Below are 288358 nucleotides of genomic sequence, written 5' to 3' on the forward strand. Positions count from 1 at the left end.
TTTCTTGATTCATTTGTTGGATGTGTGCGTTAGTGGCCAGGACAGCATTTATTGCCCATTCATAATTGCCCTTGAGAAGGTGGTGTTGAGCCTCCTTCTTGAACCGCTGCAGTCCATGTGGGGTAGGTACACCCACAGTGCTGTTAGGAAGGGAGATCCAGGATTTTGACCCAGTCACAGTGAAGGAGCAGCGATATAGTTCCAAGTCAGGATGGTGAGTGACTTCAGGGAAACTTGAAGATGGTGGTGTTCCCATACGTGTTTCCTGTTTGTTTGCTCTCTCTCCCCCTCCTTCTTTCTAGACCTCCCTGTCCTCCTGTCCCTCTCTGTCATGGGAACCTAAGAACAGAAGGGAGTGGGTGCAGGAACAGAGAGACCTGGGGATGTCTGTGCACAAATTGAAGGTGGCAGAGCTAGTTGAGAAAGTGGTTAAAAGGCATATGGGATCCTCGGCTTTGTAAATAGAGGCTGAGAGTATAAAAGCAAGGAGGTTATGATGAAGCTTTATAAAACACTGCTTCATCCTCAACTAGTATTGTGTCCAATTCTGGACACCGTACTTTCGGAAGGATGTGGGGGCTTTAGAGAGGATGCAGAAAAGATTCACGAGCAAGGTTCCAGGGATGAGGGACTTCAGTTACGTGGATAGATTGGAGAAACTGGTGTTGTTCTCCATAGAGAAGAGAAACTTGAGATTAGATTTGACAGAGGTGTTCAAAATCATGAGGGGTCCTGACAGAGTAGATGTCGGAGTAGGAATGCAGCACATAGGACATTCCAGACCCATTTCTGTTCAGTGTTTACTTAAACAAGTGAATTGACCATTTAATATTTTTAACTTACTTAACCCTTGTGTTCCCACAAAGATCAAGCTCGTAAATTCAACAGTGGTCACTTTGACTTCATCCCATCGTGTCTTATGTACATTCTGACAGGATTGCAGGTATAACTGTAGTCATAAAATTCAGCTGAAAATTGATCAGTTACATTGTTATTTCAGTCCATATTTACAGTACACACGGTACCTTACTGTTGTAATCAAGTCATATAGTGTCTATTCATCCCACTGGGGCAAAATGTCACTGGCTCAACATTCTCACCAAATACTAAAGCATTCCACAATGCAAGACTCACAAATTCAACACAAGTTTCCTTTTCTGAGTCTCGCTGGTCTGTTCTGATTCTCTGAGGGATTACTGATGCTTATCCTCCACATGAGCAGTCGTCCTAATCCCGTGTGCCTGTCCTGCTCCCAAACCCAGCATCCACTTATGTTAAGGCAAGTGATACAGGAGTGTCTCAGTGACTGAGGCAGGTGAGTCTTGAGGCTGAGCCGGGCACAGTGAGTGACCCGGGTTAATCCGACACTCCAGGGAATGTTTTAACGGAGCTTTACTCTCTATCTAAGCCATGCTGCACCTTCTCTGAGAATGTTCGATGGGGCAGTGTAGACGAGGAGAGTTATTCCTTCCCCATTTTAAACATGGAGAAGTGAATATCCAAGAGATTGTTTTAAATGTGATGAGGGTTTCTGCCTCTACCATCCTTTCAGGCAGTGAATTCCAGACACCCACCAGCCACTGGGTGAAGAAACTATTGATGTGTTTCGTTCAGTTAAGTTTGATGTCAATGTTTCCCCAGGATGTTGATGCTGGGTGATTCAGTGATGGGATAATGCTTTGAATGCCAAGGGGAGGTGGTTGGATTCTCTCTTGTTGCAGATGGTCATTGCCTGGCACTTGTGTGACGTGAATGTTACTTGTCACTGGTCGGCCCAAACCTGAATGTTGTCCGGGTCTTGGTGCATGTGGCTCTGGATTGCTTCATTATCTGAGGCAAAATACTGTGGATGCTGGAAATCTGGAAAGCATCGAGCTGAATCACTAACTCTGTTTCTCTCTCCACAGATGCTGCTTGACCTGCTCAGTATTTCCAGTATTCTCTCCTGGGATCTCAGCTGAAGATGGTTGAGCCTCGGACACTACCCTGAGGAACTCCTGCAGTGATGTCCTGGGACTGAGATGATTGACCTCCAACAACCACAACCATCTTCCTTTGTGCTCGGTATGACTCCAACCAGCAGATTCCCACTGACTTCAGTTTTACTCGGGCTCCTCAATGTCACACTCGGTCAAACGCTGCCTTGATGTTAAGGTCAGTCTCTCTTCCCAGTAGCAGACAGGAGTGAATCGTTCCCTTTGACCCGTTGTACACTGAACAAGCTGTGCTTCTTCACAGCCTGATACAGGACTGTACAAGGCCGATTAATGTAGCCCATCAAACACTCCCAGAGCAGGTTCAGCACAGCTTAGGAACAGAGTACAGTTCCTCCAACATTCTCTCTCTGTCTCTCCCTCCTGCTATCTCTGACACTAGGAGAGAGACAGAGGGAGAGAGGGTTAGATATGAAGGCAGAGAGAGGGCTGTAGAGAGGGACAAAGTTGGAGAGAGAGAGATTGTTGAGGTGGATGAAAAGGATAATGTAAGATATATTAATTTGATGTAATCCTTCACTGCTGTGTACGCAAACAGAAAGAGATAGATATGGCAGAAAAACACATCGGCAGAGGGGGAAATGTAGATGAAGTTGGGGCACAGGCAGATACATTTGATGATCCAGAAGGAACAGCCTCCATTTTAAACATCCAGCAAGCTATTCCACTGTGGGAGCCATCACACCCTCATGATATTTGATGTGCAAATTTCTTGCTGGCATATTGGTTAATTTTTAAATCTGTGATTGATAGATTCTTGTTAACCAAAGGTATTAAGAGATAAGGGGCAAAGGCAGGATATATGGTGTAAGTTACATCACAGATCAGCCAAGATCACATTGGATGCCGGAACAGGATTGTGGGGTTAAATTGCATCCTCCTCTTCCAATATCCCCTGTTAAATATCCTTCTTTCTCTTTTAGTCACCCTGTCAGTCTATGTCTCTCTGTTTCTCTCTTTCTGTCTCTATCGGACAGTGTAGAGTGAGATTCACTCTGTATCCACCCCATGATGTTCCTGCCCTGGGAGTGTGTGATGGGACAGTGTAGAGGGAAATTCACTCTGTGTCAAACCCAACATTGTGCTTAGCTTGGGAATGTTTAATGGGACAGTGTAGCTGGAGATTTACTCTGTATCCCTGGAATTTTGAAGGCTCAGGTGTGATTTGATGATTGTTTTCAAGATAATAAGGGAAACTGATGGGGTAGACAGAGAGTAACAATTCCCACTGGCTGCAGAGTCTAGAACATGGGGGCATAGTCTAAAAATATAAACCTAGTCTAAAAACCTTTCAGGAGTGAAATGAAGAAACACTTCAACACACCAGGTGTGGTATCAGTTTGGAACTCTCTTCCACAAACAGCAATTGATGCTGAGACACTTGTTAATTTTTAAATCTGAGTTTGATAGATTTTTATGAAACCTCTCTGTCTCTCCCTCTCTCTTCTCCCATCTCTGCCTCTCTCTGTCTCTCCATCTGCCTTTCCATCTCTGTTGCTCTCACTCTCTCCTTCTCTCCCTGTCTCTCTCTCTCTCTCTCTGTCTCTCCATCAGTCTCCCCACCCATCACTCCCTCTCTCTCCTCCTATCTCTGCTTCTCTCTCTATCCCTCCATCTGTCCGTCCCTCCCTGTCACTCCATCTCTCTCTGTCTCTCACTCTGTCCCTCCATCTGTTTTTCCCTCCCTCTGTCACTCCCTCTCTCTCCTTCTATCTCTCTCTCTCTGTCGCTCTATCCCTCCATCTATCCTTCCCTCCCTGTCACTCCATCTCTCTCCTTCTCTCTTTGTCTCTATCTCCGTCTCTCCATCTGTCTTTCCCTTTCTGTCACTCCCTCTCTCTCCTTCTTTCTCTGTCTCTCCATCTGTCTTTCCCTCTCTGTCAATCCCTATCGGTCCTTCTCTATCTGTTTCTCTCTCGATCCCTCCATCTATCCTTCCTGCCGTCACTCCATAGAGAGGGCTGTGGAGAGGGACAAACTTGGAGAGAGAAAGAGATTGTTGAGTTGGATGAAGAGGATAATGTAAGATATATTAATTTGATTTAATCCTTCACTGCTGTGTGCCCAAACATATTTGAGATAGGTATGGAGAGAAAAAAAACATTGGGAGAGGGAGGAATGCAGATTAAGTTGGGGCCTAGGCGGACACTTTTGATGATCCAGAAGAAATAGCCTTCATTTTAAATATCCAGCAAGCTATTCCACTGTGGGAACCATCACACCCTCATGATATTGTTTGTGGAAATTTCATGCTGGCTTATTGGTTAATTTTTAAACCTGTGATTGATAGATTCTTGTCAACCAAAGGTATTAAGAGATAAGGGGCAAAGGCAGGATATATGGTGTAAGTTTGATCACAGATCAGCCAAGATCACATTCAATGCAGGAACAGAGTTGTGGGGTTAAATTGCATCCTCCTCTTCCAATATCCCCTGTTAAATATCCTTCTTTCTCTGTCAGTCACCCTGTTAGTCTATGTCTCTCTGTTTCTCTTTATCTCTCTCTCTCTCTGTCTCTCTGTTTCGGACAGTGTGGAGTGAGATTCACTCTGTATCCACCCCATGATGTTCCTGCCCTCGGAGTGTGTGATGTGACAGCGTAGAGGGAAATTTACTCTGTCAAACCCAACATTGTGCTTGACTTGGAAATATTTAATGGGACAGTGTAGCTGGAGATTTACTCTGTATCCCTGGAATTTAGAAGGTTATGGGGTGATTTGATGAAAGTTTATAAAATAATAAGGGAAACTGATAGGGTGGACTGAGAGTAAATATTCCCACTGGCTGCGGAGTCAGGAATTTGGGAGAGTCTGAAAATATAAACAGTGGCCACTTTGACTTCATCCCATCGTGTCGTATGTACATTCTCACATATAGCAGGTATAGCAGCACATATATAACAGGATAGCAGGTATAACTGTAGTTATAGTATTCAGCTGAAAATTGATCAGTTACATTGTTATTTCAGTCCATATTTACAGTACACACGGTACCTTACTGTTGTAATCAAGTCATATAGTGTCTATTCATCCCACTGGGGCAAAATGTCACTGGCTCAACATTCTCACCAAATACTAAAGCATTCCACAATGCAAGACTCACAAATTCAACACAAGTTTCCTTTTCTGAGTCTCGCTGGTCTGTTCTGATTCTCTGAGGGATTACTGATGCTTATCCTCCACATGAGCAGTCGTCCTAATCCCGTGTGCCTGTCCCGCTCCCAAACCCGGCATCCGCTTACATTAATGCAAGTGATACAGGAGCGTCTCAGTGACTGAGGCAGGTGAGTCTTGAGGCTGAGCCGGGCACAGTGAGTGACCCGGGTTAATCCGACACTCCAGGGAATGTTTTAACGGAGCTTTACTCTGTATCTAACCTGTGCTGTACCTTCTCTGAGAGTGTTTGATGGGGCAGTGCAGACAAGGAGACTCTGATAGGGTTGACAGAGAATAACTATTCCCACTGGCTGCGGAGTCAGGAACTTGTGGGCCGATTCTAAAGATCTAAACGTAGTCTCAAAACCTTTCAGGAGTGAATTGAAGAAACACTTCAACACACCAGGTGTGGTATCAGTTTGGAACTCTCTTCCACAAACAGCAATTGATGCTGAGAAACCTGTAAATTTTTAAATCTGAGATTGATAGATTGTTGTTAACCAAAGGTATTAAGAGATAAGGGGCAAAGGTGGGATATTTGGTGTTAGTTAGATCACAGATCAGCCCTGATCTCACAGAATGAAGGAACAGGGTCGAGGGGTTAAATTGCCTCCTCATCTTCCTATGTCTGATGTTAAATATCCTTCTTTCACTCTCAGTCACCCTGTCAGTCAGTTTCTCTCTTTCTGTCTCTCACTGTGTCTACTTCGGACAGTGTAGAGTGAGATTCACTCTGTATCCACCCCATGATGTTCCTGTCCTGGGACTGTTGGATGGGACAGTGTAGAAGGAGCATTACTCTGTATCTAATCCATGCTGTACCTGTCTGGGGAATGGTGATGGGAGAGTGGAAACAGAGAGGTCTGGGACCAGTGTCCTCATGGGGAAGACTTAATGGTGCCTCCTAATTGACCAGTTAGCAATATTGGTGCTCCAGGGATGAAAGGGACATTGGCTGAGTGGATACGACATTGGCTGAGAGAGTGGACAATGGTTGTTTCAGACTGGAGGGAGGGATACAGTGGAGGTTTATATTAGGACCACTGATCTTTTTGATATATACTAATGACTTGGACTTGTGTTTACAGTGCATAACTTCAATGTTTGCCAATGTTTGTGTCATCTGCAATGTAATAAACCGGGAAGGGACTAGTAGCAGACTTCAGGAGGATAGAGGCAGTCTGGTGAAATGGAACACACAAGAACAAATGAATAAGGAGCAGGAGTAGGCCATTCGGCCCCTCGAGCCTGCTCTGCCATTCAATGGCTGATCTGATTGTGAACTCAACTCCACTTTCCTGTTTGTGTCCCATAACCCTTGACTCCCTAATTGATCAAAAATCTATCTAACTCAGCCTTGAATATATTCAATGATCCAGCCTCCACTGCTCTCTGGGGAAGGGAATTCCACAGACTGACCCCCACTCTGAGAGAAAAACATTTCTCCTCATCTCAGTTTTAAATGTTACGTCCCTAATTTTTAAACTGTGTCCCCTCGTTCTAGTCTCCCCAACAAGGGGAAACATCCTCTCAGCATCCACCCTGTCCAGTCCCCTCGGGACCTGAGATGTTTCACTCAGATCACCTCTCATTCTTCTAAACTCCAGTGGGTACAGACCCAACCTGTTCAACCTTTCCTCATAAGATAATCCCTTCATCCCAGGAATCAGCCCAGTGAACCTTCTCTGAACTACTTCGAATGCAATTATATAATTTCTTCAGTAAGGAGACCAAAAGTGTCCACAATCCTGCAGACGTCGTCTAACTTATGCCCTGTACAGCTGGAACAACACTTCCCTACTTTGATATTCTATTCACCTTGCAATAAACAACAATATTCCATTTGCCTTCCTAATCACTCGCTGTAGCTACACGGTAACATTTTGTGATTCATGTACCAGGACACCCAGATCCCTCTGTACCGTACAGTTCTGCAGTCTCTCTCCATTTCAATAATATACTGATTTTTATTCTTCCTGCTAAAGTGGACAAGCTCACATTTTCCCACATTGTACTCCATCTGACAATGTTTTGCTCACTCACTTAACCTCTGGAAATCTCTTTGAAGACACTTTATGTCCTCTTGACAGCTTACTATCCAACCTATCATTGGACAGACACAGGGCAGGTTAACTTCAATGCTGAGAAATGTGAAGTGATGCATTTTGGAAGGAAGACTGAGTGATATAAACTAAATGGTACAATGTTAGAATGGGTGACAGGACAGAGAGATCTGGGATTTCATCAATGTTACCTGTTCTACCCAAAAGCTCAATTTGGGGCTTGGAATCTGTGAGTTGAATTTAGCTTCATCCTGAAAAGTGTTAGCAAACGTGTTGGGAAATGTGTCAAAAGCTGTTTCCATTCAGACATTCCTGCATTGTGGAAGTGTGAGCTGTCTTTGCAGAGACAGGAAATAGAGTTGTTTGAATGGACCTGCAGGTTTTAGTTGATGCAATAAGGTGAGAATTTGAATTGTGTCCCTTCCAGATACACAGAATTGAAGGTATTTACAGAACACCACATGAAGTAGTTTACCAATGTCTGACAAACTTCAAAGACTTCAAACACATGGAAGAAGAGGAGAAGGGAACAATATACAAAACCTCAGTCAGTCAGACAACAGCAGGAGGAAAATGAATCTCTTTTTATGGGTTTTAATTTGAAGGCCTGAGCTGATGATTGAAAAAGTAGGAGTTCAAATCCCACGCTGGGCTGTTGTGAATTTGAATTCTCTTTTTTCTAAAAATAAACATAAATCTGGAATTAAAAAGCCTCTAGGTTGGAATGATTCACTCCTGTCTACTAGTGCAAAGCCCGTGTGTGTCTCAGTTTTGCTGTATTTATTAACGATTTAAGATGATGTGGTAGAATGCAACATACCCAAGTTTACCAATGACACAAAAATAGGCAGCATTGTAAGCAGTGTAGCTGGAAGCAGAACAATGCAAAGAGATATTAATATCTTAAAGAGATGGGCAAAACTGTGGCAGTTAGATTTCCATGTCAGCAAAAAAAGACTAGAACAGAGTACTTTATAAATGGTGAAAGGATAGAAACACTGGCGGTCCAAAGAGACTTGAGGGGTCCGTGTCCATTTGAGTGCAGTGTAGATTTACCAGAATGATAACTGGACTCCAAGGGTTAAATTACGAGGTGATATTACACAAACTGGGGATTTATTCCCTGGAATTTAGGAGGATCAAGGTGATTTGATCAAAGTTGTTGAGATATTAAGGGGAAATGATGGGGTCGTTTGAGAGAAACTATTTCGGCATCTTTGGAATATAGGGACAGGAGTAGGCCATTCAGCCCATCGGGCCTGCTCCGCCATTCAATACTATCATGGCTGATCATCCACTTCAATGTGTTTTTCCCAGACTATCCTCATATCCCTTTATGTCATTGGTATTCAGCAATCTGTCAATCTCTGCTTTAAACATACTCAATGACTGAGCTTCCACAGCCCTCTGGGATAGAGAATTCCTAAGATTCACAACCCTCTGAGTAATGACATTTCTCCTCATCTCTGTCCCAAGTGGCTTCCCCCTTATTTTGAAATTGTGTCCGCTGGTTCTAGACTCCTCAACCAGGAGAAACATCTTACCTACATCTACCCTGTCTATCTATAACGTTACCCCAGGGTCTCCACACAGCCTGTCTCCCCGTCCCCCTGCTTCTAAAGTGTCTCAGGGTCTCCTGGCACTTTCTATCTCTCTGCTTCTGTCTCTATCCCTCACTATCTCTCTGTTCTCTCTCCATTTCTATCTCTCCCTATATCTCTGTTACTCTACCTCTGTTCCTCTCTCTCTCTGTTTATCACTCTCTCCCACCATGTTGGTTATCATTGGGGGTTGAGTTAAATCACAGACAAAATAAACACTTCACCTGTCTGCCCCGGAATAAATAGCAAAATGTGTGGATATTTTATGTCTGTATTCAGACAATATAGACAGGAGTGTATATTATATGATGGGATGCTGCAAATCGATTTACACTAGTACTGTCGGAAAAACAACTTAAAAAGAATTATTCACAAGTCTAGTCCAACTTAACGACAGATTTGACCCGATAAGGTAATAAATGCCAAAAGTCTGGAGTTTTTTGGAGTACGTTAAGCTTTACTCTGTCTGGCTTTCAGAAATTAAACATTACACATGCACTGCAAGATTAAAGATTATACATAGGTTAGGTTACATAGAATTTTGGAAGGACTAACAAGGCTAGGGAATATCCAATGAATGGTAGGATCATAGGAAGTACCGAGTGTCAGAGGGATCTTGGTGTACTTGTCCATAGATCACTGAAGGCTGCAGCGCAGGTAGACAAGGTGGTTAGGAAGGTATATGGGATACTTGCCTTTATTAGTTGAGGCATAGAATATAAGAACAGGGAGGTTATAATGGAGCTGTATAAAACACTGGTTAGGCCACAGCTGGAGTACTGTGTACAGTTCTGGGCACCACACTATAGGAAGGATGTGATTGCACTGGAGAGGATGCAGAGGAGATTGACCAGGATGTTGCCTGGGCTGGAGCATTTCAGCTATGAAGAGAGACTGAAAAGGCTGGAGTTGTTTTCCTTAGAGCAGAGAAGGCTGAGGGGGGACCTGATTGAGGTGTACAAAATTATGAGGGGCATTGATAGGTTAGATAGGAAGAAACTTTTTCCCTTAGCGGAGGGGTTAATAACCAGGGGGCATAGATTGAAGGCAAGGGGCAGGGGGTTTAGAGGGGATTTGAGGAAAAGATTTTTCTCCTGGAAGGTTATTGGATGATTTGATGAAGGTTTACAAAATAATAAGGGAAACTGATAGGGTGGACTGAGAGTAAATATTCCCTTTGGCTGCAGAGTCAGGAACTTGGGGCATAGTCTAAAAATATAAACAGTGGCCACTTTGACTTCATCCCATCGTGTCGTATGTACATTCTCACATATAGCAGGTATAGCAGCACATATATAACAGGATAGCAGGTATAACTGTAGTTATAGTATTCAGCTGAAAATTGATCAGTTACATTGAAATTTCAGTCCATATTTACAGTACACACGGTACCTTACTGTTGTAATCAAGTCATATAGTGTCTATTCATCCCACTGGGGCAAAATGTCACTGGCTCAACATTCTCACCAAATACTAAAGCATTCCACAATGCAAGACTCACAAATTCAACACAAGTTTCCTTTTCTGAGTCTCGCTGGTCTGTTCTGATTCTCTGAGGGATTACTGATGCTTATCCTCCACATGAGCAGTCGTCCTAATCCCGTGTGCCTGTCCTGCTCCCAAACCCGGCATCCACTTACAATAAGGCAAGTGATACAGGAGCGTCTCAGTGACTGAGGCAGGTGCGTCTTGAGGCTGAGCCGGGCACAGTGAGTGACCCGGGTTAATCCGACACTCCAGGGAATGTTTTAACGGAGCTTTACTCTGTATCTAAGCCATGCTGCACCTTCTCTGAGAGTGTTCGATGGGGCAGTGTAGAAGAGGAGAGTTATTCCTTACCCATTTTAAACATGGAGAAGTGAATATCCAAGAGATTGTTTTAAATGTGATGAGGGTTTCTGCCTCTACCACCCTTTCAGGCAGTGAGTTCCAGACACCCACCAGCCACTGGGTGAAGAAACTATTGATGTGTTTCGTTCTGTTAAGTTTGATGTCAATGTTTCCCCAGGATGTTGACGCTGGGTGATTCAGCGATGGGATAATGCTTTGAATGCCAAGGGGAGGTGGTTGGATTCTCTCTTGTTGCAGATGGTCATTGCCTGGCACTTGTGTGACGTGAATGTTACTTGCCACTGGTCGGCCCAAACCTGAATGTTGTCTGGGTCTTGGTGCATGTGGCTCTGGATTGCTTCATTATCTGAGGCAAAATACTGTGGATGCTCAAATCTGGAAAGCATCGAGCTGAATCACTAACTCTGTTTCTCTCTCCACAGATGCTGCCTGACCTGCTCAGTATTTAAAGCACTTTCTGCTGGGATCTCAGCTGAAGATGGTTGGGCTGAGGACACTACCCTGATAAACTCCTGCAATGAAGGCCTGGGACTGAGATGATTGACTTCCAACAACCAAAACCATCTTCCTTTGTGCTCGGTATGATTCCAACCAGTGGAGAGATTTCCCCCGATTCCCACTGACTTCAGTTTTACTCGGGTTCCTCGATGTCACACTCGGTCAAACGCTGCCTTGATGTTAAGGTCAGTCTCTCTTCCCAGTAGCAGACAGGAGTGAATCGTTCCCTTTGACCCGTTGTACACTGAACAAGCTGTGTTTCTTCACAGCCTGATACAGGACTGTACACGGCCGATTAATGTAGCCCATCAAACACTCCCAGAGCAGCTTCAGCACAGCTTAGGAACAGAGTACAGTTCCTTCAACATTCTCTCTCTGTCTCTCCCTCCTGCTATCTCTGACACTAGGAGAGAGACAGAGGGAGAGAGGGTTAGATATGAAGGCAGAGAGAGGGCTGTAGAGAGGGACAAAGTTGGAGAGAGAGAGGTTGTTGAGGTGGATGAAAAGGATAATGTAAGATATATTAATTTGATGTAATCCTTCACTGCTGTGTACACACACATATGAGAGATAGATATGGAGAGAAAAAAAACATCAAGAGAGGGGGAAATGCAGACAATGTTGGGGCCCAGGCGTATACGTTTGATGATCCAGAAGGAATAGCCTCCATTTTAAACATCCAGCAAGCTATTCCACTGTGGGAGCCATCACACCCAAACAGGCATAGACACAAACACAAACACACAGAAATACCCACACAATGATATTGGTTGTGGAAATTTCATGCTGGCTTATTGGTTAATTTTTAAATCTGTGATTGATAGATTCTTGTTAACCAAAGGTATTAAGAGATAAGGGGCAAAGGCAGGATATATGGTGTAAGTTACATCACAGATCAGCCAAGATCACATTGGATGCCGGAACAGGATTGTGGGGTTAAATTGCATCCTCCTCTTCCAATATCCACTGTTAAATATCCTTCTTTCTCTTTTAGTCACCCTGTCAGTCTATGTCTCTCTGTTTCTCTCTCTCTGTCTCTATCGGACAGTGTAGAGTGAGATTCACTCTGTATCCACCCCATGATGTTCCTGCCCTGGGAGTGTGTGATGGGACAGTGCAGAGGGAAATTTACTCTGTGTCAAACACAACATTGTGCTTGGCTTGGGAATATTTAATGGGACAGTGTAGCTGGAGATTTACTCTGTATCCCTGGAATTTTGAAGGCTCAGGTGTGATTTGATGATTGTTTTCAAGATAATAAGGGAAACTGATGGGGTAGACAGAGAGTAACAATTCCCACTGGCTGCAGAGTCTAGAACATGGGGGCATAGTCTAAAAATATAAACCTAGTCTAAAAACCTTTCAGGAGTGAAATGAAGAAACACTTCAACACACCAGGTGTGGTATCAGTTTGAAACTCTCTTCCACAAACAGCAATTGATGCTGAGACACTTGTTAATTTTTAAATCTGAGTTTGATAGATTTTTGTTAACCAAAGGTATTAAGGGGCAAAGATAGGTACATGGAGTTAGATCACACATCAGCCATGAGCTCATTGAATGACAGAACAGGGTTGAGGGGCCAAATGGCCTCCTCCTCTTCCTCTGTCCTACGCCCAATATCCTGCGATCACGCTCTGTGTCTTGGTCTCTGTCTCCCTCTTTGTCTCTCTTTCTGTCTGTCTGTCTGTCTGTCTCTCTCTCCTCTCATCTGTGGAAATCCACACACATCAGTCAGCCATTTTAGGTTCATTTTCAGTGGCCATTTTATGTTACCACAACACTGGGACATTTATCGCTGTCTCTCCCAAACCATCTCTCTTTGTAGTCTATTTGTGTTCTCCTCACAGCTTATTGTCCCACCTAACCTAGTATCTCTCTCCTTTGCTCTGTCTCACTCACGCACTCTCCCCCCTCTCTCTCCCCCCCCCATTTCTCTCTCCCCCCATTTCTCTCCCCCCCACCCCCCGCAATCTCTCTTTAAGTGTCCTGTTATCACATCCTTTATTATAGATTCGACCATTTTCCCTATGACTGATGTTAGACGAACAGGTCTTTAGTTCCCTATTTTCTCCCTCCTTTCTTTTGTAAATAGTGGGGTTACATTTGCTACCTTCTAATCTGACTCTCTCACTCTGCCTCTCTCACACTGCCTCTGTCCCTCGCTATCTGTCTTTCCCCTCTCTCTCTCTCTCTATCGCTCCCTCTCTGTCTTTTTCTCTCTCTCGCTCTATCTCTCCCTCTCTCTCTCTCTACCTCAGTCCACGACTCAATTTGTGCCTCCCTCACACCAGCGCTCCCTCTCTCTCTGTCTCTCTCTATCTTTCTGTCTGCCTCTCTCTCTCTCTCTGCCTCTCTCTCTCTCTGCCTCTCTCTCTCTCTGCCTCTCTCTCTCTCTCTCTGTCACTCGCTCTCTCTCTTTCGCTGCCTCTGTCCACGTCTGAGTTTGTGTCGACTCCAAACCATCTCTCCCTCCCTCTCTCCCTCCCTCTCTCTCTCTTTCTCCCTCTCTCCCTCCCTCTCTCCCTCCCTCTCTCTCTCTCTTTCTCCCTCTCTCCCTCCCTCTCTCTCTCTGTCTCTATCTCAGAGTTACAGCTCAGATGATTAACCTCTTTATCCATGTGTTATGAACACGGGACTTTGTCTCTCTCCCATTTTCCAGGATGTTGCCAGGACTGGAGAATTGCAGCTGTGAGGATAGGCAGGTGTTGTTGTCCTCGGAAAAGAGAAGGCTGAGGGGAGATCTGATTGAAATGTACAAAATGTTGAGGGTCCTGGATAGAGTGGAGGTGAAGGGCAGAGAACCATAGCAGAAAGGTCAGTGACGAGGGGGCATAGATTTAAAGTGATTGGCAGAAAAATTAGAGGGGAGTTGAGGAAAATCTTTTTCACCCAGAGGGTCGCGATGGTCTGGAACTCACTGCCTGAAAGGGTAGTTGAGGCAGAGACCCTCAACTCATTCAGAAGGAGTCTGGATAGGCACCTCAAGTGCGGTAAGCTGCAGGGCTCCAACCAAATGCTGGAAGGTGGGATTAGAATCGGTTGATCGTTTTTCGGCTGGCACAGAGAGGATGGGCCAAGTGGCCTCTTTCTGTGTCTTAAAATTTCTATGTTGCCCTCGCCAACTCTATTTTTCCCTCTGTTACCCTCTGAATCCCAGTCTCTCCCTCTCTGTTACCCTCTGAATCCCAGTCTCTCCCTCTCTGTTACACTCTGAATCCCAGTCTCTCCCTCTCTGTTACCCTATGAATCCCAGTCTCTCCCTCTCTGTTACCCTCTGAATCCCAGTCTTTCCTGCTCTGTTACCCTCTGAATCCCAGACTCTCCCTCTCTGTTACCCTCTGAATCCCAGTCTCTCCCTCTCTGTTACCCTCTGAATCCCAGTCTCTCCCTCTCCATTACCCTCTGAATCCCAGTCTCTCCCTCTCTGTTACCCTCTGAATCCCAGTCTCTCCCTCTCTGTTACCCTCTGAATCCCAGTCTCTCCCTCTCTGTTACCCTCTGAATCCCAGTCTCTCCCTCTATGTTTCCCTCTGAATCCCAGTCTCTCCCTCTCTGTTACCCTCTGAATCCCAGTCTCTCCCTCTCTGTTACCCTCTGAATCCCAGTCTCTCCCTCTCTGTTACCCTCTGAATCCCAGTCTCTCCCTCTCTGTTACCCTCTGAATCCCAGTCTTTCCTGCTCTGTTACCCTCTGAATCCCAGACTCTCCCTCTCTGTTACCCTCTGAATCCCAGTCTCTCCCTCTCTGTTACCCTCTGAATCCCAGTCTCTCCCTCTCCATTACCCTCTGAATCCCAGTCTCTCCCTCTCTGTTACCCTCTGAATCCCAGACTCTCCCTGTCTGTTACCCTCTGAATCCCAGTCTTTCCTGCTCTGTTACCCTCTGAATCCCAGACTCTCCCTCTCTGTTACCCTCTGAATCCCAGTCTCTCCCTCTCTGTTACCCTCTGAATCCCAGTCTCTCCCTCTCCATTACCCTCTGAATCCCAGTCTCTCCCTCTCCGTTACCCTCTGAATCCCAGTCTCTCCCTCTCTGTTACCCTCTGAATCCAAGTCTCTCCCGCTCTGTTACCCCCTGAATCCCAGTCTCTCCCTCTCTGTCTCTCTCTCCCTCCCTCTCTGTTTCTTTCTCTCTCGCTGTCGCTCTCTGTCTCTCAGTGTCTCTCCCTCTCTCTCTCTGCCTCTGTCCACACCTCTGTCACTCTCACACCATCTCGCCCTCCCTCTCTCTGTCTCTCCCTCTCTCTGCCTCTCCATCTCTCTCTCTCCTTTTATTTTGTCTCTCCCTATCTCCCTTTCTCACCCTCTGTCCATGACTCTGTTTACATCTCTCTCATTCTCTGTCTCTGCCTATCTCTCTCTCTCTCTCTCTCTGTCTCTGTCCATGACTCCATTTGTGACTCCCTTACACCATCTCTCCCACTCTCTCTGTCTCTCTCTCTGTCCCTCCATCTGTCTTTCCCTCTCTGTCACTCCTCCTCTCTCCTTCTATCTCTGTCTCTCTCTCTCTATTCCTCCATCTTTCCTTCCCTCCCTGTCACTCCCTCTCTCTCCTCCGCTTTCTGTCTCTGCCACTCTCTCTGTCTCCCTCTCTGTCTCTCCGTCTCACTCCTTCTATCTCTGTCACTCCCGCTCTCTCTGTCTCTCTCTCTGTCCAACCATCTGCCTTTCCTTCTCTGTCTCTCCCTCACTCTCCTTCCATCTGTCTCTCCATCTGTCTTTCCCTCTCTGTCTCTCCCTCTCTCCTTCTCTCTCTGCCTCTCTCTCTGTCTCTCTCTCTGTCCCTCCATCTGTCTTTCACTCTCTGTCACTCCCTCTCTCTCCTTCCATCTCTGTCTCTCTCTCTGTCCCTCCATCTGTCTTTCACTCTCTGTCCCTCCCTCTCTCTCCTTCCATCTCTGTCTCTCTCTCTGTCCCTCCATCTGTCTTTCCCCCCCCCATCACTCCCTCTCTCTCCGTCTCTCTCTCTCTATCCCTCCATCTGACCATCCCTTCCTGTCACTCCATCTCTCTCCTTCTCTCTCCGTCTCTCACTTTGTCCCTCCATCTGTCTTTCCCTCTCTGTCTCTCCCTCTCTCTACTTCTCTCTGTCTCTGCCTCTCTCTCTGTCTCTCTCTCTCTGCCCCTCCATCTGTCTTTCCCTCTCTGTCTCTCCCTCTCTCTACTTCTCTCTGTCTCTGCCTCTCTCTCTGTCTCTCTCTCTGCCCCTCCAACGGTCTTTCCCTCTCTGTCTCTCCTTCTATCTCTGTCTGTCCATCTGTCTTTCCCCCTCTGTCTCTCCCTCTCTCTACTTCTCCTTGTCTCTGCCTCTCTCTCTGCCCCTCCATCGGTCTTTCCCTCTCTTTCACTCCCTCTCTCCTTCTCTCTGTCTCTCCCTCTCTCTCCTTCTCTCTCTGTCCCTCCATCTGTCTTCCCCCCGTCACTCCCTCTCTCTCCGTCTCTCTCTCTCTATCCCTCCATCTGACCTTCCCTCCCTGTCAATCCATCTCTCTCCTTCTCTCGATGTCTCTCACTTTGTCCCTCCATCTGTCTTTCCCTCTCTGTCTCTCTCTCTCTCTCCTTCTATCTCTGTCTGTCCATCTGTCTTTCCCTCTCTGTCTCTCGCTCTCTCTCCTACTCTCTGTCTCTGCCTCTCTCTCTGTCTCTCTCTGTCTCTGTCCCTCCATCTGTCTTTCCCTCACTTGCACTCCCTCTCTCCCTCCTTCTATCTCGGTCTCTCTCTCTGTCCCTCCATCTGTCTTTCGCTCCCTGTCAATCCCTCTCTCTCCTTACATCTCTGCCTCACTCTCTCTGTCCCTCCATCTGTCTTTCCCTCCCTGTCACTCTATCTCGCTCCTTCTCTCTTTGTCTCTCTCTCTGTCCCTCCATCTGTCTTTCCCTCCCTGTCACTCCATCTCTCTCTGTCTCTCTCTTTGTCCCTCCATCTGTCTTGCCCTCCCTGACACTCCCTCTCACTCCTTCTCTCTCTGTCTCTCTCTCTGCTATCACTGACACTAGGAGAGAGACAGAGGGACGGAGGTTTGGATATGAAGGCAAAGAGAGGGCCGTAGAGAGGGACAAACTTGGAGAGAGAGAGAGATTGTTGAGTTGGATGAAGAGGATAATGTAAGATATATTAACTTGATTTAATCCTTCACTGCTGTGTACACAAACATATTTGAGATAGGTATGGAGAGAAAAAAAACATCGGGAGAGGGAGGAATGCAGATGAAGTTGGGGCCCAGGCGGACACTTTTGATGATCCAGAAGGAATAGCCTCCATTTTAAATATTCAGCCAGCTATTCCACTGTGGGAACCATCACACCCTCGTGATATTGTTTGTGGAAATTTCATGCTGGCTTATTGGTCAATTTTTAAACCTGTGATTGATAGATTCTTGTTAACCAAAGGTATTAAGAGATAAGGGGCAAAGGTGGGATATATGGTGTTAGTTAGATCACAGATCAGCCCTGATCTCACTGAATGCTGGAACAGGGTCGAGGAGTTAAATTGCCTCCTCATCTTCCTATGTCTGATGTTAAATATCCTTCTTTCACTCTCAGACACCCTGTCTGTCTGTGTCTCCCTCTGTTTCTCTCATTCTCTCTCTCTCTCTGTCTCTATCGGACAGTGTAGAGTGAGATTCACTCTGTATCCACCCCATGATGTTCCTGTCCTGGGACTGTTGGATGGGACAGTGTAGAAGGAGCATTACTCTGTATCTAATCCATGCTGTACCTGTCTGGGGAATGTTGATGGGAGAGTGGAAACAGAGAGGTCTGGGACCAGGGTCCTCATGGGGAGGACTTAATGGTGCCTCCTAATTGACCAGTTAGCAATATTGGTGCTCCAGGGATGAAAGGGACATTGGCTGAGTGGATACGACATTGGCTGAGAGAGTGGACAATGGTTGTTTCAGACTGGAGGGAGGTATACAGTGGAGGTTTATATAAGGATCACTGATCTTTTTGATATATACTAATGACTTGGACTTGTGTTTACAGGGCATAACTTCAATGTTTGCCAATGTTTGTGACATCTGCAATGTAACAAACCGGGAAGGGACTAGTAGCAGACTTCAGGAGGAAAGAGGCAGTCTGGTGAAATGGAACACACAAGAACAAATGAATTCGGAGCAGGAGTAGGCCATTCGGCCCCTCGAGCCTGCTCTGCCATTCAATGGCTGATCTGATTGTGAACTCAACTCCACTTTCCTGTCTGCGTCCCATAACCCTTGACTCACAAATTGATTAAAAATCTATCGAACTCAGCCTTGAATATATTCAATGATCCAGCCTCCACTGCTCTCTGGGGAAGAGAATTCCACAGACTGACCCCCATCTGAGAGAAACACATTTCTCCTCAGCTCAGTGTTAAATGGGACGTCCCTAATTTTTAAACTGTGTCCCCTAGTTCTAGTCTCTCCAACAAGGGGAAACATCCTCTCAGCATCCACCCTGTCCAGTCCCCTCGGGACCTGAGATGTTTCACTCAGATCACCTCTCATTCTTCTAAACTCCAGTGGGTATAGACCCAACCTGTTCAACCTTTCCTCATAAGATAACCCCTTCATCCCAGGAATCAGCCCAGTGAACCTTCTCTGAACTACTTCGAATGCAATTATAGAATTTCTTCAGTAAGGAGACCAAAAGTGTCCACAATCCTGCAGACGTCGTCTAACTTATGCCCTGTACAGGTGTAACAACACTTCCCTACTTTGATATTCTATTCACCTTGCAATAAACAACAACATTCCATTTGCCTTCCTAATCACTCGCTGTAGCTACACGGTAACATTTTGTGATTCATGTACCAGGACACCCAGATCCCTCTGTACCGTACAGTTCTGCAGTCTCTCTCCATTTCAATAATATACTGATTTTTATTCTTCCTGCTAAAGTGGACAAGCTCACATTTTCCCACATTGTACTCCATCTGACAATTTTTTGCTCACTCACTTAACCTATGGAAATCTCTTTGTAGACACTTTATGTCCTCTTAACAGCTTACTATCCAACCTATCATTGGACAGACACAGGGCAGGTTAACTTCAATGCTGAGAAATGTGAAGTGATGCATTTTGGAAGGAAGACTGAGTGATATAAACTAAATGGTACAATGTTAGAATGGGTGACAGGACAGAGAGATCTGGGATTTCATCAATGTTCCCTGTTCTACCCAAAAGCTCAATTTGGGGCTTGGAATCTGTGAGTTGAATTTAGCTTCATCCTGAAAAGTGTTAGCAAACGTGTTGGGAAATGTGTCAAAAGCTGTTTCCATTCAGACATTCCTGCATTGTGGAAGTGTGAGCTATCTTTGCAGAGACAGGAAATAGAGTTGTTTGAATGGACCTGCAGGTTTTAGTTGATGCAATAAGGTGAGAATTTGAATTGTGTCCCTTCCAGATACACAGAATTGAAAGTATTTACACAACACCACATGAAGTAGTTTACCAATGTCTGACAAACTTCAAAGACTTCAAACACATGGAAGAAGAGGAGAAGGGAACAATATACAAAACCTCAGTCAGTCAGACAACAGCAGGAGGAAAATGAATCTCTTTTTATGGGTTTTAATTTGAAGGCCTGAGCTGATGATTGAAAAAGTAGGAGTTCAAATCCCACGCTGGGCTGTTGTGAATTTGAATTCTCTTTTTTCTAAAAATAAACCTAAATCTGGAATTAAAAAATCTCTAGGATGGAATGATTCACTCCTGTCTACTAGTGCAAAGCCCGTGTGTGTCTCAGTTTTGCTGTATTTATTAATGATTTAAGATGATGTGGTAGAATGCAACATACCCAAGTTTACCAATGACACAAAAATAGGCAGCATTGTAAGCATTGTAGCTGGAAGCAGAACAATGCAAAGAGATATCTGAAGTGAATGGTTAAAACTGTGGTAGATAGATTTCCATGTCAGTAAAAAAGACCAGAACAGAGTACTTTATAAATGGTGAAAAGATAGAAACACTGGAGGTTCAAAGAGACTTGAGGGGTCCATGTCCATTTGAGTGCAGTGTAGATTTACCAGAATGATAACTGGACTCCAAGGGTTAAATTACAAGGTGATATTACACAAACTGGGGGTTTATTCCCTGGAATTTAGGAGGATCAAGGTGATTTGATCAAAGTTGTTGAGATATTAAGGGGAACTGATGGGGTAGTTTGCGAGAAACTATTTCGGCAGCTTTGGAATATAGGAACAGGAGTAGGCCATTCAGCCCATCGAGCCTGCTCCGCCATTCAAGATGATCATGGCTGATCATCCACTTCAATGTGTTTTTCCCAGACTATCCTCATACCCTTTATGTCATTGGTATTCAGCAATCTGTCAATCTCTGCTTTAAACATACTCAATGACTGAGCTTCCACAGCCCTCTGGGAGAGAGAATTCCTAACATTCACAACCCTCTGAGTAATGACATTTCTCCTCATCTCTGTCCCAAGTGGCTTCCCCCTTATTTTGAAATTGTGTCCCCTGGTTCTAGACTCCTCAACCAGGAGAAACATCTTACCTACATCTACCCTGTCTATCTGTAACGTTACCCCAGGGTCCCCACACAGCCTGTCTCCCCGTCCCCCTGCTTCTAAAGTGTCTCAGGGTCTCCTGGCACTTTCTATCTCTCTGCTTCTGTCTCTATCCCTCACTATCTCTCTGTTCTCTCCCCATTTCTATCTCTCCCTATCTCTCTGTTACTCTACCTCTGTTCCTCTCTCTCTGTCTATCACTCTCTCCCACCATGTTGGTTATCATTGGGGGTTGAGTTAAATCACAGACAAAATAAACGCTTCACCTGTCTGCCCCGGAATAAATAGCAAAATGTGTGGATATTTTATGTCTGTATTCAGACAATATAGACAGGAGTGTATATTATATGATGGGATGCTGCAAATCGATTTACACTAGTACTGTCGGAAAAACGACTTAAAAAGAATTATTCACAAGTCTAGTCCAACTTAACGACAGATTTGACCCGATATGGTAATAAATGCCAAAAGTCTGGAGTTTTTTGGAGTACGTTAAGCTTTACTCTGTCTGGCTTTCAGAAATTAAACATTACACATGCACTGCAAGATTAAAGATTAGACATAGGTGAGGTTACATAGAATTTTGGAAGGACTAACAAGGCTAGGGAATATCCAATGAATGGTAGGATCATAGGAAGTACCGAGTGTCAGAGGGATCTTGGTGTACTTGTCCATAGATCACTGAAGGCTGCAGCGCAGGTAGACAAGGTGGTTAGGAAGGTATATGGGATACTTGCCTTTATTAGTTGAGGCACAGAATATAAGAACAGGGAGGTTATGATGGAGCTGTATAAAACACTGGTTAGGCCACAGCTGGAGTACTGTGTACAGTTCTGGGCACCACACTATAGGAAGGATGTGATTGCACTGGAGAGGATGCAGAGGAGATCGACCAGGATGTTGCCTGGGCTGGAGCATTTCAGCTATGAAGAGAGACTGGAGTTGTTTTCCTCAGAGCAGAGAAGGCTGAGGGGGGACCTGATTGAGGTGTACAAAATTATGAGGGGCATTGATAGGTTAGATAGGAAGAAACATTTTCCCTTAGCGGAGGGGTCAATAACCAGGGGGCATAGATTGAAGGTAAGGGGCAGGAGGTTTAGAGGGGATTTGAGAAAAAGATTTTTCTCCTGGAAGGTTATTGGATGATTTGATGAAGGTTGACAAAATAATAAGGGAAACTGATAGGGTGGACTGAGAGTAAATATTCCCTTTGGCTGCAGAGTCAGGAACTTGGGGCATAGTCACAAAATATAAACAGTGGCCACTTTGACTTCATCCCATTGTGTCGTATGTACATTCTCACATCTAGCAGGTATAGCAGCACAAATATAACAGGATAGCAGGTATAACTGTAGTTATAGTATTCAGCTGAAAATTGATCAGTTACATTGTTATTTCAGTCCATATTTACAGTACACACGGTACCTTACTGTTGTAATAAAGTCATATAGTGTCTATTCATCCCACTGGGGCAAAATGTCACTGGCTCAACATTTTCACCAAATACTAAAGCATTCCACAATGCAAGACTCACAAATTCAACACAAGTTTCCTTTTCTGAGTCTCGCTGGTCTGTTCTGATTCTCTGAGGGATTACTGATGCTTATCCTCCACATGAGCAGTCGTCCTAATCCCGTGTGCCTGTCCTGCTCCCAAACCCGGCATCCGCTTACATTAAGGCAAGTGATACAGGAGCGTCTCAGTGACTGAGGCAGGTGAGTCTTGAGGCTGAGCTGGGCACAGTGAGTGACCCGGGTTAATCCGACACTCCAGGGAATGTTTAAACGGAGCTTTACTCTGTATCTAACCCGTGCTGTACCTTCTCTGAGAGTGTTTGATGGGGCAGTGCAGACGAGGAGAGTTATTCCTTACCCATTTTAAATATAGTGAAGTGAAAATCCAAGAGATTGTTTTAAGTGTGATGAGGGTTTCTGCCTCGACCATCCTTTAGAGTCATAGAGAGATACAGCACTTATACAGGCCCTTCGGCCCACCCAGTCTGTGCCGGCCATCAACCACCCATTTTATACTAATCCTTTCAGGCAGTGAGTTCCAGACACCCACCAGCCACTGGGTGAAGAAACTATTGATGTGTTTCGTTCTGTTAAGTTTGATGTCAATGTTTCCCCAGGATGTTGATGCTGGGTGATTCAGTGATGGGATAATGCTTTGAATGTCAAGGGGAGGTGGTTGGATTCTCTCCTGTTGCAGATGGTCATTGCCTGGCACTTGTGTGACGTGAATGTTACTTGTCACTGGTCGGCCCAAACCTGAATGTTGTCTGGGTCTTGGTGCATGTGGCTCTGGATTGCTTCATTATCTGAGGCAAAATACTGTGGATGCTGGAAATCTGGAAAGCATCGAGCTGAATCACTAACTCTGTTTCTCTCTCCACAGATGCTGCCTGACTTGCTCAGTATTTAAAGCACTTTCTGCTGGGATCTCAGCTGAAGATGGTTGGGCTGAGGACACTACCCTGATAAACTCCTGCAATGAAGGCCTGGGACTGAGATGATTGACTTCCAACAACCAAAACCATCTTCCTTTGTGCTCGGTATGATTCCAACCAGTGGAGAGATTTCCCCCGATTCCCACTGACTTCAGTTTTACTCGGGCTCCTCGCTACCACACTCGGTCAAACACTGCCTTAATGTTAAGGTCAGTCTCTCTTCCCAGTAGCAGACAGGAGTGAATCGTTCCCTTTGACCCGTTGTACACTGAAGAAGCTGTGTTTCTTCACAGCCTGATACAGGACTGTACACGGCCGATTAATGTAGCCCATCAAACACTCCCAGAGCAGGTTCAGCACAGCTTAGGAACAGAGTACAGTTCCTTCAACATTCTCTCTCTGTCTCTCCCTCCTGCTATCTCTGACACTAGGAGAGAGACAGAGGGAGAGAGGGTTAGATATGAAGGCAGAGAGAGGGCTGTAGAGAGGGACAAAGATGGAGAGAGAGAGATTGTTGAGGTGGATGAAAAGGATAATGTAAGATATATTAATTTGATGTAATCCTTCACTGCTGTGTACACAAACATATAAGAGATAGATATGGAGAGAAAAAAAACATCAGGAGAGGGGGAAATGCAGACAATGTTGGGGCCCAGGCGTATACGTTTGATGATCCAGAAGGAATAGCCTCCATTTTAAACATCCAGCAAGCTATTCCACTGTGGGAGCCATCACACCCAAACAGGCATAGACACAAACACAAACACACGGAAATACCCACACAATGATATTGGTTGTGGAAATTTCATGCTGGCTTATTGGTTAATTTTTAAATCTGTAATTGATAGATTCTTGTTAACCAAAGGTATTAAGAGATAAGGGGCAAAGGCAGGATATATGGTGTAAGTTACATCACAGATCAGCCAAGATCACATTGGATGCCGGAACAGGATTGTGGGGTTAAATTGCATCCTCCTCTTCCAATATCCCCTGTGAAGTATCCTTCTTTCTCTTTTAGTCACCCTGTCAGTCTATGTCTCTCTGTTTCTCTCTTTCTGTCTCTATCGGACAGTGCAGAGTGAGATTCACTCTGTATCCACCCCATGATGTTCCTGCCCTGGGAGTGTGTGATGGGACAGTGTAGAGGGAAATTTACTCTGTGTCAAACCCAACATTGTGCTTGGTTTGGGAATATTTAATGGGACAGTGTAGCTGGAGATTTACTCTGTATCCCTGGAATTTTGAAGGCTCAGGTGTGATTTGATGATTGTTTTCAAGATAATAAGGGAAACTGATGGGGTAGACAGAGAGTAACAATTCCCACTGGCTGCAGAGTCTAGAACATGGGGGCATAGTCTAAAAATATAAACCTAGTCTAAAAACCTTTCAGGAGTGAAATGAAGAAACACCTCAACACACCAGGTGTGGTATCACTTTGGAACTCTCTTCCACAAACAGCAATTGATGCTGAGACACTTGTTAATTTTTAAATCTGTGTTTGATAGATTTTTGTTAACCAAAGGTATTAAGGGGCAAAGATAGGTACATGGAGTTAGATCACACATCAGCCATGAGCTCATTGAATGACAGAACAGGGTTGAGGGGCCAAATGGCCTCCTCCTCTTCCTCTGTCCTACGCCCAATATCCTGCGATCACGCTCTGTGTCTTGGTCTCTGTCTCCCTCTTTGTCTCTCTTTCTGTCTGTCTGTCTGTCTGTCTCTCTCTCCTCTCATCTGTGGAAATCCACACACATCAGTCAGCCATTTTAGGTTCATTTTCAGTGGCCATTTTATGTTCCCTCAACACTGGGACATTTATCGCTGTCTGTCCCAAACCATCTCTCTTTGTAGTCTATTTGTGTTCTCCTCACAGCTTATTGTCCCACCTAACCTAGTATCTCTCTCCTTTGCTCCGTCTCACTCACGCACTCTCCCCCCTCTCTCTCCCCCCCATTTCTCTCTCCCCCCATTTCTCTCTTCCCCCCCACCCCCGCAATCTCTCTTTAAGTGTCCTGTTATCACATCCTTTATTATAGATTCGACCATTTTCCCTATGACTGATGTTAGATGAACAGGTCTTTAGTTCCCTATTTTCTCCCTCCTTCCTTTTGTAAATAGTGGGGTTACATTTGCTACCTTCTAATCTGCCTCTCTCACACTGCCTCTGTCCCTCGCTATCTGTCTTACCCCCTCTCTCTCTCGCTATCTATCCCTCTCTGTCTTTTTCTCTCTCTCGCTCTATCTCTCCCTCTCTCTCTCTACCTCTGTCCATGTCTCAATTTGTGCCTCCCTCACACCATCGCTCCCTCTCTCTCTGTCTCTCTCTATCTCTCTCTCTGCCTCTCTCTCTTCAGCCTCTCCCTCTCTATCTCTCCCTCTCTCTCGCTGCCTCTGTCCACGTCTCAGTTTGTGTCTCCCCCACACTATCTCTCCCTCCCTCTCTCCCTCCCTCTCTCCCTCCCTCTCTCCCTCCCTCTCTCCCTCCCTCTCTCACTCCCTCTCTCCCTCCCTCTCTTTCTCCATCTCTCTCTTTCTCCATCTCTCTCTCCCTCTCTCTCTCCCTTTCTCCCTCTCTCCCTCCCTCTCTCCCTCCCTCTCTCCCTCCCTCTCTCTCTCTCATTCTCCCTCTCTCCCTCCCTCTCTCCCTCCCTCTCTCCCTCCCTCTCTCCCTCCCTCTCTCTCTCTCATTCTCCCTCTCTCCCTCCCTCTCTCACTCCCTCTCTCCCTCCCTCTCTCCCTCCCTCTCTCCCTCCCTCTCTCCCTCCCTCTCTCCCTCCCTCTCTCTCTCTCATTCTCCCTCTCTCCCTCCCTCTCTCACTCCCTCTCTCCCTCCCTCTCTCCCTCCCTCTCTCCCTCCCTCTCTCCCTCCCTCTCTCTCTCTCTTTCTCCCTCTCTCTCTCCCTTTCTCCCTCTCTCCCTCCCTCTCTCCCTCCCTCTCTCTCTCTCTTTCTCCCTCCCTCTCTTTCTCCCTCTCTCCCTCCCTCTCTCTCTCTGTCTCTGTCTCAGAGTTACAGCTCAGATGATTAACCTCTTTATCCATGTGTTATGAACACGGGACTTTGTCTCTCTCCCATTTTCCAGGATGTTGCCAGGACTGGAGAATTGTTGCTATGAGGATAGGCAGGGGTTGTTGTCCTTGGAAAAGAGAAGGCTGAGGGGAGATCTGATTGAAATGTACAAAATGTTGAGGGTCCTGGATAGAGTGGAGGTGAAGGGCAGAGAACCATAGCAGAAAGGTCAGTGACGAGGGGGCATAGATTTAAAGTGATTGGCAGAAAAATTAGAGGGGAGTTGAGGAAAATCTTTTTCACCCAGAGGGTCGCGATGGTCTGGAACTCACTGCCTGAAAGGGTAGTTGAGGCAGAGACCCTCAACTCATTCAGAAGGAGTCTGGATAGATACCTCAAGTGCGGTAAGCTGCAGGGCTCCAACCAAATGCTGGAAGGTGGGATTAGAATCGGTTGATCGTTTTTCGGCTGGCACAGAGAGGATGGGCCAAGTGGCCGCTTTCTGTGCCTTAAAATTTCTATGTTGCCCTCGCCAACTCTATTTTTCCCTCTGTTACCCTCTGAATCCCAGTCTCTCCCTCTCTGTTACTCTCTGAATCCCAGTCTCTCCCTCTCTGTTACCCTCTGAATCCCAGTCTCTCCCTCTCTGTTACCCTCTGAATCCCAGACTCTCCCTCTCTGTTACCCTCTGAATTCCAGTCTCTCGCTCTCTGTTACCCTCTGAATCCCAGTCTCTCGCTCTCTGTTACCCTCTGAATCCCAGTCTCTCCCTCTCTGTTACCCTCTGAATCCCAGTCTCTCCCTCTCCGTTACCCTCTGAATCCCATTCTCTCCCCCTCTGTTACTCTCTGAATCCCAGTCTCTCCCTCCATGTTTCCCTCTGAATCCCAGAATCTCCCTCTCTGTTACCCTGTGAATCCCAGTCTCTCCCTCTCTGTTTCCCTCTGAATCCCAGACTCTCCCTCTCTGTTACCCTCTGAATCCCAGACTCTCCCTCTCTGTTACCGTCTAAATCCCAGTCTCTCCCTCTCTGTTTCCCTCTGAATCCCAGACTCTCCCTCTCTGTTACCCTCTGAATCCCAGTCTCTCCCTCTCTGTTACCCTCTGAATCCCAGTCTCTCCCTCTCCGTTACCCTCTGAATCCCAGTCTCTCCCTCTCTCTTACCCTCTGAGTCCCAGTCTCTACCTCTCCGTTACCCTCTGAATCCCAGTCTCTCCCTCTCTGTTTCCCTCTGAATCCCAGACTCTCCCTCTCTGTTACCCTCTGAATCCCAGTCTCTCCCTCTCCGTTACCCTCTGAATCCCAGACTCTCCCTCTCGGTTACCCTCTGAGTCCCAGTCTCTCCCTCTCTGTTACCCTCTGAATCCCAGTCTCTCCCTCTCCGTTACCCTCTGAATCCCAGTCTCTCCCTCTCTCTTACCCTCTGAGTCCCAGTCTCTCCCTCTCCGTTACCCTCTGAATCCCAGTCTCTCCCTCTCTGTTACCTGACCAGAGCTTTATAAATGTTCAGCGCACCCTCTCGGCTTTTGTACTCACTGTTTACAGTGTAAATTGTGGTATTCCCCAGGGGTTTTGATTAGGACCACTGATCTTATTGATATATGAATGACTTAGACTGGGGTAAACAGGGCATAACTTCAACATTGTGCCATCTGCAATGTAAGAAACAGTGAAGGGAATAGGAGTAGACTTCAGGAGGATAGAGGCAGTCTGGTGAAATGGTCAGACACATAGCAGGTTAACTTCAATGCTGAGAAATGTCAAATGATGCATTTTGGAAGGAAGACTGAGGAGAAGCGATATAAACTAAATGGTACAATGTTAAAATGGGTGCAGGGACAGAGAGATCTGGGATTTCATTTGTGTCACTTTTTACATCTAAAAGATTCAATTTGGGGCTTGGAATCTGTGAGTTGAATTTAGCTTCATCCTGAAAAGTGTTAGCAAACGTGTTGGGAAATGTGTCAAAAGCTGTTTCCATTCAGACATTCCTGCATTGTGGAAGTGTGAGCTATCTTTGCAGAGACAGGAAATAGAGTTGTTTGAATGGACCTGCAGGTTTTAGTTGATGCAATAAGGTGAGAATTTGAATTGTGTCCCTTCCAGATACACAGAATTGAAGGTATTTACAGAACACCACATGAAGTAGTTTACCAATGTCTGACAAACTTCAAAGACTTCAAACACATGGAAGAAGAGGAGAAGGGAACAATATACAAAACCTCAGTCAGTCAGACATCAGCAGGAGGAAAATGAATCTCTTTTTAAGGGTTTTAATTTGAAGGCCTGAGCTGATGATTGAAAAAGTAGGAGTTCAAATCCCACACTGGGCTGTTGTGAATTTGAATTCTATTTTTTCTTTAAAAAAACATAAATCTGGAATTAAAAAGCCTCGAGGTTGGAATGATTCACTCCTGTCTACTAGTGCAAAGCCCGTGTGTGTCTCAGTTTTGCTGTATTTATTAATGCTTTAAGATGATGTGGTAGAATGCAACATACCCAAGTTTACCAATGACACAAAAATAGGAAGCATTGTAAGCAGTGTAGCTGGAAGCAGAACATTGCAAAGAGATATTAATATCTTAAAGAGATGGGCAAAACTGTGGTCGTTAGATTTCAATGTCAGCAAAAAAAGACTAGAACAGAGTACTTTATAAATGGTGTAAAGCTAGAAATACTGGAGGTTGAAAGAGACTTTGGGGGGTCCATGTCCATTTGAGTGCAGTGTAGATTTACCAGAATGATAACTGGACTCCAAGGGTCAAACTACGAGGTGATATTACACAAACTAGGGATTTATTGCCTGGAATTTAGGAGGATCAAGGTAATTTGTTCAAAGCTGTTGAGATATTAAGGGGAACTGATGGGGTAGTTTGGGAGAAACTATTTCAGCAGCTTGGGAACATGGGAACAGGAGTAGGCCATTCAGCCCATCGAGCCTGCTCCGCCATTCAATACGATCCTGGCTGATCATCCACTTCAATGCCTTTTTCCCAGACTGAGTTTCCACATTCCACTGGGGTAGAGAATTCCAAAGATTCACAACCCTCTGAGTAAAAATCCGCCACTCCAGGCTAAAGGTGGTAGTAGTTTGGAACGTGTCTTCTGCAGGCAAACATTGATGCAAAATCAATTGTCATTTTTAAATCGAAGGTTGATCTCATCAAATTCCTTTTGAAAATTGAAATATTCTTCTTTCGCGCTCTGTCCCTGAGTCACTCTGTTTCTGTGTGTGTGTGTGTGTTTCTGTGTGTGTTTCTGTGTGTGTTTCTGTGTGTGTGTGTGTTTCTGTGTGTGTTTCTGTGTCTGTGTGTTTCTGTGTCTGTGTGTGTGTGTGTGTGTGTGTGTGTTTCTGTGTGTGTGTTTCTGTGTGTGTGTTTCTGTGTGTGTGTGTTTCTGTGTGTGTGTTTCTGTGTGTCTGTGTGTGTCTATGTCTGTTTCTCTCTCCTCTCTCAGACCCTTTGTAAAGCTCCACATACATCAGTTTGCCATTTGAAGTCAGCTGCTTTTGGTTTCACCGCATCTGCAGAGGTTGCACTTCCTTATGCAGGCTGGTAAGAAACATGTATTCCGCAGTTGGCTCCAATGTTCCCGTGAAAATTTAGATGTTGTGCGTGCCCAGTTTTTTTAACGTGAGCTGTCCCTTGAAATCTTTGAAGACGTGTGCTATTTATTGTGGAACAGGATCTGCGTGGGACCTTTGAGGCTGCTGCACGCAGATTTGCAGGAACATTGACCAACACTCTCCATCCCAATCTCTTCCTCTTTCTCTCTGGTACTCTCTCCCCATTGCAATCCTTCCCTCTCTCTCTTATTCTCCATATCTATCCCTGTTCTTTCTCACTGTTACTCTCTCCATCTGGATGGAGGAGGAGAAAGAGAGGCATATACAGAGGCAGCTTAACTCTGTATCAAACCCCACAGTGTACCTGCCCCCTAGATCTAGACTTCCCCACAAGGGGAACATCCTCCCAGCATCCGCCCTGTAAAGTCCCCTCAGAATCTTGTATGTTTCAATAAGATCACCTCTCATTCTTCTGAACTCCAATGAGTATAGGCCCAACCTGTTCCACCATTCCTCAAAGATAACCCCTTCATCCCAGGAATCAGCCAAGTGAACCTTCTCTGAACTGATTCCAATACATCCAGGCCTGACCATTTATCCACTTTCAAAGCTGCCAAACACCTTCATATTTCCCCTCTCACTCTGTTTATCCCATCCAATATTTCACACTCCTCCTCTTTAACTACAATCTCTGTATCGTTCCCCCTCTTTTATAAAGACGGACACAGAGAATTCATTAAGAACCATGCCCACATCTCCCACCTCCACAGGTAGGAAGAAGGAGGAGAGGCAATCTAAACTAAAGGATATAGTTATAAAGGGGCTAACATTCTCTGCCTCTTCCTTTGCTCTAATATAATCCTTGATTTCTATCATTAACAATGGTTGGAACAATTTACTGAGGTTCTGTCAAGGCTTACTCACATTCTTTATCTGTGTCTCTCTGTCCCAGAGAGATGGTGAAGAAACTATTGATTTGTTTCGTTCTGTTAAGTTTGATGTCAATGTTTCCCCAGGATGTTGACGCTGGGTGATTCAGTGATGGGATAATGCTTTGAATGCCAAGGGGAGGTGGTTGGATTCTCTCTTGTTGCAGATGGTCATTGTCTGGCACTTGTGTGACGTGAATGTTACTTGTCACTGGTCGGCCCAAACCTGAATGTTGTCTGGGTCTTGGTGCATGTGGCTCTGGATTGCTTCATTATCTGAGGTAAAATACTGTGGATGCTGGAAATCTGGAAAGCATCGAGCTGAATCACTAACTCTGTTTCTCTCTCCACAGATGCTGCCTGACCTGCTCAGTATTTCCAGCACTTCCTGCTGGGATTTCATTATCTGAGGAGGTGTGAATGGAACTGAACACTGTGCAATCAACAGTGAACATCCCTACTTCTGACCTTACGATGGAGGGCAGGTCATTGAGGAAGCAGCTGAAGATGGATGGGCCGAGGACACTAACCTGAGGAACTCCTGCAGTGATGTCCTGAGACTACGATGATTGACCTCCAACAACCACAACCATCTTCCTTTGTGCTCGGTATGAGTCCAACCAGCAGATTGCCACTGACTTCAGTTTTACTCGGGCTCCTCGATGTCACACTCGGTCAAACACTGCCTTGATGTTCAGGTCAGTCTCTCTTCCCAGTAGCAGACAGGAGTGAATCGTTCCCTTTGACCCGTTGTACACTGAACAAGCTGTGTTTCTTCACAGCCTGATACAGGACTGTACACGGCCGATTAATGTAACCCATCAAACACTCCCAGAGCAGGTTCAGCACAGCTTAGGAACAGAGTATAGTTCCTTCAACATTCTCTCTCTGTCATCCTCTCTCTGTCTCTCCCTCCTGCTATCTCTGACACGAGGAGAGAAACAGAGGGAGAGAGGGTTAGATATGGAGACAGAGAGTGCTGTGGAGAGGGACAAGGTTGGAGAGAGAGAGATTGCAGGGTCGATTGAAAGGGAGAATGTAAGAGAAATTAATTTGATGTAATCCTTCACTGCTGTGTGCACAAACATTTCAGAGATAGGTATGGAGACAGAAACATCGGGAGAGATCACTGTCTCTCTTCCTGTCTCTCCATCTGTCTTTCCCTCCCTGTCACTCCCTCTCTCTGCTTCTATCTCTGTCTCTGCCACTCTCTCTGTCTCTCCCTCTCTGTCTCTCCATCTGTCTTTCCCTCCCTGTCACTCCCTCTCTCCCCTTCTATCTCTGTCTCTCTCCCTCTGTCCTCCATCTGTCTTTCCCTCTCTGTCACTCCCTCTCTTTCCTTCCATCTCTGTCTCTCGATCTCTCTGTCGCTCCTTCTGTCCTTAACTCCCTGTCACTTCCTCTCTCTCCTTCTATCTCTGTCTCTCTCTCTCTCTTTATCCCCCCATCTGTCCTTCCCTCCCTGTCACTCCATCTCTCTCCTGCTCTCTCTGTCTCTCACTTTGTCCCTCCATCTGTCTTTCCCTCCTTGACACTCCCTCTCACTACTTCCATCTCTGCCTCTCTCTCTCTGTCCCTCCACCTGTCTACCGCAACCCCCACCCACCCCCCGTCACTCCATCTCCCTCCTTCGATCTCTGTCTCTGCCTCTCTCTGTCTCTCTCTCTATCCCTCCATCTTTCCTTCACTCCCTGTCACTCCATCTCTCTCCCTGTCTCTCGCTCTCTCTCTGTCCCTCCATCTGTCTTTCCCTCCCTGACACTCCCTCTCTCTCCTTCTCTCTCTGTCTCACTCTCTGCCCCTCCATGTGTCTTTCCCTCGCTGTCTCTCTCCCAGTCTTTCCATCTGTCTTTCCCTCCCTGTCACTCCCTCTCTCTCCTTCTATCTCTGTCTCTCTCTCTCTCAGTCTTTCCATCTGTCTTTCCCTCCATGTCACTAACTCTCCCTCCTTCCATCTCTGCCTCTCTCTCTCTCAGTCTTTCCATCTGTCTTTCCCTCCATGTCACTCCCTCTCTCTCCTTCTATCTCTGTCTCTCTCTCTCTGTCTCTCCATCTGTCTTTCCCTCCCTGTCACTCCCTTTCTCTCCTTCCATCTCTGTCTCTCGCTCTCAGTCTTTCCATCTGTCCTTCCCGCCCTGTCACTACCTCTCTGTCCTTCTATCTCTGTCCCTCCATCTGTCTTTCCCTCCCTGTCACTCCATCTCTCTCCACTCTCTGTCCCTCACTCTGTCCCTCCATCTGTCTCTCCATCTGTCTTTCCCTCCCTGTCACTCCCTCTCTCTCCTTCTATCTCTGTCTCTCGCTCTCTGTCTCTCCATCTGTCCTTCCCTCCCTGTCACTCCATCTCTCTCCACTCTCTGTCCCTCACTCTGTCCCTCCATCTGTCTTTCCCTCCCTGTCACTCCCTCTCTCTCCTTCTATCTCTGTCTCTCGCTCTCTGTCTCTCCATCTGTCCTTCCCTCCCTGTCACTCCATCTCTCTCCTCTCTCTGTCTCTCACTCTGTCCCTCCATCTGGCATTCCCTCCCTGTCACTCCATCTCTCTCCTTCCATCTCTGCTTCTCTCTCTCTCTCTGTCTCTCCAACTGCCTTTCCCTCTCTGGTTGACTAACAGGAAGCAGAGAGTGGGGATAAATGAGTGCTATTCTGGCTGGCAATCAGTCACTAGTGGTGTGCCTCAGGGATCGGTGTTGGGACCACAATTATTTACAATTTATATCGATGATTTGGAGTTGGGGACCACGTGTAGGGTGTTAAAGTTTGCAGATGACACTAAGTTGAGTGGCAGAGCAAAGTGTGCAGATGACTGTGAAACTTTGCAGAGGAACATAGATCCATTGAGTGAGTGGGCAAAGGTCTGGCAGATGGAATACAATGTTAATAAATGTGAAGTTATTCATTTCGGTAGGAGTAACAGTAAAAAGGATTATTACTTGAATGGTAAAAAGTTGCAGCATGCTGCTTTGCAGAGGGACCTGGGTGTCCTTGTGCATGAATTGCAAAAGGTTGGTCTGCAGGTACAGCAAGTAATTAGGAAGGCAAATGGAATTTTGTCCTTCATTGCTAAAGGGATTGAGTTTAAAAGCAGAGAGGTTATGTTGCAGCTGTATAAGGTACTGGTGAGGCCGCACCTGGAGTACTGTGTGCAGTTTTGGTCTCCTTACTTGAGAAAGGATGTACTGGCACTGGAGAGGGTGCAGAGGAGGTTCACAAGGTTGATTCCAGAGTTGAGGGGGTTGGCTTATGAGGAGAGACTGAGTAGATTGGGATTATATTCATTGGAATTCAGAAGAATGAGGGGGGATCTTATAGAAACTGAAATTGAAATATTATAGAAATTGAAATATTCTTCTGTCACTCTCTGTCCCTTGGGCAGTCTGTTTGTGTGTGTGTCTGTGCATGTCGGTCTGTGTGTGTGGTTCTGTGTGTGGGGTTCTGTGTGTGTGTTTCTCTGTGTGCATGTGTGTTTCTCTGTGTGTGGGTGTGTGTGTCTGTGCATGTCGGTCTCTGTGTCTGTGTGTCTGTGCATGTCGGTCTGTGTGTGTGGTTCTCTGTGTGTGGGTGTGTGTCTGGCTGTCTGTGTCTATGCCTGTTTCTCTCTCCTCTCTCAGAACCTCAGTAAAACTCCACATACATCAATTTGCTATTTTAATTTGGCTGCTTTTGGTGATACCACAACTGCAGAGGGTGCACTTCCTTCTGCAGGCTGGTAGGAAACCCATATCCCGCTCTTTAACGGCATATTCTGTCTGCTTTGTATACTAAATTGATTAATCCCTAATAATTGATCAAATCTGACATTGATTACTGTTTGAAAGTCTCCAGGTTTACTTTCCTCCCAGGGCTGATTAAAAGTTCGAGTTTCCCTCAGTGTTTTGGAAATATCAAACCCTGATCCCACACCCAGTAAAGTATTTTACATGATGGGACGCTGCAAATGTTGTTATACTCAGTGCGCACGGTCCCTTCATGTTGTAATAAGATGCTATAATCTCTATTCAGATAACTCTCATGACACAGGGGTAAAATTTCACTGGGTCAACATTCTGACCAAACACTAAAACATTACAGAAAGCGAGGCTCACAAATTCAACACAAGTTTCCTTTTCTGTGTCTCGCTGGTCTGTTCTGATTTTCTGTTGGGTGACATCAGCCTAGATTTTGTGTTCAGACCTGAACCCACAAACGTATAACTCAGAGGCAGGATTATTACCCACAGAGCTACAGCTGGCTCCAATGTTCCCAGAAAATTTAGTTGTTGTGCACGGCAATTTTTTTTTTGACCCATGTGCAGTCCCTTTATATTTTTAAGAATCTTCGAAGACGTGTGTTATTTATCACGGAACAGGACCTGCGTGGCACCTTCCAGGCTGCTGCACACAGCTTTGCAGGAACACTGACCGACACTCTCCATCCCAATCTCTTCCTCTCTGGTAATCTCTCCCCATTGCTATCCTTCCCTCTCCCTGTTCTTCCCTCTCTATATCTATCCCTGTCTTTCTCACTGTTACTCTCTCCATCTGGATGGAGGAGGAGAAAGAGAGGCATATATAGAGGCAGCTTTACTCGGTATCTAACCCCACACTGTACCTGTCCTGCGAGTGTTTTATAGAACAGAGAGGACAGAGATTTGCTCTGTAGATAACTCCATTCTGTACTTGGCTTGGCAGCATTTGAAGGGACAGTTTAGACGGAGCTTTACTCTGTATCCCTGGAATTTTGAAGTGTAAGGGGTGTTTAGTTTAGTTTAATGTAGAGATTCAGCACTGAAACAGGCCCTTCAGCCCACCGAGTCTGTGCCGACCATCAACCACCCATTTATACTAATCCTACACTAATTCCATATTCCTACCACATCCCCACCTGTCCCCATATTTCCCTACCACCTACCTATACTAGGGGCAATTGCTAATGGCCAATTTACCTATCAACCTGCAAGTCTTTGGCATGTGGGAGGAAACCGGAGCACCCGGTGGAAACCCACGCAGACACAGGGAGAACTTGCAAACTCCACACAGGCAGTACCCAGAATTGAACCCGGGTCACTGGAGCTGTGAGGCTGCGGTGCTAACCACTGTGCCACTGTGCTGGGTGAATTGATCAAAGTTTACAAGACAATACTGGAAACTGATGGGGTAGATAGAGAGAAACTCTTCTCACTGGTTGGAGGAGCCTCGGACGAGGGGCACAGTCGAAAAATCGAACATTAGTCAAAGACCCTTTCAAGGGTGAAATTTATTAACACTTCTACACACAAAGGATGGTGGAATTTTGGAATTGTCTTCCACAAATGACCCCTCCCTATCTCTGCAATCTCCTCCAGCTCCACAATCCACCAATATCTGCCATCCTCTAATTCTGGCCTCTTGAACATCCCCAATTTGAATCGTTCCACCATTGGTGGCTGTGCCTTCAAGCTGCCAAGGCCCCAACTCTGGAATTCCTTTCCCAAACCTCTCCATCTCACGAACTCTCTTTCCTCTTTGAGGATTCTCCCTCAAACCAACCTCTGACCAAGGTTTTGGTCATCTGGTCTAATATCTCCTGAAGTGACTCGGTGTAAAATTTTTATTTTCCTGATTCATTTGTTGGATGTGTGTGTTAGTGGCCAGGACAGCATTTATTGCCCATTCATAATTGCCCTTGAGAAGGTGGTGTTGAGCCTCCTTCTTGAACCGCTGCAGTCCATGTGGGGTAGGTACACCCACAGTGCTGTTAGGAAGGGAGATCCAGGATTTTGACCCAGTCACAGTGAAGGAGCAGCGATATAGTTCCAAGTCAGGATGGTGTGTGACTTAAGGGAAACTTGCAGGTGGTGGTGTTCCCATATGTGTTTCCTGTTTGTTTGCTCTCTCTCCCCCTCATTATTTCTAGACCTCCCTGTCCTTCTGTCCCTCTGTGTTATGAGAACCTAAGAACAGAAGGAAGTGGGTGCAGGAACAGAGAGACCTGGGGATGTCTATGCACAAATTGAAGGTGGCAGAGCTAGTTGAGAAAGTGGTTAAAAGGCATATGGGATCCTCGGCTTTGTAAATAGAGGCTGAGAGTATAAAAGCAAGGAGGTTATGATGAAGCTTTATAAAACACTGCTTCATCCTCAACTAGTATTGTGTCCAATTCTGGACACCGTACTTTCGGAAGGATGTGGGGGCTTTAGAGAGGATGCAGAAAAGATTCACGAGCAAGGTTCCAGGGATGAGGGACTTCAGTTACGTGGATAGATTGGAGAAACTGGTGTTGTTCTCCATAGAGAAGAGAAACTTGAGATTAGATTTGACAGAGGTGTTCAAAATCATGAGGGGTCCTGACAGAGTAGATGTAGGAGTAGGAATGCAGCACATAGGACATTCCAGACCCATTTCTGTTCAGTGTTTACTTAAACAAGTGAATTGACCATTTAATATTTTTAACTTACTTAACCCTTGTGTTCCCACAAAGATCAAGCTAGTAAATTCAACAGTGGTCACTTTGACTTCATCCCATCGTGTCTTATGTACATTCTCACAGGATTGCAGGTATAACTGTAGTCATAAAATTCAGCTGAAAATTGATCAGTTACATTGTTATTTCAGTCCATATTTACAGTACACACGGTACCTTACTGTTGTAATCAAGTCATATAGTGTCTATTCATCCCACTGGGGCAAAATGTCACTGGCTCAACCTTCTCACCAAATACTAAAACATTCCACAATGCAAGACTCACAAATTCAACACAAGTTTCCTTTTCTGAGTCTCGCTGGTCTGTTCTGATTCTCTGAGGGATTACTGATGCTAATCCTCCACATGAGCAGTCGTCCTAATCCCGTGTGCCTGTCCTGCTCCCAAACACGGCATCCACTTACGTTAAGGCAAGTGATACAGGAGCGTCTCAGTGACTGAGGCAGGTGAGTCTTGAGGCTGAGCCGGGCACAGTGAGTGACCCGGGTTAATCCGACACTCCAGGGAATGTTTAAACGGAGCTTTACTCTGTATCTAAACCGTGCTGTACCTTCTGTGTGAGTGTTCGGTTGGGCAGTGCAGACGAGGAGAGTTATTCCTTCCCCATTTTAAACATGGAGAAGTGAATATCCAAGAGATTGTTTTAAATGTGATGAGAGTTTCTGCCTCTACCACGCTTTCAGGCAGTGAGTTCCAGACACCCACCAGCCACTGGGTGAAGAAACTATTGATGTGTTTCGTTCAGTTAAGTTTGATGTCAATGTTTCCCCAGGATGTTGATGCTGGGTGATTCAGTGATGGGATAATGCTTTGAATGCCAAGGGGAGGTGGTTGGATTCTCTCTTGTTGCAGATGGTCATTGCCTGGCACTTGTGTGACGTGAATGTTACTTGTCACTGGTCGGCCCAAGCCTGAATGTTGTCTGGGTCTTGGTGCATGTGGCTCTGGATTGCTTCATTATCTGAGGCAAAATACTGTGGATGCTGGAAATCTGGAAAGCATCGAGCTGAATCACTAACTCTGTTTCTCTCTCCACAGATGCTGCTTGACCTGCTCAGTATTTCCAGTATTTTCTCCTGGGATCTCAGCTGAAGATGGTTGGGCCTCGGACACTACCCTGAGGAACTCCTGCAGTGATGTCCTGGGACTGAGGTGATTGACCTCCAACAACCACAACCATCTTCCTTTGTGCTCGGTATGATTCCAACCAGTGGAGAGATTTCCCACGATTCCCACTGACTTCAGTTTTACTCGGGCTCCTCGATGTCACACTCGGTCAAACACTGCCTTGATGTTAAGGTCAGTCTCTCTTCCCAGTAGCAGACAGGAGTGAATCGTTCCCTTTGACCCGTTGTACACTGAACAAGCTGTGCTTCTTCACAGCCTGATACAGGACTGTACATGGCCGATTAATGTAGCCCATCAAACACTCCCAGAGCAGGTTCAGCACAGCTTAGGAACAGAGTACAGTTCCTTCAACATTCTCTCTCTGTCTCTCCCTCCTGCTATCTCTGACACTAGGAGAGAGACAGAGCGAGAGAGGGTTAGTTATGAAGGCACAGAGAGGGCTGTAGAGAGGGACAAATTTGGAGAGAGAGAGATTGTTGAGGTGGATGAAGAGGATAATGTAAGATATATTAATTTGATGTAATCCTTCACTGCTGTGTGCACAAACATATTCGGGATAGGTATGGAGAAAAAAAGCATCGGTAGAGGGAGAAATGTGGATGAAGTTGGGGCCCAGGCGGACACTTCTGATGATCAAGAAGGAATATCCTCCATTTTAAACATCCAGAAAGCTATTCCACTGTGGGAGCCATCACACTCTCATGATATTGGTTGTGGAAATTTCATGCTGGCTTATTGGTTAATTTTTAAACGTGTGATTGATAGATTCTTGTTCGCCAAAGGTATTAAGAGATAAGGGGCAAACGAGGGATATATGGTGTTAGTTAGATCACAGATCAGCCCTGGTCTCATTGAATGCTGGAACAGGGTTGAGGGGTTAAATTGCCTCCTCTTCCTATGTCCGATGTTAAATATCCTTCTTTCTCTCTCAGTCACACTGTCGGTCTGTGTCTCTCTGTTTCTCTCTTTCTGTCTCTCTCTCTCTCTGTTTTGGACAGTGTAGAGCGAGATTCACTCTGTATCCACCCCATGATCTTCCTGCCCTGTGACTGTTTGATGGATCAGTGTAGAGGGAGCTTTACTCTGTATATTAATGACTTGACTTGGGTTTAGGGGTAAGAATGTCAAAGTTTGTAGATGGCACAAATCTTTGGAAATGTAGCAGAGAGAGAAGAGAATAGTAGCAGACTTCAGGAGGCTGTTGGCAGTCTGGTAATTTGGACAGACACATGGCAGGTTAACTTCAATGCTGAGAAATGTGAAGTGATGGATTTTGGAAGGAAGACTGTGGGAGAGGCAATCTAAACTAAATGGTACAATGTTAAAATGGGTGAAGGAACAGAGAGGCCTTCCACACACAGGAGCTGACAGTGTGTGTGTGTCTCTCTCCGCATTTCACTCTCTCTCTTTCTCTTTCAGTCCTGATCCTGACTTTTCTCGGAATCCTTCTTGGTTGAATAGTACCCTGAAATGTTTCAGTCTCACTGTTACAAGGAACATGTCACATTTCTGTGGTATTTTCGATATCTTAATGATTCAATTTGGAGCTTGGATTGTGTCAGGTAAATGTGGTTTCTCATTCAGACATTCCTGCATTGTGGAACTGTCAGTTATCTGTGCAGGGACAGGATATCGGGGTGTCTGAATGGAGTTGAAGATTTTGGTTGCTTGAATAGGGTGTGAATTAGATTGTGGATTGTGTCCCTGAAGGTATTTAAGCCGATGTCCTGAGAGAATGAAGTGGTTTACCAATGTCTGAATAACATCAAAGTCTTCAGACACATGAAAGAACAAGATTGGAGACAATACACAAAAGCTGAGACAGTCAGGTCACAACAGGAGGAAGGTGAATGTCTTTTACAGTTTGTAATCTGAAAGCCTGAGCTAATGACTGAAAAAGTCGGAGTTCAAATCCCACATTGGGCTCTTGTGAATTTGAATTTCTCTGAAAATAAAAAATAACTCTGGAATAATAAATCCTCCAGGATGAAATGATTCAATCTCACTGCTCTGACACTGATTTACCTTCAAGTACCGTTTTCCAGTCCACCTTTTCTAAATCACCTTCCACCGGCCCAGCTTCATTCCCTAAAACTAAGTGTCAAACTGACCCATCTCTTGTTGACCTTGCTACGTACTGGCCTAAAAAACTTCCCCTGAATGTATATTTAGAATTCTGTATCCTTGATACCTTTTACACTAGTCTCAGTTATCAATGCACTAGTTAGGTCTGCACTAGACCCTGTCTCTGTTTATATTACACATGGACCTGTCTCTTCTATAAAAATGGTTTAAAAAGTGGAGAGCAAACCCTCCAATTTATACACTAGATCTGAAGAAATAGGAGCAGGAGTAGGCCATTCAGCCTCTTGAGCCTGTTCTGTCAGTCAATATGATCATGATTGATCTGATAGTGACTTTAACTCCATTTTCCTGCCTGCCCCCCATAACCCTTGACTCCCTTGTAAATTCATTGACCCAACCTCCACTGCTCTCTGGGGAAGAGAATTCCAAAGCCTAGTGACTTGGTGCCAAATTGTTATTATTTTTTATTCATTTGTTGGATGTGTTCATTACTGGCGATGCCAGCATTTTATTGCCCATCACCAATTGCCGTTGAACCTTCTTGAACCGCTGCAGTCCATGTGGGGTAGGTACACCCACAGTGCTGTTAGGAAGTGAGATCCAGGATTTTGACCTAGTGACAGTGAAGGAATGGTGATATAGTTCCAAGTCAGGATGGTGTGAGACTGGAAGGGAAACTTGCAGGTGGTGGTGTTCCCATATGTGTTTCCTGTTTGTTTGCTCTCTCTCCCCCTCATTATTTCTAGACCTCCCTGTCCTCCTGTCCCTCTCTGTCATGGGAACCTAAGAACAGAAGGAAGTGGGTGCAGGAACAGAGAGACCTGGGGATGTCTGTGCACAAATTGCAGGTGGCAGAGCTAGTTGAGAAAGTGGTTAAAAGGCATATGGGATCCTAGGCTTTGTAAATGGAGGCTGAGAGTATAAAAGCAAGGAGGTTATGATGAAGCTTTATAAAACACTGCTTCATCCTCAACTAGTATTGTGTCCAATTCTGGACACCGTACTTTCGGAAGGATGTGGGGGCTTTAGAGAGGATGCAGAAAAGATTCACGAGCAAGGTTCCAGGGATGAGGGACTTCAGTTACGTGGATAGATTGGAGAAACTGGTGTTGTTCTCCATAGAGAAGAGAAACTTGAGATTAGATTTGATAGAGGTGTTCAAAATCATGAGGGGTCCTGACAGAGTAGATGTAGGAGTAGGAATGCAGTACATAGGACATTCCAGACCCATTTCTGTTCAGTGTTTACTTAAACAAGTGAATTGACCATTTAATATTTTTAACTTACTTAACCCTTGTGTTCCCACAAAGATCAAGCTAGTAAATTCAACAGTGGTCACTTTGACTTCATCCCATCGTGTCTTATGTACATTCTGACAGGATTGCAGGTATAACTGTAGTCATAAAATTCAGCTGAAAATTGATCAGTTACATTGTTATTTCAGTCCATATTTACAGTACACACGGTACCTTACTGTTGTAATAAAGTCATATAGTGTCTATTCATCCCACTGGGGCAAAATGTCACTGGCTCAACATTCTCACCAAATACTAAAGCATTCCACAATGCAAGACTCACAAATTCAACACAAGTTTCCTTTTCTGAGTCTCGCTGGTCTGTTCTGATTCTCTGAGGGATTACTGATGCTTATCCTCCACATGAGCAGTCGTCCTAATCCCGTGTGCCTGTCCTGCTCCCAAACCCGGCATCCGCTTACAATAAGGCAAGTGATACAGGAGCGTCTCAGTGACTGAGGCAGGTGAGTCTTGAGGCTGAGCCGGGCACAGTGAGTGACCTGGGTTAATCCGACACTCGAGGGACAGTTTAAACTGAACTGTACTCTGTGTCTAACCTGTGCTGCACCTTCTCTGAGATTGTTCGATGGGGCAGTGCAGATGAGGAGAGTTATTCCTTACCCATTTTAAATATAGAGAAGTGAATATCCGAGAGATTGTTTTAAGTGTGATGAGAGTTTCTGCATCTACCATCCTTTAGAGTCATAGAGAGATACAGCACTTATACAGGCCCTTCGGCCCACCCAGTCTGTGCTGGCCATCAACCATCCATTTTATACTAATCCTTTCAGGCAGTGAGTTCCAGACACCCACCAGCCACTGGGTGAAGAAACTATTGATGTGTTTCGTTCTGTTAAGTTTGATGTCAATGTTTCCCCAGGATGTTGATGCTGGGGGATTCAGCGATGGGATAATGCTTTGAATGCCAAGGGGAGGTGGTTGGATTCTCTCTTGTTGCAGATGGTCATTGCCTGGCACTTGTGTGACGTGAATGTTACTTGCCACTGGTCGGCCCAAACCTGAATGTTGTCCGGGTCTTGGTGCATGTGGCTATGGATTGCTTCATTATCTGAGGCAAAATACTGTGGATGCTGGAAATCTGGAAAGCATCGAGCTGAATCACTAACTCTGTTTCTCTCTCCACAGATGCTGCTTGACCTGCTCAGTATTTCCAGCATTCTCTCCTGGGATCTCAGCTGAAGATGGTTGAGCCTCGGACACTACCCTGAGGAACTCCTGCAGTGATGTCCTGGGACTGAGATGATTGACCTCCAACAACCACAACCATCTTCTTTGTGCTCGGTATGACTCGAACCAGCGGATTCCCACTGACTTCAGTTTTACTCGGGCTCCTCGATGTCACACTCGGTCAAACGCTGCCTTGATGTTAAGGTCAGTCTCTCTTCCCAGTAGCAGACAGGAGTGAATCGTTCCCTTTGACCCGTTGTACACTGAACAAGCTGTGTTTCTTCACAGCCTGATACAGGACTGTACACGGGCGATTAATGTATCCCATCAAACACTCCCAGAGCAGGTTCAGCACAGCTTAGGAACAGAGTACAGTTCCTTCAACATTCTCTATCTGTCTTCCTCTCTCTGTCTCTCCCTCCTGCGATCTCTGACACGAGGAGAGAGACAGAGGGAGAGAGGGTTAGATATGCAGAAAGAGGGAGTGCTGTGGAGAGGGACAAGGTTGGAGAGAGAGAGATTGCGGGGTCGATTGAAAGGGAGAATGTAAGAGAAATTAATTTGATGTAATCCTTCACTGCTGTGTGCACAAACATTTCAGAGTTAGGTATGGAGACAGAAACATCGGGAGATATCTCTGTCTCTCTCTCTGTCTCTCCATCTGTCTTTCGCTCTCTGTCTCTCCCACTCTCTCCTTCTCTCTCTGTCTCTCTCTCTGTCCCTCCATCTGACTTTCCCTCTCTGTCTCTCCATCTCTCTCCTATCTTTGTTTCTCTCTCTGTCCTTGCGTCTGTATTTCTCTCCCTGTCAATCCCATTCTCTCCTTACATCTCTGCCTCTCTCTCTCTCTCGCTCTCTGTCCCTCCATCTGTCTATCCCTCCCTGTCAATCGCTCTCTCCCATTCTATCTCTGCCTCTCTCTCTGTCTCTCTCTCTCGGTCTCTCTCTCTCTCTGTCCCTCCATCTGTCTTTCCCTCTCTGTCTCTCACTCTCTCGCCTTCTCTCTCTGTCTCTCTCTCTCTGTCTTTCCCTCTGTCGTTCCCTCTCTGTCTCTCCCTCTCTTTCCTTATCTCTCTGTCTCTCTCTCTCTCTCTGTCTCTCCATCTATCTTCCCCACCCCATGTCACTCCCTCTCTCTCCTTCTAACTCTATCTCTGCCTTTCTCTCTGTCTCTCTCTCTGTCCCATCATCTGTCTTTCCCTGCGCTGTCACTCCCTCTCTCTCCTTCTACCTCTGTCTATCTCTCTCTCTATCCCTCCATCTGTCCTTCCCTCCCTGTCACTCCATCTCTCTCCTTCTCTCTCTGTCTCTCACTTTGTCCCTCCATCTGTATTTCCCTTCCTGAAACTCCCTCTCTCTCCTTCTCTCTCTGTCTCTCTCTCTCAATCCCTCCATCTGTCCTTCCCTCCCTGTCAATCCGTCTCTCTCCTTCCCTCTCTGTCTCTCACTTTGTCCCTCCATCTGTCTTTCCCTTCCTGACACTCCCTCTCACTACTTCTATCTCTGTCTCTGCCACTCTCTCTGTCTCTCTCTCTTGTCCCTCCATCAGTCTTTCCCTCTCTGTCTCTCCATCTCTCTCCTTCTCTCTCTGTCCCTCCATCTGTCTTTCCCTTCCTGACACTCCCTCTCACTACTTCTATCTCTGTCTCTGCCACTCTCTCTGTCTCTCTCTCTTGTCCCTCCATCTGTCTTTCCCTCCCTATCACTCCCTCTCTCTCCTTCCATCTCTACTTCTCTCTCTCTGTCCCTCCATCAGTCTTCCCACCCCCCCCCCCCGTCACACCATCTCTCTCCTTCTCTCCCTGTCTCTCTCTCTCTGTCACTCCATCTGTCTTTCCCTCCCTGTCACTCACTCTCTCTCCTTCTATCTCTGTCTTTCTCTCTGTCTCTCCATCTGTCTTTCCCTCCCTATCACTCTCTCTCTCTCCTTCCATCTCTGCCTCTCTCTCTCTGTCCCTCCAACTGTCTTCCCACCCCCACCCCCATCATTCCATCTCTCTCCTAACTCTGTTCCTCTCTCTGTATCCCACCATCTGTCCTTCCCTTCATGTCACTCCATCTCTCACCCTGTCTATCTCTCTCTGTCCCTCCATCTGTCTATCCCTCTCTGTCTCTCCCTCTCCCTCCTTCTATCTCTGTCTCTCTCTGTCTTTCCATCTGTATTTCCCTCCCTGTCACTCCCTCCCTCTCCTTCCATCTCTGCCTCTCTCTCTCTCTCTCTCTGTCTCTCTCTCCAACTGCCTTTCCCTCTCTGTCTCTCCCCCTCTCTCCTTCTTTCTCTCTCTGCCTCTCTCTCTGTCCCACCATCAGTCTTTCCCTCTCTGTCACTTCCTCTCTCTCCTTCTATCTCTGTCTTTCTCTGTCCCTCCATCTGTCTTTCCTTCTCTGTCTCTCCCTCTCTCCATCTCTGTCTCTCTCTCTCTGTCTCTCGATCTGTCTTTCCCTCCCTGTCACTACCTCTCTCTCCTTTCCTCTCTGTCTCTCTCTCTATCCCTCCATCTGTCATTCCCTCCGTCACTCCATCTCTCTCCTTCTCTCTCTGTCTCTCACTCTGTCCCTCCATCTGTCTTTCCCTCCCTGTCGCTCCCTCTCTCTCATTCTCTTTCTGTCTCTCTCTCTGTCCCTCTGTCTGTCTTTCCCTCTCTGACACTCCCTCTCACTCCTTCTATCTCTGTCTCTCTCTCTGTCCCTCTATCTGTCTTTCCCTGTCTGTTTCTCCCTTTCTCTCCTTCCATCTCTGCCTCTCTCTCTCTCTGTCCCTCCATCTGTCTTTCCCTCTCTGTCTCTCACTCTCTCGCCTTCTCTCTCTGTCTCTCTCTCTCTGTCTTTCCATCTGTCGTTCCCTCTCTGTCTCTCCCTCTCTTTCCATCTCTCTCTGTCTCTCTCTCTCTCTCTGTCTCTCCATCTATCTTCCCCACCCCCTGTCACTCCCTCTCTCTCCTTCTATCTCGATCTCTGCCTTTCTCTCTGTCTCTCTCTCTGTCCCACCATCTGTCTTTCCCTGCGCTGTCACTCCCTCTCTCTCCTTCTATCTCTGTCTCTCTCTCTCTCTCTCTATCCCTCCATCTGTCCTTCCCTCCCTGTCACTCCATCTCTCTCCTGTTCTCTCTGTCTCTCACTTTGTCCCTCCATCTGTCTTTCCCTTCCTGACACTCCCTCTCTCTCCTTCTCTCTCTGTCTCTCTCTCTCTCTATCCCTCCATCTGTCCTTCCCTCCCTGTCACTCCGTCTCTCTCCTTCTCTCTCTGTCTTTCACTTTGTCCCTCCATCTGTCTTTCCCTTCCTGACACTCCCTCTCACTACTTCTATCTCTGTCTCTGCCACTCTCTCTGTCTCTCTCTCTTGTCCCTCCATCTGTCTTTCCCTCCCTATCACTCCCTCTCTCTCCTTCCATCTCTACTTCTCTCTCTATCCCTCCATCAGTCTTCCCACCCCCCACCCCCGTCACACCATCTCTCTCCTTCTCTCCCTGTCTCTCTCTCTCTGTCACTCCATCTGTCTTTCCCTCCCTGTCACTCACTCTCTCTCCTTCTATCTCTGTCTTTCTCTCTGTCTCTCCATCTGTCTTTCCCTCCCTATCACTCTCTCTCTCTCCTTCCATCTCTGCCTCTCTCTCTCTGTCCCTCCATCTGTCTTCCCACCCCCACCCCCATCATTCCATCTCTCTCCTAACTCTGTTCCTCTCTCTGTATCCCACCATCTGTCCTTCCCTTCATGTCACTCCATCTCTCTCCCTGTCTATCTCTCTCTGTCCCTCCATCTGTCTATCCCTCTCTGTCTCTCCCTCTCCCTCCTTCTATCTCTGTCTCTCTCTGTCTTTCCATCTGTATTTCCCTCCCTGTCACTCCCTCCCTCTCCTTCCATCTCTGCCTCTCTCTCTCTCTCTCTCTGTCTCTCTCTCCAACTGCCTTTCCCTCTCTGTCTCTCCCACTCTCTCCTTCTTTCTCTCTCTGCCTCTCTCTCTGTCCCACCATCAGTCTTTCCCTCTCTGTCACTCCCTCTCTCTCCTTCTATCTCTGTCTTTCTCTGTCCCTCCATCTGTCTTTCCTTCTCTGTCTCTCCCTCTCTCTATCTCTGTCTCTCTCTCTCTGTCTCTCGATCTGTCTTTCCCTCCCTGTCACTACCTCTCTCTCCTTTCCTCTCTGTCTCTCTCTCTATCCCTCCATCTGTCATTCCCTCCGTCACTCCATCTCTCTCCTTCTCTCTCTGTCTCTCACTCTGTCCCTCCATCTGTCTTTCCCTCCCTGTCGCTCCCTCTCTCTCATTCTCTTTCTGTCCCTCTGTCTGTCTTTCCCTCTCTGACACTCCCTCTCACTCCTTCTATCTCTGTCTCTCTCTCTGTCCCTCTATCTGTCTTTCCCTGTCTGTTTCTCCCTTTCTCTCCTTCCATCTCTGCCTCTCTCTCTCTCTGTCCCTCCATCTGTCTTTCCCTCTCTGTCTCTCACTCTCTCGCCTTCTCTCTCTGTCTCTCTCTCTCTGTCTTTCCATCTGTCGTTCCCTCTCTGTCTCTCCCTCTCTTTCCATCTCTCTCTGTCTCTCTCTCTCTCTCTGTCTCTCCATCTATCTTCCCCACCCCCTGTCACTCCCTCTCTCTCCTTCTATCTCTATCTCTGCCTTTCTCTCTGTCTCTCTCTCTGTCCCACCATCTGTCTTTCCCTGCGCTGTCACTCCCTCTCTCTCCTTCTATCTCTGTCTCTCTCTCTCTCTCTCTATCCCTCCATCTGTCCTTCCCTCCCTGTCACTCCATCTCTCTCCTGTTCTCTCTGTCTCTCACTTTGTCCCTCCATCTGTCTTTCCCTTCCTGACACTCCCTCTCTCTCCTTCTCTCTCTGTCTCTCTCTCTCTCTATCCCTCCATCTGTCCTTCCCTCCCTGTCACTCCGTCTCTCTCCTTCTCTCTCTGTCTTTCACTTTGTCCCTCCATCTGTCTTTCCCTTCCTGACACTCCCTCTCACTACTTCTATCTCTGTCTCTGCCACTCTCTCTGTCTCTCTCTCTTGTCCCTCCATCAGTCTTTCCATCTCTGTCTCTCCATCTCTCTCCTTCTCTATCTGTCTCTCTCTCTCTGTCCCTCCATCTGTCTTTCCCTCCCTGTCACTCCCTCTCTCTCCTTCTATCTCTGTCTTTCTCTCTGTCTCTCCATCTGTCTTTCCCTCCCGATCACTCCCTCCCTCTCCTTCCATCTCTGCCTCTCTCTCTCTCTGTCCCTCCATCTGTCTCGCCACCCCCACCCCCATCATTCCATCTCTCTCCTATCTCTGTTCCTCTCTCTGTATCCCACCATCTGTCTTTCCCTCCATGTCACTCCATCTGTCTCCCTGTCTCTCTCTCTGTGTCCCTCCATCTGTCTTTCCCTCTCTGTCTCTCCCTCTCCCTCCTTCTATCTCTGTCTCTCTCTGTCTTTCCATCTGTATTTCCCTCCCTGTCACTCCCTCCCTCTCCTTCCATCTCTGCCTCTCTCTCTCTCTGTCTCTCTCTCCAACTACCTTTCCCTCTCTGTCTCTCCCACTCTCTCCTTCTTTCTCTCTCTGCCTCTCTCTCTGCCTCTCTCTCTGTCCCTCCATCTGTCTTTCCCTCTCTGTCAATCCCTCTCTCTCCTTCTGTCTCTGTCTCTCTCTGTCCCTCCATCTGTCTTTCCCTCTCTGTCAATCCCTCTCTCTCCTTCTGTCTCTGTCTTTCTCTGTCGCTCCATCTGTCTTTACTTCTCTGTCTCTCCCTCTTTCTATCTCTGCCTCTCTCCCTCTGTCTCTCGATCTGTCTTTCCCTCCCTGTCACTACCTCTCTCTCCTTTCCTCTCTGTCTCTCTCTCTATCCCTCCATCTGTCCTTCCCTCCATCACTCCATCTCTCTCCTTCTCTCTCAGTCTCTAACTCTATCCCTCCATCTGTCTTTCCCTCTCTGACACTCCCTCTCTCTCCTTCTATCTCTGTATCTCTCTCCGTCCCTCCATCTGTCTTTCCCTCTCTGTCTCTCCCTCTCTCTCCTTCTATCTCTGTCTCTCTCTCTGTCTCTCCATCTGTCTTTTCTTCCCTGTCTCTCCCTCTCTCACCTTCTCTCTCTGTCTCTCCCTCTCTCTCCTTCTCTCTCTGTCTCTGTCTCTCTCTCTGTCCCTCCATCTGTCCATCAGGCTCCTCGATGTCACACTCGGTCAAACACTGCCTTGATGTTAAGGTCAGTCTCTCTTCCCAGTAGCAGACAGGAGTGAATCGTTCCCTTTGACCCGTTGTACACTGAACAAGCTGTGCTTCTTCACAGCCTGATACAGGACTGTACACGGGCGATTAATGTAGCCCATCAAACACTCCCAGAGCAGCTTCAGCACAGCTTAGGAACAGAGTACAGTTCCTTCAACATTCTCTCTCTGTCTCTCCCTCCTGCTATCTCTGACACTAGGAGAGAGACAGAGGGAGAGAGGGTTAGTTATGAAGGCAGAGAGAGGGCTGTAGAGAGGGACAAAGTTGGAGAGAGAGAGATTGTTGAGGTGGATGAAAAGGATAATGTAAGATATATTAATTTGATGTAATCTTTCACTGCTGTGGACACAAACAGAAATAGATAGATATGGAGAGAAAAAAAACATGGGGAGAGGGGGAAATGTCGATGATGTTGGGGCCCAGGCAGATACTTTTGATGATCCAGAAGAAATAGCCTCCATTTTAAACATCCAGTAAGCTATTCCACTGTGGGAGCCATCACACCCTCATGATATTGTTTGTGGAAATCTCATGCTGGATTATTGGTTAATTTTTAAACCTGTGATTGATAGATTCTTGTTAAACAAAGATAGTAAGAGATAAGGGGCAAAGGCAGGATATATGGTGTAAGATAGATCACAGATCAGCCCTGATCTCATTGAATGCCGGAACAGGGTTGTGGGGTTAAATTACATCCAATATCCGATGTTAAATATCCTTCTTTCTCTGTCAGTCACCCTGTCAGTCTATGTCTCTCTGTCTAAACTAAATGGTACAATGTTAAAATGGGTGAAGGAACAGAGAATCCTTCCCCATCCAGGAGCTGACAGTGTCTCTCCCTCTCTCTCTCTCTCTCTACCCCCTCTCTCACTCCCCGCTTTTTACTGTCTCTCTTCCTCTTTCAATCCTGATCCTGACTTTTCTCGGAATCCTTCTTGGTTGAATAGTACCCTGAAATGTTTCAGTCTCACTGTTACAAGGAACAAGTCACATTTCTGTGGTATTTTCGATATCTTAATGATTCAATTTGGAGCTTGGATTGTGTCAGGTAAATGTGGTTTCTCATTCAGACATTTCTGCATTGTGGAACTGTCAGTTATCTGTGCAGGGACAGGATATCGGGGTGTCTGAATGGAGTTGAAGATTTTGGTTGCTTGAATAGGGTGTGAATTAGATTATGGATCGTGTCCCTGAACGTATTTAAGCCCGATGACCTGAGAGAATGAAGTGGTTTACCAATGTCTGAATAACATCAAAGTCTTCAAACACATGAAAGAACAAGATTGGAGACAATACACAAAAGCTGAGACAGTCAGGTCACAACAGGAGGAAGGTGAATGTCTTTTACAGTTTGTAATCTGAAAGCCTGAGGTAATGACTGAAAAAGTCGGAGTTCAAATCCCACATTGGGCTCTTGTGAATTTGAATTTCTCTGAAAATAAAAAATAACTCTGGAGTAATAAATCCTCCAGGATGAAATGATTCAATCTCACTGCTCTGACACTGATTTACCTTCAAGTACCGTTTTCCAGTCCACCTTTTCTAAATCACCTTCCACCGGCCCAGCTTCATTCCCTAAAACTAAGTGTCAAACTGACCCATCTCTTGTTGACCTTGCTACGTACTGGCCTAAAAAACTTCCCCTGAATGTATATTTAGAATTCTGTATCCTTGATACCTTTTACACTAGTCTCAGATATCAATGCACTAGTTAGGTCTGCACTAGACCCTGTCTCTGTTTATATTACACATGGACCTGTCTCTGCTATAAAAATGGTTTAAAAAGTGGAGAGCAAACCCTCCAATTTATACACTAGATCCCAAGAAATAGGAGCAGGAGTAGGCCATTCAGCCCCTTGAGCCTGTTCTGCCAGTCAATATGATCATGATTGATCTGATAGTGACTTTCACTCCATTTTCCTGCCTGCCCCCCCATAACCCTTGACTCCCTTGTAAATTCATTGACCCAACCTCCACTGCTCTCTGGGGAAGAGAATTCCAAAGCCTAACCAACCTCTGGGAGAAAGAAGTCTTCCTTAGCTCAGTCTTAAATGGCAGACCCTTTATTTTTAAACGGTGCCCCCTAGTTCAAGACTCCTCCACAAGGGAAACATCCTCCCAACATCCGCCCTGTCAAGTCCCCTCAGAATCTTGTATGTTTCAATAAGATCACCTCTCATTCTTCTAAACTCCAATGAGTATAGGCCCAACCTGTTCAACTATTCCTCATAAGATAACCCCTTCATCCCCTTCATCATTTAAGGGCGGCACAGTGGCTAGCACTGCAGACTCACAGCTCCAGGGGCCCGGGTTCGATTCTGGGTACTGCCTGTGTGGAGTTTGCAAGTTCTCCCTGTGTCTGCGTGGGTTTTCTCCGGGTGCTCCGGTTTCCTCCCACACGCCAAAAGACTTGCAGGTTGGTAGGTAAATTGACCATTATAAATTGTCACTAGTATAGGTAGTTGGTAGGGAAATATAGGGACAGGTGGGGATGTTTGGTAGGAATATGGGATTAGTGTAGGATTAGTATAAATGGGTGGTTGATGGTCGGCACAGACTCGGTGGGCCGAAGGGCCTGTTTCAGTGCTGTATCCCTAATCTAATCCCAGGAATCAGCCTAGTGAACCTTCTCTGAACTGATTCCAATGCATCCAGGCCTGACCATTTATTCACTTTCAAAGATGCTAAACACCTTAATATTTCCCTCTCACCCTGTTTATCCCATCCAATATTTCACACTCCTCCTCTTTGAGTACAATGTCTGCACAGTTCCCCCTCTTTTATAAAGATGGAGACAAAGTATTCATTAGGAACCGTGCCCACATCTCCCACCTCCATACACACATTCCCTTTTTGGTCCCTAATACTCTATCCTTAGTTATCCTCTTGCTCTTCATGTATTTATAAAACATCTTTGTGCTTTCCTTGATTTTACTTGGTAATATTATTTTCCGACTATCTTTTTGCTTTCCTAATTTTCTTTTTAATTTCACCCCTGCACTTTCTTCACTCCTCTCGGCTTTCTGTGGTATTGAGCTCTCGGTATCTGACATAAGCTTGCCTTTTGTGCCTTATTCTACCTGGTTTGATTCTTGCTTTCTAAGGGGCTCTAGATTTGGGAGTCTCACCCTGTTTGTCTTTGTGGGAAAATATTTGTTCTCAACCCTCTCAGGGAGTCGAGGGTTCTGCAGAGCAGGCCTGAAAGAGGAGTTGAGTGTTGATACAGATCAGTCATGATCTTATTGAATGGCAGGGCAGGCTCAAGGGGCAGAATGGCCTACTCCTGCTCCTGCGTCTTGTGTTCTTGTGTCCAGTTCAATATCTCCTTTAGTGACTTGGTGCCAAATTGTTATTATGTTTTATTCATTTGTTGGATGTGTTCATTACTGGCTATGCCAGCATTTTATTGCCCATCACCAATTGCCGTTGAACCTTCTTGAACCGCTGCAGTCCATGTGGGGTAGGTACACCCACAGTGCTGTTAGGAAGTGAGATCCAGGATTTTGACCTAGTGACAGTGAAGGAATGGTGATATAGTTCCAAGTCAGGATGGTGTGAGACTGGAAGGGAAACTTGCAGGTGGTGGTGTTCCCATATGTGTTTCCTGTTTGTTTGCTCTCTCTCCCCCTCATTATTTCTAGACCTCCCTGTCCTCTGTCCCTCTCTGTCATGGGAACCTAAGAACAGAAAGAAGTGGGTGCAGGAACAGAGAGACCTGGGGATGTCTATGTTCAAATTGAAGGTGGCAGAGCTAGTTGAGAAAGTGGTTAAAAGGCGTATGGGATCCTAGGCTTTGTAAATAGAGGCTTAGAGTATAAAAGCAAGGAGGTTATGATGAAGCTTTATAAAACACTGCTTCATCCTCATCTAGTATTGTGTCCAATTCTGGACACCGTACTTTAGGTAGGATGTGGGGGCATTAGAGAGGATGCAGAAAAGACTCACGAGCAAGGTTCCAGGATGAGGGACTTCAGTTGCGTGGATAGATTGGAGAAGCTGGGGTTGTTCTCTGTGTCTTTCTCTGTCTTCCTCTCTCTATCTCTCCCTCCTGCTATCTCTGACACGAGGAGAGAGACAGAGGGAGAGGCGGTCAGTTATGAAGCCAGGAGAAAAAGACCAACAAATTCAGCAACCATTTCGGTGGGAGAAAAGCCAATAACAATCACAAGCTGATGGAGGGACGGGAAATCATTTACGAAGGGACAGAGTATCTGATCACACCCGGGATGGTGTAATCGATGCCGACAAAGCCCCATTTCAGCCTGCAATATGAAAAGGAGGGATAGAGAGCTGAGAGGGAATGAGTTAATTTTGACTGAGTTAATGAGGGGGCAATGGCGTCCTGCGTCTCCCACAATGCCCCGCGAGTGGGAAAGGCCCCTTTCTGCGGTACAGGCCGCGCTGCACTCTGGGAGGATGCTCCGCACATGCGCATCCCCACAAGAGCGTTAACCGCCGCTTTTTTATATTCTCCCCCCGGCTCAGACGTTCAACTTTCCTTCATTGAGATCGACAGCTGAAGCCGCTTCTCCTTTTCCTTTCAGCTGCTGTTTGCGGAAAGAAGAGGCCGGCGGGTGACGTCGCGCAAACATGGCGGCTGAGGACACCGCCCTCCCGCCAGGGCGTCGGTGAGGTCTCATTGGCTGCTTCGCCCCACGTGACAGGAGGTCAAGGGGTCAAAAGCTGCCTGCAGCCTCCGCGCAGCCGCGGTTTGGGCGACTTGTAACCCCGCCCCTGGGGTGGGGGAGGGGGGGTCAGCACCAGACTCTTAAAGGGACCCTGCACCACCAGAACTCTCCCAAACTCTTAAAGGGACCCAACATGGACAGAAAGTGCAAGAGACTTGGAGAGCAAGTAATAGAGAGGGAAATAGAAAAGAGAGAGTGATGGAGAGAGAGAGAGAGGAAGAACTGAGCTTGAAAGAATCATAGAGAGATGGAGAGACTGAGAGAAAATAGGTGAGAGGGAGAGAGTGAGAGAGCAAGAGATGGTGAGAAATGGAGGGAGAATCTCCTCAATTGGACAGAGATGGAGAGAGAGTGATAGAGAGATGTGAAGAGAGATCAAGGAGAAAGGAAGGTGGAGAGTGAGGGAGAGGTGGAGTTCGAGAGTGAGGAAACAGATAAATGGAAAGATAAAGGTGAGGAGAGAGTAACAGAGCAGAAGAGAGAGAGAGAGAGAGATGGAGAGATAGAGTGGGAAGGAAAATGAGAAATTAGAGGAAAAGAGCAGACACAGGATGTACAGAAAGTGTGAAAAATGAATGAGAGATAGAGTGTCCGTCAGAGAAAGAGGCAAAGTCTGGGATATATGTGGGCAGAGAGAGAGGCAGATCATGTGTGTGTGTGAGAGAGAGAGAGACATCAGCACACGTTCACAGGAAAGAAAGTCTCGCCATCTCAAACAGTCATTTAATTGGGTGCACAATCAGACAAAAGTAACTTTATCCCCGGGAGAATGAGTGGAGTCAGACATATAAAAACAGATTGCAGGTTAATGCCCAGATAAGCTTGATTAAAGATTAAAAGTTGCAGAGAGAAATCACCCAGTAATCCTAGTTGCAACCCATTGGACTCAATACAATGGTCCAAAAATATTATCACTGCCAATCAAACAATTTCATCAGCTCAACAGCAAACAGTGAAATGATCCACAAACTGCAGTGTTCAATGATTCAAGGAAGATTACAGAGCATGAGAGAGAACATAAAGACAGACAGAGAGTATTTGTTTAGCTTCTCTGCCATTGTCCTATGATGAGAGACTGAGTAAATTGGACCTGTATTCTCTGCAGTTTAGAAGAATGAGAGGTGATCTCATTGAAACATATCAGATTCTAAAGGGACTGGATAGGGTGGACACTGAGAGATTATTTCCGCTGGTCGGGAAATGAAAGTCTCCCTTATCCCTTCCTAACCAGCTTATCCACCTGTCCTGTCAGCCTCAGGAATCAGTGAGCATTCACTTCAAGGTCCCGCTGTTCACAGACACAGAGATAATGTTGGAGACAGTCATGTTGTTGGTTAGATCAAAATTGCAAATGACAAATGTGATCATAGTTTGATGTAATTCTGTGTACACAGAGGTACAAGAAATAGGTGTAGAGTGTGAAACACCAGGAGAGAGGGAGGAATATAGATGGAGAGAGGGTAACAGTGAGAAAGGGAGAGATATGCATGGAGAGAGAAGTGGAGAGCTACTCTTACTGGTAATCTCTCTCCATCTCCGTCTTCCCCTCTCTCTTACTCACTCAATCAATCACTAGTTCCCCTCTCTGCTACTCTCTCCTTGTTTATTTCTCTCTCTGTACCCTCTTAATCTCAATCTCTCACTGTGTCATACCTTCCAGGATGCTGCACACAGCTTTGCGGGAATGCTGACCGACACTCTCCATGCCAATCTCGTCCTCTTTCTCTCTGGTAATCTCTCCCCATTGCTATCCTTCCCTCTCCCTGTTCTTCCCTCTCTATATCTATCCCTGTCTTTCTCACTGTTACTCTCTCCATCTGGATGGAGGAGGAGAAAGAGAGGCATATATGGAGGCAGCTTTACTCTGTATCTAACCCCACACTGTACCTTCCCTGGGAGTGTTTTCTAGAACAGAGAAGACAGAGATTTACTCAATAGCTAACTAATAGCTTGGCAGCATTTGATGGGACAGTGTAGACGGAGCTTTACTCTGTATCCCTGGAATTTAGAAGGGTAAGGGGTGATCTGATCAAAGTTTAAAGTGGTGGATGGGGTACCAATCAGGTGGACTGCTTTGTCCTGGATGGTGTCGAGCCTCTGGAGTGTTGTAGATGTTACACACATCCAGGCAAGTGGAGAGATACCATCACACACCTGACTTGTGTCTTGCAGGTGGTTGAAAGGCTTTGGGGAGTCAGGGGGTGAGTCACTTGTAGCCACAGTACTGATGTGATTACTTCAGCTCAGTTCCTGGTCAATGTCTCCCTAGGATGTTGATGCTGGGTGATTCAGCGATGGGATAATGCTTTGAATGCCATGGGGAGGTGGTTGGATTCTCTCTTGTTACAGATGGTCATTGCCTGTCTGTGTGTGTTTTTCTGTGCTCTGGGAACAATTTCCTCAATGGGAGGTCATAATGCTGCCTCATAATTGACTAATTCACGAAAGGAATGCTGATGGAATGAACGGGACAGGGACAGAGTGGATACAACATTGGCTAAGGGACAGGACACAGAGAGTAGTGGTGAATGGTTGCTTCAGACTGGAGGGCGGTATCTTTGACTGACATAATCCTATACACTTCTATTCAATCTCCCCTCTATCTCCTTTGTTCTAAGGAGATCAAACCCAGCTTTTCCAACCTAACCTTGTAGCTAAAATCCCCCATCTCTGAAACCATTCTGGTAAATCTCTGCACCCTCTCAAGGAACCTCACATCCTTCCTAAAGTGTGGTGACCAGAACTGGACACAATTCTCCAGTTGGGGCTGAAATAGAGCTTTATAAATGTTCAGCATAATCTGCCTGCTTTTGTACTGACTGTATACAGTGTACATTGTGGTACAGTGGTATTCCCCAGGGGTTTGGATTAGGATCACTGATCTTTTTAATATATATTAATGACTTGGACTTGGGTTTTACAGGGCATAACTTCAACATTGTACCATCTGAAATGTAATAAACAGAGAAGGGAATAGTAGTAGTAAATCTCTGTCTTCTCTGTTCTATAAAACACTGTCAGGGCAGGTACAGTGTGGGGTTCAGGAGGATAGAGGCAGTCTGGTGAAATGGTCAGACACATGGCATGTTAACTTCAATGCTGAGAAATGTCAAATGATGCATTTAGGAAGGAAGGCTGAGGAGAAGCGATATAAACTAAATAGTACAATGTTAAAATGGGTGCTGGTTCAGAGAGATCGGGAATCTGGAGAGAGCTGCGTCAGTTTTTATATCTGAAAGATTCAATTTGGGGCTTCGAGTCTTGTCAGTTGAATTTAGCTTCATCCTGAAAAGTGTTAGCAAACGTGTTGGGAAATGTGTCAAAAGCTGTTTCCATTCAGACATTCCTGCATCGTGGAAGTGTGAGCTATCTTTGCAGAGACAGGAAATAGAGTTGTTTGAATGGACCTGCAGGTTTTAGTTGATGCAATAAGGTGAGAATTTGAATTGTGTCCCTTCCAGATACACAGAATTGAAGGTATTTACAGAACACCACATGAAGTAGTTTACCAATGTCTGACAAACTTCAAAGACTTCAAACACATGGAAGAAGAGGAGAAGGGAACAATATACAAAACCTCAGTCAGTCAGACAACAGCAGGAGGAAAATGAATCTCTTTTTATGGGTTTTAATTTGAAGGCCTGAGCTGATGATTGAAAAAGCAGGAGTTCAAATCCCACACAGGGCTGTCGTCAATTAGAATTCTATTTTTTCTTTAAAAAAACATAAATCTGGAGTTAAAAAACCTCTAGGTTGGAATGATTCACTCCTGTCTCCTAGTGCAAAGCCCGTGTGTGTCTCAGTTTTGCTGCATTTATTAACGATTTAAGATGATGAGGTAGAATGCAACATACCCAAGTTTACCAATGACACAAAAATAGGCAGCATTGTAAGCAGTGTAACTGGAAGCATCAAATTACAAAGAGATATTAATATCTTAAATAAATGGGCAAAACTGTGGTAGTTAGATTTCCATGTCAGTAAAAAAGACTAGAACAGAGTACTTTATAAATGGTGAAAAGCTAGAAACACTGGAGGTTGAAAGAGACTTTGGGGGGTCCATGTCCATTTGAGTGCAGTGTAGATTTACCAGAATGATAACTGGACTCCAAGGGTTAAATTACAAGGTGATATTACACAAACTAGGGATTTATTGCCTGGAATTTAGGAGGATCAAGGTGATTTGTTCAAAGATGTTGAGATATTAAGGGGAACTGATGGGGTAGTTTGGGAGAAACTATTTCAGCAGCTTGGGAACATAGGAACAGGAGTAGGCCATTCAGCCCATCGAGCCTGCTCCGCCATTCAATACGATCATGGCTGATCATCCACTTCAATGCCTTTTTCCCAGACTGAGTTTCCACAGCCCACTGGAGTAGAGAATTCCAAAGATTCACAACCCTCTGAGCAAAGACATTTCTCCCAATCTCTGACCTCAGTGGCTTCCCCCTGATTTTGAAATTGTGTCCCCTGGTTCTCGACTCCCGAACCAAAGGAGACATCTTACCTGCATCTAACCTGTCTATCCCTTTAAGTATTTAGTATGTTTCAATAAGATCACCTCTCATTCTTCTAAACTCCAATGAGTATAGGCCCAACCTGTTCAACCATTCCTCATAAGACAACCCCTTCATCCCGGGAATCAGCCGAGTGAACCTTCTCTGAACTGATTCCAATGCATCCAGGCCTGACCATTTATTCACTTTGAAAGTTGCTAAACACCTTAATATTTCCCTCTCACTCTGTTTATCCCATCCAATATTTCACACTCCTCCTCTTTAACTACAATATCTGCATTGTTCCCCCTCTTTTATAAAGATGGAGACAAAGTATTCATTAAGAACCGTGCCCACATCACCCACCTCCATACACACATTCCCTTTTTGGTCCCTAATACTCTATCCTTAATTATCCTCTTGCTCTTCATTTATTTATAAAACATCTTTGTGATTTCTTTGATTTAATGGTAATATTATTTTCCGGCTTTTTCTTTGCTCTCCTAATTTGCTTTTTAATTTTACCCTTGTACTTTCTACACTCCTCTCAGCTTTGTGTTGTATTGAGCTCTCGGTATCTGACATAAGCTTCCCTCTTGTGCCTTATCGTACCCGGTTTGATCCTTGACATCCAAGGGGCTCTAGATTTGGGAGTCCCACCCTGTTTGTCTTTGTGTGAACATATTTGATATCAACCCTCAGTAACTCTCACTGCTCTGACACTGATTGACCTTCAAGTAGCTGTTTCCAGTCCACTTTGCTAAAATCCCCCATCCCTGGATCCACCATCCCCTCTGCTCCCTACAAAGGACTCTCACATCCTTCCTAAAGTGTGGTCACCAGAATTGGATGCACTGTTCTGGTCGTGGCCTAACCAGAGGTTTATAAACATCCAGCATAACCTTCATGCTTTTGTACTCAGAATCTCTATTTATGAAGCCCAAGATCCCATATGCTTTGCTGCCTACTTTCTCAATATGTCCTGCCACCTTCAAAGATGTATGTACATGTATCCCCAGGTCTCTCTGTCCCTGCACACTCCCTAGAACTGGGCCATTATGTCTGTATTCCCTCTCCCTATCCCTTCTGCCCATCTCACATTTCCCTGTATTAAATTCCTTCTGACACTTGTCTGCCCATCCCACTCACCTATCTATGTCCTGTTGTAGTCGATTGGTGTCACCTTCACTGTTTGCATCTCCTCCAAGTTTGTCATCTCCCCCTCTATCTCTCTCTCCCCCCTCTATCTCTCTCTCCCCCTCTATCTCCCTCTCCCGCCTCGATCACCCTCTCTCCCCTCTATCTCCCTCTCTCCCCCATCTATCTCCCTCTCCCCCCTCTATCTCCCTCTCTCCCCCCTCTATCTCCCTCTCTCCCCCATCTATCTCCCTCTCTCCCCTCTATCTCTCTCTCCCCCCTCTATCTCTCTCTCCCCCCTCTATCTCTCTCACCCCCCTCTATCTCTCTCACCCCCCTCTATCTCTCTCTCCCCCTCTATCTCTCTCTCCCCTCTCTATCTCTCTCTCCTCCCTCTATCTCTCTCTCCTCCCTCTATCTCTCTCTCCTCCCACTATCTCTCTCTACCCCCACTATCTCTCTCTACCCCCACTATCTCTCTCTACCCCCACTATCTCTCTCTCCCCCCACTATCTCTATCTCCGCCCACTATCTCTCTCTCCCCCCACTATATCTCTCTCCCCCCACTATATCTCTCTCCCCCCACTATCTCTCTCTCCCCCCCACTATATCTCTCACCCCCCACTATCTCTCTCTCCCCGCTCTATCACTCTCTCCCCGCTCTATCACTCTCTCCCCGCTCTATCACTCTCTCCCCGCTCTATCACTCTCACCCCGCTCTATCACTCTCACCCCGCTCTATCACTCTCACCCCGCTCTATCATTCTCTCCCCGCTCTATCATTCTCTCCCCGCTCTATCTCCCTCTCCCCGCTCTATCTCCCTCTCCCCGCTCTTTCTCCCTCTCCCCGCTCTTTCTCCCTCTCCCCGCTCCATCTCCCTCTCCCCGCTCCATCTCCCTCTCCCCGCTCCATCTCCCTCTGCCCGCTCCATCTCCCTCTGCCCGCTCCATCTCCCTCTGCCCGCTCCATCTCCCTCTGCCCGCTCCATCTCCCTCTGTCCGCTCCATCTCCCTCTCCCCCGCTCTATCTCTCTCTCCCCGCTCTATCTCTCTCTCCCCGCTCTATCTCTCTCTCCCCGCTCTATCTCTCTCTCTCCACCTCTATCTCTCTCTCTGCACCTCTATCTCTCTTCCCCCTCTAACTCTCTTCCCCCTCTCTGTCCCTCCATCTGTCTTTCCCTCTCTGTCACTCCAACTCTCTCCTTCCATCTCTGCCTCTCTCTCTGTCCCTCCATCTGTCCTTCCCTACCAGACACTCCCTCTCTCTCCTTCCATCTCTGCCTCTCTCTCTGTCCTTCCATCTGTCTTTCCCTCTCTGTCACTCCCTCTCTCTCCTTCTATCTCTGTCTCTCACTCTCTGTCTCTCCATCTGTCCTTCCCTCCCTGTTACTCCATCTCTCTCCTCTCTCTGTCTCTCACTCTGTCCCTCCATCTGTCTTTCCCTCCCTGTCACTCCATCTCTCTCCTTCCATCTCTGCGTCTCTCTCTCTCTCTGTCTCTCCAACTGCCTTTCCCTCTCTGGTTGACTAACAGGAAGCAGAGAGTGGGGATAAATGAGTGCTATTCTGGCTGGCAATCAGTCACTAGTGGTGTGCCTCAGGGATCGGTGTTGGGACCGCAATTATTTACAATTTATATAGATGATTTGGAGTTGGGGACCACGTGTAGGGTGTTAAAGTTTGCAGATGACACTAAGTTGAGTGGCAGAGCAAAGTGTGCAGATGACTGTGAAACTTTGCAGAGGAACATAGATACATTGAGTGAGTGGGCAAAGGTCTGGCAGATGGAATACAATGTTAATAAATGTGAAGTTATTCATTTCGGTAGGAGTAACAGTAAAAAGGATTATTACTTGAATGGTAAAAAGTTGCAGCATGCTGCTATGCAGAGGGACCTGGGTGTCCTTGTGCATGAATCGCAAAAGGTTGGTCTGCAGGTACAGCAAGTAATTAGGAAGGCAAATGGAATTTTGCCCTTCATTGCTAAAGGGATTGAGTTTAAAAGCAGAGAGGTTATGTTGCAGCTGTATAAGGTACTGGTGAGGCCGCACCTGGAGTACTGTGTGCAGTTTTGGTCTCCTTACTTGAGAAAGGATGTACTGGCACTGGAGAGGGTGCAGAGGAGGTTCACTAGGTTGATTCCAGAGTTGAGGGGGTTGGCTTATGAGGAGAGACTGAGTAGATTGGGATGAGATTCATTGGAGTTCAGAAGAATGAGGGGGGATCTTATAGAAACTGAAATTGAAATATTATAGAAATTGAAATATTCTTCTGTCACTCTCTGTCCCTTGGGCAGTCTGTTTGTGTGTGTGTCTGTGCATGTCGGTCTCTGTGTGTGTGTGTCTGTGCATGTCGGTCTGTGTGTGTGTTTCTCTGTGTGCCTGTGTGTTTCTCTGTGTGTGGGTGTGTGTCTGTCTGAGTCTATGCCTGTTTCTCTCTCCTCTCTCAGAACCTCAGTAAAACTCCACATACATCAATTTGCTATTTTAATTTGGCTGCTTTTGGTGATACCACAACTGCAGAGGGTGCACTTCCTTCTGCAGGCTGGTAGGAAACCCATATCCCGCTCTTTAACAGCATATTCTGTCTGCTTTGTATACTAAATTGATTAATCCCTAATAATTGATCAAATCAGACATTGATTACTGTTTGAAAGTCTCCAGGTTTACTTTCCTCCCAGGGCTGATTAAAAGTTAGAGTTTCCCTCAGTGTTTTGGAAATATCAAACCCTGATCCCACACCCAGTAAAGTATTTTGCATGATGGGACGCTGCAAATGTTGTTATACTCAGTGCGCACGGTCCCTTCATGTTGTAATAAGATGTTATAATCTCTATTCAGATAACTCTCATGCCACAGGGGCAAAATTTCACTGGGTCAACATTCTGACCAAACACTAAAACATTACAGAAAGCTGGGCTCACAAATTCAACACAAGTTTCCTTTTCTGTGTCTCGCTGGTCTGTTCTGATTTTCTGTTGGGTGACATCAGTCTAGATTTTGTGTTCAGACCTGAACCCACAAACGTATAACTCAGAGGCAGGATTATTACCCACTGAGCTACAGCTGGCTCCAATGTTCCCAGAAAATTTAGTTGTTGTGCACGGCAAGTTTTTTTTGACCCATGTGCAGTCCCTTTAAATTTTTAAGAATCTTCGAAGACGTGTGTTATTTATCACGGAACAGGACCAGCGTGGTACCTTCCAGGCTGCTGCACACAGCTTTGCAGGAACACTGACCGACACTCTCCATCCCAATCTCTTCTTCTCTGGTAATCTCTCCCCATTGCTATCCTTCCCTCTCTCTGTTATTCTCTCTCTATATCTATCCCTGTCTTTCTCACTGTTACTCTCTCCATCTGGATGGAGGAGGAGAAAGAGAGGCATATATAGAGGCAGCTTTACTCGGTATCTAACCCCACACTGTACCTGTCCTGCGAGTGTTTTATAGAACAGAGAGGACAGAGATTTGCTCTGTAGATAACTCCATTCTGTACTTGGCTTGGCAGCATTTGAAGGGACAGTTTAGACGGAGCTTTACTCTGTGTCCCTGGAATTTTGAAGTGTAAGGGGTGTTTAGTTTAGTTTAATTTAGAGATTCAGCACTGAAACAGGCCCTTCAGCCCACCGAGTCTGTGCCGACCATCAACCACCCATTAATACTAATCCTACACTAATTCCATATTCCTACCACATCCCCACCTGTCCCCATATTTCCCTACCACCCACCTATACTAGGGGCAATTGCTAATGGCCAATTTACCTATCAACCTGCAAGTCTTTGGCATGTGGGAGGAAACCAGAGCACCTGGTGGAAACCCACGCAGACACAGGGAGAACTTGCAAACTCCACACAGGCAGTACCCAGAATTGAACCCGGGTCGCTGGAGCTGTGAGGCTGCGGTGCTAACCACTGTGCCACTGTGCTGGGTGAATTGATCAAAGTTTACAAGACAATACTGGAAACTGATGGGGTAGATAGAGAGAAACTCTTCTCAATGGTTGGAGGAGTCTCGGACGAGGGGCACAGTCGAAAAATCGAACATTAGTCGAAGACCCTTTCAAGGGTGAAATTTATTAACACTTCGACACACAAAGGATGGTGGAATTTTGGAATTGTCTTCCACAAATGACCCCTCCCTATCTCTGCAATCTCCTCCAGCTCCACAATCCACCAATATCTGCCATCCTCTAATTCTGGCCTCTTGAACATCCCCAATTTGAATCGTTCCACCATTGGTGGCCGTGCCTTCAAGCTGCCAAGGCCCTAACTCTGGAATTCCTTTCCTAAACCTCTCCATCTCACTAACTCTCTTTCCTCTTTGAGGATTCTCCCTCAAACCAACCTCTGACCAAGTTTTTGGTCATCTGGTCTAATATCTCCTGAAGTGACTCAGTGTCAAATTTTTATTTTCTTGATTCATTTGTTGGATGTGTGCGTTAGTGGCCAGGACAGCATTTATTGCCCATTCATAATTGCCCTTGAGAAGGTGGTGTTGAGCCTCCTTCTTGAACCGCTGCAGTCCATGTGGGGTAGGTACACCCACAGTGCTGTTAGGAAGGGAGATCCAGGATTTTGACCCAGTCACAGTGAAGGAGCAGCGATATAGTTCCAAGTCAGGATGGTGTGTGACTTAAGGGAAACTTGCAGATGGTGGTGTTCCCATATGTGTTTCCTGTTTGTTTGCTCTCTCTCCCCCTCCTTCTTTCTAGACCTCCCTGTCCTCCTGTCCCTCTCTGTCATGGGAACCTAAGAACAGAAGGGAGTGGGTGCAGGAACAGAGAGACCTGGGGATGTCTGTGCACAAACTGAAGGTGGCAGAGCTAGTCGAGAAAGTGGTTAAAAGGCATATGGGATCCTCGGCTTTGTAAATAGAGGCTGAGAGTATAAAAGCAAGGAGTTTATGATTAAGCTTTATAAAACACTGCTTCATCCTCAACTAGTATTGTGTCCAATTCTGGACACCGTACTTTCGGAAGGATGTGGGGGCTTTAGAGAGGATGCAGAAAAGATTCACGAGCAAGGTTCCAGGGATGAGGGACTTCAGTTACGTGGATAGATTGGAGAAACTGGTGTTGTTCTCCATAGAGAAGAGAAACTTGAGATGAGATTTGATAGAGGTGTTCAAAATCATGAGGGGTCCTGACAGAGTAGATGTAGGAGTAGGAATGCAGTACATAGGACATTCCAGACCCATTTCTGTTCAGTGTTTACTTAAACAAGTGAATTGACCATTTAATATTTTTAACTAACTGAACCCTTGTGTTCCCACAAAGATCAAGCTAGTAAATTCAACAGTGGCCACTTTGACTTCATCCCATCGTGTCTTATGTACATTCTGACAGGATTGCAGGTATAACTGTAGTCATAAAATTCAGCTGAAAATTGATCAGTTACATTGTTATTTCAGTCCATATTTACAGTACACACGGTACCTTACTGTTGTAATAAAGTCATATAGTGTCTATTCATCCCACTGGGGCAAAATGTCACTGGCTCAACATTCTCACCAAATACTAAAACATTCCACAATGCAAGACTCACAAATTCAACACAAGTTTCCTTTTCTGAGTCTCGCTGGTCTGTTCTGATTCTCTGAGGGATTACTGATGCTTATCCTCCACATGAGCAGTCGTCCTAATCCCGTGTGCCTGTCCTGCTCCCAAACCCGGCATCCACTTACGTTAAGGCAAGTGATACAGGAGCGTCTCAGTGACTGAGGCAGGTGAGTCTTGAGGCTGAGCCGGGCACAGTGAGTGACCCGGGTTAATCCGACACTCCAGGGAATGTTTTAACGGAGCTTTACTCTCTATCTAAGCCATGCTGCACCTTCTCTGAGAGTGTTCGATGGGGCAGTGTAGACGAGGAGAGTTATTCCTTACCCATTTTAAACATGGAGAAGTGAACATCCAAGAGATTGTTTTAAATGTGATGAGGGTTTCTACCTCTACCACCCTTTCAGGCAGTGAGTTCCAGACACCCACCAGCCACTGGGTGAAGAAACTATTGATGTGTTTCGTTCAGTTAAGTTTGATGTCAATGTTTCTCCAGGATGTTGACGCTGGGTGATTCAGCGATGGGATAATGCTTTGAATGCCAAGGGGAGGTGGTTGGATTCTCTCCTGTTGCAGATGGTCATTGCCTGGCACTTGTGTGACGTGAATGTTACTTGTCACTGGTCGGCCCAAACCTGAATGTTGTCCGGGTCTCGGTGCATGTGGCTCTGGATTGCTTCATTATCTGAGGCAAAATACTGCGGATGCTGGAAATCTGGAAAGCATCGAGCTGAATCACTAACTCTGTTTCTCTCTCCACAGATGCTGCCTGACCTGCTCAGTATTTAAAGCACTTTCTGCTGGGATCTCAGCTGAAGATGGCTGGGCTGAGGACACTACCCTGATAAACTCCTGCAGTGAAGGCCTGGGACTGAGATGATTGACTTCCAACAACCAAAACCATCTTCCTTTGTGCTCGGTATGATTCCAACCAGTGGAGAGATTTCCCCCGATTCCCACTGACTTCAGTTTTACTCGGGCTCCTCGATGTCACACTCGGTCAAACGCTGCCTTAATGTTAAGGTCAGTCTCTCTTCCCAGTAGCAGACAGGAGTGAATCATTCCCTTTGACCCGTTGTGTACTGAAAATGCTCTGCTTCTTCACAGCCTGATACAGGACTGTACACGGCCGATTAATGTAACCCATCAAACACTCCCAGAACAGGTTCAGCACAGCTTAGGAACAGAGTACAGTTCCTTCAACATTCTCTCTCTGTCTCTCCCTCCTGCTATCTCTGACATGGGGAGAGAGACAGAGGGAGAGAGGGTTAGACATGAAGGCAGAGAGAGGGCTGTGGAGAGGGACAAAGTTGGAGAGAGAGAGGTTGTTGAGGTGGATGAAAAGGATAATGTAAGATATATTAATTTGATGTAATCCTTCACTGCTGTGTACACAAACATATAAGAGATAGATATGGAGAGAAAAAAAACATCAAGAGAGGGGGAAATGCAGACAATGTTGGGGCCCAGGCGTATACGTTTGATGATCCAGAAGGAATAGCCTCCATTTTAAACATCCAGCAAGCTATTCCACTGTGGGAGCCATCACACCCAAACAGGCATAGACACACACACAAACACACAGAAATACCCACACAATGATATTGTTTGTGCAAATTTCATGCTGGCTTATTGGTTAATTTTTAAATCTGTGATTGATAGATTCTTGTTAACCAAAGGTATCAAGAGAAAAGGGGCAAAGGCAGGATATATGGTGTAAGTTACATCACAGATCAGCCAAGATCACATTGGATGCCGGAACAGGATTGTGGGGTTAAATTGCATCCTCCTCTTCCAATATCCCCTGTTAAATATCCTTCTTTCTCTTTTAGTCACCCTGTCAGTCTATGTCTCTCTGTTTCTCTCTCTCTGTCTCTATCGGACAGTGCAGAGTGAGATTCACTCTGTATCCACCCCATGATGTTCCTGCCCTGGGAGTGTGTGATGGGACAGTGTAGAGGGAAATTTACTCTGTGTCAAACCCAACATTGTGCTTAGCTTGGGAATATTTAATGGGACAGTGTAGCTGGAGATTTACTCTGTATCCCTGGAATTTTGAAGGCTCAGGTGTGATTTGATGATTGTTTTCAAGATAATAAGGGAAACTGATGGGGTAGACAGAGAGTAACAATTCCCACTGGCTGCAGAGTCTAGAACATGGGGGCATAGTCTAAAAATATAAACCTAGTCTAAAAACCTTTCAGGAGTGAAATGAAGAAACACTTCAACACACCAGGTGTGGTATCAGTTTGGAACTCTCTTCCACAAACAGCAATTGATGCTGAGACACTTGTTAATTTTTAAATCTGAGTTTGATAGATTTTTGTTAACCAAAGGTATTAAGGGGCAAAGATAGGTACATGGAGTTAGATCACACATCAGCCATGAGCTCATTGAATGACAGAACAAGGTTGAGGGGCCAAATGGCCTCCTCCTCTTCCTCTGTCCTACGCCCAATATCCTGCGATCACGCTCTGTGTCTTGGTCTCTGTCTCCCTCTTTGTCTCTCTTTCTGTCTGTCTGTCTGTCTCTCTCTCTCTCCTCTCATCTGTGGAAATCCACACACATCAGTCAGCCATTTTAGGTTCATTTTCAGTGGCCATTTTATGTTCCCACAACACTGGGACATTTATCGCTGTCTATCCCAAACCATCTCTCTTTGTAGTCTATTTGTGTTCTCCTCACAGCTTATTGTCTCACCTAACCTAGTATCTCTCTCCTTTGCTCCGTCTCACTCACGCACTCTCCCCCCTCTCTCCCCCCCCCCCCCATTTCTCTCTCCCCCCACCCCCTGCAATCTCTCTTTAAGTGTCCTGTTATCACATCCTTTATTATAGATTCGACCATTTTCCCTATGACTGATGTTAGACGAACAGGTCTTTAGTTCCCTATTTTCTCCCTCCTTCCTTTTGTAAATAGTGGAGTTACATTTGCTACCTTCTAATCTGACTCTCTCACTCTGCCTCTCTCACACTGCCTCTGTCCCTCGCTATCTGACTTTCCCCCCTCTCTCTCTCTCTATCTCTCCCTCTCTGTCTTTTTCTCTCTCTCGCTCTATCTCTCCCTCTCTCTCTCTCTACCTCTGTCCACGTCTCAATTTGTGCCTCCCTCACACCATCACTCCCTCTCTCTCTGTCTCTCTCTATCTTTCTGTCTGCCTCTCTCTCTCTCTCTGCCTCTCTCTCTCTCTGCCTCTCTCTCTCTCTCTCTCTCTCTGTCACTCGCTCTCTCTCTTTCGCTGCCTCTGTCCACGTCTGAGTTTGTGTCGACTCCACACCATCTCTCCCTCCCTCTCTCCCTCCCTCTCTCTCTCTCTTTCTCCCTCTCTCCCTCCCTCTCTCTCTCTCTCTCTGCCTCTCTCTCTCTCTCTCTCTGCCTCTCTCTCTCTCTGTCACTCCCTCTCTCTCTTTCGCTGCCTCTGTCCACGTCTGAGTTTGTGTCGACTCCACACCATCTCTCCCTCCCTCTCTCCCTCCCTCTCTCTCTCTCTTTCTCCCTCTCTCCCTCCCTCTCTCCCTCCCTCTCTCCCTCCCTCCCTCTCTCTCTCCCTCTCTCTCTCTCTTTCTCCCTCTCTCCCTCCCTCTCTCTCTCTGTCTCTATCTCAGAGTTACAGCTCAGATGATTAACCTCTTTATCCATGTGTTATGAACACGGGACTTTGTCTCTCTCCCATTTTCCAGGATGTTGCCAGGACTGGAGAATTGTAGCTGTGAGGATAGGCAGGGGTTGTTGTCCTTGGAAAAGAGAAGGCTGAGGGGAGATCTGATTGAAATGTACAAAATGTTGAGGGTCCTGGATGGAGTGGAGGTGAAGGGCAGAGAACCATAGCAGAAAGGTCAGTGACGAGGGGGCATAGATTTAAAGTGATTGGCAGAAAAATTAGAGGGGAGTTGAGGAAAATCTTTTTCACCCAGGGGGTCGCGATGGTCTGGAACTCACTGCCTGAAAGGGTAGTTGAGGCAGAGACCCTCAACTCATTCAGAAGGAGTCTGGATAGACACCTCAAGTGCGGTAAGCTGCAGGGCTCCAACCAAATGCTGGAAGGTGGGATTAGAATCGGTTGATCGTTTTTCGGCTGGCACAGAGAGGATGGGCCAAGTGGCCTCTTTCTGTGCCTTAAAATTTCTATGTTGCCCTCGCCAACTCTATTTTTCCCTCTGTTACCCTCTGAATCCCAGTCTCTCCCTCTCTGTTACCCTCTGAATCCCAGACTCTCCCTCTCTGTTACCCTCTGAATCCCAGTCTCTCCCTCTCTGTTCCCCTCTGAATCCCAGTCTCTCCCTCTCTGTTACCCTCTGAATCCCAGTCTCTCCCTCTGTTACCCTCTGAATCCCAGACTCTCCCTCTCTGTTACCCTCTGAATCCTAGACTCTCCCTCTCTGTTACCCTCTGAATCCTAGACTCTCCCTCTCTGTTACCCTCTGAATCCCAGTCTCTCCCTCTATGTTTCCCTCTGAATCCCAGTCTCTCCCTCTCCATTACCCTCTGAATCCCAGTCTCTCCCTCTCTGTTACCCTCTGAATCCAAGACTCTCCCTCTCTGTTACCCTCTGAATCCCAGTCTCTCCCTCTCTGTTACCCTCCCGATCCCAGTCTTTCCCTCTCTGTTACCCTCTGAATCCCAGACTCTCCCTCTCTGTTACCCTCTGAATCCCAGCCTCTCCCTCTCTGTTACCCTCTGAATCCCAGTCTCTCCCTCTATGTTTCCCTCTGAATCCCAGTCTCTCCCTCTCCATTACCCTCTGAATCGCAGTCTCTCCCTCACTGTTACCCTCCCGATCCCAGTCTTTCCCGCTCTGTTACCCTCTGAATCCCAGACTCTCCCTCTCTGTTACCCTCTGAATCCCAGTCTCTCCCTCTCTGTTACCCTCTGAATCCCAGTCTCTCCCTCTCTGTTACCCTCTGAATCCCAGTCTCTCCCTCTATGTTTCCCTCTGAATCCCCGTCTCTCCCTCTCCGTTACCCTCTGAATCCCAGCCGCTCCCTCTCTGTTACCCTCTGAATCCAAGTCTCTCCCTCTCTGTTACCCTCTGAATCCCAGACTCTCCCTCTCTGTTACCCTCTGAATCCCAGTCTCTCCCTCTCTGTCTCTCTCTCCCTCCCTCTCTGTTTCTTTCTCTCTCGCTGTCTCTCTTTGTCTCTCAGTGTCTCTCCCTCTCTCTCTCTCTGCCTCTGTCCACACCTCTGTCTCTCTCACACCATCTCGCCCTCTCTCTCTCTGTCTCTCCCTCTCTCTATCTCTCTCTCTCTCTCTCCTTTTACTTTGTCTCTCCCTATCGCCCTTTCTCACCCTCTGTCCATGACTCTGTTTACATCTCTCTCATTCTCTGTCTCTGCCTATCTCTCTCTCTCTCTCTCTCTCTGTCTCAGTCCATGACTCCATTTGTGGCTCCCTTACACCATCTCTCCCACTCTCTCTGTCTCTCTCTCTGTCCGTCCATCTGTCTTTCCCTCCCTGTCACTCCATCTCTCTCCTCTCTCTGTCTCTCACTTTGTCCCTGTATCTGGCTTTCCCTTCCTGACACTCCCTCTCTCTCCTTCGCTTTCTGTCTCTGCCACTCTCTCTGTCTCCCTCTCTGTCTCTCCGTCTCACTCCTTCTATCTCTGTCACTCCCGCTCTCTCTCTGTCTCTCGCTCTGTCCAACCATCTGTCTTTCCTTCTCTGTCTCTCCGTCTCTCTCCTTCTATCTGTCTCTCCATCTGTCTTTCCCTCTCTGTCTCTCCCTCTCTCTCCTTCTCTCTCTGCCTCTCTCTCTGTCTCTCTCTCTGTCCCTCCATCTGTCTTTCACTCTCTGTCACTCCCTCTCTCTCCTTCCATCTCTGTCTCTCTCTCTGTCCCTCCATCTGTCTTCCCCCCGCGTCACTCCCTCTCTCTCCTTCTATCTCTGTCTCTGTCTCTCTGTCTGTCCCTCAGTCTGTCTTTCCCTCTCTGTCACTCCCTCACTCTCCTATCTCTGTCTCTCTCTCTCTATCCCTCCATCTGTCCTTCCCTCCCTGTGACTCCATTTCTCTCCCTGTCTCTCTCTCTGTCACTCCATCTGTCTTTCCCTCTCTGTCTCTCCACACTCTCCTTCTATCTCTGTCTCTCTCACTCTCTGTCTTTCCATCTGTCTTTCCCTCCCTGTCACTCCCTCTCTCTCCTTCCATCGCTGCCTCTCTCTCTCTCTGTCTCTCCAACTGCCTTTCCCTCTCTGTCTCTCCAACCCTCTCCTTCTCTCTCAGTCTCTGCCTCTCTCTATCCCTCCATCTGTCCTTCCCTCCCTGTCACTCCATCTCTCTCCTCTCTCTCTCTCTGTCCCTCCATCTGCCTTCCACCCCCCATCACTCCCTCTCTCTCCGTCTCTCTCTCTCTATCCCTTCATCTGACCTTCCCTCCCTGTCACTCCATCTCTCTCCTTCTCTCTCCGTCTCTCACTTTGTCCCTCCATCTCTCTTTCCCTCTCTGTCTCTCCCTCTCACTCCTTCTATCTCTGTCTCTCACTGTGTTCCTCCATCTGTCTTTCCCTCTCTGTCTCTCCCTCTCTCTACTTCTCTCTGTCTCTGCCTCTCTCTCTGTCTCTATCTCTGCCCCTCCAGCGGTCTTTCCCTCTCTGTCTCTCCTTCTATCTCTGTCTGTCCATCTGTCTTTCCCTCTCTGTCTCTCCCTCTCTCTACTTCTCTCTGTCTCTGCCTCTCTCTCTGCTCCTCCATCGGTCTTTCCCTCTCTGTCACTCCCTCTCTCCTTCTCTCTGTCTCTCCCTCTCTCTCCTTCTCTCTCTCTCTGTCCCTCCATCTGTCTTCCCCCCCGACTCTCCCTCTCTCTCCGTCTCTCTCTTTCTATTCCTCCATCTGACCTTCCCTCCCTGTCACTCCATCTCCCTCCTTCTCTCTCTGTCTCTCACTTTGTCCCTCCATCTGTCTTTCCCTCTCTGTCTCTCCCTCTCACTCCTACTCTCTCTGTCTCTCACTGTGTCCCTCCATCTGTCTTTCCCTCTCTGTCTCTCCCTCTCTCTCCTTCTATCTCTGTCTGTCCATCTGCCTTTCCCTCTCTGTCTCTCCCTCTCTCTCCTACTCTCTGTCTCTGCCTCTCCCTCTGTCTCTCTCTCTGTCTCTGTCCCTCCATCTGTCTATCCCTCACTTGCACTCCCTCTCTCTCTCCTTCTATCTCTGTCTCTCTCTTTGTCCCTCCATCTGTCTTTCACTCTCTGTCACCCTCTCTCTCCTTCTCTCTCACTCTGTCCCTCCATCTGTCTTTCCCTCCCTGTCAATCCCTCTCTCTCCTTACATCTCTGCCTCACTCTCTCTGTCCCTCCATCTGTCTTTCCCTCTCTGGCTCTCCGTCTCTCTCCTTCTCTCACTGTCTCTGCCTCTCTCTCTGTCCCTCCATCTGTCTTTCCCTCCCTGTCACTCTATCTCGCTCCTTCTCTCTTTGTCTTACACTCTGTCCCTCCATCTGTCTTTCCATCCCTGACACTCCCTCTCACTCCTTCTCTCTCTGTCTCTCTCTCTGCTATCACTGACACTAGGAGAGCGACAGAGGGAGGGAGGGTTAGATATGACGGCATAGAGAGGGCTGCAGTGAGGGACAAACGTGGAGAGAGAGAGATTGTTGAGGTGGATGAAGAGGATAATGTAAGATATATTAATGTGATGAAATCCTTCACTGCTGTGTACACAAACATATTTGAGATAGGTATGGAGAGAAAACGAACATCGGGAGAGGGAGGAATGCAGATGAATTTGGGGCCCAGGCGGTCACTTTTGATGATCCAGAAGGAAAAGCCTCCATTTTAAATAGTCAGCAAGCTATTCCACTGTGGGAACCATCACACCCTCATGATATTGTTTGTGGAAATTTCATGCTGGCTTATTGGTTAACTTTTAAACCTGTGATTGATAGATTCTTGTTAAACAAATGTATTAAGAGATAAGGGGCAAAGGTAGGATATATGGTGTAAGTTTGATCACAGATCAGCCATGATCTCATTGAATGCCGGGACGGAGGTGTGGGGTTAAATTGCATCCTCCTCTTCCAATATCCCCTGTGAAATATCCTTCTTTCTCTCTCAGTCACCCTGTCAGTCTATGTCTCTCTGTTTCTCTCTTTCTGCCTCTCTCTCCATGTCTCTATCGGACAGTGTAGAGTGAGATTCACTCTGTATCCACCCCATGATGTTCCTGTCCTGGGACTGTTGGACGGGACAGTGTAGAAGGAGCAATACTCTGTATCTAATCCATGCTGTACCTGTCTGGGGAATGTTGATGGGAGAGTGGAAACAGAGAGGTCTGGGACCAGGGTCCTCATGGGGAGGACTTAATGGTGCCTCCTAATTGACCAGTTAGCAATATTGGTGCTCCAGGGATGAAAGGGACATTGGCTGAGTGGATACGACATTGGCTGAGAGAGTGGACAATGGTTGTTTCAGACTGGAGGGAGGTATACAGTGGAGGTTTATATTAGGACCACTGATCTTTTTGATATATACTAATGACTTGGACTTGTGTTTACAGGGCATAACTTCAATGTTTGCCAATGTTTGTGTCATCTGCAATGTAAGAAAAGGGAAGGGACTAGTAGCAGACTTCAGGAGGATAGAGGCAGTCTGGTGAAATGGAACACACAAAAACAAATGAATTAGGAGCAGGAGTAGGCCATTCGGCCCCTCGAGCCTGCTCTGCCATTCAATGGCTGATCTGATAGTGAACTCAACTCCACTTTCCTGTCTGTGTCCCATAACCCTTGACTGCCTAATTGATCATTGGACAGACACAGGGCAGGTTAACTTCAATGCTGAGAAATGTGAAGTGATGCATTTTGGAAGGAAGACTGAGTGATATAAACTAAATGGTACAATGTTAGAATGGGTGACAGGACAGAGAGATCTGGGATTTCATCAATGTTCCCTGTTCTACCCAAAAGCTCATTTTGGGACTTGGAATCTGTGAGTTGAATTTAGCTTCATCCTGAAAAGTGTTAGCAAACGTGTTGGGAAATGTGTCAAAAGCTGTTTCCATTCAGACATTCCTGCATTGTGGAAGTGTGAGCTCTCTTTGCAGAGACAGGAAATAGAGTTGTTTGAATGGACCTGCAGGTTTTAGTTGATGCAATAAGGTGAGAATTTGAATTGTGTCCCTTCCAGATACACAGAATTGAAGGTATTTACAGAACACCACATGAAGTAGTTTACCAATGTCTGACAAACTTCAAAGACTTCAAACACATGGAAGAAGAGGAGAAGGGAACAATATACAAAACCTCAGTCAGTCAGACAACAGCAGGAGGAAAATGAATTTCTTTTTATGGGTTTTAATTTGAAGGCCTGAGCTGATGATTGAAAAAGTAGGAGTTCAAATCCCACACAGGGCTGTTGTGAATTTGAATTTTGTTTTTTCTAAAAATAAACATAAATCTGGAGTTAAAAAACCTCTGGGATGGAATGATTCACTCCTGTCTACTAGTGCAAAGCCCGTGTGTGTCTCAGTTTTGCTGTATTTATTAATGATTTAAGATGATGTGGTAGAATGCAATATACTCAAGTTTACCAATGACACAAAAATAGGCAGCATTGTAAGCAGTGTAGCTGGAAGCATCAAATTACAAAGAGATATCTGAAGTGAATGGTTAAAACTGTGGTAGATAGATTTCAATGTCAGTAAAAAAGACTAGAACAGAGTATTTTATAAATGGTGAAAAGATAGAAACACTGGAGGTTCAAAGAGAGTTGAGGGGTCTGTGTCCATTTGAGTGCAGTGTAGATTTACCAGAATGATAACTGGACTCCAAGGGTTAAATTACAAGGTGATATTACACAAACTGGGGATTTATTCCCTGGAATTTAGGAGGATCAAGGTGATTTGATCAAAGATGTTGAGATATTAAGGGGAACTGATGGGGTCGTTTGAGAGAAACTATTTCGGCAGCTTTGGAATATATGAACAGGATTAGGCCATTCAGCCCATCGAGCCTGCTCCGCCATTCAAGACGATCATGGCTGATCATCCACTTCAATGTGTTTTTCCCAGACTATCCTCATATCCCTTTATGTCATTGGTATTCAGCAATCTGTCAATCTCTGCTTTAAACATACTCAATGACTGAGCTTCCACAGCCCTCTGGGATAGAGAATTCCTAAGATTCACAACCCTCTGAGTAATGACATTTCTCCTCATCTCTGTCCCAAGTGGCTTCCCCCTTATTTTGAAATTGTGTCCCCTGGTTCTAGACTCCTCAACCAGGAGAAACATCTTACTTACATCTACCCTGTCTATCTATAACGTTTCCCCAGGGTCCCCACACAGCCTGTCTCCCCGTCCCCCTGCTTCTAAAGTGTCTCAGGGTCTCCTGGCACTTTCTATCTCTCTGCTTCTGTCTCTATCCCTCACTATCTCTCTGTTCTCTCTCCATTTCTATCTCTCCCTTTCTCTGTGTTACTCTACCTCTGTTCCTCTCTCTCTGTCTATCACTCTCTCCCACCATGTTGGTTATCATTGGGGGTTGAGTTAAATCACAGACAAAATAAACACTTCACCTGTCTGCCCTGGAATAAATAGCAAAATTTGTGGATATTTTCTGTCTGTATTCAGACAATATAGACAGGAGTGTATATTATATGATGGGATGCTGCGAATCGATTTACACTAGTACTGTCGCAAAAACAACTTCAAAAGAATTATTCACAAGTCTAGTCTAACTTAACGAAAGATTTGACCCGATCAGGTAATAAATGCCAAAAGTCTGGAGTTTTTTGGAGTACGTTAAGCTCTACTCTGTCTGGCTTTCAGAAATTAAACATTACACATGCACTGCAAGATTAAAGATTATACATAGGTTAGGTTACATAGAATTTTGGAAGGACTAACAAGGCTAGGGAATATCCAATGAATGGTAGGACCATAGGAAGTACAGAGTGTCAGAGGGATCTTGGTGTACTTGTCCATAGATCACTGAAGGCTGCAGCGCAGGTAGACAAGGTGGTTAGGAAGGTATATGGGATACTTGCCTTTATTAGTTGAGGCATAGAATATAAGAACAGGGAGGTTATGATGGAGCTGTATAAAACACTGGTTAGGCCACAGCTGGAGTACTGTGTACAGTTCTGGGCACCACACTATAGGAAGGATGTGATTGCACTGGAGAGGATGCAGAGGAGATTGACCAGGATGTTGCCTGGGCTGGAGCATTTCAGCTATGAAGAGAGACTGAAAAGGCTGGAGTTGTTTTCCTTAGAGCAGAGAAGGCTGAGGGGGGACCTGATTGAGGGGTGTACAAAATTATGAGGGGCATTGATAGGTTAGATAGGAAGAAACTTTTTCCCTCAGTGGAGGGGTCAATAACGAGGGGGCATAGATTGAAGGCAAGGGGCAGGAGGTTTAGAGGGGATTTGAGGAAAAGATTTTTCTCCCGGAAGGTTATTGGGTGATTTGATGAAGGTTTACAAAATAATAAGGGAAACTGATAGGGTGGACTGAGAGTAAATATTCCCTTTGGCTGCAGAGTCAGGAACTTGGGGCATAGTCAAAAATATAAACAGTGGCCACTTTGACTTCATCCCATTGTGTCGTATGTACATTCTCACATATAGCAGGTATAGCAGCACATATATAACAGGATAACAGGTATAACTGTAGTTATAGTATTCAGCTGAAAATTGATCAGTTACATTGTTATTTCAGTCCATATTTACAGTACACACGGTACCTTCCTGTTGTAATCAAGTCATATAGTGTCTATTCATCCCACTGGGGCCAAATGTCACTGGCTCAACATTCTCACCAAATACTAAAGCATTCCACAATGCAAGACTCACAAATTCAACACAAGTTTCCTTTTCTGAGTCTCGCTGGTCTGTTCTGATTCTCTGAGGGATTACTGATGCTTATCCTCCACATGAGCAATCGTCCTAATCCCGTGTGCCTGTCCTGCTCCCAAACCCGGCATCCACTTACATTAAGGCAAGTGATACAGGAGCGTCTCAGTGACTGAGGCAGGTGAGTCTTGAGGCTGAGCCGGGCACAGTGAGTGACCCGGGTTAATCCGACACTCCAGGGACAGTTTAAACTGAACTGTACTCTGTATCTGACCCGTGCTGTACCTTCTCTGAGATTGTTCGATGGGGCAGTGCAGACAAGGAGACTCTGATAGGGTGGACTCTCTTCCACAAACAGCAATTGATGCTGAGACACTTGTAAATTTTTTAATCTGAGACTGATAGATTTTTTTAACCAGCGGTATTAAGAGATAAGGGGCAAAGGTGGGATATATGGTGTTAGTTAGATCACAGATCAGCCCTGATCTCACTGAATGCTGGAACAGGGTCGAGGGGTTAAATTGCCTCCTCACCTTCCTATGTCTGATGTTAAATATCCTTCTTTCACTCTCAGACACCCTGTCTGTCTGTGTCTCCCTCTATTTCTCTCATTCTCTCTCTCTCTCTGTCTGTTTCGGACAGTGTAGAGTGAGATTCACTCTGTATCCACCCCATGATGTTCCTGTCCTGGGACTGTTGGATGGGACAGTGTAGAAGGAGCATTACTCTGTATCTAATCCATGCTGTACCTGTCTGGGGAATGTTGTTGGGAGAGTGGAAACAGAGAGGTCTGGGACCAGGGTCCTCATGGGGAGGACTTAATGGTGCCTCCTAATTGACCAGTTAGCAATATTGGTGCTCCAGGGATGAAAGGGACATTGGCTGAGTGGATACGACATTGGCTGAGCGAGTGGACAATGGTTGTTTCAGACTGGAGGGAGGTATACAGTGGAGGTTTATATTAGGACCACTGATCTTTTTGATATATACTAATGACTTGGACTTGTGTTTACAGGGCATAACTTCAATGTTTGCCAATGTTTGTGACATCTGCAATGTAATAAACCGGGAAGGGACTAGTAGCAGACTTCAGGAGGATAGAGGCAGTCTGGTGAAATGGAACACACAAGAACAAATGAATAAGGAGCAGGAGTAGGCCATTCGGCCCCTCGTGCCTGCTCTGTCAGTCAATATGATCATGATTGATCTGATAGTGACTTTAACTCCATTTTCCTGCCTGCCCCCCATAACCCTTGACTCCCTTGTAAATTCATTGACCCAACCTCCACTGCTCTCTGGGGAAGAGAATTCCAAAGCCTAACCAACCTCTGGGAGAAAGAAGTCTTCCTTAGCTCAGTCTTAAATGGCAGACCCTTTATTTTTAAAAGGTGCCCCCTCGTTCAAGACTCCTCCACAAGGGAAACATCCTCCCAACATCCGCCCTGTCAAGTCCCCTCAGAATCTTGTATGTTTCAATAAGATCACCTCTCATTCTTCTAAACTCCAATGAGTATAGGCCCAACCTGTTCAACTATTCCTCATAAGATAACCCCTTCATCCCAGGAATCAGCCTAGTGAACCTTCTCTGAACTGATTCCAATGCATCCAGGCCTGACCATTTATTCACTTTCAAAGATGCTAAACACCTTAATATTTCCCTCTCACCCTGTTTATCCCATCCAATATTTCACACTCCTCCTCTTTAACTACAATGTCTGCATTGTTCCCCCTCTTTTATAAAGACGGAGACAAAGTATTCATTAAGAACCGTGCCCACATCTCCCACCTCCATACACACATTCCCTTTTTGGTCCCTAATACTCTATCCTTAGTTATCCTCTTGCTCTTCATGTATTTATAAAACATCTTTGTGCTTTCCTTGATTTTACTTGGTAATATTATTTTCCGACTATCTTTTTGCTTTCCTAATTTTCTTTTTAATTTCACCCCTGCACTTTCTTCACTCCTCTCGGCTTTCTGTGGTATTGAGCTCTCGGTATCTGACATAAGCTTCCCTTTTGTGCCTTATTCTACCTGGTTTGATTCTTGCTATCTAAGGGGCTCTAGATTTGGGAGTCTCACCCTGTTTGTCTTTGTGGGAAAATATTTGTTCTCAACTCTCTCAGGGAGTCGAGGGTTCTGCAGAGCAGGCCTGAAAGAGGAGTTGAGTGTTGATACAGATCAGTCATGATCTTATTGAATGGCAGGGCAGGCTCGAGGGGCTGAATGGCCTACTCCTGCTCCTACTTCTTGTGTTCTTGTGTCCAGTTCAATATCTCCTTTAGTGACTTGGTGCCAAATTGTTATTATGTTTTATTCATTTGTTGGATGTGTTCATTACTGGCGATGCCAGCATTTTATTGCCCATCACCAATTGCCGTTGAACCTTCTTGAACCGCTGCAGTCCATGTGGGGGAGGTACACCCACAGTGCTGTTAGGAAGGGAGATCCAGGATTTTGACCTAGTGACAGTGAAGGAATGGTGATATAGTTCCAAGTCAGGATGGTGTGAGACTGGAAGGGAAACTTGCAGGTGGTGGTGTTCCCATATGTGTTTCCTGTTTGTTTGCTCTCTCTCCCCCTCCTCCTTTCCAGACCTCCCTGTCCTTCTGTCCCTCTCTGTCATGGGAACCTAAGAACAGAAGGAAGTGGGTGCAGGAACAGAGAGACCTGGGGATGTCTGTGCACAAATTGAAGGTGGCAGAGCTAGTTCAGAAAGTGGTTAAAAGGCATATGGGATCCTCGGCTTTGTAAATGGAGGCTGAGAGTATAAAAGCAAGGAGGTTATGATGAAGTTTTATAAAACACTGCTTCATCCTCATCTAGTATTGTGTCCAATTCTGGACACCGTACTTTCGGAAGGATGTGGGGGCTTTAGAGAGGATGCAGAAAAGATTCACGAGCATGGTTCCAGGGATGAGGGACTTCAGTTATGTGGATAGATTGGAGAAACTGGGGTTGTTCTCCATAGAGAAGAGAAACTTGAGATTAGATTTGATAGAGGTGTTCAAAATCATGAGGGGTCCTGACAGAGTAGATGTCGGAGTAGGAATGCAGTACATAGGACATTCCAGACCCATTTCTGTTCAGTGTTTACTTAAACAAGTGAATTGACCATTTAATATTTTTAACTTACTTAACCCTTGTGTTCCCACAAAGATCAAGCTAGTAAATTCAACAGTGGTCACTTTGACTTCATCCCATCGTGTCTTATGTACATTCTGACAGGATTGCAGGTATAACTGTAGTTATAGTATTCAGCTGAAAATTGATCAGTTACATTGTTATTTCAGTCCATATTTACAGTACACACGGTACCTTACTGTTGTAATCAAGTCATATAGTGTCTATTCATCCCACTGGGGCAAAATGTCACTGGCTCAACATTCTCACCAAATACTAAAGCATTCCACAATGCAAGACTCACAAATTCAACACAAGTTTCCTTTTCTGAGTCTCGCTGGTCTGTTCTGATTCTCTGAGGGATTACTGATGCTTATCCTCCACATGAGCAGTCGTCCTAATCCCGTGTGCCTGTCCTGCTCCCAAACCCGGCATCTGCTTACATTAAGGCAAGTGATACAGGAGCGTCTCAGTGACTGAGGCAGGTGAATCTTGAGGCTGAGCCGGGCACAGTGAGTGACCCGGGTTAATCCGACACTCCAGGGAATGTTTAAACTGAACTGTACTCTGTATCTAACCTGTGCTGTACCTTCTCTGAGATTGTTCGATGGGGCAGTGTAGACGAGGAGAGTTATTCCTTACCCATTTTAAACATGGAGAAGTGAATATCCAAGAGATTGTTTTAAGTGTGATGAGGGTTTCTGCCTCTACCATCCTTTAGAGTCATCGAGAGATACAGCACTTATACAGGCCCTTCGGCCCGCCCAGTCTGTGCTGGCCATCAACCACCCATTTTATACTAATCCTTTCAGGCAGTGAGTTCCAGACACCCACCAGCCACTGGGTGAAGAAACTATTGATGTGTTTCGTTCAGTTAAGTTTGATGTCAATGTTTCTCCAGGATGTTTACGCTGGATGATTCAGCGATGGGATAATGCTTTGAATGCCAAGGGGAGGTGGTTGGATTCTCTCTTGTTGCAGATCCTCATTGCCTGGCACTTGTGTGACGTGAATGTTACTTGTCACTGGTCGGTCCAAACCTGAATGTTGTCTGGGTCTTGGTGCATGTGGCTCTGGATTGCTTCATTATCTGAGGCAAAATACTGCGGATGCTGGAAATCTGGAAAGCATCGAGCTGAATCACTAACTCTGTTTCTCTCTCCACAGATGCTGCTTGACCTGCTCAGTATTTAAAGCACTTTCTGCTGGGATCTCAGCTGAAGATGGCTGGGCTGAGGACACTACCCTGATAAACTCCTGCAATGAAGGCCTGGGACTGAGATGATTGACTTCCAACAACCAAAACCATCTTCCTTTGTGCTCGGTATGATTCCAACCAGTGGAGAGATTTCCCCCGATTCCCACTGACTTCAGTTTTACTCGGGCTCCTCGATGTCACACTCGGTCAAACGCTGCCTTGATGTTAAGGTCAGTCTCTCTTCCCAGTAGCAGACAGGAGTGAATCATTCCCTTTGACCCGTTGTACACTGAACAAGCTGTGTTTCTTCACAGCCTGATACAGGACTGTACACGGCCGATTAATGTAAAACATCAAGAGAGGGGGAAATGCAGACAATGTTGGGACCCAGGCGTATACGTTTGATGATCCAGAAGGAATAGCCTCCATTTTAAACATCCAGCAAGCTATTCCACTGTGGGAGCCATCACACCCAAACAGGCATAGACACAAACACAAACACACAGAAATACCCACACAATGATATTGGTTGTGCAAATTTCATGCTGGCTTATTGGTTAATTTTTAAATCTGTGATTGATAGATTCTTGTTAACCAAAGGTATTAAGAGATAAGGGGCAAAGGCAGGATATATGGTGTAAGTTACATCACAGATCAGCCAAGATCACATTGGATGCCGGAACAGGATTGTGGGGTTAAATTGCATCCTCCTCTTCCAATATCCCCTGTTAAATATCCTTCTTTCTCTTTTAGTCACCCTGTCAGTCTATGTCTCTCTGTTTCTCTCTCTCTGTCTCTATCGGACAGTGCAGAGTGCGATTCACTCTGTATCCACCCCATGATGTTCCTGCCCTGGGAGTGTGTGATGGGACAGTGTAGAGGGAAATTTACTCTGTGTCAAACCCAACATTGTGCTTAGCTTGGGAATGTTTAATGGGACAGTGTAGCTGGAGATTTACTCTGTATCCCTGGAATTTTGAAGGCTCAGGTGTGATTTGATGATGGTTTTCAAGATAATAAGGGAAACTGATGGGGTAGACAGAGAGTAACAATTCCCACTGGCTGCAGAGTCTAGAACATGGGGGCATAGTCTAAAAATATAAACCTAGTCTAAAAACCTTTCAGGAGTGAAATGAAGAAACACTTCAACACACCAGGTGTGGTATCAGTTTGGAACTCTCTTCCACAAACAGCAATTGATGCTGAGACACTTGTTAATTTTTAAATCTGAGTTTGATAGATTTTTGTTAACCAAAGGTATTAAGGGGCAAAGATAGGTACATGGAGTTAGATCACACATCAGCCATAAGCTCATTGAATGACAGAATAGGGTTGAGGGGCCAAATGGCCTCCTCCTCTTCCTCTGTCCTCCGCCCAATATCCTGCGATCACGCTCTGTGTCTTGGTCTCTGTCTCCCTCTTTGTCTCTCTTTCTGTCTCTGTCTGTCTGTCTCTCTCTCTCTCCTCTCATCTGTGGAAATCCACACACATCAGTCAGCCATTTTAGGTTCATTTTCAGTGGCCATTTTATGTTACCACAACACTGGGACATTTATCGCTGTCTATCCCAAACCATCTCTCTTTGTAGTCTATTTGTGTTCTCCTCACAGCTTATTGTCCCACCTAACCTAGTATCTCTCTCCTTTGCTCCGTCTCACTCACGCACTCTCCCCCCTCTCTCTCCCCCCCCCATTTCTCTCTTTCCCCCATTTCTCTCTTTCCCCCCCACCCCCCCGCAATCTCTCTTTAAGTGTCCTGTTATCACATCCTTTATTATAGATTCGACCATTTTCCCTATGACTGATGTTAGACGAACAGGTCTTTAGTTCCCTATTTTCTCCCTCCTTCCATTTGTAAATAGTGGGGTTACATTTGCTACCTTCTAATCTGCCTCTCTCACTCTGCCTCTCTCACACTGCCTCTGTCCCTCCCTATCTGTCTTACCCCCTCTCTCTCTCGCTATCTATCCCTCTCTGTCTTTTTCTCTCTCTCGCTCTATCTCTCCCTCTCTCTCTCTACCTCTGTCCATGTCTCAATTTGTGCCTCCCTCACACCATCTCTCCCTCTCTCTCTGTCTCTCTCTAGCTCTCTGTCTGCCTCTCTGTGTCTCCTTCTCTCTCTGTGCCTCTCTCACTCTCTATCTGTCTCTCCCCCAGCTCTCTCTCTCTGTCTCTCCCTCTCTCTCTTTCTCAATCTCTGTCCATGTCTCAATTTGTGCCTCCCTCACACCATCGCTCCCTCTCTCTCTGTCTCTCTCTATCTCTCTCTCTGCCTCTCTCTCTCTCTGCCTCTCTATCTTCAGCCTCTCCCTCTCTATCTCTCCCTCTCTCTCTCTCTGCCTCTCTCTCTCTCTCTCCCTCTCTCTCTTTCGCTGCCTCTGTCCACGTCTCAGTTTGTGTCTCCCCCACACTATCTCTCCCTCCCTCTCTCCCTCCCTCTCTCCCTCCCTCTCTCACTCCCTCTCTCCCTCCCTCTCTCCCTCCATCTCCCTCCCTCTCTCTCTCTCTTTCTCCCTCTCTCCCTCTCTCTCTCTCTCTGTCTCTGTCTCAGAGTTACAGCTCAGATGATTAACCTCTTTATCCATGTGTTATGAACACGGGACTTTGTCTCTCTCCCATTTTCCAGGATGTTGCCAGGACTGGAGAATTGTAGCTATGAGGACAGGCAGGGGTTGTTGTCCTTGGAACAGAGAAGGCTGAGGGGAGATCTGATTGAAATGTACAAAATGTTGAGGGTCCTGGATAGAGTGGAGGTGAAGGGCAGAGAACCATAGCAGAAAGGTCAGTGACGAGGGGGCATAGATTTAAAGTGATTGGCAGAAAAATTAGAGGGGAGTTGAGGAAAATCTTTTTCACCCAGAGGGTCGCGATGGTCTGGAACTCACTGCCTGAAAGGGTAGTTGAGGCAGAGACCCTCAACTCATTCAGAAGGAGTCTGGATCGGCACCTCAAGTGCGGTAAGCTGCAGAGCTCCGACCAAATGCTGGAAGGTGGGATTAGAATAGGTTGATCGTTTTTCGGCTGGCACAGAGAGGATGGGCCAAGTGGCCGCTTTCTGTGCCTTAAAATTTCTATGTTGCCCTCGCCAACTCTATTTTTCCCTCTGTTACCCTCTGAATCCCAGTCTCTCCCTCTCTGTTACTCTCTGAATCCCAGTCTCTCCCTCTCTGTTACCCTCTGAATCCCAGACTCTCCCTCTCTGTTACCCTCTGAATTCCAGTCTCTCCCTCTCTGTTACCCTCTGAATTCCAGTCTCTCCCTCTCTGTTACCCTCTGAATCCCAGTCTCTCGCTCTCTGTTACCCTCTGCATTCTAGTCTCTCCCTCTCTGTTACCCTCTGAATCCCAGTCTCACCCTCTCTGTTACCCTCTGAATCCCAGTCTCTCCCTCTCTGTTACCCTCTGAATCCCAGTCTCTCCCTCTCCGTTACCCTCTGAATCCCATTCTCTCCCCCTCTGTTACTCTCTGAATCCCAGTCTCTCCCTCCATGTTTCCCTCTGAATCCCAGAATCTCCCTCTTTGTTACCCTGTGAATCCCAGTCTCTCCCTCTCTCTTACCCTCTGAGTCCCAGACTCTCCCTCTCTGTTACCCTGTGAATCCCAGTCTCTCCCTCTCTGTTTCCCTCTGAATCCCAGACTCTCCCTCTCTGTTACCCTCTGAATCCCAGACTCTCCCTCTCTGTTACCGTCTGAATCCCAGTCTCTCCCTCTCTGTTTCCCTCTGAATCCCAGACTCTCCCTCTCTGTTACCATCTGAATCCCAGTCTCTCCCTCTCTCTTACCCTCTGAGTCCCAGTCTCTCCCTCTCCGTTACCCTCTGAATCCCAGTCTCTCCCTCTCTCTTACCCTCTGAGTCCCAGTCTCTCCCTCTCTGTTACCCTCTGAATCCCAGTTTCTCCCTCTCATTTACCCTCTGAGTCCCAGTCTCTCCCTCTCATTTACCCTCTGAGTCCCAGACTCTCCCTCTCTGTTACCCTCTGAGTCCCAGTCTCTCCCTCTCTGTTACCCTCTGAATCCCAGGCTCTTCCTCTCCATTACCCTCTGAATCCCAGTCTCTCCCTCTCATTTACCCTCTGAGTCCCAGTCTCTCCCTCTCATTTACCCTCTGAATCCCAGTCTCTCCCTCTCCGTTACCCTCTGAATCCCAGTCTCTCCCTCTCTCTTACCCTCTGAGTCCCAGTCTCTCCCTCTCCGTTACCCTCTGAATCCCAGTCTCTCCCTCTCTGTTACCTGACCAGAGCTTTATAAATGTTCAGCGCACCCTCTCGGCTTTAGTACTCACTGTATACAGTGTAAATTGTGGTATTCCCCAGGGGTTTTGATTAGGACCACTGATCTTATTGATATATGAATGACTCAGACTGGGGTAAACAGGGCATAACTTCAACATTGTGCCATCTGCAATGTAATAAACAGTGAAGGGAATAGGAGTAGACTTCAGGAGGATAGAGGCAGTCTGGCGAAATGGTCAGACACATAGCAGGTTAACTTCAATGCTGAGAAATGTAAAATGATGCATTTTGGAAGGAAAGCTGAGGAGAAGCGATATAAACTAAATGGTACAATGTTAAAATGGGTGCAGGGACAGAGAGATCTGGGATTTCATTTGTGTCACTTTTTACATCTAAAAGATTCAATTTGGGGCTTGCAATCTCTAAGTTGAATTTAGCTTTATCCTGAAAAGTGTTAGCAAACGTGTTGGGAAATGTGTCAAAAGCTGTTTCCATTCAGACATTCCTGCATTGTGGAAGTGTGAGCTATCTTTGCAGAGACAGGAAATAGAGTTGTTTGAATGGACCTGCAGGTTTTGGTTGATGCAATAAGGTGAGAATTTGAATTGTGTCCCTTCCAGATACACAGAATTGAAGGTATTTACAGAACACCACATGAAGTAGTTTACCAATGTCTGACAAACTTCAAAGACTTCAAACACATGGAAGAAGAGGAGAAGGGAACAATATACAAAACCTCAGTCAGTCAGACAACAGCAGGAGGAAAATGAATCTCTTTTTATGGGTTTTAATTTGAAGGCCTGAGCTGATGATTGAAAAAGTAGGAGTTCAAATCCCACGCTGGGCTGTTGTGAATTTGAATTCTCTTTTTTCTAAAAATAAGCATAAATCTGGAATTAAAAAGCCTCTGGGATGGAATGATTCACTCCTGTCTACTATTGCAAAGCCCGTGTGTGTCTCAGTTTGCTGTATTTATTAATGATTTAAGATGATGTGGTAGAATGCAACATACCCAAGTTTACCAATGACACAAAAATAGGCAGCATTGTAAGCAGTGTAGCTGGAAGCAGAACATTGCAAAGAGATATCTGAAGTGAATGGTTAAAACTGTGGTAGTTCGATTTCAATGTCAGCAAAAAAAGACTAGAACAGAGTATTTTATAAATGGTGAAAAGATAGAAATACTGGAGGTTGAAAGAGACTTTGGGGGGGTCCATGTCCATTTGAGTGCAGTGTAGATTTACCAGAATGAAAACTGGACTCCAAGGGTTAAATTACGAGGTGATATTACACAAACTAGGGATATATTGCCTGGAATTTAGGAGGATCAAGGTGATTTGTTCAAAGATGTTGAGATATTAAGGGGAACTGATGGGGTAGTTTGGGAGAAACTATTTCAGCAGCTTGGGAACATAGGAACAGGAGTAGGCCATTCAGCCCATCGAGCCTGCTCCGCCATTCAATACGATCATGGCTGATCATCCACTTCAATGCCTTTTTCCCAGACTGAGTTTCCACAGCCCACTGGAGTAGAGAATTCCAAAGATTCACAACCCTCTGAGCAAAAATCCGCCACTCCAGGCTAAAGTTGGTAATAGTTTGGAACGTGTCTTCTGCACGCACACATTGATGCAAAATCAATTGTCATTTTTAAATCGAAGGTTGATCTCATCAAATTCCTTTTGAAAATTGAAATATTCTTCTTTCGCGCTCTGTCCCTGAGTCACTCTGTTTCTGTGTGTGTGTGTGTGTGTTTCTGTGTGTGTGTGTGTTTCTGTGTGTGTGTTTCTGTGTGTGTGTTTCTCTGTGTGTGTGTGTTTCTGTGTGTGTGTTTCTGTGTGTGTGTTTCTCTGTGTGTGTGTGTTTCTCTGTGTGTGTGTGTTTCTGTGTGTGTGTGTTTCTGTGTGTGTGTGTTTCTGTGTGTGTGTTTCTCTGTGTGTGTGTGTTTCTGTGTGTGTGTTTCTCTGTGTGTGTGTGTGTTTCTGTGTGTGTGTTTCTGTGTGTCTGTGTGTGTCTATGTCTGTTTCTCTCTCCTCTCTCAGACCCTTTGTAAAGCTCCACATGCATCAGTTTGCCATTTGAAGTCAGCTGCTTTTGGTTTCACCGCATCTGCAGAGGTTGCACCTCCTTATGCAGGCTGGTAAGAAACATGTATTCCGCAGTTGGCTCCAATGTTCCCGTGAAAATTTAGATGTTGTGCGTGCCCAGTTTTTTTAACGTGAGCTGTCCCTTGAAATCTTTGAAGAATCTTTGAAGACGTGGGCTATTTATTGTGGAACAGGATCTGCGTGGGACCTTTGAGGCTGCTGCACGCAGATTTGCAGGAACATTGACCAACACTCTCCATCCCAATCTCTTCCTCTTTCTCTCTGGTACTCTCTCCCCATTGCAATCCTTCCCTCTCTCTCTTATTCTCCATATCTATCCCTGTTCTTTCTCACTGTTACTCTCTCCATCTGGATGGAGGAGGAGTAAGAGAGGCATATACAGAGGCAGCTTTACTCTGTATCAAACCCCACAGTGTACCTGCCCCCTAGTTCTTGACTAGGGGGAACATCCTCCCAGCATCCGCCCTGTAAAGTCCCCTCAGAATCTTGTATGTTTCAATAAGATCACCTCTCATTCTTCTGAACTCCAATGAGTATAGGCCCAACCTGTTCCACCATTCCTCAAAGATAACCCCTTCATCCCAGGAATCAGCCGAGTGAACCTTCTCTGAACTGATTCCAATGCATCCAGGCCTGACCATTTATCCACTTTCAAAGCTGCCAAACACCTTCATATTTCCCCTCTCACTCTGTTTATCCCATCCAATATTTCACACTCCTCCTCTTTAACTACAATCTCTGTATCGTTCCCACTCTTTTATAAAGACGGACACAGAGAATTCATTAAGAACCATGCCCACATCTCCCACCTCCACAGGTAGGAAGAAGGAGGAGAGGCAATCTAAACTAAAGGATATAGTTATAAAGGGGCTAACATTCTCTGCCTCTTCCTTTGCTCTAATATAATCCTTGATTTCTATCATTAACAATGGTTGGAACAATTAACTGAGGTTCTGTCAAGGCTTACTCACATTCTTTATCTGTGTCTCTCTGTCCCAGAGAGATGGTGAAGAAACTATTGATGTGTTTCGTTCAGTTAAGTTTGATGTCAATGTTTCCCCAGGATGTTGATGCTGGGTGATTCAGTGATGGGATAATGCTTTGAATGCCAAGGGGAGGTGGTTGGATTCTCTCTTGTTGCAGATGGTCATTGCCTGGCACTTGTGTGACGTGAATGTTACTTGTCACTGGTCGGCCCAAACCTGAATGTTGTCTGGGTCTTGGTGCATGTGGCTCTGGATTGCTTCATTATCTGAGGCAAAATACTGTGGATGCTGGAAATCTGGAAAGCATCGAGCTGAATCACGAACTCTGTTTCTCTCTCCACAGATGCTGCCTGACCTGCTCAGTATTTCCAGCACTTCCTGCTGGGATTTCATTATCTGAGGAGGTGTGAATGGAACTGAACACTGTGCAATCAACAGTGAACATCCCTACTTCTGACCTTACGATGGAGGGCAGGTCATTGAGGAAGCAGCTGAAGATGGATGGGCCGAGGGACACTAACCTGAGGAACTCCTGCAGTGATGTCCTGGGACTGAGATGATTGACCTCCAACAACCACAACCATCTTCCTTTGTGCTCGGTATGAGTCCAACCAGCGGATTCCCACTGACTTCAGTTTTACTCGGGCTCCTCGATGTCACACTCGGTCAAACGCTGCCTTGATGTTAAGGTCAGTCTCTCTTCCCAGTAGCAGACAGGAGTGAATCGATCCCTTTGACCCGTTGTACACTGAACAAGCTGTGTTTCTTCACAGCCTGATACAGGACTGTACACGGCCGATTAATGTAGCCCATCAAACACTCCCAGAGCAGGTTCAGCACAGCTTAGGAACAGAGTACAGTTCCTTCAACATTCTCTCTCTGTCTTCCTCTCTCGGAAAAGTCCGAGTGTATCAGGCCTGTGTCCTCAGTACCTTGCTCTACGGCAGCGAGGCCTGGACAACGTATGCCAGCCAAGAGCGACGTCTCAATTCATTCCATCTTCGCTGCCTTCGGAGAATACTTGGCATCAGGTGGCAGGACTATATCTCCAACACAGAAGTCCTTGAAGCGGCCAACATCCCCAGCTTATACACACTACTGCGTCAGCGGCGCTTGAGATGGCTTGGCCATGTGAGCCGCATGGAAGATGGCAGGATCCCCAAAGACACATTGTACAGCGAGCTCGCCACTGGTATCAGACCCACCGGCCGTCCATGTCTCCGTTATAAAGACGTCTGCAAACGCGACATGAAATCGTGTGACATTGATCACAAGTCGTGGGAGTCAGTTGCCAGCATTCGCCAGAGCTGGCGGGCAGCCATAAAGACAGGGCTAAATTGTGGCGAGTCGAAGAGACTTAGTAGTTGGCAGGAAAAAAGACAGAGGCGCAAGGGGAGAGCCAACTGTGCAACAGCCCCAACAAACAAATTTCTCTGCAGCACCTGTGGAAGAGCCTGTCACTCCAGAATTGGCCTTTATAGCCACTCCAGGCGCTGCTTCACAAACCACTGACCACCTCCAGGCGCGTATCCATTGTCTCTCGAGATAAGGAGGCCCAAAAGAAAAAAAGAAAAGAAAGAAAGAATAGTTCCTTCAACATTCTCTCTCTGTCTTCCTCTCTCTGTCTCTCCCTCCTGCTATCTCTGACACTAGGAGAGAATCAGAGGGAGAGAGGGTTAGATATGGAGACAGAGAGTGCTGTGGAGAGGGACAAGGTTGGAGAGAGAGAGATTGCAGGGTCGATTGAAAGGGAGAATGTAAGAGAAATTAATTTGATGTAATCCTTCACTGCTGTGTGCACAAACATTTAAGAAATAGGTATGGAGACAGAAACATCGGGAGAGATCTCTGTCTCTCTTCCTGTCTCTCCATCTGTCTTTCCCTCCCTGTCACTCCCTCTCTCTGCTTCTATCTCTGTCTCTGCCACTCTCTATGTCTCTCCCTCTCTGTCTCTCCATCTGTCTTTCCCTCCCTGTCACTCCATCTCTCTCCTCTCTCTGTCTCTCACTCTGTCCCTCCATCTGTCATTCCCTCCCTGTCACTCCATCTCTCTCCTTCCATCTCTGCGTCTCTCTCTCTCTCTGTCTCTCCAACTGCCTTTCCCTCTCTGGTTGACGAACAGGAAGCAGAGAGTGGGGATAAATGAGTGCTATTCTGGCTGACAATCAGTCACTAGTGGTGTGCCTCAGGGATCGGTGTTGGGACCACAATTATTTACAATTTATATAGATGATTTGGAGTTGGGGACCACGTGTAGGGTGTTAAAGTTTGCAGATGACACTAAGTTGAGTGGCAGAGCAAAGTGTGCAGATGACTGTGAAACTTTGCAGAGGAACAAAGATACATTGAGTGAGTGGGCAAAGGTCTGGCAGATGGAATACAATGTTAATAAATGTGAAGTTATTCATTTCGGTAGGAGTAACAGTAAAAAGGATTATTACTTGAATGGTAAAAAGTTGCAGCATGCTGCTATGCAGAGGGACCTGGGTGTCCTTGTGCATGAATCGCAAAAGGTTGGTCTGCAGGTACAGCAAGTAATTAGGAAGGCAAATGGAATTTTGTCCTTCATTGCTAAAGGGATTGAGTTTAAAAGCAGAGAGGTTATGTTGCAGCTGTATAAGGTACTGGTGAGGCCGCACCTGGAGTACTGTGTGCAGTTTTGGTCTCCTTACTTGAGAAAGGATGTACTGGCACTGGAGAGGGTGCAGAGGAGATTCACTAGGTTGATTCCAGAGTTGAGGGGGTTGGCTTATGAGGAGAGACTGAGTAGATTGGGATTATATTCATTGGAGTTCAGAAGAATGAGGGGGGATCTTATAGAAACTGAAATTGAAATATTATAGAAATTGAAATATTCTTCTGTCACTCTCTGTCCCTTGGGCAGTCTGTTTGTGTGTGTGTCTGTGCATGTCGGTCTCTGTGTCTGTGTGTCTGTGCATGTCGGTCTCTGTCTGTGTGTCTGTGCATGTCGGTCTGTGTGTGTGGTTCTCTGTGTGTGGGTGTGTGTCTTGCTGTCTGTGTCTATGCCTGTTTCTCTCTCCTCTCTCAGAACCTCAGTAAAACTCCACATACATCAATTTGCTATTTTAATTTGGCTGCTTTTGGTGATACCACAACTGCAGAGGGTGCACTTCCTTCTGCAGGCTGGTAGGAAACCCATATCCCGCTCTTTAACGGCATATTCTGTCTGCTTTGTATACTAAATTGATTAATCCCTAATAATTGATCAAATCTGACATTGATTACTGTTTGAAAGTCTCCAGGTTTACTTTCCTCCCAGGGCTGATTAAAAGTTCGAGTTTACCTCAGTGTTTTGGAGATATCAAACCCTGATCCCACACCCAGTAAAGTATTTTACATGATGGGACGCTGCAAATGTTGATATACTCAGTGCGCACGGTCCCTTCATGTTGTAATAAGATGCTATAATCTCTATTCAGATAACTCTCATGACACAGGGGTAAAGTTTCACTGGGTCAACATTCTGACCAAACACTAAAACATTACAGAAAGCGAGGCTCACAAATTCAACACAAGTTTCCTTTTCTGTGTCTCGCTGGTCTGTTCTGATTTTCTGTTGGGTGACATCAGTCTAGATTTTGTGTTCAGACCTGAACCCACAAACGTATAACTCAGAGGCAGGATTATTACCCACTGAGCTACAGCTGGCTCCAATGTTCCCAGAAAATTTAGTTGTTGTGCACGGCAAGTTTTTTTTGACCCACGTGCAGTCCCTTTAAATTTTTAAGAATCTTCGAAGACGTGTGTTATTTATCACGGAACAGGACCTGCGTGGCACCTTCCAGGCTGCTGCACACAGCTTTGCAGGAACACTGACCGACACTCTCCATCCCAATCTCTTCTTCTCTGGTAATCTCTCCCCATTGCTATCCTTCCCTCTCTCTGTTATTCTCTCTCTATATCTATCCCTGTCTTTCTCACTGTTACTCTCTCCATCTGGATGGAGGAGGAGAAAGAGAGGCATATATAGAGGCAGCTTTACTCGGTATCTAACTCCACACTGTACCTGTCCTGCGAGTGTTTTATAGAACAGAGAGGACAGAGATTTGCTCTGTAGATAACTCCATTCTGTACTTGGCTTGGCAGCATTTGAAGGGACAGTTTAGACGGAGCTTTACTCTGTGTCCCTGGAATTTTGAAGTGTAAGGGGTGTTTAGTTTAGTTTAATTTAGAGATTCAGCACTGAAACAGGCCCTTCGGCCCACCGAGTCTGTGCCGACCATCAACCACCCATTTATACTAATCCTACACTAATTCCATATTCCTACCACATCCCCACCTGTCCCCATATTTCCCTACCACCTACCTATACTAGGGGCAATTGCTAATGGCCAATTTACCGATCAACCTGCAAGTCTTTGGCATGTGGGAGGAAACCGGAGCACCTGGTGGAAACCCACGCAGACACAGGGAGAACTTGCAAACTCCACACAGGCAGTACCCAGAATTGAACCCGGGTCGCTGGAGCTGTGAGGCTGCGGTGCTAACCACTGTGCCACTGTGCTGGGTGAATTGATCAAAGTTTACAAGACAATACTGGAAACTGATGGGGTAGATAGAGAGAAACTCTTCTCAATGGTTGGAGGAGTCTCGGACGAGGGGCACAGTCGAAAAATCGAACATTAGTCGAAGACCCTTTCAAGGGTGAAATTTATTAACACTTCGACACACAAAGGATGGTGGAATTTTGGAATTGTCTTCCACAAATGACCCCTCCCTATCTCTGCAATCTCCTCCAGCTCCACAATCCACCAATATCTGCCATCCTCTAATTCTGACCTCTTGAACATCCCCAATTTGAATCGTTCCACCATTGGTGGCCGTGCCTTCAAGCTGCCAAGGCCCTAACTCTGGAATTCCTTTCCCAAACCTCTCCATCTCACTAACTCTCTTTCCTCTTTGAGGATTCTCCCTCAAACCAACCTCTGACCAAGTTTTTGGTCATCTGGTCTAATATCTCCTGAAGTGACTCAGTGTCAAATTTTTATTTTCTTGATTCATTTGTTGGATGTGTGCGTTAGTGGCCAGGACAGCATTTATTGCCCATTCATAATTGCCCTTGAGAAGGTGGTGTTGAGCCTCCTTCTTGAACCGCTGCAGTCCATGTGGGGTAGGTACACCCACAGTGCTGTTAGGAAGAGAGATCCAGGATTTTGACCCAGTCACAGTGAAGGAGCAGCGATATAGTTCCAAGTCAGGATGGTGTGTGACTTAAGGGAAACTTGCAGATGGTGGTGTTCCCATATGTGTTTCCTGTTTGTTTGCTCTCTCTCCCCCTCATTATTTCTAGACCTCCCTGTCCTTCTGTCCCTCTCTGTCATGGGAACCTAAGAACAGAAGGAAGTGGGTGCAGGAACAGAGAGACCTGGGGATGTCTGTGCACAAATTGAAGGTGGCAGAGCTAGTTGAGAAAGTGGTTAAAAGGCATATGGGATCCTCGGCTTTGTAAATAGAGGCTTAGAGTATAAAAGCAAGGAGGTTATGATGAAGCTTTATAAAACACTGCTTCATCCTCAACTAGTATTGTGTCCAATTCTGGACACCGTACTTTCGGAAGGATGTGGGGGCTTTAGAGAGGATGCAGAAAAGATTCACGAGCAAGGTTCCAGGGATGAGGGACTTCAGTTACGTGGATAGATTGGAGAAACTGGTGTTGTTCTCCATAGAGAAGAGAAACTTGAGATTAGATTTGATAGAGGTGTTCAAAATCATGAGGGGTCCTGACAGAGTAGATGTAGGAGTAGGAATGCAGTACATAGGACATTCCAGACCCATTTCTGTTCAGTGTTTACTTAAACAAGTGAATTGACCATTTAATATTTTTAACTAACTTAACCCTTGTGTTCCCACAAAGATCAAGCTAGTAAATTCAACAGTGGTCACTTTGACTTCATCCCATCGTGTCTTATGTACATTCTGACAGGATTGCAGGTATAACTGTAGTCATAAAATTCAGCTGAAAATTGATCATTTACATTGTTATTTCAGTCCATATTTACAGTACACACGGTACCTTACTGTTGTAATCAAGTCATATAGTGTCTATTCATCCCACTGGGGCAAAATGTCACTGGCTCAACATTCTCACCAAATACTAAAGCATTCCACAATGCAAGACTCACAAATTCAACACAAGTTTCCTTTTCTGAGTCTCGCTGGTCTGTTCTGATTCTCTGAGGGATTACTGATGCTTATCCTCCACATGAGCAGTCGTCCTAATCCCGTGTGCCTGTCCTGCTCCCAAACCCGGCATCCACTTACGTTAAGGCAAGTGATACAGGAGCGTCTCAGTGACTGAGGCAGGTGAGTCTTGAGGCTGAGCCGGGCACAGTGAGTGACCCGGGTTAATCCGACACTCCAGGGAATGTTTTAACGGAGCTTTACTCTCTATCTAAGCCATGCTGCACCTTCTCTGAGAGTGTTCGATGGGGCAGTGTAGACGAGGAGAGTTATTCCTTACCCATTTTAAACATGGAGAAGTGAACATCCAAGAGATTGTTTTAAATGTGATGAGGGTTTCTGCCTCTACCACCCTTTCAGGCAGTGAGTTCCAGACACCCACCAGCCACTGGGTGAAGAAACTATTGATGTGTTTCGTTCTGTTAAGTTTGATGTCAATGTTTCCCCAGGATGTTGATGCTGGGTGATTCAGCGATGGGATAATGCTTTGAATGCCAAGGGGAGGTGGTTGGATTCTCTCTTGTTGCAGATCCTCATTGCCTGGCACTTGTGTGACGTGAATGTTACTTGTCACTGGTCGGCCCAAACCTGAATGTTGTCCGGGTCTTGGTGCATGTGGCTCTGGATTGCTTCATTATCTGAGGCAAAATACTGTGGATGCTGGAAATCTGGAAAGCATCGAGCTGAATCACTAACTCTGTTTCTCTCTCCACAGATGCTGCTTGACCTGCTCAGTATTTAAAGCACTTTCTGCTGGGATCTCAGCTGAAGATGGTTGGGCTGAGGACACTACCCTGATAAACTCCTGCAATGAAGGCCTGGGACTGAGGTGATTGACTTCCAACAACCAAAACCATCTTCCTTTGTGCTCGGTATGATTCCAACCAGTGGAGAGATTTCCCCCGATTCCCACTGACTTCAGTTTTACTCGGGCTCCTCGATGTCACACTCGGTCAAACGCTGCCTTAATGTTAAGGTCAGTCTCTCTTCCCAGTAGCAGACAGGAGTGAATCATTCCCTTTGACCCGTTGTGTACTGAAAATGCTCTGCTTCTTCACAGCCTGATACAGGACTGTACACGGCCGATTAATGTAGCCCATCAAACACTCCCAGAGCAGCTTCAGCACAGCTTAGGAACAGAGTACAGTTCCTTCAACATTCTCTCTCTGTCTCTCCCTCCTGCTATCTCTGACATGGGGAGAGAGACAGAGGGAGAGAGGGTTAGACATGAAGGCAGAGAGAGGGCTGTGGAGAGGGACAAAGTTGGAGAGAGAGAGGTTGTTGAGGTGGATGAAAAGGATAATGTAAGATATATTAATTTGATGTAATCCTTCACTGCTGTGTACACAAACATATAAGAGATAGATATGGAGAGAAAAAAAACATCAAGAGAGGGGGAAATGCAGACAATGTTGGGGCCCAGGCGTATACGTTTGATGATCCAGAAGGAATAGCCTCCATTTTAAACATCCAGCAAGCTATTCCACTGTGGGAGCCATCACACCCAAACAGGCATAGACACACACACAAACACACAGAAATACCCACACAATGATATTGTTTGTGCAAATTTCATGCTGGCTTATTGGTTAATTTTTAAATCTGTGATTGATAGATTCTTGTTAACCAAAGGTATCAAGAGATAAGGGGCAAAGGCAGGATATATGGTGTAAGTTACATCACAGATCAGCCAAGATCACATTGGATGCCGGAACAGGATTGTGGGGTTAAATTGCATCCTCCTCTTCCAATATCCCCTGTTAAATATCCTTCTTTCTCTTTTAGTCACCCTGTCAGTCTATGTCTCTCTGTTTCTCTCTCTCTGTCTCTATCGGACAGTGCAGAGTGAGATTCACTCTGTATCCACCCCATGATGTTCCTGCCCTGGGAGTGTGTGATGGGACAGTGTAGAGGGAAATTTACTCTGTGTCAAACCCAACATTGTGCTTAGCTTGGGAATGTTTAATGGGACAGTGTAGCTGGAGATTTACTCTGTATCCCTGGAATTTTGAAGGCTCAGGTGTGATCTGATGATTGTTTTCAAGGTAATAAGGGAAACTGATGGGGTAGACAGAGAGTAACAATTCCCACTGGCTGCAGAGTCTAGAACATGGGGGCATAGTCTAAAAATATAAACCTAGTCTAAAAACCTTTCAGGAGTGAAATGAAGAAACACTTCAACACACCAGGTGTGGTATCAGTTTGGAACTCTCTTCCACAAACAGCAATTGATGCTGAGACACTTGTTAATTTTTAAATCTGAGTTTGATAGATTTTTGTTAACCAAAGGTATTAAGGGGCAAAGATAGGTCCATGGAGTTAGATCACACATCAGCCATGAGCTCATTGAATGACAGAACAGGGTTGAGGGGCCAAATGGCCTCCTCCTCTTCCTCTGTCCTACGCCCAATATCCTGCGATCACGCTCTGTGTCTTGGTCTCTGTCTCCCTCTTTGTCTCTCTTTCTGTCTGTCTGTCTGTCTCTCTCTCTCTCCTCTCATCTGTGGAAATCCACACACATCAGTCAGCCATTTTAGGTTCATTTTCAGTGGCCATTTTATGTTACCACAACACTGGGACATTTATCGCTGTCTATCCCAAACCATCTCTCTTTGTAGTCTATTTGTGTTCTCCTCACAGCTTATTGTCCCACCTAACCTAGTATCTCTCTCCTTTGCTCTGTCTCACTCACGCACTCTCCCCCCTCTCTCTCCCCCCCATTTCTCTCTCCCCCCATTTCTCTCTCCCCCCACCCCCTGCAATCTCTCTTTAAGTGTCCTGTTATCACATCCTTTATTATAGATTCGACCATTTTCCTATTGACTGATGTTAGACGAACAGGTCTTTAGTTCCCCATTTTCTCTTTCTTTCCTTTTGTAAATAGTGGGGTTACATTTGCTACCTTCTAATCTGCCTCTCTCACTCTGCCTCTCTCACACTGCCTCTGTCCCTCGCTATCTGTCTTTCCCACCCCCTCTCTCTCTCTATCTCTCCCTCTCTCTCTTTTTCTCTCTCTCGCTCGATCTCTACCTCTCTCTCTCTACCTCTGTCCACGTCTCAATTTGTGCCTCCCTCACACCATCTCTCCCTCTCTCTGTCTCTCTCTAGCTCTCTGTCTGCCTCTCTATGTCGGCCTCTCTGTGTCGTCTTCTCTCTCTGTGCCTCTCTCACTCTCTATCTGTCTCTCCCCCAGCACTCTCTCTCTGTCTCTCCCTCTCTCTCTTTCTCAACCTCTGTCCATGTCTCAATTTGTGCCTCCCTCACACCATCGCTCCCTCTCTCTCTGTCTCTCTCTAGCTCTCTGTCTGCCTCTCTCTCCCTCTCTCTGCCTCTCTCTCTCTGCCTCTCTCTCTCTGCCTCTCTCTCTCTGTCTCTCTCTCTCTGCCTCTCTCTCTCCGTCTCTCCCCCTCTCTCTTTCGCTGCCTCTGTCCACGTCTCAGTTTGTGTCTCCCCCACACCATCTCTCCCTCCCTCTCTCCCTCCCCCTCTCTCTCTCTTTCTCCCTCTCTCCCTCCCTCTCTGTCTCTATCTCAGAGTTACAGCTCAGATGATTAACCTCTTTATCCATGTGTTATGAACACGGGACTTTGTCTCTCTCCCATTTTCTAGGATGTTGCCAGGACTGGAGAATTGTAGCTATGAGGATAGGCAGGGGTTGCTGTCCTTGGAACAGAGAAGGCCCTCTCCAACTATCTCTGTCTCTGCCACTCTCTCTGTCTTTCTCTCTGTCCCTTCATCTTTCCTTCCCTCCCTGTCACTACATCTCTCTCCTTCTCTCTCTGTCTCTCACTTTGTCCCTCCATCTGGCTTTCCCTTCCTAACACTCCCTCTCTCTCCTTCTCTCTCTGTCTCTGCCACTCTCTCTGTCTCTCTCTCTCTGTCCCTCCATCTGTCTTTCCCTCTCTGTCTCTCCGTCTCACTCCTTCTATCTCTGTCACTCCCGCTCTCTCTCTGTCTCTCTCTCTGTCCCTCCATCTGTCTTTCCTTCTCTGTCTCTCCCTCTCTCTCCTTCTCTCTCTGCCTCTCCATCTGCCTTTCCCTCTCTGTCTCTCCCTCTCTCTCCTTCTCTCTCTGTCTCTCTCTCTGTCTCTCTCTCTCTGTCCCTCCATCTGTCTTTCGCTCTCTGTCTCTCCCTTTCTCTCCTTCTCTCTCTGCCTCTCTCTCTGTCTCTCTCTCTGTCCCTCCATCTGTCCTTCCCTCCCTGTAACTCCATCTCTCTCCCTGTCTCTCTCTGTCTGTCCCTCCATCTGTCTTTCCCTTTCTTTCTCTCCACACTCTCCTTCTATCTCTGTCTCTCTCGCTCTCTGTCTTTCCATCAGTCTTTCCCTTCCTGTCACTCCCTCTCTCTCCTTCCATCGATGCCTCTCTCACTCTCTGTCTCTCCAACTGCCTTTCCCTCTCTGTCGCTCCCATTCTCTCCTTCTCTCTCTGTCTCTGCCTCTCTTTATCCCTCCATCTGTCCTTCCCTCCCTGTCACTCCATCTCTCTCCTTCTCTTTATCTCTCACTCTGTCCTTCCACCTGTCTTCCCCTCTCTGCCACACCCTCTCTCGCCTTCTCTCTCTGTCTCTGCCACTCTCTCTGTCTCTCTCTCTGTCCCTCCATCGGTCTTTCCCTCTCTGTCACTCCCTCTCTCCTTCTCTCTTTCTCTCCCTCTCTCTCCTTCTCTCTCTCTCGATCCCTCCATCTGACCTTCCCTCCCTGTCACTCCATCTCTCTCCTTCTCTCTCCATCTCTCACTTTGTCCCTCCATCTGGCTTTCCCTCTCTGTCGCTGCCTCTCCTTCCTTCTATCTCTGTCTGCAAATCTGTCTTTCCCTCTCTGACACTCCCTCTCTCTCCATCTCTCTCTGTCTCTGCCACTCTTTCTGTCTCACTCTCTGTACCTCCATCGGTCTTTCCCTCTCTGTCACTCCCTCTCTCCTTCTCTCTGTCTCTCCCTCTCTCTCCTTCTCTCTCTCTCTGTCCCTCCATCTGTCTTCCCACACCCGTCACTCCCTCTCTCTCTGTCTCTCTCTCTCTATCCCTCCATCTGACCTGCCCTCCCTGTCACTCCATCTCTCTCTGTCTCTCACTGTGTCCCTCCATCTGTCTTTCCCTCTCTGTCTCTCCCTCTCTCTCCTTCTATCTCTGTCTGTCCATCTGTCTTTCCCTCTCTGTCTCTCCATCTCTCCTTCTCTCTGTCTCTGCCTCTCTCTCTGTCCCTCCATCTGTCTTTCCCTCTCTTGCAGTCCCTCTCTCTCCTTCTATCTCTGTCTCTCACTTTGTCCCTCCTTCTGTCTTTCCCTCTCTGTCACCCTCTCTCTCCTTCTCTCTCTCTCTCTGTCCCTCCATCTGTCTTTCCCTCCCTGTCAATCCCTCTCTCTCCTTACATCTCTATCTCGTCCTCTCTCTCTGTCTCTCTCTCTGTCCCTCCATCTGTCTTTCCCTCCCTGTCACTCTATCTCTCTCCTTCTCTCTCTGTCTCTCACTCTGTCCCTCCATTTGTCTTTTCCTCCCTGTCATTGCCTCTCTCTCCTTCTCTCTCTCTCTGTCCCTCGATCTGTCTTTCCCTCCCTCCCTGACACTCCCTCTCACTCCTTCTCTCTCTGTCTCTCTCTCTGCTATCACTGACACAGGGAGAGCGACAGAGGGAGGGAGGGTTAGATATGACGGCATAGAGAGGGCTGTAGTGAGGGACAAATGTGGAGAGAGAGAGATTGTTGAGGTGAATGAAGAGGATAATGTAAGATATATTAATTTGATGTAATCCTTCACTGCTGTGTGCACAAACATATAAGAGATAGGTATGGAGAGAAAACAAACATCGGGAGAGGGAGGAATGCAGATGAAGTTGGGTCCAGGCAGACACTTTTGATGATCCAGAAAGAATAGCCTCCATTTTAAATATTCTGTTAGCTATTCCACTGTGGTAGCCATCACACCCTCGTGACATTGTTTGTGGAAATTTCATGCTGGCTTATTGGTTAATTTTTAAACCTGTGATTGATAGATTCTTGTTAACCAAATGTATTAAGAGATAAGGAGCAAAGGTGGGATATATGGTGTAAGTTTGATCACAGATCAGCCATGATCTCATTGAATGCCGGGACGGAGGTGTGGGGTTAAATTGCATCCTCCTCTTCCAATATCCCCTGTTAAATATCCTTCTTTCTCTCTCAGACACCCTGACTGTCTGTGTCTCCCTCAATTTCTCTCATTCTCTCTCTCTCTCTGTCTGTTTCGGACAGTGTAGAGTGAGATTCACTCTGTATCCACCCCATGATGTTCCTATCCTGGGAGTGTTGGACGGGACAGTGTGGAAGGAGCATTACTCTGTATCTAATCCATGCTGTACCTGTCTGGGGAATGTTGATGGGAGAGTGCAAACAGAGAGGTCTGGGACCAGGGTCCTCATGGGGAGGACTTAATGGTGCCTCCTAATTGACCAGTTAGCAATATTGGTGCTCCAGGGATGAAAGGGACATTGCCTGAGTGGATACGACATTGGCTGAGAGAGTGGACAATGGTTGTTTCAGACTGGAGGGAGGTATACAGTGGAGGTTTACATTAGGACCACTGATCTTTTTGATATATACTAATGACTTGGACTTGTGTTTACAGGGCATAACTTCAATGTTTGCCAATGTTTGTGTCATCTGCAATGTAATAAACCGGGAAGGGACTAGTAGCAGACTTCAGGAGGAGAGAGGCAGTCTGGTGAAATGGAACACACAAGAACAAATGAATTAGGAGCAGGAGTAGGCCATTCGGCCCCTCGAGCCTGCTCTGCCATTCAATGGCTGATCTGATTGTGAACTCAACTCCACTTTCCTGTCTGTGTCCCATAACCCTTGACTCCCTAATTGATCAAAAATCTATCGAACTCAGCCTTGAATATATTCAATGATCCAGCCTCCACTGCTCTCTGGGGAAGAGAATTCCACAGACTAACCACCCTCTGAGAGAAAAACATTTCTCCTCATCTCAGTCTTAAATGGGAGAGCCCTCATTTTAAACTGTGTCCCCTCGTTCTAGACTCCCCGACAAGGGGAAACATCCTCTCAGCATCCACCCTGTCCAGTCCCCCTCAGGACCTGAGATGTTTCAATAAGATCACCTCTCATTCTTCTAAACTCCAGTGGGTATAGACCCAACCTGTTCAACCTTTCCTCATAAGATAACCCCTTCATCCCAGGAATCAGCCCAGTGAACCTTCTCTGAACTACTTCGAATGCAATTATAGAATTTCTTCAGTCAGGAGACCAAAAGTGTCCACAATCCTGCAGACGTCGTCTAACTTATGCCCTGTACAGCTGTAACAACACTTCCCTACTTTGATATTCTATTCACCTTGCAATAAACAACAACATTCCATTTGCCTTCCTAATCACTCGCTGTAGCTACACGGTAACATTTTGTGATTCATGTACCAGGACACCCAGATCCCTCTGTACCGTACAGTTCTGCAGTCTCTCTCCATTTCAATAATATACTGATTTTTATTCTTCCTGCTAAAGTGGACAAGCTCACATTTTCCCACATTGTACTCCATCTGACAATGTTTTGCTCACTCACTTAACCTCTGGAAATCTCTTTGTAGACACTTTATGTCCTCTTGACAGCTTACTATCCAACCTATCATTGGACAGACACAGGGCAGGTTAACTTCAATGCTGAGAAATGTGAAGTGATGCATTTTGGAAGGAAGACTGAGTGATATAAACTAAATGGTACAATGTTAGAATGGGTGACAGGACAGAGAGATCTGGGATTTCATCAATGTTCCCTGTTCTACCCAAAAGATTCAATTTGGCGCTTGGAATCTGAGAGTTGAATTTAGCTTCATCCTGAAAAGTGTTAGCAAACGTGTTGGGAAATGTGTCAAAAGCTGTTTCCATTCAGACATTCCTGCATTGTGGAAGTGTGAGCTATCTTTGCAGAGACAGGAAATAGAGTTGTTTGAATGGACCTGCAGGTTTTAGTTGATGCAATAAGGTGAGAATTTGAATTGTGTCCCTTCCAGATACACAGAATTGAAGGTATTTACAGAACACCACATGAAGTAGTTTACCAATGTCTGACAAACTTCAAAGACTTCAAACACATGGAAGAAGAGGAGAAGGGAACAATATACAAAACCTCAGTCAGTCAGACAACAGCAGGAGGAAAATGAATCTCTTTTTATGGGTTTTAATTTGAAGGCCTGAGCTGATGATTGAAAAAGTAGGAGTTCAAATCCCACGCTGGGCTGTTGTGAATTTGAATTTTGTTTTTTCTAAAAATAAACATAAATCTGGAATTAAAAAACCTCTAGGTTGGAATGATTCACTCCTGTCTACTAGTGCAAAGCCCGTGTGTGTCTCAGTTTTGCTGTATTTATTAACGATTTAAGATGATGTGGTAGAATGCAACATACCCAAGTTTACCAATGACACAAAAATAGGCAGCATTGTAAGCAGTGTAGCTGGAAGCAGAACAATGCAAAGAGATATCTGAAGTGAATGGTTAAAACTGTGGTAGATAGATTTCAATGTCAGTAAAAAAGTCTAGAACATAGTACTTTATAAATGGTGAAAAGATAGAAACATTGGAGGTTCAAAGAGACTTGAGGGGTCCGTGTCCATTTGAGTGCAGTGTAGATTTACCAGAATGATAACTGGACTCCAAGGGTTAAATAACAAGGTGATATTACACAAACTGGGAATAATTCCCTGGAATTTAGGAGGATCAAGGTGATTTGATCAAAGTTGTTGAGATATTAAGGGGAACTGATGGGGTTGTTTGCGAGAATCTATTTCGGCAGCTTTGGAATATAGGAACAGGAGTAGGCCATTCAGCCCATCGAGCCTGCTCCGCCATTCAAGACGATCATGGCTGATCATCCACTTCAATGTGTTTTTCCCAGACTATCCTCATATCCCTTTATGTCATTAGTATTCAGCAATCTGTCAATCTCTGCTTTAAACATACTCAATGACTGAGCTTCCACAGCCCTCTGGGATAGAGAATTCCTAAGATTCACAACCCTCTGAGTAATGACATTTCTCCTCATCTCTGTCCCAAGTGGCTTCCCCCTTATTTTGAAATTGTGTCCCCTGTTTCTAGACTCCTCAACCAGGAGAAACTTCTTACCTACATCTACCCTGTCTATCTATAACATTACCCCAGGGTCTCCACACAGCCTGTCTCCCCATCCCCCTGCTTCTAAAGTGTCTCAGGGTCTCCTGGCACTATCTCTCTGCTTCTGTCTCTATCCCTCACTATCTCTCTGTTCTCTCTCCATTTCTATCTTTCTGTTACTCTACCTCTGTTCCTCTCTCTCTGTTCATCACTCTCTTAGACCATGTTGGTTATCATTGGGGGTTGAGTTAAATCACGGGGCTGCACAGTGGCACAGTGGTTAGCACCGCAGCCTCACAGCTCCAGCGACCCGGGTTCAATTCCTGGTACTGCCTGTGCGGAGTTTGCAAGTTCTCCCTGTGTCTGCGTGGGTTTCCTCCGGGTGCTCCGGTTTCCTCCCACATGCCAAAGACTTGCAGGTTGATAGGGTAATTGGTCATTATAAATTGCCCCTAGTATAGGTAGGTGGTAGGGAAATATATAGGGACAGGTGGGGATGTGATAGGAATATGGGATTAGTGTAGGATTAGTATAAATGGGTGGTTGATGGTCGACACAGACTCAGTGGGCCGAAGGACCTGTTTCAGTGCTGTATCTCTAAACTAAACTAAACTAAACAGACAAAATAAGCACTTCACCTGTCTGCCCCGAAAAAAATAGCAAAGTGTGTGGCTATTTTATGTCTGTATTCAGACATGATCACAGTGATGTAGACAGCAAAATATATTATATGATGGGATGCTGCAAATCGATTTACACTCGTACTGTCGGAAAAACAAGTTAAAAAGAATTATTCACAAGTCTAGTCCAACTTAACGGCAGATTTGACCCGATAAGGTAATAAATGCCAAAAGTCTGGAGTTTTTTGGAGTACGTTAAGCTTTACTCTGTCTGGCTTTCAGAAATTAAACATTACACATGCACTGCAAGATTAAAGATGATACATAGGTTAGGTTACATAGAATTTTGGAAGGACTAACAAGGCTAGGGAATATCCAATGAATGGTAGGATCATAGGAAGTACCGAGTGTCAGAGGGATCTTGGTGTACTTGTCCATAGATCACTGAAGGCTGCAGCGCGGGTAGACAAGGTGGTTAGGAAGGTATATGGGATACTTGCCTTTATTAGTTGAGGCATAGAATATAAGAACAGGGAGGTTCTGATGGATCTGTATAAAACACTGGTTAGGCCACAGCTGGAGTACTGTGTACAGTTCTGGGCACCACACTATAGGAAGGATGTGATTGCACTGGAGAGGATGCAGAGGAGATTGACCAGGATGTTGCCTGGGCTGGAGCATTTCAGCTATGAAGAGAGACTGAAAAGGCTGGGATTGTTTTCCTTAGAGCAGAGAAGGCTGAGGGGGGACCTGATTGAGGTGTACAAAATTATGAGGGGCATTGATAGGTTAGATAGGAAGAAACTTTTTCCTTTAGCGGAGGGGTCAATAACCAGGGGGCATAGATTGAAGGTAAGGGGCAGGAGGTTTAGAGGGGATTTGAGGAAAAGATTTTTCTCCCGGAAGGTTATTGGATGATTTGATGAAGGTTTACAAAATAATAAGGGAAACTGATAGGGTGGACTGAGAGTAAATATTCCCTTTGGCTGCAGAGTCAGGAACTTGGGGCATAGTCTAAAAATATAAACAGTGGCCACTTTGACTTCATCCCATCGTGTCGTATGTACATTCTCACATATAGCAGGTATAGCAGCACATATATAACAGGATAACAGGTATAACTGTAGTTATAGTATTCAGCTGAAAATTGATCAGTTACATTGTTATTTCAGTCCATATTTACAGTACACACGGTACCTTACTGTTGTAATAAAGTCATATAGTGTCTATTCATCCCACTGGGGCAAAATGTCACTGGCTCAACATTCTCACCAAATACTAAAGCATTCCACAATGCAAGACTCACAAATTCAACACAAGTTTCCTTTTCTGAGTCTCGCTGGTCTGTTCTGATTCTCTGAGGGATTACTGATGCTTATCCTCCACATGAGCAGTCGTCCTAATCCCGTGTGCCTGTCCTGCTCCCAAACCCGGCATCCACTTATGTTAAGGCAAGTGATACAGGAGCGTCTCAGTGACTGAGGCAGGTGAGACCTGAGGCTGAGCCGGGCACAGTGAGTGACCCGGGTTAATCCGACACTCCAGGGACAGTTTAAACGGAGCTTTACTCTCTATCTAACCCGTGCTGTACCTTCTCTGAGAGTGTTTGATGGGGCAGTGCAGACGAGGAGAGTTATTCCTTACCCATTTTAAATATAGAGAAGTGAATATCCAAGAGATTGTTTTTAGTGTGATGAGGGTTTCTGCCTCCACCATCCTTTCGAGTCAGAGAGAGATACAGCACTTATACAGGCCCTTCGGCCCACCCAGTCTGTGCCGGCCATCAACCACCCATTTTATACTAATCCTTTCAGGCAGTGAGTTCCAGACACCCACCAGCCACTGGGTGAAGAAACTATTGATGTGTTTCGTTCTGTTAAGTTTGATGTCAATGTTTCCCCAGGATGTTGACGCTGGGTGATTCAGCGATGGGATAATGCTTTGAATGCCAAGGGGAGGTGGTTGGATTCTCTCTTGTTGCAGATGGTCATTGTCTGGCACTTGTGTGACGTGAATGTTACTTCCCACTGGTCGGCCCAAACCTGAATATTGTCTGGGTCTTGGTGCATGTGGCTCTGGATTGCTTCATTATCTGAGGCAAAATACTGTGGATGCTGGAAATCTGGAAAGCATCGAGCTGAATCACTAACTCTGTTTCTCTCTCCACAGATGCTGCTTGACCTGCTCAGTATTTCCAGTATTTCCTCCTGTGATCTCAGCTGAAGATGGTTGAGCCTCGGACACTACCCTGAGGAACTCCTGCAGTGATGTCCTGGGACTGAGATGATTGACCTCCAACAACCACAACCATCTTCCTTTGTGCTCGGTATGACTCCAACCAGCGGATTCCCACTGACTTCAGTTTTACTCGGGCTCCTCGATGTCACACTCGGTCAAACGCTGCCTTGATGTTAAGGTCAGTCTCTCTTCCCAGTAGCAGACAGGAGTGAATCATTCCCTTTGACCCGTTGTACAGTGAACAAGCTGTGTTTCTTCACAGCCTGATACAGGACTGTACACGGCCGATTAATGTAGCCCATCAAACACTCCCAGAGCAGGTTCAGCACAGCTTAGGAATAGAGTACAGTTCCTTCAACATTCTCTCTCTGTCTCTCCCTCCTGCGATCTCTGACACGAGGAGAGAGACAGAGGGAGAGAGGGTTAGATATGCAGACAGAGAGAGTGTTGTGGAGAGGGACAAGGTTGGAGAGAGAGAGATTGCGGGGTCGATTGAAAGGGAGAATGTAAGAGAATTTAATTTGATGTAATCCTTCACTGCTGTGTGCACAAACATTTAAGAGATCGGTGTGGAGACAGAAACATCAGGAGATATCTCTGTCTCTCTCTCTGTCTCTCCATTTGTCTTTCCCTCTCTGTCACTCCCACTCTCTCCTTCTATCTCTGTCTCTCTCTCTGTCCCTCCATTTGTCTTTCCCTCTCTGTCTCTCCCACTCTCTCCTTCTCTCTCTGTCTCTCTCTCTGTCCCTCCATCTGTCTTTCCCTCTCTGTCTCGCCAACTCTCTCCTTCTATCTCTGCCTCTCTCTCTGTCCCTCCATTTGTCTTTCCCTCTCTGTCTCTCCCACTCTCTCCTTCTCTCTCTGTCTCTCTGTCTGTCCCTCCATCTGTATTTCCCTCCCTGTCACTCCCTCTCTATCCTTCCATCTCTGCCTCTCACTCTCTCTGTCCCTCCATCTGTCATTCCCTCTCTGTCTTTTCCACACTATCCTTCTCTCTCTGTCTTTCTCTCTCTGTCTCTCCATCAGTCTCCCACCCCCCACTACGTCACTCCCACTCTCTCCTTCTATCTCTGTCTCTCTCTCTGTCCCTCCATCAGTCTTTCCCACACTGACACTCCCTCTCTCTCCTTCTCTCTCTGTCTCACACTCTGTCCCTCCATCTGTCTTTCTCTCCCTGTCACTCCCTCTTGCTCCTTCCAAATGTGCCTCTCTCTCTCTGTCTCACCATCTGTCTTTCCCCCCTGTCACTCCCTCTCCCTCCTTCTATCCCTGCCTCTCACTCTGTCCCTGTCTCTGTCCCTCCATCTGTCTTTCCCTCTCTGTCACTCCCTCTCTCTCCTTCTGCCTCTGTTTTTCTCCCTCTATCACTCCATCTATCCATCCCTCCCTGTCATTCCATCTCTCTCCTTCTCTCTGTGTCTCAAACTCTGTCCCTCCATTTGTCTTTCCCATCCTGACACTCCCTCTCTCTCCGTCTCTGCCACTGTCTCTGTCTCTCTCTCTGTCCCTCCATCTGTCTTTCCCTCTCTGTCACTCCTTCTCTCCCTGTCTCTCACTTTGTCCCTCCATATGTCTTTCCATTCCAGACACTCCCTCTCTCTCCTTCTATCCCTGTTTCTGCCACTTTCTCTGTCTCTCTCTCTGTCCCTCCTTCTGTCTTTCACTCTCTGTCTCTCCCTCTCTCTCCTTATATCTCTGTCTCTCTCTTTATCCCTCCATTTGTCCTTCCCTCCATGTCACTCCATCTCTCTCCTTCTCTCTCTGTGTCTCACCTTGTCCCACCATCTGTCTTTCCCTTCCTGACACTCCCTCTCTCTCCTTCTCTCTCTGTCTCACACTCTGTCCCTGCATCTGTCTTTCTCTCCCTGTCACTCCCTCTCTCTCCTTCTATCCCTGCCTCTCACTCTGTCCCTCTCTCTGTCCCTCCATCTGTCTTTCTCTCCCTGTCACTCCCTCTCTCTCCTTCTATCCCTGCCTCTCACTCTGTCCCTCTCTCTGTCCCTGCATCTGTCTTTCCCTCTCTGTCACTCCCTCTCTCTCCTTCTGCCTCTGTTTTTCTCCCTCTATCACTCCATCTATCCATCCCTCCCTGTCACTCCATCTCTCTCCTTCTCTCTGTGTCTCTCACTCTGTCCCTCCATTTGTCTTTCCCTTCCTGACACTCCCTCTCTCTCTCCGTCTCTGCCACTCTTTCTGTCTCTCTCTCTGTCCCTCCATCGGTCTTTCCCTCTCTGTCTCTCTGTCTTTATGCTTCTATCTCTGTCTCTGCTTCTCTCACGGTCTCTGTCTGTAACTCCATCTGTTTTTACCTCTCTGTCTCTCCCTCTCTCTGCTTCTATCTCTGTCTCTCCATCTGTCTTTCCCTCTCTGTCACTCCCTCTCTCTCCTTCTAGCTCTGTCTCGCTCTCTGTTCCTCCAACTGTCTTCCCCTCTCTGCCAATCCCTCTCTCCTTCTCTCTGTCTCTCCCTCTCTCTCCTTCTCCCTCTCTCGGTCCCTCCATCTGTATCCCCCAACCCCCCCCAACCACCTGTCACTCCCTCTCTCTCCTTCTATCTATGTCTCTCGCTCTCTATCCCTCCATCTATCCTTCCCTCTCTGTCACTCCATCTCTCTCCTTCTCTCCCTTTCTTTCTCTCTCTGTCTTTCCATCTGTCTTTCTCTCCCTGTCACTCCCTCTCTCTCCGTCCATATCTGCCTCTCTCTATCTCTGTCTCTCCATCTCTCTCCTCTCACTCTCTATCCCTCCATCTGTCTTTCCCTCTCTGTCACTCCATCTCTCTCCTTCTATCTCTGTCCCTCCATCTGTCTTTCCCTTTCTCTCACTGTCTCTCTCTCCTTCCATCTCTGCCTCTCTCTGTCTCTCTATCTGTCTTTCCCTCTCTGTCACTCCCTCTATGTCCTTCTGTCTCTCTCTCTCTCTCTCTATCCCTCCATCTGTCCTTGCCTCCCTGTCACTCCATCTTTCTCCTTCGCTCTCTGTCTCTCAGTCTGTCCCTCTATCTGTCTTTGCCTCCCTGAAACTCCCTCTCTCTCCTTCTATCTCTGTATCTCTCTCTGTCTCTCCATCTGTTTTTCCCTCAGTCACCCCCTCTCTCCTTCTCTAACTCTCCCTTTCGCTCCTTCTCTCTCACTCTGTCCCTCCATCCATCTTTCCCTCCCTATCACTCCCTCTCACTCGTTCCATCTCTGCCTCTCTCCCTGTCCCTCCGCCTGTCTTCCCACCCCACCCATCACTCCATCTCTCTCCTTCTATCTCTGTCTCTCCCTCTCTCTCCTTCTATCACTGTCTCTCCCTCTCTCTCCTTCTATCACTGTCTCTCCCTCTCTGTCTTTCCATCTGTCTTTCCCTCCCTGTCACTCCCCCTCTCTCCTTCCATCTCTGCCCCTCCCTCTTTCTCTCTGTCTCTCCAACTGCCTTTCCCTCTCTGTCTCTCCCAATCTCTCCTTCTCTCTCTCTCTCTCTCTCTCTCTCTGTCACTCTCTCTGTCTCTCTCTCTGTCCCTCTATCTGTCTTTCCCTCCCCATCACTCCCTCTCTCTATTTCCATCTCTGCCTCTCTCCCTGTCCCTCCATCTGTCTTCCCACCCCCACCCCATCACTCCATCTCTCTCCTATCTCTGTCTCTCTCTCTCTATCTCTCCATCTCTCTTTCCCTCCCAGTCACTCCCTCTCTCTCCTTCAATCTCTGTCTCTCCCTCTCTCTCCTTCTATCACTGTCTCTCCATCTGTCTGCCCCTCTCTGTCTCTCTCTCTCTCTCTCCTTCTCTCTGTCTCTCACTTTGTCCCTCCGTCTGTCTTTCCCTCCGTGTCACTCCCTCTCTCTCCTTCCATCTCTGCCTCTCTCTCTGTCTCTCCATCTGTCTCTCCCTCTGTCTCCTTCTATCACTGTCTCTCTCTCTGCTATCACTGACACTAGGAGAGAGACGGAGGGACGGAGGTTTAGATATGAAGGCAAAGAGGGCTGGAGAGAGGGACAAACTTGGAGAGAGAGCGAGATTGTTGAGTTGGATGAAGAGGATAATGTAAGATATATTAATTTGATTTAATCCTTCACTGCTGTGTACACAAACATATTTGAGATAGGTATGGAGAGAAAAAAAACATCGGGAGAGGGAGGAATGCAGATGAAGTTGGGGCCCAGGCAGACACTTTTGATGATCCAGAAGGAATAGCCTCCATTTTAAATATTCAGCCAACTATTCCACTGTGGGAACCATCACACCCTCATGATATTGTTTGTGGAAATTTCATGCTGGCTTATTGGTTAATTTTTAAACCTGCGATTGATAGATTCTTGTTAACCAAAGGTATTAAGAGACAAGTGGCAAAGGTGGGATATATGGTGTTAGTTAGATCACAGATCAGCCCTGATCTCACTGAATGCTGGAACAGGGTCGAGGGGTTAAATTGCCTCCTCATCTTCCTATGTCTGATGTTAAATATCCTTCTTTCAATCTCAGACACCCTGACTGTCTGTGTCTCCCTCTATTTCTCTCATTCTCTCACTCTCTCTGTCTGTTTCGGACAGTGCAGAGTGAGATTCACTCTGTATCCACCCCATGATGTTCCTGCCCTGGGACTGTTGGATGGGACAGTGTAGAAGGAGCATTACTCTGTATCTAATCCATGCTGTACCTGTCTGGGGAATGTTGATGGGAGAGTGGAAACAGAGAGGTCTGGGACCAGGGACCTCATGGGGAGGACTTAATGGTGCCTCCTAATTGACCAGTTAGCAATATTGGTGCTCCAGGGATGAAAGGGACATTGGCTGAGTGGATACGACATTGGCTGAGAGAGTGGACAATGGTTGTTTCAGACTGGAGGGAGGTATACAGTGGAGGTTTATATTAGGACCACTGATCTTTTTGATATATACTAATGACTTGGACTTGTGTTTATAGGGCATAACTTCAATGTTTGCCAATGTTTGTGACATCTGCTATGTAATAAAAGGGAAGGGACTAGAAGCAGACTTCAGGAGGAGAGAGGCAGTCTGGTGAAATGGAACACACAAGAACAAATGAATTAGGAGCAGGAGTAGGCCATTCGGCCCCTCGAGCCTGCTCTGCCATTCAATGGCTGATCTGATAGTGAACTCAACTCCACTTTCCTGTCTGCGTCCCATAACCCTTGACTCCCTCATTGATCAAAAATCTATCGAACTCAGCCTTGAATATATTCAATGATCCAGCCTCCACTGGACTCTGGGGAAGAGAGTTCCACAGACTGACCCCCCCTCTGAGAGAAACACATTTCTCCTCATCTCAGTTTGAAATGGGACGTCCCTAATTTTTAAACTGTGTCCCCTAGTTCTAGTCTCCCCAACAAGGGGAAACATCCTCTCAGCATCCACCCTGTCCAGTCCCCTCGGGACCTGAGATGTTTCACTCAGATCACCTCTCATTCTTCTAAACTCCAGTGGGTATAGACCCAACCTGTTCAACCTTTCCTCATAAGATAACCCCTTCATCCCAGGAATCAGCCCAGTGAACCTTCTCTGAACTACTTCGAATGCAATTATATAATTTCTTCAGTAAGGAGACCAAAAGTGTCCACAATCCTGCAGACGTCGTCTAACTTATGCCCTGTACAGCTGTAACAACACTTCCCTACTTTCATATTCTATTCACCTTGCAATAAACAACAACATTCCATTTGCCTTCCTAATCACTCGCTGTAGCTACACGGTAACATTTTGTGATTCATGTACTAGGACACCCAGATCCCTCTGTACCGTACAGTTCTGCAGTCTCTCTCCATTTCAATAATATACTGATTTTTATTCTTCCTGCGAGAGTGGACAAGCTCACATTTTCCCACATTGTACTCCATCTGCCAATGTTTTGCTCACTCACTTAAACTATGGAAATCTCTTTGTAGACACTTTATGTCCTCTTGACAGCTTACTATCCAACCTATCATTGGACAGACACAGGGCAGGTTAACTTCAATGCTGAGAAATGTGAAGTGATGCATTTTGGAAGGAAGACTGAGTGATATAAACTAAATGGTACAATGTTAGAATGGGTGACAGGACAGAGAGATCTGGGATTTCATCAATGTTTACCTGTTCTACCCAAAAGATCAATTTGGCGCTTGGAATCTGTGAGTTGAATTTAGCTTCATCCTGAAAAGTGTTAGCAAACGTGTTGGGAAATGTGTCAAAAGCTGTTTCCATTCAGACATTCCTGCATTGTGGAAGTGTGAGCTATCTTTGCAGAGACAGGAAATAGAGTTGTTTGAATGGACCTGCAGGTTTTAGTTGATGCAATAAGGTGAGAATTTGAATTGTGTCCCTTCCAGATACACAGAATTGAAGGTATTTACAGAACACCACATGAAGACACCAATGTCTGACAAACTTCAAAGACTTCAAACACATGGAAGAAGAGGAGAAGGGAACAATATACAAAACCTCAGTCAGTCAGACAACAGCAGGAGGAAAATGAATCTCTTTTTATGGGTTTTAATTTGAAGGCCTGAGCTGATGATTGAAAAAGTAGGAGTTCAAATCCCACGCTGGGCTGTTGTGAATTTGAATTTTGTTTTTTCTAAAAATAAACATAAATCTGGAATTAAAAAACCTCTCGGATGGAATGATTCACTCCTGTCTACTAGTGCAAAGCCCGTGTGTGTCTCAGTTTAGCTGTATTTATTCACGATTTAAGATGATGTGGTAGAATGCAACATACCCAAGTTTACCAATGACACAAAAATAGGCAGCATTGTAAGCAGTGTAGCTGGAAGCAGAACAATGCAAAGAGATATCTGAAGTGAATGGTTAAAACTGTGGTAGATAGATTTCCATGTCAGTAAAAAAGACCAGAACAGAGTACTTTATAAATGGTGAAAAGATAGAAACACTGGAGGTTCAAAGAGACTTGAGGGGTCCATGTCCATTTGAGTGCAGTGTAGATTTACCAGAATGATAACTGGACTCCAAGGGTTAAATTACAAGGTGATATTACACAAACGAGGGATTTATTCCCTGGAATTTAGGAGGTTCAAGGTGATTTGATCAAAGATGTTGAGATATTAAGGGGAACTGATGGGGTAGTTTGCGAGAAACTATTTCGGCAGCTTTGGAATATATGAACAGGAGTAGGCCATTCAGCCCATCTAGCCTGCTCCGCCATTCAATACGATCATGGCTGATCATCCACTTCAATGTGTTTTTCCCAGACTATCCTCATATCCCTTTATGTCATTGGTATTCAGCAATCTGTCAATCTCTGCTTTAAACATATTCAATGACTGAGCTTCCACAGCCCTCTGGGATAGAGAATTCCTAAGATTCACAACCCTCTGAGTAATGACATTTCTCCTCATCTCTGTCCCAAGTGGCTTCCCCCTTATATTGAAATTGTGTCCCCTGGTTCTAGACTCCTCAACCAGGAGAAACATCTTACCTACATCTACCCTGTCTATCTGTAACGTTACCCCAGGGTCCCCACACAGCCTGTCACCCCGCCCCCCTGCTTCTAAAGTGTCTCAGGGTCTCCTGGCACTTTCTATCTCTCTGCTTCTGTCTCTATCCCTCACTATCTCTCTGTTCTCTCTCCATTTCTATCTCTCCCTATCTCTCTGTTACTCTACCTCTGTTCCTCTCTCTCTGTCTATCACTCTCTCCCACCATGTTGGTTATCATTGGGGGTTGAGTTAAATCACAGACAAAATAAACACTTCACCTGTCTGCCCCGGAATAAATAGCAAAATTTGTGGATATTTTATGTCTGTATTCAGACAATATAGACAGGAGTGTATATTATATGATGGGATGCTGCAAATCGATTTACACTAGTAGTGTCGGAAAAACAACATAAAAAGAATTATTCACAAGTCTAGTCCAACTTAACGAAAGATTTGACCCGATAAGGTAATAAATGCCAAAAGTCTGGAGTTTTTTGGAGTACATTAAGCTTTACTCTGTCTGGCTTTCAGAAATTAAACATTACACATGCACTGCAAGATTAAAGATTATACATAGGTTAGGTTACATAGAATTTTGGAAGGACTAACAAGGCTAGGGAATATCCAATGAATGGTAGGATCATAGGAAGTACCGAGTGTCAGAGGGATCTTGGTGTACTTGTCCATAGATCACTGAAGGCTGCAGCGCAGGTAGACAAGGTGGTTAGGAAGGTATATGGGATACTTGCCTTTATTAGTTGAGGCATAGAATATCAGAACAGGGAGGTTCTGATGGAGCTGTATAAAACACTGGTTAGGCCACAGCTGGAGTACTGTGTACAGTTCTGGGCACCACACTATAGGAAGGATGTGATTGCACTGGAGAGGATGCAGAGGAGATTGACCAGGATGTTGCCTGGGCTGGAGCATTTCAGCTATGAAGAGAGACTGAAAAGGCTGGAGTTGTTTTCCTTAGAGCAGAGAAGGCTGAGGGGGGACCTGATTGAGGTGTACAAAATTATGAGGGGCATTGATAGGTTAGATAGGAAGAAACTTTTTCCTTTAGCGGAGGGGTCAATAACCAGGGGGCATAGATTGAAGGTAAGGGGCAGGAGGTTTAGAGGGGAGTTGAGGAAAAGATTTTTCACCCAGAGCGTGTTAGGAATCTGGAACGCTCTGCCTGAAGGGGTGGTAGAGGCAGGGACCCTCACAACATTTAAGAAGTATTCAGATGAGCACTTGAAATGCCGTAGCATACAAGGCTACGGGCCAAGTGCTGGAAAATGGGACTAGAATAGGTAGGTGCTTGATGGTGGACACAGACACGATGGGCCGAACGGCCTGTTCTGTGCTGGATAATTCTATGACTCTAACTGTCGTCATAGAATTCAGCTGAGAATTGATCAGTTACATTGTTATTTCAGTCCATATTTACAGTACACACGGTACCTTACTGTTGTAATCAAGTCATATAGTGTCTATTCATCCCACTGGGGCAAAATGTCACTGGCTCAACATTCTCACCAAATACTAAAGCATTCCACAATGCAAGACTCACAAATTCAACACAAGTTTCCTTTTCTGAGTCTCGCTGGTCTGTTCTGATTCTCTGAGGGATTACTGATGCTTATCCTCCACATGAGCAGTCGTCCTAATCCCGTGTGCCTGTCCTGCTCCCAAACCCGGCATCCGCTTATGTTAAGGCAAGTGATACAGGAGCGTCTCAGTGACTGAGGCAGGTGAGTCTTGAGGCTGAGCCGGGGGCAGTGAGTGACCCGGGTTAATCCGACACTCGAGGGACAGTTTAAACGGAGCTTTACTCTGTATCTAACCTGTGCTGTACCTTCTCTGAGATTGTTTGATGGGGCAGTGCAGACGAGGAGAGTTATTCCTTACCCATTTTAAATATAGAGAAGTGAATATCCAAGAGATTGTTTTAAATGTGATGAGGGTTTCTGCCTCTACCATCCTTTAGAGTCATCGAGAGATACAGCACTGAAACAGGCCCTTCGGCCCGCCCAGTCTGTGCTGGCCATCAACCACCCATTTTATACTAATCCTTTCAGGCAGTGAGTTCCAGACACCCACCAGCCACTGGGTGAAGAAACTATTGATGTGTTTCGTTCTGTTAAGTTTGATGTCAATGTTTCCCCAGGATGTTGACGTTGGGGGATTCAGTGATGGGATAATGCTTTGAATGCCAAGGGGAGGTGGTTGGATTCTCTCTTGTTGCAGATGGTCATTGCCTGGCACTTGTGTGACGTGAATGTTACTTGTCACTGGTCGGCCCAAGCCTGAATGTTGTCTGGGTCTTGGTGCATGTGGCTCTGGATTGCTTTATTATCTGAGGCAAAATACTGTGGATGCTGGAAATCTGGAAAGCATCGAGCTGAATCACTAACTCTGTTTTTCTCTCCACAGATGCTGCCTGACCTGCTCAGTATTTCCAGTATTTCCTCCTGGGATCTCAGCTGAAGATGGTTGAGCCTCGGACACTACCCTGATGAACTCCTGCAGTGATGTCCTGGGACTGAGATGATTGACCTCCAACAACCACAACCATCTTCCTTTGTGCTCGGAATGAGTCCAACCAGCGGATTCCCACTGACTTCAGTTTTACTCGGGCTCCTCGATGTCACACTCGGTCAAACGCTGCCTTGATGTTAAGGTCAGTCTCTCTTCCCAGTAGCAGACAGGAGTGAATCGTTCCCTTTGACCCGTTGTACACTGAACAAGCTGTGTTTCTTCACAGCCTGATACAGAACTGTACACGGCCGATTAATGTAGCCCATCAAACACTCCCAGAGCAGGTTCAGCACAGCTTAGGAACAGAGTACAGTTCCTTCAACATTCTCTCTCTGTCTCTCCCTCCTGCTATCTCTGACACTAGGACCGAGACAGAGGGAGAGAGGGTTAGTTATGAAGGCAGAGAGAGGGCTGTAGAGAGGGACAAAGTTGGAGAGAGAGAGGTTGTTGAGGTGGATGAAAAGGATAATGTAAGATATATTAATTTGATGTAATCCTTCACTGCTGTGGACACAAACATATAAGAGATAGATATGGAGAGAAAAAAACATGGGGAGAGGGGGAAATGTCGATGATGTTGGGGCCCAGGCAGATACTTTTGATGATCCAGAAGAAATAGCCTCCATTTTAAACATCCAGTAAGCTATTCCACTGTGGGAGCCATCACACCCTCATGATATTGTTTGTGGAAATTTCATGCTGGATTATTGGTTAATTTTTAATCCTGTGATTGATAGATTCTTGTTAAACAAAGATAGTAAGAGATAAGGGGCAAAGGCAGGATATATGGTGTAAGATAGATCACAGATCAGCCCTGATCTCATTGAATGCCGGAACAGGGTTGTGGGGTTAAATTACATCCAATATCCGATGTTAAATATCCTTCTTTCTCTGTCAGTCACCCTGTCAGTCTATGTCTCTCTGTCTAAACTAAATGGTACAATGTTAAAATGGGTGAAGGAACAGAGAATCCTTCCCCATCCAGGAGCTGACAGTGTCTCTCTCTCTCTCTCTCTCTCTCTCTACCCCCTCTCTCACTCCCCGCTTTTTGCTGTCTCTCTTCCTCTTTCAATCCTGATCCTGACTTTTCTCGGAATCCTTCTTGGTTGAATAGTACCCTGAAATGTTTCAGTCTCACTGTTACAAGGAACAAGTCACATTTCTGTGGTCTTTTCGATATCTTAATGATTCAATTTGGAGCTTGGATTGTGTCAGGTAAATGTGGTTTCTCATTCAGACATTTCTGCATTGTGGAACTGTCAGTTATCTGTGCAGGGACAGGATATCGGGGTGTCTGAATGGAGTTGAAGATTTTGGTTGCTTGAATAGGGTGTGAATTAGATTGTGGATCGTGTCCCTGAAGGTATTTAAGCCGATGTCCTGAGAGAATGAAGTGGTTTACCAATGTCTGAATAACATCAAAGTCTTCAGACACATGAAAGAACAAGATTGGAGACAATACACAAAAGCTGAGACAGTCAGGTCACAACAGGAGGAAGGTGAATGTCTTTTACAGTTTGTAATCTGAAAGCCTGAGCTAATGACTGAAAAAGTCGGAGTTCAAATCCCACATTGGGCTCTTGTGAATTTGAATTTCTCTGAAAATAAAAAATAACTCTGGAATAATAAATCCTCCAGGATGAAATGATTCAATCTCACTGCTCTGACACTGATTTACCTTCAAGTACCGTTTTCCAGTCCACCTTTTCTAAATCGCCTTCCACCGGCCCAGCTTCATTCCCTAAAACTAAGTGTCAAACTGACCCATCTCTTGTTGACCTTGCTACGTACTGGCCTAAAAAACTTCCCCTGAATGTATATTTAGAATTCTGTATCCTTGATACCTTTTACACTAGTCTCAGATATAAATGCACCAGTTAGGTCTGCACTAGACCCTGTCTCTGTTTATATTACACATGGACCTGTCTCTGCTATAAAAATGGTTTAAAAAGTGGAGAGCAAACCCTCCAATTTATACACTAGATCCGAAGAAATAGGAGCAGGAGTAGGCCATTCAGCCTCTTGAGCCTGTTCTGTCAGTCAATATGATCATGATTGATCTGATAGTGACTTTAACTCCATTTTCCTGCCTGCCCCCCATAACCCTTGACTCCCTTGTAAATTCATTGACCCAACCTCCACTGCTCTCTGGGGAAGAGAATTCCAAAGCCTAACCAACCTCTGGGAGAAAGAAGTCTTCCTTAGCTCAGTCTTAAATGGCAGACCCTTTATTTTTCAACGGTGCCCCCTAGTTCAAGACTCCTCCACAAGGGAAACATCCTCCCAACATCCGCCCTGTCAAGTCCCCTCAGAATCTTGTATGTTTCAATAAGATCACCTCTCATTCTTCTAAACTCCAATGAGTATAGGCCCAACCTGTTCAACTATTCCTCATAAGATAACCCCTTCATCCCAGGAATCAGCCAAGTGAACCTTCTCTGAACTGATTCCAATGCATCCAGGCCTGACCATTTATTCACTTTCAAAGATGCTAAACACCTTAATATTTCCCTCTCACCCTGTTTATCCCATCCAATATTTCACACTCCTCCTCTTTAACTACAATGTCTGCATAGTTCCCCCTCTTTTATAAAGATGGAGACAAAGTATTCATTAAGAACCGTGCCCACATCTCCCACCTCCATACACACATTCCCTTTTTGGTCCCTGAAACTCTATCCTTAGTTATCCTCTTGCTCTTCATGTATTTATAAAACATCTTTGTGCTTTCCTTGATTTTACTTGGTAATATTATTTTCCGACTATCTTTTTGCTTTCCTAATTTGATTTTTAATTTCACCCCTGCACTTTCTTCACTCCTCTCGGCTTTCTGTGGTATTGAGCTCTCGGTATCTGACATAAGTTTCCCTTTTGTGCCTTATTCTACCTGGTTTGATTCTTGCTATCTAAGGGGCTCTAGATTTGGGAGTCTCACCCTGTTTGTCTTTGTGGGAAAATATTTGTTCTCAACCCTCTCAGGGAGTCGAGGGTTCTGCAGAGCAGGCCTGAAAGAGGAGTTGAGTGTTGGGACAGATCAGTCATGATCTTATTGAATGGCAGGGCAGGCTCGAGGGGCTGAATGGCCTACTCCTGCTCCTACTTCTTGTGTTCTTGTGTCCAGTTCAATATCTCCTTTAGTGACTTGGTGCCAAATCGTTATTATTTTTTATTCATTTGTTGGATGTGTTCATTACTGGCTATGCCAGCATTTTATTGCCCATCACCAATTGCCGTTGAACCTTCTTGAACCACTGCAGTCCATGTGGGGTAGGTACACCCACAGTGCTGTTAGGAAGTGAGATCCAGGATTTTGACCTAGTGACAGTGAAGGAATGGTGATATAGTTCCAAGTCAGGATGGTGTGAGACTGGAAGGGAAACTTGCAGGTGGTGGTGTTCCCATATGTGTTTCCTGTTTGTTTGCTCTCTCTCCCCCTCATTATTTCTAGACCTCCCTGTCCCTCTCTGTCATGGGAACCTAAGAACAGAAGGAAGTGGGTGCAGGAACAGAGAGACCTGGGGATGTCTGTGCACAAATTGAAGGTGGCAGAGCTAGTTAAGAAAGTGATTAAAAGGCATATGGGATCCTAGGCTTTGTAACTGGAGGCTGAGAGTATAAAAGCAAGGAGGTTATGATGAAGCTTTATAAAACACTGCTTCATCCTCATCTAGTATTGTGTCCAATTCTGGACACCGTACTTTAGGAAGGATGGGGAGGCATTAGAGAGGATGCAGAAAAGATTCACGAGCAAGGTTCCAGGGATGAGGGACTTGAGTTGCGTGGAAAGATTGGAGAAGCTGGGCTTGTTCTCTGTGTCTTTCTCTGTCTTCCTCTCTCTATCTCTCCCTCCTGCTATCTCTGACACGAGGAGAGAGACAGAGGGAGAGAGGGTTGGTTATGAAGCCAGGAGAAAAAGACCAACAAATTCAGCAACCATTTCAGGAGGAGAAAAGCCAATAACAATCACAAGCTGATGGAGGGACGGGAAATCGTTTACGAAGGGACAGAGTATCTGATCACACCCGGGATGGTGTAATGGATGCCAACAAAGCCCCATTTCAGCCTGCAATATGAAAAGGAGGGAGAGAGAGCTGAGAGGGAATGAGTTAATTTTGACTGAGTTAATGAGGGGGCAATGGCGTCCTGCGCCTCCCACAATGCCCCGCGAGTGGGAAAGGCCCCTTTCTGCGGTACAGGCCGCGCTGCACTCTGGGAGGATGCTCCGCACATGCGCATCCCCACAAGAGCGTTAACCGCCGCTTTTTTATATTCTCCCCCCGGCTCAGACATTCAACTTTCCTCCATTGAGATCGACAACTGAAGCCGCTTCTCCTTTTCCTTTCAGCTGCTGTTTGCGGAAATAAGCGGGCCGGCGGGTGACGTCATGCAAACATGGCGGCTGATGACACCGCACTCCGCCAGGGCGTCGGTGAGATCCCATTGGCTGCTTCGCCCCACGTGTCTGGAGGTCAAGGGTTCAAAAGCTGCCTGCAGCCTCCGCGCAGCCGCGGTTTGGACGCCTTGTTACCCCGCCCCTGGGGTGGGGGAGGGGGGGTCAGCACCAGACTCTTAAAGGGACCCTGCACCACCAGAACTCTCCCAAACTCTTAAAGGGACCCAACATGGACAGAAAGAGCAAGAGACTTGGAGAGCAAGTAATAGAGAGGGAAATAGAAAAGAGAGAGTGATGGGGAGAGAGAGAGAGGAAGAACTGAGCTTGAAAGAATCATAGAGAGATGGAGAGACTGAGAGAAAATAGGTGAGAGGGAGAGAGTGAGAGAGCAAGAGATGGTGAGAAATGGAGGGAGAATCTCCTCAATTGGACAGAGATGGAGAGAGAGTGATGGAGAGATGGAGAGACTGAGAGAAAATAGGTGAGTGGGAGAGAGGGAGAGAGCAAGAGATGGTGAGAAATGGAGGGAGAATCTCCTCAATTGGACAGAGATGGAGAGAGAGTGATAGAAAGATGTGAAGAGTGATCAAAGAGAAAGGAAGGTGGAGAGTGAGGGAGAGGTGGAGTTTGAGAGTGAGGAAACAGATAAATGGAGAGATAAAGGTGAGGAGAGAGTAACAGAGCAGAAGAGAGAGAGAGAGAGATGGCGAGAGAGTGTGGGAAGGAAAATGAAAAATTAGAGGAAAAGAGCAGACACAGGATGTACAGAAAGTGTGAAAAATGAATGAGAGATAGAGTGTCCGTCAGAGAGAGAGGGAAAGTCCGGGATATTTGTGGGTCGAGAGAGAGGCAGATCGTGTGTGTGTGAGAGAGAGAGAGAGACATCAGCACACGTTCACAGGAAAGAAAGTCTCGCCATGTCAAACAGTCATTTAATTGGATGCACAATCAGACAAAAGTAACTTTATCCCCGGGAGAATGAGTGGAGTCAGACATATAAAAACAGATTGCAGGTTAATGCCCAGATAAGCTTGATTAAAGATTAAAAGTTGCAGAGAGAAATCACCCAGTAATCCTAGTTGCAACCCATTGGACTCAATACAATGGTCCAAAAATATTATCACTGCCAATCAAACAATTTCATCAGCTCAACAGCAAACAGTGAAATGATCCACAAACTGCAGTGTTCAATGATTCAAGGAAGATTACAGAGCATGAGAGAGAACATAAAGACAGACAGAGAGTATTTGTTTAGCTTCTCTGCCATTGTCCTGTGATGAGAGGCTGAGTAAATAGGACCTGTATTCTCTGCAGTTTAGAAGAATGAGAGGTGATCTCATTGAAACATATCAGATTATAAAGGGACTGGATAGGGTGGACACTGAGAGATTATTTCCGCTGGTCGGGAAATGAAAGTCTCCCTTATCCCTTCCTAACCAGCTTATCCACCTGTCCTGTCAGCCTCAGGAATCAGTGAGCATTCACTCCAAGGTCCCGCTGTTCACAGACACAGAGATAATGTTGGAGACAGTCATGTTGTTGGTTAGATCAAAATTGCAAATGACAAATGTTATCATAGTTTGATGTAATCCTGTGTACACAGAGGTACAAGAAATAGGTGTAGAGTGTGAAACACCAGGAGAGAGGGAGGAATATAGATGGAGAGAGGGTAACAGTGAGAAAGGGAGAGATATGCATGGAGAGAGAAGTGGAGAGCTACTCTTACTGGTAATCTCTCTCCATCTCCGTCTTCCCCTCTCTCTTACTCACTCAATCAATCACTAGTTCCCCTCTCTGCTACTCTCTCCTTGTTTATTTCTCTCTCTGTACCCTCTTAATCTCAATCTCTCACTGTGTCATACCTTCCAGGATGCTGCACACAGCTTTGCGGGAATGCTGACCGACACTCTCCATGCCAATCTCGTCCTCTTTCTCTCTGGTAATCTCTCCCCATTGCTATCCTTCCCTCTCCCTGTTCTTCCCTCTCTATATCTGTCCCTGTCTTTCTCACTGTTAACCTCTCCATCTGGATGGAGGAGGAGAAAGAGAGGCATATATCGAGGCAGCTTTACTCTGTATCTAACCCCACACTGTACCTTCCCTGGGAGTGTTTTATAGAACAGAGAAGACAGAGATTTACTCAATAGCTAACTAATAGCTTGGCAGCATTTGATGGGACAGTGTAGACGGAGCTTTACTCTGTATCCCTGGAATTTAGAAGGGTAAGGGGTGATCTGATCAAAGTTTAAAGTGGTGGATGGGGTACCAATCAGGTGGACTGCTTTGTCCTGGATGGTGTCGAGCCTCTGGAGTGTTGTAGATGTTACACACATCCAGGCAAGTGGAGAGATACCATCACACACCTGACTTGTGTCTTGCAGGTGGTTGAAAGGCTTTGGGGAGTCAGGGGGTGAGTCACTTGTAGCCACAGTACTGATGTGATTACTTCAGCTCAGTTCCTGGTCAATGTCTCCCTAGGATGTTGATGCTGGGTGATTCAGCGATGGGATAATGCTTTGAATGCCATGGGGAGGTGGTTGGATTCTCTCTTGTTACAGATGGTCATTGCCTGTCTGTGTGTGTTTTTCTGTGCTCTGGGAACAATTTCCTCAATGGGAGGTCATAATGCTGCCTCATAATTGACTAATTCACGAAAGGAATGCTGATGGAATGAACGGGACAGGGACAGAGTGGATACAACATTGGCTAAGGGACAGGACACAGAGAGTAGTGGTGAATGGTTGCTTCAGACTGGAGGGCGGTATCTTTGACTGACATAATCTTATACATTTCTATTTAATCTCCCCTCTATCTCCTTTGTTCTCAGGAGATCAAACCCAGCTTTTCCAACCTAACCTTGTAGCTAAAATCCCCCATCTCTGAAACCATTCTGGTAAATCTCTGCACCCTCTCAAGGAACCTCACATCCTTCCTAAAGTGTGGTGACCAGAACTGGACACAATTCTCCAGTTGGGGCTGAAATAGAGCTTTATAAATGTTCAGCATAACCTCCCTGCTTTTGTACTGACTGTATACAGTGTACATTGTGGTACAGTGGTATTCCCCAAGGGTTTGGATTAGGATCACTGATCTTTTTGATATATATTAATGACTTGGACTTGGGTTTTACAGGGCATAACTTCAACATTGTACCATCTGAAATGTAATAAACAGAGAAGGGAATAGTAGTAGTAAATCTCTGTCTTCTCTGTTCTATAAAACACTGTCAGGGCAGGTACAGTGTGGGGTTCAGGAGGATAGAGGCAGTCTGGTGAAATGGTCAGACACATGGCAGGTTAACTTCAATGCTGAGAAATGTAAAATGATGCATTTAGGAAGGAAGGCTGAGGAGAAGCGATATAAACTAAATAGTGCAATGTTAAAATGGGTGCTGGTTCAGAGAGATCTGGAATCTGGAGAGATCTGCGTCAGTTTTTATATCTGAAAGATTCAATTTGGGGCTTCGAGTCTTGTCAGTTGAATTTAGCTTCATCCTGAAAAGTGTTAGCAAACGTGTTGGGAAATGTGTCAAAAGCTGTTTCCATTCAGACATTCCTGCATTGTGGAAGTGTGAGCTATCTTTGCAGAGACAGGAAATAGAGTTGTTTGAATGGACCTGCAGGTTTTAGTTGATGCAATAAGGTGAGAATTTGAATTGTGTCCCTTCCAGATACACAGAATTGAAGGTATTTACAGAACACCACATGAAGTAGTTTACCAATGTCTGATAAACTTCAAAGACTTCAAACACATGGAAGAAGAGGAGAAGGGAACAATATACAAAACCTCAGTCAGTCAGACAACAGCAGGAGGAAAATGAATCTCTTTTTATGGGTTTTAATTTGAAGGCCTGAGCTGATGATTGAAAAAGCAGGAGTTCAATTCCCACACAGGGCTGTCGTCAATTAGAATTCTATTTTTTCTTTAAAAAAACATAAATCTGGAGTTAAAAAACCTCTAGGTTGGAATGATTCACTCCTGTCTACTAGTGCAAAGCCCGTGTGTGTCTCAGTTTTGCTGCATTTATTAACGATTTAAGATGATGAGGTAGAATGCAACATACCCAAGTTTACCAATGACACAAAAATAGGCAGCATTGTAAGCAGTGTAACTGGAAGCATCAAATTACAAAGAGATATTAATATCTTAAATAAATGGGCAAAACTGTGGTAGTTAGATTTCAATGTCAGTAAAAAAAGACTAGAACAGAGTACTTTATAAATGGTGAAAAGATAGAAACACTGGAGGTTCAATGAGACTTTGGGGGGGTCCATGTCCATTTGAATGCAGTGTAGATTTACCAGAATGATAACTGGACTCCAAGGGTTAAATTACGAGGTGATATTACACAAACTGGGGATTTATTGCCTGGAATTTAGGAGGATCAAGGTGATTTGTTCAAAGTTGTTGAGATATTAAGGGGAACTGATGGGGTAGTTTGGGAGAAACTATTTCAGCAGCTTGGGAACATCGGAACAGGAGTAGGCCATTCAGCCCATCGAGCCTGCTCCGCCATTCAATACAATCATGGCTGATCATCCACTTCAATGCCTTTTTCCCAGACTGAGTTTCCACAGCCCACTGGAGTAGAGAATTCCAAAGATTCACCACCCTCTGAGCAAAGACATTTCTCCCCATCTCTGACCTAAGTGGCTTCCCCCTTATTTTGAAATTGTGTTCCTTGGTTCTAGACTCCCGAACCAAAGGAGACATCTTCCCTGCATCCAACCTGTCTATCCCTTTAAATATTTTGTACGTTTCAATAAGATCACCTCTCATTCTTCTAAACTCCAATGAGTATCGGCCCAACCTGTTCAACCATTCCTCATAAGATAACCCCTTCATCCCAGGAATCAGCCGAGTGAACCTTCTCTGAACTGATTCCAATACATCCAGGCCTGACCATTTATCCACTTTGAAAGTTGCCGAACACCTTAATATTTCCCTCTCACTCTGTTTATCCCATCCAATATTTCACACTCCTCCTCTTTAACTACAATATCTGCATTGTTCCCCCTCTTTTATAAAGACGGACACAAAGTATTCATTAAGAACCATGCCCACATCTCCCAACTCCACACACACATTCCCTTTTTGGTCCCTAATACTCTATCCTTAATTATCCTCTTGCTCTTCATGTATTTATAAAACATCTTTGTGATTTCTTTGCTTTTACTTGGTAATATTATTTTCCGGATATTTCTTTGCTCTCCTAATTTGCTTTTTAATTTCCCCCCTGAACTTTCTACACTTTCTGAGGTATTGAGCTCTCGGTATCTGACATAAGCTTCCCTCTTGTGCCTTCTCCCACCCGGTTTGATCCTTGTCATCCAAGGGGCTCTAGATTTGGGAGTCCCACCCTGTTTGTCTTTGTCTGAACATATTTGATATCAACCCTCAGTAACTCTCACTGCTCTGACACTGATTGACCTTCATGTAGCTGTTTCCAGTCCACTTTGCTAAAATCCCCCATCTCTGGATCCACCATCCCCTCTGCTCCCTACAATGGACTCTCACATCCTTCTGAAAGTGTGATCACCAGAATTGGATGCAGTATTCTGGTCGAGGCCTAACCAGAGGTTTATAAACATTCAGCATAACTTTCATGCTTTTGTATTCAAAATCTCTATTTATGAAGCCTGAGATCCCATATGCTTTGCTGCCTACTTTCTCAATATGTCCTGCCACCTTCAAAGATGTATGTACATGTATCTCCGGGTCTCTCTGTCCCTGCACACTCCCTAGAACTGGGCCATTAAGTCTATATTCCCTCTCCCTATCCCTTCTGCCCATCTCACATTTCCCTGTATTAAATTCCTTCTGCCACTTGTCTGCCCATCCCACTCCCCTATCTATGTCCTGTTGCAGTCGATTGGTGTCACCTTCACTGTTTGCATCTCCTCCAAGTTCGTTAACGGCAAATATTAAAATTTTACAAGAAGCACTGACTTTTGGGGAACACTGCTGTCTACCATCTTCCAGTCTGAAAAACAACCATTTACCACAACTCCCTGTTTTCTGTCCTTTCACCAATTTTTGATCCAAGCTGACACTGGCCCTCCTATCCCATGAGCCTCAGTTTTGTTAACCAGAATTTTATGTGCGACTTTGTCAAACGCTTTCTTCAAATCCACATAAAATCCATTGCATTCCCTTCATCAACCTTCTCTGTTACTTCATCAAATTCTTGCTGGCTTTCCCTAATGAACTCAAACCTCTCCAAGTGCCTGTTGATTTTTTTCTCTTTCAATGATTTCTCCAATTCTCCTTTTGAAAGCTACTATTGAATCTGTCTGCACCACTATCAGGCATTGCATTTCAAATCTGAAGCACTTGTGTGGAAAAAAATCCTTTTCCTCATGTCGCCAATGTTTGTTTTTGCCGATCACCTTCAATCTGTGCTCTCTGGTTATCAATCCTTCAGCCATTGGAAACACTTTCTCTTTATTTCCTCCATCTAAAGCTTTCATGATTTGATACACCACGATCAAATCTCCTTTTAATCTTCTCTGCTCTAAGGAGAACAAGCCCAGTTTCTCCAGTCTATCAGTGTAACTGTAATAATCTCATCCAGGAACCGTTCTAGTAAATCTCTTCTGTACATTCACCAAAGCCTCCATGTCTTTCCTAAAGTGTGGTTCCAGAATTGGACACAATACTGCAGCTGAGGACAAACTATTATTTTATAAATGTTTAGCATCACTTCCTGACTTTTACACTCTATACCTGTTTATAAAGCTCAGGATCCCATCGGCTTTATTAACCCATCAACAAAGGGGGAAATTCTACCAGAACAATTGATCAGTTCCCTTGGACATGAATCCGTGAGTCGTTCCGAGGCTGTTGGGAGGGTTTAGAGAGAACCCCAAACTGCTCATTTTTTGAAGCAGAAAACCATCAATGCATTGGCAGGGATATTAATAAAGCCCTTCGGAAGACAGGAGGAGGCCATTCGTCCCCTCGAGACTGTCCTGCCCATTCATTCAGGTCATGGCTGATTTGCTCCTTATCCACATCGAGCTGTCTCTGCTCCGAAAACATTAATACCCTTTCCGAACAAATCTCTACCGGCAATCAGGAATTAATGTCACTGCCTGTTAATACTGGGGAATTCCTTCCCTAAACCTCTCCGTCTCTCTATCTCTCATTCCTGCTTAAAGACGTTCCTTAAAACGAACCTCTTTGACCAAGCTTTTTGTCATCAGCCTTAATCTCAACTTCTGTGCGTTTGGTGTCAGATTTTGTTTTGTAATGCACCCTGTGCAGCGTCTTTGGGATTTTTTATTCCTCACCTTCTCCCTCACCCCCCTCCCTCTCTCTTTCTCCCCCTCACCTCTAAGACAAGTATATCCTTCCTTCAGTACTGAGACCAGGACTGTACACAATATTCCAGGTGTGGGCTCACAGAAATACCATCACACACCTAACTTGTGTCTTGCAAGTGATGGAAAAGCTTTGGGGAGTCAGGGGGTGAGTCACTTGGAGCCCAGTATTGATGTGATTTCGTCAGCTCAGTTCCTGGTCAATGTTTCCCCAGGATGTTGACGCTGGGGGATTCAGCGATGGGATAATGCTTTGAATGCCAAGGGGAGGTGGTTGGATTCTCTCTTGTTGCAGATGGTCATTGCCTGGCACTTGTGTGAGGTGAATGTTACTTGCCACTGGTCGGCCCAAACCTGAATGTTGTCCGGGTCTTGGTGCAGGTGGCTCTGGAGTGCTTCATTATCTGAGGCAAAATACTGTGGATGCTGGAAATCTGGAAATCATCGAGCTGAATCACGACCTCTGTTTCTCTCTCCACAGATGCTGCCTGACCTGCTCAGTATATCCAGCATTTTCTGCTGGGATCTCAGCTGAAGATGGTTTGGGCTGAGGACACGACCCTGATAAACACCTGCGGTGAAGGCCTGGGACTGAGATGATTGACCACAACCACAGCCACCTTCCTTTGTGCTCGGGCTTTAGAGAGGGACAAAATTGGAGAGAGCGAGATTGTTGAGGTGGATGAAGAGGATAATGTAAGATATATTAACTTGATTTAATCCTTCACTGCTGTCTACACAAATATATAAGAGATAGGTATGGAGAGAAAAAAGATCGGGCAGGGAGAAATGTAGATGAAGTTGGGGCCCAGGTGGACACTTTTGATGATCCAGGAGGATTAGTCTCCATTTTAAACATCCAGCAAGCTGTTCCACTGTGGGAGCCATCACACCCTCATGATATTGGTTGTGGAAATTTCATGCTGGCTTATTGGTTAATTTTTAAATCTGTGATTGATAGATTCTTGTTAACCAAAGGTATTAAGAGATAAGGGGCAAAGGCAGGATATATGGTGTAAGTTACATCACAGATCATCCCTGATCTCATTTGATGCCGGAACAGAGTTGTGGGGTTGAATTGCATCTTCCTCTTCCAATATCCCCTGTGAAGTATCCTTCTTTCTCTTTTAGTCACCCTGTCAGTCTATGTTTCTGGGAGATTTCTTGTATCTTCCTCAGTGAAGACAGACACAAAGTCATCATTTATCTTCACTGCCATTTCTCTGTTCCCCATTATAAATTCTCCTGACTCTGCCTGTAATGGACCCACATTTGTCTCAGCCAAACCATTCCTTTTTATGTCCCTATTGAAACTTTTACAGTCCGTTTTGATGTTTTTATGTCTGGGGGATTCTGGGACTAGTGAGCAGAGTCTGAAAATTAGAGGCAGTCCTTTCAGGAGTGAAGTTCGGAAACACGTCTACAGACTAAAGGTGGTGTTAGTTTGGAACTGTCTTCTGTAAATAACCATTGATGCAAAATCAATTGTTCATTTTTAAATCTAAGATTGGCCATCCCGAATGTCTTTTGGAAATTGAAATATTCTTCTGTCACTCTCTGTCCCTTGGGCAGTCCATTTGTGTGTGTGTCTGTGCATGTCGGTCTCTGTCTGTGTGTGTGTGTCTGTGTGTCTGTGGAAGTCGGTCTGTGTGTGTGTGTCTATGTGTGTGTCTATGTGTGTGGTTCTGTGTGTGTGTTTCTCTGTGTGTTTCTCTGTGTGTGGGTGTGTGTGTGTGTCTGTCTGTGTCTGTGCCTGTTTCTCTCTCCTCAGTACCTCAGTAAAACTCCACATACATCAATTTGCTATTTTAATTTGGCTGCTTTTGGTGATACCACAACTGCAGAGGGTGCACTTCCTTCTGCAGGCTGGTAGGAAACCCATATCCCGCTTTTTAACGGCATATTCTGTCTGCTTTGTATACTAAATTGATGAATCCCTAATAATTGATCAAATCTGACATTGATTACTGTTTGAAAGTCTCCAGGTTTACTTTCCTCCCAGGGCTGATTAAAAGTTAGAGTTTCCCTCAGTGTTTTGGAAATATCAAACCCTGATCCCACACCCAGTAAAGTATTTTACATGATGGGACGCTGCAAATGTTGTTATACTCAGTGCGCACGGTCCCTTCATGTTGTAATAAGATGTTATAATCTCTATTCAGATAACTCTCATGACACAGGGGTAAAATTTCACTGGGTCAACATTCCGACCAAACACTAAAACATTACAGAAAGCGAGGCTCACAAATTCAACACAAGTTTCCTTTTCTGTGTCTCGCTGGTCTGTTCTGATTTTCTCTTGGGTGACATCAGTCTAGATTTTGTGTTCAGACCTGAACCCACAAACGTATAACTCAGAGGCAGGATTATTATCCACAGAGCTACAGCTGGCTCCAATGTTCCCGGAAAATTTAGTGGTTGTGCACGGCAAGTTTTTTTTGTCCCATGTGCAGTCCCTTTAAATTTTTAAGAATCTTCGAAGACGTGTGTTATTTATCACGGAACAGGACCTGCATGGCACCTTCCAGGCTGCTGCACACAGCTTTGCAGGGACACTGACCGACACTCTCCATCCCAATCTCTTCCTCTCTGGTAATCTCTCCCCATTGCTATCCTTCCCTCTCCCTGTTCTTCCCTCTCTATATCTATCCCTGTCTTTCTCACTGTTACTCTCTCCATCTGGATGGAGGAGGAGAAAGAGAGGCATATATAGAGGCAGCTTTACTCGGTATCTAACCCCACACTGTACCTGTCCTGCGAGTGTTTTATAGAACAGAGAGGACAGAGATTTGCTCTGTAGATAACTCCATTCTGTACTTGGCTTGGCAGCATTTGAAGGGACAGTTTAGACGGAGCTTTACTCTGTATCCCTGGAATTTTGAAGTGTAAGGGGTGTTAAGTTTAGTTTAGTTTATTGATACAGCACTGAAACAGGCCCTTCGGCCCACCGAGTCTGTGCCGACCATCAACAACCCATTTATACTAATCCTACACTAATTCCATATTCCTACCACATCCCCACCTGTCCCCATATTTCCCTACCACCCACCTATACAAGGGGCAATTGCTAATGGCCAATTTACCTATCAACCTGCAAGTCTTTGGCATGTGGGAGGAAACCGGAGCACCCGGTGGAAACCCACGCAGACACAGGGAGAACTTGCAAACTCCACACAGGTAGTACCCAGAATTGAACCCGGGTCGCTGGAGCTGTGAGGCTGCGGGACTAACCACTGTGCCACTGTGCTGGGTGAATTGATCAAAGTTTACAAGACAATACTGGAAACTGATGGGGTAGATAGAGAGAAACTCTTCTCACTGGTTGGAGGAGTCTCGGACGAGGGGCACAGTCGAAAAATCGAACATTAGTCAAAGACCCTTTCAAGGGTGAAATTTATTAACACTTCTACACACAAAGGATGGTGGAATTTTGGAATTGTCTTCCACAAATGACCCCTCCCTATCTCTGCAATCTCCTCCAGCTCCACAATCCACCAATATCTGCCATCCTCTAATTCTGACCTCTTGAACATCCCCAATTTGAATCGTTCCACCATTGGTGGCCGTGCCTTCAAGCTGCCAAGGCCCTAACTCTGGAATTCCTTTCCTAAACCTCTCCATCTCACTAACTCTCTTTCCTCTTTGAGGATTCTCCCTCAAACCAACCTCTGACCAAGTTTTTGGTCATCTGGTCTAATATCTCCTGAAGTGACTCGGTGTCAAATTTTTATTTTCTTGATTCATTTGTTGGATGTGTGCGTTAGTGGCCAGGACAGCATTTATTGCCCATTCATAATTGCCCTTGAGAAGGTGGAGTTGAGCCTCCTTCTTGAACCGCTGCAGTCCATGTGGGGTAGGTACACCCACAGTGCTGTTAGGAAGGGAGATCCAGGATTTTGACCCAGTCACAGTGAAGGAGCAGCGATATAGTTCCAAGGCAGGATGGTGTGTGACTTAAGGGAAACTTGCAGGTGGTGGTGTTCCCATATGTGTTTCCTGTTTGTTTGCTCTCTCTCCCCCTCCTTCTTTCTCGACCTCCCTGTCCTTCTGTCCCTCTGTGTTATGAGAACCTAAGAACAGAAGGAAGTGGGTGCAGGAACAGAGAGACCTGGGGATGTCTGTGCACAAATTGAAGGTGGCAGAGCTAGTCGAGAAAGTGGTTAAAAGGCATATGGGATCCTTGGCTTTGTAAATAGAGGCTGAGAGTATAAAAGCAAGGAGGTTATGATGAAGCTTTATAAAACACTGCTTCATCCTCAACTAGTATTGTGTCCAATTCTGGACACCGTACTTTCGGAAGGATGTGGAGGCTTTAGAGAGGATGCAGAAAAGATTCACGAGCAAGGTTCCAGGGATGAGGGACTTCAGTTATGTGGATAGATTGGAGAAACTGGTGTTGTTCTCCATAGAGAAGAGAAACTTGTGATTCGATTTGATCGAGGTGTTCAAAATCATGAGGGGTCCTGACAGAGTAGATGTCGGAGTAGGAATGCAGCACATAGGACATTCCAGACCCATTTCTGTTCAGTGTTTACTTAAACAAGTGAATTGACCATTTAATATTTTTAACTTACTTAACCCTTGTGTTCCCACAAAGATCAAGCTAGCAAATTCAACAGTGGCCACTTTGACTTCATCCCATCGTGTCTTCTGTACATTCTGACAGGATTGCAGGTATAACTGTAGTCATAAAATTCAGCTGAAAATTGATCAGTTACATTGTTATTTCAGTCCATATTTACAGTACACACGGTACCTTACTGTTGTAATAAAGTCATATAGGGTATATTCATCCCACTGGGGCAAAATGTCACTGGCTCAACATTCTCACCAAATACTAAAGCATTCCACAATGCAAGACTCACAAATTCAACACAAGTTTCCTTTTCTGAGTCTCGCTGGTCTGTTCTGATTCTCTGAGGGATTACTTATGCTTATCCTCCACATGAGCAGTCGTCCTAATCCCGTGTGCCTGTCCTGCTCCCAAACCCGGCATCCGCTTATATTAAGGCAAGTGATACAGGAGCGTCTCAGTGACTGAGGCAGGTGAGTCTTGAGGCTGAGCCGGGGGCAGTGAGTGACCCGGGTTAATCCGACACTCCAGGGATTGTTTAAACGGAGCTTTACTCTGTATCTAACCCGTGCTGTACCTTCTCTGAGAGTGTTCGATGGGGCAGTGCAGACGAGGAGAGTTATTCCTGACCCATTTTAAATATAGAGAAGTGAATATCCAAGAGATTGTTTTAAATGTGATGAGGGTTTCTGCCTCTACCATCCTTTAGAGTCATCGAGAGATACAGCACTTATACAGGCCCTTCGGCCCACCCAGTCTGTGCCGGCCATCAACCACCCATTTTATACTAATCCTTTCAGGCAGTGAGTTCCAGACACCCACCAGCCACTGGGTGAAGAAACTATTGATGTGTTTCGTTCAGTTAAGTTTGATGTCAATGTTTCCCCAGGATATTGATGCTGGGTGATTCAGTGATGGGATAATGCTTTGAATGCCAAGGGGAGGTGGTTGGATTCTCTCTTGTTGCAGATGGTCATTGCCTGGCACTTGTGTGACGTGAATGTTACTTGTCACTGGTCGGCCCAAGCCTGAATGTTGTCTGGGTCTTGGTGCATGTGGCTATGGATTGCTTCATTATCTGAGGCAAAATACTGTGGATGCTGGAAATCTGGAAAGCATCGAGCTGAATCACTAACTCTGTTTTTCTCTCCACAGATGCTGCTTGACCTGCTCAGTATTTCCAGTATTTCCTCCTGGGATCTCAGATGAAGATGGTTGAGCCTCGGACACTACCCTGAGGAACTCCTGCAGTGATATCCTGGGACTGAGATGATTGACCTCCAACAACCACAACCATCTTCCTTTGTGCTCGGTATGAGTCCAACCAGCGGATTCCCACTGACTTCAGTTTTACTCGGACTCCTCGATGTCACACTCGGTCAAACACTGCCTTGATGTTAAGGTCAGTCTCTCTTCCCAGTAGCAGACAGGAGTGAATCGTTCCCTTTGACCCTTTGTACACTGAACAAGCTGTGTTTCTTCACAGCCTGATACAGGACTGTACACGGCCGATTAATGTAGCCCATCAAACACTCCCAGAGCAGGTTCAGCACAGCTTAGGAACAGAGTACAGTTCCTTCAACATTCTCTCTCTGTCTCTCCCTCCTGCGATGTCTGACACAAGGAGAGAGACAGAGGGAGAGAGGGTTAGATATGAAGGCAGAGAGAGGGCTGTAGAGAGGGACAAAGTTGGAGAGAGAGAGATTGTTGAGGTGGATGAAAAGGATAATGTAAGATATATTAATTTGATGTAATCCTTCACTGCTGTGTTCACAAACAGAAAGAGATAGTTTTGGCAGAAAAACACATCGGCAGAGAGGGAAATGTAGATGAAGTTGGGGCCCAGGCAGATACATTTGATGATCCAGAAGGAACAGCCTCTATTTTAAACATCCAGCAAGCTATTCCACTGTGGGAGCCATCACACACTCATGATATTTGTTGTGCAAATTTCTTGCTGGCATATTGGTTAATTTTTAAAGCTGTGATTGATAGATTCTTGTTAACCAAAGGGATTAAGAGATAAGGGGCAAAGGCAGGATATATGGTGCAAGTTACATCACAGATCAGCCAAGATCTCATTTGATGCCGGAACACAGTTGTGGGGTTAAATTGCATCCTCCTCTTCCAATATCCCCTGTTAAATATCCTTCTTTCTCTGTCAGTCACCCTGTCAGTCTATGTCTCTCTGTTTCTCTCTTTCTGTCTCTCTCTTTGTCTCTATCGGACAGTGTCGAGTGAGATTCACTCTGTATCCACCCCATGATGTTCCTGTCCTGGGACTGTTGGATGGGACAGTGTAGAAGGAGCATTACTCTGTATCTAATCCATGCTGTACCTGTCTGGGGAATGTTGATGGGAGAGTGGAAACAGAGAGGTCTGGGACCAGGGTCCTCATGGGGAGGACTTAATGGTGCCTCCTAATTGACCAGTTAGCAATATTGGTGCTCCAGGGATGAAAGGGACATTGGCTGAGTGGATACGACATTGGCTGAGAGAGTGGACAATGGTTGTTTCAGACTGGAGGGAGGTATACAGTGGAGGTTTATATTAGGACCACTGACCTTTTTGATATATACTAATGACTTGGACTTGTGTTTACAGGGCATAACTTCAATGTTAGCCAATGTTTGTGACATCTGCAATGTAATAAACAGGGAAGGGACTAGTAGCAGACTTCAGGAGGATAGAGGCAGTCTGGTGAAATGGAACACACAAGAACAAATGAATAAGGAGCAGGAGTAGGCCATTCGGCCCCTCGAGCCTGCTCTGCCATTCAATGGCTGATCTGATTGTGAACTCAACTCCACTTTCCTGTCTGTGTCCCATAACCCTTGACTCCCTAATTGATCAAAAATCTATCGAACTCAGCCTTGAATATATTCAATGATCCAGCCTCCACTGCTCTCTGGGGAAGAGAATTCCACAGACTGACCCCCCTCTGAGAGAAACACATTTCTCCTCAGCTCAGTTTTAAATGGGACGTCCCTAATTTTAAAACTGTGTCCCCTAGTTCTAGTCTCCCCAACAAGGGGAAACATCCTCTCAGCATCCACCCTGTCCAGTCCCCTCGGGACCTGAGATGTTTCACTCAGATCACCTCTCATTCTTCTAAACTCCAGTGGGTATAGACCCAACATGTTCAACCTTTCCTCATAAGATAACCCCTTCATCCCAGGAATCAGCCCAGTGAACCTTCTCTGAACTACTTCGAATGCAATTATAGAATTTCTTCAGTAAGGAGACCAAAAGTGTCCACAATCCTGCAGAAGTCGTCTAACCTATGCCCTGTACAGCTGGAACAACACTTCCCTACTTTGATATTCTATTCACCTTGCAATAAACAACAACATTCCATTTGCCTTCCTAATCACTCGCTGTAGCTACACGGTAACATTTTGTGATTCATGTACCAGGACACCCAGATCCCTCTGTACCGTACAGTTCTGCAGTCTCTCTCCATTTCAATAATATACTGATTTTTATTCTTCCTGCTAAAGTGGACAAGCTCACATTTTCCCACATTGTACTCCATCTGACAATTTTTTGCTCACTCACTTAACCAATGGAAATCTCTTTGTAGACACTTTATGTCCTCTTGACAGCTTACTATCCAACCTATCATTGGACAGACACAGGGCAGGTTAACTTCAATGCTGAGAAATGTGAAGTGATGCATTTTGGAAGGAAGACTGAGTGATATAAACTAAATGGTACAATGTTAGAATGGGTGACAGGACAGAGAGATCTGGGATTTCATCAATGTTCCCTGTTCTACCCAAAAGATCAATTTGGCGCTTGGAATCTGTGAGTTGAATTTAGCTTCATCCTGAAAAGTGTTAGCAAACGTGTTGGGAAATGTGTCAAAAGCTGTTTCCATTCAGACATTCCTGCATTGTGGAAGTGTGAGTTATCTTTGCAGAGACAGGAAATAGAGTTGTTTGAATGGACCTGCAGGTTTTAGTTGATGCAATAAGGTGAGAATTTGAATTGTGTCCCTTCCAGATACACAGAATTGAAGGTATTTACAGAACACCACATGAAGTAGTTTACCAATGTCTGACAAACTTCAAAGACTTCAAACACATGGAAGAAGAGGAGAAGGGAACAATATACAAAACCTCAGTCAGTCAGACAACAGCAGGAGGAAAATGAATCTCTTTTTATGGGTTTTAATTTGAAGGCCTGAGCTGATGATTGAAAAAGTAGGAGTTCAAATCCCACTCTGGGCTGTTGTGAATTTGAATTCTGTTTTTTCTAAAAATAAACATAAATCTGGAATTAAAAAACCTCTGGGATGGAATGATTCACTCCTGTCTACTAGTGCAAAGCCCGTGTGTGTCTCAGTTTTGCTGTATTTATTAACGATTTAAGATGATGTGGTAGAATGCAACATACCCAAGTTTACCACTGACACAAAAATAGGCAGCATTGTAAGCAGTGTAGCTGGAAGCAGAACAGTGCAAAGAGATATCTGAAGTGAAAGACTAAAACTGTGGTAGATAGATTTCAATGTCAGCAAAAAAGACTAGAACAGAGTACTTTATAAATGGTAAAAAGATAGAAACACTGGAGGTTCAAAGAGACTTGAGGGGTCCGTGTCCATTTGAGTGCAGTGTAGATTTACCAGAATGATAACTGGACTCCAAGGGTTAAATTACAAGGTGATATTACACAAACTAGGGAATAATTCCCTGGAATTTAGGAGGTTCAAGGTGATTTGATCAAAGATGTTGAGATATTAAGGGGAACTGATGGGGTAGTTTGAGAGAAACTATTTCGGCAGCTTTGGAATATATGAACAGGAGTAGGCCATTCAGCCCATCGAGCCTGCTCCGCCATTCAAGACGATCATGGCTGATCATCCACTTCAATGTGTTTTTCCCAGACTATCCTCTTCCCCTTTCTGTCATTGGTATTCAGCAATCTGTCAATCTCTGCTTTAAACATACTCAATGACTGAGCTTCCACAGCCCTCTGGGATAGAGAATTCCTAAGATTCACAACCCTCTGAGTAATGACATTTCTCCTCATCTCTGTCCCAAGTGGCTTCCCCCTTATTTTGAAATTGTGTCCCCTGGTTCTAGACTCCTCAACCAGGAGAAACATCTTACCTACATCTACCCTGTCTATTTGTAACGTTACCCCAGGGTCCCCACACAGCCTGTCTCCCCGTCCCCCTGCTTCTAAAGTGTCTCAGGGTCTCCTGGCACTTTCTATCTCTCTGCTTCTGTCTCTATCCCTCACTATCTCTCTGTTCTCTCTCCATTTCTATCTCTCCCTATCTCTCTGTTACTCTATCTCTGTTCCTCTCTCTCTGTCTATCACTCTCTCCCACCATGTTGGTTATCATTGGGGGTTGAGTTAAATCACAGACAAAATAAACACTTCACCTGTCTGCCCCGGAATAAATAGCAAAATGTGTGGATATTTTATGTCTGTATTCAGACAATATAGACAGAAGTGTATATTATATGATGGGATGCTGCAAATCGATTTACACTAGTACTGTCGCAAAAACAACTTCAAAAGAATTATTCACAAGTCTAGTCCAACTTAACGGCAGATTTGACCCGATAAGGTAATAAATGCCAAAAGTCTGGAGTTTTTTGGAGTACGTTAAGCTTTACTCTGTCTGGCTTTCAGAAATTAAACATTACACATGCACTGCAAGATTAAAGATTATACATAGGTTAGGTTACATAGAATTTTGGAAGGACTAACAAGGCTAGGGAATATCCAATGAATGGTAGGATCATAAGAAGTACTGAGTGTCAGAGGGATCTTGGTGTACTTGTCCATAGATCACTGAAGGCTGCAGCGCAGGTAGACAAGGTGGTTAGGAAGGTATATGGGATACTTGCCTTTATTAGTTGAGGCATAGAATATAAGAACAGGGAGGTTATGACGGAGCTATATAAAACACTGGTTAGGCCACAGCTGGAGTACTGTGAACAGTTCTGGGCACCACACTATAGGAAGGATGTGATTGCACTGGAGAGGATGCAGAGGAGATTGACCAGGATGTTGCCTGGGCTGGTGCATTTCAGCTATGAAGAGAGACTGAAAAGGCTGGAGTTGTTTTCCTTAGAGCAGAGAAGGCTGAGGGGGGACTGATTGAAGTGTACAAAATTATGAGGGGCATTGATAGGTTAGATAGGAAGAAACTTTTTCCCTTAGCAGAGGGGTCAATAACCAGGGGGCATAGATTGAAGGCAAGGGGCAGGAGGTTTAGAGGGGATTTGAGGAAAAGATTTTTCTCCTGGAAGGTTATTGGGTGATTTGATGAAGGTTTACAAAATAATAAGGGAAACTGATAGGGTGGACTGAGAGTAAATATTCCCTTTGGCTGCAGAGTCAGGAACTTGGGGCATAGTCTAAAAATATAAACAGTGGCCACTTTGACTTCATCCCATCGTGTCGTATGTACATTCTCACATATAGCAGGTATAGCAGCACATATATAACAGGATAGCAGGTATAACTGTAGTTATAGTATTCAGCTGAAAATTGATCAGTTACATTGTTATTTCAGTCCATATTTACAGTACACACGGTACCTTACTGTTGTAATCAAGTCATATAGTGTCTATTCATCCCACTGGGGCAAAATGTCACTGGCTCAACATTCTCACCAAATACTAAAGCATTCCACAATGCAAGACTCACAAATTCAACACAAGTTTCCTTTTCTGAGTCTCGCTGGTCTGTTCTGATTCTCTGAGGGATTACTGATGCTTATCCTCCACATGAGCAGTCGTCCTAATCCCGTGTGCCTGTCCTGCTCCCAAACCCGGCATCCACTTACATTAAGGCAAGTGATACAGGAGCGTCTCAGTGACTGAGGCAGGTGAGTCTTGAGGCTGAGCCGGGCACAGTGAGTGACCCGGGTTAATCCGACACTCCAGGGACAGTTTAAACTGAACTGTACTCTGCATCTAACCCGTGCTGTACCTTCTCTGAGATTGTTTGATGGGGCAGTGCAGACGAGGAGAGTTATTCCTTACCCATTTTAAATATAGAGAAGTGAATATCCAAGAGATTGTTTTCAGTGTGATGAGGGTTTCTGCCTCTACCATCCTTTAGAGTCATCGAGAGATACAGCACTTATACAGGCCCTTCGGCCCACCCAGTCTGTGCCGGCCATCAACCACCCATTTTATACTAATCCTTTCAGGCAGTGAGTTCCAGACACCCACCAGCCACTGGGTGAAGAAACTATTGATGTGTTTCGTTCTGTTAAGTTTGATGTCAATGTTTCCCCAGGATGTTGACGCTGGGGGATTCAGTGATGGGATAATGCTTTGAATGTCAAGGGGAGGTGGTTGGATTCTCTCTTGTTGCAGATGGTCATTGCCTGGCACTTGTGTGACGTGAATGTTACTTGTCACTGGTCGGCCCAAGCCTGAATGTTGTCCGGGTCTTGGTGCATGTGGCTCTGGATTGCTTCATTATCTGAGGCAAAATACTGTGGATGCTGGAAATCTGGAAAGCATCGAGCTGAATCACTAACTCTGTTTCTCTCTCCACAGATGCTGCCTGACCTGCTCAGTATTTCCAGTATTCTCTCCTGGGATCTCAGCTGAAGATGGTTGAGCCTCGGACACTACCCTGAGGAACTCCTGCAGTGATGTCCTGGGACTGAGATGATTGACCTCCAACAACCACAACCATCTTCCTTTGTGCTCGGTATGAGTCCAACCAGCGGATTCCCACTGACTTCAGTTTTACTCGGGCTCCTCGATGTCACACTCGGTCAAACGCTGCCTTGATGTTAAGGTTAGTCTCTCTTCCCAGTAGCAGACAGGAGTGAATCATTCCCTTTGACCCGTTGTACACTGAACAAGCTGTGTTTCTTCACAGCCTGATACAGGACTGTACACGGCTGATTAATGTAGCCCATCAAACACTCCCAGAGCAGGTTCAGCACAGCTTAGGAACAGAGTACAGTTCCTCCAACATTCTCTCTCTGTCTTCCTCTCTCTGTCTCTCCCTCCTGCTATCTCTGACACGAGGAGAGAGACAGAGGGAGAGAGGGTTAGATATGCAGACAGAGAGAGTGTTGTGGAGAGGGACAAGGTTGGAGAGAGAGAGATTGCGGGGTCGATTGAAAGGGAGAATGTAAGATAAATTAATTTGATGTAATCCTTCACTGCTGTGTGCACAAACATTTAAGAGATAGGTATGGAGACAGAAACATCGGGAGAGATCTCTTTTTCTCTCTCTGTCTCTCCATTTGTCTTTCCCTCTCTGTCACTCCCACTCTCTCCTTCCCTCTCTGTCTGTCTCACTGTCCCTCCATCTGTCTTTCCCTCTGCCTCTCCCACTCTCTCCTTCTATCTCTGTCTCTCTCTCTGTCCCTCCATTTGTCTTTCCCTCTCTGTCTCTCCCACTCTCTCCTTCTATCTCTGTGTCTCTATCTGTCTCTCCATCTGTATTTCCCTCCCTGTCACTCCCTCTCTATCCTTCCATCGCTGCCTCTCTCTCTCTCTCTGTCCCTCCATCTGTCATTCCCTCTCTGTCTTTTCCACACTATCCTTCTCTCTCTGTCTTTCTCTCTCTGTCTCTCCATCAGTCTCCCACCCCCCCACTACGTCACTCCCAATCTCTCCTTCTATCTCTGTCTCTCTCTCTGTCCCTCCATCAGTCTTTCCCACCCTGACACTCCCTCTCTCTCCTTCTCTCTCTGTCTCACACTCTGTCCCTCCATCTGTCTTTCTCTCCCTGTCACTCCCTCTCTCTCCTTCCAAATGTGCCTCCCTCTCTCTGTCTCACCATCTGTCTTTCCCCCTGTCACTCCCTCTCCCTCCTTCTATCCCTGCCTCTCACTCTGTCCCTCTCTCTGTCCCTCCATCTGTCTTTCCATCTCTGTCACTCCCTCTCTCTCCTTCTGCCTCTGTTTTTCTCCCATCACTCCATCTATCCATCCCTCCCTGTCACTCCATCTCTCTCCTTCTCTCTGTGTCTCAAACTCTGTCCCTCCATTTGTCTTTCCCATCCTGACACTCCCTCTCTCTCTCCGTCTCTGCCACTCTCTCTGTCTCTCTCTCTGTCCCTCCATCTGTCTTTCCCTCTCTGTCACTCCTTCTCTCTCTGTCTCTCACTTTGTCCCTCCATATGTCTTTCCATTCCTGACACTCCCTCTCTCTCCTTCTATCCTTGTTTCTGCCACTTTCTCTGTCTCTCTCTCTGTCCCTCCTTCTGTCTTTCACTCTCTGTCTCTCCCTCTCTCTCCTTATATCTCTGTCTCTCTCTTTATCCCTCCATTTGTCCTTCCCTCCATGTCACTCCATCTCTCTCCTTCTCACTCTGTGTCTCACCTTGTCCCACCATCTGTCTTTCCCTTCCTGACACCCCCTCTCTCTCCTTCTCTCTCTGTCTCACACTCTGTCCCTGCATCTGTCTTTCTCTCCCTGTCACTCCCTCTCTCTCCTTCTATCCCTGCCTCTCACTCTGTCCCTCTCTCTGTCCCTGCATCTGTCTTTCCCTCTCTGTCACTCCCTCTCTCTCCTTCTCTCTGTGTCTCTCACTCTGTCCCTCCATTTGTCTTTCCCTTCCTGTCACTCCATCTCTCTCTCCGTCTCTGCCACTCTTTCTGTCTCTCTCTCTGTCCCTCCATCGGTCTTTCCCTCTCTGTCTCTCTGTCTTTATGCTTCTATCTCTGTCTCTGCCTCTCTCACGGTCTCTGTCTGTAACTCCATCTGTCTTTCCCTCTCTGTCACTCCCTCTCTCTCCTTCTATCTCTGTCTCTCTCTCTGTCTCTCCATCTGTATTTCCCTCCCTGTCACTCCCTCTCTATCCTTCCATCGCTGCCTCTCTGTCTCTCTGTCTCTCTCTCTGTCTCTCCATCTGTCTTTCCCTCTCGGTCACTCCCTCTCTCTCCTTCTATCTCTGTCTCGCTCTCTGTTCCTCCAACTGTCTTTCCCTCTTTGCCAATCCCTCTCTCCTTCTCTCTGTCTCTCCCTCTCTCTCCTTCTCTCTCTCTCGGTCCCTCCATCTGTATCCACCCCCCCTCCCCCACCATCTGTCACTCCCTCTCTCTCCTTCTATCTATGTCTCTCGCTCTCTATCCCTCCATCTATCCTTCCCTCTCTGTCACTCCATCTCTCTCCTTCTCTCCCTTTCTTTCTCTCTCTGTCTTTCCATCTGTCTTTCTCTCCCTGTCACTCCCTCTCTCTCCGTCCATATCTGCCTCTCTCTATCTCTGTCCCTCCATCTGTCTTTCCCTCCCTGTCACTCCATCTCTCTCCTTCTATCTCTGTCTCTCTCTCTGTCCCTCCATCTGTCTTTCCCTTCCTCTCACTGTCTCTCTCTCCTTCCATCTCTGCCTCTCTCTGTCTCTCTATCTGTCTTTCCCTCTCTGTCACTCCCTCTATGTCCTTCTATCTCTCTCTCTATCCCTCCATCTGTCCTTTTCTCCCTGTCACTCCATCTTTCTCCTTCGCTCTCTGTCTCTCAGTCTGTCCCTTTATCTGTCATTGCCTCCCTGACACTCCCTCTCTCTCCTTCTATCTCTGTATCTCTCTCTGTCTCTCCATCTGTTTTTCCCTTAGTCAACCCCTCTCTCCTTCTCTGTCTCTCCCTCTCTCTCCTTCTCTCTCACTCTGTCCCTCCATCCATCTTTCCCTCCCTGTCACTCCCTCTCTCTCCTATCTCTATCTTTCTCTCTGTCTTTCCATCTGTATTTCCCTCCCTATCACTCCCTCTCACTCGTTCCATCTCTGCCTCTCTCCCTGTCCCTCCGTCTGTCTTCCCACCCCACCCATCACTCCATCTCTCTCCTTCTATCTCTGTCTCTGTCTCTGTGGCCCTCCATCTGTCTTTCCCTCCCTGTCACTCCCCCTCTCTCCTTCCATCTTTGCCCCTCTCTCTTTCTCTCTGTCTCTCCAACTGCCTTTCCCTCTCTGTCTCTCCCAATCTCTCCTTCTCTCTCTCTCTCTGTCTCTCTCTCTGTCTCTCTCTCTGTCTCTCTCTCTGTCCCTCCATCTGTCTTTCCCTCCCCATCACTCCCTCTCTCTACTTCCATCTCTGCCTCCCTCTCTGTCCCTCCATCTGTCTTCCCACCCCCACCCCATCACTCCATCTCTCTCCTATCTCTGTCTCTCCCTCTCCTTCTATCACTGTCTCTCCATCTGTCTGTCCCTCTCTGTCTCTCTCTCTCTCTCTCTCTCCTTCTCTCTGTCTCTCACTTTGTCCCTCCGTCTGTCTTTCCCTCCCTGTCACTCCCTCTCTCTCCTTCCATCTCTGCCTCTCTGTCTGTCCCTCCCTGTCACTCCCTCCCACTCCTTCTATCACTGTCTCTCTCTCTGCTATCACTGACACTAGGAGAGAGACGGAGGGACGGAGGTTTAGATATGAGGGCAAAGAGGGCTGGAGAGAGGGACAAACTTGGAGAGAGAGATTGTTGAGTTGGATGAAGAGGAAAATGTAAGATACATTAACTTGATTTAATCCTTCACAGCTGTGTACACAAACATATTTGAGATAGGTATGGAGAGAAAAAAAACATCGGGAGAGGGAGGAATGCAGATGAAGTTGGGGCCCAGGCGGACACTTGTGATGATCCAGAAGGAATAGCCTCCATTTTAAATATTCAGCCAGCTATTCCACTGTGGGAACCATCACACTCTCATGATATTGTTTGTGGAAATTTCATGCTGGCTTATTGGTCAATTTTTAAACCTGTGATTGATAGATTCTTGTTAACCAAAGGTATTAAGAGATAAGGGGCAAAGGTGGGATATATGGTGTTAGTTAGATCACAGATCAGCCCTGATCTCACTGAATGCTGGAACAGGGTCGAGGGGGTAAATTGCCTCCTCATCTTCCTATGACTGGGGTCAAATATCCTTCTTTCTCTCTCAGTCACCCTGTCAGTCTGTTTCTCTCTTTCTGTCTCTCTCTCTTTCTGTTTCGGACAGTGTAGAGTGAGATTCACTCTGTATCCACCCCATGATGTTCCTGTCCTGGGACTGTTGGATGGGACAGTGTAGAAGGAGCATTACTCTGTATCTAATCCATGCTGTACCTGTCTGGGGAATGTTGTTGGGAGAGTGGAAACAGAGAGGTCTGGGACCAGGGTCCTCATGGGGAGGACTTAATGGTGCCTCCTAATTGACCAGTTAGCAATATTGGTGCTCCAGGGATGAAAGGGACATTGGCTGAGTGGATACGACATTGGCTGAGAGAGTGGACAATGGTTGTTTCAGACTGGAGGGAGGTATACAGTGGAGGTTTATATTAGGACCACTGATCTTTTTGATATATACTAAAGACTTGGACTTGTGTTTACAGGGCATAACATCAATGTTTGCCAATGTTTGTGTCATCTGCAATGTAATAAACCGGGAAGGGACTAGTAGCAGACTTCAGGAGGAGAGAGGCAGTCTGGTGAAATGGAACACACAAGAACAAATGAATTAGGAGCAGGAGTAGGCCATTCGGCCCCTCGAGCCTGCTCTGCCATTCAATGGCTGATCTGATTGTGAACTCAACTCCACTTTCCTGTTTGTGTCCCATAACCCTTGACTCCCTAATTGATCAAAAATCTATCGAACTCAGCCTTGAATATATTCAATGATCCAGCCTCAACTGCTCTCTGGGGAAGAGAATTCCACAGACTGACCCCCCTCTGAGTGAAACACATTTCTCCTCAGCTCAGTTTTAAATGGGACGTCCCTAATTTTTAAACTGTGTCCCCTAGTTCTAGTCTCCCCAACAAGGGGAAACATCCTCTCAGCATCCACCCTGTCCAGTCCCCTCGGGACCTGAGATGTTTCACTCAGATCACCTCTCATTCTTCTAAACTCCAGTTGGTATAGACCCAACCTGTTCAACCTTTCCTCATAAGATAACCCCTTCATCCCAGGAATCAGCCCAGTGAACCTTCTCTGAACTACTTCGAATGCAATTATATAATTTCTTCAGGAAGGAGACCAAAAGTGTCCACAATCCTGCAGACGTCGTCTAACTTATGCCCTGTACAGCTGTAACAACACTTCCCTACTTTGATATTCTATTCACCTTGCAATAAACAACAACATTCCATTTGCCTTCCTAATCACTCGCTGTAGCTGCACGGTAACATTTTGTGATTCATGTACCAGGACACCCAGATCCCTCTGTACCGTACAGTTCTGCAGTCTCTCTCCATTTCAATAATATACTGATTTTTATTCTTCCTGCTAAAGTGGACAACCTCACATTTTCCCACATTGTACTCCATCTGCCAATTTTTTGCTCACTCACTTAACCTATGGAAATCTCTTTGTAGACACTTTATGTCCTCTTGACAGCTTACTTTCCAACCTATCATTGGACAGACACAGGGCAGGTTAACTTCAATGCTGAGAAATGTGAAGTGATGCATTTTGGAAGGAAGACTGAGTGATATAAACTAAATGGTACAATGTTAGAATGGGTGACAGGACAGAGAGATCTGGGATTTCATCAATGTTCCCTGTTCTACCCAAAAGCTCAATTTGAGGCTTGGAATCTGTGAGTTGAATTTAGCTTCATCCTGAAAAGTGTTAGTAAACGTGTTGGGAAATGTGTCAAAAGCTGTTTCCATTCAGACATTCCTGCATTGTGGAAGTGTGAGCGATCTTTGCAGAGACAGGAAATAGAGTTGTTTGAATGGATCTGCAGGTTTTGGTTGATGCAATAAGGTGAGAATTTGAATTGTGTCCCTTCCAGATACACAGAATTGAAGGTATTTACAGAACACCACATGAAGTAGTTTACCAATGTCTGACAAACTTCAAAGACTTCAAACACATGGAAGAAGAGGCGAAGGGAACAATATACAAAACCTCAGTCAGTCAGACAACAGCAGGAGGAAAATGAATCTCTTTTTATGGGTTTTAATTTGAAGGCCTGAGCTGATGATTGAAAAAGTAGGAGTTCAAATCCCACGCTGGGCTGTTGTGAATTTGAATTTTGTTTTTTCTAAAAATAAACATAAATCTGGAATTAAAAAACCTCTAGGTTGGAATGATTCACTCCTGTCTACTAGTGCAAAGCCCGTGTGTGTCTCAGTTTTGCTGTATTTATTCACGATTTAAGATGATGTGGTAGAATGCAACATACCCAAGTTTACCAATGACACAAAAATAGGCAGCATTGTAAGCAGTGTAGCTGGAAGCAGAACAATGCAAAGAGATATCTGAAGTGAATGGTTAAAACTGTCGTAGATAGATTTCCATGTCAGTAAAAAAGACTAGAACAGAGTACTTTATAAATGGTGTAAAGATAGAAACACTGGAGGTTCAAAGAGACTTGAGGGGTCCGTGTACATTTGAGTGCAGTGTAGATTTACCAGAATGATAACTGGACTCCAAGGGTTAAATTACGAGGTGATATTACACAAACTGGGAATAATTCCCTGGAATTTAGGAGGATCAAGGTGATTTGATCAAAGTTGTTGAGATATTAAGGGGAACTGATGGGGTAGTTTGAGAGAAACTATTTCGGCAGCTTTGGAATATAGGAACAGGAGTAGGCCATTCAGCCCATCGAGCCTGCTCCGCCATTCAATACTATCATGGCTGATTATCCACTTCAATGTGTTTTTCCCAGACTATCCTCATATCCCTTTATGTCATTGGTATTCAGCAATCTGTCAATCTCTGCTTTAAACATACTCAATGACTGAGCTTCCACAGCCCTCTGGGATCGAGAATTCCTAAGATTCACAACCCTCTGAGTAATGACATTTCTCCTCATCTCTGTCCCAAGTGGCTTCCCCCTTATTTTGAAATTGTGTCCCCTGGTTCTAGACTCCCGAACCAAAGGAGACATCTTACCTGCATCTAACCTGTCTATCCCTTTAAGTATTTCGTATGTTTCAATAAGATCACCTCTCATTCTTCTAAACTCCAATGAGTTTAGGCCCAACCTGTTCAACCATTCCTCATCAGACAACCCCTTCATCCCAGGAATCAGCCGAGTGAACCTTCTCTGAACTGGTTCCAATGCATCCAGGCCTGACCATTTATCCACTTTGAAAGTTGCTAAACACCTTAATATTTCCCTCTCACTCTGTTTATCCCATCCAATATTTCACACTCCTCCTCTTTAACTACAATATCTGCATTGTTCCCACTCTTTTATAAAGATGGAGACAAAGTATTCATTAAGAACCGTGCCCACATCTCCCACCTCCACACACACATTCCCTTTTTGGTCCCTAATACTCTATCCTTAATTATCCTCTTGCTCTTCATTTATTTATAAAACATCTTTGTGATTTCTTTGATTTAATGGTAATATTATTTTCCGGCCATTTCTTTGCTCTCCTAATTTGATTTTTAATTTCACCCTTGTACTTTCTCCACTCATCTCGGCCTCTGTGGTATTGAGCTCTCGGTATCCGACATAAGCTTCCCTCTTGTGCCTTATCGTACCCGGTTTGATCCTTGACATCCAAGGGGCTCTAGATTTCGGAGTACCACCCTGTTTGTCTTTGTGTGAACATATTTGTCATATACCCACAATACAGGACTGGGCAGATAATGGGGATTGTTACTGAGGTTGTGTTTGGGGATTTTTACTGACATCAGTGTGGATTTTAAAGTGTGTCTCCCCTTCCCTCACATCTAAAGTCTCTCAGTGTTGTTGTGTGTTGACAGCTTTTCCAGTGTCCAGTCCCTTTCAACTTTTAATAAAATCTGTGGAACACAAAGAAATGTAAAGTTTCTCCCACAAGCTGTTTTGTCCTCCCTCTTTCACTGTCTTTCTCTGTCACTGCCCTATCTCTCTCTCTGTCTCTCTCAGGACTGGGCAGACACTGGGGATTGTTACTGAGGTTCTGTTGGTCATTTTTACTGACATCAGTGTGGATTGTAAAATCTGTCTGTGTGTGTGTGTGTGTCTGTCTGTGTGTGTGTGTCTGTGTGTGTGTGTGTGTGTGTGTCTGTGTCTGTGTGTGTGTGTGTGTGTGTGTGTGTGTGTGTCTCTGTGTGTGTGTGTGTGTGTGTCTCTGTATGTCCCTTCATGGATGTGTCTGTGTGTGTCTGGATGTGTGTGTGTGAGAGAGAGAATATCAGGGTCACCTCGCTCCATCTTATCTCTCCTTCTCTCTCTGTTTCTCCTTCTCTCTCCCTCTCTCAATCCACCTCTCTCATAGAAACATACAAAATAGGAGCAGGAGCAGGCCATTCGGCCCTTTGGGCCTGCTCCGTCATTCAATAAAGATCATGACCGATGGTCTAATTCAGTACCCTGTTCCCACTTTCTCCCCATACCCCTTGATCCCTTTGACATTAAGAAATATATCTCTCTCCTCCATGAATATATTTAATGACTTGGCCTCCACTGCCTTCTGCGGTAGAGAATTCCACAGGTTCACCACCCTCTACCCCATCCATCTCTCCCCCTCTATCTCCGTCTCCACCCTCTATCTCCCTCTCCCCCCTCTATCTCCCTCTCCCCCCTCTATCTCCCTCACACCCTCTATCTCCCTCTCCCCCTCTATCTCCCAATCCCCCTCTATCTCCCTCACCCGCTCACTCTCCCTCACCCCCCCTCTATCTCCCTCTCCCCCTCTATCTCCCTCTGCCCCTTTATCTCCCTCTCCCTCTATCTCACACATCTCCTCGATCTCACACATCCCCTCGATCTCACTCTTCCCCTCGATCTCACTCTTCCCCTCTATCTCACTCTTCCCCTCTATCTCACTCTCCCCCTCTATCTCACTCTCTCCCTCTATCTGTCTCTCCCCCCTCTATCTCCCTCTCCCCCTCTATCTCCCTCTCCCCCTCTATCTCCCACACCCCCTCTATCTCCCACACCCCCTCTATCTCACACACAGCCTCTATCTCACACACCCCCTCTATCTCACTCTCCCCCTCTATCTCCCTCTCCCCCTCTATCTCACTCTCTCCCTCTATCTGTCTCTCCCCCCTCTATCTCCCTCTCCCCCTCTATCTCCCTCTCCCCCTCTATCTCCCACACCCCCTCTATCTCCCACACCCCCTCTATCTCCCACACCCCCTCTATCTCACACACAGCCTCTATCACACACACCCCCTCTATCTCACACACCCCCTCTATCTCACACACCCCCTCTATCTCACTCTTCCCCTCCATCTCACTCTCCACCTCTATCTCACTCGTCTCCTCTATCTGTCTCTCCCTCCACTATCTCACACACCCCCAATATCTCCCTCTCCCCCTCTATCTCACTCTCCCCCTCTATCTCACTCTCCCCCTCAATCTCACTCTCCCCCTCTATCTCACTCTCGCCCTCTCCCGCTCTCTCTCCCTCTCCCCCCTATCTCCCTCTCCCCCTCTATCTCCCACTCCCCCTCAATCTGTCTCTCGCCCTCTATCTCACACACCCCAAATATCTCCCTCTCCCCCTACATCTCCCTCTCCCCCCTCTGCCCCCTATATCTCCCTCTCCCCGTCTCTCTCCCTCTGCCCCTCTCTCTCCCTCTGCCCCTCTCTCTCCCTCTGCCCCTCTATCTCACTCCCCCCTCTATCTCACTCGTCCCCTCTATCTGTCTCTCCCCCCACTATCTCACATACCCCCAATATCTCCCTCTCCCCCTATATCTCCCTCTCCCCCTCTCTCTCCCTCTGACCCCCTATATCTCCATCACCCCGTCTCTCTCCCTCTGCCCGTCTCTCTCCCTCTGCCCCTCTATCTCACTCTGCCCCTCTATCTCACTCTGCCCCTCTATCTCACTCTCCCCCTCTATCTCACTCTCCCCCTCTATCTGTCTGTCTCTTCCTCTATCTGTCTGTCTCTCCATCTATCTGTCTGTCTCTCTCCCTCTATCTGTCTCTCTCCATCTATCTGTCTCTCTCCATCTATCTGTCTCTCCCCCCTCTATCTCACTCTCCCCCTCCTCCTGACACTCACTCTCTCTCCATCTACCTCTGTCTCTGCCACTCTCTCTGTCTCTCTCTCTGTCCCGCCTTCTGTCTTTCCCTCTCTATCTCTATGTCTTTCTCCTTCTATCTCTCTCTCTGTCGCTCTATCTTAATCTCTCTCTCTCTGCCCCTCCATCTGCCTTTTCCTCTCTGTCTCTCCCTCTCTCACCTTCTATCTGTGTCTCTCTCTCTCTCTGTCTCTCCATCTGCCTTTTCCTTTCTGTCTCTCCCTCTCTCTCCATCTCTCTCTGTCCCTGCCTCTCTCTCTGTCCCTCCATCTGTCTTTCACTCTTGGTCACTCCCTCTCTCTCCTTCTATCTCTGTCTCGCTCTCTGTTCCTCCAAATGTCTTTCGCTCTCTGCCAATCCCTCTCTCCTTCTCTCTGTCTATCCCTCTCTCTCCTTCTCTCTCTCTCAGTCCCTCCATCTGTATCCCCCCCCCCCCACCACCTGTCACTCCCTCTCTCTCCTATCTATGTCTATCGCTCTCTATCCCTCCATCTATCCTTCCCTCTCTGTCACTCCATCTCTCTCCTTCTCTCCCTTTCTCTCCCTTACTCTCTCTCCCTGTCTTTCCATCTGTCTTTCTCTCCCTGTCACTCCCTCTCTCTCTGTCCATCTCTGCCTCTCTCTATCTCTGTCTCTCCATCTGTCTTTCCCTCTCTATGTCTGTCCATCGATCTCCTCTCTCTCTCTGTCCCTCCATTTGTCGTTCCCTCTCTGTCACTTCCTCTCTCTCCTTCTATCTCTGCCTCTCACTCTCTGTCCCTCCATCTGTCTTTCCCTCTCTGTCTCTCCATATCTCTCCTTCTATCTCTGTCTCTCCATCTGTCTTTCCCTTTCTATCACTCCCTCTATGTCCTTCTATCTCTCTCTCTCTCTCTCTATCCCTCCATCAGTCCTTCCCTCCCTGTCACTCCATCACTCTCTCTGTCTCTCAGTCTGTCCCTCTATCTGTCTTAGCCTCCCTGACACTCCCTCTTTCTCCTTCTATCTCTGTATCTCTCTGTCTCTCCATCTGTTTTTTCCTCTAACCCCTCTCTCCTTCTCTGTCACTCCCTCTCTCTCCTCCTCTCTCACTCTGTCCCTCCATCCGTCTTTCCCTCCCTGTCACTCCCACTCTCTCCTATCTCTGTCTTTCTCTCTGTCTTTCCTTGTGAATTTCCCTCCCTATCACTCCCTCTCACTCGTTCTATCCCTGCCTCTCTCCCTGTCCCTCCATCTGTCTTCCCACACCCCACCCATCACTCCGTCTCTCTCCTTCTATCTCTGTCTCTATCTCTCTATCCCTCCATCTGTCCTTCCCTCCCTGTGACTCCATTTCTCTCCCTTTCTCTCTCTCTCTCTCTCTCTCTGTCCCACCAAATGTCTTTCCCTCTCTGTCTCTCCCTCTCTCTCCTTCCATCTCTGCCTCTCAGTCTCTCTGTCCATCCATCTGTCTTTACCTCTCTGTCTCTCCCTCTCTCTCCATCTATCTCTGTCTCTCTCTCTCTGTCTTTCCATATGTCTTTCCCTTCCTGTCACTCCCTCTCTCTCCTTCCATCTCTGCCTCTCTCTCTCTCTGTCTCTCCAACTGCCTTTCCCTCTCTGTCTCATCCACACTCTCCTTCTCTCTCTGTCTCTGCCTCTCTCTCTGTCTCTCTGTCTCTCTCTCTCTGTCCCTCCATCTGCCTTTCCCTCTCTGTTGCTCCCAATCTCTCCTTCTCTCTCTGTCTCTGCCTCTCTCTCTGTCTCTCTCTCTCTGTCCCTCCATCTGCCTTTCCCTCTCTGTTGCTCCCAATCTCTCCTACTATCTCTGTCTCTCTCTCTGTTCCACCATTTGTCTTACCCTCTCTGTCACTCCCACTCTCCTCCTCTCTATCTCTCCCTCTCCCTCCTTCACTTTCTCACCATCCCTCCATCTGTCTTTCCCCCCGTGTCACTCCCTCTCTCTCCTTCTATCTCTGACCCTCTCTCTCTCCGTCCGTCTGTCATTCCCTCCCTGTCTCTCCATCTCTCTCCTTTTATCTCTATCTCTCCATCTTTCTGTCCCTCTCTGTCTCTCCCTATCTCTCCTTCTCTCTCTGTCTCTCACTTTGTCCCTCTGTCTGTCTTTCCCTCCCTGTCACTCCCTCTCTCTCCTTCTATCGCTGTCTTTCTCTCTGTCTCTCCATCTGTCTTTCCCTCCCCATCACTCCCTCTCTCTCCTTCCATCTCTGTCTCTCCAACTGCCTTTCCCTCTCTGTTTCTCCCAATCTCTCCTTCTATCTCTGTCTCTCTCTCTCAATCCCTCCATCTGTCCATCTGTCCTTCCCTCCCTGACACTCCCTCTCTCTCCTTCTCTCTCTGTCCCTCCATCTGTCTTTCCCTCCCAGTCTCTCCCTCTCTCTCCTTCTATCACTGTCTCTCTCTCTCTGTCTTTCCATCTGTCTTTCCCTTCCTGACATTCCCTCTCCCTCCTTCCATCTCTGCCACTCTCTCTCTCGCTCTGTCTCTCCAACTGCCTTTCCCTCTCTGTCTCTCCCAATCTCTCCTTCTCTCTTTGTCTCTGCCTCGCTCTCTGTCCCTCCATCTGTCTTTCCCTCTCTGTCTCTCCCCTCTCTGCTTCCATCTCTGTCTCTCTCTATCTATCTCTCCATCTCTCTTTCCCTCCCAGTCACTCCCGCTCACTCTTTCAATCTCTGTCTCCCCCTCTCTCTCCTTCTATCACTGTCTCTCTCACTGTCTTTCCATCTGTCCTTCCCTCCCTGTCACTCCCTCTCTCTCCTTCCATCTCTCCCTCTCTCTCCTTCTATCACTGTCTCTCTCTCTCTGTCTTTCCATCTGTCTTTCCCTTCCTGACATTCCCTCTCCCTCCTTCCATCTCTGCCACTCTCTCTCTCGCTCTGTCTCTCCAACTGCCTTTCCCTCTCTGTCTCTCCCAATCTCTCCTTCTCTCTCTGTCTCTGCCTCTCTCTCTGTCCCTCCATCTGTCTTTCCCTCTCTGTCTCTCCCTCTCTGTCCTTCTATCTCTGTCTCTCTCTGTCAATCCCTCCATCTGTCCATCCGTCCTTCCCTGCCTGACACTCCTTCTCTCTCTGTCTCTCTCTCTGTCCGTCCATCTGTCTTTCCCTCGCTGTCACTCCCTCTGTCTCCTTCCATCTCTGCCTCTCTCTCTCTCTCTCCATCTGTCTTTCCCTCTCTGTCTCTCCCTCTCTCTTCTTCTACCACTGTCTCTCTTTCTCTCTTTGAATCTGTCATTCCCTCCCTGTCACTCCCTCTCTCTCCTTCCATCTCTGCCCCTCTCTCTCTCTCTGTCTCCAACTGCCTTTCCCTCTCTGTCTCTCCCTCTCTCTCCTTCTATCTCTGTCTCTCTCTCTCTATCTCTCCATCTCTCTTTCCCTCCCAGTCACTCCCTCTCACTCTTTCAATCTCTGTCTCTCCCTCTCTCTCCTTCTATCACTGTCTCTCTCACTGTCTTTCCATCTGTCCTTGCCTCCCTGTCACTCCCTCTCTCTCCTTCCATCTCTGCCTCTCTCTCTTTCTCTGTCTCTCCAACTGCCTTTCCCTCTCTGTCTCTCCCTCTCTCTCCTTCTATCTCTTTCTCTCTCTGTCAATCCCTCCATCTGTCCATCCGTCCTTCCATGCCTGACACTCCCTCTCTCTCCTTCTCTCTCTGTCTCTCTCTCTGTCCATCCATCTGTCTTTCCCTCCCTGTCTCTCCCTCTGTCTCCTTCCATCTCTGCACCTCTCTCTGTCTCTCCATCTGTCTTTCCCTCCCTGTCACTCCCTCTCTCTCCTTCCATCTCTGCCCCTCTCTCTCTCTCTGTCTCCAACTGCCTTTCCCTCTCTGTCTCTCCCAATCTCTCCTTCTCTCTCTGTCTCTGCCTCTCTCTCTGTCTCTCTCTCTGTCCCTCCATCTGTCTTTCCCTCTCTGTCTCTCTCTCTCTATCTCTCCATCTCTCTTTCCCTCCCAGTCACTCCCTCTCTCTCCTTCAATCTCTGTCTCTCCCTCTCTCTCCTTCTATCACTGTCTCTCCATCTGTCTTTCCCTCCCCATCACTCCCTCTCTCTACTTCCATCTCTGCCTCTCTCGCTGTCTCTCCATCTGTCTTTCCCTCTCTGTCTCTCCCTCTCTCTCCTTCTTTCACTGTCTCTCTCCCTCTGTCTTTCCATCTGTCTTTCCCTCCCTGTCACTCCCTCATTCTCCTTCCATCTCTGCCTCTCTCTCTCTCTCTCTGTCCCTCCATCTGCCTTTCCCTCTCTGCCTCTCCCAATCTTTCCTTCTCTCTCTGTCTCTGCCTCTCTCTCTGTCCCTCCATCTGTCTTTCCCTCTCTGTCTCTCCCTCTCTCTCCATCCATCTCTTTCTCTCTCTGTCAATCCCTCCATCTGTCCATCCATCCTTCCCTGCCTGACACTCCCTCTCTCTCCTTCTCTCTCTGTCTCTCTCTCTGTCCATCCATCTGTCTTTCCCTCCCTGTCTCTCCCTCTGTCTCCTTCCATCTCTGCACCTCTCTCTGTCTCTCCATCTGTCTTTCCCTCTCTGTCTCTCCCTCTCTCTCCTTCTACCACTGTCTCCCTCTCTCTGTCTTTCCATCTGTCATTCCCTCCCTGTCACTCCCTCTCTCTCCTTCCATCTCTGCCCCTCGCTCTCTCTCTGTCTCCAACTGCCTTTCCCTCTCTGTCTCTCCCAACCTCTCCTTTTCTCTCTGTCTCTGTCTCTCTCTCTGTCCCTCCATCTGTCTTTCCCTCTCTGTCTCTCTCTCTCTATCACTCCATCTCTCTTTCCCTCCCAGTCACTCCCTCTCTCTCCTTCAATCTCTGTCACTCCCTCTCTCTCCTTCCATCACTGTCTCTCCATCTGTCTCTCCATCTGTCTTTCCCTCCCCATCACTCCCTCTCGCTACTTCCATCTCTGCCTCTCTCGCTGTCTCTCCATCTGTCTTTCCCTATCTGTCTCACCCTCTCTCTACTTCTTTCACTGTCTCTCTCCCTCTGTCTTTCCATCTGTCTTTCCCTGCCTGTCACTCCCTCACTCTCCCTCCATCTCTCTGTCTCTCTCTCTCTGTCCCTCCATCTGCCTTTCCCTCTCTGTCTCTCCCAATCTCTCCTTCTCTCTCGTTCTCTGCCTATCAGTCTCTCCTTCTGTCCCTCCATCTGCCTTTCCCTCTCTCTCTCTCCCAATCTCTCCTTCTCTCTCGTTCTCTGCCTATCAGTCTCTCTCTCTGTCCCTCCATCTGCCTTTCCCTCTCTGTCTCTCCCTCTCTCTCCTTCTATCTCTGTCTCTCTCTCTCAATCCCTCCAGCTGTCCATCCGTCCTTCCCTCCCTGACAGTCCCTCTCTCTCCTTCTCTCTCTGTCTCTCCAAATGCCTTTCCCACTCTGTCTCTCCCAAACACTCCTTCTCTCTCTCTCTCTGCCTCTCTCTCTGTCTCTCTCTCTGTCCCTCCATCTGTCTTTGCCTCTCTGTCTCTCCCTCTCTCTCCTTCTATCACTGTCTCTCCCTCTCTGTCTTTCCATCTGTCTTTCCCTCCTTGTCACTCCCCCTCTCTCCTTCCATCTCTGCCCCTCTCTCTTTCTCTCTGTCTCTCCAACTGCCTTTCCCTCTCTGTCTCTCCCTCTCTCTCCTTCTGTCTCTGTCTCTCTCTCTCTCCATCCCTCCACCTGTCCATCGGTCCTTCCCTTCCTGTCACTCCATCTCTCTCCATCTCTCTCTGTCTCTCTCTTGGTCTCTCCATCTGTCTTCCCACCCACCCCCATCACCCCATCTCTCTCCTTCTATCTCTGTCTCTCTCTCTCTCTATCCCTCCATCTGTCCTTCCTTCACTGTCACTCCATCTCTCTCCTCTCTCTGTCTCTCACTCTGTCCCTCCATCTGTCTTTCCCTCTCTGTCACTCCCTCCCTCTCCTTCTATCTCTGTCACTCCCTCTCTGTCTTTCTATTTCTATCTCTGTCTCTCTCTCTCTGTCTCTCCATCTGTCCTTCCCTCACTGTCACTCCATCTCTCTCCTCTCTCTGTCTCTCACTCTGTCCCTCCATCTGTCTTTCCCTCTCTGTCACTCCCTCCCTCTCCTTCTATCTCTGTCACTCCCTCTCTGTCTTTCTATTTCTATCTCTGTCTCTCTCTCTCTGTCTCTCCATCTGTCCTTCCCTCACTGTCACTCCATCTCTCTCCTCTCTCTTTCTCTCACTCTGCCCCTCCATCTGTCTTTCCCTCTCTGTCACTCCCTCCCTCTCCTTCTATCTCTGTCTCTCTCTCTGCTGTCACTGACACTGGGAGAGAGACAGAGGGACGGAGGGTTAGATATGAAGGCATAGAGAGGGCCGTAGAGAGGGACAAACTTGGAGAGAGAGAGAGAATGTTGAGTTGGATGAAGAGGATAATGTAAGATATATTAACTTGATTTAATCCTTCACTGCTGTGCACACAAACATATTTGAGATAGGTATGGAGAGAAAACGAACATCGGGAGAGGGAGGAATGCAGATGAAGTTGGGGCCCAGGCGGACACTTTTGATGATCCAGAAGGAATAGCCTCCATTATAAATATTCAGCCAGCTATTCCACTGTGGGAACCATCACACCCTCATGATATTGTTTGCGGAAATTTCATGCTGGCTTATTGGTTAATTTTTAAACCTGTGATTGATAGATTCTTGTTAACCAAAGGTATTAAGAGATAAAGGGCAAAGGTGGGATATATGGTGTTAGATCACAGGTCAGCCCTGATCTCACTGAATGCTGGAACAGGGTCGAGGGGTTAAATTGCCTCCTCATCTTCCTATGTCTGATGTTTTATATCCTTCTTTCACTCTCACACACCCTGTCTGTCTGCATCTCCCTCTGTTTCTCTCATTCTCTCTCTCTCTCTGTCTGTTTCGGACAGTGTAGAGTGAGATTCACTCTGTATCCACCCCATGATGTTCCTGTCCTGGGACTGTTGGATGGGACAGTGTCGAGGGAAATTTACTCTGTGTCAAACCCAACATTGTGCTTGGCTTGGGAATATTTAATGGGACAGTGTAGCTGGAGATTTACTCTGTATCCCTGGAATTTTGAAGGCTCAGGTGTGATTTGATGATTGTTTTCAAGATAATAAGGGAAACTGATGGGGTGGACAGAGAGTAACAATTCCCACTGGCTGCAGAGTCTAGAACATGGGGGCATAGTCTAAAAATATAAACCGAGTCTAAAAACCTTTCAGGAGTGAAATGAAGAAACACTTCAACACACCAGGTGTGGTATCAGTTTGGAACTCTCTTCCACAAACAGCAATTGATGCTGAGACACTTGTAAATTTTTAAATCTGCGTTTGATAGATTTTTGTTAACCAAAGGTATTAAGGGGCAAAGATAGGTACATGGAGTTAGATCACACATCAGCCATGAGCTCATTGAATGACAGAACAGGGTTGAGGGGCCAAATGGCCTCCTCCTCTTCCTCTGTCCTCCGCCCAATATCCTGCGATCACGCTCTGTGTCTTGGTCTCTGTCTCCCTCTTTGTCTCTCTTTCTGTCTGTCTGTCTGTCTCTCTCTCTCTCCTCTCATCTGTGGAAATCCACACACATCAGTCAGCCATTTTAGGTTCATTTTCAGTGGCCATTTTATGTTCCCACAACACTGGGACATTTATCGCTGTCTATCCCAAACCATCTCTCTTTGTAGTCTATTTGTGTCCTCCTCACAGCTTATTGTCCCACCTAACCTCGTATCTCTCTCCTTTGCTCCGTCTCACTCACGCACTCTCCCCCCTCTCTCTCCCCCCCCATTTCTCTCTCCCCCCATTTCTCTCTTTCCCCCCCACCCCCTGCAATCTCTCTTTAAGTGTCCTGTTATCACATCCTTTATTATAGATTCAACCATTTTCCCTATGACTGATGTTAGACGAACAGGTCTTTAGTTCCCTATTTTCTCCCTCCTTCCTTTTGTAAATAGTGGGGTTACATTTGCTACCTTCTAATCTGCCTCTCTCACTCTGCCTCTCTCACACTGCCTCTGTCCCTCGCTATCTGTCTTACCCCCTCTCTCTCTCGTTATCTATCCCTCTCTGTCTTTTTCTCTCTCTCGCTCTATCTCTCCCTCTCTCTCTCTACCTCTGTCCATGTCTCAATTTGTGCCTCCCTCACACCATCTCTCCCTCTCTCTCTGTCTCTCTCTAGCTCTCTGTCTGCCTCTCTATGTCTGCCTCACTGTGTCTCCTTCTCTCTCTGTGCCTCTCTCACTCTCTATCTGTCACTCCCCCAGCTCTCTCTCTCTGTCTCTCCCTCTCTCTCTTTCTCAACCACTGTCCATGTCTCAATTTGTGCCTCCCTCACACCATCGCTCCCTCTCTGTCTCTCTCTATCTCTCTCTCTGCCTCTCTCTCTCTCTGCCTCTCTCTCTTCAGCCTCTCCCTCTCTATCTCTCCCTCTCTCTCGCTGCCTCTGTCCACGTCTCAGTTTGTGTCTCCCCCACACTATCTCTCCCTCCCTCTCTCCCTCCCTCTCTCCCTCCCTCTCTCCCTCCCTCTCTCCCTCCCTCTCTCTCTCTCATTCTCCCTCTCTCCCTCCCTCTCTCCCTCCCTCTCTCCCTCCCTCTCTCCCTCCCTCTCTCCCTCTCTCTTTCTCCCTCTCTCCCTCCCTCTCTCTCTCTGTCTCTATCTCAGAGTTACAGCTCAGATGATTAACCTCTTTATCCATGTGTTATGAACACGGGACTTTGTCTCTCTCCCATTTTCTAGGATATTGCCAGGACTGGAGAATTGTAGCTGTGAGGATAGGCAGGGGTTGTTGTCCTTGGAACAGAGAAGGCTGAGGGGAGATCTGATTGAAATGTACAAAATGTTGAGGGTCCTGGATAGAGTGGAGGTGAAGGGCAGAGAACCATAGCAGAAAGGTCAGTGACGAGGGGGCATAGATTTAAAGTGATTGGCAGAAAAATTAGAGGGGAGTTGAGGAAAATCTTTTTCACCCAGAGGGTCGCGATGGTCTGGAACTCACTGCCTGAAAGGGTAGTTGAGGCAGAGACCCTCAACTCATTCAGAAGGAGTCTGGATCGGCACCTCAAGTGCGGTAAGCTGCAGGGCTCCAACCAAATGCTGGAAGGTGGGATTAGAATAGGTTGATCGTTTTTCGGCTGGCACAGAGAGGATGGGCCAAGTGGCCGCTTTCTGTGCCTTAAAATTTCTATGTTGCCCTCGCCAACTCTATTTTTCCCTCTGTTACCCTCTGAATCCCAGTCTCTCCCTCTCTGTTACTCTCTGAATCCCAGTCTCTCCCTCTCTGTTACCCTCTGAATCCCAGTCTCTCCCTCTCTGTTACGCTCTGAATCCCAGACTCTCCCTCTCTGTTACCCTCTGAATTCCAGTCTCTCCCTCTCTGTTACCCTCTGAATCCCAGTCTCTCCCTCTCTGTTACCCTCTGAATTCCAGTCTCTCCCTCTCTGTTACCCTCTGAATTCCAGTCTCTCCCTCTCTGTTACCCTCTGAATCCCAGTCTCTCGCTCTCTGTTACCCTCTGAATCCCAGTCTCTCCCTCTCCGTTACCCTCTGAATCCCAGTCTCTCCCTCTATGTTTCCCTTTGAATCCCAGAATCTCCCTCTCTGTTACCCTCTGAATTCCAGTCTCTCCCTCTCTGTTACCCTCTGAATCCCAGTCTCTCCCTCTCTCTTACCCTCTGAGTCCCAGACTCTCCCTCTCTGTTTGCCTGTGAATCCCAGACTCTCCCTCTCTGTTACCGTCTGAATCCCAGTCTCTCCCTCTCTGTTTCCCTCTGAATCCCAGACTCTCCCTCTCTGTTACCCTCTGAATCCCAGACTCTCCCTCTCTGTTACCGTCTGAATCCCAGTCTCTCCCTCTCTGTTACCCTCTGAGTCCCAGTCTCTCCCTCTCCGTTACCCTCTGAATCCCAGTCTCTCCCTCTCTCTTACCCTCTGAGTCCCAGTCTCTCCCTCTCCGTTACCCTCTGAATCCCCGTCTCTCCCTCTCTGTTATCCTCTGAGTCCCAGTCTCTCCCTCTCCGTTACCCTCTGAATCCCCGTCTCTCCCTCTCTGTTATCTGACCAGAGCTTTATAAATGTTCAGCACACCCTCTCGGCTTTTGTACTCACTGTATACAGTGTAAATTGTGGTATTCCCCAGGGGTTTTGATTAGGACCACTGATCTTATTGATATATGAATGACTTAGACTGGGGTAAACAGGGCATAACTTCAACATTGTGCCATCTGCAATGTAATAAACAGTGAAGGGAATAGGAGTAGACTTCAGGAGGATAGAGGCAGTCTGGTGAAATGGTCAGACACATAGCAGGTTAACTTCAATGCTGAGAAATGTCAAATGATGCATTTTGGAAGGAAGACTGAGGAGAAGTGATATAAACTAAATGGTACAATGTTAAAATGGGTGCAGGGACAGAGAGATCTGGGATTTCATTTGTGTCACTTTTTACATCTAAAAGATTCAATTTGGGGCTTGCAATCTCTAAGTTGAATTTAGCTTGATCCTGAAAAGTGTTAGCAAACGTGTTGGGAAATGTGTCAAAAGCTGTTTCCATTCAGACATTCCTGCATTGTGGAAGTGTGAGCGATCTTTGCAGAGACAGGAAATAGAGTTGTTTGAATGGACCTGCAGGTTTTGGTTGATGCAATAAGGTGAGAATTTGAATTGTGTCCCTTCCAGATACACAGAATTGAAGGTATTTACAGAACACCACATGAAGTAGTTTACCAATGTCTGACAAACTTCAAAGACTTCAAACACATGGAAGAAGAGGAGCAGGGAACAATATACAAAACCTCAGTCAGTCAGACAACAGCAGGAGGAAAATGAATCTCTTTTTATGGGTTTTAATTTGAAGGCCTGAGCTGATGATTGAAAAAGTAGGAGTTCAAATCCCACACTGGGCTGTTGTGAATTTGAATTCTATTTTTTCTTTAAAAAAACATAAATCTGGAGTTAAAAAGCCTCGAGGTTGGAATGATTCACTCCTGTCTACTAGTGCAAAGCCCGTGTGTGTCTCAGTTTTGCTGTATTTATTAACGATTTAAGATGATGTGGTAGAATGCAACATACCCAAGTTTACCAATGACACAAAAATAGGCAGCATTGTAAGCAGTGTAGCTGGAAGCAGAACATTGCAAAGAGATATTAATATCTTAAATAAATGGGCAAAACTGTGGCAGTTAGATTTCCATGTCAGCAAAAAAAGACTAGAACAGAGTACTTTATAAATGGTGTAAAGCTAGAAATACTGGAGGTTGAAAGAGACTTTGGGGGGGTCCATGTCCATTTGAGTGCAGTGTAGATTTACCAGAATGATAACTGGACTCCAAGGGTTAAATTACGAGGTGACATTACACAAACTGGGGATTTATTGCCTGGAATTTAGGAGGATCAAGGTAATTTGTTCAAAGCTGTTGAGATATTAAGGGGAACTGATGGGGTAGTTTGGGAGAAACTATTTCAGCAGCTTGGGAACATAGGAACAGGAGTAGGCCATTCAGCCCATCGAGCCTGCTCCGCCATTCAATACGATCCTGGCTGATCATCCACTTCAATGCCTTTTTCCCAGACTGAGTTTCCACAGTCCACTGGGGTAGAGAATTCCAAAGATTCACAACCCTCTGAGTAAAAATCCGCCACTCCAGGCTAAAGGTGGTAGTAGTTTGGAACGTGTCTTCTGCACGCAAACATTGATGCAAAATCAATTGTCGTTTTTAAATCGAAGGTTGATCTCATCAAATTCCTTTTGAAAATTGAAATATTCTTCTTTCGCGCTCTGTCCCTGAGTCACTCTGTTTCTGTGTGTGTGTGTGTGTTTCTGTGTGTGTTTCTGTGTTTGTGTGTGTGTTTCTGTGTGTGTGTGTGTGTTTCTGTGTGTGTGTTTCTCTGTGTGTGTGTGTGTTTCTGTGTGTGTGTTTCTGTGTGTGTTTCTGTGTGTGTTTCTGTGTGTGTTTCTGTGTGTGTGTTTCTGTGTGTGTGTGTTTCTGTGTGTGTGTTTCTGTGTGTGTGTTTCTGTGTGTGTGTGTTTCTGTGTGTGTGTGTGTGTTTCTGTGTGTGTGTTTCTCTGTGTGTGTGTGTGTTTCTCTGTGTGTGTGTGTGTTTCTGTGTGTGTGTTTTTGTGTGTGTTTTTGTGTGTGTGTTTCTGTGTGTGTTTCTGTGTGTGTTTCTGTGTGTGTGTTTCTCTGTGTGTGTGTGTGTTTCTCTGTGTGTGTTTCTGTGTGTGTTTCTGTGTGTGTGTTTCTGTGTGTGTGTGTTTCTGTGTGTGTGTGTTTCTGTGTCTGTGTGTTTCTGTGTGTGTGTTTCTGTGTGTGTGTGTGTTTCTGTGTGTGTGTTTCTGTGTGTGTGTGTGTTTCTGTGTCTGTGTCTGTCTATGTCTGTTTCTCTCTCCTCTCTCAGACCCTTTGTAAAGCTCCACATACATCAGTTTGCCATTTGAATTCAGCTGCTTTTGGTTTCACCGCATCTGCAGAGGTTACACTTCCTTATGCAGGCTGGTAAGAAACCTGTATTCCGCAGTTGGCTCCAATGTTCCCGTGAAAATTTAGATGTTGTGCGTGCCCAGTTTTTTTAATGTGAGCTCTCCCTTGAAATCTTTGAAGACGTGTGCTATTTATTGTGGAACAGGATCTGCGTGGGACATTTGAGGCTGCTGCACGCAGATTTGCAGGAACATTGACCAACACTCTCCATCCCAATCTCTTCCTCTTTCTCTCTGGTACTCTCTCCCCATTGCAATCCTTCCCTCTCTCTCTTATTCTCCATATCTATCCCTGTTCTTTCTCACTGTTACTCTCTCCATCTGGATGGAGGAGGAAAAAGAGAGGCATATACAGAGGCAGCTTTACTCTGTATCAAACCCCACAGTGTACCTGCCCCCTAGATCTAGCCTTCCCCACAAGGGGAACATCCTCCCAGCATCCGCCCTGTAAAGTCCCCTCAGAATCTTGTATGTTTCAATAAGATCACCTCTCATTCTTCTAAACTCCAATGAGTATAGGCCCAACCTGTTCCACCATTCCTCAAAGATAACCCCTTCATCTCAGGAATCAGCCGAGTGAACCTTCTCTGAACTGATTCCAATGCATCCAGGCCTGACCATTTATCCACTTTCAAAGCTGCCAAACACCTTCATATTTCCCCTCTCACTCTGTTTATCCCATCCAATATTTCACACTCCTCCTCTTTAACTACAATCTCTGTATCGTTCCCACTCTTTTATAAAGACGGACACAGAGAATTCATTAAGAACCATGCCCACATCTCCCACCTCCACAGGTAGGAAGAAGGAGGAGAGGCAATCTAAACTAAAGGATATAGTTATAAAGGGGCTAACATTCTCTGCCTCTTCCTTTGCTCTAATATAATCCTTGATTTCTATCATTAACAATGGTTGGAACAATTAACTGAGGTTCTGTCAAGGCTTACTCACATTCTTTATCTGTGTCTCTCTGTCCCAGAGAGATGGTGAAGAAACTATTGACGTGTTTCGTTCAGTTAAGTTTGATGTCAATGTTTCCCCAGGATGTTGATGCTGGGTGATTCAGTGATGGGATAATGCTTTGAATGCCAAGGGGAGGTGGTTGGATTCTCTCTTGTTGCAGATGGTCATTGCCTGGCACTTGTGTGACGTGAATGTTACTTGTCACTGGTCGGCCCAAACCTGAATGTTGTCCGGGTCTTGGTGCATGTGGCTCTGGATTGCTTCATTATCTGAGGCAAAATACTGTGGATGCTGGAAATCTGGAAAGCATCGAGCTGAATCACTAACTCTGTTTCTCTCTCCACAGATGCTGCCTGACCTGCTCAGTATTTCCAGCACTTCCTGCTGGGATTTCATTATCTGAGGAGGTGTGAATGGAACTGAACACTGTGCAATCAACAGTGAACATCCCTACTTCTGACCTTACGATGGAGGGCAGGTCATTGAGGAAGCAGCTGAAGATGGTTGAGCCTCGGACACTACCCTGAGGAACTCCTGCAGTGATGTCCTGTAACTGAGATGATTGACCTCCAACAACCACAACCATCTTCCTTTGTGCTCGGTATGAGTCCAACCAGCGGATTCCCACTGACTTCAGTTTTACTCGGGCTCCTCGATGTCACACTCGGTCAAACACTGCCTTGATGTTAAGGTCAGTCTCTCTTCCCAGTAGCAGACAGGAGTGAATCGTTCCCTTTGACCCGTTGTACACTGAACAAGCTGTGTTTCTTCACAGCCTGATACAGGACTGTACACGGCCGATTAATGTAGCCCATCAAACACTCCCAGAGCAGGTTCAGCACAGCTTAGGAATAGAGTACAGTTCCTTCAACATTCTCTCTCTGTCTCTCCCTCCTGCTATCTCTGACACGAGGAGAGAGACAGAGGGAGAGAGGGTTAGATATACAGACAGAGAGAGTGCTGTGGAGAGAGACAAGGTTGGAGAGACAGAGAATGCAGGGTCGATTGAAAGGGAGAATGTAAGAGAAATTAATTTGATGTAATCCTTCACAAACATTTAAGAAGTAGGTATGGAGACAGAAACATCAGCAGAGATCTCTGTCTCTCCATCTGTCTCTCCATCTGTCTTTCCCTCCCTGTCACACCCTCTCTCTCCTTCTATCTCTGTCTCTCTATCTCTCTGCCTCTCCATCTGTCCTTACCTCCCTGTCACTCCCTCTCTCTCCTTCTGTCTCTGTCTCTCCATCTCTCTGTCCCTCCATCTGTCTTTCCCTCCCTGACACTCTCTCTCTCTCCTTCTATCTGTATCTCTGCCTCTCTCTCTCGCTGTCCTCCATCTGTCTTTCCCTCTCTGTCACTCCCTCTCTCTCCTTCCAACTCTGCCTCTCTCTCTCTGTCTCACCATCTGTCTTTCCCTCTCTGTCTCTCCTTCTCTCTCTCTGTCTCTCCATCTGTCTTCACCCACCCCTCACTCCCTCTCTCTCCTTCTATCTCTGTCTCTGCCTCTCACTCTGTCTTTCTCTCTGTCCCTCCATCTGTATTTCCCTCTCTGTCACTCACTCTCTCCCTCTGTCCCTGTCTCTCTATCTCTCTATCCCTCCATCCATCCTTCCCTCTCAGTCACTCTCTCTCCTTCTGTCTCTGTCTCTCACTCCGTCCCTCCATCTGTCTTTCCCTTCCTGACACTCCCTCTCTCTCCTAATATCTCTGTCTCGGCCACTCTCTCTGTCTCTCTCTCTGTCACTCCTTCTGTCTTTCCCTCTCTCTCTCTCCGTCTTTCTCCTTCTATCTCTCTCTCTGCCTGTCTCTCTGTCTCTCTCTCTGTCCCTCCATCTTACTTTCCCTCTCTGTCTCTCCCTCTCTCTCCTTCTCTCTCTGTCTCTCCATCAGTCTTTCCCTCTCTGTATCTCCCTCTCTCTCCTTCTCTCTGTCTCTGCCTCTCCCTCTGTCTCCCTCTCTGTGCCTCCATCTGTCTTTCCCACTCTGTCACTCCCTCTCTCTCCTTCTATCTCTCTCTCTCTCTCTGTCTCTCCATCTGTCTTTCCCTCCCGATCACTCCCTCTCTCTCCTTCCATCTCTGCCTCTCTCTCTCTCTGTCCCTCCATTTGTCTCCCCCCCTCCACACCGTCACTCCATCTCTCTCCTTCTATCTCTGTCTCTGTCACTCTCTCTGTCTCTCTCTCGATCCCTCCATCTGTCTTTCCCTCCCTGACACTCCCTCTCTCTCCTTCTCTCTCTGTCTCTCACTCTGTCCCTCCATCTGTCTTTCCCTCCCAGTCACACCCTCTCTCTCATTCCATCTCTGCCTCTCTCTCTGTCTCTCCAACTGCCTTTCCCTCCCTGTCTCTCCCTCTCTCTCCTTCTTTCTCTGTCTCTCTCTCTATCCCTCCATCTGTCCTTCCCTCCCTGTCACTCCATCGCTCTCCTTCTCTCTCTGTCTCTCACTCTGTCCCTCCATCATTCTTTCCCTCCCTGTCATTCCCTCTCTCTCCTTCTCTCTCTGTCTCTCTCTCTCTCTCTGTCCCTCCATCTGTCTTTCAATCCCTGACACTCCCTCTCTCTCCTTCTATCTCTGTCTCTCTCCCTGTCTCTCCATCTGTCTTTCCCTCTCTGTCTCTCCCTCTCTCTCCTTTTATCTCTGTCTCTCGCTCTCTGTCTCTCCATCTGTCTTTCGCTCCCTTTCGCCCCCTCTCTCTCCTTCCATCTCTGCCTCTCTCGCTCTGTCTCTCCATCTGTCTTTCCCTCTCTGTCTCTCCCTCTCTCTCCTTCTCTCTATGTCTCTCTCTCAATCCCTCCATCTGTCCTTCCCTCTATGTCACTCCACTCTCTCCTTCTATCTCTGTCTCTGCCTCTCTCTCTCTCTCTGTCCCTCCATCTGTCTTTCCCTCCCTGACACTCCCTCTCTCTCCTTCTATCTCTGTCTCTCTCCCTGTCTCTCTCCCTGTCTCTCCATCTGTCTTTCCCTCTCTGTCTCTCCCTCTCTCCTTCTCTCTCTGTCTCTCAGTCTGTCCCTCCATCTGTCTTTCCCTCCCTGTCACTCCCCCTCTCTCTACTTCTCTCTCTGTCTCTCTCTCTGTCCCTCCATCAGTCTTTCCCTCCCAGACACTCCCTCTCTCTCCTTCTATCTCTGTTTCTCTCTCTCTGTCTCTCCATCTGTCTTTCCCTCCCTGTCACTCCATCTCTCTCCTCCTCTCTCTGTCTCTCTCCCTGTCTCTCCATCTGTCTTTCCCTCTCTGTCTCTCCCTCTCTCTCCTTCTCTCTCTGTCTCTCTCTCTCTGTCTCTCCATCTGTCTTTCCCTCCCTGTAACTCCATCTCTCTCCTTCTCTCTCTGTATCTCTCTCTCTGTCTCTCTCTCCGTCCCTACATCTGTCTTTCCCTCTCTGTCTCTCCCGCTCTCTCCTTCTATCTCTGTCTCTCTCTCTCTGTCTCTCCATCTGTCTTTCCCTCTCTGTCACTCCCTCTCTCTCCTTCTCTCTTTGTCTCTCTCTCCCTGCCCCTCCATCTGTCTTTCCCTCTCTGTCTTTCCCTCTCTCTCCTTCTCTCTCTGTCTCTCACTCTGTCCCTCCATCTGTCTTTCCCTCCCTGTCACTCCCCCTCTCTCCACTTCTCTCTCTGTCTCTCTCTCTGTCCCTCCTTCATTCTTTCCCTCCCAGACACTCCCTCTCTCTCCTTCTATCTCTTTCTCTCTCTCTCTGTCTCTCCATCTGTCTTTCCCTCCCTGTCACTCCATCTCTCTCCTTCTCTCTCTGTCTCTCTCCCTGTCCCTACATCTGTCTTTCCCTCTCTGTCTCTCCCGCTCTCTCCTTCTCTCTCTGTCTCTCTCTCTCTGTCTCCCCATCTGTCTTTCCCTCTCTGTCACTCCCTCTCTCTCCTTCTCTCTCTGTCTCTCTCTCCCTGCCCCTCCATCTGTCTTTCCCTCTCTGTCTCTCCCTCTCTCTCCTTCTCTCTCTGTCTCTCACTCTGTCCCTCCATCTGTCTTCCCTCCCTGTCACTCCCCCTCTCTCTACTTCTCTCTCTGTCTCTCTCTCTCTGTCCCTCCATCATTCTTTCCCTCCCAGACACTCCCGCTCTCTCCTTCTATCTCTGTCTCTCTCTCTCTGTCTCTCCATCTGTCTTTCCCTCTCTGTCACTGCCTCTCTCTCCTTCTCTCTCTGTCTCTCTCTCCCTGCCCCTCCATCTGTCTTTCCCTCTCTGTCTCTCCCTCTCTCTCCTTCTCTCTCTGTCTCTCACTCTGTCCCTCCATCTGTCTTTCCCTCCCAAACACTCCCTCTCTCTCCTTCTATCTCTGTCTATATCTCTCTGTCTCTCCATCTGTCTTTCCCTGCCTGTCACTCCCCGTCTCTCCTTCTATCTCTGTCTCTCTTTCAGTCTTTCCATCTGTCTTTCCCTCCCTGTCACTCCCCGTCTCTCCTTCTATCTCTGTCTCTCTTTCAGTCTTTCCATCTGTCTTTCCCTCCCTGTCACTCCCTCTCTCTCCTTCTATCTCTGTCTCTCACTCTCTGTCTCTCCATCTGTCCTTCCCTCCCTGTTACTCCATCTCTCTCCTCTCTCTGTCTCTCACTCTGTCCCTCCATCTGTCTTTCCCTCCCTGTCACTCCATCTCTCTCCTTCCATCTCTGCGTCTCTCTCTCTCTCTGTCTCTCCAACTGCCTTTCCCTCTCTGGTTGACTAACAGGAAGCAGAGAGTGGGGATAAATGAGTGCTATTCTGGCTGGCAATCAGTCACTAGTGGTGTGCCTCAGGGATCGGTGTTGGGACCACAATTATTTACAATTTATATCGATGATTTGGAGTTGGGGACCACGTGTAGGGTGTTAAAGTTTGCAGATGACACTAAGATGAGTGGCAGAGCAAAGTGTGCAGATGACTGTGAAACTTTGCAGAGGAACATAGATACATTGAGTGAGTGGGCAAAGGTCTGGCAGATGGAATACAATGTTAATAAATGTGAAGTTATTCATTTCGGTAGGAGTAACAGTAAAAAGGATTATTACTTGAATGGTAAAAAGTTGCAGCATGCTGCTATGCAGAGGGACCTGGGTGTCCTTGTGCATGAATCGCAAAAGGTTGGTCTGCAGGTACAGCAAGTAATTAGGAAGGCAAATGGAATTTTGTCCTTCATTGCTAAAGGGATTGAGTTTAAAAGCAGAGAGGTTATGTTGCAGCTGTATAAGGTACTGGTGAGGCCGCACCTGGAGTACTGTGTGCAGTTTTGGTCTCCTTACTTGAGAAAGGATGTACTGGCACTGGAGAGGGTGCAGAGGAGGTTCACTAGGTTGATTCCAGAGTTGAGGGGGTTGGTTTATGAGGAGAGACTGAGTAGATTGGGATTAGATTCATTGGAATTCAGAAGAATGAGGGGGGATCTTATAGAAACTGAAATTGAAATATTATAGAAATTGAAATATTCTTCTGTCACTCTCTGTCCCTTGGGCAGTCTGTTTGTGTGTGTGTCTGTGCATGTCGGTCTCTGTGTCTGTGTGTCTGTGCATGTCGGTCTGTGTGTGTATGTCTCTGTGTGTGTGGTTCTCTGTGTGTGTTTCTCTGTGTGCCTGTGTGGTTCTCTGTGTGTGGGTGTGTGTCTGGCTGTCTGTGTCTATGCCTGTTTCTCTCTCCTCTCTCAGAACCTCAGTAAAACTCCACATACATCAATTTGCTATTTTAATTTGGCTGCTTTTGGTGACACCACAACTGCAGAGGGTGCACTTCCTTCTGCAGGCTGGTAGGAAACCCATATCCCGCTCTTTAACGGCATATTCTGTCTGCTTTGTATACTAAATTGATGAATCCCTAATAATTGATCAAATCTGACATTGATTACTGTTTGAAAGTCTCCAGGTTTACTTTCCTCCCAGGGCTGATTAAAAGTTCGAGTTTCCCTCAGTGTTTTGGAAATATCAAACCCTGATCCCACACCCAGTAAAGTATTTTACATGATGGGACGCTGCAAATGTTGTTATACTCAGTGCGCACGGTCCCTTCATGTTGTAATAAGATGTTATAATCTCTATTCAGATAACTCTCATGCCACAGGGGCAAAATTTCACTGGGTCAACATTCTGACCAAACACTAAAACATTACAGAAAGCGAGGCTCACAAATTCAACACAAGTTTCCTTTTCTGTGTCTCGCTGGTCTGTTCTGATTTTCTGTTGGGTGACATCAGTCTAGATTTTGTGTTCAGACCTGAACCCACAAACGTATAACTCAGAGGCAGGATTATTACCCACTGAGCTACAGCTGGCTCCAATGTTCCCAGAAAATTTAGTTGTTGTGCACGGCAAGTTTTTTTTTGTCCCACGTGCAGTCCCTTTAAATTTTTAAGAATCTTCGAAGACGTGTGTTATTTATCAGGGAACAGGACCTGCGTGGTACCTTCCAGGCTGCTGCACACAGCTTTGCAGGAACACTGACCGACACTCTCCATCCCAATCTCTTCCTCTCTGGTAATCTCTCCCCATTGCTATCCTTCCCTCTCTCTGTTATTCTCTCTCTATATCTATCCCTGTCTTTCTCACTGTTACACTCTCCATCTGGATGGAGGAGGAGAAAGAGAGGCATATATAGAGGCAGCTTTACTCGGTATCTAACCCCACACTGTACCTGTCCTGCGAGTGTTTTATAGAACAGAGAGGACAGAGATTTGCTCTGTAGATAACTCCATTCTGTACTTGGCTTGGCAGCATTTGAAGGGACAGTTTAGACGGAGCTTTACTCTGTATCCCTGGAATTTTGAAGTGTAAGGGGTGTTTAGTTTAGTTTAATGTAGAGATTCAGCACTGAAACAGGCCCTTCGGCCCACCGAGTCTATGCCGACCATCAACCACCCATTTATACTAATCCTACACTAATTCCATATTCCTACCACATCCCCACCTGTCCCCATATTTCCCTACCACCTACCTATACTAGGGGCAATTGCTAATGGCCAATTTACCTATCAACCTGCAAGTCTTTGGCATGTGGGAGGAAACCGGAGCACCCGGTGGAAACCCACGCAGACACAGGGAGAACTTGCAAACTCCACAGAGGTAGTACCCAGAATTGAACCCGGGTCTCTGGAGCTGTGAGGCTGCGGTACTAACCACTGTGCCACTGTGCTGGGTGAATTGATCAAAGTTTACAAGACAATACTGGAAACTGATGGGGTAGATAGAGAGAAACTCTTCTCACTGGTTGGAGGAGTCTCGGATGAGGGGCACAGTCGAAAAATCGAACATTAGTCAAAGACCCTTTCAAGGGTGAAATTTATTAACACTTCTACACACAAAGGATGGTGGAATTTTGGAATTGTCTTCCACAAATGACCCCTCCCTATCTCTGCAATCTCCTCCAGCTCCACAATCCACCGATATCTGCCATCCTCTAATTCTGGCCTCTTGAACATCCCCAATTTGAATCGTTCCACCATTGGTGGCCATGCCTTCAAGCTGCCAAGGCCCTAACTCTGGAATTCCTTTCCCAAACCTCTCCATCTCACGAACTCTCTTTCCTCTTTGAGGATTCTCCCTCAAACCAACCTCTGACCAAGTTTTTGGTCATCTGGTCTAATATCTCCTGAAGTGACTCGGTGTCAAATTTTTATTTTCTTGATTCATTTGTTGGATGTGTGCGTTAGTGGCCAGGACAGCATTTATTGCCCATTCATAATTGCCCTTGAGAAGGTGGTGTTGAGCCTCCTTCTTGAACCGCTGCAGTCCATGTGGGGTAGGTACACCCACAGTGCTGTTAGGAAGGGAGATCCAGGATTTTGACCCAGTCACAGTGAAGCAGCAGTGATATAGTTCCAAGTCAGGATGGTGTGTGACTTAAGGGAAACTTGCAGGTGGTGGTGTTCCCATACGTATTTCCTGTTTGTTTGCTCTCTCTCCCCCTCCTTCTTTCTAGACCTCCCTGTCCTCCTGTCCCTCTCTGTCATGGGAACCTAAGAACAGAAGGAAGTGGGTGCAGGAACAGAGAGACCTGGGGATGTGTGTGCACAAATTGAAGGTGGCAGAGCTAGTTGAGAAAGTGGTTAAAAGGCATATGGGATCCTAGGCTTTGTAAATGGAGGCTGAGAGTATAAAAGCAAGGAGGTTATGATGAAGCTTTATAAAACACTGCTTCATCCTCAACTAGTATTGTGTCCAATTCTGGACACCGTACTTTCGGAAGGATGTGGGGGCTTCAGAGAGGATGCAGAAAAGATTCACGAGCAAGGTTCCAGGGATGAGGGACTTCCGTTACCTGGATAGATTGGAGAAATTGGTGTTGTTCTCCATAGAGAAGAGAAACTTGAGATTAGATTTGATAGAGGTGTTCAAAATCATGAGGGGTCCTGACAGAGTAGATGCAGGAGTAGGAATGCAGCACATAGGACATTCCAGACCCATTTCTGTTCAGTGTTTACTTAAACAAGTGAATTGACCATTTAATATTTTTAACTTACTTAACCCTTGTGTTCCCACAAAGATCAAGCTGGCAAATTCAACAGTGGTCACTTTGACTTCATCCCATCGTGTCTTATGTACATTCTGACAGGATTGCAGGTATAACTGTAGTCATAAAATTCAGCTGAAAATTGATCAGTTACATTGTTATTTCAGTCCATATTTACAGTACACACGGTACCTTACTGTTGTAATAAAGTCATATAGTGTCTATTCATCCCACTGGGGCAAAATGTCACTGGTTCAACATTCTCACCAAATACTAAAACATTCCACAATGCAAGACTCACAAATTCAACACAAGTTTCCTTTTCTGAGTCTCGCTGGTCTGTTCTGATTCTCTGAGGGATTACTGATGCTTATCCTCCACATGAGCAATCGTCCTAATCCCGTGTGCCTGTCCTGCTCCCAAACCCGGCATCCACTTACATTAAGGCAAGTGATACAGGAGCGTCTCAGTGACTGAGGCAGGTGAGTCTTGAGGCTGAGCCGGGCACAGTGAGTGACCCGGGTTAATCCGACACTCCAGGGAATGTTTTAACGGAGCTTTACTCTCTATCTAAGCCATGCTGTACCTTCTCTGAGAGTGTTCGATGGGGCAGTGTAGAAGAGGAGAGTTATTCCTTACCCATTTTAAACATGGAGAAGTGAATATCCAAGAGATTGTTTTAAATGTGATGAGGGTTTCTGCCTCTACCACCCTTTCAGGCAGAGAGTTCCAGACACCCACCAGCCACTGGGTGAAGAAACTATTGATGTGTTTCGTTCTGTTAAGTTTGATGTCAATGTTTGCCCAGGATGTTGACGCTGGGGGATTCAGCGATGGGATAATGCTTTGAATGCCAAGGGGAGGTGGTTGGATTCTCTCTTGTTGCAGATGGTCATTGCCTGGCACTTGTGTGACGTGAATGTTACTTGTCACTGGTCGGCCCAAGCCTGAATGTTGTCCGGGTCTTGGTGCATGTGGCTCTGGATTGCTTCATTATCTGAGGCAAAATACTGTGGATGCTGGAAATCTGGAAAGCATCGAGCTGAATCACTAACTCTGTTTTTCTCTCCACAGATGCTGCCTGACCTGCTCAGTATTTAAAGCACTTTCTGCTGGGATCTCAGCTGAAGATGGTTGCGCTGAGGACACTACCCTGATAAACTCCTGCAATGAAGGCCTGGGACTGAGATGATTGACTTCCAACAACCAAAACCATCTTCCTTTGTGCTCGGTATGATTCCAACCAGTGGAGAGATTTCCCCCGATTCCCACTGACTTCAGTTTTACTCGGGCTCCTCGATACCACACTCGGTCAAACACTGCCTTAATGTTCAGGTCAGTCTCTCTTCCCAGTAGCAGACAGGAGTGAATCGTTTCCTTTGACCCGTTGTACACTGAACAAGCTGTGCTTCTTCACAGCCTGATACAGGACTGTACACGGCCGATTAATGTAGCCCATCAAACACTCCCAGAGCAGCTTCAGCACAGCTTAGGAACAGAGTACAGTTCCTTCAACATTCTCTCTCTGTCTCTCCCTCCTGCTATCTCTGACACGAGGAGAGAGACAGAGGGAGAGAGGGTTAGATATGAAGGCAGAGAGAGGGCTGTGGAGAGGGACAAAGTTGGAGAGAGAGAGAGATTGTTGAGGTGGATGAAAAGGATAATGTAAGATATATTAATTTGATGTAATCCTTCACTGCTGTGTACACACACATAGAAGAGATAGATATGGAGAGAAAAAAAACATCAGGAGAGGGGGAAATGCAGACAATGTTGGGGCCCAGGCGGATACGTTTGATGATCCAGAAGGAATAGCCTCCATTTTAAACATCCAGCAAGCGATTCCACTGTGGGAGCCATCACACCCAAACAGGCATAGACACACACACAAACACACAGAAATACCCACACAATGATATTTGTTGTGCAAATTTCATGCTGGCTTATTGGTTATTTTTTAAATCTGTGATTGATAGATTCTTGTTAACCAAAGGTATTAAGAGATAAAGGGGCAAAGGCAGGATATATGGTGTAAGTTACATCACAGATCAGCCAAGATCACATTGGATGCCGGAACAGGATTGTGGGGTTAAATTGCATCCTCCTCTTCCAATATCCCCTGTTAAATATCCTTCTTTCTCTTTTAGTCACCCTGTCAGTCTATGTCTCTCTGTTTCTCTCTTTCTGTCTCTCTCTCTGTCTCTATCGGACAGTGTAGAGTGAGATTCACTCTGTATCCACCCCATGATGTTCCTGCCCTGGGAGTGTGTGATGGGACAGTGTAGAGGGAAATTTACTCTGTGTCAAACCCAACATTGTGCTTGACTTGGGAATATTTAATGGGACAGTGTAGTTGGAGATTTACTGTGTATCCCTGGAATTTTGAAGGCTCAGGTGTGATTTGATGATTGTTTTCAAGATAATAAGGGAAACTGATGGGGTGGACAGAGAGTAACAATTCCCACTGGCTGCAGAGTCTGGAACATGGGGGCATAGTCTAAAAATATAAACCTAGTCTAAAAACCTATCAGGAGTGAAATGAAGAAACACTTCAACACACCAGGTGTGGTATCAGTTTGGAACTCTCATCCACAAACAGCAATTGATGCTGAGACACTTGTTAATTTTTAAATCTGAGTTTGATAGATTTTTGTTAACCAAAGGTATTAAGGGACAAAGATAGGTACATGGAGTTAGATCACACATCAGCCATGAGCTCATTGAATGACAGAACAGGGTTGAGGGGCCAAATGGCCTCCTCCTCTTCCTCTGTCCTACGCCCAATATCCTGCGATCACGCTCTGTGTCTTGGTCTCTGTCTCCCTCTTTGTCTCTCTTTCTGTCTGTCTGTCTGTCTCTCTCTCTCTCCTCTCATCTGTGGAAATCCACACACATCAGTCAGCCATTTTAGGTTCATTTTCAGTGGCCATTTTATGTTACCACAACACTGGGACATTTATCGCTGTCTATCCCAAACCATCTCTCTTTGTAGTCTATTTGTGTCCTCCTCACAGCTTATTGTCCCACCTAACCTAGTATCTCTCTCCTTTGCTCCGTCTCACTCACGCACTCTCCCCCCTCTCTCTCTCCCCCCATTTCTCTCTTTCCCCCCCACCCCCCCGCAATCTGTCTTTAAGTGTCCTGTTATCACATCCTTTATTATAGATTCAACCATTTTCCCTATGACTGATGTTAGACGAACAGGTCTTTTGTTCCCTATTTTCTCCCTCCTTCCTTTTGTAAATAGTGGGGTTACATTTGCTACCTTCTAATCTGCCTCTCTCACTCTGCCTCTCTCACACTGCCTCTGTCCCTCGCTATCTGTCTTTCCCCCCTCTCTCTCTCGCTCGATCTCTCCCTCTCTCTCTCTACCTCTGTCCACGTCTCAATTTGTGCCTCCCTCACACCATCGCTCCCTCTCTCTCTGTCTCTCTCTATCTTTCTGTCTGCCTCTCTCTCTCTCTCTGCCTCTCTCTCTCTCTGTCTCTCTCTCTCTCTCTCTGCCTCTCTCTCTCTCTCTCTGTCACTCCCTCTCTCTCTTTCGCTGCCTCTGTCCACGTCTGAGTTTGTGTCGACTCCACACCATCTCTCCCTCCCTCCCTCTCTCCCTCTCTCTCTCTCTTTCTCCCTCTCTCCCTCCCTCTCTCTCTGTCTCTATCTCAGAGTTACAGCTCAGATGATTAACCTCTTTATCCATGTGTTATGAACACGGGACTTTGTCTCTCTCCCATTTTACAGGATGTTGCCAGGACTGGAGAATTGTAGCTGTGAGGATAGGCAGGGGTTGTTGTCCTTGGAACAGAGAAGGCTGAGGGGAGATCTGATTGAAATGTACAAAATGTTGAGGGTCCTGGATAGAGTGGAGGTGAAGGGCAGAGAACCATAGCAGAAAGGTCAGTGACGAGGGGGCATAGATTTAAAGTGATTGGCAGAAAAATTAGAGGGGAGTTGAGGAAAATCTTTTTCACCCAGAGGGTCGTGATGGTCTGGAACTCACTGCCTGAAAGGGTAGTTGAGGCAGAGACCCTCAACTCATTCAGAAGGAGTCTGGATCGGCACCTCAAGTGCGGTAAGCTGCAGGGCTCCAACCAAATGCTGGAAGGTGGGATTAGAATAGGTTGATCGTTTTTCGGCTGGCACAGAGAGAATGGGTGAAGTGGCCGCTTTCAGTGCCTTAAAATTTCTATGTTGCCCTCGCCAACTCGATTTTACCCTCTGTTACCCTCTGAATCTCAGTCTCTCCCTCTCTGTTACTCTCTGAATCCCAGTCTCTCCCTCTCTGTTACCCTCTGAATTCCAGTCTCTCCCTCTCTGTTACCCTCTGAATCTCAGTCTCTCCCTCTCTGTTACCCTCTGAATCCCAGTCTCTCCCTCTCTGTTACCCTCTGAATCTGTCTCTCCCTCTATGTTGCCCTGTGAATCCCAGTCTCTCCCTCTCCGTTACTCTCTGAATCCAAGTCTCTCCCCTCTGTTACTCTCTGAATCCCAGTCTCTCCCCCTCTGTTACTCTCTGAATCCCAGTCTCTCCCTCTCTGTTACACTCTGAATCCCAGACTCTCCCTCTCTGTTACCCTCTGAATCCCAGTCTCTCCCTCTCTGTTACCCTCTGAATCCCAGTCTCTCCCTCTCTGTTACCCTCTGAATCCCAGACTCTCCCTCTCGGTTACACTCTGAATCCCAGTCTCTCCCTCTCTGTTACCCTCTGAATCCCAGACTCTCCCTCTCTGTTACCCTCTGAATCCCAGTCTCTCCCTCTCTGTTACCCTCTGAATCCCAGACTCTCCCTCTCTGTTACCCTCTGAATCCCAGTCTCTCCCTCTCTGTTACCCTCTGAATCCCAGACTCTCCCTCTCGGTTACACTCTGAATCCCAGTCTCTCCCTCTCTGTTACCCTCTGAATCCCAGACTCTCCCTCTCTGTTACCCTCTGAATCCCAGTCTCTCCCTCTCTGTTACCCTCTGAATCCCAGTCTCTCCCTCTCTGTTACCCTCTGAATCCCAGACTCTCCCTCTCTGTTACCCTCTGAATCTCAGTCTCTCCCTCTCCGTTACCCTCTGAATCCCAGACTCTCCCTCTCTGTTACCCTCTGAATCCCAGACTCTCCCTCTCTGTTACCCTCTGAATCCCAGTCTCTCCCTCTCTGTTACCCTCTGAATCCCAGACTCTCCCTCTCTGTTACCCTCTGAATCCCAGACTCTCCCTCTCTGTTACCCTCTGAATCCCAGACTCTCCCTCTCTGTTACTCTCTGAATCCAAGTCTCTCCCTCTCTGTTACCCTCTGAATTCCAGTCTCTCCCTCTCCGTTACTCTCTGAATCCAAGTCTCTCCCTCTCTGTTACCCTCTGAATTCCAGTCTCTCCCTCTCCGTTACTCTCTGAATCCAAGTCTCTCCCTCTCTGTTACACTCTGAATTCCAGTCTCTCCCTCTCTGTTACCCTCTGAATCCCAGACTCTCCCTCTCTGTTACCCTCTGAATCCCAGACTCTCCCTCTCTGTTACTCTCTGAATCCAAGTCTCTCCCTCTCTGTTACCCTCTGAATTCCAGTCTCTCCCTCTCCGTTACTCTCTGAATCCAAGTCTCTCCCTCTCTGTTACCCTCTGAATTCCAGTCTCTCCCTCTCTGTTACTCTCTGAATCCCAGACTCTCCCTCTCTGTTACCCTCTGAATCTCAGTCTCTCCCTCTCTGTTACCCTCTGAATTCCAGTCTCTCCCTCTCTGTTACCCTCTGAATCTCAGTCTCTCCCTCTCTGTTACCCTCTGAATCCCAGTCTCTCCCTCTCTGTTACCCTCTGAATCCCAGTCTCTCCCTCTCTGTTACCCTCTGAATTCCAGTCTCTCCCTCTCCGTTACCCTCTGAATCCCAGACTCTCCCTCTCTGTTACCCTCTGAATTCCAGTCTCTCCCTCTCCGTTACCCTCTGAATCCCAGACTCTCCCTCTCTGTTACCCTCTGAATCTCAGTCTCTCCCTCTCTGTTACCCTCTGAATCCCAGTCTCTCCCTCTCTGTTACCCTCTGAATCCCAGTCTCTCCCTCTCTGTTACCCTCTGAATTCCAGTCTCTCCCTCTCCGTTACCCTCTGAATCCCAGACTCTCCCTCTCCGTTACCCTCTGAATTCCAGTCTCTCCCTCTCCGTTACCCTCTGAATTCCAGTCTCTCCCTCTCTGTTACCCTCTGAATTCCAGTCTCTCCCTCTCTGTTACTCTCTGAATCCCAGTCTCTCCCTCTCCGTTACCCTCTGAATCCCAGACTCTCCCTCTCTGTTACCCTCTGAATCCCAGTCTCTCCCTCTCTGTTACCCTCTGAATCTCAGTCTCTCCCTCTCTGTTTCCCTCTGAATCCCAGTCTCTCCCTCTCTGTTACCCTCTGAATCTCAGTCTCTCCCTCTCTGTTACCCTCTGAATCTCAGTCTCTCCCTCTCTGTTACCCTCTGAATCTCAGTCTCTCCCTCTCTGTTTCCCTCTGAATCCCAGTCTCTCCCTCTCTGTTACCCTCTGAATCTCAGTCTCTCCCTCTCTGTTACTCTCTGAATTCCAGTCTCTCCCTCTCTGTTACCCTCTGAATTCCAGTCTCTCCCTCTCTGTTACTCTCTGAATCCCAGTCTCTCCCTCTCCGTTACCCTCTGAATCCCAGACTCTCCCTCTCTGTTACCCTCTGAATCTCAGTCTCTCCCTCTCTGTTACCCTCTGAATTCCAGTCTCTCCCTCTCTGTTACCCTCTGAATCCCAGTCTCTCCCTCTCCGTTACTCTCTGAATCCAAGTCTCTCCCCCTCTGTTACTCTCTGAATCCCAGTCTCTCCCTCTCTGTTAACCTCTGAATCCCAGTCTCTCCCCCTCTATTACCCTCTGAATCCCAGTCTCTCCCTCTCTGTTAGCCTCAGAATCGCAGTCTCTCCCCTCTGTTACTCTCTGAATCCCAGTCTCTCCCCCTCTGTTACTCTCTGAATCCCAGTCTCTCCCTCTCTGTTACACTCTGAATCCCAGACTCTCCCTCTCTGTTCCCCTCTGAATCCCAGTCTCTCCCTCTCCATTACCCTCTGAATCCCAGACTCTCCCTCTCTGTTACCCTCTGAGTCCCAGTCTCTCCCTCTCCGTTACCCTCTGAATCCCAGTCTCTCCCCTCTGTTACTCTCTGAATCCCAGTCTCTCCCCCTCTGTTACTCTCTGAATCCCAGACTCTCCCTCTCCGTTACCCTCTGAGTCCCAGTCTCTCCCTCTCCGTTACCCTCTGAATCCCAGACTCTCCCTCTCCGTTACCCTCTGAGTCCCAGTCTCTCCCTCTCCGTTACCCTCTGAATCCCAGTCTCTCCCTCTCTGTTACCCTGTGAATCCCAGTCTCTCCCTCTCCGTTACCCTCTGAATCCCAGTCTCTCCCTCTCTCTTACCCTCTGAGTCCCAGTCTCTCCCTCTCTGTTACCCTCTGAATCCCAGTCTCTCCCTCTCTGTTACCTGACCAGAGCTTTATAAATGTTCAGCGCACCCTCTCGGCTTTTGTACTCACTGTACACAGTGTAAATTGTGGTATTCCCCAGGGGTTTTGATTAGGACCACTGATCTTATTGATATATGAATGACTTAGACTGGGGTAAACAGGGCATAACTTCAACATTGTGCCATCTGCAATGTAATAAACAGTGAAGGGAATAGGAGTAGACTTCAGGAGGATAGAGGCAGTCTGGTGAAATGGTCAGACACATAGCAGGTTAACTTCAATGCTGAGAAATGTCAAATGATGCATTTTGGAAGGAAAGCTGAGGAGAAGCGATATAAACTAAATGGTACAATGTTAAAATGGGTGCAGGGACAGAGAGATCTGGGATTTCATTTGTGTCACTTTTTACATCTAAAAGATTCAATTTGGGGCTTGCAATCTGTGAGTTGAATTTAGCTTCATCCTGAAAAGTGTCAGCAAACGTGTTGGGAAATGTGTCAAAAGCTGTTTCCATTCAGACATTCCTGCATTGTGGAAGTGTGAGCTGTCTTTGCAGAGACAGGAAATAGAGTTGTTTGAATGGACCTGCAGGTTTTAGTTGATGCAATAGGGTGAGAATTTGAATTGTGTCCCTTCCAGATACACAGAATTGAAGGTATTTACAGAACACCACATGAAGTAGTTTACCAATGTCTGACAAACTTCAAAGACTTCAAACACATGGAAGAAGAGGAGAAGGGAACAATATACAAAACCTCAGTCAGTCAGACAAAAGCAGGAGGAAAATGAATCTCTTTTTATGGGTTTTAATTTGAAGGCCTGAGCTGATGATTGAAAAAGCAAGAGTTCAAATCCCACATTGGGCTCTTGTGAATTTGAATTTCTCTGAAAATAAAAAATAACTCTGGAATAATAAATCCTCCAGGATGAAATGATTCAATCTCACTGCTCTGACACTGATTTACCTTCAAGTACCGTTTTCCAGTCCACCTTTTCTAAATCACCTTCCACCGGCCTAGCTTCATTCCCTAAAACTAAGTGTCAAACTGACCCATCTCTTGTTGACCTTGCTACGTACTGGCCTAAAAAACTTCCCCTGAATGTATATTTAGAATTCTGTATCCTTGATACCTTTTACACTAGTCTCAGTTATCAATGCACTAGTTAGGTCTGCACTAGACCCTGTCTGTGTTTATATTACACATGGACCTGTCTCTGCTATAAAAATGGTTTAAAAAGTGGAGAGCAAACCCTCCAATTTATACACTAGATCTGAAGAAATAGGAGCAGGAGTAGGCCATTCAGCCTCTTGAGCCTGTTCTGTCAGTCAATATGATCATGATTGATCTGATAGTGACTTTAACTCCATTTTCCTGCCTGCCCCCCCATAACCCTTGACTCCCTTGTAAATTCATTGACCCAACCTCCACTGCTCTCTGGGGAAGAGAATTCCAAAGCCTAGTGACTTGGTGCCAAATTGTTATTATGTTTTATTCATTTGTTGGATGTGTTCATTACTGGCTATGCCAGCATTTTATTGCCCATCACCAATTGCCGTTGAACCTTCTTGAACCGCTGCAGTCCATGTGGGGTAGGTACACCCACAGTGCTGTTAGGAAGTGAGATCCAGGATTTTGACCTAGTGACAGTGAAGGAATGGTGATATAGTTCCAAGTCAGGATGGTGTGAGACTGGAAGGGAAACTTGCAGGTGGTGGTGTTCCCATATGTGTTTCCTGTTTGTTTGCTCTCTCTCCCCCTCATTATTTCTAGACCTCCCTGTCCTCCTGTCCCTCTCTGTCATGGGAACCTAAGAACAGAAGGAAGTGGGTGCAGGAACAGAGAGACCTGGGGATGTCTGTGCACAAATTGCAGGTGGCAGAGCTAGTTGAGAAAGTGGTTAAAAGGCATATGGGATCCTAGGCTTTGTAAATGGAGGCTGAGAGTATAAAAGCAAGGAGGTTATGATGAAGCTTTATAAAACACTGCTTCATCCTCAACTAGTATTGTGTCCAATTCTGGACACCGTACTTTCGGAAGGATGTGGGGGCTTTAGAGAGGATGCAGAAAAGATTCACGAGCAAGGTTCCAGGGATGAGGGACTTCAGTTACGTGGATAGATTGGAGAAACTGGTGTTGTTCTCCATAGAGAAGAGAAACTTGAGATGAGATTTGATAGAGGTGTTCAAAATTATGAGGGGTCCTGACAGAGTAGATGTAGGAGTAGGAATGCAGGACATAGGACATTCCAGACCCATTTCTGTTCAGTGTTTACTTAAACAAGCGAATTGACCATTTAATATTTTTAACTTACTTAACCCTTGTGTTCCCACAAAGATCAAGCTAGTAAATTCAACAGTGGTCACTTTGACTTCATCCCATCGTGTCTTATGTACATTCTGACAGGATTGCAGGTATAACTGTAGTCATAAAATTCAGCTGAAAATTGATCAGTTACATTGTTATTTCAGTCCATATTTACAGTACACACGGTACCTTACTGTTGTAATCAAGTCATATAGTGTCTATTCATCCCACTGGGGCAAAATGTCACTGGCTCAACATTCTCACCAAATACTAAAACATTCCACAATGCAAGACTCACAAATTCAACACAAGTTTCCTTTTCTGAGTCTCGCTGGTCTGTTCTGATTCTCTGAGGGATTACTGATGCTTATCCTCCACATGAGCAGTCGTCCTAATCCCGTGTGCCTGTCCTGCTCCCAAACCCGGCATCCGCTTACGTTAAGGCAAGTGATACAGGAGCGTCTCAGTGACTGAGGCAGGTGAGTCTTGAGGCTGAGCCGGGCACAGTGAGTGACCCGGGTTAATCCGACACTCCAGGGAATGTTTAAACTGAACTGTACTCTGTATCTAACCCGTGCTGTACCTTCTCTGAGAGTGTTTGATGGGGCAGTGTAGACGAGGAGAGTTATTCCTTACCCATTTTAAATATAGAGAAGTGAATATCCGAGAGATTGTTTTAAATGTGATGAGGGTTTCTGCCTCTACCATCCTTTAGAGTCATAGAGAGATACAGCACTTATACAGGCCCTTCGGCCCGCCCAGTCTGTGCCGGCCATCAACCACCCATTTTATACTAATCCTTTCAGGCAGTGAGTTCCAGACACCCACCAGCCACTGGGTGAAGAAACTATTGATGTGTTTCGTTCAGTTAAGTTTGATGTCAATGTTTCCCCAGGATGTTGACGCTGGGGGATTCAGTGATGGGATAATGCTTTGAATGCCAAGGGGAGGTGGTTGGATTCTCTCTTGTTGCAGATGATCATTGCCTGGCACTTGTGTGACGTGAATGTTACTTGCCACTGGTCGGCCCAAGCCTGAATGTTGTCCGGGTCTCGGTGCATGTGGCTATGGATTGCTTCATTATCTGAGGCAAAATACTGTGGATGCTGGAAATCTGGAAAGCATCGAGCTGAATCACTAACTCTGTTTCTCTCTCCACAGATGCTGCCTGACCTGCTCAGTATTTAAAGCACTTTCTGCTGGGATCTCAGTTGAAGATGGCTGGGCTGAGGACACTACCCTGATAAACTCCTGCAGTGATGTCCTGGGACTGAGATGATTGACTTCCAACAACCAAAACCATCTTCCATTGTGCTCGGTATGATTCCAACCAGTGGAGAGATTTCCCCCGATTCCCACTGACTTCAGTTTTACTCGGGCTCCTCGATGTCACACTCGGTCAAACGCTGCCTTGATGTTAAGGTCAGTCTCTCTTCCCAGTAGCAGACAGGAGTGAATCGTTCCCTTTGACCCGTTGTACACTGAACAAGCTGTGTTTCTTCACAGCCTGATACAGGACTGTACACGGCCGATTAATGTAGCCCATCAAACACTCCCAGAGCAGGTTCAGCACAGCTGAGGAACAGAGTACAGTTCCTTCAACATTCTCTCTCTGTCTCTCCCTCCTGCTATCTCTGACACGAGGAGAGAGACAGAGGGAGAGAGGGTTAGTTATGAAGGCAGAGAGAGGGCTGTAGAGAGGGACAAAATTGGAGAGAGAGAGATTGTTGAGGTAGATGAAAAGGATAATGTAAGATATATTAATTTGATGTAATCCTTCACTGCTGTGTACACAAACATATAAGAGTTAGATATGGAGAGAAAAAAACATCGGGAGATGGGGAAATGTAGTTGAAGTTGGGGCCCAGGCAGATACGTTTGATGATCCAGAAGGAACAGTCTCCATTTTAAACATCCAGCAAGCTATTCCACTGTGGGAGCCATCACACCCTCATGATAATGGTTGCGCAAATTTCTTGCTGGCATATTGGTTACTTTTTAAATCTGTGATTGATAGATTCTTGTTAACCAAAGGTATTAAGAGATAAGGGGCAAAGGCAGGATATATGGTGTAAGTTACATCACAGATCAGCCAAGATCACATTGGATGCCGGAACAGGATTGTGGGGTTGAATTGCATCCTCCTCTTCCAAGATCCCCTGTGAAGTATCCTTCTATCTCTTTTAGTCACCCTGTCAGTCTATGTCTCTCTGTTTCTCTCACTCTGTCTCTATCAGACAGTGTAGAGTGAGATTCACTCTGTATCCACCCCATGATGTTCCTGCCCTGGGAGTGTGTGATGGGACAGTGCAGAGGGAAATTTACTCTGTGTCAAACCCAACCTTGTGCTTGGCTTGGGAATATTTAATGGGACAGTGTAGATTAGATTAGATTAGAGATACAGCACTGAAACAGGCCCTTCGGCCCACTGAGTCTGTGCCGAACATCAACCACCCATTTATACTAATCGTACACTAATCCCATATTCCTACCAAACATCCCCACCTGTCCCTATATTTCCCTACCACCTACCTATACTAGTGACAATTTATAATGGCCAATTTACCTATCAACCTGCAAGTCTTTTGGCTTGTGGGAGGAAACCGGAGCACCCGGAGAAAACCCACACAGACACAGGGAGAACTTGCAAACTCCACACAGGCAGTACCCGGAATTGAACCCGGGTCCCTGGAGCTGTGAGGCTGCGGTGCTAACCACTGCGCCACTGTGCTGGAGATTTACTCTGTATCCCTGGAATTTTGAAGGTTCAGGTGTGATTTGATGATTGTTTTCAAGATAATAAGGGAAACTGATGGGGTAGACAGAGAGTAACAATTCCCACTGGCTGCAGAGTCTAGAACATGGGGGCATAGTCTAAAAATATAAACCTCGTCTAAAAACCTTTCAGGAGTGAAATGAAGAAACACTTCAACACACCAGGTGTGGTATCAGTTTGGAACTCTCTTCCACAAACAGCAATTGATGCTGAGACACTTGTTAATTTTTAAATCTGAGTTTGATAGATTTTTGTTAACCAAAGGTATTAAGGGGCAAAGATAGGTACATGGAGTTAGATCACACATCAGCCATGAGCTCATTGAATGACAGAAGAGGGTTGAGGGGCCAAATGGCCTCCTCCTCTTCCTCTGTCCTACGCCCAATATCCTGCGATCACGCTCTGTGTCTTGGTCTCTGTCTCCCTCTTTGTCTCTCTTTCTGTCTGTCTGTCTGTCTCTCTCTCTCTCTCTCGTCTCATCTGTGGAAATCCACACACATCAGTCAGCCATTTTAGGTTCATTTTCAGTGGCCATTTTATGTTCCCACAACACTGGGACATTTATCGCTGTCTATCCCAAACCATCTCTCTTTGTCGTCTATTTGTGTTCTCCTCACAGCTTATTGTCCCACCTAACCTAGTATCTCTCTCCTTTGCTCTGTCTCACTCACGCACTCTCCCCCCTCTCTCTCCCCCCCCCCATTTCTCTCTCCCCCCATTTCTCTCTCCCCCCACCCCCTGCAATCTCTCTTTAAGTGTCCTGTTATCACATCCTTTATTATAGATTCGACCATTTTCCCTATGACTGATGTTAGACGAACAGGTCTTTAGTTCCCTATTTTCTCCCTCCTTCCTTTTGTAAATAGTGGGGTTACATTTGCTACCTTCTAATCTGACTCTCTCACACTGCCTCTCTCACACTGCCTCTGTACCTCGCTATCTGTCTTACCCCCCTCTCTCTCTCGCTATCTCTCCCTCTCTCTCTTTTTCTCTCTCTCGCTCGATCTCTCCCTCTCTCTCTCTACCTCTGTCCACGTCTCAATTTGTGCCTCCCTCACACCATCTCTCCCTCTCTCTGTCTCTCTCTCGCTCTCTGTCTGCCTCTCTATGTCTGCCTCTCTGTGTCGTCTTCTCTCTCTGTGCCTCTCTCACTCTCTATCTGTCTCTCCCCCAGCTCTCTCTGTCTGTCTCTCACTCTCTCTCTTTCTCAACCTCTGTCCATGTCTCAATTTGTGCCTCCCTCACACCATCTCTCCCTCTCTCTGTCTCTCTCTAGCTCTCTGTCTGCCGCTCTGTGTCGGCCTCTCTGTGTCTCCTTCTCTCTCTGTGCCTCTCTCACTCTCTATCTGTCTCTCCCCCAGCACTCTCTCTGTGTCTCTCCCTGTCTCTCTTTCTCAACCTCTGTCCATGTCTCAATTTGTGCCTCCCTCACACCATCGCTCCCTCTCTCTGTCTCTCTCTAGCTCTCTGTCTGCCTCTCTCTCCCTGTCTCTCTCTCCCTGTCTCTGCCTCCCTGTCTCTGCCTCCCTCTCTCTGCCTCCCTCTCTCTGCCTCTCTCTCTCTGCCTCTCTCTCTCTGTCTCTCTCTCTCTGCCTCTCTCTCTCTGTCTCTCTCTCTCTGCCTCTCTCTCTCTGCATCTCTCTCTCTCTCTGCATCTCTCTCTCTCTCTGCCTCTCTCTCTCTCTGCCTCTCTCTCTCTATCTCTCCCTCTCTCTCTTTCACTGCCTCTGTCCACGTCTCAGTTTGTGTCTCCCCCACACCATCTCTCCCTCCCTCTCTCCCTCCCCCTCTCTCTCTCTTTCTCCCTCTCTCCCTCCCTCTCTCTCTCTGTCTCTATCTCAGAGTTACAGCTTAGATGATTAACCTCTTTATCCATGTGTTATGAACACGGGACTTTGTCTCTCTCCCATTTTCCAGGATGTTGCCAGGACTGGAGAATTGTAGCTATGAGGATAGGCAGGGGTTGTTGTCCTTGGAACAGAGAAGGCTGAGGGGAGATCTGATTGAAATGTACAAAATGTTGAGGGTCCTGGATAGAGTGGAGGTGAAGGGCAGAGAACCATAGCAGAAAGGTCAGTGACGGGGGGGCATAGATTTAAAGTGATTGGCAGAAAAATTAGAGGGGAGTTGAGGAAAATCTTTTTCACCCAGGGGGTCGCGATGGTCTGGAACTCACTGCCTGAAAGGGTAGTTGAGGCAGAGACCCTCAACTCATTCAGAAGGAGTCTGGATAGACACCTCAAGTGCGGTAAGCTGCAGTGCTCGGACCAAATGCTGGAAGGTGGGATGAGAATAGGTTGATCGTTTTTCGGCTGGCACAGAGAGAATGGGTGAAGTGGCCGCTTTCAGTGCCTTAAAATTTCTATGTTGCCCTTGCCAACTCGATTTTACCCTCTGTTACCCTCTGAATCTCAGTCTCTCCCTCTCTGTTACTCTCTGAATCCCAGTCTCTCCCTCTCCGTTACCCTCTGAATCCCAGACTCTCCCTCTCTGTTACCCTCTGAATCCCAGTCTCTCCCTCTCTGTTACCCTCTGAATCTCAGTCTCTCCCTCTCTGTTACCCTCTGAATTCCAGTCTCTCCCTCTCTGTTACCCTCTGAATCTCAGTCTCTCCCTCTCTGTTACCCTCTGAATCCCAGTCTTTCCCTCTCTGTTACCCTCTGAATCCCAGTCTCTCCCTCTCTGTTACCCTCTGAATTCCAGTCTCTCCCTCTCTGTTACCCTCTGAATCTCCCTCTCCCCCTCTATCTCCCTCTCCCCTCTATCTCCCAATCCCCCTCTATCTCCCAATCCCGCTCTCTCTCCCTCAACCCCCTCTATCTCCCTCAACCCCCTCTATCTCCCTCTCCCCCTCCATCTCCCTCTCCCCCTCTATCCCCCTCTCCCCCTCTATCTCCCTCTTCCCCTCTATCTCCCTCTTCCCCTCTATCTCCCTCACCCCCATCTATCTCCCTCACCCCCCTCTATCTCCCAATCCCCCTCTATCTCCCTCGCCACCCTATATCTCCCTCTCCCCTGCTATCTCCCAATCCCCTCTATCTCCCTCTCCCACTCTCTCTCCCTCACCCACTCTATCTCCCTCTCCACCCTCTATCTCCATCTCCCCCTCTATCTCCCTCTCCCACTCTATTTCACACATCCCCTCGATCTCACACTTCCCCTCTATCTCACTCTCCCCCTCTATCTCACTCTCTCCCTCTATCTCGCTCTCTCCCTCTATCTCCCTCTCCCCCTCTATCTCCCTCTCCCCCTCTATCTCCTTCTCCCCCTCTATCTCCCTCTGCCCCTCTACCTCCCTCTCCCTCCCTCTCCCCCTCTATCTCACACACCCCCTCTATCACACACACCCCCTCTATCACACACACCCCCTCTATCTCACACACCCCCTCTATCTCACACACCCCCTCTATCTCACACACCCCCTCTATCACACACACCCCCTCTATCACACACACCCCCTCTATCTCACACACCCCCTCTATCTCACACACCCCCTCTATCTCACACACCCCCTCTATCTCACACACCCCCTCTATCTCACACACCCCCTCTATCTCACACTCCCCCTCTATCTCACACTCCCCCTCTATCTCACACTACCCCTCTATCTCACTCTCCCCATCTATCTCACTCTCCCTCTCTCTCTGTCTCTCTCACTGACTCTCTCTCTATCTCTTCCTGTCTCTCTCTCTCTGTTTCTCTCTCTCTTTGTGTCTCTCTGTCTGTTACTCTCTCTCTGTCTCTCCTCTCACTCTCTGTCCATGACTCTGTTTGTGTCTCTCTCACACCATTTCTCTCTCTCTGCCTCTGTCTCTCTGCCTCTCCCTGTCTCTATCTCTCTGTTTCTCTCTCTCTTTGTGTCTCTCTGTCTGTTGCTCTCTCTCTGTCTCTCCTCTCACTCTCTGTCCATGACTCTGTTTGTGTCTCTCTCACACCATTTCTCTCTCTCTGCCTCTGTCTCTCTGCCTCTTCCTGTCTCTCTCTCTCTGTTTCTCTCTCTCTTTGTGTCTCTCTGTCTGTTGCTCTCTCTCTCTGTCGCTCCTCTCTCTCTCTGTCCATGACTCTGTTTGTGTCTCTCTCACACCATTTCTCTCTCTCTGCCTCTGTCTCTCTGCCTCTTCCTGTCTCTCTCTCTCTGTTTCTCTCTCTCTTTGTGTCTCTCTGTCTGTTGCTCTCTCTCTCTGTCGCTCCTCTCTCTCTCTGTCCATGACTCTGTTTGTGTCTCTCTCACACCATTTCTCTCTCTCTGCCTCTGTCTCTCTGCCTCTCCCTGTCTCTATCTCTCTCTCTGTGTCTCAGTTTCCCCAATCTCTCACCATAGGACAGTCCCGTCATCCCGGGAACAAGTCTGGTGAACCTTCATTGCACTCCCTCTCTGGCAATAATATCCTTCCTAAGGTAAGGGGACCAAAACTGCACACAGTACTCCAGGTGCGGTCTAACCAAGGTTCTATGTGTTTGAAGCAAGACTTCACTACTCCTGTACTCAAATCCTCTTGTGATAAAGACTAACATCCCATTAGCCTTCTGAATTGCATTCTGCACCTGCATGTTAGTTTTCAGTGACTTATTGACGGGGACACCCAGGTCGCTTTGTACATCTACGCTTTCTAATCTCTTACCATTTAATAAATACTCAATTCCACCATCCCGGGTGTGATCAGATACTCTGTCCCTTCGTAAACCATTTCCTGTCCCTCCAACAGCTTGTGCCACTGCCCTATTTATCGGTGTTTTTTCCCCTTCTGATGATGTTGAATTTGTTCGTGGCTTTTCTCCGACTGAAGTTGTTGTATTTGTTCGGTTTTTTTAGTCTTCGGGAAGCTGTTCGTTTCCTGTTGAAATTGTTGCATTTGTTGGTGTTTTTTTCTCCTGTTGAGGTTGTTGTTGCATTTGTTGGTGGTTTTTTCTCGTGTTGAAGTTGTTGTTGCATTTGTTGGTGTTTTTTCTCATGTTGAGGTTGTTGTTGTATTTGTTGGTGTTTTTCCTCCTGTTGAGGTTGTTGTTGCATTTGTTGGTGGTTTTTTCTCCTGTTGAGGTTGTTGTTGCATTTGTTGGTGGTTTTTTCTCCTGTTGAGGTTGTTGTTGCATTTGTTGGTGTTTTTCCTCCTGTTGAGGTTGTTGCGGAATTGATTTGAAAAACACGTTTGCTAACACTTTTCGGGATGAGAAGCTACATTCAACTGAACCCCAGGACCCGTTTCTCTGTCACGCTTATAGCACTAACCTTGCATTAGTGAGGAGTCAGTCTCTGAAATAAATGTCCCAGTGCTGCTGCAACATAAAATGGCCACCGTGAACAAAACTAAAATGGCTGACTGATGTTCTGAGAGAGGAGGGAACGAGAGACAGACAGACAGACAGAAAGAAAGACAATCTGTAACCTCATGGCCCGGCATATCCCCCACTCTACCATTACCATCAAGCCAGGAGACCAACCCCGGTTCAGTGAAGTGTGCAGGAGGGCATGCCAGGAGCAGCACCAGGCATACCTCAAAATGAGGTGTCAACCTGGTGAAGCTACAACCCAGGACTATCTGCGTGCCAAACTGCGTAAGCAGCATGCGATAGACAGAGCTAAGCGATCCCATAACCAACGGATCAGATCTAAGCTCTGCAATCCTGCCACATCCAGAGAAAAGGAGTGATCAGCATGAAGAGACTGCTGGAGATTTATGTTCCTGGTAATCTCTCCATCTCTATCTCTCCTTCCTCTGTCTTTTACTCTCAAGCCCTGTCTCACCTCTCTGTTCCTCTTTATCCATGTGTTACAAACACTGGACTTTGTCTTTCTCCCATCTTCACTCTTCATCTCTACTTCTCCCTCCGTTATCCTCTGAATCCCAGTCTCTCCCTCTCTGTTACCCTCTGAATCCCAGTCTCTCCCTCTCTGTTACCCTCTGAATCACAGACTCTCCCTCTCTGTTACCCCCTGAATCCCGGTCTCTCCCTCTCTGTTACTCTCTGAATCCCATTCTCTCCCTCTCTGTTACCCTCTGAATCCCGGTCTCTCCCTCTCTGTTAGCCTCTGAATCCCAGTCTCTCCCTCTCCATTACCCTCTGAATCCCAGTCTCTCCCTCTCTGTTACCCTCTGAATCCCAGTCTCTCCCTCTCTGTTACCCTCTGAATCCCAGTCTCTGCCTCTCTGTCTCTGTCTCCCTCCCTCTCTGTTTCTTTCTCTCTCTCTGGCTCTCTCTGTCTCTCAGTGTCTCTCCCTCTCTCTCTCTCTCTGCCTCTGTCCATGCCTCTGTCTCTCTCACGCCATCTCGCCCTCCATATCTCTGCTTCTCCATCTGTCTCTCTTTCTGTTACTTTGTCTCTCCCTATCTCTCTTTCTCAACCTCTGTCCATGACTCTGTTTACATCTCTCTCTCTCTCTCTTTCCATGACTCCATTTGTGCCTCCCTTACACCATCTCTCCCACTCTCTCTGCCTCTCTCTCTCTCTCTCTCTCTCTCTCTCTCTCTCTCTCTGTCCCTCCATCTGTCTTTCCCTCTCTGTCACTCCCTCTCTCTCCAACTATCTCTCTCTCTCTCTCTCTTTCTTTCCATGACTCCATTTGTGCCTCCCTTGCACCATCTCTCCCACTCTCTCTGTCACTCCCTCTCTCTCCAACTATCTCTGTCTCTGCCACTCTCTCTGTCTCTCTCTCTGTCCCTTCATCTGTCTTTCCCTCTCTGTCACTCCTCCTCTTTCCTTCGATCTCTGTCTCTCTCTCTCTATCCATCCATCTTTCCTTCCCTCCCTGTCACTCCATCTCTCTCCTTCTCTCTCTGTCTCTAACTTTGTCCCTCCATCTGGCTTTCCCTTCCTGACACTCCCTCTCTCTCCTTCTCTCTCTGTCTCTGCCACTCTCTCTGGCTCCCTCTCTGTCCCTCCATCCGTCTTTCCCTCTCTGTCTCTCCGTCTCATTCCATCTAACTCTGTCACACCTGCTCTCTCTCTGTCTCTCTCTCTGTCCCTCCCTCTGTCTTTCCCTCTCTGTCACTCCCTCTCTCTCCTTCTATCTCTGTCTCTCTCTGTCGCTCCATCTGTCTTTCCTTCTCTGTCTCTCCCTCTCTCTATCTCTGTCTCTCTCTCTCTGTCTCTCGATCTGTCTTTCCCTCCCTGTCACTACCTCTCTCTCCTTTCCTCTCTGTCTCTCTCTCTATCCCTACATCTGTCCTTCCCTCCGTCACTCCATCTCTCTCCTTCTCTCTCCGTCTCTCACTCTATCCCTCCATCTGTCTTTCCTTGCTGTCTCTCCCTCTCTCTCCTTCTATCTCTGTCTCTCTCTCTGTCCCTCCGTCTGTCTTTCCCTCCCTGTCACTCCCTCTCTCTCCTTCTATCTCTGTCTTTCTCTCTGTCTCTCCATCTGTCTTTCCCTCCCCATCACTCCCTCTCTCTCCTTCCATCTCTGCCTCTCTCTCTGTCTTTCCCTCCCAGTCACTCCTTCTCTCTCCTTCCACCTCTGCCTCTCTCTCTGTCTTTCCCTCCCAGTCACTCCTTCTCTCTCCTTCCATCTCTGTCTCTCTCTCTGTCCCACCATCTGTCTTTCCCTCTCTGTTGCTCCCTCTCTCTCCTTCTATCTGTGTCTCTCTGTCTGTCCCTCCATCTGTCTTTCTCTATCTGTTGCTCCCTCTCTCTCCTTCTATCTCTGTCTCTCTGTCTGTTCCACCATTTGTCTTTCCCTCTCTGTCACTCCCACTCTCTTTCTCTCTGTCTCTCCCTCTCCCTCCTTCTCTCTCTCTCTATCCCTCAATCTGTCTTTCCCTTTCTGTCACTCCCTCTCTCTCCTTCTATATCTGTCTCTCTCTCTCTATCCATTTGCCTTCCTAATCACTCGCTGTAGCTACACGGTAACATTTTGTGATTCATGTACCAGGACACCCAGATCCCTCTGTACCGTACAGTTCTGCAGTCTCTCTCCATTTCAATAATATACTGATTTTTATTCTTCCTGCTAAAGTGGACAAGCTCACATTTTCCCACATTGTACTCCATCTGCCAATTTTTGGCTCACTCACTTAACCTATGGAAATCTCTTTGTAGACACTTTATGTCCTCTTGACAGCTTACTATCCAACCTATCATTGGACAGACACAGGGCAGGTTAACTTCAATGCTGAGAAATGTGAAGTGATGCATTTTGGAAGGAAGACTGAGTGATATAAACTAAATGGTACAATGTTAGAATGGGTGACAGGACAGAGAGATCTGGGATTTCATCAATGTTACCTGTTCTACCCAAAAGCTCAATTTGGGGCTTGGAATCTGTGAGTTGAATTTAGCTTCATCCTGAAAAGTGTTAGTAAACGTGTTGGGAAATGTGTCAAAAGCTGTTTCCATTCAGACATTCCTGCATTGTGGAAGTGTGAGCTATCTTTGCAGAGACAGGAAATAGAGTTGTTTGAATGGACCTGCAGGTTTTAGTTGATGCAATAAGGTGAGAATTTGAATTGTGTCCCTTCCAGATACACAGAATTGAAGGTATTTACAGAACACCACATGAAGTAGTTTACCAATGTCTGACAAACTTCAAAGACTTCAAACACATGGAAGAAGAGGAGAAGGGAACAATATACAAAACCTCAGTCAGTCAGACAACAGCAGGAGGAAAATGAATCACTTTTTATGGGTTTTAATTTGAAGGCCTGAGCTGATGATTGAAAAAGTAGGAGTTCAAATCCCACACTGGGCTGTTGTGAATTTGAATTTTGTTTTTTCTAAAAATAAACATAAATCTGGAATTAAAAAACCTCTGGGATGGAATGATTCACTCCTGTCTACTAGTGCAAAGCCCGTGTGTGTCTCAGTTTTGCTGTATTTATTAACGATTTAAGATGATGTGGTAGAATGCAACATACCCAAGTTTACCAATGACACAAAAATAGGCAGCATTGTAAGCAGTGTAGCTGGAAGCAGAACAATGCAAAGAGATATCTGAAGTGAATGGTTAAAACTGTGGTAGATAGATTTCAATGTCAGTAAAAAAGACTAGAACAGAGTACTTTATAAATGGTGAAAAGATAGAAACACTGGAGGTTCAAAGAGACTTGAGGGGTCCATGTCCATTTGAGTGCAGAGTAGATTTACCAGAATGATAACTGGACTCCAAGGGTTAAATTACAAGGTGATATTCCACAAACTGGGAATAATTCCCTGGAATTTAAGAGGTTCAAGGTGATTTGATCAAAGATGTTGAGATTTTCAGGGGAACTGATGGGGTAGTTTGCGAGAATCTATTTCGGCAGCTTTGGAATATATGAACAAGAGTAGGCCATTCAGCCCATCGAGCCTGCTTCGCCATTCGAGACGATCATGGCTGATCATCCACTTCAATGTGTTTTTCCCAGACTATCCTCATATCCCTTTATGTCATTGGTATTCAGCAATCTGTCAATCTCTGCTTTAAACATACTCAATGACTGAGCTTCCACAGCCCTCTGGGATAGAGAATTCCTAAGATTCACAACCCTCTGAGTAATGACATTTCTCCTCATCTCTGTCCCAAGTGGCTTCCCCCTTATTTTGAAATTGTGTCCCCTGGTTCTAGACTCCTCAACCAGGAGAAACATCTTACCTACATCTACCCTGTCTATTTGTAACGTTACCCCAGGGTCTCCACAAAGCCTGTCACCCCGTCCCCCTGCTTCTAAAGTGTCTCAGGGTCTCCTGGCACTTTCTATCTCTCTGCTTCTGTCTCTATCCCTCACTATCTCTCTGTTCTCTCTCCATTTCTATCTCTCCCTATATCTCTGTTACTCTACCTCTGTTCCTCTCTCTCTGACTATCACTCTCTCCCACCATGTTGGTTATCATTGGGGGTTGAGTTAAATCACAGACAAAATAAACACTTCACCTGTCTGCCCCGGAATAAATAGCAAAATTTGTGGATATTTTATGTCTGTATTCAGACAATATCGACAGGAGTGTATATTATATGATGGGATGCTGCAAATCGATTTACACTAGTACTGTCGGAAAAACAACTTCAAAAGAATTATTCACAAGTCTAGTCCAACTTAACGAAAGATTTGACCCGATAAGGTAATAAATGCCAAAAGTCTGGAGTTTTTTGGAGTACGTTAAGCTTTACTCTGTCTGGCTTTCAGAAATTAAACATTACACATGCACTGCAAGATTAAAGATTATACATAGGTTAGGTTACATAGAATTTTGGAAGGACTAACAAGGCTAGGGAATATCCAATGAATGGTAGGATCATAAGAAGTACTGAGTGTCAGAGGGATCTTGGTGTACTTGTCCATAGATCACTGAAGGCTGCAGCGCAGGTAGACAAGGTGGTTAGGAAGGTATATGGGATACTTGCCTTTATTAGTTGAGGCATAGAATATAAGAACAGGGAGGTTATGACGGAGCTATATAAAACACTGGTTAGGCCACAGCTGGAGTACTGTGAACAGTTCTGGGCACCACACTATAGGAAGGATGTGATTGCACTGGAGAGGATGCAGAGGAGATTGACCAGGATGTTGCCTGGGCTGGAGCATTTCAGCTATGAAGAGAGACTGAAAAGGCTGGAGTTGTTTTCCTTAGAGCAGAGAAGGCTGAGGGGGGACCTGATTGAGGTGTACAAAATTATGAGGGGCATTGATAGGTTAGATAGGAAGAAACATTTTCCCTTAGCGGAGGGGTCAATAACCAGGGGGCATAGATTGGAGGTAAGGGGCAGGAGGTTTAGAGGGGATTTGAGGAAAAGATTTTTCTCCTGGAAGGTTATTGGGTGATTTGATGAAGGTTTACAAAATAATAAGGGAAACTGATAGGGTGGACTGAGAGTAAATATTCCCTTTGGCTGCAGAGTCAGGAACTTGGGGCATAGTCAAAAAATATAAACAGTGGCCACTTTGACTTCATCCCATTGTGTCGTATGTACATTCTCACATATAGCAGGTATAGCAGCACATATATAACAGGATTGCAGGTATAACTGTAGTTATAGTATTCAGCTGAAAATTGATCAGTTACATTGTTATTTCAGTCCATATTTACAGTACACACGGTACCTTACTGTTGTAATAAAGTCATATAGTGTCTATTCATCCCACTGGGGCAAAATGTCACTGGCTCAACATTCTCACCAAATACTAAAGCATTCCACAATGCAAGACTCACAAATTCAACACAAGTTTCCTTTTCTGAGTCTCGCTGGTCTGTTCTGATTCTCTGAGGGATTACTGATGCTTATCCTCCACATGAGCAGTCGTCCTAATCCCGTGTGCCTGTCCTGCTCCCAAACCCGGCATCCGCTTACAATAAGGCAAGTGATACAGGAGCGTCTCAGTGACTGAGGCAGGTGAGTCTTGAGGCTGAGCCGGGCACAGTGAGTGACCCGGGTTAATCCGACACTCGAGGGACAGTTTAAACGGAGCTTTACTCTGTATCTAACCTGTGCTGAACCTTCTCTGAGATTGTTTGATGGGACGGTGCAGATGAGGAGAGTTATTCCTTCCCCATTTTAAATATAGAGAAGTGAATATCCAAGAGATTGTTTTAAATGTGATGAGGGTTTCTGCCTCTACCATCCTTTAGAGTCATAGAGAGATACAGCACTTATACAGGCCCTTCGGCCCACCCAGTTTGTGCCGACCATCAACCACCCATTTTATACTTATCCTTTCAGGCAGTGAGTTCCAGACACCCACCAGCCACTGGGTGAAGAAACTATTGATGTGTTTCGTTCAGTTAAGTTTGATGTCAATGTTTCCCCAGGATGTTGACGCTGGGTGATTCAGTGATGGGATAATGCTTTGAATGCCAAGGGGAGGTGGTTGGATTCTCTCTTGTTGCAGATGGTCATTGTCTGGCACTTGTGTGACGTGAATGTTACTTGTCACTGGTCGGCCCAAACCTGAATATTGTCTGGGTCTTGGTGCATGTGGCTATGGATTGCTTCATTATCTGAGGCAAAATACTGTGGATGCTGGAAATCAGGAAAGCATCGAGCTGAATCACTAACTCTGTTTTTCTCTCCACAGATGCTGCCTGACCTGCTCAGTATTTCCAGTATTCTCTCCTGGGATCTCAGCTGAAGATGGTTGAGCCTCGGACACTACCCTGAGGAACTCCTGCAGTGATGTCCTGGGACTGAGATGATTGACCTCCAACAACCACAACCATCTTCCTTTGTGCTCGGTATGACTCCAACCAGCGGATTCCCACTGACTTCAGTTTTACTCGGGCTCCTCGATGTCACACTCGGTCAAACGCTGCCTTGATGTTAAGGTCAGTCTCTCTTCCCAGTAGCAGACAGGAGTGAATCGTTCCCTTTGACCCGTTGTACACTGAACAAGCTGTGTTTCTTCACAGCCTGATACAGGACTGTACACGGCCGATTAATGTAGCCCATCAAACACTCCCAGAGCAGGTTCAGCACAGCTTAGGAACAGAGTACAGTTCCTTCAACATTCTCTCTCTGTCTTCCTCTCTCTGTCTCTCCCTCCTGCTATCTCTGACACGAGGAGAGAGACAGAGGGAGAGAGGGTTAGATATGCAGAAAGAGGGAGTGCTGTGGAGAGGGACAAGGTTGGAGAGAGAGAGATTGCGGGGTCGATTGAAAGGGAGAATGTAAGAGAAATTAATTTGATGTAATCCTTCACTGCTGTGTGCACAAACATTTCAGAGATAGGTATGGAGACAGAAACATCGGGAGAGATCTCTGTCTGTCTCTCTGTCTCTCCATTTGTCTTTCCCTCTCTGTCTCTCCCACTCTCTCCATCTCTCTCTGACTCTCTCTCTCTCCCTCCATCTCTCTTTCCCTCTATGTCTCTCCCAGCTCTCTCCATCTCTCTCTGTGTCTCTCTCTCCCTCCATCTGTCTTTCCCTCTCTGTCTCTCCCACTCTCTGCTTCTCTCTCTGTCTCTCTCTCTGTCCCTCCATCTGTCTTTCCCTCTCTGTGTCTCCCACTCTCTCCTTCTCTCTCTGTCTCTCTCTCTGTCCCTCCATCTGTCTTTCCCTCCCTGACACTCGCTTTCTCTCCTTCTATCTCTGTTTCTCTCTCTCTGTCCCTCCATCTGTCTTTCCCTCCCTGTCACTCCCTGTCTCATCTTCTATCTCTGTCTCTCTCTCTCTGTGCCTCCATCTGTCTATCACCCCCTGTCTCTGCCTCTCTCTCCTTCCATCTCAGCCCCTCTCTCTCTCTGTCTATCCATCTGTCTTTCCCTCTCTGTGTCTCCCACTCTCTGCTTCTCTCTCTGTCACTCTCTCTGTCCCTCCATCTGTCTTTCCCTCCCTGACACTCCCTCTCTCTCCTTCTATCTCTGTCTCTCTCTCTCTGTCCCTCGATCTGTCTTTCCCTGTCTGTCTCTCCCTCTCTCTCCTTCCCTCTCTGTCTCTCTCTCTCTCTCTGTCTCACGATCTATCTTGCCCACCCCCTGTCACTCCCTCTATCTCCTTCTGTCTCTATCTCTGCCTCTCTCTCTGTCTCTCTCTCTGTCCCACCATCTGTCTTTCCCTGCCCTGTCACTCCATCTCTCTCCTTCTCTCTCTGTCTCTCACTTTGTCCCTCCATCTGTCTTTCCCTTCCTGACACTCCCTCGCAATACATCTATCTCTGTCTCTGCCACTCTCTCTATCTTTCTCGGTTGTCTCTCCATCTGTCTTTCCCTATCTGTCTCTCCCTCTCTCTCCTTCTGTCTCTGTCTCTCTCTCTCTATCGCTCCATCTTTCTCTGTCCTCTCTATCCCTCCCTATCACTACCTCTTTCTCCTACTAACTCTGTCTCACTGTCCCTCCATCTGTCTCTGCACCACACCGTCACTCCATCTCTCTCCTTCTGTCTCTGTCTCTCTCTCTCTATCGCTCCATCTTTCTCTGTCCTCTCTATCCCTCCCTATCACTACCTCTTTCTCCTACTAACTCTGTCTCACTGTCCCTCCATCTGTCTCTGCACCACACCGTCACTCCATCTCTCTCCTTCTGTCTCTGTCTCTCTCTCTCTATCGCTCCATCTGTCTTTCCCTCCCTGTCACTCCATCTCTCTCCCTGTCTCTCTCTCTCTGTCCCTCCATCTGTCTTTCACTTCCTGACACTCCCTCTCACTACTTCTATCTCTGTCTCTGCCACTCTCTCCGTCTTTCTCTCTTGTCGCTCCATTTGTCTTTCCCTCTCTGTCTCTCCATCTCTCTCCTTCTCTCTCTCGCTGCCTCTCTCTCTGTCCCTCCATCTGTCTTTCCCTCTCTGTCTCTCCCTCTCTCTACTTCTATCTCTGTCTCTCCATCTGTCTTTCCCTCTCTGTCTCTCCCTCTATCTCCTTCTCTCTCTGTCACTGTCTCCAGCTCTGTCCCTCCATCTGTCTTTCCCTCTCTGTCTCTCTGTCTCTCTCCTTCTCTCTCTGTCTCTGCCTCTCTCTCTGCCTCTCTCTCTGTCCCTCCATCTGTCTCTCCCTTCCTGACACTCCCTCTCACTACTTCTATCTCTGTCTCTCTCTCTGTCTCTCCATCTGTTTTTCCCTCTGTCACCCCTCTCTCCTTCTCTGTCTCTCTCTCTCTCTCCTTCTCTCTCACTCTGTCCCTCCATCCGTCTTTCCCTCACTGTCACTCCCTCGCTCTCCTATCTCTGTCTTTCTCTCTGTCTTTCCATCTGTATTTCCCTCCCTATCACTCCCTCTCACTCGTTCCATCTCAGCCTCTCTCCCTGACCCTCCATCTGTCTTCCCACCCCCCACTCATCACTCCATCTCTCTCCTTTTATCTCTGTCTCTATCCCTCCTTCTGTCCTTCCTTCCCTGTCACTCCATTTCTTTCCCTGTCTCTCTCTCTGTCCCTCCATCTGTCTTTCCCTCTCTGTCTTTCCCGCTCTCTCCTTCCATCTGTGCCTCTCTCTCTCTCTCTCTCCATCTGTCTTTACCTCTCTGTCTCTCCCTCTCTCTCCATCTATCTCTGTCTCTCTCTCTCTATCTTTCCATATGTCTTTCCCTTTCTGTCACTCCCTCTCTCTCCTTCCATCTCTGCCTCTCTCTCTCTCTGTCTCTCCAACAGCCTTTCCCTCTCTGTCTGTCCCACAATCTCCTTCTCTCTCTGTCTCTGCCTCTCACTCTGTCTCTCTGTCTCTCTCTCTCTGTCCCTCCATCTGCCTTTCCCTCCCAGTCACTCCTTCTCTCTCCTTCTATCTCTGTCTCTCTCTCTGTCCCTCCATCTGTCTTTCCCTCTCTGTTGCTCCCTCTCTCTCCTTCTATCTCTGTCTCTCTCTCTGTTCCACCATTTGTCTTTCCCTCTCTGACACTCCCTCTCTCTCCTTCTATCTCTGGCTCTCTCTCTCGATCCCTCCATCTGTCCCTCCCTCTCTGTCACTCCCTCTCTCTCCTTCTATCTCTGTCTCTCTCTCTCTATCCCACCATCTGTCCCTCCCTCTCTGTGACTCCCTCTCTCTCCTTCTATCTCTGTCTCTCTCTCTCTATTCCTCCATCTGTCCCTCCCTCCCTGTCACTCCATCTCTCTCCTTCTCTCTCTGTCTCTCAGTCTGTCCCTTTATCTGTCCTTGCCTCCCTGACATTCCCTCTCTCTCCTTCCATCTCTGTATCTCTCTCTGTCTCTCCATCTGTATTTCCCTCTGTCACCCCCGCTCTCCTTCTCTGTCTCTCCCTCTCTCTCCTTCTCTCTCACTCTGTCCCTCCATCCGTCTTTCCCTCCCTGTCATTCCCTCTCTCTCCTATCTCTGTCTTTCTCTCTGTCTCTCCATCTGTATTTCCCACCCACCCCCCCATCACACCATCTCTCTCCTTCTATCTCTGTCTCTATCTCTCGATCCCTCCATCTGTCCTTCCCTCCCTGTCACTCCATTTCTCTCCCTGTCTCTCTCTCTCTGTCCCTCCATCTGACTTTCTGTCCCTGACACTCCCTCTCGCTCCTTCTCTCTCTGTCTCTCTCTCTGTCCCTCCATCTGTCTTTCCCTCTCTGTCTCTCCCGCTCACTCCTTCCATCTCTGCCTCTCTCTCTCTCTGTCTCTCCATCTGTCTTTACCTCTCTGTCTCTCCCTCTCGATCCATCTATCTCTGCCTCTCTCTCTCTCTGTCTCTCCATATGTCTTTCCCTTCCTGTCACTCCCTCTCTCTCCTTCCATCTCTGCCTCTCTCTGTCTCACCAACTGCCTTTCCCTTTCTGTCTCACCCACATTCTCCTTCTCTCTCTGTCTCTGCCTCTCTCTCTGTCTCTCTCTCTCTGTCCCTCCATCTGCCTTTCCCTCCCAGTCACTCCTTCTCTCTCATTCTATCTCTGTCTCTCTCTCTGTTCCACCATTTGTCTTTCCTTGCTGTCACTCCCACTCTCCTTCTCTCTGTCTCTCCCTCTCCCTCCTTCTCTCTCTCTCTGTCCCTCCATCTGTCTTTCCCCCCATGTCACTCCCTCTCTCTCCTTCTATCTCTGTCTCTCTGTCTCTATCTCTCCATCTCTCATTGCCTCCCAGTCACTCCCTCTCTCTCCTTCAATCTCTGTCTCTCTCTTGGTCTCTCCATCTGTCTTCCCACCCACCCCCATCATTCAACCTCTCTCCTTCGATCTCTGTCTCTCTCTCTCTATCCCTCCATCTGTCCTTCCTTCACTGTCACTCCATCTCTCTCCTCTCTCTGTCTCTCACTCTGTCCCTCCATCTGTCTTTCCCTCTCTGTCACTCCCTCCCTCTCCTTCCATCTCTGTCACTCCCTCTCTGTCTTTCTATTTCTATCTCTGTCTCTCTCTCTCTATCTCTCCATCTGTCCTTCCCCCACTGTCACTCCATCTCTCTCCTCTCACTGTCTCTCACTCTGTCCCTCCATCTGTCTTTCCCTCTCTGTCACCCCCTCCCTCCCCTTCTATCTCTGTCTCTAGCTCTGCTATCACTGACACGAGGAGAGAGACAGAGGGACGGAGGTTTACATATGAAGGCATAGAGAGTGCTGGAGAGAGGGACAAACTTGGAGAGAGAGATTGTTGAGTTGGATGAAGAGGATAAAGTAAGATATATTAACTTGATTTAATCTTTCACTGCTGTGCACACAAACATATTTGAGATAGGTATGGAGAGAAAAAAAACATCGGGAGAGGGAGGAATGCAGATGAAGTTGGGGCCCAGGCGGACACTTTTGATGATCGAGAAGGAATAGCCTCCATTTTAAATATTCAGCCAGCTATTCCACTGTGGGAACCATCACACCCTCATGATATTGTTTGTGGAAATTTCATGCTGGCTTATTGGTCAATTTTTAAACCTGTGATTGATAGATTCTTGTTAACCAAAGGTATTAATAGATAAGGGGCAAAGGTAGGATATATGGTGTTATTTAGATCACAGATCAGCCCTGATCTCATTGAATGCTGGAACAGGATGAGGGGTTAAATTGCCTCCTCATCTTCCGATGTCTGATGTTAAATATCCTTCTTTCACTCTCAGTCACCCTGTCTGTCTGTGTCTCCCTCTATTTCTCTCATTCTCTCTCTCTCTCTGTCTGTTTCGGACAGTTTAGGGTGAGATTCACTCTGTATCCAACCCCATGATGTTCCTGTCCTGGGACTGTTGGATGGGACAGTGTAGAAGGAGCATTACTCTGCACCTAATCCATGCTGTCCCTGTCTGGGGAATGTTGATGGGAGAGTGCAAACAGAGAGGTCTGGGACCAGGGTCCTCATGGGGAGGACTTAATGGTGCCTCCGAATTGACCAGTTAGCAATATTGGTGCTCCAGGGATGAAAGGGACATTGGCTGAGTGGATACGACATTGGCTGAGAGAGTGGACAATGGTTGTTTCAGACTGGAGGGAGGTATACAGTGGAGGTTTATATTAGGACCACTGATCTTTTTGATATATACTAATGACTTGGACTTGTGTTTACAGGGCATAACTTCAATGTTTGCCAATGTTTGTGTCATCTGCAATGTAATAAACCGGGAAGGGACTAGTAGCAGACTTCAGGAGGATAGAGGCAGTCTGGTGAAATGGAACACACAAGAACAAATGAATTAGGAGCAGGAGTAGGCCATTCGGCCCCTCGAGCCTGCTCTGCCATTCAATGGCTGATCTGATTGTGAACTCAACTCCACTTTCCTGTCTGTGTCCCATAACCCTTGACTCCCTAATTGATCAAAAATCTATCGAACTCAGCCTTGAATATATTCAATGATCCAGCCTCCACTGGTCTCTGGGGAAGAGAATTCCACAGACTGACCCCCCTCTGAGAGAAACATATTTCTCCTCAGCTCAGTTTTAAATGGAACGACCCTAATTTTTAAACTGTGTCCCCTCGTTCTAGTCTCCCCAACAAGGGGAAACATCCTCTCAGCATCCACCCTGTCCAGTCCCCTCGGGACCTGAGATGTTTCACTCAGATCACCTCTCATTCTTCTAAACTCCAGTGGGTACAGACCCAACCTGTTCAACCTTTCCTCATAAGATAACCCCTTCATCCCAGGAATCAGCCCAGTGAACCTTCTCTGAACTACTTCGAATGCAATTATATAATTTCTTCAGTAAGGAGACCAAAAGTGTCCACAATCCTGCAGACGTCGTCTAACTTATGCCCTGTACAGCTGTAACAACACTTCCCTACTTTGATATTCTATTCACCTTGCAATAAACAACAACATTCCATTTGCCTTCCTAATCACTCGCTGTAGCTACACGGTAACATTTTGTGATTCATGTACCAGGACACCCAGATCCCTCTGTACCGTACAGTTCTGCAGTCTCTCTCCATTTCAATAATATACTGATTTTTATTCTTCCTGCTAAAGTGGACAAGCTCACATTTTCCCACATTGTACTCCATCTTCCAATTCTTTGCTCACTCACTTAACCTATGGAAATCTCTTTGTAGACACTTTATGTCCTCTTGACAGCTTACTATCCAACCTATCATTGGACAGACACAGGGCAGGTTAACTTCAATGCTGAGAAATGTGAAGTGATGCATTTTGGAAGGAAGACTGAGTGATATAAACTAAATGGTACAATGTTAGAATGGGTGACAGGACAGAGAGATCTGGGATTTCATCAATGTTACCTGTTCTACCCAAAAGCTCAATTTGGGGCTTGGAATCTGTGAGTTGAATTTAGCTTCATCCTGAAAAGTGTTAGCAAACGTGTTGGGAAATGTGTCAAAAGCTGTTTCCATTCAGACATTCCTGCATTGTGGAAGTGTGAGCTATCTTTGCAGAGACAGGAAATAGAGTTGTTTGAATGGACCTGCAGGTTTTAGTTGATGCAATAAGGTGAGAATTTGAATTGTGTCCCTTCCAGATACACAGAATTGAAGGTATTTACAGAACACCACATGAAGTAGTTTACCAATGTCTGACAAACTTCAAAGACTTCAAACACATGGAAGAAGAGGAGAAGGGAACAATATACAAAACCTCAGTCAGTCAGACAACAGCAGGAGGAAAATGAATCTCTTTTTATGGGTTTTAATTTGAAGGCCTGAGCTGATGATTGAAAAAGTAGGAGTTCAAATCCCACGCTGGGCTGTTGTGAATTTGAATTTTGTTTTTTCTAAAAATAAACATAAATCTGGAATTAAAAAACCTCTGGGATGGAATGATTCACTCCTGTCTACTAGTGCAAAGCCCGTGTGTGTCTCAGTTTTGCTGTATTTATTCACGATTTAAGATGATGTGGTAGAATGCAACATACCCAAGTTTACCAATGACACAAAAATAGGCAGCATTGTAAGCAGTGTAGCTGGAAGCAGAACAATGCAAAGAGATATCTGAAGTGAATGGTTAAAACTGTGGTAGATAGATTTCAATGTCAGTAAAAAAGACCAGAACAGAGTACTTTATAAATGGTGAAAAGATAGAAACACTGGAGGTCCAAAGAGATTTGAGGGGTCCATGTCCATTTGAGTGCAGTGTAGATTTACCAGAATGATAACTGGACTCCAAGGGTTAAATTACGAGGTGATATTACACTAACTGGGGATTTATTCCCTGGAATTTAGGAGGATCAAGGTGATTTGATCAAAGTTGTTGAGATATTAAGGGGAACTGATGGGGTCATTTGAGAGAAACTATTTCGGCAGCTTTGGAATATAGGAACAGGAGTAGGCCATTCAGCCCATCGAGCCTGCTCCGCCATTCAATACTATCATGGCTGATCATCCACTTCAATGTGTTTTTCCCAGACTATTCTCATACCCTTTCTGTCATTGGTATTCAGCAATCTGTCAATCTCTGCTTTAAACATACTCAATGACTGAGCTTCCACAGCCCTCTGGGATAGAGAATTCCTAAGATTCACAACCCTCTGAGTAATGACATTTCTCCTCATCTCTGTCCCAAGTGGCTTCCCCCTTATTTTGAAATTGTGTCCCCTGGTTCTAGACTCCTCAACCAGGAGAAACATCTTACCTACATCTACCTTGTCTATCTGTAACGTTACCCCAGGGTCTCCACACAGCCTGTCTCCCCTTCCCCCTGCTTCTAAAGTGTCTCAGGGTCTCCTGGCACTTTCTATCTCTCTGCTTCTGTCTCTATCCCTCACTATCTCTCTGTTCTCTCTCCATTTCTATCTCTCCCTATCTCTCTTTTACTCTACCTCTGTTCCTCTCTCTCTGTCTATCACTCTCTCCCACCATGTTGGTTATCATTGGGGGCTGAGTTAAATCACAGACAAAATAAACACTTCACCTGTCTGCCCCGGAATAAATAGCAAAATGTGTGGATATTTTATGTCTGTATTCAGACAATATAGACAGGAGTGTATATTATATGATGGGATGCTGCAAATCGATTTACACTAGTACTGTCGGAAAAACAACTTCAAAAGAATTATTCACAAGTCTAGTCCAACTTAACGAAAGATTTGACCCGATAAGGTAATAAATGCCAAAAGTCTGGAGTTTTTTGGAGTACGTTAAGCTTTACTCTGTCTGGCTTTCAGAAATTAAACATTACACATGCACTGCAAGATTAAAGATTATACATAGGTTAGGTTACATAGAATTTTGGAAGGACTAACAAGGCTAGGGAATATCCAATGAATGGTCGGAGCATAGGAAGTACCGAGTGTCAGAGGGATCTTGGTGTACTTGTCCATAGATCACTGAAGGCTGCAGCGCAGGTAGACAAGGTGGTTAGGAAGGTATATAGGATACTTGCCTTTATTAGTTGAGGCATAGAATATAAGAACAGGGAGGTTATGATGGATCTGTATAAAACACTGGTTCGGACACAGCTGGAGTACTGTGTACAGTTCTGGGCACCACACTATAGGAAGGATGTGATTGCACTGGAGAGGATGCAGAGGAGATTGACCAGGATGTTGCCTGGGCTGGAGCATTTCAGCTATGAAGAGAGACTGAAAAGGCTGGAGTTGTTTTCCTCAGAGCAGAGAAGGCTGAGGGGGGACCTGATTGAGGTGTACAAAATTATGAGGGGCATTGATAGGTTAGATAGGAAGAAACATTTTCCCTTAGCGGAGGGGTCAATAACCAGGGGGCATAGATTGAAGGCAAGGGGCAGGAGGTTTAGAGGGGATTTGAGGAAAAGATTCTTCTCCTGGAAAGTTATTGGGTGATTTGATGAAGGTTTACAAAATAATAAGGGAAACTGATAGGGTGGACTGAGAGTAAATATTCCCTTTGGCTGCAGAGTCAGGAACTTGGGGCATAGTCTAAAAATATAAAGAGTGGCCACTTTGACTTCATCCCATCGTGTCGTATGTACATTCTCACATATAGCAGGTATAGCAGCACATATATAACAGGATAGCAGGTATAACTGTAGTTATAGTATTCAGCTGAAAATTGATCAGTTACATTGTTATTTCAGTCCATATTTACAGTACACACGGTACCTTACTGTTGTAATCAAGTCATATAGTGTCTATTCATCCCACTGGGGCAAAATGTCACTGGCTCAACATTCTCACCAAATACTAAAGCATTCCACAATGCAAGACTCACAAATTCAACACAAGTTTCCTTTTCTGAGTCTCGCTGGTCTGTTCTGATTCTCTGAGGGATTACTGATGCTTATCCTCCACATGAGCAGTCGTCCTAATCCCGTGTGCCTGTCCTGCTCCCAAACCCGGCATCCGCTTACATTAAGGCAAGTGACACAGGAGCGTCTCAGTGACTGAGGCAGGTGAGTCTTGAGGCTGAGCCGGGCACAGTGAGTGACCCGGGTTAATCCGACACTCGAGGGACAGTTTAAACTGAACTGTACTCTGTATCTTAACTGTGCTGTACCTTCTCTGAGAGTGTTTGATGGGGCAGTGCAGACGAGGAGAGTTATTCCTTCCCCATTTTAAATATAGAGAAGTGAATATCCAAGAGATTGTTTTAAGTGTGATGAGGGTTTCTGCCTCCAACATCCTTTAGAGTTATAGAGAGATACAGCACTTATACAGGCCCTTCGGCCCGCCCGGTCTGTGCCGTCCATCAACCACCCATTTTATACTAATCCTTTCAGGCAGTGAGTTCCAGACACCCACCACCCACTGGGTGAAGAAACTATTGATGTGTTTCGTTCTGTTAAGTTTGATGTCAATATTTCCCCAGGATGTTGATGCTGGGTGATTCAGTGATGGGATAATGCTTTGAATGCCAAGGGGAGGTGGTTGGATTCTCTCTTGTTGCAGATGGTCATTGCCTGGCACTTGTGTGACGTGAATGTTACTTGTCACTGGTCGGCCCAAACCTGAATGTTGTCCGGGTCTTGGTGCATGTGGCTATGGATTGCTTCATTATCTGAGGCAAAATACTGTGGATGCTGGAAATCAGGAAAGCATCGAGCTGAATCACTAACTCTGTTTCTCTCTCCACAGATGCTGCTTGACCTGCTCAGTATTTCCAGTATTTCCTCCTGGGATCTCAGCTGAAGATGGTTGAGCCTCGGACACTACCCTGAGGAACTCCTGCAGTGATGTCCTGGGACTGAGATGATTGACCTCCAACAACCACAACCATCTTCCTTTGTGCTCGGTATGAGTCCAACCAGCGGATTCCCACTGACTTCAGTTTGACTCGGGCTCCTCGATGTCACACTCGGTCAAACGCTGCCTTGATGTTAAGGTCAGTCTCTCTTCCCAGTAGCAGACAGGAGTGAATCGTTCCCTTTGACCCTTTGTACACTGAACAAACTGTGTTTCTTCACAGCCTGATACAGGACTGTACACGGCCGATTAATGTAGCCCATCAAACACTCCCAGAGCAGGTTCAGCACAGCTTAGGAACAGAGTACAGTTCCTTCAATAGTCTCTCTCTGTCTCTCCCTCCTGCTATCTCTGACACGAGGAGAGAGACAGAAGGAGAGAGGGTTAGATATGCAGACAGAGAGAGTGTTGTGGAGAGGGACAAAGTTGGAGAGAGAGAGATTGTTGAGGTGGATGAAAAGGATAATGTAAGATATATTAATTTGATGTAATCATTCACTGCTGTGTACACAAACAGAAAGAGATAGATATGGAGAGAAAAAATCATCGGCAGAGGGGCAAATGCAGATGAAGTTGGGGCCCAGGCAGATACGTTCGATGATCCAGAAGGAACAGCCTCCATTTTAAACATCCAGCCAGCTATTCCACTGTGGGAGCCATCACACCCTCATGATATTTGTTGTGCAAATTTCTTGTTGGCATATTGGCTAATTTTTAAAGCTGTAATTGATAGATTCTTGTTAACCAAAGGTATTAAGAGATAAGGGGCAAAGGCAGGATATATGGTGTAATTTACATCACAGATCAGCCAAGATCTCATTGAATGCCGGAACAGAGTTGTGGGGTTGAATTGCATCCTCCTCTTCCAATATCCCCTGTTAAATATCCTTCTTTCTCTGTCAGTCACCCTGTCAGTCTATGTCTCTCTGTTTCTCTCTTTCTGTCTCTCTCTGTGTCTCTATCGGACAGTGTAGAGTGAGATTCACTCTGTATCCACCCCATGATGTTCCTGCCCTGGGAGTGTGTGATGGGACAGTGTAGAGGGAAATTTACTCTGTGTCAAACCCAACATTGTGCTTGACTTGGGAATATTTAATGGGACAGTGTAGCTGGAGATTTACTCTGTATCCCTGGAATTTTGAAGGCTCAGGTGTGATTTGATGATTGTTTTCAAGATAATAAGGGAAACTGATGGGGTAGACAGAGAGTAACAATTCCCACTGGCTGCAGAGTCTAGAACATGGGGGCATAGTCTAAAAATATAAACCTAGTCTAAAAACCTTTCAGGAGTGAAATGAAGAAACACTTCAACACACCAGGTGTGGTATCAGTTTGGAACTCTCTTCCACAAACAGCAATTGATGCTGAGACACTTGTTAATTTTTAAATCTGAGTTTGATAGATTTTTGTTAACCAAAGGTATTAAGGGGCAAAGATAGGTACATGGAGTGAGATCACACATCAGCCATGAGCTCATTGAATGACAGAACAGGGTTGAGGGGCCAAATGGCCTCCTCCTCTTCCTCTGTCCTACGCCCAATATCCTGCGATCACTCTCTGTGTCTTGGTCTCTGTCTCCCTCTTTGTCTCTCTTTCTGTCTGTCTGTCTGTCTCTCTCTCTCTCCTCTCATCTGTGGAAATCCACACACATCAGTCAGCCATTTTAGGTTCATTTTCAGTGGCCATTTTATGTTACCACAACACTGGGACATTTATCGCTGTCTATCCCAAACCATCTCTCTTTGTAGTCTATTTGTGTTCTCCTCACAGCTTATTGTCCCACCTAACCTAGTATCTCTCTCCTTTGCTCCGTCTCACTCACGCACTCTCCCCCCTCTCTCTCCCCCCCCATTTCTCTCCCCCCCCATTTCTCTCTCCCCCCATTTCTCTCTCCCCCCACCCCCTGCAATCTCTCTTTAAGTGTCCTGTTATCACATCCTTTATTATAGATTCGAGCATTTTCCTATTGACTGATGTTAGACGAACGGGTCTTTAGTTCCCCATTTTCTCTTTCTTTCCTTTTGTAAATAGTGGAGTTACATTTGCTACCTTCTAATCTGCCTCTCTCACTCTGCCTCTCTCACACTGCCTCTGTCCCTCCCTATCTGTCTTTCCCACCCCCTCTCTCTCTCTATCTCTCCCTCTCTCTCTTTTTCTCTCTCTCGCTCGATCTCTACCTCTCTCTCTCTACCTCTGTCCACGTCTCAATTTGTGCCTCCCTCACATCATCTCTCCCTCTCTCTGTGTCTCTCTCTGGCTCTCTGTCTGCCTCTCTATGTCTGCCTCTCTGTGTCGTCTTCTCTCTCTGTGCCTCTCTCACTCTCTATCTGTCTCTCCCCCAGCACTCTCTCTCTGTCTCTCCCTCTCTCTCTTTCTCAACCTCTGTCCATGTCTCAATTTGTGCCTCCCTCACACCATCGCTCCCTCTCTCTCTGTCTCTCTCTAGCTCTCTGTCTGCCTCTCTCTCCCTCTCTCTGCCTCCCTCTCTCTGCCTCCCTCTCTCTGCCTCTCTCTCTCTGCCTCTCTCTCTCTGTCTCTCTCTCTCTGCCTCTCTCTCTCCGTCTCTCCCTCTCTCTCTTTCGCTGCCTCTGTCCACGTCTCAGTTTGTGTCTCCCCCACACCATCTCTCCCTCCCTCTCTCTCTGTCTCTCTCTGTCTCTCTCTGCCTCTCTCTCTCTGCATTTCTCTCTCTCTCTGCATCTCTCTCTCTCTCTGCCTCTCTCTCTCTCTGCCTCGCTCTCTCTGACTCTCCCTCTCTATCTCTCCCTCTCTCTCTTTCACTGCCTCTGTCCACGTCTCAGTTTGTGTCTCCCCCACACCATCTCTCCCTCCCTCTCTCCCTCCCCCTCTCTCTCTCTTTCTCCCTCTGTCCCTCCCTCTCTGTCTCTGTCTCAGAGTTACAGCTCAGATGATTAACCTCTTTATCCATGTGTTATGAACACTGGACTTTGTCTCTCTCCCATTTTCCAGGATGTTGCCAGGACTGGAGAATTGCAGCTATGAGGATAGGCAGGGGTTGCTGTCCTTGGAACAGAGAAGGCCCTCTCCAACTATCTCTGTCTCTGCCACTCTCTCTGTCTTTCTCTCTGTCCCTTCATCTGTCTTTCCCTCTCTGTCACTCCTCCTCTCTCCTTCGATCTCTGTCTCGCTCTCTCTGTCCCTCCATCTTTCCTTCCCTCCCTGTCATTACATCTCTCTCCTTCTCTCTCTGTCTCTCACTTTGTCCCTCCATCTGGCTTTCCCTTCCTAACACTCCCTCTCTCTCCTTCTCTCTCTGTCTCTGCCACTCTCTCTGTCTCTCTCTCTCTGTCCCTCCATCTGTCTTTCCCTCTCTGTCTCTCCGTCTCACTCCTTCTATCTCTGTCACTCCCGCTCTCTCTCTGTCTCTCTCTCTGTCCCTCCATCTGTCTTTCCTTCTCTGTCTCTCCCTCTCTCTCCTTCTATCTCTGCCTCTCCATCTGCCTTTCCCTCTCTGTCTCTCCCTCTCTCTCCTTCTCTCTCTGTCTCTCTCTCTGTCTCTCTCTCTCTGTCCCTCCATCTGTCTTTCGCTCTCTGTCTCTCCCTCTCTCTCCTTCTCTCTCTGCCTCTCTCTCTGTCTCTCTCTCTGTCCCTCCATCTGTCCTTCCCTCCCTGTAACTCCATCTCTCTCCCTGTCTCTCTCTGTCTGTCCCTCCATCTGTCTTTCCCTTTCTTTCTCTCCACACTCTCCTTCTATCTCTGTCTCTCTCGCTCTCTGTCTTTCCATCAGTCTTTCCCTTCCTGTCACTCCCTCTCTCTCCTTCCATCGATGCCTCTCTCACTCTCTGTCTCTCCATTTGCCTTTCCCTCTCTGTCGCTCCCATTCTCTCCTTCTCTCTCTGTCTCTGCCTCTCTTTATCCCTCCATCTGTCCTTCCCTCCCTGTCACTCCATCTCTCTCCTTCTCTTTATCTCTCACTCTGTCCTTCCATCTGTCTTCCCCTCTCTGCCACACCCTCTCTCGCCTTCTCTCTCTGTCTCTGCCACTCTCTCTGTCTCTCTCTCTGTCCCTCCATCGGTCTTTCCCTCTCTGTCACTCCCTCTCTCTTTCTCTCCCTCTCTCTCCTTCTCTCTCTCTCTATCCCTCCATCTGACCTTCCCTCCCTGTCACTCCATCTCTCTCCTTCTCTCTCCATCTCTCACTTTGTCCCTCCATCTGGCTTTCCCTCTCTGTCGCTGCCTCTCCTTCCTTCTATCTCTGTCTGCAAATCTGTCTTTCCCTCTCTGACACTCCCTCTCTCTCCATCTCTCTCTGTCTCTGCCACTCTTTCTGTCTCACTCTCTGTACCTCCATCAGTCTTTCCATCTCTGTCACTCCCTCTCTCCTTCTCTCTGTCTCTCCCTCTCTCTCCTTCTCTCTCTCTCTGTCCCTCCATCTGTCTTCCCACACCCGTCACTCCCTCTCTCTCTGTCTCTCTCTCTATCCCTCCATCTGACCTGCCCTCCCTGTCACTCCATCTCTCTCTGTCTCTCACTGTGTCCCTCCATCTGTCTTTCCCTCTCTGTCTCTCCCTCTCTCTCCTTCTATCTCTGTCTGTCCATCTGTCTTTCCCTCTCTGTCTCTCCATCTCTCCTTCTCTCTGTCTCTGCCTCTCTCTCTGTCTCTCTCTCTGTCCCTCCATCTGTCTTTCCCTCTCTTGCAGTCCCTCTCTCTCCTTCTATCTCTGTCTCTCACTTTGTCCCTCCTTCTGTCTTTCCCTCTCTGTCACCCTCTCTCTCCTTCTCTCTCTCTCTCTGTCCCTCCATCTGTCTTTCCCTCCCTGTCAATCCCTCTCTCTCCTTACATCTCTATCTCGTCCTCTCTCTCTGTCTCTCTCTCTGTCCCTCCATCTGTCTTTCCCTCCCTGTCACTCTATCTCTCTCCTTCTCTCTCTGTCTCTCACTCTGTTCCTCCATTTGTCTTTTCCTCCCTGTCATTGCCTCTCTCTCCTTCTCTCTCTCTCTGTCCCTCGATCTGTCTTTCCCTCCCTCCCTGACACTCCCTCTCACTCCTTCTCTCTCTGTCTCTCTCTCTGCTATCACTGACACGAAGAGAGCGACAGAGGGAGGGAGGGTTAGATATGACGGCATGGAGAGGGCTGTAGTGAGGGACAAATGTGGAGAGAGAGAGATTGTTGAGGTGGATGAAGAGGATAATGTAAGATATATTAATTTGATGAAATCCTTCACTGCTGTGTACACAAACATATAAGAGATAGGTCTGGAGAGAAAACAAACATCGGGAGAGGGAGGAATGCAGATGAAGATGGGTCCAGGCAGACACTTTTGATGATCCAGAAAGAATAGCCTCCATTTTAAATATTCTGTTAGCTATTCCACTGTGGTAGCCATCACACCCTCGTGACATTGTTTGTGGAAATTTCATGCTGGCTTATTGGTTAATTTTTAAACCTGTGATTGATAGATTCTTGTTAACCAAATGTATTAAGAGATAAGGGGCAAAGGTGGGATATATGGTGTAAGTTTGATCACAGATCAGCCATGATCTCATTGAATGCCGGGACGGAGGTGTGGGGTTAAATTGCATCCTCCTCTTCCAATATCCCCTGTTAAATATCCTTCTTTCTCTGTCAGTCACCCTGTCAGTCTATGTCTCTCTGTTTCTCTCTTTCTGTCTCTCTCTCTGTCTGTTTCGGACAGTGTAGAGTGAGATTCACTCTGTATCCACCCCATGATGTTCCTGTCCTGGGACTGTTGGACGGGACAGTGTAGAAGGAGCATTACTCTGTATCTAATCCATGCTGTACCTGTCTGGGGAATGTTGATGGGAGAGTGGAAACAGAGAGGTCTGGGACCAGGGTCCTCATGGGGAGGACTTAATGGTGCCTCCTAATTGACCAGTTAGCAATATTGGTGCTCCAGGGATGAAAGGGACATTGGCTGAGTGGATACGACATTGGCTGAGAGAGTGGACAATGGTTGTTTCAGACTGGAGGGAGGTATACAGTGGAGGTTTATATTAGGACCACTGATCTTTTTGATATATACTAATGACTTGGACTTGTGTTTACAGGGCATAACTTCAATGTTTGCCAATGTTTGTGTCATCTGCAATGTAATAAACAGGGAAGGGACTAGTAGCAGACTTCAGGAGGATAGAGGCAGTCTGGTGAAATGGAACACACAAGAACAAATGAATTAGGAGCAGGAGTAGGCCATTCGGCCCCTTGAGCCTGCTCTGCCATTCAATGGCTGATCTGATTGTGAGCTCAACTCCACTTTCCTGTCTGTGTCCCATAACCCTTGACTCCCTAATTGATCAAAAATCTATCGAACTCAGCCTTGAATATATTCAATGATCCAGCCTCCACTGGTCTCTGGGGAAGAGAATTCCACAGACTAACCACCCTCTGAGAGAAAAACATTTCTCCTCATCTCAGTCTTCAATGGGAGAGCCCTCATTTTAAACTGTGTCCCCTCGTTCTAGACTCCCCGACAAGGGGAAACATCCTCTCAGCATCCACCCTGTCCAGTCCCCCTCGGGACCTGAGATGTTTCACTCAGATCACCTCTCATTCTTCTAAACTCCAGTGGGTATAGACCTAACCTGTTCAACCTTTCCTCATAACATAACCCCTTCATCCCAGGAATCAGCCCAGTGAACCTTCTCTGAACTACTTCGAATGCAATTATATAATTTCTTCAGTAAGGAGACCAAAAGTGTCCACAATCCTGCAGACGTCGTCTAACTTATGCCCTGTACAGCTGGAACAACACTTCCCTACTTTGATATTCTATTCACCTTGCAATAAACAACAACATTCCATTTGCCTTCCTAATCACTCGCTGTAGCTACACGGTAACATTTTGTGATTCATGTACCAGGACACCCAGATCCCTCTGTACCGTACAGTTCTGCAGTCTCTCTCCATTTCAATAATAAACTGATTTTTATTCTTCCTGCTAAAGTGGACAAGCTCACATTTTCCCACATTGTACTCCATCTGACAATGTTTTGCTCACTCACTTAACCTCTGGAAATCTCTTTCTAGACACTTTATGTCCTCTTGACAGCTTACTATCCAACCTATCATTGGACAGACACAGGGCAGGTTAACTTCAATGCTGAGAAATGTGAAGTGATGCATTTTGGAAGGAAGACTAAGTGATATAAACTAAATGGTACAATGTTAGAATGGGTGACAGGACAGAGAGATCAGGGATTTCATCAATGTTCCCTGTTCTACCCAAAAGCTCAATTTGGGGCTTGGAATCTGTGAGTTGAGTTTAGCTTCATCCTGAAAAGTGTTAGCAAACGTGTTGGGAAATGTGTCAAAAGCTGTTTCCATTCAGACATTCCTGCATTGTGGAAGTGTGAGCTATCTTTGCAGAGACAGGAAATAGAGTTGTTTGAATGGACCTGCAGGTTTTAGTTGATGCAATAAGGTGAGAATTTGAATTGTGTCCCTTCCAGATACACAGAATTGAAGGTATTTACAGAACACCACATGAAGTAGTTTACCAATGTCTGACAAACTTCAAAGACTTCAAACACATGGAAGAAGAGGAGAAGGGAACAATATACAAAACCTCAGTCAGTCAGACAACAGCAGTAGGAAAATGAATCTCTTTTTATGGGTTTTAATTTGAAGGCCTGTGCTGATGATTGAAAAAGCAGGAGTTCAAATCCCACGCTGGGCTGTTGTGAATTTGAATTCTATTTTTTCTTTAAAAAAACATAAATCTGGAATTAAAAAGCCTCGAGGTTGGAATGATTCACTCCTGTCTACTCGTGCAAAGCCCGTGTGTGTCTCAGTTTGCTGTATTTATTAATGATTTAAGATGTTGTGGTAGAATGCAACATACCCAAGTTTACCAATGACACAAAAATAGGCAGCATTGTAAGCAGTGTAGCTGGAAGCATCAAATTACAAAGAGATATTAATATCTTAAATAAATGGGCAAAACTGTGGTCGTTAGATTTCCATGTCAGTAAAAAAGACTAGAACAGAGTACTTTATAAATGGTGAAAAGATAGAAACACTGGAGGTTCAAAGAGACTTTGGGGGGTCCATGTCCATTTGAGTGCAGTGTAGATTTACCAGAATAATAACTGGACTCCAAGGGTTAAATTACGAGGTGATATTACACAAACTAGGGATTTATTGCCTGGAATTTAGGAGGATCAAGGTGATTTGTTCAAAGATGTTGAGATATTAAGGGGAACTGATGGGGTAGTTTGGGAGAAACTATTTCAGCAGCTTGGGAACATAGGAACAGGAGTCGGCCATTCAGCCCATCGAGCCTGTTCCGCCATTCAATACGATCATGGCTGATCATCCACTTCAATGCCTTTTTCCCAGACTGAGCTTCCACAGCCCACTGGAGTAGAGAATTCCAAAGATTCACAACACTCTGAGCAAAGACATTTCTCCCCATCTCTGACCTAAGTGGCTTCCTCCTTATTTTGAAATTGTGTCCCCTGGTTCTAGACTCCCGAACCAAAGGAGACATCTTACCTGCATCTAACCTGTCTATCCCTTTTAGTATTTAGTATGTTTCAATAAGATCACCTCTCATTCTTCTAAACTCCAATGAGTATAGGCCCAACCTGTTCAACCATTCCTCATAAGACAACCCCTTCATCCCGGGAATCAGCCGAGTGAACCTTCTCTGAAGTGGTTCCAATGCATCCAGGCCTGACCATTTATCCACTTTGAAAGTTGCCAAACACCTTAATATTTCCCTCTCACTCTGTTTATCCCATCCAATATTTCACACTCCTCCTCTTTAACTACAATATCTGCATCGTTCCCCCTCTTTGAGAAAGACGGACCCAGAGAATTCATTCAGAACCATGCCCACATCTCCCAACTCCACAGGTAAACATTCAGCATAATTTTCATGCTTTTGTACTCAAAGTCTCTATTGATGAAGCCCAAGATCCCATATGCTTTGCTGCCTACTTTCTCAATATGTCCTGCCACCTTCAAAGATGTATGTACATGTATCCCCGGGTCTCTCTGTCCCTGCACACTCCCTAGAACTGGGCCATTAAGTCTATATTCCCTCTCCCTATCCCTTCTGCCCATCTCACATTTCCCTGTATTAAATTCCTTCTGACACTTGTCTGCCCATCCCACTCCCCTATCTATGTCCTGTTGTAGTCGATTGGTGTCACCTTCACTGTTTGCATCTCCTCCAAGTTTGTTAACGGCAAATATTAAAATTTTACAAGAAGCACTGACTTTTGGGGAACACTGTTGTCTACCATCTTCCAGTCTGAAAAACAACCATTTACCACAACTCCCTGTTTTCTGTCCTTTCACCAATTTTTGATCCAAGCTGACACTGGCCCTCCTATCCCATGAGCCTCAGTTTTGTTAACCAGAATTTTATGTGCCACTTTGTCAAACGCTTTCTTCAAATCCATCTAAAATCCATTGCATTCCCTTCATCAACCTTCTCTGTTACTTCATCAAATTCTTGCTGGCTTTCCCTAATTAACTCAAACCTCTCCAAGTGCCTGTTGATTTTTTTCTCTTTCAATGATTTCTCCAATTCTCCTTTTGAAAGTTACTATTGAATCTGTCTCCACCACTATCAGACATTGCATTTCAAATCTGAAGCACTTGTGTGGAAAAAAAATCCTTTCCCTCATGTCGCCAATGTTTGTTTTTGCCGATCACCTTCAATCTGTGCTCTCTGGTTATCAATCCTTCAGCCATTGGAAACACTTTCTCTTTATTTCCTCCATCTAAAGCTTCCATGATTTTATACACCTCGATCAAATCTCCTTTTAATCTTCTCTGCTCTAAGGAGAACAAGCCCAGTTTCTCCAGTCTATCAGTGTAACTGTAATAATCTCATCCAGGAACCGTTCTAGTAAATCTCTTCTGTACATTCACCAAAGCCTCCATGTCTTTCCTAAAGTGTGGTTCCAGAATTGGACACAATACTGCAGCCGAGGACAAACTATTATTTTATAAATGTTTAGCATCACTTCCTGACTTTTACACTCTATACCTGTTTATAAAGCTCAGGATCCCATCGGCTTTATTAACCCATCAACAAAGGGAGAAATTCTCCCAGAACAATTGATCAGTTCCCTTAGACATGAATCCGTGAGTCGTTCCAAGGCTGGTGGGAGGGTTTAGAGAGAACCCCAAACTGCTCATTTTTTGAAGCAGAAAACCATCAATGCATTGGCAGGGATATTAATAAAGCCCTTCGGAAGACAGGAGGAGGCCATTCGTCCCCTCGAGACTGTCCTGCCCATTCATTCAGGTCATGGCTGATTTGCTCCTTATCCACATTGAGCTGTCTTGGCTCCGAAAACATTAATACCCTTTCCGAACAAATCTCGACCGACAATCAGGAATTAATGTCACTGCCTGTTAATACTGGGGAATTCCTTCCCTAAACCTCTCCGTCTCTCTATCTCTCATTCCGGCTTAAAGACGTTCCTTAAAACTAACCTCTTTGACCAAACATTTGGTCATCACACTTAATCTCAACTTCTGTGGGTTTGGTGTCAGATTTTGTTTTAGAATGCACCCTGTGCAACGTCTTTGGGACTTTTTATTCCTCACCTTCTCCTTCACTCCGTCTCTCTCTCTCTCTCTCTCTCTCCCCCTTCCCCCCCCCCCCATCTCCCCCTCTCGCTCTCTCTTCATCCCCCCACCCCCCTCTCTCTTTTTCTCCCCCTCACCCCCTCTTTCCCTCTCTCTCTCTTTATACCCCCTGCCCCTCTCTCTCTCTCTCTCTTTCTCCCCCTCACCCCCTGTCTCTCTCTCTATCTCTTTGAAAAATTCAGCAATGGGATAATGCTTTGAATGCCAAGGGGAGGTGGTTGGATTCTCTCTTGTTGCAGATGGTCATTGCCTGGCACTTGTGTCGCGTGAATGTTACTTCCCACTGGTCGGCCCAAACCTGAATGTTGTCCGGGTCTTGGTGCATGTGGCTATGGATTGCTTCATTATCTGAGGCAAAATACTGTGGATGCTGGAAATCTGGAAAGCATCGAGCTGAATCACTAACTCTGTTTCTCTCTCCACAGATGCTGCCTGACCTGCTCAGTATTTAAAGCACTTTCTGCTGGGATCTCAGCTGAAGATGGTTGGGCTGAGGACACTACCCTGATAAACTCCTGCAATGAAGGCCTGGGACTGAGATGATTGACTTCCAGCAACCAAAACCATCTTCCTTTGTGCTCGGTATGTGTCCAACCAGTGGAGAGATTTCCCCCGATTCCCACTGACTTCAGTTTTACTCGGGCTCCTCGATGTCACACTCGGTCAAACGCTGCCTTGATGTTAAGGTCAGTCTCTCTTCCCAGGAGCAGACAGGAGTGAATCGTTCCCTTTGACCCGTTGTACACTGAACAAGCTGTGCTTCTTCACAGCCTGATACAGGACTGTACACGGGCGATTAATGTAGCCCATCAAACACTCCCAGAGCAGCTTCAGCACAGCTTAGGAACAGAGTACAGTTCCTTCAACATTCTCTCTCTGTCTCTCCCTCCTGCTATCTCTGACATTAGGAGAGAGACAGAGAGAGAGAGGGTTAGATATGAAGGCAGAGAGAGTGCTGTAGAGAGGGACAAATTTGGAGAGAGAGAGGTTGTTGAGGTGGATGAAAAGGATAATGTAAGATATATTAATTTGATGTAATCCTTCACTGCTGTGGACACAAACATATTAGAGATAGATATGGAGAGAAAAAAACATCGGGAGAGTGGGAAATGCAGACAATGTTGGGGCCCAGGCAGATAATGTTGATGATCCAGAAGGAACAGTCTCCATTTTAAACATCCAGCAAGCTATTCCACTGTGGGAGCCATCACACCCAAACAGGCATAGACACACACACAAACACACAGAAATACCCACACAATGATATTGGTTGTGCAAATTTCATGCTGGTTTATTGGTTAATTTTTAAAGCTGTGATTGATAGATTCTTGTTAACCAAAGGTATTAAGAGATAAGGGGCAAAGGCAGGATATATGGTGTAAGTTACATCACAGATCAGCCAAGATCTCATTTGATGCCGGAACAGAGGTGTGGGGTTAAATTGCATCTTCCTCTTCCAATATCCCCTGTGAAGTATCCTTCCATCTCTTTTAGTCACCCTGTCAGTCCATGTCTCTCTGTTTCTCTCTTTCTGTCTCTCTGTCTGTCTCTATCGGACAGTGTAGAGTGAGATTCACTCTGTATCCACCCCATGATGTTCCTGCCCTGGGAGTGTGTGATGGGACAGTGTAGAGGGAAATTTACTCTGTGTCAAACCCAACATTGTGCTTAGCTTGGGAATGTTTAATGGGACAGTGTAGCTGGAGATTTACTCTGTATCCCTGGAATTTTGAAGGCTCAGGTGTGATTTGATGATTGTTTTCAAGATAATAAGGGAAACTGATGGGGTAGACAGAGAGTAACAATTCCCACTGGCTGCAGAGTCTAGAACATGGGGGCATAGTCTAAAAATATAAACCTAGTCTAAAAACCTTTCAGGAGTGAAATGAAGAAACACTTCAACACACCAGGTGTGGTATCAGTTTGGAACTCTCTTCCACAAACAGCAATTGATGCTGAGACACTTGTTAATTTTTAAATCTGAGTTTGATAGATTTTTGTTAACCAAAGGTATTAAGGGACAAAGATAGGTACATGGAGTTAGATCACACATCAGCCATGAGCTCCTTGAATGACAGAACAGGGTTGAGGGGCCAAATGGCCTCCTCCTCTTCCTCTGTCCGACGACAAATATCCTGCGATCACGCTCTGTGTCTTGGTCTCTGTCTCCCTCTTTGTCTCTCTTTCTGTCTGTCTGTCTGTCTCTCTCTCTCTCCTCTCATCTGTGGAAATCCACACACATCAGTCAGCCATTTTAGGTTCATTTTCAGTGGCCATTTTATGTTACCACAACACTGGGACATTTATCGCTGTCTATCCCAAACCATCTCTCTTTGTAGTCTATTTGTGTTCTGCTCACAGCTTATTGTCCCACCTAACCTAGTATCTCTCTCCTTTGCTCCGTCTCACTCACGCACTCTCCCCCCTCTCTCTCCCCCCCATTTCTCTCTCCCCCCATTTCTCTCTCCCCCCACCCCCCGCAATCTCTCTTTAAGTGTCCTGTTATCACATCCTTTATTATAGATTCGACCATTTTCCTATTGACTGATGTTAGACGAACAGGTCTTTAGTTCCCCATTTTCTCTTTCTTTCCTTTTGTAAATAGTGGAGTTACATTTGCTACCTTCTAATCTGCCTCTCTCACTCTGCCTCTCTCACACTGCCTCTGTCCCTCGCTATCTGTCTTTCCCACCCCCTCTCTCTCTCTATCTCTCCCTCTCTCTCTTTTTCTCTCTCTCGCTCGATCTCTACCTCTCTCTCTCTACCTCTGTCCACGTCTCAATTTGTGCCTCCCTCACACCATCTCTCCCTCTCTCTGTCTCTCTCTAGCTCTCTGTCTGCCTCTCTATGTCTGCCTCTCTGTGTCGTCTTCTCTCTCTGTGCCTCTCTCACTCTCTATCTGTCTCTCCCCCAGCACTCTCTCTCTGTCTCTCCCTCTCTCTCTTTCTCAACCTCTGTCCATGTCTCAATTTGTGCCTCCCTCACACCATCGCTCCCTCTCTCTCTGTCTCTCTCTAGCTCTCTGTCTGCCTCCCTGTCTCTGCCTCCCTCTCTCTGCCTCCCTCTCTCTGCCTCTCTCTCTCTGCCTCTCTCTCTCTGTCTCTCTCTCTCTGCCTCTCTCTCCCCGTCTCTCCCTCTCTCTCTTTCGCTGCCTCTGTCCACGTCTCAGTTTGTGTCTCCCCCACACCATCTCTCCCTCCCTCTCTCTCTGTCTCTCTCTGTCTCTCTCTGCCTCTCTCTCTCTGCATCTCTCTCTCTCTCTGCATCTCTCTCTCTCTCTGCCTCTCTCTCTCTCTGCCTCGCTCTCTCTGACTCTCCCTCTCTATCTCTCCCTCTCTCTCTTTCACTGCCTCTGTCCACGTCTCAGTTTGTGTCTCCCCCACACCATCTCTCCCTCCCTCTCTCCCTCCCCCTCTCTCTCTCTTTCTCCCTCTCTCCCTCCCTCTCTGTCTCTGTCTCAGAGTTACAGCTCAGATGATTAACCTCTTTATCCATGTGTTATGAACACGGGACTTTGTCTCTCTCCTATTTTCTAGGATGTTGCCAGGACTGGAGAATTGCAGCTATGAGGATAGGCAGGGGTTGCTGTCCTTGGAACAGAGAAGGCCCTCTCCAACTATCTCTGTCTCTGCCACTCTCTCTGTCTTTCTCTCTGTCCCTTCATCTGTCTTTCGCTCTCTGTCACTCCTCCTCTCTCCTTCGATCTCTGTCTCGCTCTCTCTGTCCCTCCATCTTTCCTTCCCTCCCTGTCACTACATCTCTCTCCTTCTCTCTCTGTCTCTCACTTTGTCCCTCCATCTGGCTTTCCCTTCCTAACACTCCCTCTCTCTCCTTCTCTCTCTGTCTCTGCCACTCTCTCTGTCTCTCTCTCTCTGTCCCTCCATCTGTCTTTCCCTCTCTGTCTCTCCGTCTCACTCCTTCTATCTCTGTCACTCCCGCTCTCTCTCTGTCTCTCTCTCTGTCCCTCCATCTGTCTTTCCTTCTCTGTCTCTCCCTCTCTCTCCTTCTATCTCTGCCTCTCCATCTGCCCTTCCCTCTCTGTCTCTCCCTCTCTCTCCTTCTCTCTCTGTCTCTCTCTCTCTGTCTCTCTCTCTGTCCCTCCATCTGTCTTTCCTTCTCTGTCTCTCCCTCTCTCCTTCTATCTCTGCCTCTCCATCTGCCTTTCCCTCTCTGTCTCTCCCTCTCTCTCCTTCTCTCTCTGTCTCTCTCTCTCTGTCCCTCCATCTGTCTTTCGCTCTCTGTCTCTCCCTCTCTCTCCTTCTCTCTCTGCCTCTCTCTCTGTCTCTCTCTCTGTCCCTCCATCTGTCCTTCCCTCCCTGTAACTCCATCTCTCTCCCTGTCTCTCTCTGTCTGTCCCTCCATCTGTCTTTCCCTTTCTTTCTCTCCACACTCTCCTTCTATCTCTGTCTCTCTCGCTCTCTGTCTTTCCATCAGTCTTTCCCTTCCTGTCACTCCCTCTCTCTGCTTCCATCGATGCCTCTCTCACTCTCTGTCTCTCCAACTGCCTTTCCCTCTCTGTCGCTCCTATTCTCTCCTTCTCTCTCTGTCTCTGCCTCTCTTTATCCCTCCATCTGTCCTTCCCTCCCTGTCACTCCATCTCTCTCCTTCTCTTTATCTCTCACTCTGTCCTTCCATCTGTCTTCCCCTCTCTGCCACACCCTCTCTCGCCTTCTCTCTCTGTCTCTGCCACTCTCTCTGTCTCTCTCTCTGTCCCTCCATCGGTCTTTCCCTCTCTGTCACTCCCTCTCTCCTTCTCTCTTTCTCTCCCTCTCTCTCCTTCTCTCTCTCTCTATCCCTCCATCTGACCTTCCCTCCCTGTCACTCCATCTCTCTCCTTCTCTCTCCATCTCTCACTTTGTCCCTCCATCTGGCTTTCCCTCTCTGTCGCTGCCTCTCCTTCCTTCTATCTCTGTCTGCAAATCTGTCTTTCCCTCTCTGACACTCCCTCTCTCTCCATCTCTCTCTGTCTCTGCCACTCTTTCTGTCTCACTCTCTGTACCTCCATCGGTCTTTCCCTCTCTGTCACTCCCTCTCTCCTTCTCTCTGTCTCTCCCTCTCTCTCCTTCTCTCTCTCTCTGTCCCTCCATCTGTCTTCCCACACCCGTCACTCCCTCTCTCTCTGTCTCTCTCTCTCTATCCCTCCATCTGACCTGCCCTCCCTGTCACTCCATCTCTCTCTGTCTCTCACTGTGTCCCTCCATCTGTCTTTCCCTCTCTGTCTCTCCCTCTCTCTCCTTCTATCTCTGTCTGTCCATCTGTCTTTCCCTCTCTGTCTCTCCATCTCTCCTTCTCTCTGTCTCTGCCTCTCTCTCTGTCTCTCTCTGTCCCTCCATCTGTCTTTCCCTCTCTTGCAGTCCCTCTCTCTCCTTCTATCTCTGTCTCTCACTTTGTCCCTCCTTCTGTCTTTCCCTCTCTGTCACCCTCTCTCTCCTTCTCTCTCTCTCTCTGTCCCTCCATCTGTCTTTCCCTCCCTGTCAATCCCTCTCTCTCCTTACATCTCTATCTCGTCCTCTCTCTCTGTCTCTCTCTCTGTCCCTCCATCTGTCTTTCCCTCCCTGTCACTCTATCTCTCTCCTTCTCTCTCTGTCTCTCACTCTGTCCCTCCATTTGTCTTTTCCTCCCTGTCATTGCCTCTCTCTCCTTCTCTCTCTCTCTGTCCCTCGATCTGTCTTTCCCTCCCTCCCTGACACTCCCTCTCACTCCTTCTCTCTCTGTCTCTCTCTCTGCTATCACTGACACTAGGAGAGCGACAGAGGGAGGGAGGGTTAGATATGACGGCATAGAGAGGGCTGTAGTGAGGGACAAATGTGGAGAGAGAGAGATTGTTGAGGTGGATGAAGAGGATAATGTAAGATATATTAATTTGATGTAATCCTTCACTGCTGTGTACACAAACATATAAGAGATAGGTATGGAGAGAAAACAAACATCGGGAGAGGGAGGAATGCAGATGAAGTTGGGTCCAGGCAGACACTTTTGATGATCCAGAAAGAATAGCCTCCATTTTAAATATTCAGTAAGCTATTCCACTGTGGTAGCCATCACACCCTCGTGACATTGTTTGTGGAAATTTCATGCTGGCTTATTGGTTAATTTTTAAACCTGTGATTGATAGATTCTTGTTAACCAAATGTATTAAGAGATAAGGGGCAAAGGCAGGATATATGGTGTTAGTTAGATCACAGATCAGCCATGATCTCATTGAATGCCAGGACGGAGGTGTGGGGTTAAATTGCATCCTCCTCTTCCAATATCCCCTGTTAAATATCCTTCTTTCTCTGTCAGTCACCCTGTCAGTCTATGTCTCTCTGTTTCTCTTTTTCTGTCTCTCTCTCCATGTCTCTATCGGACAGTGTAGAGTGAGATTCACTCTGTATCCACCCCATGATGTTCCTGTCCTGGGACTGTTGGATGGGACAGTGTAGAAGGAGCATTACTCTGTATCTAATCCATGCTGTACCTGTCTGGGGAATGTTGTTGGGAGAGTGGAAACAGAGAGGTCTGGGACCAGGGTCCTCATGGGGAGGACTTAATGGTGCCTCCTAATTGACCAGTTAGCAATGTTGGTGCTCCAGGGATGAAAGGGACATTGGCTGAGTGGATACGACATTGGCTGAGAGAGTGGACAATGGTTGTTTCAGACTGGAGGGAGGTATACAGTGGAGGTTTATATTAGGACCACTGATCTTTTTGATATATACTAATGACTTGGACTTGTGTTTACAGGGCATAACTTCAATGTTTGCCAATGTTTGTGTCATCTGCAATGTAATAAACAGGGAAGGGACTAGTAGCAGACTTCAGGAGGATAGAGGCAGTCTGGTGAAATGGAACACACAAGAACAAATGAATTAGGAGCAGGAGTAGGCCATTCGGCCCCTCGAGCCTGCTCTGCCATTCAATGGCTGATCTGATAGTGAACTCAACTCCACTTTCCTGTCTGTGTCCCATAACCCTTGACTCTCTAATTGATCAAAAATCTATCGAACTCAGCCTTGAATATATTCAATGATCCAGCCTCCACTGCTCTCTGGGGAAGAGAATTCCACAGACTAACCACCCTCTGAGAGAAAAACATTTCTCCTCATCTCAGTCTTAAATGGGAGAGCCCTCATTTTAAACTGTGTCCCCTCGTTCTAGACTCCCCGACAAGGGGAAACATCCTCTCAGCATCCACCCTGTCCAGTCCCCCTCAGGACCTGAGATGTTTCAATAAGATCACCTCTCATTCTTCTAAACTCCAGTGGGTATAGACCCAACCTGTTCAACCTTTCCTCATAAGATAACCCCTTCATCCCAGGAATCAGCCCAGTGAACCTTCTCTGAACTACTTCGAATGCAATTATATAATTTCTTCAGTAAGGAGACCAAAAGTGTCCACAATCCTGCAGACGTCGTCTAACTTATGCCCTGTACAGCTGGAACAACACTTCCCTACTTTGATATTCTATTCACCTTGCAATAAACAACAACATTCCATTTGCCTTCCTAATCACTCGCTGTAGCTACACGGTAACATTTTGTGATTCATGTACCAGGACACCCAGATCCCTCTGTACCGTACAGTTCTGCAGTCTCTCTCCATTTCAATAATATACTGATTTTTATTCTTCCTGCTAAAGTGGACAAGCTCACATTTTCCCACATTGTACTCCATCTGACAATTTTTTGCTCACTCACTTAACCTCTGGAAATCTCTTTGTAGACACTTTATGTCCTCTTGACAGCTGGTGAAATGGTCAGACACAGGGCAGGTTAACTTCAATGCTGAGAAATGTAAAATGATGCATTTTGGAAGGAAAGCTGAGGAGAAGCGATATAAACTAAATGGTACAATGTTAAAATGGGTGCAGGGGCAGAGAGATCTGGGATTTCATTTGTGTCACTTTTTACATCTAAAAGATTCAATTTGGGGCTTGCCATCTTGTCAGTTGAATTTAGCTTCATCCTGAAAAGTGTTAGCAAACGTGTTGGGAAATGTGTCAAAAGCTGTTTCCATTCAGACATTCCTGCATTGTGGAAGTGTGAGCGATCTTTGCAGAGACAGGAAATAGAGTTGTTTGAATGGACCTGCAGGTTTTAGTTGATGCAATAAGGTGAGAATTTGAATTGTGTCCCTTGCAGATACACAGAATTGAAGGTATTTACAGAACACCACATGAAGTAGTTTACCAATGTCTGACAAACTTCAAAGACTTCAAACACATGGAAGAAGAGGCGAAGGGAACAATATACAAAACCTGAGACCGTCAGACAACAGCAGGAGGAAAATGAATCTCTTTTTATGGGTTTTAATTTGAAGGCCTGAGCTGATGACTGAAAAAGCAGGAGTTCAAATCCCACACAGGGCTGTTGTGAATTTGAATTTTTTTTTAAACATTAATGTGGAGTTAAAAAGCCTCGAGTTTGGAATGATTCACTCCTGTCTTCTAGTGCAAAGCCCGTGTGTGTCTCAGTTTTGCTGTATTTATTAATGATTTAAGATGATGAAGATAGATGAAGTAGGGCGGCACAGTGGCGCAGTGGTTAGCACCGCAGCCTCACAGCTCCAGGGACCCGGCTTCGATTCCAGGTACTGCCTGTGTGGAGTTTGCAAGTTCTCCCTGTGTCTGCGTGGGTTTTCTCCGGGTGCTCCGGTTTCCTCCCACAAGCCAAAAGACTTGCAGGTTGGTAGGTAAATTGGCCATTATAAATTGTCACTAGTGTAGGTAGCTGGTAGGGAAATATCGGGACAGGTGGGGATGTTTGGTAGGAATATGGGATTAGCGTAGGATTAATATAAATGGGTGGTTGATGTTCGGCACAGACTCGGTGGGCCGAAGGGCCTGTTTCAGTGCTGTATCTCTAATCTAAGAATGTAACATACCCAAGTTTACCAATGACACAAAAATAGGCAGCATTGTAAGCAGTGTAACCGGAAGCAGAACATTACAAAGAGATATTAATATCTTAAATAAATGGGCAAAACTGTGGTAGTTAGATTTCCATGTCAGTAAAAAAAGACTAGAACAGAGTACTTTATAAATGGTGAAAAGATAGAAACACTGGAGGTTCAAAGAGACTTTGGGGGGGTCCGTGTCCATTTGAGTGCAGTGTAGATTTACCAGAATGATAACTGGACTCCAAGGGTTAAATTACGAGGTGATATTACACAAACTAGGTATTTATTGCCTGGAATTTAGGAGGATCAAGGTGATTTGTTCGAAGATGTTGAGATATTTAGGGGAACTGATGGGGTAGTTTGGGAGAAACTATTTCAGCAGCTTGGGAACATAGGAACAGGAGTAGGCCATTCAGCCCATCGAGCCTGCTCTGCCATTCAATACGATCATGGCTGATCATCCACTTCAATGCCTTTTTCCCAGACTGAGTTTCCACAGTCCACTGGGGTAGAGAATTCCAAAGATTCACAACCCTCTGAGCAAAGACATTTCTCCCCATCTCTGGCCTAAGTGGCTTCCCCCTTATTTTGAAATTGTGTCCCCTGGTTCTAGACTCCCGAACCAAAGGAGACATCTTACCTGCATCTAACCTGTCTATCCCTTTTAGTATTTAGTATGTTTCAATAAGATCACCTCTCATTCTTCTAAACTCCAATGAGTATAGGCCCAACCTGTTCAACCATTCCTCATAAGACAACCCCTTCATCCCAGGAATCAGCCGAGTGAACCTTCTCTGAACTGGTTCCAATGCATCCAGGCCTGACCATTTATCCACTTTCAAAGTTGCCAAACACCTTAATATTTCCCTCTCACTCTGTTTATCCCATCCAATATTTCACACTCCTCCTCTTTCACTACAATATCTGCATTGTTCCCCCTCTTTTATAAAGAGGGAGACAAAGTATTCATTAAGAACCGTGCCCATATCTCCCACCTCCACACACACATTCCCTTTTTGTCCCTAATACTCTATCCTTAATTATCCTCTTGCTCTTCATGTATTTATAAAACATCTTTGTGATTTCTTTGTTTTAATGGTAATATTATTTTCCGGCCATTACTTTGCTCTCCTAATTTGCTTTTTCATTTCACCCTTGAACTTTCTACACTCCTCTCAGCTTTCTGTGGTATTGAGCTCTCGGTATCCGACATAAGCTTCCCTTTTGTGCCTTATCGTACCCGGTTTGATCCTTGACATCCAAGGGGATCTAGATTTGGGAGTACCACCCTGTTTGTCTTTGTGTGAACATATTTGATATCAACCCTCAGTAACTCTCACTGCTCTGACACTGATTGACCTTCAAGTAGCTGTTTCCAGTCCACTTTGCTAAAATCCCCCATCTCTGGATCCACCATCCCCTCTGCTCCCTACAATGGACTCTCACATCCTTCTGAAAGTGTGGTCACCAGAATTGGATGCAGTATTCTGGTCGAGGCCTAACCAGAGGTTTATAAACATTCAGCATAACTTTCATGCTTTTGTATTCAGAATCTCTATTTATGAAGCCCAAGATCCCATATGCTTTGCTGCCTACTTTCTCAATATGTCCTGCCACCTTCAAAGATGTATGTACATGTATCCCCAGGTCTCTCTGTCCCTGCACACTCCCTAGAACTGGGCCATTAAGTCTATATTCCCTCTCCCTATCCCTTCTGCCCATCTCACATTTCTCTGTATTAAATTCCTTCTGCCACTTGTCTGCCCATCCCACTCACCTATCTATGTCCTGTTGGAGTCGATTGGTGTCACCTTCACTGTTTGCATCTCCTCCAAGTTTGTCATCTCCCCCTCTATCTCTCTCTCCCCCTCTATCACCCTCTCCCCCCTCTATCTCTCTCTCCCCCCTCTATCTCTCTCTCCCCCCTCTATCTCTCTCTCCCCCCTCCATCTCTCTCTCCCCCTCTATCTCTCTCTCCCCCCTCTATCTCTCTCTCCCCCCTCTATCTCTCTCTCCCCCCTCTATCTCTCTCTCCCCCTCTATCTCTCTCTCCCCCTCTATCACCCTCTCCCCGCTCTATCTCTCTCTCCCCGCTCTATCTCTCTCTCCCCGCTCTATCTCTCTCTCCCCCCTCTATCTCTCTCTAACCCCTCTATCTCTCTCTCCCCCTCCATCTCTCTCTCCCCCCTCCATCTCTCTTTCCCCCCTCCATCTCTCTATCGACCCTCCATCTGTCTCTCCCCCCTCCATCTCTCTCTCCCCCCTCCATCTCTCTCTCCCCCCTCTATCTCTCTCTCCCCCCACAATCTCTCTCTCCCCCCACTATCTCTCTCTCCCCCCTCTATCTCTCTCTCCCCTCTCTATGTCTCCCTGCCCACTCTATCTCTCTCTGCCCCCTCTATATCTCTCCCCCCCTCTATATCTCTCCCCCCTCTATCTCTCTCCCCCCCTCTATCTCTCTCCCCCCCTCTATCTCTCTCTCCCCCCCTCTATCTCTCTTTCCCCCCTCTATCTCTCTCTCCCCCCTCTATCTCTCTCTCCCCCCTCTATCTCTCTCTCCCCCCTCTATCTCTCTCTCCCCCCTCTATCTCTCTCTCCCCCCTCTATCTCTCTCTCTCCCCCCTCTATCTCTCTCCCCCCTCTATCTCTCTCTCCCCCCTCTATCTCTCTCTCCCCCCCTCTATCTCTCTCTCCCCCCTCTATCTCTCTCTCTCCCCCCCATCTCTCTCTCTCCCCCCTCTATCTCTCTTCCCCCTCTCTCTCTTCCCCCTCTCTGTCCCTCCATCTGTATTAACCTCTCTGTCAATCCCTCTCTCTCCTTCTATCTCTGTCTCTCTCTCTCTCTATCCCTCCATCTGTCCTTCCCTCCCTGTCACTCCATCTCTCTCCTGCTCTCTCTGTCTCTCACTTTGTCCCTCCATCTCTATTTCCCTCCCTGACACTCCCTCTCTCTCCTTCTATCTCTCTCTCTCTGTCCCTCCACCTGTCTACGCCCCCCCCACACCGTCACTCCATCTCTCTCCTTCTATCTCTGTCTCCCTCTCTGTCTCTCTCTCTATCCCGCCATCTGCCTTTCTCTCTCTGTCACTCCCTCTCTTTCCTTCCATCTCTGCCTCTCTCTCTCTGTACCTCCATCAGTCTACCGCCCCACCCCCCCGTCACTCGATCTCTCTCCTTCGATCTCTGTCTCTGCCTCTCTCTGTCTCTCTCTCTATCCCTCCATCTTTCCTTCACTCCCTGTAACGCCATCTCTCTCCTTCTCTCTCTGTCTCTCCATCTCTGTCCCTCCATCTGTCTTTCCCTCCCTGACACTCCCTCTCTCTCCTTCTCTCTCTGTCTCTCTCTCCGTCCCTCCATCTGTCTTTCCCTTGCTGTCTCTCCCTCTCTCTCCTACTATCTCAGTCTATCTCTCTCTCTCTTTCCATCTGTCTTTCCCTCCTTGTCACTCCCTCTCTCTTCTCTCTCTGTCTCGCTCTCTCTCTCCGTCTCTCTCTCTCTGTCTCTCCATCTGTCTTTCCCTCTCTGTCACTCCCTCTCTGACCTTGTATCTCTGTTTCCCTCTCTCTATCACTCCATCTGTCCTTCCATCTATGTCACTCCATCTCTGTCCTTCTCTCTCTGTCTCTCACTCTGTTCCTCCATCTGTCTTTCCCTCCCTGTCACTCCCCCTCTCTCTCCTTCTCTCTCTGTCTCTCACTCTGTCCCTCCATCAGTCATTCCCTCCCAGACACTCCCTCTCTCTCCTTCTCTCTCTGTCTCTCTCTCTGTCCCTCCATCAGTCATTCCCTCCCAGACACTCCCTCTCTCTCCTTCCATCTCTGCCTCTCTCTCTGTCTTTCCATCTGTCTTTCCCTACCTGTCACTCCCTCTCTCTCCTTCTATCTCTGTCTCTCGCTCTCTGTCTCTCCATCTGTCCTTCCCTCCCTGTCACGCCATCTATCTCCTCTCTCTGTCTCTCACTCTGTCCCTCCATCTCTCATACCTGCTTAAAGACATTACTTAAAACTAAGATTTTTGACCAAGCTTTTGGCCATCAGCCATAATCTCTCCTTATGTGGGTTTGGTGTCAGATTTTGTTTTATAATGCACCCTGCGTATGATCTTTGGGATTTTATTATTATTACTCGCCTTCTCCCTCACCCCATCTCTCTCTCTCTCTCTCTCTCTCTCTCTCCTCGCCTCTAAGAAAAGTATATCCTTCCTGAAGACCAACATTTAACAGTTTCTCACCATTTGAAAAACGTTCTGTTTCTATTCTTCCTGCTGAAGTGAAGAAACTCACATTTCTCCACATGATATTCCAGCTGCCAATTTTTTGCCCAGTCACTTAACCTGTCATTCTTCCTTTGCAGTCTCTTTGTACCCTCCTCACAGCTTACTATCCGACCTTACTTTGTATCATAAGCCCATATAAACCTAACATCGGCTGTGTTTGAGAGAGCCACTTTTGTCCTGACAAGTATTAAGAGACAACTCGTTGATATTTTGTGCAAGCTATTTCTGTCTGTTCATCGGAGTTGTTAAGATGAAAGATCTTTAATAAGAGATTATAGGAACATATGAAGATAGAAACTGGAGACGGCTATTCAGCCCCTTTAGCCTGTCTCACCTTTCAATGAGATCATGGCTGATCTGCAGCCCAACTTCATATACCTGCCTTTGGTCAATATCCCTTATTATCTTAGCGTAACAAAAAACTATCTCAGATTTAAGCTAAAAACTATACTAGCTTCAATTGCTGTTTGTGGGAGAGAGTTCCAAACCTCTACCACTCTTTGCGTGAAGAAGTGCTTCCTAACATCTCTCCTGAATGGTCTGGCCCTAACATTTAGACTATGTCCCCTAGTTTTAGAATCTTCCAAAGTTATAATATAGGGAAGTGTAAAGTTGTTCACTTTGTCGTAAAATAGAAAAGCATATTTTTATTTTTTGATGTGGGAAACTGGTAAGTGTTGATGCTCAGCGAGGCATGAGAACAATTGTAGAGGGAACAGACACAGTTAACAGTGCAGCTGGGTATTAAGCAGGCTTGTTGGCTTTAATTATAAGGGGTTTGGAGTAAGAAATTTTGAAAAGTTGCTAAAATTGCCTCAAGGCTTTGGTGAGACCGCACCTGGAATACTGTGTGCAGTTTTGGTCTCCACATTTAACAAACGATATACTTGCACTGGAGGCGCTTAGAGACGTTTTACTAAATTGGTTCCTGGGACGAGGGCGTTGTCCTATGATGAGAGGTCAAGTACATTGGGTCTATATTCTGTGGAGCATAGAAGAATGAGAGGTGATCTAATTGGGAGAAACAAGATGATGAAAGGGCTCTGGAATCTGAGAGATTGATCCACTGGTCGTGGAATCTAGAATGTGTGGCAGTCTCAGGATAAGGGGCCAATCATTGAGGACTGAGATGTGGAGAAATTACTTCAGTCAAAGTTTTGTGAATCTTTGGAATGCTCGACCCCAGAGGGTTGTGAATGTTACGATGTTGAATACATTTAAGGCTGTCAAAGATAGATTTTGATCTCGCAGGGAATCAAGGGGTATGGGAGTGGGCAGGAAAGTGGAATTGAAACCCATGATCAGCCATGATCGTATTGAATGGCGGAGCAGCCACGATGGGCCATATCGTCTAAGTCTGATACTATTCCTTGTTCTTTTGTGTACTTGTGATGTTATAATATGATAATTAGAAAATAATGGCACGATTGGGCATAGTCAACACGGATGTATGAAAGAGAAATCAATGTTTAACAAACCAGTTGGTCTTTTAAGGATGTAACTCGCAGAGTATATAAGGGGGAACCAGTGGATGTGTTATATTCCCAGAAAACCTTTGATATGGTCACACACAATAGATTTGTAAACAAAATTACAGCAGATGGGAATGGGGCTATACATCGGTATGGATTGACAACTTTTAAAGGACAGGAAACAGAGAATAGGATAGGCAGAATTTGACTACTGGGGTACGGTAACGATCTGTGCTTGGGTCCCAGACATTCACAATCTATATTAATGAATTGGATGTGGTGATTAAATGTAATATTTCTAAGTTTGCAGCTGACACAAAACTAGGCTAAAGTTCGAGCTGCGATGAGGATGCAATGATGCTTCAAGGGATTTTGCACAGATTTAATGAGTGTTCAAAAGTTCAGCAGATGGAATACAATGCAGAGAAATGTGAGGTTATACACTTCGGTAGGGAAAAACAGGAATACGGTGTATTTCTTAAATGGTGAGTGGCTGGCAAGTTGAAATTCAAAGGGACTTGGGTGTCATTGTTCATGAATCACTGAAAGTCAGCATTCAGGTACAGCAAGCAGTTAAGAAGGGACATTGCCTTTTGTGCAACAGGATTTGGGAAGAGAACAAAACATGTCTTACTGCAGTTTTTGGAGCCTTGGTCAGGCCACGCCTGTTGCTTTGTTTACATTTCCCCCCCTTACCTTAATAAAGATATACTTGCCATAGAGGGAGTGCAACACAGACTCACCAAACTAATTCCTGGGTTGGAGGAATTTTCCTTTGAGGAAAGATTAAATAGACATGACCGATATCCTCTGCAGTTTAGAAGAATGAATGGTGATATATTTCAAACTTAGTGAATTATTACACGGCTTTCCACGGAAGATGTATGCAGGATGGCTTCACTGGCCGGGATGTCGGGGGTGGGGGTCTAAAGCCCGGGGGAATAGTCACAGATTAAGAGATAGACCATTTAGAACTGAGATGAGGAGGAATTTCTTCACTTAGATGGTCGTAAATCCTTGGTATTCTCTGCCCCAGTGGGCTGTGGAGGCTCAAGGCGTTGACAATGTTCAAGACATAAATCAATAGATTTGTGCATGTTGAAAACATCAAGGAATACAGGGATAGTACAGGAAAATATTCTTGAAGTAGCAGATCAGCTCGAAGGGCCTGTTCCTGATCTTTGTGTTCAACATTCCAACCAAATGGCAACAAGCTATGTACATGTTTAAGACAATGATATCTCGCTGGGCAGTGCATGAATTGAACGGGGAATCATGGCGTTATTCGCACTCTGCTCTTAACATCCTATATAACAAAACTCCAAGACTCCTTCTCCCAGGAATACTAATATTAATGTGAACACAAGCTTGTAGCAGAATATCAGGAAACGATGTTTTTTTAAATATAGCTGTTTTGGTCGACAGATATGGTTGATAAACCAAAGCAGTTAATTAAATACAACCTACCAAAAAGTGCAAGGTTATCGATTAAAGTTAAACCACCATTCTCAGTTAAAATTGCTGAGTTCAACCTTTTTGTTTAGTTCTTTAAAGCTGACAGAGAGTACTTGGATAGCACCTGGCACAAGTAAAACCTATACAATTGCTTGAATAAAAGCAAAATACTTCGGATGCTGGAAATCTGAAACAAAAACAAAAAATGCTGGAACCACTCAGCAGGTCTGGCACCGTCTGTGGAAAGAGAAGCAGAGTTAACGTTTCGGGTCAGTGACCTGCTGCCAGACCTGCTGAGTGGTTCCATCATTTCTTGTTTTAAGACAATTGCTTGAAGCCAGATGGTTCGGCACCTTTAAGGCAATATAAGTTAGCAAGACCAGTTCCTTTCATGCAGCTGCTTTAACCGTTAATTCTCTCACTATCAGATATTCAAACAGAACTGTTTAAAAGATGGTTAAGATAAAATCCGAAAATGTTACTTCAAATTCACACAGAACCATACAAATTTGTCCTATTGCCAAACTATCACAGTTCCCACCTCCAGGAAAAACTGTACTAACATTGATTCCTGGCATAATCTAACTTTTATCTGACTCTATTCGCATAAGATTATGATAATGGACCAGCATCGTTGTAAGCACAAGTAAGAAAATCGGTTGGAAGTGTTCGATTATGTGTTGAAAAACTGAAGAATTTATATCCCATGGCATAGGATCAGGTAAATATTTATTGTTCTCGCCCCAAACTGGGACAGTACCAAGAAAAACTCTGCTCCAAGTCAGTTTGATTGACCACGACTTTCAGTGTGGACATTAGTCCATTAAGAAGTTTGATTCCACTGGACGTCAGACTTTTTCGTGATTAACATACCCCCTACACTTTCTATACTCCTCTCGTGCCTCCGCTGCTTTCAGCGCTCTGAATCTGCAATAAGCCTATTTTATTTCCTTATCCATTCCTCTGTATCCCGTCACATCCATGGTTCCCTGGACTTTTGCTCCTATCCTTCACCTTAACGGAAACATGTTGACTCTGAACTCTCACTGTTTCCTCTTTGAATGATCCCCACTGGTCTGATGTAGACTTTCCTAGAAATAACTGCTCCCAGTCCACTTTGGCCAGATGCTGTTTTATCATATTGAAATCGGCCTTCCTCAAAATCAGTACCTTTATTTCCAGTCCAAATTTGTCCTTTTCCAGAACTACCTTAAATCTTTCAGAGTTAAGTTCACTATCCCCGAAATGCTCTCCCACTGATACTTCGACCACTTGACCGGCTTCATTCCCGAGGATTGGGTCCAGTACTGCCCCTTGTCTTATTGGACTTTCTCCGTGCTGGCTCAACAAGCTCTCCAATATGCATTTTAAGTATTCCACCCACTGTGAGCCTTTTGCACTAAGACTATCCCAGTTGATATTGGGGAATTTGAAATCCCTTACTATTATTACTCTATTATCTTACTCCTCTCTGAGATTTGCCTGCATATCTGCTCCTCTGTCTCTCCCAGTCTATTTGAAGATCCGCAGTCCACTCCAGCCAAGTGATTGCCCCTTTTTTAACTTCTACCCATAAGGCCTCATTTGGGGAAACTTCCAAGATGTCATCCCTCCTGAATGCAATAATTGACGCCTTGATCAACAGTGCAATACCAGCTCCTCTTTTAGCCCCTTCCGTATCAAGCCTGAAGATTCTATACCCTGCAATATTGAGCTGTCTGTCCTGGCCCTCCCTCAACCACGTCTCTGTGACAGCAAAAATACTATGTTCCCAAGTGCTAATCAACACCTTCAATTCATCAGCCTTACTAGTAAGACTTCTTGCATTTAAATAGATGCAATCCAGCCTTGCCTTTTTCACTTGTGCCTTGACAGGTCTATATTTGCTGTACCTTCCAGTCTGACTCAGTTTCTCTTCGATATTTGACAGTGCATCACCTCCTACTGTACCTCAACTCGACATCCCATCCACATGCCAAATTAGTTTTACCAACCCCACCCCCAACCCCCTCACCAAAAAGCACTAGTAAACATCCCAGAAAGGATGTTGGTTTCATTCCGGTTCAGGTTCAACCCCTCCAACTTCTACAGGGCCCGCCTTTGCCAGAAACAGACCCAGTGATTCAGGAAACTAATTCCCTTCATCCTGCACCATCTCCTGAGCCATGCATTCATCTGCTCTATCCTCCCATTCCTATACTCAATAGCAGGTGGCGCTGGGAGTAATCCAGAGTTTACAACGTTTGAGATCCTGCTTTTTAATCTGTTACCTAGCACCCTAAATACTTGTTGCAGGACCTCATCCCTCTTTCTACCTATGTCGTTGGTAATGTCCACCCTCCCCCTTCAGAATATCCTGCAGCCGTTCCGTGACATCCTTGACTCTAGCACCAGGCAGGCAACATGCCATCCTGGAGTCACGTTTGCGGCCACATAAACGTCTGTCTGTACCCCTTACGATAGAATCCCCAATCACAATAGTTCTCCCACTTCTTTTCTTTCCCTCCTGTGCAGCTGAGCCACCCGTGGTGCCAGAGACTTGGCTCTTGCCGCATTCCACTGAGAAGCAATATCCCCGAACAGTATCCAAAGCAGAAATCTTAGATATGGAGGTGGACTAAGGGGACTCCTGAACTACCTGCCTACTTCTTCTACTCTGCCTGGCAGTCATCCATTTCCTTTATACGGTGTGATCACCCCCTGTACATGCTGTCCACGATGATTTCAACCTCGCGGATGCACCACAGTGTCCCCAGCCACAGCAGCAGATCCGAAATGCGGATTTCAAGTATCTGCAGCTAGAGGCACCTCCTGCATGTGTATTCACCCTGGACACTGCAAGTGTCCCTGATTTCCCACATTGCAAAGGAGGAGCATTCCAGGTTCCCGAGCTGCCTTACCACGACTTTCCCTTAATGTATACCCTTAAATTACCCAACAATTAGATCCTTTATAATCGGGACCTTGATTCCCTACTAAAAGCTGCCTACTACATTAAAACAAAACTGTTGACCTTTCCCCTTACCTTTAGTTGTGAACCCAGCTATTTGGAGTTGTTCTCTAACAACTGTCACTCACCAACTGTTGAGCGTTGAAGAAACGTTATTATCCAATACAATATTTAAGATGCTTCTTTTTTTTCAAGAATTAACATTCCATTTGATTCCAGGCCTTACCATGTTTTATTTGTCTATTCATTTGATTCCTTCAACAATCATTCCTTTGTCTTTGTCTCAGTTGTTGTTGCAGTTCTAAATCCCAGTGGTCATACTCAGATATTTTCCTTCCTATTTGCTTGAGATAAGTTAGGTTAAAACGGAAATTGTATTATCTTATAACTCAAATGACTCATTGCAAGTTGCTACAAATTAGTTGCCTATTTAAAGATAAATGCAACTCAACTGATGTTACCCTGCCTTAGAACATTTATATTGCGGATGGATGTTTAATTGTAAATTCAAGGAAAAGTTACAAACTATTTACTAATCATGTTATCATTCATAACTTTTATCATTCACTCATTAATTATTATGAGGATTAAGTAACGTTAGTCATTTTAAAACACCATTCCAAGACCCACCAATTCCCCACAGGACAAAATCTGCCTCCTCCTTAATCTCACTCTTGTTGTTGACCATTCTTTATATTCTCCAGCTCATGAGTGGTGTGATCTGCACAAATTTTACATTTTCTTACATTCTAAAATATCATAACCTGAGTGACTGCTGATGATGAAGAATGTTATTATCTGTTAAAACTTCATTGATACTCCTCAGATTGAAGACTGTCACACCACCTGCACATCACATCACTCGATGACAGTCATTATCCTTTCAAAGGAGTGCTGTTAATTCCTAAACTGTTAACATGTAAGTACATACAATTAAAACAAGAGATTATGCACGCTGGTTTATTATTTACCTCAGATACCCCTTTACTTTTGATAGGAAATGCACCGAGTAATACTGATTTTTTTAAATCTAAGTTTCCCTAATTCAACTAATGGTGCTGTCAGTTGACAATATCTTTCATTTATATATCTTAAAGCAAGGTTTTTCCTCAGTATTCTGTATTCAATGGCATTCCCATTAACTTTTGTGAAAATTATGTATATTTATATCCCTTTAAACTCAAGTAGATTTCCTTTTGATTGCTTAGAATAGCAACTCATATTAATTTATTTATTATTGATTAAAAAGTCATAAACAATTATTTCCATGCTTCGTGGTTTCAGATGAATTTAACAGAGACAGTAATGTCTGCAGTTGTTATGGAAGCTGACTGCAAATAATTACAAAGGCTTTCTGTGGAAAGACAACAAATCGAAACAAATGCATGAATGAATTAATGACAATTTCTGACTTTTGAAATAAAGAAGGCGAAGCCTTCAGATCAAAATATTACCACGCTGTCATAAATATTGCAAATATCTTAAGGTGCTGGAGTTGATTGATCTCTGTGACCATATCGTCCACCTATTTAGAGAAACAAAGAACACAAGGTCCATTCGGCTTGGAGCCAGATGAGCTGCTAGCTGAAAGGGTTAACTCTACTAGTTTTAAAGTGGTGAAGCAAAAGATCCCTGGATGTAATGACATCACACCTCTCTTTTTAAAATCAAAGGACAAAGAAACCCATGTTCAACCAATTCGAACCACTTTTTAACGAAAAAGAATACATAAGGGACAACATGCTTTTCCTTGAACAAGCCACTCTAAAACATTATTCATCCTCGCAACAGGGAGGCAACACATAATCCTGCAGTCTTGTTTGTGGACACAGAAACGCCTGTCTGCTCCCCTTACAATTGAATCTCCTATCACCATGGATCTCCACGTGTTTTTCCTGACCTGCTGTACAGCAGAGCCATCCGTGGCACCACGAACTTGGCTGTTGCTGCTTTCCCCTGAGAGGCATTCCTACCCTTCCCCCAACAGTATCCAAGGGGGTATATCTGTTAGAGGAGGCAATGGCCACAGGGGACTCCTGCACGACCAAGCTGCGCCTACTACTCCTCCTGGTGGACAGCCATCACTTTTCTCCCTGTCCAGCCATGACCTGCAGTCTGACCACATCACTAAACAATCTATCCACGGCGTCCTCAGCACTGTGGTCCTCACTGGATACAGTTGCGGTGCTTAAGGATTGGAGAATTTCTAACGTTTTATCTCTGATTAAAAGGGTGCGAAGGATAGACTGAATAATTCAGGGCAGTCAGCCTAACATCAGTACTGGGCACATTATTGGAATCTATTCAGAGAGACAGGATAAACTGTCACTTAGAAAGGCACAGGTTAATCAAGGATAGTCAGTATGGATTTGTTAAGGGAAGATCTTGTTTGACCAACTTGACCACATTTTTGAAGCAGAAACAAGGAAGATAGATAAGGGTAGTGCAGCTGACATGGTCAACATGGAATTCAGCAAGGCTTTTGACAAGTCCCACATGGCAGACTGGTTAAAAAAAATCCCCATGGGATTCAGGGAAATGCAGCAAGGTAGATACAAAATTGGCTCAGTGACAGGAAACAAAGGGTAATTGTTGACAGGTGTTTTAATGACTGGAGGGCTGTTTCCAGTGGTATTCTGCAGGGACTCAGTACTGGGTCCCCTGCTTTTTGTGCTATATCTAAACGTGTTTTAATGACTGGAGGGCTGTTTCCAGTGGTATTCTGCAGGGCTCAGTACTGGGTCCCCTGCTTTTTGTGCTATATCTAAACGATTTGGACGTAAATGTAGGAGGCATGATGAAGAAGCTTGCAGACAAGACGAAGACTGGCTATTTGGAAGATGCAAAGATGATAGCTGTAGGCTGCAGGAAGATATTGATGGTCTGTTCAGATGGGCACAAATTTGCCAAATGGAATTCCAGCCAGGGTAGTGCGAGGTGATGCATTTTGGGAGTTCAAACAAGGCAAAGGAATAGACGATAAATGAAAAAAATACTTAGAAGTGTAAAGGAAGTGAGGGACCTTGGAATCAATTTCCACAGATACTTGAAGGTCGCAGGACAGGTCGATAAGGTGGTTCAGAAGGTATATGGAATCCTTTCCTTTATTAGCAGTGGTACAGTATATAAGAACAGGTGAGGTTATGCTGGAACTGTATAACTCATTGGTTAGGCCTAAACTTGAGTACTGTGTGCAGTTCTGGTCATCTCATTGCAGAAAGGATGTAATTGCACTCGAGAGCTTACAGCGGAGATTTACGAGGATGTTGCCAGGACTGTAAAAATGCAGGTAGGAGGAAAGATTGAATAGGCTGTGGTTATTCTCCTTGGAACAGAGAAGGCAGAAAGGAGATCTGATTGAAATGTACTAAATCTTGAAGGGCCTGGATAGAGTGGAGGTGAAGGATCTATTCACTTTAGCAGAGAGGTCAGTGATGAGGGGGCATAGCTTGAAACTGATTGCGAGAAAAATAAAGGCAACATGAGGAAAAACGTTTTTATTTTACCCAGAGGTTGGTCGTCTCTGGACCTCACTGGCTGTAAGGAGAGTTGAGGCAGAGACTCTCAGCTCATTAAAAAGATGTCTGGATATGCACCTCAGCTACCATAATCTGCAGCGCTAAGAATCAAATGCTGGCATGTGGGATTGGAATAGATGGATCCGTTTTCCGCTGGCACAGACACGATGTGTCAAAGTGCCCTCTTTCTGTGCCTTAAATATTTTATGTTTCGATGATTCTCTGGTTCTTGGAAACTTAAAATACTAAATTATTCCTCTTTTCCGCTGATCTTTGTTCTATGCTTTTGACCAATCTTTTACCTCGTAATTCAAATGACATCTTATTCACAGGTCTTGCGGATCGATGTCTGGTTGTTCCCAAGACGGATTCCCTTCCTTGAATGAAAAAAGTTAGTCAGAGTAATCAGAGCAAGATTCCACTCAATGTCACAACCAGTCATTTCGTTTTAGCCTTTTTCAACGTCTGGCCCCAAGTTGCACCATTGCATATTTGAGATGTTGAGGCTTAAAAAACTTTTATTTAAAAATTCTCAGTTCTGAATTTTCAATTTCTTACAATGAGGTCCTCAGTTGTGCCTGACCTAACAATGTACAAACAACGACTACTTCTGAATCCAGAATAATTTATTAAACAAGATGTAATAAATACTTAACAAAAAATACTGAAGACAATGTGGAAGTTTCATATCCTTCAAGACGAGTATTCATTGAATGTTGCCAGCACAGGCGATGCCTTTGTTCTCCTGTCTCTGAATTGACATTACTTTGAACTGTGTTTCAGAATAATTACACCACAGACACCATTGTAAAATGTACCAGCAAAGACTCTGAGTTTCCATCTTTTGGGCTTCCGATTCCTTATTATGATATCCTTTGAATTACCTCTTTTCATCAGTTTAACGTGAGGTTCATCTGCTGTCACCGCACTTCTGTAATTGGAGTGAGTACGCTGAAAGCATATCCATTGCTTATTTCCTAGGCTCTAAGAGTTAACATTTCATGGTGTGAACACATATTACATCCTTGTAGTTACAAAGCAGTTGGACAATCAATGTTTCATCTTCTTATCAACAATGTCAACTGTCCTAAATAATTCACCTCAACATTCCCATGGTGCCAAAGCAATTCAGAATAATTGATGTTCTTTTTAAATATAAATGTTTTCTTCTACAGATATATTTAATTGATCAAGTCAATTAGCATACTTATTAAACTACATGGTTCTTGTTTAATGATAGGTGTCATATCCAGTTCAAGCTTCTTTCACATCAGTTATTTTGGGGAGCGCAATAACTCTCCTCCTGACCCCTTTATGAAAGTCATCTGTTTCCCTTTGCTCACTGCCCATTATCTTTTTTGATTCTTGATAATGTTCATCCGGTCCTCCCAGTGTCTCCTGTGCCAACCCCCCACCACCACCACCCCCACTTCCCCCCTCCCCACCGCCCCCCCAATGTCCCGCTGATCCATTCTGTGTCTGACTCCTCCTGCATATTTGTTAATGGTCCTTTGAAAGGAAACTCTTGTGCTTGTCCTAATACTGCTTGGCGTGCCCGACTACTCCTGTTCATTTACTTCAGGTCCTCTGAATGTCACTCTCTGTTCTTTATTCACTGGTCTTTGGTGTATCAGATAGCTGCTGCTAATTTACTTCCCATCCTCCTGCTCTCGAACCCCCTCTCCCCGTCGATAACAGCTCTAGTGCTTGTCTTTACTCCTGCAGGCCATTTTCTTCTGGACCTCCAGCGGTCACCTCTTGTCCATTAACCACTGGATCTTTCAGCTGGTCTCAGTAGTTTTGTTTCTTTATTGATTTAATAATTGATGTAACTGCATATTTCAGTGCGCTCTTTAACTGCTCTCTGAACTCGGACTGAGTGGCCACATAAATAAATGTATTTGCACAGCAACTTAAATTCCGCAGCATATATGCGACATTTTCAAAGATATAAAAAGAATCATCATCTAAGAAGTAACCAACACTAAAAATGTACAACATATAAACCAGCCACAGAAATATGAAACTGCCAGATATGGTGAAGAGTAAAATCATAGAATTCCTCCTTCTCTCCATTTCAGAGTCACTGTCATTATCTTTCTTGCTCTGACCCCTCAGTCTCTGACGAACTCGTCCTGTCACTAAAATGTGTCTGACCGTCAGAGCATTCAGCAACAGAATTAAAATGAATGGCAATAATGGTGTTAAAGCTTTTTCAAACATTGTAAATCCAATCCATCGAGGGTCAGTATAATAGCTTGGCTTATTAGAGCAGCTCCATTCTACACTATCGATTACCCAACCAGGTTTAAATCTAAAGTATATGGGAATATTTTTTAGTAATAATAGAATGCTGGTTGTTGATAGAACCACAGCCACAGTTTTCCTTGTACAATATTTTGATTTCAGCTTCGGGCAACAAATTGCGACAAATCGATCAAGTGTGAATGTGATGGTGAACCAGACAGAACAGTCGATCGCTGCCCGGATCAGGACAGAGACAGAGCGACACACAGAGGTGAGGTCCAGGAAATTAAATGGGAAATAATAATCATTGATTCTCCCGAGTATGATCTCAGTGATAATGACCAGTAGATCCGCTGTTGACATGGCCACCAGGTAGCGGGTGGTGCAGCTGGACAGTCCGCAATTTCCCTTGGACAGGATCACAATTGACACTAAATTAACTGCCAAGTACAAAAGGGAGAATGGTTGTAAATTACTGAAAAACATTCTCCGCTTCTCAACCCAAGCAGGAAGGATTTTAGCACCAAATACCGTGTGGTCTGGGATCGTGTCAGATCGGGTCCATGAGCCCAACCTGCCTCCAACCCCAGCACTTCCAGATTTAACAAATCCTGGACGGCGAGGTACAGCAATCCGCTCACCAGACGCTAGTCAGCCTGTTAAATATAGCAATGGGGAGCCAAAAAACGGGTAGATTGAAGAACTGCACCCGGTCCATAACCATTTCCACTGTAGGGACCCATCCTGGACTCGAATCTCTCCATGGGGTCGAAGAAATTCCTCCCTGACCCGAACCAGTCCCTCGGATTGTACTCATACATCTTGGACCACTCCTCTGATGTACAAATGAGTTCAATTGAAAAGGGAATTTACTGAGTCAATGCAAATGTGATCACAGCACGGGCTTTGATTTCTACAGGAATATCATTAAAATAAAAGCGTTATAATAACAACAAAGAACAAAGGAACAGGCCCTTCGGCCCTCCAAGCCGGCGCCGATCCAGCTCCTCTATCTCAACATGATGCCTATTTTCTTAGGGTCAGTATCTCTTTACTTCCTGCCCATTCATGTATCTGTCTCGATACATCTTAAAAGACGCTATCATGCCCACGATTACCACCTCCGCTGGCAACGCGTTCCAGGCACCCACCACCCTCTGCGTAAAGAACTTTCCACGCATATCCCCCCATAACTTTTCCCCTTTCACTTTGAACTCTTGACCCACAGTAATTGAATCCCCCACTCTGGGAAAAAGCTTCTTGCTATCCAACGTGTCTATACCTCTCATGATTTTGTACACCTCAATCAGGTCCCCCCTCAACCTATTAGAAAGGTGTTTATTGAACACGTAAATAATGTGTACTCTTCTGGACTACACATGATAAATATATCCAGGGTAACCAGCAGGTTCACGTAATCTTCACAAAAATAATACCATAACTGGGAGATTATAATTATTGGGATATGTTGTGGCTCTATTCTGTCGATAAGGCAAGGATAGGTGTTGAACGAATAGAGGCCTTTAAAATTATATAAGGGTTAGAGAGGGATAACGTGGACACGAGATTTCCACCTTCGCTGGTGACCAGTTCTGCATTTCCTGAAAATAAGATGGTCATCAATAAATGCACGATTGTATTCACGGGAGACCTATTTACTCGGAGAGCTGAGAACTTTGAATTGAGACCTCTTGCAATGGGGAAAAATAAGAAGAAGCGAGGTTAGTACATGAGGGAGACAGGAATGGAAGGATATACAGATAGCATTAGATGAGCTGGAATGACAGTCGTGATCTAGTTGTACCGAATGCTCAGTTTCTGTGCTGTAGAATCGGTAACTTGTCTTTTAACAAGTCATAGTCATCAGTGTTTTTCGTAATATTGAAGAGGATCCTTTCATATTCAGTGCACTTATGACCAAACGATGCTCAAGACCGTGCTCAGGAAGGAAATTGATCAATACCTGATAGTGCCATCAACAACTCTACTTAGAGTAAGAGTAAGATGGGGACCCGCATTGAATACAATGACAGATATTCCAGGAAATACATGATCCCAGTTATACATGATGGCTGAGGTCAGGTGCTCCACTCCAGTTAGTGCACACACAGTATAATTCTACATTAAAAGATAATTCCAGTGATCCTTCCCCTCTGAGATTTTCCTGCTTTGAGCCATGATTCTACAGAACATTCCACATAATTCAATAACTTTACAATGCAGAGTGTCTTGAGCTAGAAACAATTGAGACAACAGATTAAAACTGCACAGATAATTCAGGAAATTAATACAATTATATTATTGAACGTGTGTCTATGTAACTGTAACCATTCGATCTCATGTAATATTATTATTCCCATGGTAATGGAAGAAACCAGTTCATACACAGATTTACAAAACCTCATTGGTTAGAGATACTTACCAGGAACACCAACTGTAGCCAGGATCACATAGAATATTTTCCTCACCCATTGAATTGGTCGGTGCATTCTCTGCTTGGAGTGATCGATCTGTTCGTGCTGCAGGTAATATCTCTGAAGTAAATTCTGAGGTGACACATTCCCAGTGCATTAAATTTATACCCTCCCGGATCTCTATGGGGATACTGAGGTTGCAAAATTGTTCAAACATTTCTTTCTTAATCTTTGAACAAACAGATTACGACAGCTGTTTTAATTCCCTGTTGATGGAATATATTTTCCACTAAAATTGAATTGGACCCAAACCACCCCCAAGACTGGACTAATCTGATCACAATGTGCAACTAATCATAACTAGAAGCTGTATTAAACTGAAATCAAGGAAGTCCGGGAAAAATCACGAGTCCCATCTGCAGATTTCATGTTGTTTTAGTGATGGCCTTCACTCTGCATCACTATTCGGAAATTAAACTCATAACGTCAGAGAAGCATCTCAGGGATGTTCATCTATACTTTGGATGCTGTCTTCAGAACAAAGAACAAAGAACAGAACAGCACAGGAACAGGCCATTCTGCCCTCCAAGCCTGCGCCGATCCTGATGTCTGCCTAAACTAAAACCTTCTGCACTTCCGGTGACCGTAACCCTCTATTCCCATCCTATTCATGCATTTGTCAAGATGTCTCTTAAACGTCATTATCGTACCTGCTTCCACCTCCCCCGGCAGTATGTTCCAGGCACTCACCACCCTCTGTGCAAAGAACTTGCCTCGCACATCCCCTGTAAACTTTGCCCCTCTCACCTTAAACCTCTGTCCCATAGTAACTGACTCTTCCACCCTGGGAAAAAGCTTCTGACTATCCACTCTGTCCATGCCGCTTATAACTTTGTAAACCTCTATCATGTCGCCCCTCCACCTCCGTCGTTCCAGTGAAAACAATCCGAGTTTATCCAACCTCTCCTCATAACTAATGCCCTCCAGACCAGGCAACATCCTGGTAAACCTCTTCTGTGCCCTCTCCAAAGCCTCCACGTCCATCTGGTCGTATGGCGACCAGAATTGCACACAATATTCTAAGTGTGGCCTAACTAAAGTTCTGTACAACTGCAGCATGACTTGTCAATTTATATACTCTCTGCCCCGACCGATGACGACAAGCATGCTGTATGCCTTCTTAACTAACTTATCCACCTGCGTTGCCACTTTCAGTGACCTGTGTACGCCCAGATCTCTCTGCCTGTCAATACACCGAAGGGTTCTGCCATTTACTGTATACTTCCCACCTGCATTAGAGCTTCCAAAATGCATTGCCTCACATTTGTCCGGATTAAGCTCCATCTACCATTTCTCTGCCCAAGTCTCCAACCGATCTATATCCTGCTGTATCCTCTGACAATCATCATCACTATCCGCGACTCCACCAACCTTTGTGTCATCCGCAAACTTACTAATCAGACTAAACATTGTCCTCCAAATCATCCATATATACTACAAACAGCAAATGTCCCAGCACTGATCCCTGCGGAACACCACTAGTCACATCCCCCCATTCGGAAAAGCACCCTTTCTCTGCTACCCTCTGTCTTCTCTGACCGAGCCAGTTCTGTATCCATCTTGCCGGTTCACCTCTGATCAAGTGTGACTTCATCGTTTGTACCAGTCTGCCATGAGGGACCTTGTCAAAGGCTTTACTGAAGTCCATACAGATAACATCCATTGCCCTTCCTTCATCAATCATCTTCGTCACTTCCTCAAAGAACTCAATCAAATTAGTAAGACACGAACTCCCCTTCACAAAACCATGCTGCCTCTCGCTAATAGGTTCGTTTGTTTCCAAATGGGAGTAAATCCTGTCCCGAAGAATCCTCTCTAACATTTTCCCCACCACTGACGTAAGGCTCACCGGCCTATAATTTCCTGGATAATTCTTGCTCCCCTTCTTAAACAAAGGAACAACATTGGCTATTATCCAGTCCTCTGGGACCGCACCTGTAGCCAATGAGGATGCAAAGATTTCTGTCAAGGCCCCAGCAATTTCTTCCCTTGCCTCCCTCAGTATTCTGGGGTAGATCCCATCAGACCCTGGAGACGTATCTACCTTAATGCTTTGCAAGACACCCAACACTTCCTCTTTTTGATAATGAGATGACTGAGACTATCTACACTCCCTTCCCTCGGCTCATCATCCACCAAGTCATCCTCTTTGGTTAATACTGATGCAAAGCACTCATTTAGTACCTAGCCTATTTCCTCTGGCTCCACACATAGATTCCCTTCTCTGTCCTTGTGTGGGCCTACCCTTTCCCTGGTTACCCTCTTGCTCTTTATATACACATGAAAAGCCTTGGGATTTTCCTTAATCCTGTTTGGCAAGGACTGCATGACCCCTTTTAACCCTCCTGCCTCCTTGCTTAAGTTCCTCCTACTGTCTTTATGTTCCTCAAGGGATTCGTCAGCTTCTAGCCTTCCAGCCCTGACAAATGCTTCCTTCTTCTTTTTTACCAGGCTCACAACATCCCGCGTTATTCAAGGTTCCCGAACCTTGCCAAACGTATCCTTCATCCTCACAGGAACATGCTGGTCCTGGATTCTAATCAACTAACGTTTGAAAGATTCCCACATGTCAGATGTTGATTTCGCCTCAAACAGCCGCCCCCAATCTACATTCTTCAGTTCCTGCCTAATATTGTTATAATTAGCCTTCCCCCAATTTAGCACCTTCAGCCGAGGACTACTCTTATCCTTATCCACAAGTATCTTAAAACTTATGGAATTATGGTCAGTGTTCCCGAAATACTCCCCGACTGAAACGTCGATCACCTGGCCGGGCTTATTCCCCAATACCAGGTACAGTACGGCCCCATCCCTCGTTGGACTATCTACATATTGTTTCAAGCAGCCCTCCTGGATGCTCCTTACAAATTCTGCCCCATCCAAGCCCCCAACACTCGGTGAGTCCCAGTCAATATAGGGGAAGTTAAAATCACCCAACACTGCAACCCTGTTACCTTTACATATTCCCAAAATCTGTCTATATATCTGCTTCTCTACCTCCCGCTGGCTGTTGGGAGGCCTGTGGAAAGCCCCCAACATCGTGACTGCACCCTTTCTGTTACTGAGCTCCACCCATATTGCCTCGCTGCACGACCCCTCCGAGGTGTCCTCCCGCAGTACAGCTGTGATATTCTCCGTAACCAGTAATGCAACTCCCCTATCCCTTTTACCTCCCCCTCTATCCTTCCTGAAGCTTCTAAATCGTGGAACATTTAGCTGCCAATCCTGTCCTTCCCTCAACCAATCTCTGTAATAGCAACAACATCATAGGTCTAAGTACGAATCCACGCTCTAAGTTCATCTGCCTTACCTGTTTAATTCTGGCATTGAAACAAATGCACTTCAGACCATCAGTCCCGCTGTGCTCCGCAACATCTCTCTGCCTGCTCTTCCTCTTAGTCTTACTGGCCTTATTTACTAGTTCCCCCTCATTTCTTTCACTTGCTGTCCCACTGCTCTGGTTCCCAACCCCCTGCCACACTAGTGTAAACCCTCCCGAGTGACGCAAGCATACCTCGTAGCCAGGATATTTGTGCCCCTCCAGTTTAGATGCAACCCGTCCTTCTTGTACAGGTCCCATCTGTCCCTGAAGAGATCTCAATTGTTCAGATATCTGAAATCCTCCCTTCTACACCAGCTGTTTAGCCACGTGTTTAGCTGCACTATCATCCTATTTCTAGCCTCACTGGCACGTGGCACAGGGAGTAATCACGAGATTACAACCCTAGAGGTCCTGTCTTTTAACTATCCTGGAGTCTCTTTCACGTCCACAGAAGAGCCTATCTGTGACCCTGACTATAGAGTCCCCTATAACTATTGCTGATCTGCGCTTTGCCCCTCCCTGCTAAACAACAGTGCCAGCCGTGGTGCCACAGCTCTGGCTGCTGTGTGTTCCCCTGATAGGCCATCCACCCCAACAGTATCCAAAACGGTATACTTGTTAGAGTGGAGGATAACCACAGGGGATTCCTGCACTGACTGCTTGCCCCTTCTAGCGATCACCCATCTATCTGCCTGAACCTTCGGTGTAACCACTTCTCCAAAAGAACAAGAACAAAGAACAAAGAAAATTACAGCACAGGAACAGGCCCTTCAGCCCTCCAAGCCTGCGCCGATCCAGATCCTCCACCAAAACGGTCGCCTATTTTCTAAGTGTCTGTATCTCTTTGCTTCCCGCCCATTCACGTATCTGTCAAGATACATCTTAAAAGACGCTATCGTGTTCGCATTTACCACCTCCGCTGGCAACGCATTCCAGGCACCCACCACCCTCTCCATAAAGAACTTTCCACGCATATCCCCCCTGAACCTTTCCCCTCTCACTTTGAACTCGTGACCCCGAGTATTTGAATTCCCCACTCTGGGAAAAAGCTTCTTTCGATCCACCCTGTCTATACCTCTCATGATTTTGTACACCTCAATCAGGTCCCACCTCAACCTCCACCTTTCTAATGAAATTACTCCTAATCTACTCAACCTCTCTTCATAGCTAGCGCCCTCCATACCAGGCAACATCCTTGTGAACCTCCTCTGCACCCTCTCCAAAGCATCCACATCCTTTTGGTAATGTGGCGACCAGAACTGCACGCAGTATTCCAAATGTGGCCGAACTAAAGTCTTATACAACTGTAACATGACCTGCCAACTCTTGTACTCAATGCCCCGTCCGATGAAGGAAAGCATGCCGTATGCCTTCTTGACCACTCTATTTACCTGCGTTGCCACCTTCAGGGAACAATGGGCCTGAACACGCAAATCTCTCTGCACATCAATTTTCCCCAGGACTTTTCCATTTACTGTATAGTTCACTCTTGCATTGGATCTTCCAAACTGCATCACCTCGCATTTACACTAATTGAACTCCATCTGCCATTTCTCTGCCAACTTCGTGTTTTGGATCAGAAATTGGCTAGCTGAAAGAAGACAGAGGGTGGTGGTTGATGGCAAATGTTCATCCTGGAGTTTAGTTACTAGTGGTGTACCGCAAGGATCTGTTTTGGGGCCACTGCTGTTTGTCATTTTTATAAATGACCTGGATGAGGGTGTAAAAGGGTGGGTTAGTACATTTGCGGATTACACGAAGGTCGGCGGAGTTGTGGATAGTGCCGAAGGATGTTGTAGGTTACAGAGGGACATAGATAGGCTGCAGAGTTGGGCTGAGAGATGGCAAATGGAGTTTAATGCGGAAAAGTGTGAGGTGATTCACTTTGGAAGGAGTAACAGGAATGCAGAGTACTGGGCTAATGGGAAGATTCTTGGTAGTGTAGATGAGCAGAGAGATCTTGGTGTCAAGGTGCATAAATCCCTGAAAGTTGCCACCCAGGTTAATAGGGCAGTTAAGAAGTCAGATAGTGTGTGAGCTTTTATTCGTAGGGGGATCGAGTTTCGGAGCCACGATGTCATGCTACAGCTGCACAAAACTCTGGTGAGACCGCACCTGGAGTATTGCTTGCAGTTCTGGTCACCGCATTATAGGAAGGATGTGGAAGCTGTGGAAAGGGTGCAGAGGAGATTTACTAGGATGTTGCCTGGTATGGAGGGAAGGTCTTACGAGGAAAGGCTGAGGTACCTGAGGTTGTTTTCGTTGGAGAGAAGGAGGAGGAGAGGTGACTTAATAGAGACATATAAGATAATCAGAGGGTTAGATAGGGTGGATAGTGAGAGTCTTTTTCCTCGGATGGTGATGGCAAACATGAGGGGACATAGCTTCAAGTTGAGGGGTGATAGATATAGGACAGATGTGAGAGGTAGTTTCTTTACTCAGAGAGTAGTAAGCACGTGGAACGCCCTGCCTGCAGCAGTAGTAGTTTCGCCAACTTTAAGGGCATTTGAGTGGTCATTGGATAGACATATGGATGAAAATGGAATAGTGTAGGTCAGATGGTTTCACAGGTCGGCGCAACATCGAGGGCTGAAGGGCCTGTACTGTGCTGTATTGTTCTAATATACTACTCAATGTGCAGGATCCCCCACGCCGTGTGTTTAAACTTGTGACTATTCACTCTGCAGGATCCCCCGGTGTTGGAGAAAAATCCAGATTATGCCCAATTATTCCACAAATTCTCCGGACTCAGATTTTGAGAATAAACACTTTATTCATGATATCATGGGGTGCACACCTTACCTGAAAGCTGTCCAGTGCTACTCCACGGAACAAAGGGAATCCACAACGGATATACTGTTACTCAGCCCATCCCGGCTGGACACAATCCAATCAGAACGGTAATTGATTACGTACATTACACATAGTACCAATTAGATTACTGATTCGGCATCATGTGGCAATGTGATCAGCTCATGCAAGCCCTGATCACCAATTGATGATCTCAGGCCCCATCAATTATCCTCGAGTCTTCCAACTGTCACTTTAATTGGGCCTGCATTCCTGAAGATGCCGTGAAGCCTGCAGTTGCACTGATAAGAGGGGCCCTCTCGTTGTCTGTGATATGCTGAAACAAGCTCAGACTGTGAGCTAACTAATCTGTCCCACAATGCCTCGGTCAAATATTCCATTTTGTACCAATATGTAGCTATACTTTCAACTCATATATGAAAAAACATATGTATACGTATTCACTAGGATTATATTAATCTACTTACTCAAATAACAGTTATAGAAGCAAAAGCTCAGCAAAACTGCTCCCACAATCCCTCCTTTTATCATATTATGAAAGCAAATCATCATCATATGCAGAGGGGAGAGGTAGGGGTTAAAATGTTGTTAATGCTTAATGTCTCTCCCCCTCCACCCTGCACCAGCCGCAAGCCCAAGTTGCCTCGGCAGCCCTGAAGCTATGAAGTCATTTCTGATAAGCTGTCCCTCCCTCCAGCACTGAAGCTAGCTTGTTAGCAATCCATGATTGATTAATTTCATCTTAAATGTTCCCATAAAATTCTGCTCTGAAAATTCTAAAATTTCGTTCCCACAGTCCCCCTCTTGACTCTTCAAAACCCTTTCAAGAATCGTTCCCTTGATCCCACCTAGTTGCCTTTAATGGTCTTTATTTGTCCAGAAACAGCCTTCAACACCCGGAGGGGTCGCATTCAATACGTTGCCTGCTTGTGCCACAAGAGGGGCCTGTGGGAACTCTGTAAAGGCATAAGTTTTGCAAGGACTTCAGTTACTCGTTTACAATATAAAAGGTATACAATTACAATTTCGATTGTACAAACATCTTAGAGTACATTGATCATTCATTAATTCATTTTAAGTACATATGAAAAGGTGATACAATTACCCTTTTATGGCATAACTAATTGTCCCTCCTTTGACAGAGCAAGTACGAACACTAATTGCTTTTTTCGGGTAGCTGTCCAACCTGTGTTAATACATCCTCTTACATCACCTAATTAATTTCTAAAGTTGCCAAATTAAGAAGGTCACATATAAAACCATGAAACCCAAAACCACTATCAGGACATGGGAGACGTCTGACCCCCAGTTCCATAAGTCCTCCTGCCAGGTAGAATCATTTCTTGTCAATCTCATCTTGTCGCATCTTCGACTGTTGTTCCAAACTGTAGTACACTACAGCAATGACTTCTCGCTGCTTTCTATCTTTACCCAAGCGGGTGGGCAATGGCTGAATAGTATATTCATAGTCCTGGAGGTAATATGTCAAACCCTCCTTAATATTTTCTTTCTCAGTTATCGTTTCTGTCTTTTGTTTATGTATCTCTACCAACTCCATCTTCCCTATTCGGGTTGGTTTTTTGTGGGTTGAACCAAAATGTACTGTTGCTCACCGGCCAAGTCTTTTTATGTCCATCCTGGTACTCCTTCGCTGTGGTGGTTCAGCAATATCTCCCCTTTCCCATATAGCCCACATGGGTTAACCCTGACAATGCTTTCCTGGTCTCCATGGTACAATTTACAGTGGCGTTAAATCCACATTTTGATTCTGCCATTTTATATATAGGATGAGGACATATGATGACCTGGTTTTCAAGACTACTCTCAGACAATGGGCAATGTTGTTCCAATTACCTCTTTTCCAATTTCCATAACATAGGGTAAAATATCATTGTATTTTATGTTATCTTTTCCCCTTATCACCCCTATATTTTCTACTTTGTTCTATAAAGCTGATCCTGGCCTCTAAATCTAGTGGCACCCATGGCATCAGCAGCCTGCTGCATTACAATCTTACTGAATACACTATACATATTTCTGGCCTGTTCCATACAATATCCCAGCATTTGCATCCCTGAGATATTGACCAGGACAGGCACAATCTCATGTTTAACATCATCATACAACGCTTCCCCTGGGCTCGATGTACCTACACACATCTATGTTACTTTCAACTTTCCTGATCATCAGTTGCCCAATGGGAGGGGCACAAACAATTCCAAAGACACAGCTCTCAGTTACCCCTTCCCCTTTCTGCCTGGTCACGCAGTTAGCACGGTCATCTTTGGAACACCGTACACACTTCCCATCCAACATGTTGTGCAATGCCCCATAGTTCAAATAGTCCATGACCTGTCACTTGTGGCTGTTGGGTCTTAACCTTGCTCGTTAGTTATTAAAATGTTGGGGTAATCGTGATGATTGGAGCTTGTTGTCTGTTTAATAAATTTTGAATGCTGGTTTGATTGTTGGCTCCTTCCCTTGTACACCCCCCAATGATTTTGACACTAAAGGTCCCTGGAGGGCCTTTGCTGTCAAAATCTGACACACCTGGTAGATTAAATTGTCCACCAAAATAAAAGCAAAATAGTGCAGATGTTGAAAATTGTCTCATTGATAAAGATGCTGTAATATTTGATGTCTGCAGTTAAGGTCTTAAATTCTCAAAGCTGCTGGATCTCTTGCTGTGGCATCAATTCTCACATGGCCTGCCATCACCTGCTTAAAAATATCCTAGGAAAAAATCTATTGTGGCTCTGCCCCTGAGCCCAATGGGTTAATTTATCCAATTCTATCTGTCAATTTAGAAATTTAAAATTTAACAATGTCCAATATGCATAAATTTTACTCTCAGCAATGCAAAATTGTGTGGTGGATTAAATCGAAAAACAGCAGCTGCAGCGGGGTTTTTTTCCCCCAAGGGGCGGAGCAAAATCGTCTCAGCTGCGTCACTTGACAAAACCTTTTTCTTCTCTGATCGAAAAAAAAACACACTCCATTTTAATCTATTTTTTAAAATCCTTTTGGTATTCTTAGGGTTGCTCTCCTTTGAAGTTGAAAATGCGACAAATGCTTCCGTTGCTTTCCAAATAACAAATCACATCTGCACACTTACACTGGTATTCCATTGTCATGCCACATATTCTGAACTCTCAGGTGATCTTATCAATAGATCAAATATCTGCGGTGAGGAAAAGGTGGGGGTGGGCGCTGGTGGTGTCAACCTGAGATCTTTGCTTACCTCCCCCTGCAGGGTCCTGATCTCTCAGGTTATGGCCAGACTTTCAAATGTAGGTCTCTTAAAAACTCACATCTCCAAGAGAAAACTATCAATTTCTAGTCTTATCTACACTTTCCTGACTTTCACTGGAAAATTCGAGGCTTCTTGAAAATTAGCTGTTGAGTTCACTATTTGTTTATCCCCAGAATTCCTTTATTAGCGCTTGCATCAGCCAGAGCTGATTGCCAATTCCCATTCATTATAATTCTATTTTATTTTGAGCCCTGGAGAACCTTTACAATTAAAATTCATAATTCCTTAAAACAGAAATCAAACATTTCCATTTGATTCCAGACATTCGTGTATATTTATGTTTTTTTTTACCTTAGATGACATTTTAACTCCTTAAATAACTTGATAAAATTAAACTGGATTTTCGACATCTCACATTATTCCAAATGCAAGTAACAGTAAGTTTCCCTTTGAATGCTTTAAATAACCACCCAGATCAATTAAATGATGTTTATTGATTCCAATTTCTTATGCCCAGACTTGGTTGTACTTTTTGTACTTTAAAGACAGAAGTGCTCTTCTCAAGCACTTTGCCTCATTGATAAAGATAGTTGCAGCAGGGTTAATTTCTTGCTTGTCTCCAAGGGGGCGGAGCAAAGCATTCTCCGCTGCGTCGCTTTACGTAACCCTTTTGTTTTAATGGAAAAGAACTAAACTCCATTTTAAATGGTTTTTTTTATCCTTAAATAAGAGGTTTCTAATCCAAGGAATATTTTTTATTAAAACAAAGATGATTCCAAATTCCAATTCACCGCAATAATATTTAAAAATCAAAACTGCCAATTTTATACGAGTGAGTCCTGTGTCCGGAACTGAAGACTCCTCCAAAACATGACATAATAAACTTGAAAGTTCATTGTGGCAACAAATGAAACTTCCAGGTCTTCAACTGAAACAGGTCAATTAACCTTAACAGTATTAATTCAATTCAGACTTATTAACTTATACTACTTATTAACTACACACAGAACAGAATAGCACGTGCTTATTTTAAAAGATAGGTAAATTACGTCATTTTTCTTGTTCTTCAGGCGCCTTTCAAATGACTGTAATAAAAACAAAAACTGATGAAAAAGTTATTTAACATTCTTACAACAAAAGATTTAACACGAGGTCCTGACACAAACCTTAATCTTTCCCATTATCTCCTTTTTTTTCCTTCTCTCCCTTAAAACAATATTCAATTCCTGACATTTGCTACTTAAAACAGTCAGTAAAACATGTCTTTAATTTAAACTCAAAAAAAAACTCGAACAGATTTTAAACTGGAGATCCAATTAAAGCAGGAGTGGTACACTTTAAATTGGATTTCTGCCAAATATCTGCAGACCTTCAAGGCTGAAGCCTATCTCTTTTTCACAGTTGCAAAACCAACTTTTAAAATAAAAATGTCTTTTTAACTTAAAATATAATTCAATTTTATATCCCATTCCTGGGTGTACAACACTAAATCGAAATGAACACACTCAACAATCACTTTTCACACTCATTCAATTCCAAACAACTTCGAAAATTGATTTCTGTAATGGGTTACGAATTCAAAATACCAAATCTCTTTCAAAATTCCCTGTCCCGATGTCAAGGAACACACACAGATTCAACTAATTCACAACCAAAACATGACTCAAGGTTCCCACAAAATATACACTTGTAAAAATAGAAAAAGTAACAGACTCATTCTCTCATCATTCAGGCCAGACAACAAAGAGTTAACGAAAGTCAGTTCTACAGAACACAAGTTCTACAGAACACAAGCTGTACATCCCAGACATTCAATTCATTTGCTGGAAGCTTCCAACATTCTCACAGTCGAATCAAAGACACAGTAACTTGTTTTTACTCCAAAACATACCTATCCTTAAAACACATATTTACCGTGGTGCTTCTGCGTCTCCTTCGAGGGGGCAAACGGACGTGGGTCTCTTTTCTCCAGAGGACACGGATTACTTGTCCCCGGGGGCGACCCTTCCCTCTTGGAAGCCGTTGAGTCCAGATTTCCTTCTACTTTCTCAAAAACCTTCTTCACTTACGAGTTCTTTTCTATGAATCAAGTACCATTAAAACAAAAGAAAACGAACAAGACACAAGAAAAGGAATAGACACAAGGATACGAACAGGCGCAGTTAATGTTAAATTCTCAAGGTCAGCTAACCGGCTCACCCCTGTGTCTCAGGCCACGCTCTTTCGCTCTCCCTTTTTTCCCACAGCCATTTTCTCCAGGGCTCGATCAGCTCGTGTGCTCAGAAGCAATGATCACATGCCTGTCGGCTCAATTTGTATTATTAGTTACAGCCCCAGTCATTCCTGACCTCGTCCTTTTGTCTCACGCCTCACATCGCCACCCGGTGGAGGACCAGCTCGTGCAGACTCAAGTTATGACTACTGCGACACCAAATTCGCCAAATTTTACTGGATTTCGTCTAAAAAATTTTTTAGACCTTTTCTAATCAGATTTCAGCCAATTCTTCCTTGACCCCCAGTCCCCCTCTCGCAGTTAACCCTGGCCATCACGTGGGGCCCAGTCGCCCTCCTAATTCCAGCTCAGGCTGGGTGATTGAGACATTAGAGTCGCAGAAAAGTTGACTTACTGCTGATCCGGTCGATTAGGTTCTTTTGGATCCCGTGAACTCAGAGATCCTGCCGACTACGCCAAACGGTTGGAGAAAAATTAAGATTATGCCCAATTATTCCACCAATTCTCCGGACTCAGACTTTGAGAACAAACACTTTATTCATGATATCATGGGGTGCACACCTTACCTAAAAGCGGTCCAGTGCTACTCCACAGAACAAAGGAAATCCTCAACGGATATATTGTTACTCAGCTCATCCCGGCTGGACACAATCCAATCAGAACGGTAATTGATTATGTACATTACACATAGTACCAATTAGATTACTGATTAGGCGTCATGTGGCAATGTGAGAAGCTCATGCAAGCCCTGATCACCAATTGATGATCTCAGGCCCCATCAATTATCCTAGAGTCTTCCAACCGTCACTTTAATTGGGCCTGCATTCCTGAAGATGCCGTGAAGCCTGCAGTTACACTGATAAGAGGGGCCCTCTCGTTGTCTGTGACATGCTGTAACAAGCTCAGACTGTGAGCTAACAAATCTGTCCCACAATGCCTCGGTCAAATATTACATTTTGTACCAATATGTAGCTATACTTTCAACTCATATATGAAAAAATATATGTTTACGTATTCACTAGGATTATATTAATCTACTTACTCAAATAACAGTTATAGAAGCAAAAGCTCAGCAAAACTGCTGCCACACCCGGGCCCTGCGTCTAAACTTGTGACTATTCACTGTGCAGCTTCCTCCCACGCCCTGTGTTTAATCTTGTGATATTCACTGTGCAGATTCCCCTGGGCCCAGTGTTTAATCATGTCAATATTCACTGTGCGGCTTCCCCCCCGGGTCCTGAGTTTAAACTTGTGATTCTTCACTGTGCTGGATCCCCAGGGCAATGTGTTGAAACTTGTGATTTTTCACTGTGCTGGATTCCCCGGGCCCTGTGTTTGAACTTGTGACTATTCACTGTGCAGGAAACCCAGGCCCTGTATTTAAACGTGTGACTATTCACTGTGCAGGAAACCCAGGCCCTGTATTTAAACGTGTGACTATTCACTGTGCTGGATTCCCCGGGCCCTGTGTTTCAACTTGTGACTATTGACTGTGCGGCTTCCCCCCGGGCTCTGTGTTTAACCTTGTGACTATTCTGTGTGCAGGTTACCCAGGGCCCTCTGTTTAAACTTGTGACTATTCTCTGTGCAGGTTCCCCCGAGCCCTGTGTTTAATTTTGTGACTATTCCCTGTGCTGGCTCCACCGGGCCCTGTGCTGAAAATTGTGAATTTTCATTGTGCAGATTCCCCCTGCACCCTGTGTTTCAACTTGTACCCATTCTTTGTGCAGGATCTCGCTGGGCCCTCTGCTTAAACTTGAGACATATCACTGTGCATGTTCCCCCGGAATCTCTGTTTAATCTTGCGACTATTCAGGGTGCGGCATCCCCCCGGGCTTTGTGCTTAATCCTGTGACTATTCTCTGTGCAGAATCCCCCGTCCCTGTGTTTAAACATTTGACTATTCACTGTGCAGGTTCCCCCTGGGGCGTGTGTTTAAACTTGTGACTATTCACTGTGCAGCACCCCCAGGGCTCTGAGTTGATATTTGTGACTATTCACTGTACAGGATCCCCCGGGACAAGTGTTCAAACTTGTGACTATTCACTGTGCAGGAACCCCGGGCCCAGTGTTTAAACTTGTGACTATTCACTGTGCAGGATCGCCCCGGCCCTGTGTTTAAACTTGTGACTATTCTTTGTGAAGGATTACCCGGGCCCTGTCTTTAAACTTGTGACTATTCACTGTGAGCTTCACCCCCGGGCTCTGTGTTTAATCTTACGACTATTCACTGTGAAGCTTCAAACTCGGGCCCTGTGTTTAAACCTGTGACTACTCACTGTGCAACTTCACCCCCGGGCCCTGTGTTTAATCTTGTGACTTTTCACTGTGCAGCTTCAACCCCGGGCATTGTGTTTAAACTTGTGACTACTCGCTGTGCAGCTTCACTCCCGGGCCCTGTGTTCAATCTTGCAACTATTCACTGTGCAGATTCCCCCGGGCCCTGTGTTTAAACTTGTGACTGCTCACTGTGCAGCTTCACCCCCGGGCCCTGTGTTTAAACTTGTGAATATTCACTGTGCAGGTCCCCCCTGGGCCCTGCGTTTAAACTTGTGACTACTCGCTGTGCAGCTTCACTCCCGGGCCCTGTGTTCAATCTTGCGACTATTCACTGTGCAGATTCCCCCGGGCCCTGTGTTTAAACTTGTGACTACTCACTGTGCAGCTTCACTCCCGGGCCCTGTGTTTAATCTTGTGACTATTCACTGTGCAGATTCCCCCGGGCCCTGTGTTTAAACTTGTGACTATTCACTGTGCAGGAAAACCGGGCCCTGTGTTTAAACTTGTGACTATTCACTGTGCAGATTCCCCCGGGCCCTGTGTTTAAAGTTGTGACTATTCACTGTGCAGGAAAACCGGGCCCTGTGTTTAAACTTGTGACTATTCACTGTGCAGGAAACCCGGGCCCTTCATTTAAACTTGTGACTATTCACTGTGCGGCTTCCTCATGAACCCTGTGATTAATCTTGTGGCTATTCAATGTGAAGCTTCCCCCCGGGCCCTGTGTTTAATCTTGTGACTATTCTTTGTGCAGGATCACCCGGGCCCTGTCTGTAAACTTGTGATTATTCACTGTGCAGCTTCACCCCCGGGTTCTGTGTTTAATTTTACGACTATTCACTGTGCAGCTTCAACCTCGGGCATTGTCTTTAAACTTGTGACTATTCACTGTGCAGCTTCACTCCCGGGCCCTGTGTTCAATCTTGTGACTATTCACTGTGCAGCTTCAACCTCGGGCATTGTGTTTAAACTTGTGACTACTCACTGTGCAGCTTCACTCCCGGGCCCTGTGTTCAATCTTGTGACTATTCACTGTTCAGATTCCCCCTGGCCCTGTGTTTAATCTTGTGACTATTCACTGTGCAGTTCCCCCCGCGCCCTTTGTTCAAACTTGACACTATTCACTCTGCCAGTTCGCTCGGGCCCTAAATTTAATCTTATGACGATTCACTGTGCAGATTCCCCCGGCACCCTGTGTTAATACTTGTGAATATTCACTGTGCAGGGACCCCGGGCCCTGTGTTTAAACATGTGACTATTCACTGTACAGGATCCACCGGGCCCTGTGTTTAAACATGTGACTATTCACTGTGCAGGGACCCCGGGCCCTGTGTTTAAACATGTGACTATTCACTGTGCAGGGACCCCGGGCCCTGTGTTTAAGCATGTGACTATTCATTATGCAGATTCCCCCAGGCCCTGTGTTTAATCTTGCGACTATTCACTGTGCAGGTTCCCCCAGGCCCTGTGTTTAAACATGTGACTATTCACTGTGCAGGTTCCCCCACGCCCTGTGTTTAAACATGTGACTATTCAATGTGCAGATTCCCCCAGGCCCTGTGTTTAATCTTGTGACTATTCACTGTGCAGATTCCCCCAGGCCCTGTGTTTAATCTCGTGACTATTCACTGTGCAGATTCCCCCCGGCCCTTTGTTTAATCTTGCGACTATTCACTGTGCAGATTCCCCCGGGCCCTGTGTTTAATCCAGTCAATAGTCACTGTGCGGCATCCCCCCGGGGCCCTGTGTTTAAACTTGTGACTATTCACTGTGCAGATTACCCCGGGCCCTGTGTTTAAACTTGTGACTATTCACTTTGCAGGATCCCCCGTGCCTGTTTTTAAACTTGTGAGTATTCACTGTGCAGTTTCCTCCCGCGCCCTGTGTTTAATCTTGTGACTATTCTCTGTGCAGATTACCCCGGGCACTGTGTTTAATCTTCTGACTATGCACTGTGCATGTTCCCCCGGTCCCTGTCCTTAAACATGTGACTATTCACTGTGCATGTTCCCCCTGGGCACTGCGTTTAAAGTTGTGACTATTCACTGTGTAGGATCACCCGGGCCCTGTGTTTAAACCTATGACTATTCACTGTGTAGGATCACCCGGGCACTGTCTTTAAAATTGTGACTATTCCCTGTGCAGCTCCCTCGTGCTCACTATGATTAATCTTGTGACTTTTCACTGTGCAGCTTCCCCCCGGGCCCTGTGTTTAATCTTGCGACTATTCGCTGTGCAGGTTCCCCCGGGCCCTATGTTTAATCTTGCGACTATTCACTGTGCAGATTCCCCCGGGCCCTGTGTTTAAACTTGTGATTATTTACTGTGCAGGATCCCCCCGGGGTCTGTGTTTAAGCTTCTGTCTGTTCACTGTGCTGGTTCCCCCGGGCACTGTGTTTATGCTTGTGACCATTCACTGTTCAGGATCCGACCGCGCCTTGTGTTTAAAAGTGTGACTATTCACTGTGAAGGATCCCCCGGAGCCTTTGTTTTAACATGTGACTATTCAATGTGCAGGATCGGACCGAGTCCTGTGTTTAAACTTGAGACTATTCACTCTGCAGTATCCGCCGTGCCCAGTGTTTAAACCTGAGCCTATTCACTGTGCAGGTTCCCCCGTGGCGCTGTGTTTACTCTTGTGAATATTCACTGTGCAGCTTCCCCCGTGCCCTGTGTTCAAACTTGTGACTATTTACTGTGCAGGATCCCCCCCAGCCCTGTGTTTAAACTTGTGACTATTCACTGTGAAGTTTCCCCTGGGACCTGTTTTAATCTTGGGAAGATTTAGTGTGCAGATTTTCCCGGACCCTGTGTTCAGACCTGAGTACATTCACTGTGCAGGTTCCCCCAGAACATGTGTTTAACCTTGTGTCTATTCACTGTGCGCAACAGCACCTCTAATATGGTTTCCTTTTTCCACAGCCGAGATTCATCTCTACTGTGGTTGACAGGGCCCTCAACGTGTCCATCCCATTTCCTGCACCTGCGCCCTGACAGCTTTCTCTCCCTCCCACAACCGTGACAGGGATTCTCTTGTCCACACTTTCCACCCCGCCAGCCTGCACATACATATAATTATCCTGCGCCATTTCAGCCACATCCAGCGTGATGCCACCACCAAATACATCTTCCTCTCTCTGTCATCCTTTCGAGGGGATCCTTCCCTCTGCAACATCCTGGTCCAGTCCTCCATTGCCCCACCACCTCACCCCCTTCCCACAGCACCCTCCCATGCAATTGCAGCATGTGTCATACCTGCCTTTTTACCTTCTCTCTCTTCACTATCCATGCCCCAAAACACTCATTTCAGATGAAGCAGCCATTTACTTGTACATCATTCAAATTAGTATACTGTATTCGCCGCTCACATTACGCTCTCCTCTACATTGGGGAGACCAAACCCAGATTAGGTAAGTGCATTTCTAAACACCTCTGTTCAGTCCGAAAACATGACCCTGATCAATCTGTCGCTAACTATTGCCATACACACCACTGCTGTCATGCCCACATCTCAGTTTTCAGATTGCTGCAATGTTCCAGTGAACATCAACACAAGATCGAGGAACAGCATCTCATTTACCATTTAGGCATTCTACAGCCTTGTGGACTGAACATTGAGATCAATAATTTCAGAGCATGACTGGACCGAACATTTTTTATTTTTAACTTCATCTTTCATTTTCATTTTTATTATTTTACTTTGTTTCATCATTCATTTTTTTCACCATGTTCCCGCCCACTCTTTTTATTCATGTTTGTACTTTGGGCTAGAGCTTTCATTATTCAGTCATTTAATACCATCCCTGCACTAACATGTGATGTTGCACCACGCCATTAAAACACTCTTTTTGCCTTTGCCCCATGATCTCCTTGACAGTTATTCTCTGTGACCCTCTGGCCTTTCAACACCTTCCATTTTGTTCTCTTTTGCCCCACCCCCGCTTTATTTGCTTAAAATCTATCACATTTCTACCCTTTACCATTTCTGATGAAAGCTCATTGACCTGAAACGTTAACTCTGTTGCTGTCTCCACAAATGCAGCCAGACCTGCTGAGTATTTCCAGCACTTTTTGTTTTTATTTTATAACCCTTTCTTTAATCGATTTCCAAACTCAGTTTCCATCCCAAGCTCTTGCCTTTTCTTGTTCCCTCCTTAATTTGCGCCTATCTTTTCCAGAACTCCACGATTGAAGTCCTCCAATCAGACATCCGTCACTGCCACAGAACCATATCAGTTCTTATCAAAATCACAAAAGGCATCCTGTGTGACTGAAATAAACATTAACTTTTCCTCCTCGAGTTCTCGACCTGTCTGCAGCAATTGACTGAGTTGATCAGTCAATCCTCCAAATCTCTCCACCATCGTCCCCGAGTCTGGAACTACAATCATCTGCTTCCATTCTTAACTTAATAATCATCGCCGGAATATCACCATCAGTCGATTCTATTGCAATTTCTGCAGCAGTGCCTCCATTTATCTCGAAAGGTCTATTTCTCACTTACATTCTGTCTGCCAGTGACATCATCCAAAAACAGAATGTCAGTTTCAATATTGGTGCTGAAGACACCAAACTCTACCTCACCCTCACATCCCTCGTTCCTCAGTTGTCTCTGGATTGTCACACGGTTTGTCAGAAATCTGGTACTGGGTGAACAGCAATGTCCTTCAATTAAATATTGGAAAGGCTGAAGACATTTACTTTGTTCCTGTAACAAACTTTACTCTCCAGTCAGAATTCCTTTTCCTGGAAACTGTCTGAGACTGAACCCTATTTTTCACAACCTTGCTCGAAATGAGCTGACAACCACAAGCCTGCACCATCACAATGACCCATTCCGCTGCCCCCGTTTCACCTCAAATGTGGCTGAAAACTCATCCGTGCCTTTGTCAGCTCCAGGTTTGAATGTTCAAACACACTCTTGGCCGACCTCCCACATTCTACGCTCATATTTTTTATTCTATTTATATGGAGGAATCATACTCACTGTGTCCGCTGTCAGAACCAGCTGCTGCCCAAGTTCACCGAAGCTCATGAGTAGTAACCAGGGAGGAAATCTGATCACAAATCCAGGAGCCAATCAAACAGCAGCTAGCACAAGTTACCCAAATATTCAGTAAGACAGTCACATGACCGGACTCTGCTCCTGGTCAATTTTACTATCCCTGTCTCCGACTCCAGTTTCTGTCTACCCACGACCAAATCAGCAGCACAGCCTAAAAGGCAGGTATTCCGAATGCCACAACTCAAATCCTGACCAGGAATAAGACCCCAATCCCTGTCCAGCACCGTTCCAACAAATTCTCCTTGTTCTCATTGCTCCACTGAAATAATTTGAAGAACCGTGGACGAACATATCAATCCTGTTGTCGATGACATCCTGTCAATCACAACAATCGGCCAAGCTATAAATCGCTGTGAACTTTCTCCACTCCTCCCTTGTCATCTATTGTCCAACAGTATTTGTTATGCACCACCGTTTCTGTTTCACCGTCAGCAGGTTTTTTCCCCTGTAAACTGTACCCAGGACATCGTAAATTCCAGCACTTACACCATTTCAACTCTCTTCTTGCCTTCAAAACCCGTCTGGAAGGCGATACCTCTCACTACGTGCTCATCAATCTCGCACTCTCTTTTATTTTCCACTTGTGCTTGGCGTCACGCTGTTTTAACCTTCTCTATTATGTCTTCTGAGATGTCCAGATGTGTGTTGCGCTTTGTTCATGTAAGTTGTCACCTTTGTGCTCTGCGACCATTTCGCTGCGGGTCACCAGTTTCTTGCCATCCCATCCTCTACGGTCTGGCTTCACCTGCTTCTTTCCCCATTGCAGTGGAAAGTATGTTGGCAAAGTGCATACCCAAAGGAAGGGAGGAACCATCACAAATCGAATGATACTGGGCAGCTTTCCTATAGCTGCTGGAGCCTGTTTAGATTTGAGAACCTGTGCAATGGGATTTTTGCCTTATATTTTTTCAATACATTTTAACACTAATATCATATGACACAATTACTTTAATATCATTGTCATGCCCCGTAGAGCCCATGTCAAATTCATATCTTTTAACATAGGTTTTCACTGAGTGTGTAGGATTTTGTAACTGACTTTTCTTTTAAAATGGACGAGTCGCAAATAATGGCCACCAAAGGTTATCTGAACTGATCAGTGAATTTCTAAACAGCCATACTGTCTCACAAGGACAAAAGGATACATTCCAGACTAAGAAGTGGCAACTCCACGTATCCTGAGACAATCCAAGAGGCAATCCTGAACTGAAAGGGTCTTTCTGAAACAAAGACCGTAATCAAGCAATAAGCCAGGTAATGAATAATCACTCTAATTCCAACACCATATTTGGGAAAGGAAAATGTGATAATGTACATGCTAAGCTAACCATGTTTGTTTCTTTTTATTCTTTAAATGCTATTTGAAGAAAGTCACAACAGCAACAGCAAAAAGGGCAGAAAAATCTATGTCTAAATGATTGGAGACTGCAGCATGGTGAGGTCTCCAATCCTGTTCCATTTCGAATCCACTGGTACTGCACACTGACCTCGTAGTAATGAGACTACAAGCAACCAACTTTATGGCCTGCAGAAAGTCTATCCCTTCAGGACAATCCTGAAAGTCACTTCAGCACGTGACTCTGGCTGTTGAACTGAGCGAAGCGACACTTCAGCAGTGAAGATGTCTTTTTCATAAAGTCTGCAACGTGTCTTTTCGAGAATGAGCCATGTGAATTATGAACGATTATTTTGATTATAAGCTGTAAAAGTGCACTATTCTTTTCAAATGTACTTTCCTTAAGTGTGTTTGTGTATGTCACTGTGTGAGTGAGTGCTGTAGCCTTAGATTTCAGGGTGAGTGTTGAATGAAGAGTCCAGAGGTCGTGTATTCATACAATGCAGGACATGTGATGAGCAGTTCTGGTCTTCAAACAGGAGTGAAAATGCTCACATGTAGCGTGAATTTTCGAACAGGAATCGCAAGAAAAATAATAATGTACAATGGATACATTGATGGACTGATAACAAAATGGTGATAATGAGGCAATGTTGCAAATGATTTGTCAATTGAGTTTGCTCAGCTGCATGTTCTAATTGTGATTAAGAGCAGCTGATAGTAATTGTGGAAAGATCAGGGTACATCTGGAAGAACCCGTTTCCACCTGGGGAGGGATACGGGGGAAGCTGGTCTGGAGAAGGTAAATGTAGTCTGTACTTATGCTGTATGGATTATTGTGAATAAACCTATGTAGAAGTAAGACTGGCTCCTGCTTTATCCTTTGACAGATGCATGTTTAACAAATTAACATAATGATCCTGCATTTTTGCACCTTCCCAGGATCAGATATTGTAATTGGCATGTTTCATGTTCCTTTTTTGATCTCTGTCAGGGCGTGGGATTCGCCTGACTTCAGGCCGTGCAGGGCACGTGAACGAAATATTGTATGAGGCTATCAGTCCCTCCCTCAGGGTAATTCAAACCAAGAAGGAACCTACTCGCTGCAAAGTAAAAATCTGCAATAATTGTAATTCATGTGTGGGAGAAGCAGAAGGACATGGGCATGCTTTTGCTGGCTGATTTGCCTTGAAGATTTTTTGGGGGGTTTGTTGAATGCCAAGTTAGTACGTGTATAACTGATCCATCCTGAAATTGTGCGTAATCGAACATAAAGTCACAGAAATATTTGGGAACAACAAATAAAATTGGGAGGGAAAATAGACCTTCTCGAGAAAGGAAACGAAATTATTGAAATAGGAAGATATTTGTACTGACAAAGGATTGAATCTGATTCACCAGTAAATCCACGTATTTGGTTTCTGTTTGTTATAAATGTGAAATCTGTGGCAGCTTTGCCTTTACAGCCAACTGACATAGTCCTCGGGGTTCGAGCTTTCTTGCTGCTGTGTTTCGGTAACCCAGAAGATACAATGATATCCTGGGGCCGGAATTGTATTGCTTACTTTCCGTGGCACGCCTGCAATCTGTTGTCAATCACTTCCAGAACTCTGAGCAAGAGCTGTGCTGCTAACAGCTTCCTCCATCACCTGCCAAGTGGGCACTCGAGCTACAGTTCCATCAACAAGAAGGCAAGGTTGGCCCTCCCATTAGCCCGAACCCCCTCAAACACATTCTGCATTCCCCCCTGTTACTACGATGCCTCTCCATGTAGTGGGAAGAGATGGTTCATCTAATTCCAAAGATTAAGCACAGTGGTGCAGTGGTTAGCACCGCAGCCTCACAGCTCCAGCAATCAGTGTTCAATTCTGGGTACTGCCTGTGTGGAGTTTGCAGGTTTTCCCTGTGTCTGCGTGGGTTTCCTCCGGGTGCTCCGGTTTCCTCACACATGCCAAAGACTTGCAGGTTGATAGGTAAGTTGGTCATTGTAAATTGCCCCTAGTATCGGTAGGTAGTAGGGAAACATAGGGATAGGTGGGAATGTGGTAGGAATATGGGATTCATGTAGGATTAGTATAAATGGGTGGTTGGTGGTCGGCACAGACTCTGTGGGCCGAAGGGCCTGTTTCAGTGCTGTATCTCTCAAAAAATAATGCCCCAAGGCTCGACACACAGCGTCATAACGATCCATATTGTGACCTCCCCTTTCAAACATGTAACTAAGCATTGATGGGGAATTGAAGAGCCTGGATCAGATCCAATGTCCCCTCCTCTTGCCCATTTATGACACAAAACTACGTATTTTTCATGTTCTCCTGATCATTACAATGTATCTATTTGAAATTATCATCGCCGATCATGAAGCTCATCGCTTGTTTCAACAAATAGACTAACGACAGTTTATGCTTCCCCCAACTACTCTTTCATTTGCCTCTTTCAATTATTCGGTTAAAGATTGGGGCCAGGATGAGATGAAATTTACTCTGGATGAATGACGGACAAACTGAAACTGTCTTCTTTCACTCCCACAAAAAACACCGCATATTTTGCATTGTTTGCATCAGATTTTGGCTGATAAAAGGCAACTAAAAATCGCATCACACATTTGCCATGAAATGGCCTTGTCCAACATGAGAGAATCTAACCACCTCCCCTTGATATTCATTGTCGTGGTCACTCCCCAATTCCCACATTATTAATATCATAGGCGTTACTTTTGATCAGAAATTTAACTGGGCCAGACAAATAAATATTGTTGCTCCAGAGAAGATCAGACGCTGGGATTTATGCAACAAATAACTCACTGACTTGTACATCCGCAATCTCCAAGGCATAAATCAGGAATACTGGAATACACTCCACTTTCCTCGATCTGTGCTGCCGCCAACAAAACTCAAGCGCCTAAGCAGGATCCAAGAAAATGGGCTTGCTTGATGTACATCTGCTGCACCAGACTAACACTTAACTCATTCCATCACCAGCACACAGTGGCTGCCGTGTGCACCATATATAACATCACACCGCAGGAAGTTACTAAATTTATTTCGACAGTTCCTTTCAAGCACGAGACCGCTAACACCTAAAAGGATAAGGGCGGCAGACGCATGGAAACATGAACACCTGAATGCTCCCTCCAAGACACAGGCATCCTGAGTTGGAACCACATCGTCATTTCTTCACTGTTGCTGGGTCTAAATCCTGGAACCTCGTTTCTAATTGTACTGCGGGTGCACAGAAAGCAGATGGAGTCCAGCGTTTCAAGAAGGTGGCTCTCCACCAAGTTCTCAAGGCAAACTACAGATGGATAACAAATCCCAGCCTCGCCAGCAATGCCCACATCCAAGGAACAAGAAGGACCTGCCTTCACCTTGCTACCTCAGTCTAAGCCCAGATGTGTGTTACATTGGTGCCCTGCCCATTCCTGAGCTCAGCACATTCTCCACCGTTTATGAGTAAGCGGTCTTCCAATTAAAATGGTGATGAGGAGGTATTTCTTCTCTTGAAAGTTCCATCGCATTTAGAATTCACTTACACAGAAGTCAGTGGAGTCTGGGTCATTGTATATATTCAAGGCTGGTTTAGACTGACTTTTCATTTATGAGGGAGTGAAGACTTACTGTTGTCTGGCAGGAAATTGGAATTACGGCCATGTTCAGATCAGCCATTATGCTATTGAATGCAGAACATGATCTGTGGGCTGAATGGCCTGCTCCCACTTTTATTTCCATTGACCTTGGTCCCACTGCCTGCTGATGTAGTTTCAGCTCCCACTTTCCATCCTGGCGACAGGACTTCTCAACCTCCATCAAAATTCAGCCGAACCATTCACAATTCTCTTTCAGAACCTTTCCTCATTTTGTAAAGTTAAATCAAATGTCCGCCTTAATAATCTTTGGACCAGTGAAAAGGGACAGATTTTTGAGCTTTTGTTAATAACTATATTGCTCGTTCCTTGCAACATTCTAGCACATCTTTAATCTTTTCCTGGCTCTAATACGTTTCTTAGAAAGGGTTACCTTGAGCTGCAGGCAATGTTCAGTCGGGGCGTGGAACGCCCTGCCTGCAACAGTAGTAGACTCGCCAACGTTAAGGGCATTTAAGGGGTCATTGGATAGACATATGGATGAAAATGGAATAGTGTAGGTCAGATCGTTTCACAGGTCGGCGCAACATCGAGGACCGAAGGGCCTGTACTGCGCTGTAATGTTCCAATGTTCTAATTCTAATTCTTATCATCATCGGTGAAAGGAAATCTTTTACATCTCTTGCACTTCGTTGTGATAGAAGAGTGAATAAAGATATTTTGTTTACGATTTTAGGTGGACCTGGTGGAAATGGAGGAGCATAATGTGTTGAAGGTGGAGGCGGTTGGAATGGAAAGTGAGAAAAAGTGAATTAAGTTCTTGAAGGGAGGGAAGGAGGTGAGGACAGTCACTCGGGTGATGGAAGAGATAAAGCTGAGGCCTTTGCAAAACTAATGTGAGGAATGCACGGTTAATGTGAAATGAAGAGACTGCAGAAGCTCTGGTATGGAAGATGGCGTCGTTGGGACAAACAGAAGGTGATGAGGAAACTGAGAGAATGGAAGTTATCATTTATGCAAAGTGGAGTTTGAGGAATTGTGGTCAAGATAACTGTGGAAGTTGGTGGATCATATTAAATATTGATGCAAAGTCTGTCCACTTATATTGAGGGAGGGAATTCGTGGAAGAGAAGTGAAGAGTCACAGATGTACCGTTTTCAGGCGAGGGAGCAACACATATTTCAATGCAAATTTGATTCAATTTTCCAGCTCGATGTGAACAAAGGTTTGACACAGCCACAATCATCGATGCATCGGATAAAGAGGTTGAAAAGGGAAACGGAGCAGCTCGGACCGTGTGAGGGAGAGAAAAATTTTGAAAATCCTGCCATTGTGTTCAGTTCCAGGCATCACACTTTGAGGAGCAATGTATTGGCTTTAGAGCGGGTGTAGAACATGTTCAAGAGAAAGTTCCAGGGGTAACAGATGTTTTCTGCCGACAGATTAAAGAATCGGGGTTGTTCTCAAAGAGGAAATTGAGAGAGAGTTTGATAGAGTTGTTCCAAACCATGGGCTGCTTAAACAGAGTAGACACTGAGAAACTGCTCTCATTGGCCGACCTGACGAATACCAGAGGGCACAAGTTTTAGGGGGATGGCAATAGCATCAATGGCGACATTATGGAAACGTATGTGTACAAAGCACATGTTTCGGAAATGAAATGAACTGGCTGAGAGAGTGGTGAAACCAGAATGAATCAGAAGCGAATTGAATAAACAACTGAAGAGATTAAAAAATGCAGGTCAGTGATGAGGAGATGTGGGAGTGAGATTAGCTGAGCTGCCTGTGCAGAGAGCTGACACGGTCAAGACAGACCAAATGGCCAACTGCAGTGTTGCAAGCATTCTATACTCCTTTTTGTTTGAATATATGAGTTATTGAACGAAATTGCACAGTTAAAGAGAACATCCAAAGTATAGATGAACATCGCTCAGAGGCTTCTCTGATGTTAGGAATTTAATTTATGAATAGCCATGCAGAGTGAAGGCCATCGCTAAAACAACATGAGATCTACAGATGGGGCTCGTGATTTTTCTAGGACCTCCTTGATTTCTGTTTAACACAGCTTCCAGTTATGATTAATTTCTTATTGTGATCAGATTTGACCAGTCTTGGGAGTGGGGATGGGTCCAATTCAATTTTAGTGGAAAATATATTCCATATTCAGGGAATTAACACAGCTGTCGTAATCTGTTTGTTCAAAGATTAAGAAAAACTGTTTGAACAATTGTGCAACCTCACTATCCCCATAGAGATTCGGGAGGGTATAAAGTTAATGCACTGGGAATGTGTCAGCTCAGAATTTATTTCATTGATATTAACTGCAGCACGAACAGACCGATCACTCCAAGGAGAAAATGCTCCGACCAATTCAATGGGTCAAGACAATATTCTACATGATCCTTGCTATAGTTGGCGTTCCTGGTAAGTATCTGTAACCAATGAAGTTTCATAAATCTGTGTATGAGCTGGTTTCTTCCATTACCATGGGAATAATTATATTACATGAGATTGAATGGTTCCAGTTACACAGACTCACATTCAATAATATAATTCTATTAATTTCCTCAATTATCTGTGCAGTTTTAATTTGTTGTCTGAACTGTTTCAAGCGCAAGGCACTCTGCATTGTAAAGTTATTGAATTATGTGGAATGTTGTATTCTGTCGAATCACAGTTCAAAGCAGGAGAATCTCAGAGGGGAAGGATTACTGGAATTATCTGTTAATGTAGAATTATACTGTGTGTGCGCACCTAACTGGAGTGGAGCACCTGACCTCAGCGATGATGTGTAACTGGGAGTCTCTGTCACTCTAGAATTGCACTGATTGTGGCTGAATAAATGGTGTGGACCACGTAACTCTCGGGACCATGTATTTCCTGGAGTATCTTTCATTGTATTCAGTGCGGGTCACCATCTTACACTTACTCGAAGTAGAGTTGTTGGCAGCACTATCAGGTGCTGATTAATTTCCTTCCCGAGCACGGTCCTGAGAAGTGTTTTGTCATGAGTGACTGCAATAATAAATAATCCTCTTCAATATTACAACAAACACTGATGACTATTACTTGTTAAGAGACATGTTACTGATTTTACAGCACATGCACTGGGCATTCGACACAACTAGATTAGGACTGTCTTCCTGCTCCGCATGAAGACATTCCAGTGATCTAATCCTATCAGAAATTCCTTCCAATCTTGTCGCTCTCATGTCCTAACCTCGCTTCTTCTTATTTTTTTCCCATTGCAAATACTCCAAGAGGTCTAAATTCCACGTTCCCAGAACTCTGAGTAAACAGGTCTCTCTTGAATTCCATCGTGAATTTATTGATGACCATCTTATTTTGAGGAAATGCAGAACTGGTCACCAGCAAAGGTGGAAATATCAGGTCCACGTTACCCCTCTCTAACTCTTATATAAGTTTAAAGGCCTCTATTAGTTCAACACACATCCTACTCTTATCGACATAATAGAGCCACAACATATCCCAATAACTATAATCTCCCAGTTACGGTGTTATTTTTGTGAAGAATACATGCACCTGTTGGTTTCCCTGGATATTTTTATCACGTGTCGTCCAGAAGACTACACATTATTTTCGTGTTCAATAAATAACTTTCTAATATGTTAATGATATTCCTGTAGAATGTAAAGCCTGTGCTGTGATCACATTTGCATTGACTCAGTAAATTCTCTTTTCAATTTAACTCATTTATACAGCAGAGGGAGAGGTCCAAGATGTATGAGTGCCTCCACTCCGAGGGGCTGGTTAGAGTCAGGGAGGGATTTCTTCCACCCCGGGGAATGATTCGATTCTGGGATGGGTTCCTACAGTGGGAGTGGTTGGAGACCGGGTGCAGTTCTCTCGTCTACCCATTGTTTGACTCCTCATTGCTACATGTAACGAGTTGACCAGCGTCTGGTGAGCGGGGTGCTGCACCTCCCCGTCCAGGATTTGTTAAATCTGGAAGTGCTAGGGTTGGAGGCAGGATGAGGTGATGGACCCAATCGTAATCTACAAGGTTTTCGTTCTAAATTCCTTCCAGCTTGGGTTGAGAAGCGGAGAATGTTTTTTCAGTAATTTACAGCCACTTCTCCCTTCTCTCCTTTACAGTTAATTTAATGTCAATTGTGATCCTGTCCCGGAGAAATTGCGGACTCTCCAGCTGCACCACCCGCTACCTGGTAGCCATGTCAACGGCGGATCTATTGGTCATTTTCACGAATATCATACTCCGGAGAATCAATAATCTGTATTTCCCATTAAATTTTCTGAAACTCACCTCTGTGTGTCGCCCTCTCTATGTCCTGATCCGTGCAGCCGTCGACTGCTCCGTCTGGTTCACCATCGCTTTCACATTTGATCGATTTGTCGCAATTTGTTGCCCAAAGCTGAAATCGAAATATTGCACCAGGAAAACTGCGAGTGTGGTTCTAACAACAACCGGCATTCTGCTCTGTCTTAAAAATATTCCCATCTACTTTAGAAAAAAGCCTAAATTGGTAATCAACAATGTAGAATGGCGCTGCTCTAATAACCCAAGCCATTTTACTGACCCTCGATGGATTGGATTTAGAATGTTTGATAAAGTTTTAACACCATTATTGCCATTTATTTTAATTCTGTTGCTGAACGCTCTGACGGTCAGACACATTTTAGTGACCAGTCGAGTTCGTCAGAGACTGAGGGGTCAGAGCAAGAAAGATAATCACAGTGACTCTGAAATGGAGAGAAGAAGGAAGTCTATGATTTTACTCTTCAGCATATCTGGCAGCTTCATATTTCTGTGGTTTCTGTATATTTTATATATCTTTGCTGCTCGTTATTTCTTAGATGTTTATTCTTATCATACCTTTGAAGCTGTTGCATATATGCTGCGGAATTTAAATTGCTGTACAAACACATTTATTTATGTGGTCACTCAGTCCGAGTTCAGAGAGCAGTTAAAGAGTGCAGTGAAATATCCAGTTACATCAATTCTTAAATTAATTAATAAACAAAGGAACTGAGACCAGCTTAAAGATCCAGTGGTTAATGGACAAGAGGTGACCGCTGGAGGTCCAGAAGAAAATGGCTGCACGAGTAAAGACAAACATTCGAGCTGTTAGTGACGGGAAGAGGGGGGTCGAGAACAGGAGGATCGGAAGTAAATTAGCAGGAATCAAAAAAGATAACGAGCAGTGAGCAAAGGGAAAGAGATGAACTTGGTAAAGGGGTCAGGAGAAGAGTGACTGCTCTCCCTAAAGGAACTGATGTTAAAGAAGCTTGAACTGGATATGACACCTATCATTAAACAGGAACCAAGCATTTTAATAAGTCTGCTAACTGACTTGATCAATTGAATATATCTATAGAAGAAAACATTTATATTTAAAAACAACGTTGTTTTTTCCTGATATTCCACCAGACACATTTATTCTTAATTGCGTTGGTAACCTGGGAATGTTGATGTGAATAGTTTACGGTAATTGGCATTGTTGATAAGAAGATGAAAGATTGATGTAGAACTGCTTTGTTTCTACAAGGATGTGTTATTTGTTCACACAAAGAAATGTTAACTCTAGGAGCCTGGTAAATAAGAGATGGATAAAAGCAAAATACTGCGGATGCTGGAAATTTGAAATAAAAACAAGAAATGCTGGAACCACTCAGCAGGTCTGGCAGCATCTGTGAATAGAGAAGCAGAGTTAACGTTTCGGGTCAGTGAACCTTCTTCGGAACTCAAGAACTCGGAAGAAGGGTCACTGACCCGAAATGTTAACTCTGCTTCTCTTTTCACAGATGCTGCCAGACCTGCTGAGTGGTTCCAGCATTTCTTGTTTTTATATTAAATAAGAGATGGAGATGCTTTTAGCGTACACCACTCGAATTACAGAGGTGCAGTGACAGCAGATGAATCTGACGTTAAACTAATGGAAAAGTTAATTCAAAGGATATCATAATAAGGAATCAGAAGCCTAAAAGATGGAAACTCAGAGTATTTGCTGGTACAGTTTACAATGGTGTCGGTGGTGTAATTATTCTGAAACACAGTTCAACGGAATGTCCAATCAGAGACTGGAGAACCAGGGCATCGCCTGTGCTGGCAACATTCAAGGAATCCTGGTCTTGAAGGAGAAGAAACTTCCATGTTGGCTTCAGTGCTTTTTTGTTAAGCATTTATAACATCTTGCTTAATAAATTATTCTGGATTCATAAGTATCCGTTATTTGTACATTGTTCGGTCAGGCACAACTGAGAACCCCATTGTAATAAATTGAAAATTCTGTACTGAGAATTTTTAAATAAAAGTGTTCAACACCTGAAAATCCCGAAAGAGACAATGGTGCAACTTGGGGCCAGATGTTGAAAAAGGCTAATACGAAATGACTGGTTGTGAAGATGAGTGAAATCTTGCTGTGATTAGTCTGGCCAACTTTTTACATTCAAGGAAGGAAATGCATAAGGGGAACAACCAGACATAGATCCGCAGGACCTGTGAATAAGATGTCATTTGAATTACCATATAAAAGATTGGTCAATAACATAGAACGAATATCAGCAGAAATGTGGAATAATTTAATATTTTAAGCTTCCAAGAAACATGGAAACATAAAATGTTTAAGGTACAGAAAGCGGCTACTTTGACCTATCGTGTCTGTGCCAGCCAGAAAATGATCCACCTATTCCAATCCCACCTTCCAGCATTTGGTTCTTAACCCTGCAGATTATGGTAGCTGAGGTGCATATCCAGACTTCTTTTCAATGAGTTGAGCGGCTGTGCCTCAACCACCCTTTCAGGCAGTGAGGTCCAGCTCCCTACCACCCTCTGGATGAAAAAAAGTTTTTCATCATCTCCCCTCCATTTTTTTAGCAATCAAATTAAAGCTATCCCCCTCGTCACTGACCTCTCTGCTAAGGCGAATAAATCCTTTACCTCCATTCTATCCAGGCTCCTCAAGATTTTGTACATTTCAATCAGATCTCCTCTCAGCCTTCTCTGTTCCAAGGAGAATAACCACGGCCTATCCAATCTTTCCTCCTACTTGCATTTTTCCAGTCCTGGCAACATCCTCGTAAATGTCCTTTGTACCCTCTCTAGTGCAATTACATCCTTTCTGTAATGAGGTGACCAGAACTGCACACAGTACTCAAGTTGTTGCCTCACCAATGAGGTATATTGGGATTCAGATGGTAACAGAGAGTGAGAGACTGGAATTCAGAGGGTAACAGAGTGGGAGAGACTGAGATTCAGAGGGTAACGGTGAGGGAGAGACTGGGATTCAGAGGGTAAAAGAGTTGGAGAGACTGGGATTCAGAGGGTAACAGAGAGGGAGAGACTGGGATTCAGACGGTAAGGGAGAGGGAGAGACTGAGATTCAGAGGGTAAAAGAGTTGGAGAGACTGGGATTCAGACGGTAACAGAGAGGGAGAGACTGGGATTCAGAGGGTAAAAGAGTTGGAGAGACTGGGATTCAGAGGGTAACAGAGAGGGAGAGACTGGGATTCAGACGGTAAGGGAGAGGGAGAAACTGGGATTGCGAGGGTAACAGAGAGGGAGAGTCTGAGATTCAGAGGGTAACGAAGAGGGGGAGGCTGGGGTTCATATGGTAACAAAGGGGAAGAGACTGGGATTCAGAGGGTAACAGGGAGGGAGAGACTAAGATTCACACGGTAATTGAGATGGGCCACTTGTCCCATCGTGTCTATTCCAGACAGAAAACGATCCACCTATTCTAATCCCACCTTCCAGCATTTGGTCCGTAGCATAGACAGGGTGAGGGAGAAAGGGAGAGATACAGGATGAGGGAGAGAGATAGAGAAGCTGGGTGAGAGCAGAGAGAGAGAGACTGTGTGAGGAAGACAGAGAGAGTGGCAGAGACAGAGAGAGGGAGGCACAGAGTCAGAGGGAGGGAGAGGGAGAGACAGTGTGTGGGAGACAGAGAGAGAGAGAGACAGGGTGAGCGAGAGAGAGAGAATAAGACAGTGTGAGGGAGACAGAGAGAGAGAGAGATAGAGTGAATGTCAGGATGAGGGAGAGGGAGACTGTGTGAGGAAGAGAGAGAGAGAGAGAGAGATAGAGAGAAAGAATTCGTGAGACAGTGTGAGGGAGAGAGAGACAGTGTGAGGGAGAGAGAGAGACAGAGAGAGAGAGAGAGAGAGACGGTGAGAGAGAGTGAGACGGTGAGAGAGAGAGAGAGAGAGAGACAGAATGAGGGAGAGAGAGAGAAAGACAGTGTGAGGGAGACAGAGAGAGACAGTGAATGACAGGATGAGGGAGAGAGAGACTGTGTGAGGGAGAGAGAGAGAGAGACAGAGACAGGGAGAGAGAGACACACAGAGAGACAGAGTGAGGGAGTGAGAGACAGAGTGAGGGGGAGAAAAAGGGTGAGTGAGAGAGAGAGAAACAGAGAGACGGAGTGAGGGAGAGACAGAGAGAGAGAGAGGGTGAGGGAGAGAGAGAGAGTGGCTGAGTGAGGGAGAGAGAGAGAGAGACAGAGTGATGGAGAGAGCGAGAGAGAGAGCGAGGGTGAGGGAGAGAGGGAGACTGCGTGAGGGAGAGAGCGAGAGGGTGAGACAGGGTGAGGGAGGGAGAGAGAGAGACACACACACAGTGAGGGAGAGAGAGAGAGAGACTGTGTGAGGGAGACAGAGAGGGAGACAGAGTGAGGGACAGAGAGAGACAGGGTAAGGGAGGGAGAGAGAGATAGATAGAGGGAGAGAGAGAGGTAGAGAGAAAGACAGACAGAGTGAGGGATGGAGGGAGAGAGATATCGATAGAGGGAGAGAGAGAGGTAGATAGAGAGACAGAGACAGAGAGACAGAGACAGAGAGACAGAGACAGAGAGAGAGAAAGACTATTTGAGGGAGAGAGAGAGTGAAAGAGAAAGGGAGAGTGTGTGAGAGAGAGAGAGAGAGAGTGAGGGAAACAATGAGAGAGAGAGACAGGATGAGGGAGGGAGAGAGATAGAGTGATAGGGCGAGGGAGAGCGAGAGAGAGAAATAGAGAGACAGTGTGAGGGCGAGAGAGAGAGAGACTGTGTGATGGAGAGAGAGAGAGACTGTGAGGGAGAGAGAGGGAGAGACAGGGTGAGGGAGGGAGAGAAGGAGATTTGGGGAGGGAGAGCGAGAGACTGTGAGGGAGACAGATAGAGAGAGACTGCGTGAGGGAGGGTGAGGGAGAGACTTTGCGAGGAAGACAGAGAGGGAAACAAGGTGAAGGAGAGAGAGAATTTGAGACAGTGTGAGGGAGACTGAGAGAGCCAGTGTGAGGGAGATTGAGAGACAGAGTGAGGGAGGCAGAGAGAGACAGTGTGAGGGAAGGAGAAAGAGAGACTGTGTCAGGGAGGCAGAGTGAGAGACTGTGTGAGGCAGTCAGGGAGAGAGAGAGAGAGAGTGAGGGGGTTAGAGAGACAGTGTCAGGGAGACAGAGAGAGACAGACAGAGTGAGGGTGAGAGAGAGACTGTGTGAGGGAGACAGAGAGGGAGACAGGGTGAGGGAGGGAGAGAGAGAGAGACAGAGTGAGGGAGAGAAATAGAGAGAGAAATAGATAGACAGTGTGAGGGAGAGACAGAGAGACAGCATGAGGAAGACAAGAGAGAGAGAGCGAGAGAGAGACAGGGTGAGGGCGAGAGAGAGAGAGAGAGAGACAGTATGAGGGGAATAGAGAGAGAGAGAGAGAGCGAGAGAGTGACAGGGTCAGGGAGAGAGAGAGAGACAGAATGAGGGAGAGGGATGGAGAGAGAAATGGAGAGACCGGGTGAGGGAGAGACAAAGAGAGAGACAGGGTGAGGGAGACAGAGAGAGAGAGAGACAGAGAGCGACAGCATGAGGGAGACAGAGAGAGAGCGAGAGAGAGAGAGACAGGGTGAGAGAGAGAGAGAGAGATGGGGGAAGATTTGAAAGATTTAGAGACAGGTTGAGGAAAGGCGAGAGAGGGAGACAGAGACTTTTATGTACAAAATGATGGGAGATCCATGTCCATGGAACAAATGGAGGGATCTCCCCTCTTCATATAAAATGGAGGGAGCTCCCCCTCTTCATATAAACTGGAGGGAGCTCGCCCTCTACATATCGAATGGAGGGTGCTCCTCCTCTACATATCAATTGGAGGGCGCTCCCCCTCTACATATCAAATGCAGGGTGCTCCCCCTCTACATATCAAATGCAGGGTGCTCCCCCTCTACATATCAGATGGAGGGCACTCCCCCTCGACATATCAAATGGAGGGCGCTCCCCCTCTACATAACAAATGGAGGGAGCTCCCCCTCTACATATCAAATGGAGTGAGCTCTCCCTCTACATGTCAAATAGAGGGACCTCCCCCTCTACATACAAAGAGGAGAGGGCTACCCCTCTACATACAACGTGGAGGGACCTCCCCCTCTACATAACAAATAGAGGGACCTCCCCCTCTACATATAAATAGGAGGGCGCTCCCCCTCGACATATCAAATGGAGTGCACTCACCCTCTACATAACAAATGGAGTGAGCTCCCCCTCTACATACCAAATGGAGTGAGCTCTCCCTCTACATAACAAATGGAGTGAGCTCCCCCTCTACATACCAAATGGAGTGAGCTCTCCCTCTACATAACAAATGGAGTGAGCTCTCCCTCTACATGTCAAATAGAGGGACCTCCCCCTCCACTTATAAAGAGGAGAGGGCTACCCCTCTACATATAAAGTGGAGGGACCTTCCCCGAGATATAAAACAGAAGGAGATGCCATTCTATGTAGAAAATGGAGGGAGATCCCTGTCTAGATAACAATTAGAGGGAGCTCCGCCTCCACTTATAAAATGGTGGGAGTTCCACCTGTACATATAGAATGGAGGGAGCACCCTCTCTGCATATGAAATGGTGGGAATTAGTAGAGGGGGAGCTTTTACAGCACAGGCAGGATACTTAGAAAGGGGGAAGTGTTTACAATGGAGGGCAGGGGGGAAAATTAGATTGGAGTCAGTAATGGAGGGGTATAATATATGGAAGTCTGTTCCTGGGGGTATCTAGATGGGTGTCTGTCCACAGGAGGGGGGTATTTAGAAGGGGGTGTGTTTCTCGGTGGGTATTTAGATGGGAGTCTGTTCCTGGGGAGTGTATTTACAAGGGGGTGTGTTTCTCGGTGGGTATTTAGATGGGAGTCTGTTTCTGGGGGGGGGGGGGGGTTGATGGGAGTCTGTTCCTGAGGAGTGTATTTACATGGGAGTGTGTTCCTAGGGTGGCGGGGGTATTTAGATGGGAGTCTGTTCTTGAGGTCGGGGGTGGTATTTAGATGGAAGTCTGATCCTGGGGGGGTGGGTATTTAGATGGGAGATTTTTCCTGGGGGGATATTTAGATGGGAGACTGTACCTGGGGGGGGGGTGTATTTAGATCGGTTGTCTTGTAACAGGGGGAAGGGGATAATTAGATGGGGTCTGTTCATAGTGAGGGTATTAGATAGGGACAGTTAACAGGAGAAATCAGATAGGGGTCTGTAGATGAGATTATTTAGATTGGGGGGGTCTTTACAAGGGGGGATGTTTTCCAGGGGGCAAATATTGCAGGGGAAAAAAATTGCAGGGTTGATATAAATTGTGGGGGGAGGACATTTTGAGGGGGTGGGAAAAGAATTGGGAAAATACAATGTGGGGGCGGAACTTGCGGGGGGGATATAAATTGCGGGGGGAGATATAAATTGCGGGGGGTAGATATAAATTGCGGGGGGTAGATATAAATTGCGGGGGGAGATATAAATTGCGGGGGGTAGATATAAAATGCGGGCGGAGATATAAATTGCGGGGGGTAGATATAAATTGCGGGGGGAGATATAAATTGCGGGGAGGAGATATAAATTGAGGGGAGGAGATATAAATTACGGGGGGAGATATAAATTGCGGGGGGGGAGAGATATAAATTGCGGGGGAGATATAAATTGTGGGGTCGTGAGATATAAATTGCGGGGGTGTGATATAAATTGTGAGGGCGTGAGATATAAATTGCGGTGGTGTGATATAAATTGCGGGGGGAGATATAAATTGCAGGGGGCGAGATATAAATTGTGGTTGGGAGATATAAATTGCGGGGGAGATATAGATTGTGGGTGGGAGATATAAATTGTGGGGGGAGATATAAATTGCGGGGAGGAGATATAAATTGTGGGGTCGTGAGATATAAATTGCGGGGGTGTGATATAAATTGTGAGGGTGTGAGATATAAATTGCGGTGGTGTGATATAAATTGCGGGGGGAGATATAAATTGCGGGGGAGATATAAATTGTGGGTGGGAGATATAAATTGCGGGGGGAGATATAAATTGCGGGGAGGAGATATAAATTGTGGGTGGGAGATATAAATTGCGGGGGAGATATAAATTGTGGGTGGGAGATATAAATTGCGGGGGGAGATATAAATTGCGGGGAGGAGATATAAATTGCGGGGAGGAGATATAAATTGCGGGGGGAGATATAAATTGCGGTGGTTTGATATAAATTGCGGTGGTGTGATATAAATTGCGGGGAGGAGATATAAATTGCAGGGGGCGAGATATAAATTGTGGGGGCGTGAGATATAAATTGCGGGGGTGTGATATAAATTGCGGGGGCGTGAGATATAAATTGCGGGGGTGTGATATAAATTGCGGGGGCGTGAGATATAAATTGCGGGGGTGTGATATAAATTGCGGGGGGAGATATAAATTGTGGGGGCGTGAGATATAAATTGCGGGGGTGTGAGATATAAATTGCGGGGGTGTGATATAAATTGCGGGGGCGTGAGATATAAATTGCGGGGGTGTGATATAAATTGCGGGGGGAGATATAAATTGCAGGGGGCGAGATATAAATTGTGGGTGGGAGATATAAATTGCGGGGGGAGATATAAATTGCGGGGAGGAGATATAAATTGCGGGGAGGAGATATAAATTGTGGGGGCGTGAGATATAAATTGCGGTGGTGTGATATAAATTGCGGGGGGGAGATATAAATTACAGGGGGCGAGATATAAATTGTGGGTGGGAGATATAAATTGCGGGGGGAGATATAAATTGCAGGGAGGAGATATAAATTGCGGGAGGCAGATATAAATTGTGGGGAGGAGATATAAATTGCGGGAGGCAGATATAAATTGCGGGGAGGAGATATAAATTGTGGGGGGGAGATATAAATTGTGGGGAGGAGATATAAATTGTGGGGGGAAATATAAATTCCGGGGGGAGATATAAATTGCAGGGAGGAGATATAAATTGCGGGAGGCAGATATAAATTGCGGGGAGGAGATATAAATTTGCGGGAGGAAATATAAATTGCGGGGGTGATATAAATTGCAGGGAGGAGATATAAATTGCGGGAGGCAGATATAAATTGCGGGGAGGAGATATAAATTGTGGGGGGGAGATATAAATTGTGGGGAGGAGATATAAATTGTGGGGGGAAATATAAATTGCGGGGGGAGATATAAATTGCAGGGAGGAGATATAAATTGCAGGGAGGAGATATAAATTTCCGGGGGGCAGATATAAATTGCGGGGGAGATATAAATTGGGGGAGGGGTTTATAAATTGCGGGGGGGATATAAATTAAGAGGGGGGAGATATAAATTGTGGGGTCCTGAGATATAAATTGCAGGGGGGAGATATAAATTGTGGGGTCCTGAGATATAAATTGCGGTGGTGTGATATAAATTGCGGGGAGGAGATATAAATTGTGGGGGCGTGAGATATAAATTGCGGGGGTGTGATATAAATTGCAGGGGGGAGATATAAATTGCGGGGGGAGATATAAATTGCGGGGCGGAGATATAAATTGCAGGGGGCGAGATATAAATTGTTGGGGCGTGAGATATAAATTGCGGGGGTGTGATATAAATTGCGGGGGAAGATATAAATTGCGGGGGGGAGATATAAATTGCAGGGGGCGAGATATAAATTGTGGGGAGGAGATATAAATTGCGGGGAGGAGATATAAATTGTGGTGGCGTGAGATATAAATTGCGGTGGTGTGATAGAAATTGCGGGGCGGAGATATAAATTGCAGGGGGCGAGATATAAATTGTGGGGGCGTGAGATATAAATTGCGGGGGTGTGATATAAATAGAGGGGGGAGATATAAATTGCAGGGGGGAGATATAAATTGTGGGGAGGAGATATAAATTGCAGGGGGCGAGATATAAATTGTGGGGGAAGATATAAATTGTGGGGAGGAGATATAAATTGCAGTGGGCGAGATATAAATTGTGGGGGAAGATATAAATTGTGGGGAGGAGATATAAATTGTGGGGGCGTGAGATATAAATTGTGGGGGAAGATATAAATTGCGGGGAGGAGATATAAATTGTGGGGGCGTGAGATATAAATTGCGGGGGTGTGATATAAATTGCGGGGAGGAGATATAAATTGTGGGGGGGAGATATAAATTGTGGGGAGGAGATATAAATTGTGGGGAGGAGATATAAATTGTGGGGAGGAGATATAAATTGTGGGTGGGAGATATAAATTGCGGGGGGAGATATAAATTGTGGGGGAAGATATAAATTGTGGGGAGGAGATATAAATTGTGGGGAGGAGATATAAATTGTGGGGGGGAGATATAAATTGCGGGGGGAGATATAAATTGTGGGGGGAGATATAAATTGTGGGGAGGAGATATAAATTGTGGGGAGGAGATATAAATTGTGGGGAGGAGATATAAATTGTGGGTGGGAGATATAAATTGCGGGGGGAGATATAAATTGTGGGGGAAGATATAAATTGTGGGTGGGAGATATAAATTGCGGGGAGGAGATATAAATAGTGGGGGCGTGAGATATAAATTGCGGGGGTAGATATAAATTGCGGGGGTGTGATATAAATTGCAGGGGGCGAGATATAAATTGTGGGTGGGAGATATAAATTGTGGGTGGGAGATATAAATTGTGGGTGGGAGATATAAATTGCGGGGGGAGATATAAATTGCGGGGGGGAGATATAAATTGTGGGTGGGAGATATAAATTGCGGGGGGAGATATAAAATGCTGGGGGAGATATAAATTGTGGGGGAAGATATAAATTGTGGGGAGGAGATATAAATTGTGGGGGCGTGAGATATAAATTGCGGGGGTGTGATATATATTGCGGGGAGGAGATATAAATTGTGGGGGGGAGATATAAATTGCGGGGGGAGATATAAATTGCGGGGGTGTGATATAAATTGCAGGGGGTGAGATATAAATTGTGGGGGAAGATATAAATTGTGGGTGGGAGATATAAATTGCGGGGGGAGATATAAATTGCGGGGGGAGATATAAATTATGGGGGAAGATATAAATTGTGGGTGGGAGATATAAATTGCGGGGGGAGATATAAATTGCGGGGGGAGATATAAATTGCGGGGGTGTGATATAAATTGTGGGGAGGAGATATAAATTGCGGGGGGCGAGATATAAATTGTGGGTGGGAGATATAAATTGCGGGGGGAGATATAAATTGCGGGGGGAGATATAAATTGCGGGGGGAGATATAAATTGTGGGGGAAGATATAAATTGTGGGGAGGAGATATAAATTGTGGGGAGGAGATATAATTTGCGGGGAGGAGATATAAATTGTGGGGGGGAGATATAAATTGTGGGGGGGAGATATAAATTGCGGGGGGGTAGATATAAATTGCGGGGGGGAGATATAAATTGCGGGGGGTAGATATAAATTGTGGGGGGAGATATAAATTGCGGGGGGTAGATATAAATTGTGGGGGGGAGATATAAATTGCGGGGGGGAGATATAACTTGTGGGGGGGAGATATAAATTGCGGGGGGGAGATATAAATTGTGGGGGCGTGAGATATAAATTGCGGGGGTGTGATATAAATTGTGGGGGAAGATATAAATTGCGGGGGGAGATATAAATTGCAGGGGGCGAGATATAAATTGTGGGGAGGAGATATAAATTGCGGGGAGGAGATATAAATTGTGGGGGCGTGAGATATAAATTGCGGTGGTGTGATATAAATTGCGGGGCGGAGATATAAATTGCAGGGGGCGAGATATAAATTGTGGGGGCGTGAGATATAAATTGCGGGGGTGTGATATAAATTGCGGGGGGAGATATAAATTGCAGGGGGCGAGATATAAATTGTGGGTGGGAGTTATAAATTGCGGGGGGAGATATAAATTGCGGGGAGGAGATATAAATTGCAGGGGGCGAGATATAAATTGTGGGGGAAGATATAAATTGTGGGGAGGAGATATAAATTGTGGGGGCGTGAGATACAAATTGCGGGGGTGTGATATAAATTGCGGGGAGGAGATATAAATTGTGGGGGGGAGATATAAATTGTGGGGAGGAGATATAAATTGCAGGGGGCGAGATATAAATTGTGGGGGAAGATATAAATTGTGGGGAGGAGATATAAATTGCAGGGGGCGAGATATAAATTGTGGGGGAAGATATAAATTGTGGGGAGGAGATATAAATTGTGGGGGCGTGAGATATAAATTGTGGGGGAAGCTATAAATTGCGGGGAGGAGGTATAAATTGTGGGGGCGTGAGATATAAATTGCGGGGGTGTGATATAAATTGCGGGGAGGAGATATAAATTGTGGGGAGGAGATATAAATTGTGGGGAGGAGATATAAATTGTGGGGAGGAGATATAAATTGTGGGTGGGAGATATAAATTGCGGGGGGAGATATAAATTGTGGGGGAAGATATAAATTGTGGGGAGGAGATATAAATTGTGGGGAGGAGATATAAATTGTGGGGGGGAGATATAAATTGCGGGGGGAGATATAAATTGTGGGGGGAGATATAAATTGCGGGGAGGAGATATAAATTGTGGGGAGGAGATATAAATTGTGGGGAGGAGATATAAATTGTGGGTGGGAGATATAAATTGCGGGGGGAGATATAAATTGTGGGGGAAGATATAAATTGTGGGTGGGAGATATAAATTGCGGGGAGGAGATATAAATAGTGGGGGCGTGAGATATCAATTGCGGGGGTAGATATAAATTGCGGGGGTGTGATATAAATTGCAGGGGGCGAGATATAAATTGTGGGTGGGAGATATAAATTGTGGGTGGGAGATATAAAATGCGGGGGGAGATATAAATTGCGGGGGGGAGATATAAATTGTGGGTGGGAGATATAAATTGCGGGGGGAGATATAAAATGAGGGGGGAGATATAAATTGTGGGGGAAGATATAAATTGTGGGGAGGAGATATAAATTGTGGGGGCGTGAGATACAAATTGCGGGGGTGTGATATAAATTGCGGGGAGGAGATATAAATTGTGGGGGGGAGATATAAATTGCGGGGGGAGATATAAATTGCGGGGGTGTGATATAAATTGCAGGGGGCGAGATATAAATTGTGGGGGAAGATATAAATTGTGGGTGGGAGATATAAATTGCGGGGGGAGATGTAAATTGCGGGGGGAGATATAAATTATGGGGGAAGATATAAATTGTGGGTGGGAGATATAAATTGCGGGGGGAGATATAAATTGCGGGGGGAGATATAAATTGCGGGGGTGTGATATAAATTGTGGGGAGGAGATATAAATTGCGGGGGGCGAGATATAAATTGTGGGTGGGAGATATAAATTGCGGGGGGAGATATAAATTGCGGGGGGAGATATAAATTGTGGGGGAAGATATAAATTGTGGGGAGGAGATATAAATTGTGGGGAGGAGATATAATTTGCGGGGAGGAGATATAAATTGTGGGGGGGAGATATAAATTGCGGGGGGTAGATATAAATTGCGGGGGGGAGATATAAATTGCGGGGGGTAGATATAAATTGTGGGGGGGAGATATAAATTGCGGGGGGTAGATATAAATTGTGGGGGGGAGATATAAATTGCGGGGGGGAGATATAAATTGTGGGGGGGAGATATAAATTGCGGGGGGAGATATAAATTGTGGGGGGAGATATAAATTGCGGGGGGGAGATATAAATTGCGGGGGGTAGATATAAATTGTGGGGGGGAGATATAAATTGCGGGGGGGAGATATAAATTGTGGGGGGGAGATATAAATTGCGGGGGGGAGATATAAATTGTGGGGGGAGATATAAATTGCGGAGGGGAGATATAAATTGCGGGGGGTAGATATAAATTGTGGGGGGGAGATATAAATTGCGGGGGGAGATATAAATTGTGGGGGGGAGATATAAATTGTAGGGAGGAGATATAAATTGTGGGGGGAAATATAAATTGTGGGGGGAGATATAAATTGCGGGGGGGAGATATAAATTGTGGGGGGAAATATAAATTGTGGGGGGGAGATATAAATTGTGGGGGGGAGATATAAATTGTGGGGGGAAATATAAATTGTGGGGGGGAAATATAAATTGCGGGGGGGAGATATAAATTGTGGGGGGAAATATAAATTGTTTGGGGGAGATATAAATTGTGGGGGGGAGATATAAATTGTGGGGGGAAATATAAATTGTGGGGAGGAGATATAAATTGCAGGGAGGAGATATAAATTGCGGGGGGAGATATAAATTGTGGGGAGGGGAAATAAATTGCGGGGGGAGATATAAATTGTGGGGAGGAGATATAAATTGTGGGGGGAGATATAAATTGCGGGGGGGAGATATAAATTGCGGGGAGGAGATATAAATTGCGGGGAGGAGATATAAATTGTGGGGAGGAGATATAAATTGTGGGGGGGAGATATAAATTGCGGGGAGGAGATATAAATTGTGGGGAGGAGATATAAATTGTGGGGGGGAGATATAAATTGTGGGGAGGAGATATAAATTGTGGGGGGAAATATAAATTGCGGGGGGAGATATAAATTGCGGGGGGGAGATATAAATTGTGGGGAGGAGATATAAATTGCGGGGAGGAGATATAAATTGTGGGGGGGAGATATAAATTGCGGGGGGTGATATAAATTGTGGGGAGGAGATATAAATTGTGGGTGGGAGATATAAATTGTGGGGTGGAGATATAAATTGTGGGTGGGAGATATAAATTGTGGGTGGGAGATATA

Source organism: Heterodontus francisci, unplaced genomic scaffold (genome assembly GCF_036365525.1).
Source record: "Heterodontus francisci isolate sHetFra1 unplaced genomic scaffold, sHetFra1.hap1 HAP1_SCAFFOLD_152, whole genome shotgun sequence".
Classification (NCBI taxonomy): domain Eukaryota; kingdom Metazoa; phylum Chordata; class Chondrichthyes; order Heterodontiformes; family Heterodontidae; genus Heterodontus; species Heterodontus francisci.